We start from the raw sequence: 288,358 nt of genomic DNA, 5'->3' as shown, positions 1-288,358 counted from the left end.
TACCGATGTTAGACTAACTGGTCTGTAATTCCCCGTTTTCTCTCTCCCTCCCTTTTTGAAAAGTGGGGTGACATTAGCTACCCTCCAATCCTCAGGAACTACTCCAGAATCCAAAGAGTTTTGAAAAATTATCACTAATGCATCCACTATTTCTGGGGCTACCTCCTTAAGCACTCTGGGATGCAGCCTATCTGGCCCTGGGGATTTATCGGCCTTTAATCCATTCAATTTACCTAACACCACTTCCCGACTAACCTGGATTTCACTCAGTTCCTCCCTCTCATTTGACCTCCGGTTCCCTGCTATTTCCGGCAGATTATTTATGTCTTCCTTAGTGAAGACAGAACCAAAGTAGTTATTCAATTGGTCTGCCATGTCCTTGTTCCCCATGATCAATTCACCTGTTTCTGACTGCAAGGGACTACATTTGTTTTAACTAATCTTTTTCTCTTCACATATCTATAAAAGCTTTTGCTGTCAGTTTTTATGTTCCCTGCCATAATCTATTTTCCTTTCCTAATTAAGCCCTTTGTCCTCCTCTGCTGAACTCTGAATTTCTCCCAGTCCTCTGGTGGGCTGCTTTTTCTTGCTAATTTGTACGCTTCATCTTCTGTTTTGATACTATCCCTAATCTCCCTTGTTAGCCACGGATGCACTACCTTCCTTGATTTATTCTTTTGCCAAACTGGGATGAACAATTGTTGTAGTTCATCCATGCGGTCTTTAAATGCCTTCCATTGCATATCCACCGTCAACCCTTTAAGAATCACTTGCCAGTCTATCTTGGCCAATTCACATCTCATGCCCTCAAAGTTACCTTTCCTTAAGTTCAGAACCGTTGTTTCTGAATTAACCAAGTCACTCTCCATCCTAATGAAGAACTCAACCATATTATGGTCACTCTTGCCCAAGGGGCCACGCACATCAAGACTGCTAACTAACTGACCCTTCCTCATTACTCAACTGTGCGGAGTTTATACATTCTCCCTGTGACTGCATGGGTTTTCTTCAGATGCTCCAGTTTCCTCCCACATCCCAAAGCCATGCAGCTTAATTGGCTTCAGTAATTTCTCCCTGGTGTGTAGGATGCAAAAGTGGGATAACATAGAACTAGTGTATGGCTGATCGACAGTCGGCATTGACTCGGTGGGCCAAAAGGCCTGTTTCCACGCTGTATCTCTATTTCTAAACTAAAAAGGACACAAAGTGTTGTAGTAACTCAGTGGATCAGGCAGCATCTCTGGAGAACATGGATATGTAATGTTTTGGGTCGGGACCCTTCTTTAGATGAGGAGTAATGTTGCTTTGGCTCACCTGTGCAGCTTCTCAACTGAATTCTGACTACAAGCAGAATAGACATAGAAACATAGAAAATAGGTGCTGGAGGAGGCCATTTGGCCCTTCGAGCCAGCACCGCCATTCATTGTGATCATGGCTGATTGTTCACAATCAGCAACCCATGCCTGCTTTCTCCCCATATCCCTTAATTCCACTAGCCCCCAGAGCTCTATCTAACTCTCTCCTAAATCCATCCAGTAATTTGGACTCCACTGCTCTCTGTGGCAGAGAATTCCACAAATTCACAACTCTCTGGGTGAAAAAGTTCCTTCTCAATAGATAATAGACAATAGGTGCAGGAGTAGGCCATTCGGCCCTTCGAGCCAGCACCGCCATTCAATGTGATCAAGGCTGATCATTCTCAATCAGTACCCCGTTCCTGCCTTCTCCCCATACCCCATGACTCCGCTATCCTTAAGAGCTCTATCTAGCTCGTATAGTTTGCATAGTTAATGTACCAGAGGTACATAAAACTGGGATGGCGGGACATGCTAGAAAAATTAACCAGATTACCTTTCCAGAGCATTATTGCCCTTGGTGGAGTGTTGTGCTGGGAAAAGATGATGCTTTGCAGATGGCAGTAATTTATCCTTCTATTCTTCACGGGAACCCCTAATTACTGCACTTTAAGCATTGCAGTTGTCAGGCAAAGTAAGATAACGTGGCTCCCAGTACTGGGCTTGCAGATCCTATCTCCATGGCAACAAGACAGCAAAAAAATTAATGGAAGTCTGGAAATAATGCATATATAGAATATTGTAGATGCCAGAAATCTAAAGTAAAAGCAGAAAATGCTAGAAATACTCAACACGTCAGAGAGCACATGCCAAGTTGGAAAACAATCTTACAGGTCAATGACATTTCATGAGAACATCCTCCGTGGAAAGAAAGGAAAGTTATGAAATGGACCGATGACACACTACCATATGCTTGATACCATGACAAGGTCCAGGGCATTGTTTTGGCAGGTAAGAGGGGTGAATGTAACTCAGTCAAAAGGATATGCCAAAATCCTTATAATGAGATGATCTTTGCAGCTAGCAATCCACCGAAAAGTAAGACAAGGGCCTAAAAATGCATCCACAAACCAAACAAGAAAAACGTGACAATGAAAAGCAGTGGGCACAGAAAAATGGCGCGAAGTAAATTTAATTTAACAAGCAAATCCCAATCAGCGTAAAATAAAACATAGTACCATCACCGTCAATGAATATAAACAATGAAAATGCCACCAGACTAGTCCTCAGTTTATTATGCCCTGTTGCAGGCTTGGTCCTGTTGAATAAGCACACATAAAATGCCAGCAAAGTTGGTCCCCAAATTATCAAAAGGACATCAAGAAGACAGAGGTAAATATCTGAGAAACCACAAATTTAATATAGGTTGCCTGCCTGTCCAAAAAAACCTTGCCTTCGAAGAGCCTAAATGTCCCCTCATCTTTCCTTTAATTTTCTTTCTTCAGCGCAGCTCTGAGAGTTTTCCTTGGCATATCGAGAGAGCCCTGCCTAGATACCTGTTTGACACCCTTGCGTTTGCTTGGTGAACATAAATGAGACTGGAACATCAAAAGCACACAGAGCCTTTTCGTCAGAAGGATGCCAGCAAAGTTTAGAAGGATGAGAGGGGATCTTATCGAAACGTATCAGATTATTAAGGGGTTGGACACATTAGAGGCAGGAAACATGTTCCCAATGTTGGGGGAGTCCAGAACAAGGGGCCACAGTTTAAGAATAAGGGATAGGCCATTTAGAACAGAGATGAGGAAAAACTTTTTCAGTCAGAGAGTTGTGAATCTGTGGAATTCTCTGCCTCAGAGGGCAGTGGAGGCCAATTCTCTGAATACATTCAAGAGAGAGCTAGATAGAGCTCTTAAGAATAGCGGAATCAGGGGGTATGGGGAGAAAGCAGGAACGGGGTACTGATTGAGAATGATCAGCCATGATCACATTGAATGGCGGTGCTGGCTCGAAGGGCCGAATGGCCTACTCCTGCACCTATTGTCTATTGTCTATTGTCAGCACAGTGTGTGGTCAATTTGTGTCCTCTGTCAGGCCGTTTCCAAAAGTCAAAATAAACCACAGGGTCAAGTAGTTAATCAAAAACTGGATTCGTCTTGGCTGGGTGGTCTTGATTTTTCTGGAATGGGGATATCACCCTACCAGTCTTTGAATCTCTGGCAAATTCTGCCTCCCACAACATTCCGGAAGACATTTGCGTATAAAGGAAGATCGGTGGAGGTTTGGAAGAAAAGCAGCCTTTCATGAGCTTGTTGGGACTTCCTGGTTCCTACTCCATTTACCCGCTTTCTATTTATATGTACTTTCTTGGATGGTCTTCCTGCTTCTGACATTTCCCTGTGAACCAGCTCCAGATTCAATCAGGTTGGAGAGCATCAAATAGACATCAGAGTCTTTAGCATTATGAAAGACTTCTACGAACTGAAAAATATTGTTTCATTTTAAAACTATTTTTGCATTTATTAATGGTATTACACCTGTAACAAAAATATAATATCAGTACATTCACAAAGCTGAAACAACAAAACCTCTTTGAACAAATTGCCAAGTTGGACAGTATCATTAAGAGTATATTATCTACCTGTATCAACCTGACATCAATTTAGTTACTACTGTTAAAGGTATCAAGGTTTCCATTCTAAGATAGGATTAACTATGATAAGTAATTATTACAGATCTAATTTTAGAGCACAGGAATGTTTGGTTATGGAACTGACATGATCCTTACAGCACACAGTATATAAGACAAAGGAACACAGATTAATAGCGGAAGGTTTGTGATCAGGGTTTTTCCAGTGACCCCACTAACTGCAAGCAAGAACTTATTTGTTCAATAACTTACAGAGACCTTCAAAGCATTTGTTTTAAGGACGCTGAAAAGAATGTACCATGTTATACTGTACATGTTATTTCCATTGAAGAAGGCCTATTGAAGTTTCAAATGGATATTTGCATGCAATTTTAGGTACTCGGGGTGAAGAGACATCTCTTAAATTCTGTCCGGCAAGATCACTGTGAATGATTTAACCAGTGGATGAATGGAGTTGGTACTTTAGCTACTGGATTAGAGAACCATAGCACCACACGACATGGTGATACCAGAGTAAATAGAATAAATATAACTTCCTGCTTCAGGAGTAGATAGAAGCTGTGAGAAGCGGAAATAACACACAGGGACATAGGGGAGAAGGAAGAGTTAAAAATAGCATCAGCTGAGAAAGACTAGGAGATGCAACAAGTGAAAGCAAGTTCACCGAGATGGCAGAGAAGCAGAAGATCACTAAACTGTTGCTGCTGTAAATGAAAACTGCAAATAGTTAGCAGGTCAAACAGCATCTGTGGGAACAGAATCAGCTTTCTAGTTCCAGGCTGAAGACCCCTTGTCATAATTAGACAGGAGAGAAAGCATGCTAATTTTAAGTTACAGAGAGGTCTAAGGGAATATTGTCCCTTAGACTAAGGGAAAATATTGTCCATGGGACTGGTCTCACCCAGCTGCAGTGCAGGACGCCACAAGAGATCTTTTTTCCCTGTGGCTATTAAACTGTACAACTTCTCTCGTTTCTGTTGTGGGTAGACTAACTCCCCTTCCCCCCCCCCCCCCCCCCCCCACCCCTCCCCCCCCCCACCCCACCCCACCTCCCCTTCATCCTGGTCTGTTCCACAGGATCATTTTAATTTCATGTTTGATACATACGTGCTGTGCAATAATTGGTCACTTAAATTTCATTATTGTGCTGCACTGTAAGGAGTTTGTACGTTCTCCCCGTGACCTGCGTGGGTTTTCTCCGAGATCTTCGGTTTCCTCCCACACTCCAAAGACGTACAGGTATGTAGGTTAATTGGCTGGGTAAATGTAAAAATTGTCCCTAGTGGGTGTAGGATAGTGTTAATGTACGGGGATCACTGGGCGGCACGGACTTGGAGGGCCGAAAAGGCCTGTTTCCGGCTGTAGATATATGATATGATGATATGATTATGATGCGCATGACACTTTCAATGCCTTATAACTTTATCTTTTGACTGTAGGCAGAATGATTTCCTTCTGGGATAAATAAAGTTGTATCGTATCGTAAAATCTCTAATGAGATGAGGGCAGTGGTGCCCAAAACACAAAGTTGCTTTCATGAGAAAAGCGAGGGAAAACAGACAAGGGGCCATGTGAAACAGTGGAATGCAGGTTCGAACTGTTGCTTGGAACCAGGAACCAAAGAGAAACACTGATAATAGCCATCGGATCAGGCTGTATTGGTGAAGTGAGCAAAAACAAGTTAGGATTAAACATAACTAATCTCCTAGCCAATTCTGATACAAACAGGAAAATGAAGTAATCTGAAATTATTGAATATGATATTGAGTCATGAATATGTGGCCATGTGGAAGATGAGGTATGGTTTCTTAAGTTTAACATTGGGCTTTGTTGGGACTGTGTAGAGTCATAGAGTCATAGAGTGATGCAGTGTGGAAACATGCCCTTCGGCCCGACTTACCCACACCGGCCAACATGTCCTAGTTCCACCTGCCTACGTTTGGTCCATATCCCTCCAAACTTGTCCTATCCATGTATCTGTCTAACTGTTTCTTAAATGTTGGGATAGTCCCAGCCTCAACTACCTCCTCTGGCAGCTTGTTCCATACACCCACCACCCTTTCTGTAATTGGCCATAGATAGATAAGTCAGAATGGGAATAGAATGGAGAATGAAAGAGGCAGGCAACTAAATGCCAGGGTTACCCTTGTAAACTGAACTGTAGAGTTCGGCTGTGCAATCATCTCCGCAGATTGGGTGACAGCTTTGCAAAACATTTCTGTTCAGTCCTTCAGTATGGAAACTGCTTGTCAAACCAGAGTTCCTTGCTAATCAAGTCAGCTTGGCACATGTGTGGGTGATGACGAGAAAGTAATAAATATCCAGAGAAGAGGTTCTGTTTCACAAAGAAACTCCAAATTAAAAGGCATCTCAATTGCCGCACACATCTGTGTACTTGTGTTCAAATTCTGAGCGCTCAAAATCCTGTAAGCACTTGACTTTGTTCGGAAAGGATCTGGCCTGTCAAGATCCTATAACAACATTAGTCATAGCCCATGAGGCCACCATCTTTGGTGTAGATACAGATGTGCCAAGTTGACTGTTTACAGAACATGAAAAAGTATGTTGATTTGGTAACTTTTCCAATAGTACTTGGATCCATACAAATCTGTTAATTGCTCGTTCAAAATAAATGAAGTCCGGCAGTTCACTGGGGACATGGTTTAAAATGCCAATTTGGCAAGGATGTTTCTGTGAACGATGAACATTAGGAGTGCAATCTCCAACAAATTGAACTGTTGCACAGGATCAAACACAAACAAGTGCAAAATACCTAAGAGTTTGTCCATGGTAAACATCAATCCCTTACTAAAATATACTTTGTTAATCTGCCCTGTTGTTCCTTCGCCATGTTTGCTATCTTTTGGATCCAGCTGCCAAGTTTCAGGCCAATACAATCCCAAGACGTGGAATCTTTTTTCCAAGCTGTTGTGAAAGTAACTTCCCTCCTGTCAGTCTGATTATCTTTCTTTCTCTCTCTCTCCCTCGAGCACATACACACCAATATGTATTCTTACACCTTCCCTGTGGAATACAACGATTGATTCATAAGTTCATAAGTTGTCGGAGCAGAATTAGGCCATTCGGCCCATCAAGTCTACCCCGCCATTCAACCATGGCTGATCTATCTTTCCCTCTCAATCCCATTCTCCTGCCTTCACCTCATAACTCTTGACACCCGTACTAATCAAAAATCTATCAATCTCCACCTTAAAGTTATCCATTGCCCTGGCCTCCACACCCTTTTGTGGCAATCAATTCCACAGATTCACCACCCTCTGACTAAAGAAATTCCTCCTCATCTCCTTCGTAAAGAAACATCCTTTAATTCTAAGGGTATGACCTCTCGTCCTAAACTCTCCCACTAATGGTAACAGCCTCTCGACATTCACTTTATCCAAGCCTTTCACTATTCGGTAAGTTTTAATGAGGTCCTCCCTCATCCATCTAAACTCTAGCAAATACAGGCCCAGTGCCATCAAACGCTCATCATATGTTAACCCCATCATCCCTGGGATCACTCATGTAAACCTCCTCAGGACCCTCTCCAGCACCAGCACATCCTTCCTCAGAAATGGGGACCAAAACTGGTCAAAATACTCCAAATGTGGTCTAACAAGATTCCAACTACATGGCACCTTTAATGGTTCAATAGTTCAATGGTTCCTTTATTATCATGTTTGCCAAAGTACCGAACTTACTGATTCTTTTTTACTGCATATAGATCAGTAAGTTTATAGCCATGCATAAGTGCAATTCCCAGTTGAGCACATAATGCATAGAAACAGCTCACAAAGTCTATATGCAATATTCGGCAGGTTTTGGTGAGCCTCTATCTGGTCATCCCACGAAACACCATCTTTCTCCTTGGTCGACCACCTTAAACGTTCATCCACCGGAGACACCTCCCACAGCACAGAAGGTACGACTGCCCACCCCCCCCCCCTAACCCCTGTCCTTCCTACCACTCCACGTCGTGGGATATAGGAAGATAAGACGGATGAGAAAAAGGATGGTCGGGTCATAGAATTTAAAGGTGGAAAGAAAGTTAGAGACATGAAGATTATTAGGAAGAGAGTTGCAAAGTTTGTGGCTTGGAAGTTGAAGACATGCCTGCCAAATGATGTAGAGGTGGCCAGAAATAGAGAGCTATTTGCAGCTTCTAGGTTTAAAAGATTGTGGAAGAATTTTAGATCGATTTGAAAACATACATGATCATTTTAAATTTGAGGTGGGATCCAACATGTAGAAGCAAGCTCAGGCATGTTGTGAGGGGGGGGGGGGGAGAGGGGGGGAGTCAGGGAGAGTCTGGACTTTGGCAGCAGCTTTGCATGACCTCATGTATGGAGACAGAGCAAGGGGAAACCAGGCAAACGGTCCCGTGTTGGAATAGTTAAATCCGTGCGTAAGGAAAGAGCAGGAAGGTAGACAAATGTGTCATGATGCAAGGAAACTGATAAATATTTAAAAAACAGAGTAGGACTCACAGTGCAGGAGCAACTCAGCAGGTCAGGCAGCATCTCTGGATAACTAGGATAGGTGATGGGGTCAGGGTTAGGGTCAGGACAGCTGGAGAAATGTCATCTTTCCATGTTCCCCAGAGATGCTGCTTGACCCACTGAGTTTCTCCAGAATTTTGTGTCCTTTTGCGTAAACCAGCTTCTGCGGTTCCTTGCTCCTACATCAAAACAAATCATGATTTTACGAAGGGACTCAAAATGGAGCAACTTTTTCAGATAGTGTCATGTGGATATGTAATTTATCACTTTGGCACTTAAGGAATGATAATTTAGTGATAAATAATACATTCTGTGCAGGAAAAGACACTTTCTCCTTAACTGTTGCATTTGATTTAAACGAAAGTTCCTTCTACTTGTCCAAGTGGCCAATGTACATCTCATTGTAGCAGTTGAGGAAGAATAAGATGATGTACTGGCCAATATTCCTTCCACCATTAATTTTATTAGAAACATTGAAATCGCCATTAATCACTTTGTTGTTGGTGGCATTTTGCTATTAGTAAAATGGTTGCTTTGTCTACCCAAATAACCTCATTACAAAACAATCCATTTTGTGTGGAATTCTTAGATATGCAATACCAATGCCAGAAAACTATGTTTATTTGCCTTTCCTGAGGTAGACAATCTAATTTTGTCTGAGCTCTGGACCAGAATGATTTTGCTTTACGTTTTCAAAGATTGCCTTTGTTGGCAACTTTCTGTCAGTATTGATTTAATTGGCTGCCTGATTTTTCTTTCGTGTTAGGTAATTGTTTATCGTCCAGCATCTGTTTCTGGATCATTGGCAGGACTGGGGCTTTTGGTGCAGGTATAGCAACCCATTACTATTCCAAAACATCTGCGTCAGACAAACTCCTCTGATGGGCATCCCACCATAAATCTTCCAGTTTACAGTACAGTTTTCATGCACTCCCAATCATCCCCTCCGCTCCCATTACCAATCCTGGACATGCTTCAGGGACAGATTTTCTTTTCATAGAAACATAGAAACATAGAAAATAGGTGCAGGAGTAGGCCATTCGGCCCTTCGAGCCTGCACCGCCATTCAATGTGATCATGGCTGATCATCCAACTCAGTATCCTGTACATGCCTTCTCTCCATACCTCCTGATCCCTTTAGCCACAAGGGACACATCTAACTCCCTCTTAAATATAGCCAATGAACTGGCCTCAACTACCTTCTGTGGCAGAGAATTCCACAGATTCACCACTCTCTGTGTGAAAAAAAACTTTCTCATCTAGGTCCTAAAAGACTTCCCCCTTATCCTTAAACTGTGACCCCTTGTTCTGGACTTCCCCAACATCGGGAACAATCTTCCTGCATCTAGCCTGTCCAACCCCTTAAGAATTTTGTAAGTTTCTATAAGATCCCCCCTCAATCTTCTAAATTCCAGCGAGTACAAGCCGAGTCTATCCAGTCTTTCTTCATATGAAAGTCCTGCCATCCCAGGAATCAATCTGGTGAACCTTCTCTGTACTTCCTCTATGGCAAGAATGTCTTTCCTCAGATTAGGAGACCAAAACTGTACGCAATACTCCAGGTGCGGTCTCACCAATGCCCTGTACAACTGGGTTATCGATTATCAAATTTCAGAGTAATGCAATTGATTACTTATCAATTACGTACAAAGAAGGAGATTATTTGGCAACCAAGTCCATACTGCATCCCTGCAGAGCAGTTTGATCAGTTCCATTCCCCCTCTCTTTAAGTCCCTGTAAATCTACAAGTCATTCTCCCTCACATCACACTAATCACCCTTTAAATATTTTTCCCACTTGCAGGGAGAACTGACAGAAACCAACCACATTCTCAGGAGGGAAGTAGGGGACCTAGTGCTTTCCTCCCAACGAAGGCCATGGGGTGAATGTGCAAACTCCACACAGCTGTACCCAAGGTCAGGATCAAATCTGAATCCCTGGAGCTGTGAAGAAGCAGCAGAAACTGTTCCACAATCCAAAGACCTGCAGATTTATAGATTATAGGTTAAGTGGCTTTGTAAAATTGTCTCCACATTTGTAGGGCAGAACTGGTGTACCGGTGATCGCTGATCGGTCGCTGGTCAACTGGACTCAGTTGGCTGAAGTGCCTGTTTCCACGCTGTATCTCTAAATTTGAGGAAGGACGTCCTTGCTATTGAGGCAGTGCAGCGTAGGTTCACGAGGTTAATCCCTGGGATGGAGGGACTGTCATATGAGGAAAGATTGGAAAGACTGGGCTTGTATTCACTGGAGTTTAGAAGGATGAGAGGGGATCTTATAGAGATGTATAAAATTATAAAAGGACTGGACAAGCTAGATGCAGGAAAAATGGTTCCAATGTTGGGGGAGTCCAGAACCAGGGGCCACAGTCTAAGAATAAAGGGGAGGCCATTTAAAACTGAGGTGAGAAGAAACTTTTCACTCAGAGAGTTGTGAATTTGTGGAATTCTCTGCCACAGAAGGCAGTGGAGGCCAATTCACTGGATGGATTTAAAAGAGAATTAGATAGAGCTCTAGGGGCTAGTGGAGTCAGGGTTCAACCTTAACAGAAAAGGACACAAAGTGCTGGCGTAACCTAGTGGGTCAGTCAGCATCTCTGGTGAATGTGTAGAGGTGTCGTTCTGGGTCTGGACCCTTCTTCAGACCGATTGTAGCAGGGAGGGAGAAAGCTGGAAGACAGGTGGGAATTAAACAAAGCCTGGAAAGTGATGGGTTGATCCAGGTGAGGGAAACTTTAATTGGCAGATGTTTGGACAAAGTCCAGAGATGCAAAGATTAAAGTAGTGAGATAAAGAGAGAAGAGGCATGAAATGTGAAGCCAGAGGAAAGAATATAAATGGAAAGGATGGGGGAAGGGAAAAGTGTGAAATGGGTGCTCGTCCAGGTGGGACGCAGGGGAGATAGGTGGGAAAGGGGAGGGGTTGGAGATAGTTACCTAAAATGGAGAATTCAATGTTCATACCATTTGATTGTAAGCTTCCCAAGCAGAACATGAGGTACTCTTTCTCCACTTTGCATGTGGCCTCACTCTGCCAATGGAGGAGGTCCAGGACGAGAAAGGTCAGTAAAGGAATGGAAAGGGGAAGTAAAATGATTTGCAGCCGAGAAATCCAGCAGGCCTTGGCAGGTCGAGCACGAGTGTTCGGTGAAATGGTTGCCTCGTCTCTGCTTAGTCCCCCCCCCAAATGTAAATCGGTTGGGAGAACCGATTGCAGTAGATGACGTTAGAGAAGATGCATGTGAACCTCGGGATGGATGTGATGTTGGAGGTATAGGGACAGGTGTTGCATCTCAGAGGAAAGTACTTGGGGAGGCGGTGTTTTGGGTGGGTGGGGAGGGATGAATGAACCAGGAAGTTGCGGGGGGAGGTTTACACCCGAAACATCAAAGGAAATCTCAGTGCATGATCCGCTGGCCTTTGCAATGTTTGCTTCAGGCAAATCTGAAGTGACTGATGCAGATTTCACAGAACTGCAGCCAAAGAACACATTGCATTCAGCAGGCGTACACTGTCTTAAACTTTGTAATGCAAGTGTCAGTTTTTGGGATCCTGTTGAAGTGAACTTCCGATGAGCAGCCCAATAAATACTGGCAGCTTGCCTGCTTAATTTTAATGGGGCATAGAGACTGCACTCAGTACTTGCACAGGCCAATATATTCAGGTGTGGAATGGATGCTGCGCACTCAATCAATGCTCAGATACAGGTGCACATTCATTGGGTTCCCTGCTTCTTTTGACAACAGATCTTCACACAGTGGAACCATTGGTTGGCCAGCAGCTCAGTTTAAAAGTTATTGTGGCGTGCCATGCAGCTGGACTTTCAATATAACTTTCATTTTATGATGAGAAACTACAGAACTACTTTTCTGCTTTGAGTAACCATTTGCAAAGCATCATATGTGCTCCAGATTCATCCGGGATGCCAGAACTGATGGGCCGAATGGCCTATTTCTACTCCTATCACTTATGCAAAATAAATTAGATGTCCTCCATGCTCATTATGACACGTCACTGCAAGCATGTGGCCCATTATGACACGTCACTGCAAGCATGTGGCCCATTATGACACGTCACTGCAAGCATGTGGCCCATTATGACACGTCACTGCAAGCATGTGGCCCATTATGACACGTCACTGCAAGCATGTGGCCCGTTGCCTGAGATATCCTGGATATATCTTCGGAAAGAGTATTGAGAGGATCAGATGATAAAAAAGATTGAGATTGAATGTGACAATGGCAGCCACTCCAAACACTTGACCAGTAGATTGAGAAGCGAGGAGGTTGCTCATGTTTAGTTTAGTTTAGTTAGTTTAGAGATACAGTGCGGAAACATGCCCTTCGGCCCACCGTGTCCGCGCCGACCAGCGATCCCCCCCCCCACATTAACGCTATCCTACACACACGAGAGACAATTTACATATACACCAAGCCAATTAACCTACAAACCTGTACGTCTTTGGAGTGTGGGAGGAAACTGAAGTTCTCAGAGAAAACCCGCACAGTCACAGGGAGAAGGTAGAAACTCTGTACAAACAGCACCCATAGTCGGGGTCGAACCCGGGTCTCCGACGCTGCAAGCGCTGTAAGGCAGCAACTCTACCACTGCGCCTCCGTGACCGTCTACCAGCACCTGACATGACAGCCTGATGCTCCAGAGATACTGTTGCTGGGTCAGGCTAATGAACCCACCCTCTACCAGGACGCCTGTGTTGCAAAGTGCTTAAATGATTCAGGAATTCAGTTTTTTTCCTGTAAATACTTAAATGTTACAAAACGTCATTGCAATAAAATGTTAACTGCTTGTCCATTCCTATCTGTCACCCTGTAAAGTTTTGCACTATTTTGTTTCAAATAAATGTATGAGTGAATAGGATGTCTTAATTTGCTGACATACGTGGTAATTCTTACCAAAATGATCCTCTTAACTTCTCCACCAGGTGTAACCCAGGCAGGGCTCTGTGCAGTTGGCGACATACCTTGCCCTGATCAGATGACGACTAATTGGATAAATACACTTTTTATTTATTCACTTTCAAAAATCTAAGCGTCACTGCCAAAGCCACCATTTATTGCCCATTTCTAGTTGGTCCCCAGAGGGTGGGGGGTGCCGCCCGCAATGTTGAACTGCAGCCATTTTCCTGGTAGACATACATCCGTAATGTTGTTGTGAGTTCTGGCATTTAGATCCCATGGCAAAGAAGGACTGGCAATCGAGTTCCAATTCTGGGTGATGTGCAGCTGGAAGGGGAACCTTCAGGTGGTGGTGTTCCCATGTGCCTGCAAGTTCTTCTCGGTGGTGGATATTAGAGATGTTTTTGAAGTAGAAACATAGAAACATAGAAAATAGGTGCAGGAGGAGGCCATCTGGCCCTTCGAGCCAGCACCACCATTCATTGTGATCATGGCTGATCATCCACAATCAGTAACCCGTGCCCAACTTCTCCCCATATCCCTTGATTCCACTAGCCCCCAAAGCTCTATCTAACTCTCTCTTAAATTCATCCAGTGATTTGGCCTCAATTGCCCTCTGTGGCAGCGAATTCCACAAATTCACAACTCTCTGGGTGAAAAAGTTCCTTCACGCCTCAGTTTTAAATGGCCTCACCTTTTTTTCTAAGACCGTGGCCACTTGTTCTGGACTCCCCCAACATTGGGAACATTGTGCCTGCATCTAGCTTCTCCAGTCCTTTTATAATTTTATATGTCTCTATAAGATCCCCCCTCATCCTTCTAAACTCCAGTGAATACAAGCCTAGTCTTTTCAATCTTTTCTCATATGACACTCCCACCATCCCAGGGATCAATCTCGTGAACCTACGCTGCACTGCCTCAATTACAAGGATGTCCTTCCTCAAATTAGGAGACCAAAACTGTACACAATACTCCAGATGTGGTCTTACCAGGGCCCTATACAACTGCAGAAGAACCTCTTTACTCCTATACTGAAATCCTCTCGTTATAAAGGCCAACATGCCATTAGCTTTCTTCACTGCCTGCTGTACCTGCACGCCAACTTTCAGTGACTGGTGTACAAGGACACTCAGGTCTCGCTGCACCTCCCCCTTACCTAACCTAACACCATTGAGATAATAATCTGCCTCCTTGTTTTTGCCGCCAAAGTGGATAACCTCACATCATCATCATTGGTCCATAAACGCTCACCAAATCCACCCAAAACTTCATCCTCAACATTGATGGTCTCCCAGTATCCACCTCCCCTCACATTCGGAATCTTGGAATCATCTTTGATCAAACCCTCTCCTTCGACAAACACATCAAACACATCACAAAGACAGCCTTCTTCCACCTCAAAAACATTGCCCGTCTCCATCCATCCATCCCTCTCCTCCACAGCTGCAGAAACCCTCATCCACGCCTTCATCACCTCCCGTCTGGACTACTGCAACAGCCTCCTCTATGGCGCACCCTCAAAAATCATCAGTAAACTTCAATACATTCAAAACTCCGCTGCCCGTCTACTCACCCACACCCCGATCCGTGACCATATCACCCCCGTCCTTTACAAACTCCACTGGCTCCCCATCCCCCAGAGAATCCAGTACAAAATCCTCCTCATAACCTACAAAGCCCTCCATAACCTGGCCCCATCCTACCTGACCGACCTCCTCCACAGGCACACTCCCACCTGCACCCTCCGCTCTGCTGCTGCCAATCTCCTATCCCCCCACATCCGGACCAAACTCAGATCCTGGGGGGACAGGGCTTTCTCCATCGCTGCTCCCACCCTATGGAACTCACTACCCCAAACCGTTAGAGACTCCCCCACACTCACCACATTCAAAACATCGCTGAAGTCTCACCTGTTCAGCACTGCCTTCAACCACTGAAGGTCACCTCACCTTCTGTCTCCTTTCTCTGTTCGTTTACTTATTTACTTATTTATCTATTTATTCATTTCCCTTTGTTCTCTAAATCTCTGTAAAGCGTCTTTGAGTATATGAAAAGCGCTATATAAATAAAATGCATTATTATTATTATTATTTATCTACATTATACTGCATCAGCCATGTATCTGTCCACTCACTCAACCTGTCCAGGTCACCCTGCAACCTCCTAACATCCTCTTCGCAGTTCACACTCCCACCCAGCTTTGTGTTATCTGCAAACTTGATAGTGTTACTTCCTATTCCTTCATCCAAATCATTAATATATATGGTAAATAGTTGCGGCCCCAACACCGAGCCTTGTGGCATTCCACTCGCCACTGCCTGCCATTCTGAAAAGGACCCGTTTACTCCTACTCTTTGCTTCCTGTCTGCCAACCAATTCTCTATCTATATCAACACCCTACCCCCAATACCATGTGCCCTAATTTTTCTCACCAGTCTCCCGTGTGGGGTCTTATCAAAGGCTTTCTGAAAGTCTAGATACATTACATCCACTGGCTCCCCTTCATCCATTTTACTTGTCACATCCTCAAAAAGTTCCAGAAGATTAGTCAAGCATGATTTCCCTTTCATAAATCCATGCTGACTTGGACTTATCCTTTTACTGCTATCCAAATGCACCATTATTACCTCTTTAATAATTGACTCCAGCATCTTCCCCACCAACGATGTCAGGCAAAACTAGTCTGTAATTCCCCGTTTTCTCTCTCACTCCTTTCTTGAAAAGTGGGATAACATTAGCTATCCTCCAATCCACAGGAACTGATCCTGAATCTATTGAACATTGGGAAAATGATCACCAATGCGTCCACTATTTCTAGAGCCACCTCCCTGAGTACCCTGGGATGCAGACCATCAGGCCCTGGGGATTTATCAACCTTCAGTCCCATCAGTCTACCCAATACTATTTCTCGCCTAATGCAAATTTCTTTCAGTTCCTCTATCCCCCTAGATCCTCTGTCCTCTAGTACATCTGGGAGATTGTTTGTGTCTTCCTTAGTGAAGACAGATCCGAAGTATCTGTTCAACTCTTCTGCCATTTCCTTGTTACCCATAATAATTTCACCCGTGCCTGCCTTCAAGGGACCCACATTTGTCTTTGCTAATCTTTTTCTCTTAACATATCTAAAGAAGCTTTTACTGTCCTTCTTCACATTCTTGGCCAGCTTCCCCTCGCACTTCACCTTTTCAGCCCGTATTGCTCGTTTTGTTACCTTCTGTTGTCCTTTGAACGTTTCCCAATCCTCTGGCTTCCTGCTACTCTTTGCTGTGTTATACATCTTTTCTTTTAGCTTTATTCCATCCCTAACTTCCCTTGTCAGCCACGGTTGCCTCCTGCTCCCCTTAGAATCTTTCTTCTGCTTTGGAATGAAATGATCCTGCATCTTCCGGATTATGCCCAGAAATTCCTGCCATTGCTGTTCCACCGTCATTCCTGCTAGGATCCCTTTCTAGTCAACCTTGGCCAGCTCCTCTCTCATGCCTTCATAGTCCCCTTTGTTCAACTGCAACACTGACACTTCCGATTTAACCTTCTCCCTCTCAAATTGCAGATTAAAACTAATCATATTACCTGCAAGCGGCTCCTTTACCTCGAGTTCTCTTATTAAATCTGGTTAATTGGACAACACTAAATCCAGAATTATCCTTTCTCTGCTAGGCTCCAGCACAAGATACTCTAAGAATCTATCTCGGAGGCACTCTACAAACTCTCTTTCATGGGGTCCTGTCGGAGTAGCTGGATGCATTTACTGCGGTGCATTTAGCATGGTACACACTGCAGCCACTGTGTGGAGGGAATTAACATTTAGGACAAATAGATGGGAGACCTGATCAGTGCGTTACTTTATTCTAGATACTGTTGAGCTCCCTGAGAATTGTTGGAACCGCACACATCCAAGTGAGTGAACAGTACTCCATCACACTCCTCACTTGCATTGTGGAAAGTGGAAAGACTTTGAGATGTCAAGGTCATAAGGTCATAAGGTGTAGAATTTGGCCATTCGGACCATCAAGTCTACTCGGCCATTCAATCATGGTTGATCTATCTCTCCCTCCTAACCACATTCTCCTGCCTTCGCCCCATAACCCCTGACACCTGTACTAATCAAGAATCTATCTATCTATGCCTTAAAAATATCCACTGACTTGGCCTCTACAGCCTTCTGTGGCAAAGAATTACACAGATTCACCATTCTCTGACTAAAGAAATTTCTCCTCATCTCTTTCCTAAAAGAACATCCTTTAATTCTGAGGCTGTGACCCCTAGTTCTAAACTCTCAAAATGTCAAGAGTTGAGTCATTTGTCACAGGACACCCAGCCTCTGATCTACCCTTGTAACTATGTTGCTTATGTGTCTAGTTCAGTTAAGCTTCTGACCAAGGACCTCCCCAAGATGATGACGTTAGAGGATTCACAGATGGTATGGCCATTGAACGTGAAAGACATAGTTGTTAGACTCTCTCTTATTGGAGATGGACATTGCTGGTGCTTTTGTGGAATAAATGTGACTTGGGTATACAGTACCAGCTTCAAAGTTATCTTGTTGAGTCTCACTGTCTGTAACTCACTTTCACCTCGCCCACAGTGGCCTGTTTCCTTTATCGTTGTTACTTTTTTACATATCTTTCATTCATTTGTTCTATATCTCTCAATATCACCGTTCATATCTCTCATTTCCCTTTCCCCGACTCTCAGTCTGAAGAAGGGTTTCAACCCGAAACATTACCTAATCATTTTCTACAGAGATGCTGCCTGACCCGCTGAGTTATTCCACCTTTTTACATCTTATTTCCACCTTATTTCCACCTTTATTCCACCTTTCAATCTTCGGTTTAAACCAGCATCTGCAGTTCCTTCTTACACAAGGGGTTAGTTTAGTTTAGTTTTGAGATACAGCACAGAAACAGCCCCTTTGGCCCACCGAGTCCGCGCCGACCAGCGATCCTCGTTACACCATCACACACTACTCAATAGGGACAATTTACAATTTTTATCAAAGCCAATTAACCTCCAAACACCCACCCGTAGCCAGGATTGAATCTGGTCTCTGACGCAGTAAGGCACCATGGAAAAGCAAAGGAGATGACAAAATCAGCAGATAATTTGTGGCAATAAACTTCACGAAGCCCCTGCATTTGTTATTAAAGACTGGAGAAGACAAGGTTTTAGAAAGTTCATGGTAGAAGTAGTCGAGTTATCTGCTTTCCAGAATAATCATAGAATAGTTGACTATAATGTTGTAAGGCAGACAAAGCACAGAGAAGAAATGGGATAATTTCATAAATATTAACTGAGTTTAACTAACTGAGCGGCTGCACATCCAAATTCCCTAGTCCCTCACCATCAACCACCATCACCAGCCAGATAAACAGCGTGGCTTTGAACAAGTCAAAGGCCGGATGCCCTGTGGAAGGTGATTCAACTCCACCCCAGAGATTTCCATCATTTGCAACACATGGGTCAAGAGTGTAATGCCACTTGCCCGGGTGAGATCAGCTACCACAATACACAAGAGGCCCAACAAATCCAGGACACGGTTGCGTACTTGATGACATCCTGTCCAACACCCTAAACATTCCCCATTAACGCACTAAGGCTGTAATGTACTCCCTTCAATAACTGCAGTGCAGTGAACCACCTGCTGGTCTGCCAACACCTACCAAACCATCTACCAGCAAGAAGACAAAGACAGCAGTTGTATCTGAACACCACTCACTGTAAGTCACACATCATCTGGATAATATATCACCGTTCCTTCTTCGTTGTAGCACTGTGAGGACATTCACCTGAAGGTCTGTAGTAGTTCATTAAAGCAGCTCACTATCCCCTCCGCAAGGGCAATCGTAGATGGCTATTAAATTAAGGCCTTGCCGATGACACTCAATCATTTAAAATTAATCAAAGGAAAGCAATCCCCCATTGGCCCATAGTGCTTGCCCTTAAAGCACCTATCATTCAAGTCAACAACTGCTGTATGCAGGGGGAAAGCAGCACTTTCTCTGAATTCAGGACTTGAATTCCTCCAGCTGTCAGTGTGTATACATTGTGATGTGTAACGCTGCAGTTAGTTGTGAGGTAATTTCTGAGAAAGCCTTGTATATATTCTACCTCAAATGAGCTGAAAACGATCTGATCTACAAAGCTGAAATCTTGCTGTGCTTTGCTCTTACTGAACTGAAAGCTTTCATTTAGTTTGTGTATGTATATCTCACATTGGTGCTGTACTGTTTAGACAAGGGAACAGCCCACACATAGCACAATGTAAACATTTGTATAAAATTCATTTGCCATTACCCCAACCTCACACCTACTGAAAACAAAATTAGAAATCAGAAAAAGAGTTACTTTAAGCAATTACGTCAAATATCACCGTTTATCCTGGGATGAAGCATCCTATTATTTTAAAAAAACAGAATAATCTTAGCAGTAGGATTAGTCTTCTTATGTAGGAGTATATCAGAATATTAAGAACTATAGACTCAACATTTTCTGATGAGTAGTTATGGCTTTAATATCCCTTCTTCTATGCAAGTACTAATCGAAATGTAGTGAACATTGTAATTGAAGCATTTAGTTTATCAGACCCTTTGCAATTGCACTAATATTTTCATTATTCATCATCGTTCATAGATCCCTCTAATGAATGAATACGTTTATTGGCCAATAGACAATAGACAATAGACATAGGTGCAGGAGTAGGCCATTCAGCCCTTCAAGCCAGCACCGCCATTCAATGTGATCATGGCTGATCACTCTCAATCAGTACCCCGTTCCTGCCTTCTCCCCATACCCCCTCACTCCACTATCCTTAAGAGCTCTATCCAGCTCTCTCTTGAAAGCATCCAACGAACTGGCCTCCACTGCCTTCTGAGGCAGAGAATTCCACACCTTCACCACTCTCTGACTGAAAAAGTTCTTCCTCATCTCTGTTCTAAATGGCCTACCCCTTATTCTTAAACTGTGGCCCCATGTTCTGGACTCCCCCAACATTAGGAACATGTTTCCTGCCTCTAATGTGTCCAATCTCCTAATTATCTTATATGTTTCAATAAGATCCCCCCTCATCCTTCTAAATTCCAGTGTATACAAGCCTAATTGCTCCAGCCTTTCAACATACGACAGTCCCGCCATTCCGGGAATTAACCTAGTGAACCTACGCTGCACGCCCTCAATAGCAAGAATATCCTTCCTCAAATTTGGAGACCAAAACTGCACACAGTACTCCAGGTGCGGTCTCACCAGGGCCCGGTACAACTGTAGAAGGACCTCTTTGCTCCTATACTCAACTCCTCTTGTTACGAAGGCCAACATTCCATTGGCTTTCTTCACTGCCTGCTGTACCTGCATGCTTCCTTTCAGTGACTGATGCACTAGGACCCCCAGATCTCGTTGAACATCCCCTCTTCCTAACTTGACACCATTCAGATAATAACCTGCCTTTCTATTCTTACTTCCAAAGTGAATAACCTCACACTTATCTACATTAAACTGCATCTGCCATGTATCCGCCCACTCACATAACCTGTCCAAGTCACCCTGCAACCTTATTGCATCTTCCTCACAATTCACACTACCCCCCAGCTTAGTATCATCTGCAAATTTGCTAATGGTACTTTTAATCCCTTCATCTAAGTCATTAATGTATATCGTAAATAGCTGGGGTCGCAGCACCGAACCTTGCGGTACCCCACTGGTCACTGCCTGCCATTCCGAAAGGGACCCATTTATCCCCACTCTTTGCTTTCTGTCTGTCAACCAATTTTCTATCCATGTCAGTACCCTACCCCCAATACCATGTGCTCTAATTTTGCCCACTAATCTCCTATGTGGGACCTTGTCGAAGTCTTTCTGAAAAGCCTTCGAAGGACAGTCGAAGGGCGTACTGCCTATTTCTGACCTTGGCATAGACAAGGAATGTGCCTTGGTGCTCCGCTCACAAATGACAACACAAACATACAGTTAACAATTAAGAATAAAGCATAACCACGGTAGAGTTGCTGCTTTACAGCGAATGCAGCGCCGGAGACTCAGGTTCGATCCTGACTACGGGTGCTGCACTGTAAGGAGTTTGTACGTTCTCCCCGTGACCTGCGTGGGTTTTCTCCGAGATCTTCGGTTTCCTCCCACACTCCAAAGACGTACAGGTATGTAGGTTAATTGGCGGGTAAATGTAAAAATTGTCCCTAGTGGGTGTAGGATAGTGTTAATGTACGGGGATCACTGGGCGGCACGGACTTGGAGGGCCGAAAAAGGCCTGTTTCTGGCTGTATATATATGATGATGATGATGAACAGTCGAAACATGTGGGTGAAAATAAACCAGAGCAAAAAAGAGACTACAGACTTTGGTTATTGAGTAGAACTACTACTCGTGGAAGAAAGCTATTTTTATGTCTGGCTGTGGCTGCTTTGTTAAGTGAGTGCCTACAAATGTTGGGTTAACAGCCACAAAATTGACACAGGAATGAAAGAGAAAATACTATGCAATTAAGGGGAAATAAATTGCACTCTGCTGTTGCAATTTCTAAGATGCGAATTCTTATGTTTGTGCATTTGATGCAGTCAGTGCATCATCTTTTCCATCGGCAAAGAGTTCTATATTGCCTTCTAGATCCCATGTCTGAACCATGCATTCGATTCTTTAAAAATGCAAACAAGGAGAGCGAGCATGAGAACCAGAGGCATAGGTTTAAGGTGAGGGAGGAAAGATTTAACAGAACCATGAGATAAAATCATGAGAGGAATAGATCAGGTAGATGCACAGAGTCTCTTGCCCAGAGTAGGTGAATCGAGGAACAGAGGCATAAGTTTAAGGTGAGGGGGCAAAGATTTAATAGAAACCTGAGGGGTAACTTTTTCACACAAAGGGTGGTGGGTATATGGAACAAGTTGCCAGAGGAGGTAATTGAGGCAGGTACTATTGCAACATTTAGGAAACATTCAGACAGGTATATTGGTGGGGTATATTTGGAGGGATATGGGCAAAACGCAGGTAGATGGGACTAGTGTAGATGAGACATGTGGGTCGGTGTGGGCAAGTTGGGCCGATGGGCCTGTTTCCACGCTGTATCACTCTATGATTCTAAGGGCGTACTGCCTATTTCTGGCCGTCAATGCGTAATTGTTCGTTTAGTTTTAGTTTTGTTTATTATTGTCACGAAAACAGAGATGCAGTGACATGCTTGTTCTATACATTATTCAGACAAATCACACGATACATGAGTGCAATAGATGCTCTTCTGCGCCAGCACGCAGAGAGTTGCAATGTTCTGGAGCCATTTTTGCAACTTCCAAGTCTGACAATTCCAATCTTGGTCTAAGGAGATATGCAATTTTGTATCTCCTCGTCTTAATGCCCGGTGCTCTGGCAGCACTGGCTTGATGAAGTAAGGGTTGGCGGGACCCAGCGCAACTCTGCCCTCAACCCACTCGCTCACCTGGCTGCAGTACGGCCTCCCGAGCTCCCTCCGCCAACACCATGATCCGTAGCCACTGAAACCGTGCCGCCAGGCGCCTCCAGCAGCTTCCCTCCACGTCCATGCACTGAGGCCACCATGTCTCATTTCCCCAGCCGATCGCAGAATGTTAGGGTACTATCCGCGATGAGTTTGGGACGTTCATATCCGCCGGCCTTCACCATCACCTTCCACTGTCTCCATCTTGACTTCCTAAGTGTAGGAAGGAACTGCTGATGCTAGTTTACACCAAAAATAGACACAAAATGTTGGAGTAACTCAACGGGACAGGCAGCATCTCTGGAGAAAAGGAACGGGTGGCGTTTCGGGTCGAGACCCTTCTTCAGACTGAGAGTCAGGGGAGAGGGAGTCTAGAGATATGGAAGATATGGAGATACTTCATATCTTGACTTGCAACGTATTAAAAGGGGCATGGGAAGGCCCAAGTATAATATTTATGTACTGCTACCATAACTAAAGCTATAATTGAAGCAGTATAGTTGTAGTTCCAAATAATGCTGTAATGCTACACCAGACATCAGAAGCCTGATAACAGAGGGGGAAAAGCTAGTCCTGAGTCTGGTAAATCTACCTCAGCAAATGCTATTCAGATCACTCCTCAATATCCTTAGGAAAATATAGTCAGTCTCCTAAATTTCACAATTAATTTTAAATGGTATAAATTCAGGCCATGTTGGCTTTATTTTGGCATGGAATGCTCGTTATATATAAAAGGTGTGATGGGGAAAGGTAATTCTGTGGATTCTGCATTGGAAAATCCAGTGATGTGTGCTTTGAACGAAAAATATAACTGTCCTTTTGTACACCCATGTCAAAACCTGCCATTTTCTCACTTCACTGAATGTGGCCGCTGTAGGTTTTAATGAGAGAACAGTCTGAGTCTGCCTGCGTCTGCTTTCTTACCCTTCTGCCTACTTTGCAGCAGAATCCACCCAGCAGATGCAAACGCATTTTAATAAAATATTTGTCTATTTTTAGTTCATCCTGAAGGAAATGCATTTCGAATAATCTTTCGACAGTTTGGAATGAACCTGGTTACTTTTAACGATCAATTCATCTTAATCTTTTAAAAGAACCATAAGTAATTTCAAATGTTAGAAAAACATGGCATGGAGTCCAGTACCAGTTTCTGGAATCTCATAAAGAGGGTTCAAATTATAATGAAATTGGCCCGTGACATTGGAAAGAACACAACAGTCAGGCAGCACCTTTTCCTGATTTATTGGGAACTAGTCATAATGGAACTGTATCTGATATCTTTCACCTCACACATATTCATGTTGTACAGTCCATACATTGAGATGATATGACTGGTCAGTCCCGGATGGTTAATTATGGTTTCAATAATCTTTTAAGCAGCTATTGATGTTCTGTCAGAACGTTTTAAATGAGGAGAAACAAACGACACGTTTGTTGAAAAAAAGTTATTTTTAGTCATCAAATATTATGTAATTGGGCACCTTGCAAATGGGTGTGGAAATGTTACAGGGTTTAGACAGGAGTGAAAGACTGCCAACACCTCTGGTTTTAACTTTTGAGCATCGTATGAAGTTTGAGATACAGGTATTGCCTTGGCTTGGAGTGTATGACTAATAAAACCAATCTTACTACAGTGGGGTGGGAGCTGCTCTATGTCCTTGTCGTCCACCCTGGGTAGTTCTACGGAACTGGCAAAGTTTGCAGCAAAGCGTCAACTACGATACTCTGAAGCACCAATTGCCACTTTTGATTGTTGTAGTTGACATACGAAAGAAGAAGAATCTTACTACAGTCATGTCCATCCTTAAGTAGTGGCGGCGCCTAACGGCTGCGGCTCGCTAGCAGTCTGTTCGTCTTTTTTCCTTTTTTTTTTGTTGTGTGTCGGTGTTGGGATGGTTTTTGTATTTTTTTGGTTGTGTATGTGTGGGGGGTGGTGGTGTGGGTGGGGGGGGTGGTGGAAACTTTTCTCTTTTAGGTCTCTTCCTCACGGCGCGGGGTGCGGCTCGGCTGCGGGGCCTAACATCGCCCGGTGCGGCTCGGCCGCTGGACTTTACATCGCCCGGTGCGGCTTGGCCGCTGGACTTAACAGTGCCCGGTGCGGCTCGGCCGCGGGACTTTTCATCGCCCGGTGCGGCTTGGCCGCGGGACTTTACATCGCCCGGTGCGGCTCGGCCGCTGGACTTAACATCGCCCGGTGCGGCTCGGCCGCGGGGCTTAACATCGCCCGGTGCGGCTCGGCCGCGGGGCTTTACATCGCTGGTGCGTCTCGGCCGCGGGACTTTTCATCGCTGGTGCGGCTCGGCCGCGGGACTTAACATCGCCCGGTGCGGCTCGGCCACGGGACTTAGCTGCGCAAGGCTTGGTCGCGGGGCCTTCCATCGCCCGGCTCGGCCGCGAGACGTTTCAGCGCCCGGTGCGACTCGGCCGCGGGGACTTCCATCCCCTTGCGGGGACTGTGCGGGTCGGTCGGGGACGAACTGTCTGTCCGTGGGCGTGGGGAAGAGAGTGGAAGTTTTGTTGCCTCCATCACAGTGAGGGGGTGTTTGGAGTCACTGTGATGGACGTTTGTGTTGGGGTCATGTGTCTTGTGTTCTTTTTTGTATGACTGCTATGTAGTTTCGTTCGGTACCTTGGTACCGAATGACAAATAAAGCTCTGTTATACTGTTATACTGAACATCCTAATGTAGTATGTTGATGCAGCTTTATCAGCTTTATTTGTAGCAGTTTTGGAAGAACCTTGCATAAGTAGTGAAAAAATCATCTGGATAATCGACATTAAAACATATTGAATGCAAGTGGCCAAGAATGAATGGAAACTCGTGGATCAGTAGAGAGATCAATGTCATGTTTGTCTCTAGAATTTAGACTTTAGAGATAGATATAGTGCAGAAACTGGCCCTTCGGCCCACCAAGACCACGCCAACCAGCGATCACCCCGTACACTCGCACTATCCTACACTAGGGATAATTTACTTTTTTTTTCCACCAAAGCCAATTAACCTATAAACTTGTAAATACAAACTCTTTGGAATATGGGAGTAAACCAGAGCACCCAGAGAAAACCTGTCAGGATCGAACCCAGGTCTTTGGAGCTGTAAGGCAGCAACTCTACCACTGCGCCACAATGCGGTCCCGGCACAGTGTTGCCTGTCTGTTTTCAGTAGTTTTCCAATGTGCAGAAAAGCAAACAGAGGGGACACAAGAAAGAGATGGGGTTGGAGGGTTGGTGTGAAGATTATCGACAAATCTGACACAAAGAAGAACTATCCTGCTTATCTCGCCTTTGTGGGGTTTTTTATAGCTTTTCAGGGCCATCGTTGAATCCTGAGCTTGGCACACACAGTCAACTATATCCACATAGAGTTCTTCTATGAGCATTAGATGGTTAACTATCTTCTTAAACAGTTTAATTATCTACCTGAAAATGTAACCTTAAAAGACCTCTCAAATTTAGCAAATACGACCAATAAAAAAAGCAGATTGTGCACAAACTATTTAATTTCCTGAATCAGTGTAATTTGCAGCAAATGCCCATTCACAAACATGCACAAGCAATACCAATTTCTGTGTCAATATTTTTTAAACACTATTATATACACTGCACTGCTCTCCCCTAAGAAAAACAAATAACTTGTAAATTAGCCAAACAAGAATGATTGTAAAAATTTAATCTGACGACTGGTTTACGCACTCTCTCTGATCTCCTGAGTGGTTTAAGGGGAGTGTCAGGTTGTGGTTCTGAAGGAGAGTTAAGCTCAGGATCATTTATCTTTGTCTCTGCATTCTTTGGAGATTGTGATCATACATCTGAACTTGGAATAATACCAAAGTCTGAAAGATCTGCTTCTCCGTCTATGCTTTGCTCTTGTACCAGTTCATCCCTTGCTGGGATCATATGGTTTCTGTGCACGTCCTCCAATTTCTACAAAGTACCTCCTGGTACCACACACTGTTCCCACCTCCCATTTGTTTGCTTTGTCAGGGGGTCTGAAAACATGAACCTGATCGTGTGTATTGAACCTATGTTCTTTTTGACTTCCACCATAACGTTGACGTTTCTGATCAAATTGGTTGTGTTCAACCTTAGGAGACAGGTTAGGTAGAACCAAACTAAGTCTAGTTCTGAGCCTTGTTGTCATGAGCAGTTCAGCTGGTAGATTGTGGCGTGGTACAATATTTGAGTAAGAAACTAGCTAGCTGCTGTGACATGAATTCACTTCAAGAACTTGGTCCTTTGACTATCCTAACTGACCTTACAGCTGCGCCATTAGATGCCGGATAGTAAGTTGGCACTAATGATACCATTTAGCTTCATGAAATTTTGGAACAGTGCAGCATGAAATTGATTGCAGTTGTCAGAGACAAACTCTACAGGTAAGCCATGACACGCAAAGATGGACCACAATGCGTCCATTGTTCTTTCTATTGTTATGTTTTGCATGTATATCCTTCCTTATAGACCTGTACACAATTGTCCACATGGGATATTACCAGTGCCCTATAAAAACATTGCAGCATAAAGATAATCACACTACAATCCTTCCTAATTGCTTCTTCTATCTTTATATTAAAGTTCAATGATTTATGTGCGTGATTGCACAGATGCTTTTAAACATCAACATCTCTCCATCTCTCTATCTTGTCTAAATAAGTGGAAGACCTCACTTTCTTCCTTATTATATTAGACAATAGACAATAGACAATAGGTGCAGGAGTAGGCCATTCGGCCCTTCGAGCCAGCACCGCCATTCAATGTGATCATGGCTGATCATTCTCAATCAGTACCCCGTTCCTGCCTTCTCCACATACCCCCTCACTCCACTATCCTTAAGAGCTCTATCCAGCTCTCTCTTGAAAGCATCCAACGAACTGGCCTCCACTGCCTTCTGAGGCAGAGAATTCCACAGATTCACAACTCTCTGACTGAAAAAGTTTTTCCTCATCTCCGTTCTAAATGGCCTACCCCTTATTCTTAAACTGTGGCCCTTGTTCTGGACTCCCCCTACATTGGGAACATGTTTCCTGCCTCTAACGTGTCCAACCCCTTAATAATCTTATATGTTTCAATAAGATCCCCTCTCATCCTTCTAAATTCCAGTGTATACAAGCCTAATCGCTCCAGTCTTTCAACATATGACAGTCCCGCCATTCCGGGAATTAACCTAGTAAAACTACGCTGCACGCCCTCAATATCAAGAATATCCTTCCTCAAATTTGGAGACCAAAACTGCACACTGTACTCCAGGTGCAGTCTCACTAGGGCCCTGTACAACTGCAGAATTGCTCCTATACTCAACTCCTCTCGTTATGAAGGCCAACATTCCATTGGCTTTCTTCACTGCCTGCTGTACCTGCATGCTTCCTTTCAGTGACTGATGCACTAGGACACCCAGATCTCGTTGTACGTCCCCTTTTCCTAATTTGACACCATTCAGATAATACTCTGCCTTCCTATTCTTACCACCAAAGTGGATAACCTCACACTTATCCACATTAAACTGCATCTGCCATGCATCCGCCCACTCACACACCTGTCCAAGTCACCTTGCAACCTCATAGCATCTTCCTCACAGTTCACACTACCACCCAGCTTTGTATCATCTGCAAATTTGCTAATGGCACTTTTAATCCCTTCATCCAAGTCATTAACGTATATTGTAATTAGCTGCGGTCCTAGCACCGAGCCTTGCGGTACCCCACTAGTTACTGCCTGCCATTCTGAAAGGGACCCATTTATCCCCACTCTTTGTTTTCTGTCTGTGAACCAATTTTCTATCCATGTCAGTACCCTACCTCCAATACCATGTGCTCTAATTTTGCCCACTAATCTCCTATGTGGAACCTTGTTGAAGGCTTTCTGCAAGTCAAGGTACAGCACATCCACCGGCTCTCCCCTGTCAATTTTCCTAGTTACATCCTCAAAGAATTTCAGAAGATTAGTCAAGCATGATTTCCCCCTCGTGTGATATATTCATTATCTTATCAGTCTCGTGAATATGTGTGAGTACGCGCAGTGTACCTTTGTAAAATAAAGAAGACCCACACTGGCAACAGCATGTACTGAAAACCTGTGCTTGTATCAATCTACATGCGACTGCTGTAATATCTTACGGCATTTAACGAGAGGAATACTTTAATTTAGCATATGTTCAGCACAAAAGCAGTGGCATAGGACCTTTTTCCATGCTGTACTGTTGATATTTTGCTTGGGCAGCTTACAACTCAGTGGCATGAATATTGAGTTCTCTGATTTCAAGAAACCCCTGCATTCTCTTTCCTTCTCCGTCCCTCCCACACCCTAGTCGCCCTATCGGTTACACTCGACGCACCCACCTATCCCTTTGTTATCACCTCAAAGTTCTCAGGGTAATGCTTGGTTTCACACATGCCAAATGTGTTTGCGGGGGGGTTGTCAATGATCATTGAAATCTGTTAATGTAAGGTTAGTGTGAAAGGGTTAAATGCTTCTGTATTTTTTTTCTCCTTTAGCAGGCTTCCTCTAGTGGGAAGGTGCTAACTGACTACAGGATATTGGGACCAGGACTAATGCCTTTAGGAATGTGTCTTCCCTGTTCGCCACTTGATGTACCTGGCTATCAACCCATTGCTTTTTGATCTACACAGTAGTGCTAACTGATAAGAGAGACAATCTCAGACTTGTCGGGAAGGTGCTAACTGACTACAGCATTTTGGGACCATGACTAAGGCCTTTAGGAATGTGTCTTTTTGATCTATACAGTATAAAACATCTGGTCCAGTCTTTGTTCTTTGGAGGGATAGCTCGGGAGAGTCAAGTGCTTGTTGCTTACTTGACTCATGTACCGCCGACACTCCCGCCGGCTTATATAGTAAAGCTTGTGTTGGTCTACCTAACCCGTTGTGTGTTGTCTGTTTTAAGAAGGAGCGAACTTTAACAAGTGTGTCTGCTTATATTTCCAATATTGGATCCATCAGTTCCAGGCTGAGTTTGCAATGATAGAAATGTGCTTGGTACAATGCCTGCTTGCATTGAAAGTTAAAGGAGTTGCTTTCCAAAGGTTGAGAGAAGAAATTATTTTCAGGCTCCACAATTTGCTAATCTGGCTGGCATAGCGAAACTCTGGCTGGCCTTATCTCCTTAATTTTTTCTGAGATTGTTAACCCATTTTTATTTTATGCACCCATGACTTTAGACTATTTAGCAAAGCGAATGAAATATTCATCATTCCTGCCAACCAGCCTGATTATTCCCCCTGTTGGGACCATGCTCCAAAGTCTCAAATATGGCAACACTCATTTCTGATATTATTTTGTACGGAAGGATTTGCAGCTCCAGAAACTGGACAGCCATCTCGGTTTTATTGCCTATCAACAATGAAGAAACCCTTTTGCTTGGCTGGGGCAGCGGTTATCATGGTTACCCACTTCTGAATATTTTGACATGCTTTCTCAGGAAAGACTTTTCCAGCTTTGTGAAGAAGTGTCCCGACCCGAAACGTCTCACATTCTTTTTCTCCAGAGATGCTGCCTGACCCGCTGAGTTACTCCAGCATTTGGCGTCCATCTTTGGTATTAACCAGCATCTGCAGTTCTTTGTTTCGACATGTTACCTCATCACAAGCCGGGCCTTGTTTTCCCACAGCTCAATGCTTTGCTCTTGCACATTACATCTTCTCAAAGACCAGATACGTTGCACAAACTCACCATCCTTCAGGTTTTATCCATTATACTGCAGGGCATGTAATTTTGCAGGGAGGGTGGTCTCTAGCCAATCAGGGTCATTTTAGCCATAAGCAAGCAGATCGTGTAACTCTGAATTGCCTTACGAGCTGATGAGATCCTAGCCCTGGTTATCTCGTTATCCTGGGCTTTGGCACATGGTTATCACTTTGGGTCCTCCCCAAATTTTTTGAGGAAACCCTTAATTACGGGCAGCTTACAACCCAGCAGTGTGAATATTGAATTCTCTAACTTCCAAATAATCCTTGCTTTCCCTCTCCCTCAGTCCCTCCCCCACCCTGGTTCTCCAACTAGTCTTCCTGATTAATTTTACTGATTTAGGGCGGATTTCTAGGGCGGCACGGAGGTGCAGCGGTAGAGTTGCTGCCTTACAGCTCTTGCAGTGCCAGAGACCTGAGATTGATTCCGATTAAGGGTGCTGTCTACACGGAGTTTATACGTTCTCCCCGTGACCGCATGGGTTTTCTCTGAGATCTACGGTGTCCTCCCACATCCCAAAGACATACAGGTTTGTTGGTAAATTAGCTTGGTATAAGTATAAATTGTCTCTAATGTGTGTCGGGTAATGTTGATGTGTGGGAATTGCTGGTCAGTGTTGACTCGGTGGGTCGAAGGGCCTGTTTCTGCGCTGCATCTCTAAACTAAACTAAACTGATTGTCTGCCTCGCTGTCAACTTCCCCTCTGCCAACAATGAACCATTCTACATTTCTTTGAGCATCGTCTGCTTTGATCTGTTGTTTTCACACCTTACCCTGCCCTATCTCTGGACTCCCTCTCCCCTGTCTCTCAGTCTGAAGAAGGGTCTCGACCCATAAAGTCACCCATTCCTTCTCTCCAGAGATGCTGCCAGTCCCGCTGAGTTACTCCAGCATTTTGTGTCTATCTTAGTTTATTTAACTTCAATAAGCCAGACTATCTCTCCTGCCAATAAATTATAGTGAGCTGGAACTAAAAAGCCAGCTTTCTAGGCACCTGCCTTGCCATAGGTCTCCATTTACCCCTTGGCTTTGGCCAGCAGCCTCGGTATTATGGATCTACGGTCAGTAGATGGTTGTGAGATGGGGTTGAGGAGGGGATTTGCCTTCCTTCTTCAGCTGGGCCCTCTTGGTTTATAGCTCTTAGGACTTATTCCAGTCTTTCCACCAGTTCTTGATCTGGACTACAACTAGATTGATACATTCATCACCAGGCACATGATCCTCTCAGCCCAACTCAAAAGAGGCTCTCTTCATTGTCAGGCTGGTACTGCAGTTCACCCAGTAAAGATAAGGAATATTGACTTTGATGTAAGCACATATAAACCTGCATCTCTATTTATTCACAAAATGCTGGAGTAACTCAGCAGGTCAGGCAGCATCTCAGGAGAGAAGGAATGGGCGACGTTTCGGGTCGAGACCCTTCTCTCCTGAGATGCTGCCTGACCTGCTGAGTTACTCCAGCATTTTGTGAATAAATACCTTTGATTTGTACCAGCATCTGCAGTTATTTTCTTACACAACCTGCATCTTTATGGTGTCTTAAAGAGAAGGTCTTTCACAGAAAGGGAATGAGCTAAAATTAAGCTCAGCCAAAAAATAAGGCAGATGTTGAGACAAGTTATCAAAAGCTCTGACAAATGTATAACATTAATACAAATTCAGAACAGAAATGAGGACGGAGAGGCAGAACAGTTGACCAGCTGAGAGGCTTAAGAAGGCAACTATAGGGCTGAACAACTAGAGGATGGGATCAAGAGAGTGGGGAATGCTCAAGAGTATAACGTTTGTGAGTTCCTAGAATGTTGGGAAAGCTGGCAAAGGTTACTAAGATAGGATTGGGTGAATTATTATGGATGAAATTTATAACTTTGTCAACTATATAATTTTCATCCTTGTATTCCAAAAACTAACATAAGGAAGAGAATCTTTTGACTGGTGAAGTTAGCATGCACATGGCGATGGATTACAGTGTGTGATGATAGCTTAGATTAGGGCGGCCTTAGTTGACTGTGTGTTTTTGGAAGGCAGGGGGTCATCTAAAAGAGCGATAAATGAACGAGTCTGGTGATAGCAAACACATGTTTGAGGGTTGCAGCAAGTGTTGAAAGATCCGTGGATCCCGAGGGAGTGTAATGGTGAGAATGTTGGTTGGCAATTCCAATTAATGCTCAAACAGAACAAGTACACAAGCAAGGGCTGGTTCAGCCTGAGACAGAAGCCAGAGAGGGGTGGTACACTGAGTAATGGAACCAATGAAGTGAAGTTATAAAGTGAGGGATTACATGGCTTCCACTTACTCATGAGGTTACCTGTTTTTGAAAAGTGACGTTCCTATAAAATATGTCTCCAGTCTTCCTGCATGTTTAAGGTGGAGGGGAGCCAACTGGCAACATGCAGTCGAAACAACGTTAACTGCTGCCATTGTGGTTTGGCCTCTCACTGCCAGTTGCCTAAGCACCATCTTAAACACTTGCCCATTGTCAGCACTTTGCCCATATGGCCTGGCAGTGAGGCTCCACTGCTGCCGTCTTAATGTTCTTTAGCAAAGAAATACTGTCAGGGCATTAAGTAAACTCATCTTTACATAAATATCGAGAAATGTTCAAATACTGAGGCAGCCAAATTTAACAATGAGGTCTCTGCTGTTTGCACAATATGGGTTCCAAATTTGATCACAAGCCCGATAACTACACACATGCTCGCGGCACGATTTATACTGGCCACCATTTTGAGAAGGGCACTCGACACAAATAATAATAATAATAATAATAATGCATTACATTTATATAGCGCTTTTCATACACTCAAAGACGCTTTACACATCTGTACTAGACAATTAGAGGTCAACACTCCAGCTAACACAATGCATTCAGTAGCAGGAATAATCCCATACAAGCCTTTTTTTAAAGAGATGGTCAACTGCACATTTAGGTTGCAAACTGATTTTGCCCAGTTTATGCTCTGAGTTGTATTTAAGTTTTATCCAAGTAAAGATCAGCTACCTTGAATCTTCTCCGCAAGAAGAGAAGAGTTTTGGGATTGGCATTTGAAATATCCTAAAAAATTATTAAAATATGTTCGCTTTTGTTTTAAAGTTTGTAATGTTTTTAGGAGGTTTGTAGTGGCTTTCCTTTAAGGCTTTAGAGGTGCTTAAAGATATTTAGAAGTTCAAAATTATTGCAGAAGTTTCTTAAACATCCCCACTTGCAGCAGTGCTGAGTCAGCATGGATTTACGAAGGGGAAATCATACTTGACTAATCTTCTGGAATTTTTTGAGGATGCAACTAGGAAAATTGACAGGGGTGAGCCGGTGGATGTGGTATACCTCGACTTTCAGAAAGCCTTTGACAAGGTCTCACATAGGAGATTAGTTGGCAAAATTATCAGCATACCAGAGGACTGGGAGAAATTCAGAGTCCAGCAGAGGAGAACAAAGGGCTTAATTAGGAAAGGGAAAATAGATTATGAAAGAAAACATAACATAAAAACTGACTGCAAAAACTGACTCATAAGCAAGGAACATAAAAACTGACTGCAAAAGCTTTTATAGATATGTGAAGAGAAAAAGATTAGTTAAAACAAATGTAGGTCCGTTGCAGTCAGAAACAGGTGAATTGATCATGGGGAACAAAGACATAGCAGACCAATTGAATAACTACTTTGGTTCTGTCTTCACTAAGGAAGACATAAATAATCTGCCGGAAATAGCAGGGGACCGGGGGTCAAATGAGATGGAGGAACTGAGTGAAATCCAGGTTAGTCGGGAAGTGGTGTTAGGTAAATTGAATGGATTAAAGGCCGATAAATCCCCAGGGCCAGATAGGCTGCATCCCAGAGTGCTTAAGGAGGTAGCCCCAGAAATAGTGGATGCACATGGAAGGTTGATTAAGAAGGTTAAATCGTTGGGTATTAATAGTGAGGTTGCAAGATGGATTCAACAATGGCTGAATGGGAGATACCAGAGGGTAACGGTTGACAATTGTATGTCAGGTTGGAGGCCAGTGTCTAGTGGAGTGCCCCAAGGATCTGTGTTGGGTCCACTGTTGTTTGTCATTTACATTAATGATCTGGATGATGGTGTGGCAAATTGGATTAGTAAATATGCAGATGATACTAAGATAGGTGGAGTAGTTGATAGTGAGGTAGATTTTCAAAGTCTACAGAGAGACTTGGGCCTTTTGGAAGGGTGGGCTGAAAGATGGCAGATGGAGTTTAATGCTGATAAGTGTGAGGTGCTGCATTTTGGTAGGACAAATCAAAATAGGACGTACAGGGTAAATGGTAGGGAATTGAGGAATGCAGTGGAACAGAGGGATCTGGGAATAACTGTGCATTGTTCCCTGAAGGTGGAATCTCATGTGGATAGGGTGGTGAAGAAGGCGTTTGGTATGCTTGCCTTTATAAATCAGAGCATCGAGTATAGAAGTTGGGATGTAATGTTGAAATTGTACAGGGCATTGGTGAGGCCGAATCTGGAGTGTGGTGTGCAGTTCTGGTCGCCAAATTATAGGAAGGATGTCGACAAAATGGAGAGGGTACAGAGGAGATTTACTAGAATGTTGCCTGGGTTTCAGCACTTAGGCTACAGAGAGAGGTTGAACAGGTTGGGTCTTTATTCTTTGGAGCGTAGAAGGTTGAGGGGGGACTTGATAGAGGTTTTTTAAATTTTGAGAGGGACGGATAGAGTTGACGTGGGTAGGCTTTTCCCTTTGAGAGTGGGGAAGATTCCAACAAGGGGACATAGCTTCAGAATTGAGGGACAAAGGTTTAGGGGTAACATGAGGGGGAACTTCTTTACTCAGAGGGTTGTGGCTGTATGGAATGGGCTTCCGGAGGAAGTGGTGGAGGCTGGCTCGATTTTATTATTTAAGAGTAAATTGGATAGGTATATGGATAGGAGGGGATTGGAGGGTTATGGTCTGAGTGCAGGTAGATGAGACTAGGTCAGGGAGAATGGTCGGCGTGGACTGGTAGGGCCGGACAGGCCTGTTTCCATGCTGTAGTTGTTATATATGTTATATGTTATTAGTGATAATTTTTCAAAACTCTTTAGATTCTGGAGTAGTTCCTGAGGATTGGAGGGTAGCTAATGTAACCCCACTTTTCAAAAAGGGAGGGAGAGAGAAAATGGGGAATTACAGACCAGTTAGCCTAACATCGGTAGTGGGGAAAATGCTAGAGTCAGTTATTAAAGATGAGATAGCAGCACATTTGGAAAGTGGTGAAATCATTGGACAAAGTCAGCATGGATTTATGAAAGGTAAATCATGTCTGACGAATCTTATAGAATTTTTCGAGGATGTAACTAGTAGAGTGGATAAGGGAGAACCAGTGGATGTGTTATATCTGGACTTACAGAAGGCTTTCGACAAGGTCCCACATAAGAGATTAGTATGCAAACTTAAAGCACACGGTATTGTGGGTTCAGTATTGATGTGGATAGAGAACTGGCTGGCAGACAGGAAGCAAAGAGTAGGAATAAACGGGTCCTTTTCAGAATGGCAGGCAGTGACTAGTGGGGTACTGCAAGGCTCAGTGCTGGGACCCCAGCTATTTACAATATATATTAATGATTTGGACGAGGGAATTGAATGCAACATCTCCAAGTTTGCGGATGACACGAAGCTGGGGGGCAGTGTTAGCTGTGAGGAGGATGCTAGGAGGCTGCAACGTGACTTGGATAGGTTAGGTGAGTGGGCAAAGACATGGCAGATGCAGTATAATGTGGATAAATGAGAGGTTATCCACTTTGGTGGCAAGAACAGGAAAGCAGACTATTACCTGAATGGTGGCCGATTAGGAGAAGGGGAGATGCAACGAGACCTGGGTGTCGTGGTACACCAGTCATCGAAAGTAGGCATGCAGGTGCAGTAGGCAGTGAAGAAAGCGAATGGTATGTTGGCATTCATAGCGAGGGGATTTGTATTTTCGAGCAGGGAGGTTCTGCTGCAGTTGTACAGGGCATTGGTGGGACCACACCTGGAGTATTGCGTACAGTTTTGGTCTCCTAATCTGAGGAAAGACATTCTTGCCATAGAGGGAGTACAGAGAAGGTTCACCAGATTGATTCCTGGGATGGCAGGACTTTCATTTGAAGAAAGACAGGATAGACTCGGCTTGTACTTGCTGGAATTTAGAAGATTGAGGGGGGATCTTATAGAAACTTACAAAATTCGTAAGGGGTTGGACAGGCTAGATGCAGGAAGATTGTTCCCGATGTTGGGGAAGTCCAGAACAAGGGGTCACAGTTTAAGGAAAAGGGGGAAGTCTTTTAGGACCGAGATGAGAAAGTTTTTTTTTCGCACAGAGAGTGGTGAATCTGTGGAATTCTCTGCCACAAAGGGAAGTTGAGGCCAGTTCATTGGCTATATTTCAGAGGGAGTTAGATGTGACCCTTGTGGCTAAAGGGATCAGAGGGTATGGAGAGAAGGCAGGTACAGGATACTGAGTTGGATGATCAGCCATGATCATATTGAATGGCGGTGCAGGCTCAAAGGGCCGAAGGGCCGAATGGCCTACTCCTGCACCTATTTTATATGTTTCTATGTTTCTAAAATTAGAGCACATGGTATTGGGTGTAGGGTACTGACATGGATAGAAAATTGGTTGACAGACAGAAAGCAAAGGGTGGGGATAAATGGGTCCCTTTCAGAATGGCAGGCAGTAACTAGTGTGGTCGGTGCTGGGACCGCAGCTATTTACAATATACATTAATGACTTGGATGAAGGGATTAAAAGTACCATTAGCAAATTTGCAGATGATACAAATTTGCAGATGATACAAAGTGGTAGTGTGAACTGTGAGGAAGATGCTATGAGGTTGCAGGGCGACTTGGACAGGTTGTGTGAGTGGGCGGATGCATGGCAGATGCAGTTTAATGTGGATAAGTGTGAGGTTATCCACTTTGGTGATAAGAATAGGAAGGCAGATTATTATCTGAATGGTGTCAAGTTAGGAAAAGGGGACATACCATGAGATCTGGGTGTCCTAGTGCATCAGTCACTGAAAGGAAGCATGCAGGTACAGCAGGCAGTGAAGAAAGCCAATGGAATGTTGGCCTTCATAACAAGAGGAGTTGAGTATAGGAGCAAAGAGGTCCTTCTGCAGTTGTACAGGGCCCTAGTGGGACCACACCTGGAGTACTGTGTACAGTTTTGGTCTCCAAATTTGAGGAAGGATATTCTTGCTATTGAGGGCGTGCAGCGTAGGTTTACTAGGTTAATTCCCAGAATGGCGGGACTGTCGTATGTTGAAAGACTGGAGCGACTAAGCTTGTATACACTGGAATTTAGAAGGATGAGAGGGGATCTTATTGAAACATATAAGATTATTAAGGGATTGGACGCGCTAGAGGCAGGAAACATGTTCCCAATGTTGGGGAGTCCAGAACCAGAGGCCACAGTTTAAGAATAAAGGGTAGTCCATTTAGAACAGTGATGAAGAAAAACTTTTTCAGTCTGAGAGTTGTGAATCTGTGGAATTCTCTGCCTCAGAAGGCAGTGGAGGCCAATTCTCTGAATGCATTCAAGAGAGAGCTAGATGGAGCTCTTAAGGATAGCAGAGTCAGGGGGTATGGGGAGAAGGCAGGAACGGGGTACTAACTGAGAATGATCAGCCATGATCACATTGAATGGCGGTGCTGGCTCAAAGGGCCGAATGGCCTACTCCTCCACCTATTGTCTATTGTCTATTGACAGGTTATGGTGGTTTAGGGATGGTGTATAGGTCATGGTAATGGTTGTGGATGGGACAAGCCCCAAAGAGCTCAAGAATCACTGACTTACAGTGCGGAGGATTCAACTTCAACACTGTGAGATATTGATGGAGAGCAGTGGCAGAATTGAGCAGCGGGACACGCCAGTAAGATTCGGTGCTTTGACCTGGCATTGAGGCTCATCTAATAACCTGTTCTCCTGAACATACTGTATGTGCTTACCACACATCCCCCCTTCAAGTGCAACTTGAAACAAAGGACAGCGCAATGCATCGCCAACAAGAGAGAGCAATTTTGCAATTAATTTTAGAAAATGATGGTGTGCAGCTGGAAGGGAAATCAGTGGAGAGCATTTTGATGCCAGCGATCATTATTCATTCAGAATTAGTATAGTTATGAAAAAAGGGAAAAATAGACTAATAACTTGGATGAAATTAAAAATCTGCAAATGCCGTAATTCCGGAATGGAAACAGAAAATGTTGAAGACACTCAGGAGATCTGACGGCATCTATGGAAAGAAAAACCGAGTTACCATTTCTTCCTGTTCCATGGCTTCGCATGTTAGAGGGTACTTGACTATTTCTTATCTTCTCTCACCCTCCTCTTGCCTTGGGTAGAGCAAGGAGACAGCTCCCCTAGTGTTCACTTTTCATCTTATCAGCCTCACTGTTTGACAGATTTGTGGCTGGTGAATCTGTGAGACTCATTGCTGCAGAAGGCTGTGGAGGCGAAGTCAATGGTATTTTTAAGGCAGAGATTGACAAATTCTTGATCAGTACGGGTGTCAGGGGTTATGGGGAGAAGGCAGGAGAATGGGGTTTAGAGGGAAAGGTAGATCAGCCATGATTGAATGGCGGAGTAGACTTGATGGGCCGAATGGCCTTATTCTGCTCCTAGAACTTATGAACTTATTTCTGCCAGCTCCTACTACATTCCGCCTCCACATATATCATCCCCCTCCCTTTCCGCTGAGCATTTCAAAGGGACCGTTCCCTTTATAGCATCCTGGGCCACTCTTCCATCACCACCAATCACTCCTTGTGTTCATTTCACAAAATGCTGGAGTAACTTCCCGGATTTTTTCCCAAATTGGCCTGGGTTTTTTATCCGGTTTTTCGCCTCTCCCAGGAGATCACTCAGTTCTTTTGGGTGGGCGGTTGGAGCGGTTGGAGTAGCGGCCGGGCGGTAGGTTTAGTAACCGAGCGCGGGGCTTTGTTTGGAGAGTATGACTGCCAGGGCAGTTTTTTGTTCTGGGTGTCGGATGTGGGGAATCTGGGAGTCTGATAGTCTTCCAGACATCCACATCTGTGCCAGGTGTGACGAGATGGGGCTCCTAAGGGACCGTATTAGGAACCTGGAGCGGCAGATTGATGACCTCCGTCTGATCAGGGAGAGTGAGGAGGTTATAGATAGGAGTTACAGGAAGGTGGTCACTCCTAGACCACGGGAGGTAGACAAGTGGGTCACTGTTAGGGGGGGCAAGGAACAGAGGCAGGGACTAGGGAGTACCCCGGTGGCTGTACCCCTTGGAAATAAGTACTCCTGTTTAAGTACTGTTGGGGGGGACAGACTACCTGGGGGCAACGACGGTGCCCGGGCCTCTGGCAAGGAGTCCGGCCCTGTTGCTCAGAAGGGTAGGGAAAGGAAGAGGAGAGCAGTAGTAATAGGGGACTCTATAGTGAGGGGGTCAGATAGGCGTTTCTGTGGACGCAGTCGGGAGACCCGGATGGTGGTTTGCCTCCCTGGTGCCGGTGTCCGGGATGTGTCTGAGCGTGTCCAGGATATCCTGAAAGGGGAGGGAGAGGAGCCAGAGGTCGTGGTACATATAGGTACCAACAATATAGGTAGGATAAGGGAAGAGGTCCTGAAAGGAGAATTCAGGGGGCTAGGAAGAGAGTTAAAAAAAAAAAATTAAAAAAAAAAAAAAAGGACTTCCAAAGTAATAATCTCAGGCTTACTGCTTGTGCCACGCGATAGTGAGAATAGGAATGGAGTGAGGTGGAGGATAAATACGTGGCTGAGGAACTGGTGCAGGGAGCAGGGTTTCAAGTTTCTGGATCATTGGGACCTCTTCTGGGGGAAGTATGACCTGTTCAAAAAGGACGGGTTGCATCTGAACCCGAGGGGAACCAATATCCTGGCGGGGAGATTTGCTAAAATAACTGCGGAGACTTTAAACTAGTACGGTTGGGGGGAGGGACTCAAACACAGATAGCTAATAGGCAGTGTGTGAGGCAGGAGGCAGAAAAGAGAAACACTCAGACCCAATATGTAGGAGAGAAAGAAGGGAAAAGAAATAAACTGAGAATAAGAAATGTTGGGTCCCTTAAATGTGTATATTTTAATGCTAGGAGCATTGTAAGAAAGGTGGATGAGCTTAGAGCCTGGATTGACATCTGGAAGTATGATGTTGTGGCGATCAGTGAAACATGGTTGCAGGAGGGTTGCGATTGGCAATTAAATATTCCAGGATTTCATTGTTTCAGATGTGATAGAATCGGAGGGGCAAGAGGTGGGGGTGTTGCATTGCTTGTCAGGGAGGATATCACAGCAGTGCTTTGGCAGGACAGACTAGAAGGCTCGATTAAGGAGGCTGTTTGGGTGGAACTCAGAAATGAGAAAGGTTTAGCAACACTTATAGGGGTGTATTATAGACCGCCAAATAGGGAACAAGAATTGGAAGAGCAAATATGTAAGGAGATAGCAGATATTAGTAGTAAGCACAGAGTGGTGATTGTGGGTGATTTCAATTTTCCGTATATAGACTGGGAATCACATTCTGTTAAAGGGCTGGATGGTTTGGAGTTTGTAAAATGTGTGCAGGATAGTTTTTTGCAGCAATACGTAGAGGTGCCTACCAGAGAAGGGGCAGTGTTGGACCTCCTGTTAGGAAATGAGATGGGTCAGGTGACGGAGGTATGTGTTGAGGAGCACTTTGGGTCTAGTGATCATAATGCCATTAGTTTCAATATCATTATGGAGAAGGTCAAATCTGGACCAAGGGTTGAGATTTTGGATTGGAGAAAGGCTAATTTTGAGGAGATGAGAAAGGATTTAAAAGGAGTGAAATGGAAATTGTTGTTTTATGAAAAGGATATAATAGAGAAATGGAGGATATTTAAAGGTGAAATTTTGAGAGTACAGAGTCTTTATGTCCCTGTTCGGTGGAAAGGAAAGAATAATAATTTGAAAGAGCCGTGGTTTTCCAGGGAAATTGGACACTTGGTTCGGAAAAAGAGGGAGATATACAATAAATATAAGCGGCAGGGAGTAAATGAGGTTCTTGAGGAATATAAAGAATGTAAAAGGAATCTTAAAAAGGAAATTAGAAAAGCGAAAAAAAGATATGAGGCTGCTTTGGCAAGTAATGTAAAAGTAAACCCCAAGGGGTTCTACAGATATGTCAATAGCAAAAGGATAGTGAGGGATAAAATTGGTCCATTAGAGAGTCAGAGTGGACAGCTATGTGCTGAGCCGGAAGAAATGGGGGAGATATTAAACAATTTATTTTCTTCGGTATTTACCGAGGAGAAGGATATTGAATTATGTGAGGTAAGCGAAACAAGTAGAGTAGTGATGGAAATTAGGAGGATTAAAGAAGAGGAGGTACGGACACTTTTGAAGAATATAAAAGTGGATAAGTCTCCAGGTCCTGATAGGATATTCCCTAGGACATTGAGGGAAGTTAGTGCAGAAATAGCAGGGGCTATGACGGAAATATTTCAAACGTCATTAGAAACAGGGATGGTGCCGGAAGATTGGCGCATTGCGCATGTTGTGCCTTTGTTTAAAAAAGGTTCTAAAAGTAAACCTAGCAATTATAGACCTATTAGTTTGACGTCTGTGGTGGGAAAATTAATGGAAAAGATACTTAGGGACAATATATATAATTATTTGGATAATCAAGGCCTGATTAGAAACAGTCAACATGGATTTGTGCCTGGAAGGTCATGTTTGACTAATCTTCTTGAATTTTTTGAAGAGGTTACCAGGGAAATTGATAAGGGCAAGGCTGTGGATGTTGTCTATATGGACTTCAGTAAGGCATTTGACAAGGTTCCACATGGAAGGTTGATTAAGAAGGTTAAATCGTTGGGTATTAATAGTGAGGTTGCAAGATGGATTCAACAATGGCTGAATGGGAGATACCAGAGGGTAACGGTTGACAATTGTATGTCAGGTTGGAGGCCAGTGTCTAGTGGAGTGCCCCAAGGATCTGTGTTGGGTCCACTGTTGTTTGTCATTTACATTAATGATCTGGATGATGGTGTGGCAAATTGGATTAGTAAATATGCAGATGATACTAAGATAGGTGGAGTAGTTGATAGTGAGGTAGATTTTCAAAGTCTACAGAGAGACTTGGGCCTTTTGGAAGGGTGGGCTGAAAGATGGCAGATGGAGTTTAATGCTGATAAGTGTGAGGTGCTGCATTTTGGTAGGACAAATCAAAATAGGACGTACAGGGTAAATGGTAGGGAATTGAGGAATGCAGTGGAACAGAGGGATCTGGGAATAACTGTGCATTGTTCCCTGAAGGTGGAATCTCATGTGGATAGGGTGGTGAAGAAGGCGTTTGGTATGCTTGCCTTTATAAATCAGAGCATCGAGTATAGAAGTTGGGATGTAATGTTGAAATTGTACAGGGCATTGGTGAGGCCGAATCTGGAGTATGGTGTGCAGTTCTGGTCGCCAAATTATAGGAAGGATGTCGACAAAATGGAGAGGGTACAGAGGAGATTTACTAGAATGTTGCCTGGGTTTCAGCACTTAGGCTACAGAGAGAGGTTGAACAGGTTGGGTCTTTATTCTTTGGAGCGTAGAAGGTTGAGGGGGGACTTGATAGAGGTTTTTAAAATTTTGAGAGGGACGGACAGAGTTGACGTGGGTAGGCTTTTCCCTTTGAGAGTGGGGAAGATTCCAACAAGGGGACATAGCTTCAGAATTGAGGGACAAAGGTTTAGGGGTAACATGAGGGGGAACTTCTTTACTCAGAGGGTTGTGGCTGTATGGAATGGGCTTCCGGAGGAAGTGGTGGAGGCTGGCTCGATTTTATTATTTAAGAGTAAATTGGATAGGTATATGGATAGGAGGGGATTGGAGGGTTATGGTCTGAGTGCAGGTAGATGAGACTAGGTCAGGGAGAATGGTCGGCGTGGACTGGTAGGGCCGGACAGGCCTGTTTCCATGCTGTAGTTGTTATATGTTATATGTTATATGTTAACTCAGCAGGTCAGGCAGCAGAAGGGTCTCAACCCGAAACGTCACCCATTCCTTCTCTCCTGAGATGCTGCCTGACCTGCTGAGTTACTCCAGCATTTTGTGAAATAAATACCTTCGATTTGTACCAGCATCTGCAGTTATTTTCTTACACTCCTTGTGTTCAGGCACTTTTCCGTGCAACCATAGGAGGTGCAGCACCTGCTCTTTCACCTCTTTCCTTCTCTCCAGCCACCAGAGACTCAAACAGTCGTCTGGGAGAGCATGAACATCGAGAAAAATTGAGTTCATGAACATCTCTGGCCATGTTAAAGCAAGGAAACATAAGTTGTTTTAGGAACATGTAAAGTGAAAGAGGATAACAAAAGAAAAAGAGCTCAAGAAAGTAACTTCTGTATGAAGGCAAAAGACATAGGCATGGTTCATATGAAAATGAAATAGGTGTAAGCTGAAAGGCTCCTCAAACTTGAACCTGCTTCATAGCCTCCACCCCTTCCACTTTCATAGAAACATAGAAACATAGAAAATAGGTGCAGGAGGAGGCCATTCGGCCCTTCGAGCCAACACCGCAAATTCATTGTGATCATGGCTGATCATCCACAATCAGTAACCTGTGCCCAACTTCTCCCCATATCCCTTGGGTCCACTAGCCCCCAGAGTTCTATCTAACTCTCTCTTAAATTCATCCAGTGATTTGCCCTTCACTTCCCTCTGTGGCAGAGAATTCCACAAATTCACAACTCTCTGAGTGAAAAAGTTCCTTCTTGCCCCAGTTTTAAATGGCCTCCCCTTTATTCTAAGACTGTGGCCGCTGGTTCTGGACTCCCCCAAAATTGGGAACATTTTTCCTGCATCTAGCTTGTCCAGTCCTTTTAGAATGTTATATTTCTCTATAAGACTCCCTCTCATCCTTCTAAACACCAGTGAATACAAGCCTAGTCTTTTCAATCTTTCGTCATATGACAGTCCTGCCATCCCAGGGATCAATCTCGTGAACCTACGCTACGAACCTTTCCTGCCTGATTCTCAAATCGTTATTTCTCTGGATTAATTTGTTCCTCAAAAATCAAACATTTACAATAGTTTACATATGAGTAAAGAAAATGTTCTTTCATCTCGGCCCCAAACGCTTTGCCTCTTATCCTGAGTTTATGTTCCTTTGTTCTGGATTCTGCAGTGTAAAGGAACAGCATCGGGTTTGCCAGTCCCTCTGCTAATCTGCTCGAATTTGCCTCAAGTTCTTTTAATCTCTGATGAACGCGGACCAATTTTTCAATTACAGGAATCGATTTGGTGAATCCACCTTCCATTGCCTCAAAGTTGAAAATATTCTGTCTTCTATTCAGAGATCAAAACTGTACAGTGTAGTCTGACAACACGTTTCTACGCCCTCGAGGTTGGCTGTGGTAGGAGCCCTCCTGAGGTATGAAGACTGAAGGCCCTGATAGGAGACGGAGGGATCGTTGGCGATCTGCATGGGGTGATGTCTGCAATGGGCCTTTTTGGCCAGCTGCAGCTTGGACTGTACAAAATGGCACCAAAATCGGGTGACTACTGCATAAGGTCTCAGTGGGCTGTTCCCATGCATGGGCTACTTAATCAGGGATTGACTTTATGCATGATCATAGTATCACAAAATGCTGAAGTAACTCAGCAGGTCAGGCAGCATCTAGGAGAGAGGGAGTGGGTGACGTTTCGGGTCGAGACCCTTCTTCAGTCTGAAGAAGGGTCTCGACCCGAAACGTCACCCATTCCCTCTCTCCTAGATGCTGCCTGACCTGCTGAGTTACTTCAGCATTTTGTGATACCTTCGATTTGTACCAGCATCTGCAGTTATTTTCCTACACTTATGTATGATCATAATCGCACTGATCTATATATGCAAAATAATGTATTTCACTGTACCTTTGGTAAATGTGACAATAGGAACAATTGAATCAAACCCCTGTGAAATTGCAGCAAGATTTCCTTACTCATCTACTCCAAGCCTCTCACAATAACTGCCAGTTCCATTTACCTCCCGAACTTCTTCCTGCACATTAATTTCCTGTGTCTCACAGCCTGCCACATTAAGATTCCACATTAATACTTTGAACATGGCTTCATAAAGACTGGGGATGATGCAGTTATGTATTTATGGAGTGTGTGTGAAGTATGTGAGTTATGATTAAAGTAGTGAAACGAAATATTGAGGTTAGACAGCAGTTTTAAAAATAAACTGCCTGGCTTGGATAAAATATATCCCAGACCATATAAATGGAGAAAACAGATTGAGGTTCTAAGATAACTTTCCAATTCTCTCTCGCTTTAGGTGAAGGGATAGAGAACTGGAGGACAACCAACATTGTGCCATCACTAACAAGGGAGGAAGGGATAGACTATGTAATTAAGGCCAGTTACATGTACATTTGTTGTGGGCTGATTGATGAAAACTATTTACTCATTGTACCTACATTATCAGGTATCAAGGCTTTAGACAGATTTCACATGTTGGGTTGACCAGAAGGTTAGAGCACAGGAGATCCAGGCTGAGCTGGTAGTGGAGGGTTGTTTTCAGTTAGATTTTTAGATTTAGAGATACAGCGCGAAAACAGGCCCTTCGGCCTACCGGGTCCGCGCCGCCCAGTGATCCCCGCACATTAACACTATCCTACACACACTAGGGACAATTTTTACATTTGCCCAGCAAATTAACCTACAAACCTGTACGTCTTTGGAGTGTGGGAGGAAACCGAAGATCTCGGAGAAAACCCACGCAGGTCACGAGGAGAACGTACAAACTCCGTACAGACGGCGCCCGTAGTTAGGAGGCTTGTGGCAAGTAATGTGCCGCATAAATAGGTGCTGGGACCCCTGTTATTTTCCTTGTACATTAATGATTTGGATGAGATTGTACGTAGCATAATTAGTAAGTTTGCAGGTGACAACACAATTGGCAGTATAGTGGAGAGTGAAGAAGGATGTCTAAGGTTACAACAGGATTTTGATTTACCTGCAAATGCAAGCAAAGGAATAACAGATGGAATTTAACTTGACAAATGTGAAGTTAAGCATTTTGTGAAGTTAAACAGGGCCAGCACATCAGCAGCAAATGGCAGGTCCCTGGAGGGTGTTGTTGAACAGAGAGACTGTATATAATTCCCTGAGAGTGAAAGCACAGGTGGACATGGTGGTGAAGAACCATGCTTGCCTTCATCGGCAAAGACAATGTGTACAAGAGTTAGAACATCACGTTTGCAGTTCTAGAAAATGTTGATGAAAATGTGAAATTCTCTGCCTCAGAGTGGAATTCTCTGCCTCAGAAGGCAGTGGAGGCCAATTCTCTGAATGCATTCAAGAGAGAGCTGGATAGAGCTCTTAAGGATAGCGGAGTCAGGGGGTATGGGGAGAAGGCAGAAACGGGGTACTGATTGAGAATGATCAGCCATGATCACATTGAATGGCGGTGCTGGCTCGAAGGGCCGAATGGCCTCCTCCTGCACCTATTGTCTATTGTCTATCGCACTTGGAGTTTTGTGTGCAGTTCTGGTTGTCATGCTTCAGGGAGGATGTGATTAAGCAAGAGAGTGTATAGAAAACATTCACAAGGATGTTAGCTGAACAGGGGGGCAAGAGTTATAAGGAAGGATTGGGAGGGAGGTCAATAAAATGGGTGGGAAGCAGCAGGGAGGTTGCTTACATTTCTCAGGCCACAGGCCACAATTGTTACACACACACACAGTGCCCTCCCCCAGGGGCAGCACATGGCACAGCAGCAGAGTTGCTGCCTTACAATGCCAGAGACCCAGATTCGATCCTGACTACGGGTGTTGTCTCTACAGAGTTTGTACATTCTCCCTGTGACCGCGTGAATTTTCTCCAGGTGCACCAGTTTCCTCCCACATTCCAAAAACGAGCAGATTTGTAGGTTAATTGCCTTCTGTGAACTGTCCCTAGTGTGTAGGATACAACTAGTGCATGGGTGATCGCTGATCGGCACGGACTCAATGGGCCGAAGGGCCTGTTTCCATGCTGTACCTCTGAACTAAACTAAACTAAGCTTCAGGTCTACGTGCGTCAACTGGAGATATCTGCTATCAGTCCAAAAGGGTTGTACTCGGGTCAATGAATTAAGGTGACCCAGCTTTTGAAACTTTACCAGAGAGTCAGACACAAAACAATGGAGTAACTCAGCGGGACAGGCAGCGTCTCTGGAGAGAAGGAATGGGTAGCGTTTCGGGTCGAGACCCTTCGTCAGACTTCACCAGATGTCTCCGTCCTACACATAACCAGTGAGTTCCCAGGTCCGGTGACTGCAGGGCAACAGCATTGTTAGTCTTATCTGCCCTCTGATAAGACCAAGCAAGCTATTTGGTTATATCGAAAAAGAAAGAAAATGAACAAACTGGACAGGCCACCCAGCATTGAAATTGGCAGGGGATGTGACTAAAAACATAGACACTGCCAGCCCAGTCGACCAGGCAAAGTTCCTCTCATAAATCTGCACGGGCTTGCCAAAATCGAGAAAAACTGTCCCACCACACAGCCATAGAGCAGACTGGATTAATCATCCTCATGATGGATTCCTCCCATTGATGGGGCAGAGGTGGCACCACACAACGATCAACATTTCAAAGGGATTGTTCGAGTAGTCCTCAAACCTGGCTCGACATCGCATGAAGTCTCTTGGAATCAGATCAAATATGGGTAAAGATCATGATGACTCTCGACTAATAAATCAGTTAATAAATCAGACTTAAAAGAAGCACTAAAACCAGAAAGAGCACAGAATGTTCTCGAGGTCAAAGTTTCCAAAGGCATCGTTATGACCAACTTGGTATCAATACCTTTAATGAACAAAATCAGACCGGTTCTTCAACAGGTGGAAGGGAAGCTACGTATCTGCATCTCCATCCAAGCTGTTCCAGTCACGAATATCACCAGTCATCTACCCGCAGTGTTCACATATACGTCAGATGGAATCCTTCCACTTGCTTGAATGGGTGTAGCTCTAACAACTCTCAAGCAGCTCAACATGCTCCAGGATAACACATATGTGTAGGAAGGAACTGCAGATGCTGATTTAAACCGAAGATAGACAGAAAATGCTGGAGTATCTCAGCGGGACAGGTAGCATCTCTGGATAAATGAACGGGTGACCTTTTGGGTTGAGACCCTTCAGTCCGATGAAAATGTCACCCATTCCTTCTATCCAGAGACGCTGCCTGTCCCGCTGAGTTACTCAAGCATTTTGTGTCTATTCAGGATAATACAGTCTATTTAATTGGTATCCCATCTATTTAGTCAAACGATCATCTCCTCCATCACCAGCACGCCATAGCTACAGCATTGCACCATCTACAAAATGAACTTTGGTAACCTGCCATGTCTTCCTCAATGGCAATGGCCAAACCCATGACCTATGCCACAGAAGGACACGGACACCACATGCATGAGACTATCACTACTTCCAAGTCCCCCTCCAGCCCACAGACTACCCTGACTTAAAAATATATTTCCAATCTGTCACTGTAACCTCTCTAACCAACACCCAAACTGTAGCACGACTGCAGCTCATAAGTAAAGGACACTTTGGGATTGGAACTAAATGCTACCTTCACCAACAATCCTCACAACCTGTAAAAAAAAATCGACTAAATCCAGTATTTTGTCTTCCATTAATGGAATGGCGGTGCTGGCTCGAAGAACCGAATGGCCTCCTCCTGCACCTATTGTCTATTGTCTATTGTCTATTAAGGTTGTTAAGTTACTAATAAATGTTTTACCAGAATGTTTTATTTTTGCTTCCTATTTTGATCATTATTCTGTTTTATGCTTTTGATTTATATCGTTGAAAATCACTATGATCTTCCTTGAGTTTAGCAAAGAAAAGCAATGCTGATTTTAAAAGCTTATCTAATTCAAAGTAAATACATGAAAAATGAATCTTTACATGTAAGATGATTCAACAACAATCATCTCTCCAAGATGCTGCCTGACCTGCTGACTTACTCCAACATTTTGTGATACCTTCGATTTGTACCAGCATCTGCAGTTATTTCCCTACAACAACAATCATGCTAACTTTGAAGCGTAAGAAAATAACTGCAGATGCTGGTACAAATCGAAGGTATTTATTTCACAAAATGCTGGAGTAACTCAGCAGGTCAGGCAGCATCTCAGGAGAGAAGGAATGGGTGATGTTTCGGGTCGAGACCCTTCTTCAGACTGAAGAAGGTTCTCGACCCGAAACGTCACCCATTCCTTCTCTCCTGAGATGCTGCCTGACCTGCTGAGTTACTCCAGCATTTTGTGAAATAAATGCTAACTTTGAAAACTCTTTAAACAGCTCAGCATGGACAGCCTATAACAAAAACTCTATTCTGGCAACTTCGTGCTGATCCAATCCTGTTGATACTGGCTTAGTTCGCTGGCCCACATCCACATGTCCTTACTTCCTTCACTTCTCAGCTCTGTTTTCTTTCACATAACTTGTTCCCATAAAAAGATATTATAAAAAGAAAGAGAAGAGGGAAACTTCTCAACACATCAAAACCCAAAGCATTCGTTGAAAGCCATGTTTTCAGTTTAATGGACTATAAGAAGGAAGAGAAAAGCAAGGTGAACTAATTGCAACAGTGAACATTTGACCCAAATAAACATTGTGGTTAAAATCATAATCTATACAAGTACATGTTGAAACAAAGATCAATATTAACTCATTTTAAAATCTCATGGTTTTGCTTAGCCATTAACAGGTCAAAAGTAACTTTTTTTTTTCAAATGCTGTTCTAATCTCACTATTAAACAATTTTGATCTGTTCAATGGAAAATGCTTTGTTTTGCTTAATAACATTTACTGATGCACTTTAAATTCTCACTTTGTTAAAATCATTGAATGGGCTTCACCTCCCTAGCTGTGCAACCATCTCTAGTACGACAATCATCGGATTGCTGCATTCCCCAGTTCCAGCTTGTTGCACATTTCCCATATCCCTCATCCCGCTAATGGTAAACATCAGACCAATTATTAAGTTACTCAGTGCAAAAGCTTGCACGCTACGAATATTGTTTTTTTAGGAAGAAGATCTCGCAAGAAAAGAGGAAGGTGAAGTCTGAGAAATAGCCCAAGGTTAACTGAGTCTGAATAAGGGCCCCAACCCAAAATGTCACCTGTCCACGATCACCAGAGATGCTGCCTGACCCGCTGAGTTAGTCCAGAACTTTGTGTCCTTTTTTGTAATCCAACGCCTGCAGTTAGACAATAAACAATAGGTGCAGGAGTAGGCCATTCAGCCCTTCGAGCCAGCACCGCCATTCAATGCGATCATGGCTGATCACTCTCAATCAGTACCCGGTTCCTGCCTTCTCCCCATACCCCCTCACTCCGCTATCCTTAAGAGCTCTATCCAGCTCTCTCTTGAAAGCATCCAACGAACTGGCCTCCACTGCCTTCTGAGGCAGAGAATTCCACACCTTCACCACTCTCTGACTGAAAAAGTTCTTCCTCATCTCCGTTCTAAATGGCCTACCCCTTATTCTTAAACTGTGGCCCCTTGTTCTGGACTCCCCCAACATTGGGAACATGTTTCCTGCCTCTAATGTGTCCAATCCCCTAATTATCTTATATGTTTCAATAAGATCCCCCCTCATCAGTTCCTTGTTTTGTACTTTGAAGTCATTTGTGTGGTAGATTCAGATCTATGCCTTGTTAACTGTATGTTTGTGTTGTCATTTGTGAGCGGAGCACCAAGGCACATTCCTTGTATATACACATACTTGGCCAATAAACTTATTCATTCATTCATTCGTTCATTAATTAATTCATTCATTCATTGTTTGCCCTCGATACCACTGATGGTTCAATGACAATAGCGTCATTGTTGGACGAATAATGAGTAATGATTGGTCAGAGAAAAGGAGAGAGATTGCTAATCTGACCGAATGGCGCCAGAACAACAATTTTGTTCACAATTTTAGCAAGACAAAGAAGCTGATAGCTGACTTCAGGAAGGGGAAGCCAAGGATCCATGAACCTATCTTCACCGCCGGAACAGCCTTAGCAACAGCTTCAAATTCCTAGGTGTACATATCTCTGAAGACCTGTCCTGGGCCCAGCGCATGAATCACAACCAAAGCTCACCAATGCCTCTACTTCTTTGGAAGATTGAGGAGATTCGGCATGCCGCCAAACCCTTCATCAAACTTCCACAGGTGTACAGTAGAGAGCATACTGACAGGTTGCATCATGGTCTGGTTCAGTAACTCAAATGCCCACAAACAAAGGAAACTGCAAAAAGTGGTGAATATTGCCCAGTCCATCATAAGTGTTGATCTCCCCACTACCAAAGTGATCGACAAGAAACGCTGCCTCAAACAGGTAGCTCATATCTTCAAAGACCTACACCATCCTGGCCACGCTCTCATCTCTGTGCTATCATCAGGATGAAGGTACAGGAACCTGAGAACCATAACCTCCAAGGCCTCCCACCAACCAAGAGGCTCTTGAACCACACTGCACAACCTTAACCACACCCCTACTTCAGCAACAATCTACAATGGACTTTGCTTTTGTTGCACGAAGTACTTCAGTTTTTGCACTATTGTGGTCAAGTCTAGTATTACTCATTATTAATTTACTGTTTTATTGATTATCACATATATTTATTGTTGTGTTATTGCTTTAATTGGTCGATAAAGCTGCGGTGAGTAAGAATTTCATTGGTCTGTTCCTGGTGCGCGTGAAATTAAACACTCTTGACTCTTGACACACTCTTCACCTGCTCCAGGGCTTGGTGGTTAAACATGACGAAAGTCAACCGCAGACAATTTCGGGGCAATTTGAAGAATGTGAATTAAGTCTGGACTGGATCCAGGTTCAACAGAGCTACAAATCCAGAGACAAAGCAGTTTTCACCAGTCCCATGCTGGGGGGGTGGCCCTAACCATAGTCAGTGGCCTGAATACAGACCAAATTAAACAAAACCCAGCGTCAGTCAAAGCAGGCTCGGTGCTTCCAGCTTCCCTCTGCATCTCTCTCTCTCTCTCTCTCTTTCTCTCTCTCCCACTCTATCACTGTGTCTCTTCCTTTATCTCCCCCATTTTCTCTTCCCCCACCCACTGTCCTTTCCCCACTCTCCCTCTTCATTCTTTCTTTCCCTTTCCCTCTTTAATGAGAGGGGATCTTATTGAAACGTATAAGATTATTGAGGGGTTTGGACACGTTAGAGGCAGGAAACATGTTCCCAATGTTGGGGGAGTTCAGAACAAGGGGCCACACAGTTTAAGAATAAGGGGCAGGCCATTTAGAACTGAGATGAGGAAAAACTTTTTCAGTCAGAGAGTTGTGAATCTGTGGAATTCTCTGCCTCAGAAGGCAGTGGAGGCCAATTCTCTGAATGCATTCAAGAGAGAGCTAGATAGAGCTCTTAAGGATAGCGGAGTCAGGGGGTATGGGGAGAAGGCAGGAACGGGGTACTGATTGGGAATGATCAGCCATGATCACATTGAATGGCGGTGCTGGCTCGAAGGGCCGAATGCCCTCCTCCTGCACCTATTGTCTATTGTCTATTTTTCTTGCCCTTTTATCCCCACCTATCATTCCCCTTCTCATCCTCCCCCCCCCCCCCCCCCCCGTATCTTCCCTTTTGTTTACTCTTTTTAGCTTCTTCACTTTTCACACTGTCTCTCTTCACAGTCCCTATCCTTTCATTCTCTTCTGTCCTTCCTTTGGCATTTGATCCACATAGCCTCTTCGCATCATGTTTCTCCTCATTTATTTTCTCCTTCCATTATGGCCAAAAAGCTCTGTCACTCCGATCCTTCTAGATCCATACTAATAATTTATGGCGTTAACTCATCTCATAACCATCCATCTCTTGAGGAAGCCTGGAAAATAAAAATGCTCTTCACCTAACCTTAGTAAATACCATGAAATTCTCTGCCTCATATAATTTCCCGTAACATAATCATGTAAATGCAAAGGGTAGAAGAGAGGTGAGAGACGTAAGAAAACTGGAAGGATCTATACCTTCCATAGCCTCTCCGCGTCTGCCACAGCACGATGAAATGCAGCAGCAATCCTTCAAGTTGGCAGTAAGTGCAACTGGCTTCTGATGGCTTCTGAGTGTCCCAACATCTCTAACGATTACCCGGTCATTTTTTAAATGAGCTGCCATCACTATTTTTAGAGATACAGCACGGAAACAGGCCCTATCGGTCCATCGGGTCCACGCCGACCAGCGATCCCCACATATTAACATTATCCTATACCCACTAGGGACAATTTTTACATTTACCAAGCCAATCAACCTACAAACCTGTATGTCTTTGGAGTGTGGGAGGAAACCGAAGATCTGAGAGAAAACCCACGCAGGTCACGGGGAGAACGTACAAACTCCGTACAGACGGCGCCCTAAGTCGGGATCGAACCCAGGTCTCCGGCGCTGCATTCGCGGTAAGGCAGCAACTCTACCGCTGTACCGCTGCACCACCGTGCCGCCCTCTTTTTGTTCTGAAAGAGAAGAGGGTACTTTTGCCTTCCTTATATATTCATTGGTTCAAATTAGAGAAATAGAAGGAGGTTGTAGATTTAAGAGAAACACATTTGATAAGGTCACAAGGCAAAGTTTCATGAACTCAAATAGGGAAAATGGAAATCATGATGGCGTATTCACAGCTCCATTTCCATGATTTTTTCTAAACTATCCTGGGAATTGGCAGTAGATATGCCCACCTCTGACAGGTAGCAACATAACTATAATAGTTTTTTGGGGTCTTAATACTTGTAGAATCACAAAACAATCTTTAGTCAGCAACGAAATGGATGGACGTTCTTTGTCCTTGACACCAAATGTTATTTTACTTTATTGGATTCAATGATATTAATTGAATCAACATCGTTCACTGTTCATTTTGTTTTTCTATGCAGCTTGAACCTGCGGCAGTCTTGCAAAATGTATCTCTCTCAAAGCATGACATGCCATTGGAGTACTTGCTGAGTAGCTTGTAGCACTAATAGTCGGTGAAGATCCTACATTATTGCTACTTAAGTAGATTATCCACTCCCTACATTTAAAAGATGATCATTCTTAGGTTACTCATTAACATTAACCGGGAAGGAGCTGGAGACGTCAGACGCGAGGAGCAAGGGCTTGTAGGAGGGTGTGCCGGGGTAATGCCTCCAGTGTTTTCAAGATCGGCTGCAGGTGGCATCCCCGGCACACAACAATGGCCTGACGAGGAGAGGAGAGAGACGTCAGTTCACGGGAATTATTCCAGTATTCTGAGCGAGCAGGCCGACAGGACTTTGGACTTTGAATCGTGGCGCCAAAAGTGGCGCGTGTAATACTGTAATACCATATATGCAGCATGAATTTCACTGTTCAGTTGCATATGTGACAAATAAAGAACCATTGAACCATTTGAAATTGCAGGGACAAGAGAACAAAATGGGTGGAAATCATGACTTGTTTTTTGTTGGCTTCTGAACACTTTAATAGGAATACATTTTAGGTTTGCCGTTATAACTTGATCATACTCTTATTGATGCATTAGTGTTGTTGGTATCCTGACTTTGATCTCAGTGTTGTGAGGAGTTTCCAGAGTACCACCTGACTCAAGTCAATTATGGCTTTGGATGGGCTGAGGCATGGTGACTCGATGGGCTGAATGGTCTCAAGAACACCATGGGCATTGGCCTTTGCATTACATGGCTTTGCATTCAGTAACAACATCTTTTAGCCCATGATCATGAAAGGCCCACTGTTAACTGCTGCACCTCCATGTGTGTAGGCACAGTCGGGTCCAACTGGCTGTGTGATGGCAAAAAAAGATACTTGTAGAAGAACAGTGACTTGCAGAAAAGCAACAGGCCATTATTAAATTTGAGGAAGGATATCCTTGCTATTGAGGGCGTGCAGCGTAGGTTTACTAGGTTAATTCCCGGAATGGCGGAACTGTTGTATGTTGAAAGACTGGAGCGACTAGGCTTGTATACACTGGAATTTAGAAGGATGAGGGTGGATCTTATCGAAACATATAAGGTTATTAAGGGGTTGGACACGTTAGAAGTAGGACACATGTTCCCAATGTTGGGGGAGTCCAGAACCAGGGGCCACAGTTTAAGAATAAGGGGTAGACCATTTAGAACGGAAATGAGGAAAAACATTTTCAGTCAGAGAGTTGTAAATCTGTGGAATTCTCTGCCTCAGAAGGCAGTGGAGGCCAATTCTCTGAATGCATTCAAGAGAGAGCTAGATAGAGCTCTTAAGGATAGCGGAGTCAGGGGGGTATGGGGAGAAGGCAGAAACGGGGTACTGATTGAGAATGATCAGCCATGATCACATTGAATGGCGGTGCTGGCTTGAAGGGCTGTATGGCCTACTCCTGCGCCTATTGTCTATTGTCTATTACATGGAGAAAATGGATAGGGCCGCACAGTGACGCAGCAGTAGAGTTGCGGCCTTACAACGCCAGAGACCTGGGTTTGATTCTGACTGTGGGTGCAGTCTGTACATTCTCCCTGTCACTGCGTAGGTTTCCTGGTAAACCTCTTCTGCACCCTCTGCACACCCTTCATGTTCTCCCTGTAATAGGGCGAAGACAACTGCACACAATCCTCCAAATGCAGCCTAACCAAAGTTTTATATAGTTCATAAGTTTAATAAATGGACTAATGAAGGCAAATATACCATCTATCTTCTTTACCACTCTTATCTACGTGTGTCGTTATTGTCAGGGAGCTGAAGACTATAGTTCTGAGATCTCTCTATACATTTGTTAATGCCGTTAAGGGACCCGCTTTACTGTATCTTTTTCCCTACTTTTGACCTCCCAAAATGCAACAATATAACTGCAATTATCACCCCAACCGCCATAAGCATTATAATTGGGCCGGTTTGTAGAATGAAGGGCAAAAGGACAAACCACATTGAACCCATGCCGAAGGAAGCACCTGTACTTCATCACGGCGCGGTGGTACAGCGGTAGAGTTGCTGCCTTACAGCGCTTGCAGCGCCGGAGACCCGGGTTCCATCCCAACCACGGGTGCTGGCTGTACAGAGTTTGTACGTTCTCACCGTGACCTGCGTGGGTTTTGCTCCGAGATCTTCAGTTTCCTCCCACACTCCCAAGACGCACAGGTATGTAGGTTAATTGTCCTGGTAAACGTAAAAATTGTCCCTAGGGTGTGTAGGGCAGTGTTAATTTGCGGAGATTGCTGGTCGGCGCGGACCTGTTGGGCCGAAGGGCCTGTTTCCGCGCTGTATCTCTCAAATAAAAAAAATTAAAAGAAGTTCAGCATGTCTCCAACAAATTTTATCAAGGTCTATACATACACCATTGAAAACATCCCCTCAGGATGCATGACAACTCGGTTTGACAACAAGTCCACTCAAGACCATGGGAATGGTAGAGTTGTAGATGTAACCCAGTGCATCACACAGACCAGACTCTCCCACCTTCGTTGTAGAACCGAGAAATTGTCATGTCATACAAAAGATGCCTCAAGTGGTCATTGCAGTGCACCGATGGCTATTCATGGGCATATTTTAAATGCCTAGCTGACACTCTAAACAACTTTCAGCTCTGCGATGGAAATGTAGAGTCAACGAGGTGGCCAAAGCGTGCACAATGTGTGCAACACAGATTTTACAAGCTTCCACTATTGATCTCAAGGGTTCCGTCCTTCGTGAACATCAACTTGCACCATTAGAAGGTCACAATTCTGACCTTGTAATGTGTGTCAATCCATTCCGTCCACCTCTTCATTAATGCTTGGAATCTTCTGGCAGCAATGCCATTACCCCTCTTAACAGAGCAGAATTTAAAATGTCCTCTTTAATGATCTGCAGTCAAATCAAAATAACCAGATTACAATGCCTTCATGCCAGCCAGCTTAACATTTTATCTGCACCTTTTAATGCAAGTCCTTTAATTCTGTTGTATCAGATCTAGACGCAAGGCAAGGCCATGGAAACTGTGTGTGATCTCTTCATCTTTGAAATACAGATGTCTCGTCACAAGTTGCATTTGTTCCAGAATCAGAAAGCTTGACCTGGATGGAGAACCACCTGTGATGATAGCATACCTCCTCCCATCCGTGCATTTTACTTGGCCTAGGAGGCTGGAAGCATCAGAAAACGCCACCAGATCTCCATCTGAATGGAGAGCCAGCCCAGCTTTCCAATGAATGACTGGGCAGGGGACGGTAATGTTGTGCTGATGTCATATGTTCCATTTTCCATCATTTCTGCCTCATTTGTGCAGAATCATAAACACACCGGTAAAAAAAACGGCCTCCGGAGTTGTTAGCCCCCACACTGAAAGTTCAAGTCAGTTTCAAGGAACCACTTAACACATTTCTATACATGGCAAAAATAAATTATTGCGGTGTGGTAAAATCCACCACATCCCAGAAGTTAAAGATTTCATCAATAAGTCATAATCCCTTGATTAACTAAAGGTTTTACTCTGGCAGTGTGCAGCTCGTTTGGGACCAGCTTCTTACCATTATATAAGTGAATGCTCTGTCTGAGGTGTGGGAGTTGGCATATAAACACTGGCATGCACCAGTTGAACTGAATGGCCTGATTCTGTGCTAGAATTTCCATCCAATTTTGGGGAGCTACCATCGTGCTTTAGAATTTCCTCAAAAGATATTACACCCAGCAGTGCCCTCTAGAGGCACCTGAGAGATTCCCAGGTCTGTTCACTTGTCTTCCCAGTGGGACTGGTATCAGTTTAAAATAGGGGGTCATCATTTGCAAGCACTGACTTAACTCTGAAATTCCACATACCCTACAAAAACAGCGCCTGCATTTTTTAATCCCATGCTGTGAACCACCACATTCTTCAACCTTGAAGGTATTTATTCACAAAATGCTGGAGTAACTCAGCAGGTCAGGCATCACCTCAGGAGAGAAGGAAGGGGTGACGTTTCGGGTCGAGACCCTTCTTCAGACCTTATATTTCCACAACATTTTCACTACATTCTGATTTAGAGTGCTTACCAAGAGAGACTGTAAAACCTTTGGCGAAGGAGCTAGTTTAGTTTAGTTGAGTTTAGTTTATTGTCATCTGCACCAAGGTACAGTGAAAACCTTTTGTGGTGCATGCTATCGAGTCAGCAAAAAGACTGTACATGATTACAATCAAGCCGTCCTCCGTGCACGGATACAGGATTAAGGGAATAATGTTCAGTGCAAGATAAAGTACAGTAAAGTCTGATTAAAGATAGTTTTTTCGAGTTACAGCGCGGAAACAGGCCCTTCGGCCCACCGGGTCCGCGCCGACCAGCGATCCCCGCACATTAACACTATCCTACACCCACTACGGACAATTTTTACATTTACCAAGCCAATTAACCTACAAACCTGTAGGTCTTTGAAGTGTGGGAGGAAACCGAAGATCTTGGTGAAAACCCACGCAGGTCACGGGGAGAACGAAAAAACTCCGTACAGACGGCGCCCGTAGTCGGGATCAAACCCAGGTCTCCGGCGCTGCATTCGCTGTGAAGCAGCAACTCTACCACTGCGCCACCGCCCAGTCTGAAGGTCTCCAATGAGGTAAATGGTTGGCTGGTGATAGGATGGTTCATTTGTCTGATAACAGCTGGAGAAGAAACTGTTCATGAACCTGGATCGGTTTCAAACTTCTGTGCCTCTTGCCTGATGGAAGAGGGGAGAAGTGAGTCACTGGGGTGAGACTCGTCCTGGATTATGCTGGTGGCCTTGCTGAGGCAGCGTGAACAGTAGCTGCCTCAGCCTTCATGATTTGCAGAGCAGAAGTGGTAGGCCTCTTCATCCTGGCACACTGGACAGTATAAAGGCCCGACATCCAGGGAGCCACAATGTTGTCTAGTGCACGCTGCAAGACTACATTGTAATATCAGATATGAAAGTGCAGCGTATGTTCACCAGATTAATTCCCGGAATATGATGAAAGAATGGGTCGACGGTAAGCTTTGTTTCGCATGCTGATCCAAACTGATCGGGTGATACGGAATATCAGTACAATCAAATCAATCTTAAGTACAATTGATAGAGCAAAGGGGAAGATCCATACGTGCCTACTGATATTTTTTCTTTCGTCACATACTTCTCCTTTTTGCCCTCTCTGCCTCCCTCAGCACTGGTGGTTTGAATTTCAGCTGCCTTTAACGAAGTCCATTCTAGCTGCTGAGCTGTTTTACTCGGTTTGTTTAAGGGGTTGGACATGTTAGAGGCAGGAAACATGTTCCCAATGTTGGGGGAGTCCAGAACCAGGGGCCACAGTTTAAGAATAAGGGGTAGGCCATTTAGAACAGAGATGAGGAAAAACTTTTTTAGTCAGAGAGTTGCGAATCTGTGGAATTCTCTGCCTCAGAGGGCAGTGGAGGCCAATTCTCTGAATACATTCAAGAGAGAGCTAGATAGAGCTCTTAAGGATAGCGGAGTCAGGGGGTATGGGGAGAAGGCAGGAACGGGGTACTGATTGAGAATGATCAGCCATGATCACATTGAATGGCGGTGCTGGCTCGAAGGGCCGAATGGCCTACTCCTGCACCTATTGTCTATTGTCTATTGTCTATTGTTTATGCACGGCCTTTCTGTTCCAAGGTAATAGATTCTGCTTTTGAAAAAGTCATTTTGCAAGAAATGCATTAACAAAGTAAACATCTCTTTTCGAAGAAAACTTTTTCAGCACCAAGCAAGTGCCAAACTTGTGATTTTTAATGATTTAGACAACGGATGCGTGTGGCTTACCTACACGTATCGCTTTGTTCTCTCTATTACTGTAATTTTCACGAAAATACCGACAAGTTTTGAAATCTCTATTCCACATTATTTGAAACGGGAAGTTAGCATTTCATGGATATTTTTAGTTCATCTGTGCTTGAAAATGTAAGCCATTGTCACTGCGGGATTCCTAATTCCTGTCGATACTTTGACTGTAGGCCTGATTGTTGCACAGTATAAGAGCACAAATCCTCACTTCGTTGCACTAGCATTCAGAAATGGACTGTAAAGACAAGCGTGATTGCCCCAAGCAGTCTTCTTGTTTCGTGTCCATCATTCATGTTTCAAATGTTACATCACTGTCATCGTCCGTCCTGAAAAAGGGCGCAAGCTTCCGGCGACAATCAGTGGGAGCCGTCACTTGTACAATAGATGATGGTGGTAGCAGAATTAGCTCAGGACACTGCAAGTTTCCAGCCCCGCGACGTGGACACTTCTGCTATGGGGCCGCCCAAAACAATGCCAATGGAAGAAGGGGAAAAGTTGAAAGCTTGTCAATGACACAGCTGAGTAAATGAGGGACTGATACTGAGAAAGTGCTTGTTGAGATGTGTTGCAGTGAGAAGTTCACTCGCGTAAGATCAAGGAAGGGAATAGAATAGATAGTGGGGATATAGAGGATTGCTTGGTGGGCGAGTGATGGTGTAAACTGCTAGGGTAAAGGCAATAGTGTTTAAATGTATTAGCACTGAAATAATCTGTTTGGAGAAAGAATTTGCACATAAAGTCATAAATGCTTTCTTTTTGCATTGTTAATCAATAAACCAGTAATCAAACTCAAGGAGTGTGGGAAGGAACTGCAGATGCTGGTTTAAACTGAAGATAGACACAAAATGCTGGAGTAACTCAGCGGGACAGGCAGCATCTCTGGAGAAAAGGAATGGGTGACGTTTTGGGTCGAGACCCTTCTTCAGACTCAAAAGAAGGGTCTTGACCCAAAACAATAGACAATAGACAATAGGTGCAGGAGGAGGCCATTCAGCCCTTCGAGCCAGCACCACCATTCAATGTGATCATGGCTGATCATTCTCAATCAGTACCCCGTTCCTGCCTTCTCCCCATACCCCCTGACTCCGCTATCCTTAACAGCTCTATCCAGCTCTCTCTTGAATGCATTCAGAGAATTGGCCTCCACTGCCTTCTGAGGCAGAGAATTCCACAGATTCACAACTCTCTGACTGAAAAAGTTTTTCCTCATCTCAGTTCTGAATGGCCTACCCCTTATTCTTAAACTGTGGCCCCTTGTTCTGGACTCCCCCAACATTGGGAACATGTTTCCTGCCTCTAACGTGTCCAACCCCTTAATAATCTTATATGTTTCGATAAGATCTCCTCTCATCCTTCTAAACGTCACACATTCTTTCATTTTGACTCCATCATTTAGTGTCTGTCTTCAGATCAAACTCAAGGAACTGGCTACATTAATCTTACAACCAGCCTTGATGACATTTAACTCCTTGCCTCTTGGTGAAACTTGTTATGCGCCAAATAGACCCAGGGAACTGCAGACGCTGGTTTATAAAAATAAACACAAAGTGCTGGAGTAACTCAATTACTCTCTTTTGACTTCTCTCACTTTCTTCAAGTTAAAGGTGGAGCAAATGGGCTCCAGCTATGCCTGCCATTTTGTTGGCTATATCGAATGGACAATGGCACCACCCCCAACTCTACATTGGCAACTTTACCAATAACTTCCACCCAGCCCTCACATTTACTTTGACTATCTTTGACACCTCTCTCCCCCTTTCTCTGTCTCGATTATAGGGACAGAATATCGACTGACATCTACGAATAACCCACCGACTCCCACAGTTTTCTGGACTACACCTCCTCCAAACCTGCCCCTTCCAAAGACGCCATTACCTACCTTCAATTTCTCTGTCTCCTCCTCATCTGCTCCCAAATTGAGGCTTTCCACTCTCAGACATCTGAGATGTCCTCTTTCTTCACATGGGTTTGATGGATCCCTCACACTTATCGTCTCTGAGTCTCGTTGTTTTGTAATCGCTCTCTCTCCCCCCAGACAGAACCAGAATAGAGATCCCCTGGTCCTTACCATTCACCCCACCAGTCTCCACATCCAACATATCATTCTCCGACATTTCCGTCACCTTCAATGTGATCCCACTGCTAGTCACATCTTCCTATCCCCACCCCTTTAAGGTCATAAGGAATAGGAGTAGAATTAGGCCATTTGGCCCATCAAGTCAACTATGCCATTCTCATCTATCAATTCACAGATTTTTGTTATTTTTCTTTTAAAATGTTTCTGCAAGGTTCTGCCTACTAAAATGGCGCCTTGACATACTAGGGTCGAGTGGTCTATCTTGTTCCTCTAGTATCTTTGGTCAGGCTGCTTCCATCCATGGGAAGAGAAACCGAACTAATGTTTATGTTCAAAAACCATTTGTCAGAACTGGGGAGGAGATCAAAGAAATAAACTGCAGGAGGGTTGGGTAAATGGGTGCCTCTGATGGGTAAAACTGGGCCGACAATGGGATAAACTGTAAATAAGGTTATCTGATCAGTGAGGGGAAAGTGAGAACACGTACATAGGAAAACTCGACAAAGGAATGCAGGTGTGAAATACAGGAGGTCCTGCGGCACAGGCAGCATCTCTGGAGAGTAGGAATGGGTAACGTTTCAGATCGAGACCCTTGTTCAGACTGAGAGTCAGGGGAGAGGGAGACTAGAGATATGGAAGAGTAAGGTGTGAAAATGACAGATCAAATCAGACTGAAATGTAGAATGGTTCATTGTTAGCTGAGGGGAAGGTGACGAGGAGGCATACCATCAGTAAAACTAATCAGAAGGACGGTGAAGCTAGTCGAACTAGGGTGGGGGAGAAACAGAGAAGGAGGTAAAGCAAGAGATACTTGAAGTGAGAGAAATCAAAGATCATACCGCTGGGTTGCAAGCTGCTCAAGCAAAATATGAGGTGCTGTCAATTAGTGTTGGGCTTCACTCTGACAATGGAGGCAGCCCAGGATAGAAAGGTCAGTGTGGGAATGGGAGGGGTAGTTAAAATGTTTAGCAACCGGGAGATGGCGTAGGCCTAAGCGAAAAGATCGCCGAGCCTGCAGGAGTCCACACCTGGGACAGCGGATGGATTTCATTATAGTGTCTCTATATCGGGACTCATTGGGCATAACTGATTAACATTTGCCATTTCTTATGTTCAATATTGCTCATTTTTGAATGCCCAAGCATGGAACTGTTTCTAACTGCCGATTGCAAACACACATCGAACAGTTCACTGCCCATACAGCTAAAATTCCATACAGGTTGCAAAGCTAATGTATAAAGCTAAATGTCGTGGCAATAGAAGTTGAAACCATTCTGTGCACTTTGTATTACCTTTGGTAATTTCAAGTTTTCAAGATGTAATTACTCACCAAAATGTGGTTTTAAGCAATAAGTCTTCAAAACCCAGAATCTTAATGTTACATTTCTAATCGCGCGGTAATGTTGATTTTCAGAAGAATTTTCACTAAATGTTTGTGTAATGGTGCATTCATCGGACTCCATGAAAAGTAGAAATGTTATTGAGGTCAGACAAAACACATCTGTATGTTATTTCATGCTAAAACGTTCTCGGAAGGGGCAAGAAATATTTATAGAAAGCTTTTTTTTTTAAATGTGCATCTTGTTATTTCCATCAGAAGTTGCCGAACATTGTTAAAGGAAGAATTTAAAGAGAATCAAAGGAAAAATATTGGCTTGTGTTGCATACAGTGTTGGAATTAATGTTTTATGTCTGTCACCAAAATATATATGTGTTAAGGAATCTTCATAAGACTTCATCAGTCTGAATAAGGGTCTCGACCAGAAACGTCACCCATTCCTTCACTTCAGAGATGCTGCATGTCCCGCTGAGATACTCCAGCAGTTTGTGTCTATCTTCCATATATATGTGTTAAATTGAACTGATCAGTGATTAAATTTGAACGAGTTTAGGAGATTGAGAAGCATACTTACATAGGAAATCAGGAGGGCAAAAAGGCATGGCATGGAGGATAGCTCAGGCAGATAAGATTAAGGAGAATATGAAAAGGTTTTGTAAGTATATTGTATGGAAAAAGGGGCAGCGAAGAGGGATCTCCAGAAAGCAAAGTGGTCGTCTAAGTGTGGAGCCGCGGGAGATGGACAAGTTACTCAATGAATCTTTCTCCTGTTTTTATCGCAGAGAATGACATAAAGACCAGGGAACTTGGGAAAATTAATGGAGATGTTGTTTAAGACAGTCCATATTGGAGTTGAGGGGGTGCTGGATATCCTAGGATTTATGAAGGTAGATAAATCTCACAGGCCTCATCAGATAAATCCAAGGACTGTGGAAAGCCAGGGAAAAATTAGCATGAGTTCTGGCTGAGATATATGAATTATCATGGAACACTGGTAAGATGCTGGAAAGCTGTAGTGTGGCTAATGAGGTGACTCTACTTAAGAAGGACTGCAACGAAAAACCTGGTAACTACAGACCAGTAAAGGGCCTGTCTCACATAGGCGATCTTTTTGGCGACTGCTGGCGACTGTCAAAGTCGTAGCAGATCGTCGAACTTTTCTTTTACCCGACGACAATGACCACGACAATGCCGAGTCAGGTCGAGATTACAGCGTCTTCTGAAACATCGCGAAAATTCCCACGCTGTCAATGCTTCTCCGGTGTCCTGGTTTTCGCTGAAATCACTGACAAGTCGGTAAGTACTTGAGAGTTTTGAACTATAACACCTTGTATGGGTTACTTAAAAATCAAGCTTCACTGTAACACGGCATAAACTGGATTTACTTCCAGTTTACTGATAGCTGTTTTAAAAAAACAATTTTAAAGTGGGTAAGTGGATTTTTGTGAAAAGTGTGTGGGCATTCTTTGAACATGTAAGGGAGATGTATATCTGGTTTCTGGGTTGCATATCTGGGTTTGGAGCTCACTTTAAATGTAATGGCTGAGGCCAAAAACATCGGGAAAATTCCCACGCTTACCTGACCGTCAAACTGTCGCCTCCAATCTACCTGTCAAATGTCCTGATGGTAAATAAATTGGTTAAACACAAGCATTTTATGGTATTTTGAAATGACTTTACTTATTTTAATATTATGTGCTTCTAAATGCATCTAAGAGAACCTATCAAACCTGGGGACAGCAGGCGACAGCGCCCGCAATAAGCTACGATGCCTGGCGACAAGCCAGCTGTCGCCGAGAAATTTCAAACCGTTTGATTTCTCGGCGACACGCCGAGATCCACTACGATCTTTGGAAGACTCCTCACGATCATGCCCGCGACACCCCGGCAAACTTCGGCGACAGCCTAGTCGCCGGCAGTCGCCTTAAAATCGCCTAAGTGGGACAGGCCCTTAAGCCTTACATCTGTGGCAGCAAAGTTACTGGAGAGGATTCCGAGGGATAAGATATACATGCATTTGGAAAGACAGGGGTTGATTAGGGATAGTCAGCATGGTTTTGTGTGTAGGAGATAATGTCTCATGAATTTATTGAGTATTTTCTGGGATCTCTTCTGGGCTAGGGATGACCTGTACAAAAGGGATGGGTTTCATCTTAACAGCAGGGGGACAAACATTCTGGCAGGCAGGTTTGCTAGTGTGACACCTGTGGCTTTAAACTAAGTAGTGGGGGGGAGGGGTTGACAAATTGTGAATATGAAGATGAGGTTAAAGGGAATACAGGAGATATTGCAGAAGACTCTCAGAAGAATGGGAACAGAAGTTCTAGAGGGGAAAAGAGATTAAGGGCAGGGCCATTTATGACCGATGTGAGAGGGGAGGTAAATACAGAAGTTAAAGTGTTGTACTTAAATGCGCGTAGTATAAAAAATAAAGTGGATGAGCTTGAGGCTCAGTTAGTCATGGGCAAGTATGATGTTGTAGGGATCACTGAGACATGGCTACAAGAGGACCAGGGCTGGGAACTGAATATTCAGGGGTACACAACGTATAGAAAAGACAGACAGGTGGGCAGAGGGGGTGGGGTTGCTCTGCTGGTAAGGAATGATATTCATTCCCTTGCAAGGGGTGACATAGAATCAGGAGATGTTGAATCAGTATGGATAGAAATGAGGAATTGTAAGGGTAAAAAGACCCTAATGGGAGTTATCTATAGGCCCCCAAACAGTAGCCTCGACATAGGGTGCAAGTTGAATCAGGAGATAAAATTGGCGTGTCACAAATGTAATGCTACGGTGGTTATGGGAGATTTCAACATGCAGGTAGACTGGGAAAATCAGGTTGGAAATGGACCCCAGGAAAGAGAGTTTGTAGAGTGCCTTCGAGATGGATTCTTAGAACAGCTTGTACTGGAGCCTACCAGGGAGAAGGCAATTCTGGATTTAGTGTTGTGTAATGATCCTGATCTGATAAGGGGACTAGAGGTAAAAGAGCCATTAGGAGGCAGTGATCACAACATGATAAGTTTTACTCTGCAAATGGAAAGGCAGAAGGGAAGTGTCAGTATTACAGTATAGCAAAGGGGATTACAGAGGCATGAGGCAGGAGCTGGCCAAAATTGACTGGAAGGAGGCCCTAGCAGGGAAGACGGTAGAACAGCAATGGCAGGTATTCCTGGGAATAATGCAGAGGTTGCAGGATCAATTTATCCCAAAGAGGCGGAAAGACTCTAAGGGGAGTAAGAGACACCTGTGGCTGACAAGGGAAGTCAGGGACAGCATAAAAATTGAGGAAGTATAACATAGCAAAGAAGAGTGGGAAGACAGAGGATTGGGACTCTTTTAAAGAGCAACAAAAGTTAACTAAAAAGGCAATACGGGGAGAAAAGATGAGGTACGAGGGTAAACTAGCCAATAATATAAAGGAGGATAGCAAAAGTTTTTTTAGGTACGTGAAGAGGAAAAAAATAGTCAAGGCAAATGTGGGTCCCTTGAAGACAGAAGCAGGGGAATTTATTATGGGGAACAAAGAAATGGCAGATGAGTTAAACCGTTACTTTGGATCTGTCTTCACTGAGGAAGATACACACAATCTCCCAAATATTCTAGGGGCCAGAGAACCTAGGGTGATGGAGGAACTGAAGGAAATCCACATTAGGCAGGAAATGGTTTTGGGTAGACTGATGGGACTGAAGGCTGATAAATCCCCAGGGCCTGATGGTCTGCATCCCAGGGTACTTAAGGAGGTGGCTCTAGAAATAGTGGAAGCATTGGAGATCATTTTTCAATGTTCTATAGATTCAGGATCAGTTCATGTGGATTGGAGGATAGCAAATGTTATCCCACTTTTTAAGAAAGGAGGGAGAGAGAAAACGGGTAATTATAGACCAGTTAGTCTGACATCAGTGGTGGGGAAGATGCTGGAGTCAATTATAAAAGACGAAATTGCTGAGCATTTGGATAGCAGTAACAGGATCATTCCGAGTCAGCATGGATTTACGAAGGAGAAATCATGCTTGACAAATCTACTGGAATTTTTTGAGGATGTAACTAGGAAAATTGACTGGGGAGAGTCAGTGGATGTGGTGTACCTCGACTTTCAGAAAGCCTTCGACAAGGTCCCACATAGGAGATTAGTGGGCAAAATTAGAGCACATGGTATTGGGGGTAGGGTACTGACATGGATAGAAAATTGGTTGACAGACAGAAAGCAAAGAGTGGGGATAAATGGGTCCCTTTCGGAATGGCAGGCAGTGACCAGTGGGGTACCGCAAGGTTCGGTGCTGGGACCCCAGCTGTTTACGATATACATTAATGACTTAGATGAAGGGATTAAAAGTACCATTAGCAAATTTGCAGATGATACTAAGCTGGGGGGTAGTGTGAATTGTGAGGAATATGCAATAAGGCTGCAGGGTGACTTGGATAGGTTGTGTGAGTGGGCGGATACATGGCAGATGCAGTTTAATGTAGATAAGTGTGAGGTTATTCACTTTGGAAGTAAGAATAGGAAGGCAGATTATTATCTGAATGGTGTCAAGTTAGGAAGAGGGGATGTTCAACGAGATCTGGGTGTCCTAGTGCATCAGTCACTGAAAGGAAGCATGCAGGTACAGCAGGCAGTGAAGAAAGCCAATGGAATGTTGGCCTTCATAACAAGAGGAGTTGAGTATAGGAGCAAAGAGGTCCTTCTACAGTTGTATCGGGCCCTGGTGAGACCGCACCTGGAGTACTGTGTGCAGTTTTGGTCTCCAAATTTGAGGAAGGATATTCTTGCCATTGAGGGCGTGCAGCGTAGCTTCTCTAGGTTAATTCCCGGAATGGCGGGACTGTCGTATGTTGAAAGGCTGGAGCAATTAGGCTTGTATACACTGGAATTTAGAAGGATGAGGGGGGATCTTATTGAAACATATAAGATAATTAGGGGATTGGACACATTAGAGGCAGGAAACATGTTCCCAATGTTGGGGGAGTCCAGAACAAGGGGCCACAGTTTAAGAATAAGGGGTAGGCCATTTAGAACGGAGATGAGGAAGAACTTTTTCAGTCAGAGAGTGGTGAAGGTGTGGAATTCTCTACCTCAGAAGGCAGTGGAGGCCAGTTCGTTGGATGCTTTCAAGGGAGAGCTGGATAGAGCTCTTAAGGATAGCGGAGTGAGGGGGTATGGGGAGAAGGCAGGAACGGGGTACTGATTGAGAGTGATTAGCCATGATCGCATTGAATGGCGGTGCTGGCTCGAAGGGCTGAATGGCCTACTCCTGCACCTATTGTCTATTGTCTATTGTCTATTTTGAAGAAGCAATCAAGCAGGTTGATATAGACTATATGTACTTCAGCAAGGTTTTTGGTAGGTTCCCCATGGTAGACTGCTCTGGAAGGTTAGATTGCATGGGATTTAGAGAGAGTTAGACATCTGGATAGCTCTGGATGCTGACTGCAAGATTGGAAGCAGAGGATAATGGTGGAAGGTTGACTTTCGAACTAAAGGCCTTTGACTAGAGATGTGCCTTAGGGATCAGTGCTGGGTCCATTACCACATCTTAACCTATGCCAGAATATTGTATCGGTTTCATTGCATTCAAACGTTGACTGCTTTGTATTTTACATTAGGCTGCTGCAAAAGTAATTGAATATGGTGCATTTTCCAAAGGTTTCAGTAATCTGTAACACTGTGCACACACTTATTTGATTACATGTCCCACAATTATCGATTCTGACCTAAAGGAGCCCACAATATGTAAATGCCTTTGGTATAATTTATGACTCTTTACTCTTTCTCTAGACAATAATAGCCATTGTCTTATCAAATTGGTATTCGAGTATTTAAAAAACAATTCCTGATGGTCAGTGAAACAAGGGTTATACATCGGAATGTCATTACAGAATATCTCCTAGGTTATGCAATTCCCATCCAATATCACAAAGTCATTTGAACAAAACTCACAAGGGAACATTCTCTGCTTCAAGAAATTTGGGTTGTGAAAACTAAACACACTTGGAAGGAGAATTCTCTTTTACAAGAGGAAAAGAGTTAAATGTCCTTGTGGAAACCTATTGTTGTTTCCACATGAGGTCCAAGACATACAAACTCGAAGGGGAGTATTCACCAATGGATCATGAAGAGGTCACCATCCCAATAAACAATGTTCACATCTGCACGGTGGCGCAGCGGTAGAGTTGCTGCCTTACAGCGAATGTAGCGCCGGAGACTCAGGTTCGATCCTGACTACGGGCGCCGTCTGTACGGAGTTTGTACGTTCTCCCCGTGACCTGCGTGGGTTTTCTCCGAGATCTTCGGTTCCCTCCCACACTCCAAAGACATACAGGTTTGTAGGTTAATTGACTGGGTACATGTAAAAATTGTCCCGTGTGTGTGTAGGATAGTGTTAATGTGCGGGGATCGCTGGGCAGCGCGGACTCGGTGGGCCGAATGGCCTGTTTCCGCGCTGTATCTCTAAAAAAAAATCTAAAATGTTCTAAGTCTCTTTATAACAGCCTTATCTCTGCACCAATGACTTCATAGATATTTAAGCTTCAGTTTATCCTTTCATCTTTCCACTGAACATTTCCATTCCTTTAATAGCTCACTTATCCACTTTAAATAGCATTTGCTATCTGGATTTCTTTGTTAAGTTGTCTACAATATCTGAAATCTTTTCTTCCTCTCTTCATTGTTTTTCAAACCCACAGTTCTCATCATGTCAGTCAATCTCAATTTTGCATTTACTATAACTGAGTTGTACCAAAAATAAAATGGATCCAGCATTGTCCATTGACGTACGGAATTGCAAACTCATTTCCAAAGAAGTTATGATTCACCTACTCTTACTCTTATTTTCTTCTCCAGCTTTTACTAAAAACATGTCCAAATGCTAAATTTACCTTAAAAATGTCATGTACAACACTTTATCAAATGCTTTCTAAAACACTCAACAAATACTTCTTCATCTGTCCAAACACTTTCCAACATCAAGTCTATTGCACCTTTCACGTGTAACTTAACTTCAACCAATGCATACAGGCTTTTTGTCTTTAACCCAAGCATTTGAAAATTAACTTAATCTGATGCAAAAACTAAGCCGCAAAGATGGGCCACAATCAACGTCAATAAAGAAAAAGTTTCACTTCATAGCACCATCCATTTCTTCAAAACATTCCACAATACTTCTTGGTCAATTAATTATTTTTGCAGAGCTGCATTTGTCATTACGGAGGCATTCACAACAATGTCTCAGATATAGCCATATGCTAATGATAATGACATGAAGCATTTGACTTGTATTATTTGGTCTTAAAGGTTGGCAAAGAAACTAGAAGAATTATGCTTTAAGTATTGCCTTGGAACTTTCACTCTAGAATGTGTGTGGCATAAAGACTGAGACAAATTGCCTCTTGGAAACAATGTATTCAGTCAGACCTCTTCAAATGAAAATTTTATGGGACTCACGAACAAGTCAATGTATCCTTCCTCGACTCTGTCTTTAGACAAAGTTAAAGATTCAACAGAAATGTTGAAAAATATTTTTTTATTGATTACCAAAGTTACAAACTCAAGTGACCAGAGTAACAGAGTAGTTGGCAGAACATGTGTTCTTTCACCTTGTAAACATTTGAGTAAACAATGTAGTTATGAAGCACAACTGGTAAAACCACATAAGTGTATAAATCAAAATGTTGTCCAAAAAGGTCTTAAATTTTATTTTTAGGATCTTGGGAGTGACGTTGTGTTCTAATATTCAATGTCAAAATAGATGGGTTGACAATAGACAATATACAATAGGTGCAGGAGTAGGCCATTCGGCACTTCGAGCCAGCACCGCTATTTACCGTGATCATGGCTGATCATGCACAATCAGTACCCCGTTCCTGCCTTCTCCCCATATCCCCTGACTCCGCTATCATTAAGAGCTCTATCTAACTCTCTCTTGAAAGCATCCAGAGAATTGGCGTCCACTGCCTTCTGAGGCAGAGAATTCCACAGCTTCACAACTCTCTGAGTGAAAAAGTTCTTCCTCATCTCTGTTCTAACTGGCCTACTCCTTATTCTTAAACTGTGGCCCCTGGTTCTGGACTCCCCCAACATTGGGAACATGTTTCCTGCCTCTAGCGGGTCCAATCCCTTAATAATCTTATATGTTTCAATAAGATCCCCTCTCATCCTTCTAAATTCCAGAGTATACAGGCCCAGTCGCTCCAGTCTTTCAACGTACGACAGTCCCGCCATTCCGGGAATTAACCTTGTGAACCTACGCTGCACTCCTTCAATAGCAAGAATGTCCTTCCTCAAGTTTGGAGACCAAAATTGCACACAGCACTCCAGGTGTGGTCTCACTAGGGCCCTGTACAACTGCAGGTTGGTAAGTGAACAATGGATTTACAATCTCTCAGAACGAATTTGTACTTGTTTATGAGGGGTAATTGTGCTACTGGCTCAAAATAACCTCACAGATACCTTAATAATAAACAAAGTAGCTTCCGGGGAGAAGGCCAAACATTTAAAATCCTGCTCTGATTTTTAAAAAGGCAAAAAGTAATCAACCTTTCTCATGACATGTGATAACAGTCGAAGATTATTTCATCAATAAAAATGGAGTTAGTCAATGTACCTAGTATTAAAATATACCTATACTATAAACCTAGTATTAATATATTTTCTTCTGGAATGGTGAATGTTGAGAACCTATAGCTGAATGAAAAGGAGAGGTACCTAGGATGTACAGATACTGTGGATGCTGGAATCTTGAGCCAAAAACAAAGAGCTGGCAGCATCTGTGGGGAGAAAGGAGGTATCAATATTATGTAGCCTTGTCCGCATCTTCTAGACATTGGTCTACCAAATATAATATGTGTTACATTGCCATTTTGTTATGTGGGCATGTTAACTAATCCATCCGTTATCGTTCTGAAAGGTAACAATTAACACACAAGCTTAACATGCTTTCAGCCCTAACTTAAATACCAGGCGTATGACTCTATTGGTGTTCATCACCTGCTGTCCAATGTTTGCCCCATCTCTCGGATGGCTTCCTCCCCTCCCCAGTTGCCTGCATGCATCCATGCATTCACCCAAAAAAGTTATATCATCATTGTTTGCCAGCTGAACATCATAAAGTACTAGGAATTTTAAATTATTGTTAATATTAGGAAGTCATTGCTGCAGCTTTAATGGACTTTGGTTAAGCCACATTTGGAGTGTTTTGTACAGTTCTAATCACCCCTTTATACGAAGGATATGGAGGCTTTTGAGAGATTGCAGAAGATATTTACCAGAATATCGCCTGGATTAGGTGGTATTTGCTAAAATGAGAGGTTGGACAAACTTGGATTGTTTTCTCTAGAGAAGGGCCTGTATCTCTAAAACTGAAATTAAACATCTCTACCGAGGAATCACCCTCACCCAGTTGTACTAGATCCATTTCACCAGGCAACAGTGAGCAGAACACAGAAACACGACTCAACAGTAGGCAGCCGAAAATTAAAGCACAGTAGAAATGCTACTCCACAAAACTGGCAGGTGACATGTTTGACAGAATCCTCCATGACATCTATTCTGGGGCCTTCAAACACTGGCCAGAAATTTGTTCATCTGTAAGATCAAATGAAAGAAACAAAATTTAGCTATTCAAAAATGTTGTACACTAATACAACAATACTACTGACTTGGGCTCAGTGCAGCGACATAGCTCTGTGTGGTAAGTATTATTAATGTGTGGCCCTGGCATAGTGTGCAATACATTTAAGATCACTATCGGTGCATTGCTGATCAGAGGTTTTTTTTTTGTCAATTCACCAGAAGGCAAGTTGTGGCTGCAGACTTGCAAATCTGGAAATTCGTGCAAGGAACACTTAGCACACTCTGGAGCTGCCAGCCCTTTCACACATAATTAGTTATGAATCATCTGTGGCATCACCTGTTGCCAACTGCAGAAACATCTATTTCTGTTACTTGGATTTCTTCCTGTCACACAGCAGAGCAAGAAATGATCGAGGCTTTATTAGGGTACATGCAGTGCTATCAAGTTTGTGTCTCACACCAAGTGATCAGCCACACAGAAGGTTAAATACAGAGGGAACTGCCAGACCCCAGTAGTTTAGGCAGCAATTAATCTGCAAGATGGAGTCTTGAATTGCAGCACCTGGTTAATCTTGCTTTGATCACCAAATGGCACCATGCTTGCGATGTTTAAGTGCGCATTAACAGAAAATCCTGAGGATGATCATAAATTGGACCCTAATACTTAAACAAAGTCCAGAGAAGCTGCCCGACCCACTGAATTACTCCAGGTTTTTGTGTCTATCTTCGGTATAAACTAGCATCTGCAGTTGCTTTCCACACATTTTGTCTGCACAACTATTCTATGATTCCATGACACTTTGTATGCCCTCTTTGATCAAGGAGTCTGGAGTCACTGCAGAAGTCGCAGGAGCTTTCCCTGAGGTAATTCTCAATCTAATGCAAGTTGTTGGTAGAGTTTTGTGTCAACCATGTGCTAAGCTGAAGGAGAACTCATCCATTCATCAGCCACAACCAGTAAGCTTCCAGGTGGCAGTCCATTGCACCACAAATTTGGTTTGTCAGACCCATCATCCTTCTTTTGAAGCTTAGTCCCTGCAAGGTGTGTTTCTGTCCCTTCCAATCTACTTTAGCAGAACTAGGGAGAAATCTTTCCCCATAGTAACGTGGCACTTTTGATGACCTTTCAACCAGTATGATTGCTCACTCACTGTGAGAAACTCCTCCCTTCCACCTTGGTCTCTAAGCACAAACCTGAGGGTGTCTGAATTTTGCTAAAGCTGGTTGACAACAGGATCGAAGCAGGTGGGACCTACTGTTTGCTCTAACTACACTCATGGCACCCTCATGTTTATGGTATATGTATATAAAAATGACTTGGACATCAAGGTAGATAGGAAGATTAGTATGTTTTCAGATGACACAAAAACTGGTGAAAAACTTGCAGACAGTGAGAAAGGCTGTCAAAGTATACAACAGAAAGTAGATCAGAAATGGGCAGAGAAAAGGCCAATGAAGTTGAGAATGAAGAACAGAAAAAAAAAAGCTTGACATTTAGGAAAAAAATGCAGTTATTTTGCACCAAATAATAAGAAATAGGAAACAAAGGTTAGTTATTTCACCCCTTAAGTCAGCTCTACTGTTCCATACAATCATGGTGAATCTTTTACCTCAGTACTACTTACCCTTGATTCCCCAAATGCAAAATCGATTAAACTCTTGAACATGAGCTTCAAACAACCCAGTGACTGAGTCTCTACTACCCTGAAGGGGAATGAATTCTAGCTTCACTATACTCTGTGTGAAGACATTTCCTCTCATCTCTATTCTGAATGATTGATCATTTTTAATACTTACAGACAAATGAAATACATTTTTTGTTTGTAGTCCGGCTGTTTGAAATCATTTAAACACAGCAAAAAAAAATCTATATGTGGTTATTGAAGAGGTTGAAGAGATTTAATGCTATTGGTATTGGTTTATTACTGTCATGTGTAGTGAGATACATTGGAAAGCTATTTTTTTATGCTATCAAATCAAATTAGATAATACAATGCATTTTAGTAGTGCATTTGATAAAGTCCCTCATGGTTGGCTGATCCAGAAGATTAAGATGCATTGGATCCACGGCGACTTTGTCATTTGGATTCAGAAATGGCTGCCGCATATATGACAAAGGGTTGTTTAGAAGGGTATTATTCCAATAGGTAGAGCAAGAAGAAAAGCAATAGAATTGTTCAGCTTTGTAGCGTAACAATTCCAGAGAAAAAATCCAATGTTCACATTGTCTGTTAGGAAGGTAACTAACTGATGAACATGACAACAAAATCAGAGGCAAGTTAAAATAGTCAATAGGGTTTGAACTATTTCAGTCCTCGCTGTAGTGGAGGATTTAATTCAGACACAAGTGAACTACTCAGGAGAAAAATAAGAGAGGCCACCTACAGAAACAGGAAAGGAGCTAATCAAGAGAAAAATTAGAAATTTGAAAAACAAGGACATATCAATAATGTTTACTATTAAGCAGAAATATCACACATAATGAAAACAGTTCTATTCTTAAAATAATTACACCTCATTGAAGGAAAAATTAAAGGCATGAAACAAAATAAATGCTCTAAAAGGCAACTTAAACACAACTGAGTTATAGTGCATAATCATCAAAAAAGATTTTGTGTCACAAATGGTTGTTAAATGTTTAAATTTGATGCATGAATTTGCATTACATATTGACTACATGCACACATTGAAGTAGTACAAAATGACAGCAGGGATCACAGCAAAGTCTTGTACTGTTATTGTTGTTCATAACAAGGATGAAGATGAGATGGGCCTCAAAGGGTCCATGTATCACAAAGCAGCAAAGCCCTAAGGGCATGCCTGGCACTCAGTTGGCAGGCCAATGCAGTGCCAAGCACAACACAGTAAAGCACCACACTCAACTCAGCAGTGACCAGAAGCTTTTGTTGCAAAGGCATGCACAAAGGCAAGTTCGTTGTCTTTCGTCTTTGAGTGAATTTATAAAATAAAAGTTACCAACTGTGAGGGAAAGGAAATTTCTGTTTGATTTTTTTCTCCTTCATGTCCATGTCAGTAATTCTTGCTTCCAGTTCTTACTGTGAGGAGTGACAATGGCCACAGTAAACCGCATGACAAGCTATATGTGACCAGCATGATCTCTCCTCCTGAAACTGCTGACAGGGAGCTTGCAGAAACAAATTAAAGGAACAGCTAGTGGCTGCAGGTTTAAGCTGTGATGAGGTAGACTGCAGATAATAAGAATTTCTCCTAAGCAGCCTGGAAGCATAGCATACAATTCCAAATCGTAAAAAGTGTGTGGTTCATTAATCTGAAACATTAACCTTGTTTCTGAATGATCTGTTGAATATTGCCAGCAATTTCTACTTTTATTTATGGTCCTAAATAATGGTTCCAAGAGTCGGGAATTCAACATGAACAGCTTGCCTCACTGCCATGGAATTTAATCTGGATCTACCAAGCCACATCCAGATCATCAACTTCCATTTGACAAGTGTAAACCTACAATTGTTTCAAGCCTTTTAGATTTTTAATCAACTTTTGTTCCAGCAGTTCAGGATGATATAAGTATCCTGTCCAATAACACATTCCAGGCACACACATCCAGAACCAGAGGTCAGAGTCGCAGAATAGGAGATCGGTCATTAGGAACAAAGATGAGAATTCATTCACCAAGAGGGTTGTAAATCTTTGGAATTCCCTGCCCAGGAGGACTTGTTGAGGATCCATGGTTAAGTATATTCCAGGACAATATTGACAAATTTTTAGATGTTGAGGGATTCAAAAGTGGTAAAGGATCCGTTACAGTCTTATTGAATGGTAAATCCAGTATGAGGGGCCGATTGGCCTGCTTCTGCTGATATTATAAAAGCTCATCACCAGCCAGATTCACATAGAAAGCAAATGATAGAACCATCCCTGTCGGTGTGATATGCAGGAAGTGAATGATTTCCTGAGCAACATTGTGGCTACATAGGTACATCCTCATTGATAAAAAATAACAAACATGGAGCAAAGGGATTTGTTACAAATGGGTTGCCTAAATAGAAACTATAATAAAAATGAATAACATTGAGTAAGTTTACTACATACGATACGGTACGATAGAACTTTATTTATCCCAGGAGGGAAATTGATCTCCCAACAGTCATAAAAACCACAAAATACATGAAACATGAAATTAAAGTGACGAGTGGAATGGCTTGGGGATGTGCAAAGATTGGGGGGGGGGGGGGGGGGGGTAGTGGGGGGGAGGGGAGTCAGTCGCAGTCTCAGTCTCAATCTACCCCACAACAGAAGGGGGAGGAGTTATACAGTTTGATAGCCACAGGGAAGAAGGATCTCCTGTGGTGTTCTGTACTGCACCTTGGTGGAACCAGTCTGTTGCTGAAGGTACTCCTCAGGTTGACCAGTGTGTCATGAAGGGGGTGAGCTGCATTTTCCAGGATGCTCCGCAGTTTGAGGAGCACCCTCCCCTCCAAGACCACCTACCATGAATCCACCTCTGCCCCCTGGACGGAGCCAGCCTTCCTGATGAGTTTGTTGATCTGTTGGCGTCCACAGCCTTCATCCTGCTGCCCCAGCTCACGGCAGCGAAGAAGACAGTATTGGCTCCCACGGATTGGTAGAATATCTGCAGCATCTTACTGCAGACGTTGAAGGAGCGGAGCCTTTTCAAAAAGTACAGGCAACGCTGTCCATTCTTGTCCATCTTAAGCCCAATTCCAAGCAAATCTGAGATCTGAGACCACTTCAGTGGTCAAACTATTACATTTTCAAAACAAAGGAAACAGAAACAGAAAGGCAAGATATCAAATTAAGTAATGCTACTGCATTCTTGGATTTCTTACACAGTTACAGAACATAACAATCACTAAACTTATCTTCTAGATGGCTCAAAACTCTCATCTGGCTGTAATAATTGGCCAAGCAGGAGAAGACAGGTGCTTGAAAATGTAGCCAAACATGACCAAATAATATCACCACAGTGCCAGCACAGCTGAAGTAAAGGAAAGATTGAAGATTATTTGAGGAAATCAAGGCCATTCCCCTGATATTCCAACAAGTACTTATCCAGCTTCCACCAGCTTCGCTGTTTATTATCGCATTGTGGAACGTCACTTGTCTGGAATGGCTGCCATGATTTGATTGTGAGTACAATTTAAATGCACCGGTTGCACTTTGGAAGGATATGAAAAGTGTTTAAAAAAATACATTTTTACATAGATAAAATTGATGCTGAAACTAAAAATGAGGGAGAAGGCTACACCTTATGAGACATTGGCTTGAGGTGTGCTGTCAAAAATGAAGGCACAGAGTATGCTCACCACATTGATGCTGCCCACAGCAAGTTTTTGAGCTTTTGGTCTGGCTGCCATGAAGATTTTAACCGTTCACTCCCAACAGGTGAAGAGGGAAAGGACGATAACAGAGCTGGTGAAGAGAGTGATGATAGGAACACGGCGGGGGAAAGCACAACAGGGCACTGAAGGGGCAGAGGGAAAGCAGGTGTAGAGGGCTTAGCTGGCAACAGAACAGATGTGGATAACAAGATGTGGAACTAAAAACGAGTATAAATTATAAGTATAAGTTAAATAAGTGCTTACCTGCCACAAGCTACATTAAAGGTGATTGGTTTAAAAGTTTAAACTTAAACATTAATTAAACAAATTAGAATTGAGGTCAAGGACTTTGGGCACACATTAAAATGCAGAATTCCATGTGATTGGTACCTGAGCCAGGTATGGGAGTTAAAGAATTGGTATGGGAGTTAAAGAGTTAAAAATATGGCTGAAATCATAGCATGCCATGTGGGACTTTCAGTTCACAGACCCTGGCACCTCCATTGAGGGAGAAAGAGTTGTTTCATTGGCACAGGTTCTACTTAATCTAAAATGAGTTGTGTGTCCAGCTGAATCAAAAATAAGACTGTTTAAGATAGAGCTATAAACTAATGAAGATATATGAGGAATTAGGAGAAGGTAGATTCCAAAAGCACAATAAACATGCTGTAGAACAGATTTAGATTTTTTTAAATATTTGGTTAAGTATTGGTCCCTGGTGAAGCTAATACAGTGAGCTGCTCTCTGACTATCTTCGGAAGATATGGCCTCCTATGCAATGACCACTGCCTTCTCCCCTTAGTCCAAACATCCCTGCTTTCTGCTGTGCCTTTCGTGATACTCCTGCTTATATTTCAGTCCAAAGGCAGACCCATGAGACCACCACAATCAAACAGTTAATGGGATTGCTCAGAACTGTGTATCATCAGCAAACATTTCTTTCCAGCAGAAAACTGAAAGTTTAGTTTTAAAAATGTACAGTAAAATGCCCAGATGTTAGCCAACAGCATGAAAAGACAAAACTACAATAATTTATAAGCTCTGCTTCGTCTTTTAAAACAAAAATAACACAGGGTAATTCAGTGTACAGTCAGGCACTGCAGTGTGCCAAAATTTAATAAGAGGGATATATGAGGTGCAATGCCTTTAATTAAATAAAAGGATGTCCATTTTTAATGCGTTTGGTATGTACTTGCCATGCCAACAGATAAATCTAATCCAAAATGCCATACCAGTATACTTCTGGCTCAAAATGTGCATGGGAATTTTGCCCATTCCTGTTAGAGGCTTAAGTGTCTGATTAGCACCCAAAACCATGCTGTAAATTTCTAGGCAACAAACCCCTACCAATCCATCAGTTTTCAGTGCTCATTACGTTCAGATATTCAGTTTAGTGGAAGCAGTCATCTAGAAACACCAACACACTGGAACAGTTCACAAAATGCATAAGCAAAGATGTTTGTATATTCCAATGGATAAAGAAATAGGAATATTTCTGGGTTTTATATAAAGATTCATAATAGTACTATAATTATTTGCATTTTTTTAGAAATAGCAGCCCAAGAATAATTGTAATTTACGAATCCAATTTCTTAGCAAAGAAGTTCTAAGTTCATCATCATTTGGCAGTATATGTTCACAGAGAACCATGTCTTAAAAAACTACAGAGAGAAATGTAATAATTGCAAATTCGTTGTTCGGGATAGATGTTGAGTGATGGATCACATAATTTTTGATATGTGTCCAAAAATATAGGAAGTCCATAATATAAGACTCTTGCATCATTGCAATTCAATGTTTATTTGTTCCAAATGTGGCAGCCTTTTCCGCTGTAGCATTCAAGTTGATATAATTGTGTTATTTATGATTGAATTAGTTTTACAAAATTATATCCATATATATATATTTTTTGAAACAAAACCTATGCTTAAAATCAAAATGAAGCATTTCTCATGGTTGCACTGCACATGCCATGCATAAAAATAAAACATGCTGGAACAGTTTTACAAATCCAACACACTCTGGAGTCCAGTATGGTTGACATGAACACCTCCTGCCAAATGTTTGAGTTGAGCACGTTAAATATATGGTTTGGAACCTTCAACCACAGCAAACTTTCAGTTTCTAGATATACAATTCCATTCTTCACCATTTCAAAACACCCCAATCAAATCAGGCCCCAATCTCTTTTTAGCTTGACAAAATACCACTTTAATTTTTGACGTCATTCTTCATATTAAGAGTCAAGAGTGTTTTATTGTCATATGTCCCAGGTAGAACAATTAAATTCTTACTTGCTGCAGCACAACAGAATATGTAAATATAGTACACTGTAAACAATGTGATAAACGAGAGAGCAAAACAAAGTGAGTGTGGACATACTCAAAAGTACACACACATATATATAGAAATAAATACATATACACATACACATACACACATACTCAAAAAACAAACAATAGAATAATAATAATAATAATAATAATAATAATAATAATAATAATAATAATAATAATAATAATAATAATAATAATAATAATAATAATAATAATAATAATAATAATAATAATAATAATAATAATAATAATAATAATAATAATAATAATAATAATAATAATAATAATAATAATAATAATAATAATAATAATAATAATAATAATAATAATAATAATAGTCTATTGTAGTTCAGAGCTTATTTGAGTTGCAGTGTTTAACAGCTTGATGGCTGTAGGGAAGAAGCTGTTCCTGAACCTGGACGTTACAGTTTTCAGGCTCCTGTACCTTCTTCCCGATGGCAGTGGTGAAATGAGTGTGTGGCCAGGATGGTGTGGGCCTCTGATGATGCTGGCTGCCTTTTGGAGGCAGCGACTCCAATAAATCCCTTCTATGGTGGGGAGGTCAGAACCGGTGATGAACTCGGCAGTGTTCACAACTTTTTGCAGTCTTTTCCGCTCCTGGATGTTCAAGTTGCCGAACCAGGCTGTGATGCAACCAGTCAATATACTCTCTACTGTACACCTGTAGAAGTTCAAGAGAATCCTCTTTGACATACTGAATGAATCTCCTTAATCGTCTCAGGAACTAGAGGTGTTGATGTGCTTTATTTATAATTGCATCAGTGCGCAGGGTCCGGGAAAGATCTTCGTAAATATGCACGCCCAGGAACTTGAAGTTTTTTACTCTCTCCACCATCTTGATATAAACAAGATTGTGGGTCCTCATTCTTCCTCTTCCAAAGTCCACAATCAGTTCATTGGTTTTACTGATATTGAGAGCCAGGTTGTTGTGCTGGCACCATATGGTCAATCGGTCGATCTCACTTCTATACTCTGACTCATCACCATCTGTAATTCATCCAACAACGGTGGTGTTGTCGGCGAACTTGAAGATGGAGTTCGCACTATGTCCAGCTACACAGTCATGAGTATAGTGTATACCCGTTTTCCTCTTAACAGATAGCCCTCCATCATCTGCCCTCCATCATCTCAAAGTTGTTCTCTAAATGCAGAGCTCAAAATCACACCACATATTTGAACTGCAGACTTTCTGCTTCTGTTCCTTGTTGTTTTTTTATCCTATAGATGCCTTGCCAAATAAAGTACGATTTCCTTAGCATTTTCATTCACTTGAAGTTCTATTATTTCATAGTTCACCTGCAGTCTTCAAATCCCTCCACTTCTCCATTTAGCCTCTTACCTCTTATAGATCCATCACTTTCCTTTTGGTCATGGCACAAGCACAGAGGGCTCACACTGAAAAATATTGAAAATAATTCCACTCTGAAAGACTATGCAGCTGGTAACTTCTTGCAACCAACAGCTAAGTCAATGATAATAAAAATATGCCTACCAACAAAACATTTCTCTAATTTGTTTTGCAATACATCTGCAAACATTTAGATCGTTTGTTCCAGAAGGTAATGAAAATAATTCTGCCTGCAGATTTTAAATACAAGTCACAGTAACATAGAAATGCATTGCTCAGAAGACAGCTATTCAACTCATTACTGCATTTGCTGGTACATTAGTGGATTCACTCAATATTAATTCCACTCCTTCATAGTCTTGTACCTTTCTCTGCTCAAATAATTATACATTTTTCCCTTTAAAATATTTCATTTCTTTTTTTACAAGTAAAGGCTCCAATTTCTTTCCCTTCTTAGATAATGGAATGGACCAACCTTTCTCCAATATAGTTGAAACAGTCCAAATTTCAATGAGCCTCTAGATACATCAGTTAATGGGTCATACATGGCATCCTTTATCTTTAGCACACTGCGTTAACTGAATTAAGCTTATAGCATGAAGATAAACACAAAAAGCTGGAGTAACTCAGCGGGACAGGCAGTATCACTGGAGAGAAGGAATGGGTGACATTTTGGGTTGAGACCATTCTATGCACTTTAAAAACCTTAACCTTAGCTAAAACCATTTCTGATGTAATTTTATAAACAACGACTTAAGTTGCAAACCTATCCTGAATGTCTGCAACTCTAACTTGGTTTTGCAACTAAAGTTAATAAACTCATAAAAGTATATACTGGCTTTGTCCAACTCGTCAATGCCGACCAAGTTGCCTAATCAAGTTAGTTCTACTTGCTTGCAACTGGCCCATATCCCTTCAAACCTTTCCTACCCATGTATCTATCCAAGCATTTTTTTCATGTAATTTTAACCACCTCTACCATCTCCTCTGGCAGCTCGTTCCATATACAAATTACCCTCTATGTGATAAAGTTGCCCCTTAGGTCCCTTTTAATTCTGCCACTCTCACCATAAACTATGCCTTCTAGTTTTAGACTCCATACAGTGGGAAAAGACTAGCTATTCACCTTATAATGCCCCTTGTAATCTTATAAATTTCTGGAAGGTCTCCCTTTAGACTCCAATGCTCCAGGGGAAAATGACCCTGCATATCCAGCCTCTTCCTATAACTCAAACCTTCCAGATCTGGTAACATCCTCATGAAGCGTTTTGTACGCATTCCAGTTTGATGAATCTTTCCTATAGCAGAGCACGTAGAACAGTTCACTTGTAGAAAGTGCTGTACAGCTGTAACCTGACACCCCAACTCCTGTATTCAATGCCCTGACCGATGAAGGTAAGCATGTCGTTTGTCTTCTTCACTACCCTGTCTACCTGTGTTGCTAATTTCATGGAACTATGTACCTGTAAGTTCAGGTCTCTCAGTTCGACAACACTCTCAACACCCCTACCATTTACCTTGCAAGTCCAAAATGTAGCCCCTCAGATATATTTGAATTGAAATCAATCTGCTATTCAACATATTGGCCCAGTTATAGAGTCAGAGTCATACAGCAAGGAAACAGGCCAATCAGCCCAACTCATCCATGCCAACCAAGATGCCCCATCTAAGTAGTTCTATTTGTCCATGTTTGGCCCATGTACCCCTCTAAACCTTTCTTATCCACGTACCTGTCCAAATGTCTTTTAATGTTGTTAATGTACCTGCCTCGACTACTTCTTCTGGCTGCTCATTCCATGTACCAACCCCCCTGTGAAAAAATTGCCCCTCTGGTTCCTGTTAAATCTTTCCCCTCTCACCTTAAAGTTATGACCTCTAATTCTTGATTCACCAACTCTGGGAAAAATGACTGTGCATTCAGCTTAATTATTCCCCTCATGATTGTTTAAGTCAGGACTTAATAGAAACTGTCAAGATAAGGTTTCTTGATAAGTTTGATGAAGACTACTCTGTCTGAAAAGTGGCCAACAACCAGTACTTGCTGTTTTATAATAATTTTCAAAATTGCAAATGTTACTCCACGGTTTAAGAAGGCAGCAAGGCAAAAGAAGGGAAACTTTAGGCCGGTTAGCCTGACTTCAGTGGTTGGTAAGATTTTAGAGTCCATTATTAAGGATAAGGCTTCTGAGTACTAAGAAGCACATGATAAAATACGTTGAAGTCAGCATGGTTTTGCCAAAGGGTGGTCTTGGCTGACCAATCTGTTGGAATTATTTGAGGAAGTAAATAGGATAAAGGCAAGTCAGTGGATGGTGTTTACTTGGATTTTCAGAAGGCCTTTGATAAAGTGTTTGCATATCATATCATATCATATATATACAGCGCGGAAACAGGCCTTTTCGGCCCACCAAGTCCGCGCCGCCCAGCGATCCCCGCACATTAACACTATCCTACACCCACTAGGGACAATTTTTTTACATTTACCCAGTCAATTAACCTACATACCTGTACATCTTTGGATATTATTATTATTATTATAATAATAATAATAATAATAATAATAAACATTTATTTTATATAGCGCTTTTCAAAATGCTCAGACGCTTTACAAAACAGTCAAGACATAAAAACAAACAAACAAAAGATTTGTCCTGACGGAGAAGCGGCAAACAAACAGCACCAGCGTCCTCTCACGTCAGGGTCCGGCAGTAAACAATAAAGAACACAAGACACACAATTACAATTTTAACACAAACAGCCATCACAGTGATTGCTCCAGGCACACCCTCATTGTGACGGAAGGCAAAGAAAAGTCTTATCTCCTCCTCATTCTTCTCCCGTGGTCAGGCAGTCAAACTGCTGCCACGAGGCGATCGAGGCTCCCGACTTTTGAAGTCCCCACCGGGCGATGGAAACCCCAGGGCTGAGCCGAGCAGGCTGATGAAGGTCCTAAGCCCCCACCGGGCGATGGAAAGTATGCGGTTGATAAACAAGATGAGAGCCCAAGGTATTGGAGGGAAGAAACTAGCATGCATAGAAGGTTGGCTGAATGGTGGTAGACAAAGAGTGGGAATAAAAGGGACATTTTCTGGATGGCTACCGATGACTAATGTTGTTCCATGGGGGGTCGGTGTTGAGGCCGCTACTCTTAATGTTGTCTATCAATGATTTGGATTGTGGAATTAATGGCTTAGTGGCTATGTTTATGGTTAACACGAAGATAGGTGGAGGGGCACGTAGTGTAGAGGGAGCAGGGAGTCTGCAGGACTTGGGCAGGTTGTGAGAATGAACAAAGAAGTGGCAGTTGGAACGCAGCGTAGCAAAGTGCGTGGCCATGCACTTTGGTAGTAGGAATAAAGGTGTAGACTATTTTCTAAATGGATTCGGAAATTGGAGATGCCAAGGGACTTGGGAGTACTGGTGGCAGGATTCCCAAAAGGTTAATTTACAGGTTGAATCCGTAGGAAAGAAAGCAAATGCAATGCTGGCATTCATTTCGAGAGAACTAGAATATAAAAGCGGGGATGTAATGCTGATGCTTTATAAGGCCCTGGTCAGACCGCAATTGGAGCATTGTGAGCAGTTTTGGGCCTTAGTGGAATAACTAATTGGAAAAGGAAGAAGCATTTGGCCCTTCCTCTTGGAACTTTCCCTCAAGAGAGGGTAATATATTGCAGTGAAAATGAATGCATAGATTAAATTAATACCCTTCTATTCAAATCTTCAAAAATTCATCATTTTATGCTACTGGAATAAGAAACAGGTTGAGGTTCAATATTGTGAATGTTTGAGATCTGACACAACATTTGATTAAGAATACCATCTCTCATTATAGTCAACTTAATCCTTGATTTGCTTCTAAAATCGACTTTTCGCCCTTGAGGTTTTGCTACTTCTAACAACATTTATGTACTTTAAAACAACGGCACTATTAAAATATTGCTATCTCGTGGTAAAATCAAACCATTTTGATCTTAGGAAAAGTGGAACAGATTTTTATCTTTTACGACGGTAAATTAAATTATTTCACAGAATATGTTGTACTTTCTTCCATTACTGATTAAATTTGTAAAAGATAATTTTCCTATCCCTTCCCCTTAGCATTCTCAAACGACTCCTTATGTCTAAGCTTGGTTATACCTGAATCCAAAGGTCTACCTTTGTCCAACAAGAGTATACTTCTGAATATTTGGATGTGTCAGGTCAGAAAACTCTACTGCACATGTTTGCGATATTAATAAACTTTTTGATTATTTGTATTTATTACTCGTCATTTTGAATATTTCTTGGTGGAAGCCCTAAAGTATCTTTGAAAAATGGGGCATTATTCTGGTGAAAATGCAATCCTGTATCAAAAGGATTGTTTCTGAGGTCAGCATTCAAAGTTCTGGTTTCCATAATGTTAGTTTTGCTGCTCTTGAGGAATCCGTGCGAGGGCCCTGGTTAATAGATTTATTTTGCTAACAGCCATATATACCTCATGCCATAATTCTAAAACCAAAGATGACTGCACAAATGTAGGAAACTTCATACAATATAAAATCATTAGCACAAACTCAAAGAATCAGATGTGTTAAATGTGCTCAGCAAGAAACAATTTTGCACGTGGAAGTTCTGACACTTGGGATCACAATGTGACATGTAACATGCCTAGGCCACCTCTTCTGCAAGCTACATTTGGACAGTACACTACACAATGATCTGCTTTCAAATTCCAAGTCAACTTCTTGGGTTAGGATGTGCCTAGATCAATACTTGTAGCAAGAGGAACAGTTGATGCACTGACTGGGAAGCACATAACATTCAATCTCACCTTTAGACCTCCTGCTCCTCAAGTGACCAAAGAGAAAGTGAAGAGACAATGAACAGCAGATGCTGATTTATACCAAAGATATTGGTATTTTAGTAGTCTCTTTCAGTCTGAAGAAGGGTCCTGACCGAAGCGTCACCTATCCTTTCTCTCCAAAGATGCTGCCTGACCCACTGAGTTACTCCAGCACTTTGTGTCTATCTTTGACCAAAGAGAAAGGTTCTTTGAAAGTAAAGAAAGACATTTTTTCCAGTGTCTTTCAGCAACAGGTGAAAAACTACTGCAGTCAGGAAAAATTGCAATTTGCAGTTTGTTTGGAACAACAACAAAAAATAATTTAGATGAAAAGTAATTTCTGGATCTCCACTTCCTGGCCTTTAAGTGCTCTCCCTTTCATTTTGGTGAAATGGCAGAACTGCAATGAATGACAAACAGCTTGCTGGGTTGAATCAGCGGTATGCAAATTGCTGCTTCACTTCCAACAGCATGCAGAGACATTATGAAGTGAACTTTACAATCAGCCAACCCTTCAGAGAGCTTCCATCTTCTGGGATAATATTATTCTATGTTCTGGCAACACAACTTGGACAGGATATATTGACTTTGGAAGGAATGACACATAGGTTGGGTTGCTGGGAGATTACATTAACCCGCATTATACTCCCTAGAATAGGAACCTGTGAAAAGGAGTAGGCTATTTAGGCTACCGATCCTGTCCACCAAACAGAGATCATGGCTGAATTATTGTATAATCTATTGATACCTTAATATATTTTTTTAGATTAATCTAGTAATCTCTGCTAAACTTAACAATAAGCATACCACAAATTGGTATTTGCATAGATCTTCCTAGTTTTCAAACACACTTTGCTACTTTCACCCATGAAAGACCTGGCTAAACACCACCACAACCTAATCCTCCCCCACTGAATCTCAAACAGATGCTCTTTCTCTACCCTAACAACTTTTCCTAAAAATGTTGACCACTTCACTGCAATCTTCATTAAATTATATTCCAGGGAATAAAAATCATGATGAATCTCTCCTCATTCTCAAATATTCACATCATCTCCTGCCAAGCTCACTGCATCGTTCCTTAGGTGTGGTGCCCAAATCCACTCTCAATACTTTAGGTGAGGTCAAAGCAAGGCCATGTCTAACTCTAACTGAATTCCTACCTCCTTACATTCATGTCCTCCATTTAAAGGCCAGCATTACATTAGTCTTTATAATTGTAATTATTTTCCATATGCCCATCACATTTTAAGAATTCTTTGTGGATGGATCGACAATTTTTAAAGAAGATTTCCATTGGCTTTGCTTTAATTATTTAGGAAGTACTCAGTTCTACGCATTTAAAATCCAAGGGAACAGTTGCAAATCTGTGCGTGCTGAAATACATTTGTAGAAACAAAGAACGGCAGATGCTGGTTTACCAAGGAAAGACACAAAATGCTGAAGTAACCCTGAAGTAATGCTGAAAATCCTGAAGCGGGTCAGGCAACATCCCAGGAAAACATGAATAGGTTATGTTTTGGGTCAGGACCCATCCTCAGACTGGATAGAAGAATATGGATCACATACTGGCCCATGAGATCGGTTCAACTTGGCATCATATTCGGCACAAACATTGTGCAGCAAAGGACCCTTTTCTGCGCTGTACTGTTCTATGTTAACTCAGGCAATGTCTTCCAGATTTCAGACGCCTCCTCGATGAGGATGTTTTCCCCTAATCCTCTCGAAATCTCTTACCACTTATCTAAAACCTATGCCCTCTGGTTTTTGACACCACTGCTAAGATAAGAAGTTTCTCACTACCATCAATGTCCCTTAATTTTGTATGCCTTAAACATGTCCCTCCTCAGTATTCTCTGCTCCAAGGAAAAGAAACTCGGCCTATCCAGTCTTTCTTCATAGTTAAAATGCTCCAACCTGAGCCATCATATTGAATCTCCTCTGTATTCCCTCCAGTGAAAGCACACCCTGTAATGTGGCTGAACTACACACAGTATTCCCTCTACTACCTAACAAATGTGTTATGTGGTGTTATCAAAATCCTCTTGCTTAACGAAGGCAAGTGTCCCACTTACCTTTTAAACACCGTATATATCTGTGCTGCCATCATCAGGGATATTGAGCATGTACACCGTCCCCAAGTTTCTCCATACTTTCTAGGGTTCTCCAATTTTGTGCATATCCTAACCTCGGTTAGATAGAGCATTATTAGGCCGTCATCTGGAGTTTTATGTACACTAATGGTCTCCTTTTAGAAAAATTATTGATTGGAAGCAGTGCAGAGGTCTAAAATCCACAATGGGCAGGTTATCTTAGAAGAGATTAGATATGCTAGGCTTGAATCGGCAGGAAAAAGGAGGGAATTCTTTAAAACAAGATTGCGAGAGGTTTTGACAATTGTACAGAGAATGTCTATCTTGTGAGAGAATCTAGAACCAGGAGCTCCTATTTAAAAGAGACCACTCACATTAGATGAAAACAAGACAATTTTTTGTTCTCTCAGAGGGTCATGAGCTCTCCCCGCCACCATTTACTATACTATTAGTCATAGCATGCAAGGTTGTAAATTTGGTCAAGATGAGAAAGGAAGCACATGCAAGATTTAAGATGTTACGAGGAGGAAAGAACACTGGCGGGTGATTAGAACGGCCAAAAGTGGCCACCAAATGACTTTGGCAAGTCTGATTAAAGAAATGCCCAAGGCTTTTTATACCTACATTAAAAGCAGGAGGGCAAACAGGGAGAAGATAGGACTGCTCAAGAATAACGGAGGATATTTGGTCTTGGAGTCAGATGTATGTGAGATACTAAACAGGTACTTTGTATTTGTTGTCATCAAGGAGGACAGAGGATAGCGAGCACAGTGGAGAATACTAACATGCATGGGCAGTTTGAGATTGAGGTGTTGGGTCTTTTATAGACCAGTAATATAGATAAATGCCCAGGTGCTGATGAAATCTATGAGAGGCAAGAGAGGAGCCTGCAGGAGCTTTGACAAAGATCTTTAGCCATAGACAAGGACTGGAGAGCAGCCATTTTTGTTCCTTTGTTTACAAAAGGAAATCGAGAATCCAGGGAATTATAGACTGGTGAGCCTCGTGTCAGTGGTAAGGAAGCTAATCTTATCCCATGGATAGTATTCTTCAGGATTGGAGAGAATTCACTTGTATTTACAAGAAAATTAGTTAATTAGGGACAGTCAGCACGGCTTTTTGCTCGGAAGGTCATGTCTAACGTGATGAAGTATTTTTGAGGAGGCGCCTAATGTGATCAATGAAGGTAAGTTGGTTGATGTTGTCCACATGGATTTAGTAAGACATTTAATAGAAGTCACTCATGGTAGACTGATCCAGATTAAGATGCATGGGGGGGTGGGGGATTAACAGTGACTTGGTCATTTGGGATCATAACTGGCATACTGAGGGAAGATAGAGGGTAGTGATGGAAGGACAATATTCAGGCTGGAGGTCTGCGACAAGTGGAGATCTGCAGGAATATGGGCAGTTTGTGATCAGTCTGAAGAAGGGTCTCGACCCGAAACGTCACCCATTCCTTCTCTCCTGAGATGCTGCCTGACCTGCTGAGTTACTCCAGCATTTTGTGAATAAATCGATTTGTACCAGCATCTGCAGTTATTTTCTTGTGATATATATACAAATGACTTGAAAGCAAAAGTAGACTGTTCAGTTAGTTTGCAGATGATACCAAGATTGCTGGGGTCACGGACTGTGAAGAAGGCTGTCAAATATAGCGGGAAAAAGATCAGTTAAAGAAATAGATGCAGAAATGGCAGATGGAGTTTAATCTGAGCAAGCACGAGGGCAAATCTAAGGGGAAATATACAATTAATGGCAAGATCCTTAACAGCATTGAGGTACAGAGGGATCTTGGGGTCCAAGTCCATAACTCCCCAAAAATGGCAGCATATTTAGAGTGGTATATATAACATAGAATAGAACATAGAACAGCACAGATTGAGGGAAGGCCTAATAAAAGTAAATAAAATTGTGAGATGCATAGATGGGAAAATCAGTTAGGAACTTTTTCACAAAATTGAAATATCAAATACTAGAGGCCTTGGCTATAAGACAAGAGGGGAAGAATTTAAAAGATGCGTGGGACAGGATTTTTGTTCACATCTAGGTTTGGCAAGTGCCTGGAACGTGCTGCCAGTAGTGGTCGTGGAGGCAGATAGAATGGTGGCATTCAGGAGACTTTTGAATAGGCACATGGATATGCAGGGAATGGAGGGATATGGATTATGTACAGGGAGATGAAAGTTGGTCTTAGCATCAAAGGCATACATGCCACAAGGCTAATTGCTAAGGAGCTGCAATTGTATGTGTCCACTGTAGTTATTTAAACGGAGTTAGACAATGCACATTTTCAATGTCTTTGGTTTCCGTTCCTCGAGAATGTATAGTAAAAATCCAATAATACGGAATACTCAGGACTTTGATGTACAAGGGATTAGCAAAGGAGTACCAATTGATTCCTGAGCCAGGACATTTGTTGGACGAGGGAGAGATTAACCAGGTTTTAACCTGTTCTCTAGAAAGATGAGAAATTATCTTAATTAAACATACAAAATTCTAACAGGATTTCACAAAATAGTTTACAGGAATGATGTTTCCCCAGTAGAACATGGATAGTTGACGTTTCAGTTGGGACCCTACTTCATTCTGAAAAGTCACCGATCCATGTTCTCCAGAGGTGCTGTCTGACTGAGTTATTCTGGCTTTGTAACCCAGTATCTGCAGTTCCTTGTGTCTAAGTAAAGGGCCAACCTTTCATGATAAAAGGAGAAATTTATCGACAATAGGCAATAGGTGCAGGAGTAGTCCATTCGGCCCTTCGAGCCAGCACCATTCAATGTGATCATGGCGATCATTCTCAATCAGTACCCCGTTCCTGCCTTCTCCCCATACCCCCCGACTCCGCTATCCTTTAGGGCTCTATCTAGCTCTCTCTTGAATGCACTGAGAATTGGCCTCCACTGCCTTCTGAGGCAGAGAATTCCACAGATCTACAACTCTGACTGACATTTTTTTTCCTCATCTCCGTTCTAAATGGCCTACCCCTTATTCTTAAACTGTGGCCCCTGGTTCTGGACTCCCCCAACATTGGGAACATGTTTCCTGCCTCTTACGTGTCCAACCCCATAATAATCTTATATGTTTCGATAAGATCCCCTCTCATCCTTCTAAATTCCAGTTTATACAAGCCTAGTTGCTCCAGTCTTTCAACATATGACAGTCCCGCCATTCCGGGAATTACCCTAGTAAACCTACGCTGCACGCCCTCAATAGCAAGAATATCCTTCCTCAAATTTGGAGACCAAGACTGCACACAGTACTCCAGGTGCGGTCTCACTAGGGCCCTGTACAACTACAAAAGGACCTCTTTGCTCCTATACTCAACTCCTCGTTACGAAGGCCAAGATTCCATTGGCTTTCTTCACCACCTGCTGTACCTGCATGCTTCCTTTCAGTGACTGATGCACTAGGACACCCAGATCTCGTTGTACATCCCCTTTTCCTAACATGACACCATTCAGATAATAATCTGCCTTACTATTCTTACCACCAAAGTAGATAACCTCACACTTATCCACATTAAACTGGATCTGCCATGCATCCGCTCACTCACACAACCTGTCCAAGTCGCCCTGCAACCTTATAGCATCTTCCTCACAGTTCACACTGCCACCCAGCTTTGTATCATCTGCAAATTTGCTAATAGTACTTTTAATCCCTTCACCCAAGTCATTAATGTATATTGTAAATAGCTGCAGTCCAGCACCGAGCGTTGCGGTACCCCACTAGTCACTGCCTGCCAATCTGAAAGGGACCCATTTATCCCCACTCTTTGCTTTCTGCCGCCAACCAATTTTCTATCCATGTCAGTACCCTACCAATACCATGTGCTCTAATTTTGCCCACCAATCTCTTATGTGGGACCTTGTCAAAGGCTTTCTGACAGTCAAGGTACACTACATCCACCAGCTCTCCCCTGTCAATTTTCCTAGTTACATCCTCAAAAAATTCCAAAGATTAGTCAAGCATGATTTCCCCTTCATAAATCCATGCTGACACAGAACGTTCCGGTTACTGCTATGCAAATGCTCCGTAATTTTGTCTTTTATAATTGACTCCAGCATCTTCCCCACCACTGATGTCAGACTAACTGGTCTATAATTTCCCATTTTCGCTCTCCCTCCTTTCTTAAAAAGTGGGATAACATTAGCTACCCTCCAATCCACAGGAACTGATCCTGAATCTATAGAAAATTGGAAAATTATCACCAATGCGTCCACGATTTCTAGAGCCATCTCCTTAAGTACCCTGGGATGCAGACCATCAGGCCCTGGGGATTTATCAGCCTTCAGTTCCACCAGTCTACCCAACACCATTTCCTGCTTAATGTGAATTTCCTTCAGTTCCTCCGTCACCCTAGGATCTCTGGCCATTAGAACATCTGGGAGATTGTTTGTATCTTCCTTAGTGAAGACAGATCCAAAGTACTGGTTCAACTCGTCTGCCATTTCCTTATTCCCCATAATAAATTCCCCTGCTTCTGTCTTCAAGGGACCCACAATTGCCTTAACTATTTTTTTCCTCTTCACATACCTAAAAAAGCTTTTACTATCCTCCTTTATATTATTGGCTAGTTTACCCTCGTACCTCATCTTTTCTCCCCGTATTGCCTTTTTAGTTATCTTCTGTTGCTCTTCAAAAGTCCCAATCCTCTGGCTTCCCACTCTTCTTTGCTGTTATACTTCTCTTTTATTTTTATGCTGTCCTTGACTTCCCTTGTCAGCCATGGGTGCATCTTACTTTCCTTAGAATCTTTCCTCCTCTTTGGGATAAATTGATCCTGCAACTTCTGCATTATTCCCAGGAATACCCGCCATTGCTGTTCCACCGTCTTCCCTGCTAGGGCCTCCTTCCAGTCAAATCTGGCCAGCTCCTGCCTCATGCCTCTGTAATCCCCTTTGCTATACTGTAATACTGCCACTTCCGATTTTCCCTTCTCCCTCTCAATTTGTAGAGTAAAGCTTATCATATTATGATCACTGCCTCCTAATGGCTCTTTTACCTTGAGTTCCCTTATCAGATCATCTTCAGTTAGAAGATATCAAATCTTTGGAATGCTCTTCCAAGAATGGTTGACTTGTTCATCGAGTATATTCAAGACAAATATTTCAATATTTAGGGATATGGGAACAAGAAAGTTGTGCTGAGGAAATCTCAGCCCTGCCTTTAAAAGAGTGCAAAGATGAGGGGTAATATGTCCTACTAGAAGCATATGTTCTGCTTCTATTTCTCATGTATTAAAAATGATTTAGACTTGTTTTATTGGCAAAGTATTAATTAACACAGCAGCAGACATGGGAAAATAAAAATATGAAAGGAACAATATTTTTTGTCTCTGTGATAAAAGGGAAAGACAGAGTTGATTTAGGGAGCTGAAAATCTATTCTACTAACATTTCCTTTATAGTGTTACATCCTGGTGAATGGGTGAACTATCCTAGATATATCAGTAATAAAGAAAGGCAGGTAAATGATTTCCAAAAGCATTTTCCATTTTTGTTTTCAGGAAATTTTAAATTGTGTAAATATTCTCAAATCGTTTGATTTTCTCATATTCAAAGAAATAGCCATTGAAGGCTATTACCAAAAGAAAAATTTCAAATTTATTCTGAACATTCAAAATAATTTTTTTAATTATGTTTAAGACAGGAATATCTGAAATTAAAATGGTAGTCCTAAAAAGGTAAAAGACAGACTAAAGAAAAATACGTTGTTTACCACCGCGAATCATATTGTACATAATAAACATTAAACCTACATATTCTGACCCAGTACAGTGGCTGGATTAAACGATTGATGTGCAAATGACAAATACAATCAAGTAACTACAAACTTTTAATTAACCTTTGAATCCAAGGGATTCAATTCCAGACTTTTGATTTATCCATTAATGTGTAATAATTCACTTGACATTGCAACAGAATAATCTATTCCCCAAATTATCTGGTGCAAAAATGTTTGAATTCTTGAAAGTTTATAATTGTGTTGCATTGTGCAAAGGTTCCACATTTCACAAACTTACTCTTTAACAGTAATTAAACTAAATGACAGTAACTCCATTACATCAAACATGTAACTTCAATGTTCTTTTTTAATATATATCTCAATTTGCTAAGTATGATGATTGCTGTATCACAGCTCAGCAAATAACATTAAATGCATGCTGAGAAAACCTATGATAATCTTTTTTTTAGGAACAAGAAAGCTAAATAACCTATTCCTCCCAGCAGACTTACTATAAAACTAGCTCCCAGAAAAGAAGGAGCACGTTTTTTAGCAACTCGAAACGCAGTAGGCAGTACTGCTGATATTAAAATGTTGTTCACATTTCCCAAGACCTTTCGAAAAGTCCTTTGTTGCAGCACACGTTCATAGTACGATTCTAAATTTGGTCGTTTTCCATTTCCCCAATATTTTCTGGCAAGTCCAAGGAATTTCAGGCGATGTAATGTTACACTGAGTGATACATCTGCAAGTGTAAAAGACTCGCCACAGAGCCATGGCTGATGTCCTTCTTCTGCGCAAGAGAAATAAATCACATCAACAATTCCAGTTAAATATATAGCACGTTTTATGCTCGGGTCTTTTCTACAATTACAAGACAAGTTATTTTATTATTTAACTAGTGCATATGCTCCTGCCAATAAAAATGCAGTAATAAAGCAAAGATTCCAGACTTCCTACATCAGCTGGGAAATATAGTGCAATGTTGATTTGTTAAAAATATCGACCAACATCTGGTTGGACGCAAGTACTAATGTTATTTTTTTCTCCCTGTCCTCAATGGAGCATGGAGCAAAATAAACAAACTTTCACTCGGTAACGTAATTGCAAGTTCCAGGATAACCTGCAGGTCTATCCCTTGTTTCTCAAACTCCCCACAAAAGCTAATATTTAATACATTTAAACTTCCAACCCACAGAATAGTTACAGCATGGAAGGATAGTCATTTGGTTTGCACATGCCACATTTCAGCACAAAAGCAATTCAGTTAGCCACACTGCACCACCCTCCCTGTACAAGCAACCCCTGCATTACAACATTCATGTAATGGAAATTCATCATTCTCAGTCACAAACCACTAACCAAAAATTTGAGATAGAAAATATAATCCACTCTGTGAATGAAAGTAAATAAATAAAATTTTGTTTTCAACTCATTTTTTGTTGCATGCACAGATGATACATCTTTATATTATGGAAAACCCCATAGTTTTCCAGGAATGTGACCATACTTCTTAAAATGCATGGGTCACCTGTGTAACACTGTAAATTATTTTCTTTCAGATATATATCCAGTTCTCTTTGAACACCATGATCAAATCTGCTCTCCTGCTGTTCAATGTTGCATTCCGGACCCAAACTACACAATGTAATTTTTTAAAGTCATTTTCCAATCATCTTCATTTGTGATCAGTTTGTCATTGTGAACAGTTGCTCTCTATACCCTTTCAAAACCTCCATCTTCACAACTAAAACCCCTCGCCCTTGTAATAACAGAAATTATGGTCTCACTAATAATAGAGGATGGACTCATAATTTAAAGGGATTGAGGCACATCCCACAAAAGGTAATTAGAGAGTTTAATTTTAAGTGATTTGCAATAAAAATATATTGATGGGCTGAATTCGCTTTCCAAGTCAATCAGGTCAAAGACGCTTAAAACAGGCAAATGTGGCCATGCCACAATCCCATGAAAATGTAAAGTTCCTCACTTCAACATACAAGATCTGAGATACAATAGAAATGTTGTTGACTTTGGTTATCCATGCTGGAATGGAAAAGTGTTTATACTCCTGTTTGCCACCTACTAACATCTGTTGAACATTTGTAGATGTGGACATTGTGCAAGAATGAGCGACTTATATGTTCCTCAATGTTCAGGTTCCTACAGATATTCACTCTGTCCCCAAAAAGTACAAAATGGAGGCAGGCCCTTCAGTCCACCAGATTTGCATTCATCAATCACCCATTTATTCTAATTCTCTTTTTTTTAATTTTCCTACATTCTTGTCAACTTGTCCCAGATTCTACCATTCATCTACACACTCAGGGCTATTTACAGTGATCAATTAACCTGCCAATATATACATCTTTGGGATGTGGGACGAAGCAGGAGCACCTCGAAGAACACAGGGACAATGTGCAAACTCAACACACAAACAGAACCTAAGATTAGGATTGAACCAGGGTCTCTGGTGCTGAGACAGTGACTCTACTAATTGGCCCACTATACAGCCCTAAAGGTCTCAAGAAAGATTCTGTATTACCAGACCCCAGTGAAATGAAAGGAAAGTTTTAAATATACAATACAAAAGGACAATTTATTTCTAAAAAATATGAAGTTGTAAGTTTTTTTATTAAAAAAGCACTGAAAATAACTTTCACAATTCAATAGACAATAGACAATAGACAATAGGTGCAGGAGTAGGCCATTCAGCCCTTCGAGCCAGCACCGCCATTCAATGCGATCATGGCTGATCACTATCAATCAGTACCCCGTTCCTGCCTTCTCCCCATACCCCCTCACTCCGCTATCCTTAAGAGCTCTATCCAGCTCTCTCTTGAAAGCATCCAACGAACTGGCCTCCACTGCCTTCTGAGGCAGAGAATTCCACACCTTCACCACCCTCTGACTGAAAAAGTTCTTCCTCATCTCCGTTCTAAATGGCCTACCCCTTATTCTCAAACTGTGGCCCCTTGTTCTGGACTCCCCCAACATTGGGAACATGTTATCTGCCTCTAATGTGTCCAATCCCCTAATTATCTTATATGTTTCAATAAGATCCCCCCTCATCCTTCTAAATTCCAGTGTATACAAGCCCAATCGCTCCAGCCTTTCAACATACGACAGTCCCGCCATTCCGGGAATTAATCTAGTGAACCTACGCTGCACGCCCTCCATAGCAAGAATATCCTTCCTCAAATTTGGAGACCAAAACTGCACACAGTACTCCAGGTGCGGTCTCACCAGGGCCCGGTACAACTGTAGAAGGACCTCTTTGCTCCTATACTCAACTCCTCTTGTTACGAAGGCCAACATTCCATTGGCTTTCTTCACTGCCTGCTGAACCTGCATGCTTCCTTTCATTGACTGATGCACTAGGACACCCAGATCTCGTTGAACTCCCCCTCCTCCTAACTTGACACCATTCAGATAATAATCTGCCTTTCTATTCTTACTTCCAAAGTGAATAACCTCACACTTATCTACATTAAACTGCATCTGCCATGTATCCGCCCACTCACACAACCTGTCCAGGTCACCCTGCAGCCTTATTGCATCTTCCTCACAATTCACACTACCCCCCAACTTAGTATCATCTGCAAATTTGCTAATGGTACTTTTAATCCCTTCGTCTAAGTCATTAATGTATATCGTAAATAGCTGGGGTCCCAGCACCGAACCTTGCGGTACCCCACTGGTCACTGCCTGCCATTCCGAAAGGGACCCATTTATCCCCACTCTTTGCTTTCTGTCTGTTAACCAATTTTCTATCCATGTCAGTACCCTACCCCCAATACCATGTGCCCTAATTTTGCCCACTAATCTCCTATGTGGGACCTTGTCGAAGGCTTTCTGAAAGTCGAGGTACACCACATCCACTGACTCTCCCTTGTCAATTTTCCTAGTTACATCCTCAAAAAATTCCAGTAGATTTGTCAAGCATGATTTCCCCTTCGTAAATCCATGCTGACTCGGAACGATCCCGTTACTGCTATCCAAATGCTCAGCAATTTCGTCTTTTATAATCGACTCCAGCATTTTCCCCACCACTGATGTCAGACTAACTGGTCTATAATTACCCGTTTTCTCTCTCCCTCCTTTCTTAAAAAGTGGGATAACATTTGCTATTCTCCAATCCACAGGAACTGATCCTGAATCTATAGAACATTGAAAAATGATCTCCAATGCTTCCACTATTTCTAGAGCCACCTCCTTAAGTACTCTGGGATGCAGACCATCAGGCCCTGGGGATTTATCAGCCTTCAGTCCCATCAGTCTACCCAAAACCATTTCCTGCCTAATGTGGATTTCCTTCAGTTCCTCCATCACCCTAGGTTCTCCAGCCCCTAGAACATTTGGGAGATTGTGTGTATCTTCCTCAGTGAAGACAGATCCAAAGTAACGGTTTAACTCGTCTGCCATTTCTTTGTTCCCCATAATAAATTCCCCTGCTTCTGTCTTCAAGGGACCCACATTTGCCTTGACTATTTTTTTCCTCTTCACGTACCTAAAAAAACTTTTGCTATCCTCCTTTATATTATTGGCTAGTTTACCCTCGTACCTCATCTTTTCTCCTCGTATTGCCTTTTTAGTTAACTTTTGTTGCTCTTTAAAAGAGTCCCAATCCTCTGTCTTCCCACTCTTCTTTGCTATGTTATACTTCCTCTCCTTAATTTTTATGCTGTCCCTGACTTCCCTTGTCAGCCACAGGTGTCTCTTACTCCCCTTAGAGTCTTTCCACCTCTTTGGAATAAATTGATCCTGCAACCTCTGCATTATTCCCAGGAATACCTGCCATTGCTGTTCTACCGTCTTCCCTGCTAGGGCCTCCTTCCAATCAATTTTGGCCAGCTCCCGCCTCATGCCTCTGTAATCCCCTTTGCTATACTGCAATACCGACACTTCCGATTTTCCCTTCTGCCTTTCCATTTGCAGAGTAAAACTTATCATGTTGTGATCACTGCCTCCTAATGGCTCTTTTACCTCTAGTCCCCTTACCAGATCAGGATCATTACACAACACTAAATCCAGAATTGCCTTCTCCCTGGTAGGCTCCAGTACAAGCTGTTCTAAGAATCCATCTCGAAGGCACTCTACAAACTCTCTTTCCTGGGGTCCATTTCCAACCTGATTTTCCCAGTCTACCTGCATGTTGAAATCTCCCATAACCACCGTAGCATTACATTTTTGACACGCCAATTTTATCTCCTGATTTAACTTGCACCCTAAGTCGAGGCTACTGTTTGGGGGCCTATAGATAACTCCCATTAGGGTCTTTTTACCCTTACAATTTCTCATTTCTATCCATACTGATTCAACATCTCCTGATTCTATGTCACCCCTTGCAAGGGAATGAATATCATTCCTTACCATCAGAGCAACCCCACCCCCTCTGCCCACCTGTCTGTCTTTTCTATACGTTGTGTAGAATTCAATCTCATTGAACAGAAAACTAAACTAAATCTTAGACTTAAAGGCCACAAAAAAGTTTCAATGTATACAGCACAACTGGACAACATTAAGCAGCTTCAGTGAGCCAATGAATGATCTGATAAGATAGAAAGCTCCGCAAATTGAAGACATGGAAGTCAAAATCTCAGCTGATGATAATGATTTTGATTGCACATACCATTAAACGAGGCTTGAATTTTTACATAGTCTGATACCTACAGTACAATTTTGATTTCCCCTGCAATGTTAAATAAATGCTTTCTACCAAGTGGAAAAACCTAAAGAAAATATGCCCTCGTTTATGCGAAATACAAAAATACACCCACTTGCCTGCATTTGGCTTTGAGGGACATAACAATTTCATTATTCTCGAGTTTGTCCTCTGACAATGAGGAAAGAAAAGCAGAACAGTGTGCAAGTATAAAAATGATTTATTTGAAACTGACCTGGCGTCTCCTCGACCCTTCTCTGCAACTCCGTCTCCACCTGGTCCAGAACATTTTCCAGCTCACTTAATATTTTTTTCAGGTAGTTTAGATTATCATGATCCCGTATTTTAGACTGATGAAGTAAAAATGTTTTAAAACTGAGTCAATTTAAATTACATATAGGACAAAAAAAGATTTCTCTCTTTTTAACATCGTACAGATAATAGACTCTGGCAAATAAATCAAATTAAATGAAAATCAGCAGTATTGCTTATGCTGAAGCAGCAAATAATGTGGCATTTTCAGTGAGCATGGTATCTGCTCCTCAGCCTTATTTCTGCAATTTGACCGTTCCTATTTCCCAGAGAAAGGATGCTAGCAGGTGAATGCACACCAACTATTAAAAACTGACAGAACTTAGATTAAATATATTAAGAATATTTGAATAAGAGTGGACATCATTATCATCGAACTACACCATTTTTTGAGCACTCAGGCAGATAGATGTTTAACAAAACCAAGGAGCTTTGATACCAAAAAAATCAGGTCCCCAATAATTCTAAATTACAAAACATTAGCATTATCACACAAATATTTCACAGGAAGTGATTTTGAAAAGCTGATTTCCGCACTACAGAAAAACAAGCAAGAATATGCAATGTAATTTGGTAAACTGTAGCAAGACGAGATGAAGCACCCAAACCTGGATTAGTTCATGGTTTTACTCAGGTCCACAATTCAACATTTACATTTTTTTGGTAATAGTTTTCCATTGTTCATATATTTCAAAGTGAGGCTGAAGCCAAGACTATACAACTAGTTTTATCCTAAGCAGACAATTAAAAAATATTTAAAGCAATGTGCATAATACAAAAATGTCCAAGATTCATTCACTGCATTATAAAGACTTTTACCTTGATTTGTTTTTGTTTTGTTAAATATGCTTCACTCAGTTCTGGGTGTTCCTGAGCAAGCTTCTTTAATTCAGATTCTGTGTTTGCAATTTGGCCTGAAAACAAATAACACTGTCCTTTAGATTTCAAAAAGATGGATAGGTAATCTCCATTCCACTCACACCGTGGCTGAATATAAACTTGAATATCTTCACCTGACCTTTCACTTAACCAAATTAAATTTCCAGAACTGAAACATTTTCAGAGAGGCTGAGGGTAGTGACAAGACTTTAGCAGTGTGGAGATGACCAAGGCTCTCCCCTGTCAGTCAAGTTTAGGAATAACACAGCTGCGTTACTCAATTTTTATCTAATAATCTTTCATCCGTTGTATATTTTCAGGAAATATCACCATGCTTCCTTCTGCAATTTTTTTTTTCTGTTCTTATAAACAGACCTTCGATGCTGCACAACAGCCTCTGTGCCAAGTCATACATCCAACCCCACTCTCAACTCGTTGTATTGAAAGCCTGCGTCAGCCAATGGAATAGCAGAATCATCACCTGAAATAAATCACACCCACATTTTGCTTCCTGACATGTTCTATTATCATAATCCTTTTGTCTGCTATCGATCAACTTGTCATCTAATCTGGTTTCTTTTACCCTATCACACAGATCTTCACTTTGCTCGACACAACTACTCGTTTAGCAACCTAAAATATTGTTTTTTCCCCGAGATGCTACCAGTCTGGAGTATTTTCAGCATTCTCTTTGTTATTTAAAAATCCCATTGGTAAAGTGGAAATTTCTACAATGTGCTCCATGTTCTCTTCCAAATGAAAAGGCATATGATAGATTAGTAACAGGACTTCAACTATGAGGTATGGATAACAACTTGTATTTTTTATAGCATCTTAAATTTGAAATTTGAATTTTGAATACATTTTATTGGCCAAGTATGTATACATACAAGGAATTTGCCTTGGTGCTTTGCTCGCAAACATGTGAACTCAGCTGGATAACTGTCATAAAGTGGAATACCAAGTACAAACTACACATTTTTATAAAGGAACAGAGCTAGAGAGATTTAGAAGGGGATGCTACATGGGTCTAGCAATTGAAACCATGGCCAACAATCATGGAATATAGAAATCACGCACATACAAAAACTCATAGGTGAAGGACACAGAGATCCCAGGGATGTACAGTCAGAAGATATTAAAAAAGAGAAGAACAAAGTCAGGGAGCTACATGAAAGCAAGGATGATAATTTTAAACTGTTGGCATTGTAGGACCATGAGCCAATGTAATCAATAACTGAAAGTGATGGATTAATAGACTTGGAATATGCCCGGAAATGTGAAGTAGAGCTTTGAATTAGCTGAAGTGTGTGGAAAGTGGAGGAAGAAAAACAGCCATGAAATGATTGAATTATGACACAAAGAACATGGATGCAAGTTTAGGCAGTCAATGGCCTAAAGCGGCAATAGGAATATGGCAGCAGGGAGTTTAGAGAGGGAATGTCAAATGGCACTAGCAATTGAAACCAACGATGTAACAATCTTATCAGCTCTATTCAGGGGCAAATAGTTGAAGCAACAAGTGGTGCTTATAATCATTATGTCTAACATGTTGTAAAACATGCAGCATCGCTGGAGAACATGGATAGGTGACTTTTTGGGTCAGGACCCATCTTCAAACCCTGCCCAAGATGATAAGAAATTGCAGAGAATTGTGAATATAGTCTAGACCAAACCACAATCTAGCCTCCCCCTGTCGATTCTATCTGCAGTTCACACTGCCTCATGAAAGCAGATAACATAATCAAGGATCATCTAAACCCCAGTTATTCCCTCCTCTCCAGTCAGGCAGAAGATGCAAAAGCTTGAAACTACGTACCATCAGATACAGGAACAGCCTCTTATCAGACTACTTTAAAGTCCTCACATAAGCTAAGGGTATGATACCTATCATATAACCAACCTCATTGCAACCCTCGCATTTTTTTAAAATCTGCACTTTTTCTGTAACTGTAACGTATAACACTGCAACACTATTCTGCACTCTGAGATATTTGCTTTTTGCACCTATGTGGTGTACTTGTGCAGTGAGTGGCTTGATTACACTCATGTATGGTATGATTTGACTGGATAGCCTGCAAACAAAGTTTTTCAATGTATCTCAATACACATGACAAGAATAAACCAATACCAAACCACCAAACTAAATAAATAGTCAACTATTAAAATTGTATACAAACATGGAAATGTAGGTGTGAATAATAAACTATTTAGTACATTCAAAATAACTTTAGCTGTAACGTTGAATTCAGACTTCAGTTTCACCATGCTGCCCTCTACAGGGGATCTGTGATGGACACAAGCTGTTTAAGTAATATATTTTCTTTCTTCTTCTTCTTAAGCCCGTTGCTCCTCTAGGGACCATAGGCCATTGACAAATGTCCTCCACCTCACTTGGTTGATGGCGGTTCTTTCAAGATCTCCCCAGTTGAGCCCACTCCCAGCCATTTCTGCCTGAACACCTCTTCTTCAGCTGTTACTGGGGCAACCTCTTTTCCTTTTTCCTTATATTTTACAGGATTTTATTTTGAAAATAATATAGGTACCAAACTGACTATTTATCACAAGCGACATCCAAAGAGATAATACACAATGAGCAGGATAATATACGCCTAAATCTCCTAGTCAGAGTACTCCATCTGGGTCTACTTTCATTTGCTTTTCTCCTTAACCTATGCAACATTGTTTGCAACTACTATCGATTAAGTGCATAACATTACTTGATCTAGTGTGGTAAGTGGCAGCCTCGCCAACAGCCTGTCTCGTCCCTTTCTTCTTTTGTTGTTTTTAGTCTGTTTTATTTGTATATTTTAGGGTATCTTTAGTTTTTGTATTATGTGGGAGGTAGGCTTGGGGAAAACTTTTTTAATCTCTTCCTGCGACGGAGATGCAACATTTTCTGTATCTTATCTCTGTCCGCACTGCAGCCTAACATCATGGAGCTGGCGGTCCCTTTATTAGGGATCAACTTCGGGAGCTCCAACCACAGGAGATTCGACTGCCCCGATCGCAGGAGCCTTAATCGCTCCGTTGCGGGGGCTTCGATTGCCAACTGTGGGAGCTTCGATCGCCCCGACCGAGAGAAAAGGAGGAAAAAGGTGAAAGTTATTCACCTTCCATCACAGTGAGGAATGTGAGGTTGCCGAAAAACAAGATGGACGTGCTGCCTGCGCTGGTGGGACTCGGAGGGAGCGCTGTGAGTCCAGTGATCTTGGTGTTTACCGGGACATCGCGCCATGTGGACATCCCGGAGTCTGGTGCGAGTGCAGATGACTTTCTGACTGTTCGGGCGGACAGATACAGCAGAAAGTGACAGCGGTCGGTACAATTCTGGTCACATCACGGTGAAGGAACATTGATCCGATGGCTGTGGGTCTCCGCTTATGCTGTGTCCTAGGGATTCTCAAACGCCGCTTTGGTGGCTGTTTATGTTTAATCTTTATGTAGTTTTGTATCTTGTTCATTTTTTGGTATGACTGCATGGAAAATCAAATTTCACTGTACCTCGGTACACGTGACAATAAAGGACCATTGAACCATAAAAATGTCTAGCGCAAATTAACATCAAAAGTGCAGCCACGTTAAAATGTGCACCTTTCCTAAGCAAGCTTCTGTGAAACAAAAATAATTATCACTCCTTGTTTAAAATATCTTTACCTTCAAGTTATTTTAGATTAGGGCATAGCATTAAATTATATCGTTCTGTTTGGATTTTAAACACGTGAACTAATTCAAATAGTGATCAACATCCGGATTTCAACTACAAATATTCTCAAACTTAAATTTGTAAATTGTCCTCCATTTAAGTTTAAAAGGAGATTTGGTAATCAACTAAATTTGGTAAATTCCACTTACTGCGAATTCGAGTGGTTGCATATGCAGGAATCATAGAATCCAGAGTTAACTCTGGGTGAAGAATACAACCATGCGTGTAGGCATCCATAGGGAGAGAATCTAACAATTCTCTGTAATGTTGTACTCTTGGAAAGTACAAACTTCCTTCTTCTGGCATCAATTTGGGGATGTTAGCTGAAGGTACAAACATACAAAGTCGATCCACTCTTATTAAAGAAAGCAATGAGATATGGAAAGTGGAATACATTTACAGATAATGTCTTTCAAAAGGCTTGGCCTTTCTCTACCAAAGAGATTTGCTGGCAAGAATTACATAACACTTAAACACAGAAAATTCAACAAGAGCATAACTTAGGTTTTTGATTTTTTTCTGAATTAAAAAGAATTGAAGACAATAAATGTACCTGGAAGTTCACTCTGCTAATTAGTTCATTACGCCTTTTTAAGTTTGATATCTAATATCCTAGTTTGACTACAAATATACATTTATTTGACATATAGAGAATGCATATTATTCTAAATAACCTTGAATATGAATCACATATTACGTTAAAACAGAACAAGCATTAAAATTTACCTCAGGAACTGGAGTCTGCTAGGTCTACACATTCTACAATTGTTGAAATTATATCTATGATTTGATGCAACAAAGGAATAACTGTAAAGGAAAATAAAAATAAAAATATGCACATTTGTTCAAAAAAATCAAACTGGATTAAAAAATTCTTAACTTGAAATGAAAATATGAAATGTAAAAATAGTCAAATCTTAACTTAAAAATACATGTTGCTAGCATGTAAAACTATGCATATGAAAAGCACATGTTCTTTTTTCAAAGTGAAAGAGTTAGCAATCAAGGTGCCAGAAATTTGTCTGGACCAACATAAACCATTCGCAAGAATATAATCTGTTACTTAAAAAGGGTATTCCATGGGCTCTGAATAATTTTGTAATTTCATGACTGAATATAGTTTTTAAAAAAAGGATTTAAATGCACTTTGATGTACAAGGTAATTAATTGCACAGAAAGACACGGATGTCCCATTCCGATGCCATTTCATAGAAGCACGAACAATTATGGCACTGGAAGCCTGCATTCCACCTATCCAGTCCACATCAACCAAAACTGAGCAATTTATTCCCACTTCCTAGCTCCCAGTCTTGTAAATAATGACTCAAGTGCTCAGAGATACCTTCTGATGCAATAATTTCTGCTTCTATCATTCTTTCAGAATTCTAGGTCATTAAGTCATACGGAGTGGAAACAGGCCCTTCGGCCCAACTTGCCCACACTGGCCTACATGTCCTATCTACACTCGTCCCACCTGGCTGTGTTTGGCCCAAATCCCTCCAAACCTGCTCTATCCATGCACCTAATTGGTTCTTAAACGTTGCAATAGTCCCTGCCTCAACTACCTCCTTCGGCAGCTCGTTCCATCCACCCACCGCCCTTTGTGTGAAAAAGTTACCCTTCAGATTCTTATTGAATCTTTCCCCCTTCACCTTAAACCTATGTCCTCCGGTTCTCGATTCCCCTACACTGAGCAAAAGATTCTGTGCGTCTACCTACCCAATCTATTCCTCATGATTTTATACACCTCTATAAGATCACCCCTCATCCTCCTGAGCTCCAAGGAATAGAGTCCCGGCCTGCTCAACCTCTCCCTATAGCTCACAACCTTCAGTCCTGGCAACATCCTCGAAAATCTTCTCTGCACCCTTTCCAGCTTAACAACATCTTTCCTATATCATAGTGCCCAGAACTGAGCACAATAGACAATGGATAATAGGTGCAGGAGGAGGCCATTCAGCCCTTCGAGCCAGCACCGCCATTCAATGTGATCATGGCTGATCATTCACAATCAGTACACCGCTCCTGCCTTCTCCCCATACCCCCTGACTCCACTATCTTTAAGAGCTCTATCTAGCTCTCTCTTGAAAGCATCCAGAGAATTGGCCTCCACTGCCTTCTGAGGCAGAGAATTCCACAGATTTACAACTCTGACTGAAAAGGTTTTTCCTCATCTCCGTTCTAACTTATTCTTTAACTGTGGCCCCTGGTTCTGGGCTCCCCCAACATTGGGAACATGTTTCCTGCCTCTAACGTGTCCAATCCCTTAATAATCTTATATGTTTCAAAAAGATCCCCTCTCATCCTTCTAAATTCCAGTGTATACAAGCCTAGTCGTTCCAGTCTTTCAACATACGAGTCCCACCATTCCAGGAATTAACCTAGTGAACCTACGCTGCACGCCCTCAATAGCAAGAATATCCTTCCTCAAATTTGGAGACCAAAACTGCACACAGTATACTCTAAATGCTGCATCACCAATATCTTACCTAACTGCAACATGACCTCCCAACATCTATACTCAATACTCTAACTGATGATGGCCAATGTGTCAAAAAGCCTTTTTAACCACCCTATTGACCTGTCACACAACCCTGATTTTTTTTCTTTCAATGTTTGTTGATTCTTTCCATTAGCTAATATCTGTTAGTTATCACCTGTGGACACAAGAAATAAAAGCTGGTGTTGGAATTGCCCCCTGATACCTGCCCCACTATTCCATAAGGTGACAGCTATTTCTTTTTAACCTCAACACCAATCATCACATCTCCATTATTCCCTGAATATTCAAAAATATATTGATCTGAGTGTACTGTCCTTTTGAATAGTTCACTACATTCATTACATTGAATAAAGAAATCTCTGCAAGTCCTAAATGAATGTCCTTATTTTGAAAATGTAAAAAAACAGTCCTACACCCACCAGCCAGGAAAGCATTATCCCTGCATTACCCAGTCACACTCTGTGGGAGATCAATGCTCATTCTGCTAAATTCTCTAGAATTTTGGCCTAAACTGCTCAATCTCTCATCATGGGCACTCCCCATGGGTAAGGAAATGGGTACTTATAGATGAGATATTTCTAAACTCTTTTTTTCAACATTGAAAGATGAGATATGGTCCCTAATAAAAATGCATACAAATGCAAACTTGCCTTCAATTTAACATGGACGTCAAACTTCAGTTTGGGAACAATGAGAGGAGAATGTGATTTTGTTTTTACACCAGAGGGTGCTGTACTTCACTTATGCTTGTGAACCAGGATTACTAACACTTTCACGAGGAAGCTCTGGAAACTGAATCAAACCAAGTCAAATCAACTTAGGCCAAAAAACATTTCATGTCCTGACATCAACACCAGGATGCAATATTTAATTTTAATAGCATGAAACTGTAATTGGTGATGCCAATTATAAACTTATTTGTCATTGTAGCTAGATTTTCTCTTGCCCTGATTCACATAAAACACAGGGTTCCTACAAACCCTCAGCTTCTTAAGACATTACATACTTGAGCTGATCGTCATTCTATAAGCAACGATTTCCTTCTTAAACCTGCTAGAGTTCCATAAATGACCTGATGCTACACGAGCAGGAAATAAAAAAACACTTAATGCCAGATTCTTGGGTTTGGTTCCAAACCCAATTAGTAAAGCTTACTGAAATTTTCAGTTTGAACTCATGAAAAATTAGCAAATTTATTAATTCATGAAAAATACGGAAACTAGTGGTCCGTGGAGGAAACAGAGGAAGGACAGGAAAGAAAATTCTTGATAAATTTTGAGTTTCAATTTAATTAAGCCTCCAAATCACATGTCCACATGTACACATACCCACAGGCACACACCCACAAGTATTTTCTTGAATATTACCATCTTCAAATTTGTTCTCCAGGTAATCAATGATCTGAGTGGATTCACAGATAATGTTGTCTCCGTGTATTAAGACAGGTACCTCTCCTGCTGGATTCAAGCGCATAAACCAGGGTTCGTTGTGCTCACTTAATGGTAGGTTGACATCATACTCCTCGCATTTTAGGCCTTTTTCAGCAATAACCAAACGAACCTGAAAACAGTAAACAGGCACCATTACCACCACTTATTTTTAATCCTTTCAGATCATGCTTTCTAGCAAAAGCATTGAATCCATTGCTCCAAGGAGGCGCTGGCAAAGGCAACGATGCTGGTACATCGACGGGCCAGCGCACCATCAACTCTCACGGTCGAAGCATCTGGCACAGCTGTGGGCGGAAAACTGATCAAAGGTAGCTGGCAGACCCTCGCCTTTTTCAGTCGTCACCTGAGACCCCCCCCAGCAGAAATACAGCGCTTTCGACCGGGAGCTCCTCGTTCTCTACCTGGCCATCCGGCATTTCCGCTACTTCCTCGAGGGCAGGGATTTTACAGCTTTCACTGACCACAAGCCACTCACGTTTGCCTTTGCCAAAGTGTCTGATCCTTGGTCAGCGTCACCTGACCTACATCTCAGAATACACGACTTGCGTCCAGCACATGGCAGGCAAGAGCAACCAGGTCGCAGATGCATTGTTCCACACCGCCATCAATGCCATCCATGTTTTGGCCCCAGGGGTTGGCTACACGGCAGTGGCGGCCGTCCAGCGAGAGGAATAGATACTCGCCTACCGCACTGCCATCTCAGGCCTGTTGTTGGAGGATGTGCGATTCGGGCCCGCTGACACCACACTCCTCTGCAACGTGACTACCGGACAGCCAAGACCCATCATCCCCGCTGCCTGGGGCCGCCGGATTTTCAACATGGTTCATGGCCTAGCTCACCCTTCCATCCGGATAACAAGGGCACTAATGGCAGCCAAGTTCACGTGGCACGGGTTGCGCAAACAGGTCGGCAACTGGGCCAGAGCGTGCATCCCGTCAAACTCCAAGATTCAGCGACACATCATGGCACCGCTGCAGGACTATGCCCTGACACACCGGCGTTTCGACCATATCCACGTCGACATTGTTGGACCGCCGTCCCCATCCAGAGGTGTCACCCACCTTTTCACCATCGCAGACAGATTCACGAGATGGCCGGAAGCCTCCCCGCTCTCGGATATCTCCACTGCAACCCGTGCACTCACCTCCCACTAGATCGCCCGCTTTAGCACGCCTATAGACATCTCCCCCGACAGAGGTGCGCAGTTCACCTCCAAGCTGTGGTCAGCAACGCCCCAGCATACCACCCGCAAGCAAACGGCCTAGTGGAACGTTTTCACCGGTACATGAAGGGATCCCTCAAGGCATGGCCTGGACTGGATGGACAAATTGCCGTGGGTCATGCTAGGCATACGCACTGCCCCGGAGGACCTGGCAACTTCCTCGGCAGAGCCTGTGTAGGCGCCCCCCTTACGGTCCCAGGGGACTTCATCCCGGCAGCGCGTGGACATCAAGAACCGCCCACGACCATGCTGACGCGCCTCCATGAGAAGGTGGGCATGCTCTCTCCAGTCCCAATGTCCCCACACGGTCTCTCAACCACGTACATCCCATCCGACCTCCAGGACTGCCAGTACGTCTTCCTTCACCGAGATTCCCACCATACACCACTGCAAAAGCCTTACGAGGAACCCTTCAGAGTACTGCAAAACGACGCCATGACTTTCATCATCGACATGGGCGGCAGACATGAGACAGTGTCCGTGGACCTTCTTAAGCCAGCACACTTGGACATTGACCAACCAGTGCAGGTGGCACAACCGCGCCGCAGAGGGCTTTCACCATCATGACCAAACCCATCCTCTACTCAACCAGCTGCAACCCCGAACACAGGAGACGCGTACACAAGATCAGGCCGCCTCACTCGACAGCCTAACTGCATCCAATACTCAAGTTCCTGGGGTGGTCATGTGGCGGGCCGAGCCACTTTGGTCTCGAACCGTCGTTCGTCAAGCTCGAGCACTCGGGTGGACCTGGCGTGATCTGGGCCGACCAATCAACGTCGACCTGGGTGGTCTGCTGGCAGTGTGCAGCGGATGACGGAGCTAGTCTTCACCTCACAGCAAACACGTTAACACACAGCTTTCCCTCTTGTGCTAATTGTTGAGCTGCATTGCTTAAATATTAAACTGAGTGTTTATACAACACGTGAACCTCTACAAGCTAGAAGTACAAAATCTTTACCATGTCCAAAAGAAAATGAGAATAGGAGGCACATTTTAAGTGTATCAACCACCACTTTAAATACTTCATGTGATAGAATCATACAGCACGTAAACAGGCCCTTCTGCCCAATTTGGCCATGCTGACCAAGATGCCCCATCGAAGCTAAAGACTGCTCGCCTCCATAATTCCCTGGTACAGAATTCCAGAGATTTAACACCCTCTGTAATAGAACATTTCTACATACTTCAGGTTTGGTGACTGGCCCTTTATTTTGAAACTGTGTAATTCATTTAAGATTCTCCCACTAACAAAAACACATTGACATCTAGCCTGCCGCATCCCCCGAGTACCATGTGCTGCAATAAGATCACCCCGCATTCTAAATTCTAAAGAATACAGACCTAACCTGCTTAGCCCCTCTAATTCGTACAATCCTCTCATTTCAGAAATTAGCCTGGTAAATCTCCTTAGGACTACCAGTGATGCTATATATTTTTTTTAAATAAGGAGATCAAACCAGTAATTGACTCATTAGAATATCTTCAGTGGAAATTCATCAATTAAGCATCAACGTGTTAATGTACGGGGATCACTGGGCCGGCACGGACTTGGAGGGCCGAAAAGGCCTGTTTCCGGCTGTATATATATGATATGATAACAGATTGTGCATAAGGGAAAAGATAATCAGGCATGATTAATTAGCAAAGATTTACAAGGATGTTTCAAGACTCAGGGGGGCTTGACCTATAGGGAAAGGTTGGATAGGCTAGGACTTTATTCATTGGTGCACAGGAGGTTGAGGGGTGATCTAAGAGGTGTCTTAAATATGAGGGAAATAGACAAAGTGAATGCACAGAATCCTTTCCCAGGGTAGGGGAATTAGAACAAGAGAACAAAGATTTAAGGTGAGAGGGGATAGATTCAATAAGAACTTGAGGAGCTCACCGTCACCATCACAGGAGACAGGCTATTGACCAACATGTCTACTTTTAAGAGGAGACTTTTTCTGTAGAGGGCATTGGGTATATCTGTGTGGTATCTCAGCTGCACAGAGGCAAGCTCTTCAGCGGGTAATCCACAGAACTCAGAGGACTATCGGAACACAGCTACCAGCCTTGGAGGGCATCTACAACAAACGATGCCTCAGAAAAGCCACCACCAACCACAAAGACTCTTCACACCCCTGCAACAATCTGTTCGAACTTCTACCATTGGGCAGACGCTACAAGGCCTTCTATGCCCGCACCTCCACTCAGGAACAGCTTCATCCCCAGGGCCATAGCTGCAAAGAGTTGTGAATTTGTGGAATTCTTTGCCACAGAGGGCCAAATCACTGGATGGATTTAAGAGAGAGTTAGATAGAGCTCTAGGGGCTAGTGGAATCGAGGGATATGGGGAGAAGGCAGGCACGGGTTATTGATTGGGGACGATCAGCCATAATCACAATGAATGGCGGTGCTGGCTCAAAGGGCAGAATGACCTCCTCCTGCACCTATTTTCTATGTTTCTATTTCAACGTACAATAACAACATTTAAGAGACACGTGGACACGTATTTACGAGACATGTGGACAGGTACATGGATAGATAGAAATGGGCCATACGACGGAAAAAATTAGGTGGGCCAACTAAATTGGCCCTGTTTCAGTGCTCCCTCCCTCCCTCTTGACCCCGCCGGGCGCTCCCTCCCTCTTGACCCCGGCCAGACACTCTCTCCCTCCCTCCTCTAGCCCCGGCCGGGCGCTCCCTCCCTCCAGCCCCGGCCAGGCGCTTCCTCCCTCCCTTTCCTCCAGCCCCGGCCAGACACTCCCTCCCTCCCTCCCTCCAGCCCTGGCCGGGCGCTCCCTCCCTCCCTCCCTCCAGCCCCGGCCGGGCGCTCCCTCCCTCCAGCCCCGGCCGGGCGCTCCCTCCCTCCCTCCCTCCAGCCCTGGCCCTCCCTCCCTCTACTAGCCCCGGCAGGGCGCTCCCTACACCCCGGCCGGGCGCTCCCTCCCTCCCTCCCCTCCACTGAGCCCAGGCCGGGCGCTCCCTCCCTCCCTTCCACTGAGCCCAGGCCGGGCGCTCCCTCCCTCCCTCCCTCCCCTCCACTGAGCCCAGGCCGGGCGCTCCCTCCCTCCCTCCCCTCCACTGAGCCCAGGCCGGGCGCTCCCTCCCTCCCTCCCTCCCTATAACCGCACCCTGCCCGCTCCTTCCTCGCCGACTCACTTTCTGCGAGCAGAAAGACTGCGACCAGTGGTACAGGACCAGTTTGATGCGAGTATTCTCGCATTTCGCGGCGACCTGCTTCTGGCTCCGCTCCCCAGCATCCCTGCCGCCTTCTTCCTTACTGGCGTGGCTCCGCTCGTCAGCATCCCTGCTGCTGTCTCCTTCTCCGGCATGGTGCCTCTGCAGATCCGCCATCGCTGCTGCCTCACCCACCCACAGCTTTGCGCCTGCGCCGAGCCACGGTCCATTCTGGAAACATCGGCCCATGACGTCACCCCGACCGGCTAGGCGCATTGAAACGACATCTCCCACAATGCATGGCGAGGGATTGCACCTCCGCTTCCGGCTCACCCGACCGGCAAGTCGCCTTGAAACTACAACTCCCACAATGCAAGGCGAGGGATTGCACATCCGCTTCTGGTTCACCCCGACCATGGGCTGGGGGGGAATTGGCAAAGGCTTGATCAAGATTGTGTTTTTGTTTAACTGGGATCTTAAAAAGGGAGGTACAGGCACAATGGAAGGAATTCCAACAAGAGGAATATTAGAAAGTGGAAGGCATAATTGTCAGTGTGTGCTTCTTTTAAAAAAATATTATTTTTATTGCTTTTTCAAATAGCATACAAAAACATTTAACATAACATAAAATAACATAACAAGGCACATCAACAGCAAGATGACTTTTAGGAACCTAAAGGCACTTTAAATATAAAGGAAGTAAGGCACGTTTCTGCTATAGTACATGTTTATATATATATATATATATATATATATATATATATATATATATATAAACTGCTCCCACCTTTAATAACCTAACCAGACAATAATCACAATGAAAATAAAGACAGTCAGCAGTTCACTACAAGGCCTCAGTAAAATCTTTCCCCTCCAGAAATTTCATAAACGAGCCCCAAATCTTTTCAAAAGTGTTGTATTTTCCCTTAACTATATATGTAAGTTTCTCCAACTTTGCTTGTTTGGTCTATAAACTGATTTCCATGACAAAGCAATTTTATGTTTAGCTTCAAGCAGACGAAATATAACCATCTTCTTATCTGTATTGTTAAGTTTACAGCTTGCTGGAAAACACTCGAATATACAAAGTTTAGGACAGAGTGGAAGCTTCTCTTTTGTGGCAATAGATAATGTTGTTATTATCTCCTTCCAGTACTCTTGGATGGTGGGGCATTCCCAAAGGCAATGAAACAAGCTACCCTCATGTACACCACATTTGATACGCAGATCAGGTGTATTAGGGTTAATGCGATGCAGTAAAACAGGAGCAATATATAGTCTCAGTGTGTGCTTCTGGAGAATTAAAAGTCAGTGTATGGCCCTGGAGGATAGCATAACAGCAGGCTATTGGGAGAGTCTGGGGTGATGAACATGTTTTTTTATTATATTTTGTTTTATTGTTTTGTTTCACTGCTATTTTGGCTAGTTAGGGTAATGCTTTGTTAAATATTAAGGGTAGGCACAATAAGCTTTGGTTTCTGCCTCCACCTTTTTTCGGTCAGAGAATATCATGTGTGATTATATTGTTTTATTTTTTATATAATGATTTTATACTGTTTAACTTTCACAACTGTATGGTCAATATGTTGTATTGTATTGACCGGAAAAATAAATAAATATTTTTTTTAACATTTTTTAAAAAAGATGCAAAGGCCAACTTCAGCAATGAATATTGCTGAGGTTTGAAATGAAAGAAGGTAATATCCAATAAGATGGAAGTAAGTTTTTGAAGGGCAGGGACCATCGGGCTGAATTTTAGGGGTGCAAAGGACAGCAAAGGTATAAATAGTCTGTGTACAAATGAAGATAGTCACAAAATGCTGGAGCAACTCAGCGGGGCAGGCAGCATCTGTAGAGAGAAGGAATGTGTGTTGTTTCTTCAGACTGAGGGGCAGCGGAGAGGGAGACTAGAGATATGGAAGGGTAAGGTGCCAAAACGACAGATCAAAGCAGATGATTTTTCAAGGAAATGTAGTATGGTGGCTGAGGGGAAGATGACATGAGGTACACAATCAGTAAAATTAAGGAGGGCAGCGAAACTAGTCGGAGTACTAGGTGGGGGAGGGACAGAGGGAGAGGGAAAGCAAGAGTTACTTGAAGTTCGAGAAATAGGGTGTAAGCGGCCCAAGCGAAATATGAGGCGCTACTCCTCCAATTTGCATTGGGCCTCACTCTGACAGTGGGGGAGGCCCAGGACAGAAAGGTCAGTGTGGGAATGGGAGGGGGATTTAAAGTGTTTAGCAACCGGGAGATCATGTAGGTTTCGGCAGACTGAGGGAAGGTGTTCAGTGAAACGATTGCCGAGCCTGCGCTTGGTCTCGCCGATATATAGGAGTCCACACCTGGAACAGCAGATACAGTAGATGAGGTTGGAGGAGAAGCAAGTAAACCACTGCCTCACCTGAAATGATCGTCGGGGTCTTTGGAAGGAGTCGAGGGGGAGGTATAGGGACAGGTGGCCATCTTCTGCAGTTGCTGGGGAAAACACCTGGGGAGGGGGTGGTTTGAGTTGGAAGCGATGAGTTAACCAGGGAGTTGCAGAGGGAACGGTCTCTGCGGGAAATGGAAACGGGTGGAGATGGGAAGATGTGGCTAGTGGTGCGGTCCTGTTGGAGGTGGCGAAAATGTCGGAGAATTATGTGCCGTACGCAACGGCTGATGGGGTTAAAGGTGAGGACTTGGGGGACTCTGTCACTGTTGCGACTAGGGGGAGGGGGAGCAAGAGTGGATATGCGGGAGACTGGAAACAACACTGAAGAAATAATGAAAAGGTGTCTTTGCTATAACTAATAAAATTACAGTTGCACATTTGTTATAATTAGATTTATTCACAAAATGCTGGAGTAACTCAGCAGGTCAGGCAGCATCTCGGGAGAGAAGGAATGGGTGATGTTTCGGGTCGAGACCCTTCTTCAGATATAATTATAGTTATAATTAGAGGATGGTGAAATCAGATTCTGGCTCCAACTGATGCATGCACATCTGTTGCATTCCATGCAGCTTTGTTGACAGCTAGCTTCACCCTAGTTATTTTCAATGATAAATTGGAAGCTACCGATTTAAATCTATAACGTTTACGGGCATGTCTCAGCTTTTATGCAACCCATCCTACTGGATAGATTCTAAAACATCTTCCTAATGTCCAACGCTGTTAGGCTGCCATATATGACCCAAAGCATCTCACAGTTCAGTCAGTAACTTTTAAAACTGAACTTGCTACTAAATAGAGCAGATATCAAAAGATTTGGGGGTTTGGAGAGCTTTTGAAAGGAAAAGGGGAGTTGGATTGAGAGGTAAAAGGATTTACAACATGAATTCCAGAACCAAACCAAACCAAGTCCAGCTTCTGAGCGTGAAGGGATTAAAATCAGGAATGAACAAGAAATCAGAATGAGTGTTCAGATTTATTGGAGAGTTATTTCAGAGAGGAAAATGATACAATAGGCACAGAAATTATAAAACTCAGTCATTGCTTAATCAGGGACTTAATGTAGGACTTAAACAAGCACGGGGGTGAATGTGATTAGTGCAATTTTAGATACAGGCAGTAGATTTTTCTTTGACCTTATCCTATACCTTTGCAAGGCATACAACAAGAGAATTGGAATAACAAAGAATGGATGAAGGTCTCAGCAGCAGACAAGCTAAATTGAGCAATATTGTGCTGCTGGAAATATGCCCAACGATGGTCTGGGAATATGTCTAAGAAATAAGATTATGAAACATAGAATGTTGAACAATACAGCACAGGAATAGGCATCATTGGCAGCTCTGCTTCTGCGCCATGGTGAGATCTCCAGGGTCTTTGCATGCGTTGACAACATCTGCTGTGGCGTAACTGCTGTCTCCCGTGTTTCCTAGGCTGGAGTTCCTCTCCATGGCACAGGCCTGGGCAAAAGAGATGGAGACCCCGGCCTAACTGGTGGGATCCGAAGGAGTGCCAGGCACAACGTTTGGCACCAGGTTAGCTGCAGGTGCTGTCGGAAGCATGCCAAAATTGAGACATCAATCCACCTATTTCTGTCGGGGTTTACTCCCTTAGCCTTGGCTTCTCCTGAAGCTCACACAAGGCAGTGGGACTATTTACCCATAGCTGGGGATCTGGTTCACGGGCACCACACCGTGTCCACCACTAGGTGGACCTGCGTGCCACATGTCTGGGGGCCAGACCTCCTACGAGTAGTCTGTAGTTCAGCCTGAGTCCGCAAGGTACTCAGTTTCCGTGTGTCGCCATGAGGAGGCACTACAGGAGGCTTGCTGTTGGAGAGGTGTACTGGCAGAGAGAGACTTACGCACTTGGCTCTCCTTTTTACATTATTGCTAGCCAGTGGTGGAGCTGAAAGCGAGAGCTGAAAGCGAGGTGCCCGCACTGACAAGCACTAACACAAGCACTCACAAGTACTAGCACTATGCTACCGCACTGCAGCGCTACCACACAACCAACTAGACGCATCACGCCAACCATTTGGATACACACAATAGGTACCGGGGTAAAGATATAGGACAAGATGCCAAGACCAACCTTTAGCTGTCTACGCATAATCAATTTGCTGCATATCCATGTGCTTATCCCAAAGTCTCTTAAATGCCATGATTGTATCTGCCTCCACCCGCCACAGAGTCCTATAAAACTGCAACATGACTTCTTAACTCTTACACTCAATGCCCTGACCAATGAAAGCAAGCATACCAAATGTCTTCTATATTTCTCTATCTACTTGTCATATCATAGTCATAATCATAATAGTAATTCATTAGCCAAGTATGTTTTGCAACATGCGAGGAATTTGATTTGCCATACAGTCATACCAATAAAGAGCAACAAGACACCCAAATAAATTTTTAACATGAACATCCACCACAGCGACTCCTCCACATTCCTCACTGTGATGGAAGGCAAAAAAAGTTCAATCTTCTTCCCTTCTTTGTTCTCCTGCGGTCGGGGCACTCGAACCTTCCGTTGGCAGGACGATCTTGGCTCCCGCAGCCGGGGGTCGAGCCCTCTACATCGGGGTGATCAAGCTCCCGCATCGGGGGGAGCTCAGCTCCTCCACGCCGGGCAATCGGACCCCGGGTCTGGGCTAGTCGAACCTCCTGTGACATTGGAGCTTCCCGACATCAGTCTCCAACCGAGACTGCGAGCTCCTCGATGTTGAAATCCGCAGGCCGCGGTTGGAGCGTCGATCCCAGGTAAGGGATCACAGGCTCCGATGGTAAGTCCTCGGCCCTGCGGTGGGGTTCAAAGTCAGTCTCGAGCAAGGCAGCCAGCTCCAAGATGTTAGGCCGCAGAGCGACCGGAGATACGATCCAGAAAAAATTGCATCTCCGGCAAGGTAAGAGATTGAAAAAAATTTCCCCCACATAAAACAAACCAGAGAACATTAACACATACTTTTAAAACACACCAAAAATAACAAAAAAGACGAAAAGACAGACAGACTGTTGGCGAGGCTGCCATCGCTGACGGCGCCACTTGTTGTTGCCACTTTCAGGGAATTATGGACATCGACCCCAAGATCCCTCGACATCAATGCTGTTAAGGGTCTTACCATTAAATTTGTATTTTCCTCTTACATTCTCCTCCCAAAATGCAACACCTCACACTTATAATGCAGTATAATATAAATAAATGTGAGGTTATCCACTTTGGCGGCAAAAACAAGGAGGCAGATTATTATCTCAATGGTGTTATGTTAGGTAACGGGGAGGTGCAGCGAGACCTGGGTGTCCTTGTACACCAATCACTGAAAGTTGGCGTGCAGGTGCAGCAGGCAGTGAAGAAGGCTAATGGAATGTTGGCCTTCATAATGAGGATTTCAGTATAGGAATAAAGAGGTTCTTCTGCAGTTGTATAGGGCCCTGGTAAGACCACATCTGGAGTATTGTGTACAGTTTTGGTCTCCTAATTTGAGGGAGGATATCCTTGTAATTGAGGCAGTGCAGCGTAGGTTCACGAGATTGATCCCTGGGATGGCGGGACTGTCATATGAGGAAAAATTGAAAAGACTAGGCTTGTATTCACTGGAGTTTAGAAGGATTAGAGGGGATCTTATAGATACATATAAAATTATAAAAGGATTGGACAAGCTAGATGCAGGCAAAATGTTCCCAATGTTGGGCGTCCAGAACCCAGGGCCACAGTCTTAGAATAAAGGGGAGGCCATTTAAAACTGAGGTGAGAAAAAACATTTTCACCCAGAGTTGTGAATTTGTGGAATTCTCTGCCACAGAGGGCAGTGGAGGCCAAATCACTGGATGGATTTAAGAGAGAGTTAGATAGAGCTCTAGGGGCTAGTGGATTCAAGGGATATGGGGAGAAGGCAGGCACGGGTTATTGATTGGGGACGATCAGCCATGATCACAATGAATGGCGGTGCTGGCTCGAAGGGCTGAACGGCGTCCTCCTGCACCTATTTTCTATGTTTATGTCTATGTCTCCTCGGATTAGACACCATCTGCTATTTCTCCATCCATTTCTATAGCTGCTCTATATCCCACTGTATACTTTGACAGCCTTCTTAACAGTCCATGACCCCAGCAATCTTGGTATCAACCGCAAACATACTAACCAACCCATCTATGTTTACATCAAAGTCATTTTTATATATCCCAATTAACAGAGGGCCCAGCACAGATCCCTGCAGAATTCTACATATATGGCACAAATTTGTGAATCACTTAGTTCGGCCAAACACCGAGATAGAAATGTGAGAGAGTCAGTGACTAGAGGAAGGAGATTGTGATGGAAAGCAAAGGTAATGACTTTGGGTCGACTCGATGTTTAATTGGGAAAGATTTTTAATTGTCTACAACATTCAGGCACCTGAAATATCAGCAATAACTTCCACAGAGAAGTTGCAAGGAAAGAAAGTTACCAATAATACAAACTTCCACATTTGCTTTTGAAAATAGGTAACCAATGTGAATGGTGCCAATTTTCTTACACCTTGGGCTTGGACACTTTCTCCATCGGTTAATCTAATTTTTCTTTAGACGTTCATCAGCCTGCTGAATCTTTCTAGCTTTCCTCATTTTTTGATTCAGCGTTCCATAATTTATATTATGTTTTAATTTATAATATAATTTTTAAAGAAATCTTACACACTTTGTTCCTCCTCTACCAATTCCCTCTCCCATTCTCCCCTTCCAAACTCCCTTTCCTTTCCAGCCTCAGCTTACTTACATTTTTTTTTCTGAATTAAAGAAAAAGGCTCCTCTCTTCCCCACTCTCATCCAATCACTTAACGATTGCATAAGATTTAGACTCTTCAGGGGGTTGCTTATACTTTGGGTAAAGGAGCAAATTTGACAATGTAGATCATCCAATATAAACCCTGTCTGATATTACTCTCTGGATTAATTTATGTGTAACTGTTGGCTGGTGCGCCACAGGCAGTTTCCTCTGTGAGCATAAAGTGAAAATTATCCTGTATGCAATGTCAACAGGAAAAGATTAAAATAAAACCCCACACACACTTTATGTCTACAAAATCTTCTTTCCTCTGTTTACTTCATTGATTGATATTTATGTCAGATTTTTCCGTTCCATTTTCCCATTTCCAAATTTATAATGGAAAACATTACCTAAGGAACTTAAACATTCACTGCCTCAGAAGGCAGTGGAGGCCATTTCTCTGGATGCTTTCAAGAGAGAGCTAGATAGAGTTCTTAAAGATAGCGGAGTCAGAGGGTATGGGGAGAAGGCAGGAACGGGGTACTGATTGAGAATGATCAGCCATGATAACATTGAATGGTGGTGCTGGCTCGAGGGGCCGAATGGCCTACTCCTGCACCTATTGTCTATTGTCATGCATGTCAACGAATCATACTTTTTCAATAAACATATGAACACACTAATTAGGAACTACTTCATTATTTGGTGAAATTATTAAATTGGTCAAACACAATTTCACAAAATAATGTTAATTTTGCCTGATTACCTTGACTTCTTTCAAAACACCATCAGTGAATCTCATGGAAATGAATGCAATTTATCGACCTGGATGGGAACTGGCCTGAGTATCGAAAGTGATAAGGGATTGTGGACAGATACACTTTGGCTGGACATAACTTGTAGCTGATCTGAAATTTACCCTCAACTCCACATTCCTGTCTACCCTTCGACCCTTATCATACTTATTTACCTCTGTTTTAAAAATATTCAAGTATGCTGCTTCTGCTACCTTTGGAGAGTTCCAAAGACCTGGAGCCCTCTGAGAGAAAGCTATTCCTGACCTCTGCCTTAAATGAACAATTCCTTATTTTCAAACAAAGATTCCTACAAGGAAACTACTCTCCACATGTACCCTGTCTTAGTTCTTAGTACCTGAACTGATGGTACAGCACTTTGGTCAACGTGGGTTGTTTTTAAATGTGCTATACAAATAAAATTGACTTGCCTTGTTGACTGTCAAAACCCTTCATAATCTTAAATGTTTCCATTAAATCCCCCCTCACTCTTCTGAACTTCAGTGGAGACTCTGTTAATATCACTATCCTCTTTGACAGTGGAGTCCAGCACATGAATCAAAAGCAAATGGATGATCTATGCTCCTCCCAAGGGCTCCACAAACATGCACATCCAGTCTTCAGTCAATACGATTCACCCTACATGACATCAATGAACAGCTGAATGTACTGGATACAGCAGATATTATGGGGCCCAACAATGCCTCACTTGAGGTGGCCAATACTTTGGCTCCAGAACTAGTCTCACTGTGTCAGTACAACTGCAACACCAGCATCTCCATAATTGGAAAATTGAAATAAAACAGAAAATTGGAGATACGGATCAAGTAGAAAATGGACCTGTTATCCACTGTCCACAGAAGCAGACAGAAATATATTCTGTCTATTTACCACTCCATCTGTTTATTCTCAATCACCACTAAAGTGATGGAAGAAATCATTGACTGGGCTATTAAGCAGTACTTACCAATAAACTGTTCAACAGTACCCTGTATAGGGCCTGTCAGGATCATTAATCTCCAAACCTCATTACATCCTTGGAAGAAAAACAAGCAATAAAACTGAACAATAAAAGTGAGACTGCGTTCGACAATGGGGTAGTCTTCAGCCTAATGTACCCTGATGAACCTGGAATTAATTGGAACTGGGAGAAAATGTCTCCTCTGGCCAGAAAAATGTGCAATCTTCGTATTATTATCTTATTCTCAGGATAATGATGCAGGTCACCTTTACAGCCCCTATACTTAATTTGACCATCTTTTAACTGCTTTATTCATGACTTCTCTGCCATGAAATAGAAGTTTACTTCTGATTTCACGATGCAGGGTCTGAACAACATTTATCTGGACTTGGGGAGGTGGGGGGGGGGGGGGGGGGGGTCAAATCACAACATGCCAGGTAACTGTCAGGCAATCAACATCTTCAACAAATGAGAATCTAATCGTCCAGAAATTGAATCCTACACCAATAATATACCAAGCCACTGTTGATCAAAATCTACATCAGCCACATAAATATTATAAGAAAGGGTATTCTGAGGACAAAGGAGGATGTAGGGACATGGGGGCTTACCTCCTGACTCTCAAAATCTATATGTCATCCGCAAGGTACATCAAGCATGGGAGAAAATACTCTACATTTGCCTGATTGAGTGGAGCTGAAACATTTAAGAAGTTGAACATAATCCAAGCCAAAACAGACCTCTAGGTTACATCCCTTTCATGATGCGATGGAACTTTATTTATCCCAGGGGGGAAATTGGTCTACCAACAGTCATAAAACACAAGACGATACATAAAATATGAAATTAAAGTGGCGGGTGGATAGTCCAGGACTGGGGATATGCAAAGATTTGGGAGGGAGGGGGAAGGGGAGTCAGTCTACCTCACCACAGAAGGGCGAGGAGTCGTACAGTTTGAGAGCCACAGGGAAAAAGGATCTCCTGTGGCGTTCTGTGCTGCATCTTGGTGGAACCAGTCTGTTGCAGAAGGTACTCCTCAGGTTGACCAGTGTGTCATGGAGTGGGTGAGTTGTATTGTTCAAGATGCTCTGCAGTTTGAGGAGCATCCTCCCCTTCAAGACCATCTCCAGTGAATCCAACTCAAACCCCAGGATGCAGCCAGCCTTCCTGATGAGCTTGTTAATTCTGTTGGCGTCCGCGGCCTTCACCCTGCAACCCCAGCACATGACAGCGAAGAAGATGACACTGGATAACACCAATTGATAGAACATCTGCAGCATCTTACTGCAGGCATTGAAAGAGCGGAACCTCCACAGAAAGTATAGTCGGCTCTGTCCCTTCTTATACAGTGCCTCAGCATTCCTGGACCAGTCCAGTTTACTGTCCAGGTAAACTCCAAGGTACTTGTACTCCTTGGTAAACTGCACATCCACACCCTTGATGGATCCTCTCCTAAAGTCCACCACTAACTCAGTCTTGTTGGTGTTAAGCTGCAGGTGATTCAGCCCACACCACTCAACAAAGTCTGAACCTCAATATTCTTTCCCTCCATTACCAACGCACTCTGGCTACAAATAAACACCACCTACAAAATGCACAACACCCAACTCACCAAAATATCTTTTGCAGTATCTTCCAAGTGCATTACCTCCTTTAGATTAAAAGAGCAAAGTAAATCATTTTGTTTTGTTTTAAAGCGTGTGATTGTTGCTGACAGATCTAGTGTTTATTGCCTATCCACTACCATCCTCGAACATGTGGTAGTGGACCACTTTCTAGAATTGTTGCAGTTCTTTTTTGGGAAAGTACTCCTGCAATGCTATTGAGTAGAATATTCCATAATTTGGACACGACATTGATGCACGTACAGTGATGTATTGACAAGTCAGAATAATGTGTGACTTCAAGGGAATGGAGTGTGATTGCTATATCTGTGCTTCTTGGTGCTGTGAGCTATAGGTTTTGGAGAAGCTAACGGGGTAGGCTAGTTATACAACTGCAGTACATTTTGTAAATTATATTCACTAAAGACACAGCACATGGGCGGGAGTGAAGGCTCAGGGGTGGTAGATTACGTGCCAATCAAGTGGGCTAATTTGTCTTGGAAGGAGTCAAGCTTTTGTGTGGTGTTGGAGTTACACTCATCCAGCCAAGTGGAGATGGGGGAGTCATGCTGAGCCACAGCTGAGAACGAAACAGCATGGTTTCTAGTCCATGCCCCCACTCCACAGCATACCTCTGGCAAACATCCAAGCTATTGAGAACAATCTGCATTAACATAAAGTGAAATTCAGCAACCTTAGGGAATTTAGTGACTGCTGTGTGCTCTGTTTTACAGAGAAATGGCTCACCTCTGGTTCACGTGACTATACCATCCACGCTGAAGGCTTCTCATTGGATGTGCCGTATGGCATCCTTGGGCAAGGTAAAAGGTAGAGGGGTCTGCTTCCCAATCAATACCTCAGGGTGCACGAATGTGGCACTCTTGGCAAGCTCCTGCTCCCTGGACCTGGAGTATCTAACGGTGAAATGTCATCCCTTATACCTGCCGCGGGAATTCACCTTGGCTATCCCGACAGCAGTTTAGATCCCAGCCATGCAGATGTGAAACTTGCATAGCATCTACTATACACTGCTACCAATAGCCTTGAGAAGAAATACCCAAGGCCTTGTTCATCAGAGCCAGGGATCACAAGCAGGCCAACCTCAAGAGTGTGCAACCAGAATACTACCAACATGTTCCTCCAGAAGCCCAAACACATTTGAATACTGCTGCAGAACCAGAAAGGATACCTAATATTCAATTCCCCCACCCCACATTTTGGAATGTCTGACCACCTGGCTCTACCCCAATTTCATTTTTTCAATAGGTGCAGGAGGAGGCCATTCGGCCCTTCGAGCCAGCACCGCCATTTAATGTGATCATGGCTGATCATTCTCAATCAGTACCCCGATCCTGCCTTCTCCCCATACCCCCTGACTCCGCTATCCTTAAGAGCTCTATCCAACTCTCTCTTGAATGCATTCAGAGAATTGGCCTCCACTGCCTTCTGAGGCAGAGAATTCCACAGATACACAACTCTCTGACTGAAAAAGTTTTTCCTCATCTCAGTTCTAAATGGCCTACCCCTTATTCTTAAACTGTGGCCCCTTGTTCTGGAATCTCCCAACATTGGGAACATGTTTCCTGCCTCTAACGTGTCCAACCCCTTAATAATCTTATACGTTTCGATAAGATCCCCTCTCATCCTTCTAAATTCCAGTGTATACAAGCCTAGTCGCTCCAGTCTTTCAACATATGACAGTCCAGCCATTCCGGGAATTAACCTAGTAAACCTTCGCTGCACGCCCTCCTACTGAAAAATAGCAACTGAAATCTGGGGATCCAGTAAACAAAGACATTCAGTGCCAGTTTGAGGAAACAAATTAGCTCCTACATAACTGTGTTGAATTGGATAGCTAGTCCATATTCAAGGACTCTGGCCAACCTAAATGAATATGTCATTGCTGTCACAGACTTCATCAGTAAGAGTGCAGGGAACTGCATGTCAAAAAGGTAACTCCGAGTTGAGTTTAGTTTATTGTCACGTGCACTGAGGTACAGTGAAAAACTTTGTTGCATGTGTCCAGTCAGCGGAAAGACAATACATGATTTCACTCAAGCCATCCACAGTGTACAAACACATGATTAAGGGAATAATATGAATAATGTTTAGTGCAAGATAATGTCCAGTAAAGTCCGATCAAAGATAGTCCATGGGGCTCCAATGAGGTCTTCTGGTCCTTGCCGTCAGAGAAACGACAGATCTGAGAGGAGATTAAGCAGAGCATAGTTAAAGTAAGAAATGCTGCTGTCAGAGGACAGATTTAAAATAGCGTAGCGATTGTAATTCGTGATTGCTCATCCACTTCTGTGACTAGTTTCCTACCCGGAAACCATGGATGAACCATGCGATCCATCCACTCCCTGGTGGTCCACGCCAGGTGATCCCGACCTATACAGGATATCTAGATACAACTGTTGCAAACCAAGGAGCCAAGAGACAAATCCAAATCATATTAGTGTCCTAAACTAACCACACAGACACCCTTGAGGAAAGGCTTCACAAAGTAAAGTCAGGCAGGGTCACTGGCAACAAAGGATCCCTCCGCGATGAGCTCAATAGATTCCATGCTTTTTTTCCCTACATATCAATAGATTCTATGCATGCTTTGAACAGGTCAATAGATTGACCTTACAGCCTTCAGTGCAGCCCTTCATTACCCAGCCTTCAGTGCACCCATACGTACAGTAATTGTCGCAGATATTAGATCGGCCTTCCTGAGAGTGAACAAGCAGAAAGCAACTGACCTGGATGGAGACTCTGGCTGTGTCTTCAAAACCTACAAAGGAACAGCTATCAGGAGTATTTGCAGACATCTTTAACCTTTGCCTACTCCAATTACGGTTCCAATCTATAGACAATAGACAATAGACAATAGACAATAGGTGCAGGAGTAGGCCATTCAGCCCTTCGAGCCAGCACCGCCATTCAATGCGATCATGGCTGATCACTCTCAATCAGTACCCCGTTCCTGCCTTCTCCCCATACCCCCTCACTCCGCTATCCTTAAGAGCTCTATCCAGCTCTCTCTTGAAAGCATCCAACGAACTGGCCTCCACTGCCTTCTGAGGCAGAGAATTCCACACCTTCACCACCCTCTGACTGAAAAAGTTCTTCCTCATCTCCGTTCTAAATGGCCTACCCCTTATTCTTAAACTGTGGCCCCTTGTTCTGGACTCCCCCAACATTGGGAACATGTTATCTGCCTCTAATGTGTCCAATCCCCTAATTATCTTATATGTTTCAATAAGATCCCCCCTCATCCTTCTAGATTCCAGTGTATACAAGCCCAATCGCTTCAGCCTTTCAACATACGACAGTCCCGCCATTCCGGGAATTAATCTACTTTTGATAACTGACATAGAGCGGGCTTAACTAGTTCTTTTTCATTAGCCATGTCCACTCTAATTAAAGGATTTTACAGTGAACCAAATAAACCTGGAATTGGTATTTATTCAAGCAAACAATTCAATGCTGCATCAAAATCATGAACTGCTCCTTTCCTCTGGTTTTCAGCACATTGAAGACTGTAGAGGTCTAGAGCCAGTTTGTTCTGGTCGAACACAAACAGAACACCTCTAAGCAAGTATTGCATTTGCTGCATTATCAATAAATGCTGAACTAATGAAACTGATAGGTTGATACTGCAGATAGGCACAAAATGCTGGAGTAACACAGCGGGTCAGGCAGCATCTCTGGAGAAAAGGAGTAGGTGACGTTTGGGTTGAGACTTTTCTGCAGACTCGACCAGAAACGTCATCTATTAATTTTCTCCAGAGATAATGTCTGACCCGCGGAGTTACACCAGCCTTTTTTTTTTTTAGATTTAGATTTAGATTTAGATTCTACAGCGCGGAAACAGGCCCTTTCAGCCCACCAAGTCCGTGCCGCCCAGTGATCCCCGCACATTAACACTATCCTACACACACCAGGGACAATTTTTACATTTACCCAGTCAATTAACCTACAAATGGGCACGTCTTTGGAGTGTGGGAGAAAACCCACGCAGGTCACGGGGAGAACGTACAAACTCCATACAGACGGCGCCCGTAGTCAGGATCGAACCTGAGTCTCCGGCGCTGCATTCGCTGTAAGGCAGCAACTCTACCGCTGCGCCACCGTGCCGCCGTGTCTATCTTCGGTGAAAACAAGCATTTGCAGTTCCTTCCATCATATTTTGTCTGCTCCACGGTGAATTCTGCTCAAGGTATGGAGTATGAAGAAGGGTCTCGACCCGAAATGTCACCTATTCATTTTCTCCAGAGATGCTGCCCTACCCACTGAGTTACTCAAGCATTTTGTGTCTATCTTCTGATAGGATGGTAAATAGTTTGGTCAATTTTATGTTTTTCTTTGTGAGTCGATTCCAACTCAGAAAATCACCATATTGGATCACCATCAGTGTCATGAGTATACAAAGTCTAGAGAAGGCTCTACTTTAGGAAGGACAATTTGTAGTACCACAGATAAAAGGTGTGTCTCTCAAACCACAGCTAAATACTATGTCCAGTGTTAATATCTATACACACAATCATTAACAGACCTGAAACACAAACATTGCTTGAGCTAAAGAATAATTCAATTCAGGTCAAGTTGAGAAATCTTTTCAATAGTCATAGAATTGGCCCTCCCCCCCTTCGTAACAAGGACAGAATCCCCCTCGTTCTCACATTCCACCCCACCAGCCAGCGTATCCAACAAATCATCCGTCAACATTGTAGACGTCACCTACAACGGGACCCCACCACTGGCCACATCTTCCCATCCCCTCCCCTTTCTGCGTTCTGCAGAGACCGTTCCCTCCGTAACTCCCTGGTCCACTCGTCCCTTCCTACCCAAACCACCCCATCCCCGGGCACTTTCCCCTGCAACCGCACGAGATGCAACACCTGTCCCTTTACCTCCCCCCTCAACTCCATCCAAGGACCCAAACAGTCTTTCCATGTGAGACAGAGGTTCACCTGCACCTCCTCCAACCTCATCTATTGCATCCGCTGCTCTAGATGTCAACTTCTTTACATCGACGAAACCAAACGCAGGCTCGGCGATCGCTTCGCTCAACACCTGCGCTCGGTCCGCATTGACCAAACTGATCTCCCGGTGGCCGAGCACTTCAACTCCCCCTCCCACTCCCAGTCTGACCTTTCTTTCATGGGCCTCCTCCAGTGCCATAGTGAGGCCCACTGGAAATTGGAGGAACAGCACCTCATATTTTGCCTGGGCAGCTTGCAGCCCAACGGTATGAACATTGACTTCTCCAACTTTAGATAGTTCCTCTATCCCTCTCTTCCCCTCCCCCCCCCCCCTTCCCAGATCTCCCACTGTCTTCCTGTCTCCACCTATATCCTTCCTTTGTCCCGCCCCCCTGACATCAGTCTGAAGAAGGGTCTCGACCCGAAACGTCACCCATTCCTTCTCTCCTGAGATGCTGCCTGACCTGCTGAGTTACTCCAGCATTTTGTGAATAAATTCGATTTGTACCAGCATCTGCAGTTATTTTCTTATACAAATGGAGAAGTCAGTCCACTATACTTGTTCTACATCTGAGGAACAGCAAATGAAGTTTGATCCACTGCCCCATTCTTGCACATCACATGTCCTTTGTATTTCCTCTTTATCAGGAAGATACAAATCAATTATAAAGCTGTCATAACTCACTAGGAGCTTTGACTAAGAAACCCTGCTAAAAAATAATTTTCCCATATTGTTTCTTTGCAAATCCACTGTAAGATTGAGTGAAGAATTGTGTTGCTAGGTTTAAGTACACCACATCACTCGATGATGCACTTTGTTCCATCTCTCGAGTACACGTTGTATCACTCAGCTAGCACATAGCGTGAAGTCTGAGCCACGTGGAGTAAACACATGAGCCAGAGATGCGAATGGGAAAATTTAAGTAACAAAACAGCACTCTGGCAAACAATGGGGCACAACACCTATCAGTTTCACAGCTATCTTACAATACACAACAGGACCATCACAGGAAAGCAGAGATAGAGAAAACTACTGAGAAGGAAACAAAACAAAGAGCGTGACAAGGCAGAAATGTGTAAGCGCGAGAGGGAAAAAAGGACGCTCACAACACTTGATATATAGGGGTGTAAAAGCAAACTTTACAAATGTGGATTTTTTTACCACAAATACTCAGTTCCGTCAGTTATATGCTACATGAGATTATGTCAAGAAGCATTAAGGGCTGAGCTCTTTGTGCAAGCTGTGCATTCTGAATGAAAAATATATCTGTCATAATGCATTTCCTGCAAAACAGCAGCCCAAATTTTTTCTCTGATAGTATTTGCTAGATTTTTTAATGCATGACTTTATTATTCATGACAGTGATATCACATAGCCTATAATTTATATCTCTACGTTATAATTTGTTTTAAACACAGATTGTTTCTCCATCGAGCAGCATGAAATTACATTTTAAACAGCTAAGCCAATCATCTACGAGGGCATAATTGTCACTATGCACTTAAATTATAACTAATCATTTGTTTATCACCGTTGATATGCAATGTATTCTGAGCTTTTGAATGTATTCAAACTCTGACTAGAGTGATAATATTTTCCAGAAGCTTAGACAAATTTAAAGATTCGCTTAAAAGTGGTTTCACATTCCATAATTTGCAACAGCATTGTCCACCCCTACCAAGAATTATACCTGGGCTTCATAAAGATTCCACAAACATTTCAACTTCCGCTGGAAAAAACAAAAAGCATGGACACAAAGTGCACCAGTATTTTGCAAACCTTATACAATTCATTTTCTCAACCAGAGATTTTGACTTTTCAACGATGCAAGAATACCAGGATATGTGCAAGTCAGGATGCATTCCACTTGATTGCGATCATGAAGATGATGGAGATCCCTTGCATCTTTTGCTCTGTATTTCTAGGTGGGGAGACAGCATTTCTTAGACAACAAATCCAGCATTTTAAGCCTCTCCAAATATCTAAATTTGTATTTCCAAAAATCTATCTTGTGGTCCTCTATCAACTGTTACTATAAATATAATTTTAAATTATCACTTGAGGATACAATGGTCAAGTAAAACTAGCAGAAGTAATTCCTTAATATCTCATCTTCTGCGCCAATGAGGGCCTACAGGGAAGAGAGTGAACTTCAACAAATGATTGAGAATTTTACCCAGTATTTTCATACCCATTTTTACTGCTGCCTCTATATTTTTTGCTGCTAATGGGTATTGCAGCTCAGTGATAATAGAATGAGCCTGGAAGTCCAGAGTTTTGGATTAATGATCCAGATACATTAATTGAAGTTGAATCAGGAGATAAAATTGGCGTGTCAAAAATGTAATGCTACGGTGGTTATGGGAGATTTCAGCATGCAGGTAGACTGGGAAAATCAGGTTGGAAATGGACCCCAGGAAAGAGAGTTTGTAGAGTGCCTTCGAGATGGATTCTTAGAACAGCTTGTACTGGAGCCTACCAGGGAGAAGGCAATTCTGGATTTAGTGTTGTGTAATGATCCTGATCTGATAAGGGGACTAGAGGTAAAAGAGCCATTAGGAGGCAGTGATCACAACATGATAAGTTTTACTCTGCAAATGGAAAGGCAGAAGGGAAAATCGGAAGTGTCGGTATTACAGTATAGCAAAGGGGATTACAGAGGCATGAGGCAGGAGCTGGCCAAAATTGACTGGAAGGAGGCCCTAGCAGGGAAGACGCTAGAACAGCAATGGCAGGTATTCCTGGGAATAATGCAGAGGTTGCAGGATCAATTTATTCCAAAGAGGTGGAAAGACTCTAAGGGGAGTAAGAGACACCTGTGGCTGACGAGGGAAGTCAGGGACAGCATAAAAATTAAGGAGAGGAAGTATAACATAGCAAAGAAGTGCGGGAAGACAGAGGATTGGGACTCTTTTAAAGAGCAACAAAAGTTAACTAAAAAGGCAATACGGGGAGAAAAGATGAGGTACGAGGGTAAACTAGCCAATAATATAAAGGAGGATAGCAAAAGTTTTTTTAGGTACGTGAAGAGGAAAAAAATAGTCAAGGCAAATGTGGGTCCCTTGAAGACAGAAACAGGGGAATTTATTATGGGGAACAAAGAAATGGCAGACGAGTTAAACCGTTACTTTGGATCTGTCTTCACTGAGGAAGATACACACAATCTCCCAAATGTTCTAGGGGCCGGAGAACCTAGGGTGATGGAGGAACTGAAGGAAATCCACATTAGGCAGGAAATGGTTTGGGTAGATGGGACTGAAGGCTGATAAATCCCCAGGGCCTGATGGTCTGCATCCCAGGGTACTTAAGGAGGTGGCTCTAGAAATAGTGGAAGCATTGGAGATCATTTTTCAATGTTCTATAGATTCAGGATCAGTTCCTGTGGATTGGAGGATAGCAAATGTTATCCCACTTTTTAAGAAAGGAGGGAGAGAGAAAACGGGTAATTATAGACCAGTTAGTCTGACATCAGTGGTGGGGAAGATGCTGGAGTCAATTATAAAAGACGAAATTGCTGAGCATTTGGATAGCAGTAACGGGGTCATTCCGAGTCAGCATGGATTTACGAAGGGGAAATCATGCTTGACAAATCTACTGGAATTTTTTGAGGATGTAACTAGGAAAATTGACAGGGGAGAGTCAGTGGATGTGGTGTACCTCGACTTTCAGAAAGCCTTCGACAAGGTCCCACATAGGAGATTAGTGGGCAAAATTAGGGCACATGGTATTGGGGGTAGGGTACTGACATGGATAGAAAATTGGTTGACAGACAGAAAGCAAAGAGTGGGGATAAATGGGGCCCTTTCGGAATGGCAGGCAGTGACCAGTGGGGTACCGCAAGGTTCGGTGCTGGGACCCCAGCTATTTACGATATACATTAATGACTTAGACGAAGGGATTAAAAGTACCATTAGCAAATTTGCAGATGATACTAAGCTGGGGGGTAGTGTGAATTGTGAGGAAGATGCAATAAGGCTGCAGGGTGACTTGGACAGGTTGTGTGAGTGGGCGGATACATGGCAGATGCAGTTTAATGTAGATAAGTGTGAGGTTATTCACTTTGGAAGTAAGAATAGAAAGGCAGATTATTATCTGAATGGTGTCAAGTTAGGAGGAGGGGGAGTTCAACGAGATCTGGGTGTCCTAGTGCATCAGTCAATGAAAGGAAGCATGCAGGTACAGCAGGCAGTGAAGAAAGCCAATGGAATGTTGGCCTTCGTAACAAGAGGAGTTGAGTATAGGAGCAAAGAGGTCCTTCTACAGTTGTACCGGGCCCTGGTGAGACCGCACCTGGAGTACTGTGTGCAGTTTTGGTCTCCAAATTTGAGGAAGGATATTCTTGCTATGGAGGGCGTGCAGCGTAGGTTCACTAGGTTAATTCCCGGAATGGCGGGACTGTCGTATGTTGAAAGGCTGGAGCGATTGGGCTTGTATACACTGGAATTTAGAAGGATGAGGGGGGATCTTATTGAAACATATAAGATAATTAGGGGATTGGACACATTAGAGACAGGAAACATGTTCCCAATGTTGGGGGAGTCCAGAACAAGGGGCCACAGTTTAAGAATAAGGGGTAGGCCATTTAGAACGGAGATGAGGAAGAACTTTTTCAGTCAGAGAGTGGTGAAGGTGTGGAATTCTCTGCCTCAGAAGGCAGTGGAGGCCAGTTCGTTGGATGCTTTCAAGAGAGAGCTGGATAGAGCTCTTAAGGATAGCGGAGTGAGGGGGTATGGGGAGAAGGCAGGAACGGGGTACTGATTGAGAGTGATCAGCCATGATCGCATTGAATGGCGGTGCTGGCTCGAAGGGCTGAATGGCCTACTCCTGCACCTATTGTCTATTGTCTATTGTCGAATTCAAATCTCATCAAAGAACCAGGGAAATTCCAAAACTGAACTAAAATTCTGGAATAAAATGTTCCCATATTTGACGTGCTCCCACAAATATAGCTGAAGTATTGATCAAATGGAAGAAAGGTCTTTTACCACATTAACTATTTCAGACCCCCATTCAAAGAGTTGGGATTGTTATTGCTGATACATGAGACTCAATTGGATCCTCATTTATTGGCTGGTATTCTTATGGTAGCCGGATATGAAATAAAGAACCTAACTCTACAAAGTCATCTGGACTCACGACCAAGTTCGAGTGGTGGGCAGATGTCCTGCCTAAATCCTGTAAGGGTAGAGAAAGGAAACAATTTACAACAATGCCACACGTTTTACAGATGAATAAAGGAAAATGATTATTTAGATATTTTGACATTGTACAGATAAATAAATGTTTACTGACTTCAATGCTGATATCAAGATGTCCAACTACATTTATTGCACACCCAGCTACTGGGACAAGGAACAAGACTGGCTGGTTTCAGCAAAGTAATTGTACTTTAGTCATTTATGTGGAGAATGAAACATGGTGTTTATTAGGAGCTGTGGTGAATTATTTAGTATCATATTTCATTTGAGCAGGACATAATCATTTTTTACTGCTGCCTCTATATTTTTTGCTGCTAATGGGTATTGCAGCTCAGTGATAATAGAATGAGCCTGGAAGTCCAGAGTTTTGGATTAATGATCCAGATACATTCATTCAAATCTCATCAAAGAACCAGGGAAATTCTGGAATTAAAAAGTTGATATTGTTGATGAAACTATTAATTGTCATAAAAATTTACCTGGTTCACTTCTCTCCCTTAAACACAGCAATATATTGCCCTTAGATAACTCTACACGACTCCAAACCGACACCAATATAATTAAAAAATAATTGCACTCTGAAATGTCCTGCCAAATGAGGAGTTCTTTGCACTGCAAACAGTGAAAAAAGAGGAAGACAGGCCACCAGGCAACAACCTGGAAATCTGATGTGGCAAATACATGCTCAGCACATGTGGCCTGCCAAGGGCCTTCTCCCTGGAATGTGGCAAACTGGTAGAGCTTTCTGACAGATTAGTGAAGCTATTACACAGTCCATGTTCCAGATTAGAGACCAATCCAGATCATAGGACCATCCCCCAAGTCCTGGCCTACTTGAAGATAGATTCAGGATAAATCATAAGATCATAAGTGATAGGGGTAGAATTAAGCCATTCGGCCCATCAAGTCTACTCCGCCATTCAATCATGGCTAATCCATCTCTCCCTACTGACCCCATTCTTCTGCCTTCTCCCCATAACCTCTGACACACTCAAGCAGAAGGTCGAAGTAACTCATCTACGAGGTATATGGAATAGCCTCCAATCATAGTTTCATGCCTCAGAATATCTCTCACTCTATTATTACTACAGCCAAAGGACCAACTTCAATTCAGTGTGTGTTGAGGCATTAGATGTGCCTTAAAGTGTGATACCAACCTGGTGAAGTACAACACTGTTAGCAATAGGAACTGCATACTACAAACAGAGCTAGGCATTCCCACAATCTTTAGATGCAATCAAACTTCTACTGTCCTGAACTTTCAAGTTAAAGTGGTGCTGTACATCTGACAGGAGGAGAAGGAATCTCCATAACCATCCACATCCTCAACAAAGGCAGAGTCTAACACATAACCACCCGCATCCTCAACAATGAGGATGAGAGGAGATCTTATCGAAACGTATAAGATTATTAAGGGGTTGGACATGTTAGAGGCGGGAAACATGTTCCCAATGTTGGGGGAGTCCAGAACAAGGGGCCACAGTTTAAGAATAAGGGGTAGGCCATTTAGAACTGAGATGAGGAAAAACTTTTTCAGTCAGAGAGTTGTGAATCTGTGGAATTCTCTGCCTCAGAAGTCAGTGGAGGCCAATTCTCTGAATGCATTCAAGAGAGAGCTCGATAGAGCTCTTAAGGATAGCAGAGTCAGGGGGTATGGGGAGAAGGCAGGAACGCGGTACTGATTGAGAATGATCAGCCATGATTACATTGAATGGCGGTGCTGGCTCGATGGGCCGAATGGCCTCCTCCTGCACCTATTGTCTATTGTCTATAATGGCAGAGTGTAACACATTAGTGCAAAAAGACACGGCTGAAGCATTTTCAGCTATCATCGGACAGAAATGCTCATCACTGCATCTACTTTTGCTCGTCCAGAGTCAACCAACGTGAGAGCCAATGTTCAGCAAATTCAATATATTCCACAAGATACCAAGATTAAGCATAGCACAAATGGACATCATAGACAACATCTACAGCACCTTAACCACCAACGCACCTGCTCCCCCTCAAACCACCTGCCCCCCCCCCTTATCCTGTCAGCCCCTGCCTCAGTTCTCCCCAATCTCCACCACCGACCTCTCTGAACTCTTCACAGGAATAAAAACTGCCACCTGCTCTCTGGACCCCATCCCCTCCAGCTTTGTCAAGGCCTGCCTTCCTGCTCTCTCTCCACTTATCACTGCAACAATAAACTCCTCCCTGTCCACTGGCATCGTCCCGCCATCCCTCAAAATCGCTGCTGTCACCCCCATTCTGAAAAAACCTGGTCTAAACCCTGACACCCCAAACAACTTCAGATCAATCTCCAACCTACCCTTTCTGTCCAAAGTTTTGGAACGTGCTGTAGCTTCCCAACTCAAATACCACCTCTCTACCAATAACCTGTATGAAACTTTCCAATCCGGATTCCGCTCAAACCACTGTACTGACACTGCGCTCCTCAAAATCACAAACGACATTCTCCTCTCCTCTGACGCTGGCAACCTCAACATCCTCATCCTACTTGACCTCAGCGCCGCCTTTGACACCATAAATCACTCCATTCTCCTCACCCGACTTGAAACCTCCCTTAACATCACCGGCACAGCCCTATCCTGGTTCAAATCTTACCTCTCTGACAGACACCAGTTCATCTCCATTAACAACTGTAAATCCCCCACCGCTCCTCTCCCCCAAGGTGTCCCCCAAGGCTCAGTCCTTGGCCCCCTCCTCTTCATCCTCTACCTGTTCCCCCTTGGTCAATTAATCCGCCGTCATGGTCTCAACTTCCACTGCTTCGCCGATGATATCCAGCTCCTCATCTCCACCAAGTCAATCTCCTCCACCACACACTCTACACTGACAAACTGCATTACTGAAATAAAATCTTGGCTTCAATCAAACTTCCTCAAACTCAATTGCAACAAATCTGAAATCATCATCATTGGTCCAAAAATGCTCACCAAATCTACCCAAAACTTCATCCTCAACATTGATGGTCTCCCAGTATCCACCTCACCTCACATCCGGAATCTTGGAATCATCCTTGATCAAACCCTCTCCTTCGACAAACACATCAAACACATCACAAAGACAGCCTTCTTCCACCTCAAAAACATTGCCCGTCTCCGTCCATCCCTCTCCTCCACAGCTGCGGAAATCCTCATCCACGCCTTCATCACCTCCCGTCTGGACTACTGCAACAGCCTCCTCTATGGCGCACCCTCAAAAATCATCAATAAACTTCAATACATTCAAAACTCCGCTGCCCGTCTACTCACACACACCTCGATCCGTGACCATATCACCCCCGTCCTTTATAAACTCCACTGGCTCCCCATCCCCCAGAGAATCCAGTACAAAATCCTCCTCATAACCTACAAAGCCCTCCATAACCTGGCCCCATCCTACCTGACCGACCTCCTCCACAGGCACACTCCCACCTGCACCCTCCGCTCTGCGGCTGCCAATCTCCTATCCCCCCACATCCGGACTAAACTCAGATCCTGGGGGGACAGGGCTTTCTCCATCGCTGCTCCCACCCTATGGAACTCACTACCCCAAACCGTTAGAGACTCCCCCACACTCACCACATTCAAAACATCGCTGAAGTCTCACCTGTTCAGTACTGCCTTCAACCACTGAAGGTCACCTCACCTTCTGTCTCCTTTCTCTGTTCATTTATTTATTTACTTATTTATCTATTTATTCATTTCCCTATGTTCTCAAAATCTCTGTAAAGCGTCTTTGAGTATATGAAAAGCGCTATATAAATAAAATGTATTATTATTATTATTATATCATATCATATCAATACAGCCGGAAACAGGCCTTTTCGGCCCACCAAGTCCGTGCCGCCCAGCGATCCCCGTACATTAACACTATCCTACACACACTAGGGACAATTTTTACATTTTACCCAGCCAATTAACCTACATACCTGTACGTCTTTGGAGTGTGGGAGGAAACCGAAGATCTCGGAGAAAACCCACGCAGGTCACGGGGAGAACGTACAAACTCCTTACAGTGCAGCGCCCGTAGTCAGGATCGAACCTGAGTCTCCGGCGCTGCATTCGCTGTAAAGCAGCAACTCTACCGCTGCGCTACCGTGCCGCCCATGGGCCTTGAGAATGGAGGGAATGGACCAGGTGCAGGCAGAGATTAGTTTAACCTGAGATAATGGTTAGCATGGACATTGTGGGCCAACGGGCCTGTTCCTGTGCTGCACTGTTCTATCTTCTATATATTCTGAGAACACTTTGATTGCAGTGTTAAACCACTGTAATATAGCCAAGCTGTTTAAATGCAGGTAGAACACATGAACCTACCCAACAAAATGGATTATCCCCAACATTATCCCCAAATCAAAATTAAACAATACATTTTCATCAGCTTATTCTCAATTGTTAGCAAATTTATGGAACACATGATAGACAAGTACTACTAAATTGTATATACGCACCAATAATTCTTCAACAATGCTCATTTTCTGTTTTCCTTAGATCCACAAGGATGCAGGAAAGCTATTTCCAAATCAGGATGGTGTGTGACTTGAAGGGGAATCTGATGTTTCCTCATCGGCAAAATATTTCCTATTATTCCAGCATTATCATTATCTAATCAATGTCGTACCCCAAACGCTGCAATCCCCACAAACATGAACACGTACAAGATATTGGTACTCCTAACTCACAACGTCACATTCAAACATCATCCAAGTGCTTAGGCCTACATTGGCATCTGGCCAATCAAGGCTTATTTACAAAATTGCAATATTTTCAACAAATCAAAAAATTGCCTTGACCTTATCTCTCCATCGTTTAATCTTCTCCATGCCAATAATACTCATCTCAAGAGATCACACACTTCCTTTGCCCTGGCATGTTCGAGGGAGTGGAGTTGCATATGTTCAGCTATCTAGATGCCAAGTTCTAGAATGCCCACATCACCTCACTACTTTGCTCCCCTCTAAATTATTTCCCAAAATTATTTCTATGCAAAAATAGCTGATTGCCTGCTATATACAGTCAGTATCTTGCACTTGCAAACCATTACAACTGTAATGCATTGTCTTGTAAATAAGTTATTTCTTTCTTTCTTCACCACTGAATAAAAAATCTTGAAAAATTAAAGGAAACATAAACAGTTTGAAACCTTGATCAGTATGTAGAACAACTGGGATGTTTATGCTTGGGGATTGACTTTTTCACTCTCAATGGATTTTTTTTTGTGTTGGTCATGCAGCAATTTTTCCTGCACAGACAACTGTAAGGCTTTTTTTTCTGGTGCAGCAAGTCATTTGCTCATTAATCAGTAAATGTGATGCATCATTTTGGAAAAAGTGAACCACTCTTAAATAATGTGCCAGTTATTTTGCTTTTACGTTGTAAACGGATGTGTGGCAATCCAGATGGAAAGGTACTTAGGTACTCTTTGCGAAAACTTGCAGCGATTGTTTCAAAGCTGACAACATCTCAAAGATTCTTTTCGTGCACAGATAACAGAATGAAATGAATGGGAGGCAACTAACTAAATGATATTAAACTGTAAAATTCCCAGTATTTTTTTTATTTTTTAAATGGAGTAAGAAGCATCCTGGATTTCAAGAATAAGTGTAACCCGTTTAACTGCGTGGACGGTTTGTGACGATATGCAAACGCTTTTGTTTATTTTGGCTTACAGTTATTCCCATATCCGCTGCAATAAAATCATACAACGCAGGTTGACCTCACCTGATATGTCACCAGCATCCATGTCTACGTGATTAATATAATCAGGATGTGCTGCAACTCACTCTCCTTCAAATACATTTGGTTCAGAATTATTCTCTTCGAATTATTCTAGGTACAGGTGGAAAGATCTGCGTGAACTCATTCGGGTCTACCCGGATACAGCATTAACAGCTATCCGATCCCACATGCTAGTCCCCTGAACAACTGTGTACAATTGCATGAAGAACGCCACGCTAAGTCTGGGTTACACTCCGACAGACCGTATGCGAATCTCTGTACTCCACTGGACTTGGTCGCCGGAGCTCAGCGCTGCAAACCCATAACCATATTTATTCTTCCTTCTATTCTGGGAACCGCGTGACGCAGTTTTTCTCAAATTACGCATTCCGGTTACAGTATTTAATAGACTGGACAACATCTGGCGTCACACTCAATCACGGTCAAAACCAGAGCCGAGTTCCTCCAATGTTTTAAGAATCATGTTTGGCGTTTATCGCTACATATAGCGTCTGTTGCTTTGAGCTTTGGAAGGGGAATGTTGTATGTTCCATTTGGTATCACAGCGAATGGAACCAGCGAATGGAGCTGCCAGATTCCTTTTGCCAATTAGTGTAGATGAGTGTAGATTTTGGCGACATTCTCAGGGGGTAACCTTAGTGTGAAAGGGTTCTGCTTTCACTTTTGCCTTTGCACATTACAAAGTTAATTGTGTCATAAAATGAACCCCGGTTGAAATCGTTTCGTAAATGTTGGGAACATTGACGTTTTCTAAAGGTGTAATGTCCAGATTTACCGGAAAGTCTTGCATAACTTTTTGAAAATCAATTGCACCATCGAAGGCCGTGGATGAACCCAACGCAATTGCATTCAGTTGCCTACACACACGATGAGTAATTATCTTGCGAAATAAAAGTTTGCATATTCCCTTTGATGCCAGAACTTGAAATTACCTTATCTATGAATTTAAAACAACATTCTATATTTTGGTTAAGCTAGGTGAGAATTCACCCCGGGGCATCTTCCACTTCTCAGAACTGGAGTGAAACTCATCCTCAATCCCAAGGGACTGTCTAAGTGAATCTTCTATTCATTCTCCAGTGGATTTCATATTCTATACCCAGTCTCCAATATTTATTTCTAATTTTATTCATCCATCTTGTTAACTGTCGTATTCGCACCCCTCCCCCCCCATCCCATCCCCCCGCACCCCTCCCCCCCCCCATCCCACCCCCCTGCACCCCTCCCCACATCCCTCCCCCCACCCCACCACACCCCCCAATGCCCTTTTTTGAGGCAACCCATCTGGGGTGGCCTCTCTTCCTTTCTCCTTTGGTACATATTTGCAAAGTTACACTTAGACAATAGACAATAGGTGCAGGAGGAGGCCCTTCGGCCCTTCGAGCCAGCGCCGCCATTCAATGTGATCATGGCTGATCATTCTCAATCAGTACCCCGTTCCTGCCTTCTCCCCATACCCCCTGACTCCGCTATCCTTAAGAGCTCTATCCAGCTCTCTCTTGAATGCATTCAGATAATTGGCCTCCACTGCCTTCTGAGGCAGAGAATTCCACAGATTCACAACTCTCTGACTGAAAAAGTTTTTCCTCATCTCAGTTCTAAATGGCCTACCCCTTATTCTTAAACTGTGGCCCCTTGTTCTGGACTCCCCCAACATTGGGAACATGTTTCCTGCCTCTAACGTGTCCAACCCCTTAATAATCTTTTACGTTTCGGTAAGATCTCCACCCTCTCTCTATTCTTCCTGTTGATCTTTGTTATAATTCGCATTTCCAATGGTGTCTGCAAACAAACATTATTGCCGTTTAAACAAATGTTAGCAGTTTAAAATAGTTTTGTCTAATTTATCGTCTTTATCCTCGTTTGTTCTTTTACGATACTCCTCCCATGGCTTTTCGGCTTTTTTTTCGCTTCTGTGCATTCTCATTTTTCCATCACACCTTCAAGTGATGTGTGCTCTCCTGATTTTTTTTTTACGCCAGGTTATCATGGCCCTGTCTCATTCACTGCAAACAGTTCCCTCAGTCACCTTTTCTTCTACTGCCACGCCTTCGTCTCAGTCATTTCCTCCAGTGTTGTTGTCTCACCTAGTTGGCGTGCCTGCCATCCAGCAATTCAATTTGTATGAAGGGATTGCAGATGCTGGTTTACACCGAAGATAAGACACAACATGCTGGAGGAACTCAGTGGGGCAGGCAGCATCTCCGGAGAGAAGGAGTTGGTGGTTTCAGGCCGAGACCCTTCTCCTCCCAGCCATCTTTCACGTTGCCCAATTGTCTGCCTGTTTGCTCCATTGCCCCGTGCCGATCATCGCAGTTCGTGTACATCCCCTTTTCTAGCCTCCATTATGTCTACCAATGCTAGCCTCCCCAAATTCCTATATCAATATATCCAGTATAGAGACAAGAGAGTGGCGGATACTGGGATGAGAGTAACAAGGGAGAGAAATAGACATGGAAGCTGGGGAGATATGATGGGAACCGGGTCTGGGAAATATTAGGAAGAGATTGGGCCGGGGGACGGAGCAGAGAATGAGCTGCAGGGACGGGTGGGTGAAGAGGGGGAGTGGGTGGGTGGGGCAGTAAGGGGACTATAGATGGGGAGAGACATAGCCAAATTGTAGGGGGTGGTAGGTAGGGGTTTGGAAACACAGGACAGAGATCTGTCGGAAAGTAACTGCAGATGCTGGTTCAAATCGAAGGTCGAAACAAAATGCTGGAGTAACTCAGCGGGTCAGGCAGCATCTCAGGAGAGAAGGAATGGGTGACGTTTCGGGTCGAGACCCTTCTTCGGGGAAGGGTCTCGCCCTGATGAAGGGTCTCGACCCGAAACGTCGCCCATTCCTTCTCTCCTGGCTGAGATGCTGCCTGACCCGCTGAGTTACTCCAGCATTTCGTGTCGACCTTCGGACAGAGACCTGTGCTCAACCAAATTCTTTAGTAGACACAAAAAGCTGGTGTCTTTAAACATCATGTGCAGTGCCTTGCTCCACAAATTATTTAGTATTGGTTCATCCTTTTCCAGACTCCAGTCCTTGTCGAATGAGGCCCCTCATTAGTCCCTCGTCTCTGCGCCCACCCACCCACCCTCTGTGTTCAGTCCTCTGAAATCTCTACGCCAATGGTCCTTGCCCCCACTCCCCAATCTCATGAGTTTGTCACCCAGTCTCCTTTCCCAATGTATCCAATCCCTGCGCCCATTTCTCTCCTACCCCATACGCTGTTGCAACCTCCCATTTCCCCACAGCCCGCGCCCGCCTCCCACGAGTTCATGTTCCCCACGAAGCATCCTCGTCTCTGCCACTCCTTCCCTGTCTCTCGTCCAGCCTCATGTCACGTCTCCGTGCTCATCTCTGTCTTGTGTGTCCAACCCTTGTGTGTCTTGCCCATCTCCCCCCTGGGTCATTACACCCACCTCTCATCCCAGTGTCTCAGACAGTACCTGGACCTGACCCTCCCCATTACCGCCCACCGCGTTTTCACAATCGCTGTGCTACCTACTCCATCGCCTGCACCTGCCTCTCTCTCCCCCATGCGACCACCCAGCCCATCCCTTCTCTCCTGAGATGCTGCCTGACCTGCTGAGTTACTCCAGCATTTTGTGAAATAAACACCCTCGATTTGTACCAGCATCTGCAGTTATTTTCTTATACAGCTCTCCAGTGTCTGTACCCAACCACCACCACCCCCCTCCCTCCTCTCTTTCCCCAGACCGTCTCCCACCCCCTCCCCAACGTCTCCACCGTCTGTGGGCAGTCGCCTCTCTCTCTCTCTCTCCCCAGACTCTCAGACTCTGTGCCCGCCTTCTCCCCCGCTCTCTCCAGTCGCTGACGAGCCCGCCCGCCTCCCCCTCGCCAATCTCTCCAGTTAAAGTCAGTGATCCCGCCTCGCTGGCGTCCTTTTTCTAGTCAGACGCGGCTCGCACTTTGCTTGCACTCTCTCTCAGTGCTTGCTGCCCCCTCCCTTCACATTGCAGCCGCCTAGCCCACTTGCAGCAGCAGCCTAGCCCTCTTGTAGCAGCAGCCTAGCCCTCTTGTAGCAGCAGCCTAGCCCTCTTGTAGCAGCCTAGCCCTCTTGTAGCAGCAGCCTAGCCCCACATTGCAGCCGCCTAGCCCCACTTGCAGCAGCCTAGCCCTCTTGTAGCAGCAGCCTAGCCCTCTTGTAGCAGCAGCCTAGCCCTCTTGTAGCAGCAGCCTAGCCCTCTTGTAGCAGCAGCCTAGCCCTCTTGTAGCAGCCTAGCCCCACATTGCAGCCGCCTAGCCCCACTTGCGGTCGCACCGTTTCATGCATGACTGGAGGAAGGTTCGACTTCGATGATGGTGGGAGTTACTGCGGCGGCTGGGAAGACGGCAAAGCCCACGGCCACGGCATCTGCACGGGGCCGAAGGGCCAGGGGGAGTACAGCGGCTCCTGGGCTCACGGCTTCGAGGTGGTGGGAGTGTACACCTGGCCGAGCGGCAACACCTACCAGGGCTACTGGAACCAGGGCAAGCGCCACGGGCTGGGGGTAGAGACCAAGGGGCGCTGGTGTTACCGCGGAGAGTGGACACATGGCTTCAAGGGCAGGTACGGGCTACGACAGAGTCTCAACAGCCCGGCCAGGTACGAGGGCACATGGAGCAACGGGCTGCAGGATGGATACGGCGTGGAGACGTACGGAGACGGCGGTGAGTACGGGCCTGACCTGACCTGGGACCGGGGATGGACGGGCGATTAACGCATCGGATACAGGTGGACGCCGCTTAAGTCGAAAACATGACATGCAGGGAGAACGTGTTTCATGCAGACGGACAAGAGCCCTTTCCCCCCCGCACTGTTGTATCGTCGCCGCCCGCGCTCTACTGACGCCTTGTGTGCACACACTCACATACACACAAACACACACACACTCACATACACACATACTCACATACACACACACATACACACACACACACACACACACACACACACACACACACTAACACTCACATACACACTTACTCACATATACACACACACACACTCGCATACACACACACTCACATACACACAAACACATACACTCACATACACACTAACACACACTCACATACACACACACTCACATACACACTTACTCACATACACACTTACTCACATACACACACACTCATATACACACACACACACTCACACACACACTCACATACACACGAACACACTAACACACAAACACACACACACTCATACACTCACAAACACACAAACAAATACACATACACACACACACTCATACACACACACTCACACACACATACACATACACACATACATACACACACACACACACACACTCTCACTCACACACACTCACGCACTCTCTCAATGATGCAGCACACACACACACACACGCGCCGGGTGTGAACAACCACACTTGCTCAGCACAAACATGCACAAACACCGGGTGTGAACAGCCGCCTCTTGCTTCATGAGAAGACGTCGGTCTCCGCGCCCGCCGCCGGCCCGCCCGTCTACACAGGCAGTGAGTGGACCAGGAGAGCTGACGAACCGTCAAGCAGCATTCTTGCAGCTTGGTGAAGTTCTGGAGCGCCGAGAGTGGGGGTGGGTGGCGTTCAGCAAGCCCGCACCTACAGTGCAACGTTTGAGAAGTGTTCACTATTTAAGAACAGTTGATTATCTATTGCACACATGCAAAACAGTGGTTTTATATTCGGGAAGGAGCTGCACCCTTTAACTCACAAGCGAACGCATGAAGCTGGAATATCTTTGGAAGGCTTTTCAATGCAACCTTCAATATATTTATTCTACGACAATAATGAGGTCGTTTCTTGAGAATTCTGCCTATTTTATATAGTCAAATAAATAGGCTGGGAAATATCCAAATTGATTTAAATAGTATCCACTGAGTTCAAAAGGTCAAATTTAGGAATATAAGTTTTCTCTTTCGCTCCCTAACATGGAGAACATGCTGAACAACACAAGGAGTGCGATCAGGAGAAGTGTTTGCAAGCCCTCGATCACATTTATTTTTAAGAAAGTAATAACAGTTTGAGGCAACCAGGAAATGGTAGTCAAAAACTGTAACAGATGTCCAGATCCATGTAAACCATCTATAGCAACAGCTGATAGAAGGATAAGGGACAAAAGTGTATGTTGGTGACCAGTGGCTTTTAATTGAAGTGCTGAAAATGTATGGGTGAAGAGGCTAAAGAAATTCTCTTCACTGTGTCATCAACCCTGTGGCAAAAAGATTAGTATAAGAGACACAGAATATTACCATTAATTAATTTGTAAACATAGAAAATAGGTGCAGGAGTCGGCCATTCGACCCTTCAAACCAGCACCGCCATTCATTGTGATCATGGCTGATCGTCCCCAATCAATACCCCGTGCCTGCCTTCTCCCCATATCCCTTGATTCCACTAGCCCCTAGAGCTCTATCTAACTCTCTCTTAAATCCATCCAGTGATTTGGCCTCCACTGCCCTCTGTACTTGGTTAATTATTGGTAATTAATTTCTGTTTGCTCACAAGAACACAGATATATATTTTTTTAAATATCAAAACTAGTGCACAATTTTACTGGAAAAGTAAATATTTTTAATGAAATTATTTATTATGGTCAATTAGATTTGGGCAATTAAATTTCATTTTAACCTTTTTATGCAGTGACTTTGTATTTAACCATTCTGTCTCCATTGTCTTGCCCAACCTTCCCCTGGTAACATCTACTCTGTGACTCCTTGGCCCACTCCTGGTAGGAAGGCCCTTCATTTGTCATCACGTGTAAGAAATGTTGCATAAAACAAGATATTGTCGCAGCTTCTGAAGTGGCATATAAATTTACCAAATCAATGTTGCCACAGAGTTGGTTTAACCAGGAGACAGTCGTGGGTCTCATTTGACATTTCATATATGCATAATGATTATTACGAACAGCGTTTCTGTTGGAGTGATTCCAGAAGAGAGAGTGCTTGCAGTATTGAATTCCTGTATACAATTACATTGGAATATTACAGGAAAGCAAGCCAAAATTGTGCACAGCTAATTTCAAATAGTATCTTCAGTTATCACCAAATCAAGAATGTTTGCATATAAAATTGCATTGATTTCAAATAGGTAACTTCTTGTAATAGTACTTCATTCTCACAAAGATGATTTTCAGACATATGTATAATGAAAAGATAATGTGGTTATTTTTCATGATTAATTTGTAACATAAGGTGATTGTAGAAAAGGGCACAATTTGAATAGAGCATATTTTCATTTTTAGTTTACCGAGGTATAATGAAAAGCTTTTTCATTGTGTACCATCCAATCACCAGAAAGACTATACATGATTACAATCAAGCCGTGTATTGTGTACAGATACAAGTTGAAGGGAATTGCGTTTAGTGCAAGATAAAGTCCACTAAATTTCGATAAAATATATTCTGAAGATCTCCAATGAGGTAGATGGTAGGTCAGGACCACTCTCTAGTTGGTGATAGGATGATAAACTTATCTGATAATAGCTGACAAGGAACTTTCCCTGAATCTGGAGGAGGTACACGTTTTCACACTCCTGTGCCTCTTGCCTGATGGGAAAGGGGAGAAGAGGGAGTGTCCAGTATAAGAGTGGTCGTTGACCATTATACTGGTGGCCTTGCTGAGGCAGCATGAAGTGCAGATGGAGTCAATGGGAGTGAGGTTGGTTTGCGCTATGGTCTGGGCTGCGTCCACAATTCTCTGCAATTTCTAGCTGTCTTGGATGGAACAGATCCCAAACATGCTGTGCTGCATCTCGATAAAATGCTTTCTACGGCGCATCTGTAGAAGTTGGTGAGAGTTGTTGGAGACATGCCGAACTTGCATGTTCAGGAAGTAGAGGTGTTGGTGTGCTTTCATGGCCATTGCTTTAATATGGCTGGTCCAGGACAAGTTGCTGGTGATATTTACTCCTAGGAACTTGAAGCTTTCAACAATCCCTACTTTGGTGCTATCAATGTGTACCGCTTCGCTTCCTGAAGTCGATCACAATCTCCATTGTCTTGCTGCCATTTAGGGAAAGGTTGTTTTCTTGGCGCCAGGTTACAAGGTTCTCAATCTCTTTACTGTAAGCCTTCTCATCATGATATGAAAGCTCACTATTGGGTACAAAAATATAATTGGGACATTTATTTGATTTCCATTTCAAAGACAAAAAAAACACTTGGCCATAACAGCATTTAAATTGTTAATTCACCTACAGTTAGGATCAAGACATACCATTCAGCTCAACAATTTTAAATGTGTTGCCCCAAGCACATATATTGAACCATGCAAATAGGATCTCTGGATTGTTTTCAGTTACTTAACAGAGTTAGATAGAGTCATACATCATGGAAACCAACCCTGTGACCTAATTCGATCATGCTGACCAAGATACCACATTTAAGTTAGTTCCATTTCGCTCACATTTGGCCCAGAATCCTCTAAATATCTTTCCTATCTGTCTGCCTATCCAAATGGCTTTTATATGTTGTTATTGTACCTGTACCTGGCAGGTCATTCCATATACCCACCATCCTTTGTGCGGAAAAAGTTGCCCATCAAGATCCTATTACATCTTATCTTATCCTTTGGCCTCCAGTTCTTGATTCCACTCCCCTGAGAAAAAAGATTATGTGCATTCACCCTCTCTATTGCCATCATGATTTTATTCACCTTTATAAGAGCACCCCTCAGCCTCTTGTGCTGCAAGGCATAAAGTCCTATCCTAACCAACTTCTCCTCATAACTCAGTCCTTCGAGTTCTGACAATATCTTTGTAAATGGGAATGGTTAGATTTCTTGCATAAATGATACAATACGCCTCGGTGTTCCTCAGTTAGTGAGCAAAAGAGAATTATTTTAATTCCTAGATGACATCTTGAAATATCTGATGGAAACTTCATGTATTCACACCAGAATCAGCATATTTGTTTGGTTTTGTAACTTGTTTGCACTGATAGTCTGAGCCTAATAGGAGGAATATCAAACATGTCTTGGAGCAATGAAGATGTCCATGGAACAGCCATGTGAGCCTATGCTGAGTGGGGAAGAGACAAAATTGAAAAAATTAGATTCAGTGGAATTGTTGGGGATTTTTCTTTGAAACCCGAAGCTAGGGAAATCATCAGTGATGGCAATAAAAAATCATGCGTGCTCCACAGTTTTTTTTAATAAAGGAGGCTAATATTAATACACAATACAGCTGTCTGGATGAAGCCATGCAACGCTGAGTTCTTCTCAACTTAGATCTTCCATGATGAGCAATATAAATCATACTGTTCCTTCGGGTGTTGTAATATATTTTTTAAAGTTAACCTAACATTGACATTTTAATGTAAATATTGTAAGATAAAATTATGAATATTGTTCATTTGGATGTAGATATTAAGCTGTCACCCGCCTACTAATGGAAAGGACTGGAGTGTATCGAGGTGGTTAGGAGTAATAAGATCATCAACTAAAAATAGTTTTCTAACTTACCAACGCATGTCATCATTGACCAAAATACCCAACCTGGGAGCAGAGAACTGAATATGACATTTAAAAGCACTCTCAGGCAGAATATGTATCACAGCAAGGCAAAATTAGATAAGGATTTAAGCAGTTACTGCACTGAAATCAAAAAGCAGCATGCAACTGTAGCTGAACAATATTGATGGCTTTGGAAATAATTCACAAAGACCACTTCCACAAAATTTGATTTGGGAAAGTTGACAAGGAATTCTGTTATTTAACACCAGTGCTTAAATTAATGTTAAATTAAAGAAATTCACTGTCCAAAGTGTTATGCTTGTTATGGAAATTGACTTAAATGTTTCGATCCTGTGTTAATGGAGGAATAACCTTTTATTCTATGTCAATATCTATGAAAGTTTGGGTAATTTTGCTTTCTTTGATTCTTGACAGATTTCGGACCAGGATTAATATTAAGAGCACATCTCTATCCATTTCAAGTTTAGCATTATGGAGAATTTGAATTAAATTGAAGTACTTTGAAATTTTATGATACATTTTATTGTTATTCTTCCATGTTAATGTAGTTACTTTCAAATTGGGATTGAGGGTTATGTTACAGCAAAGTATAATTTTAAAATCATTCATTCATTGAAGGTTAGATCTTGAAGCTTACAACCAACACTTTTACTGGTGTGATACAGCTAATTACTCCATTAGACATCCCCTGCCTTGATGTAGGTCACCATGAAGTTGATCAGTTGAATAGGCACACATTGCAATTGCTCTCCATAGGTTGTTTGGTAATCCAGTCTTCAAAGCATATGAATATTTTTGTCTTAGCTGATCTCAGGCAAAGCTACAAAATCAACGTCGCCATGGAAACAGGATTTCTTTGGTTTAGGCTATTTGTACTAATGCTTTGTTTTAATGGGTTGAGTTTTAGAAAACACTTCTTTAGGGGAGAAATTCAGTGTAAATAATAGGTTTCTGATTTATATTGTAATTTATAGTATTAATAAAGATTACTGTCAGAAAAAAACCCATTCTGGACACATTTGCCTGATAAAATAAGAAGGCTAGATTTCCAGTCAAGCAAACATCTGAAAAGTTTTTTGTATGGTAATTAATATTTTCTGACCTTAATAAAAAGAATATCAGTTGCAGTTGCAATTTAGGATGATATTTCATATTCTGCAAAAGTAATTTTTAAGAGGGAAGACTAGTGGGCTTTATGTGAAATTTCAAAATGAGGCTTTGCACTAAATCATTGGACGTTGAAAATAATCTTTCAGCTCTTACTTTCTCCAAATTAATTGTAAAATACCTTTTTGTTCCATCTTAAAAATCAGACTTAAACTAATAATTAAAAAATGTTGAGATGTAAAATTGTACAGAACCAGCAAAACATTTGCAGATTAGGAAACCATATATTTGTTGCAGTGGCATATTAAGCAGTTTTCTAAGTTTACTCTAATAAATACAGTAATTTAATCTTTTTTTTCAGCAAAGCAAGGTTTTCTTGTCATAGATGGTTTTCCAAGCACTTGTTAAATTTGGCTGTCAACAGCTGAGTGGAGTTCCACAGATAAGTCGTACGAATTAAACAAATTAGCAGCAGGTTGAAATACTCCTGGGCACAGATATGTGATTAAAATAAAAACAGGATAACATCCTATGTTTGCAACGTTATCTAACGAGCCTGTTGCTGTCTACCTCCTTACAATGGACAAGTAGGAGAACTTCATTCCCATATCTTCAGTTGCATTGCAATTAGAGTGATACAGTGTGGAAACAGGCCCTTCGGCCCAACTTGCCCACACTGGCAAACAATGTCCCAGCTACACTAGTCCCACTTGCCTGCGATGGCCCATAACCCTCCAAACCTGTCCTATCCATGTACCCGTCTAACTGTTTCTTAAATGTTGGGATAGTCCCAGCCTCAACTACCTCCTCCAGCAGCTTGCTCCATACACCCACCACCCTTTGTGTGAAAATGTTACCCCTCGGATTCCTATCAAATCTTTTCCCCTTCACCTTGAACCTATCTCCTCTGGTCCTCGATACCCTTACTCTGGGCAAGAGACTGTGCATCTACCCGATACATTCCTCTCATGATTTTGTACAATTCTTGGCAAATGGTATCTCTTTCCGTATTTAGTTGAGATACAACTACACCTCTATTACCAACAACATGCGCACGTTTATAGTGCCTTTAATATAATAAAATGATCGAACAAATTTGTCAAGGGCACGCTTGGAGACCAAATCAAAGAATGGTATGAATGCTGGAATTGTAAAAAGCATGATCAAAATTGTGCTTTTAAGCTGAAATCTTAAAAAGAGGTGTAGGTACAGGCAAAATGAAAGGAATTCCAACAAGAGGAATACTGGAGAGTAGAAGGCATGACTGTCAGCGTGTTATTCTGGAGAATTAAAATTCAGTGTATGGCATGAGAGGATAGCAGACACAACTATTAGGAGAGTCTGGGGTGATGAAGATGCAAAGGACAATTTCAGCAACGAATGAGGTTTGGAATGAAGGAAGGTAATATCCAATAGATGGAAGTAAGTTTTTGTGGTGCAGGGACGAAAGGACTGAATTTTAGGTGTGCAAAGGGCAGCAAAGTTATAAATATGTAGGAAGGAACTGCAGATGCGGGTTTAAACTGAAAATAAATACAAAATGCTGGAGTAATTCAGCGAACAGGCAGCATCTCTGGAGAGAAGGAATGGGTCAAAGGTATACATAGTCTGGTTGCAACAGAGTTCATAACTAGCAAAGAATTTAGAGTTAGTGATGGACCTAGAACAACTCCTACAATCTTTTCAATGTATAACTGTAGGAAACTGTAGCTCATCCAAGAGTGGATGATGAGGAAGTGGTTTCACAATAGAAGGGGGTGAGGTCAGCTTACACATGGGAGTATATTTTTGGATAAATCACCAGCAGGCAGCACATAAAAGACAAAGAAGAGGAAACTGAAGATAGATGTTTGGGAATGTAGAGGATGAGACTTTAAATGCCATTGTAGATTGAATTAAAGGTTGCAGAGAAATTGCTGGAATTTGAAGCTGGAATAATTCAGATCCATTGTAACCACCTTGTGACTTTGCCATTTGTATAGTTTTGCATTGACCTGTGGCAAATCAAAAGCAGCCATGAATGTTACTTCTCTGGCGTTACTGGAACTTCCTTTAGATTCTGAGATGACATTTCTTGAGATGATTTGTTCCACTTAGTCAGCATCCTCTGAAAGGCTTGACGAATCTCTCTCATTCTTGATCCATTAGATCTACACTGTCTGACTGTATAGAAGTATACTGTTATATACTGTTGTTTGTCCCATCTGAGCTCTTCCAATATAAATTGTGTGAGTTCTTATGATCATACTTTTTGCATGAAGGTACATTTTCTTTGCTTTGCCATCCTATTCATTCTCATTTCGTAGAAACATATAGAGGTACTTCTGCAATCAAGAATCAATGGTGTATAGACCATTGTAATGCCATTCTTAAGAAACCTTGTGTTATAAAAAATGTGTTATAAAGCCAACTATGTCAATGAGGGAAAGTGGGATTGAGAGGTCAAGTTTCAGACAGGCCATAATAAATGTATTAATCACATTCTTTTCAAAAGTGCTTTCTTTAGAAAAGAAAGGCTATATTTTACATTGTTTAATATTGTTACAAAAGTTCCAACAGTTCTACAATTTTCAGTGACCACCCGCGGTTAAAGTGGCAGCTGTTCTTAAGAGACAGTGGTGTTTGATTACTGCGGGAATTTATGGTTGACAACTTCCGAAGTAACTTTTAAGCAGTTCTCTAGTTTTCAATCTAAATCGCATAAGAACTAATTCCATCCGCATGATACACGCAGTGTTACCTAATTCATCACTGGCATTATATTCAATTTGTGGTATCGAAACGCACATTATTCAGAACTACCTGTAGTGTTGGTTTTTTTCAGTAAATGCAGAATTATTTTGCTGTTGAACGATGTTCTTTTTTAATTGAAAACACTTATTTTTTCAACTTCAAAATTGGCAAACCTCTTTTAAACAATGCCATTGCTAAAGCCATGGGCATGTAACCATTTTGCAATTTGAAAGCAGAAACCTACAGAAACCATGAATATTCATGTACAAAAATAGAATTACACCAACATCTGTATAGTCAGATGGTAAATTTTGGTCCCTAAAGCATAATGCATATAAGGAGCCTAGCAATTTGTCAGGGCGGCACGGCGGCGCAGTGGTAGAGTTGTTGCCTTACAGCGCTTGCAGCACCGGAGACCCAGGTTCAATCCCGACTATGTGTGCTGTCTGTATGGAGTTCTCCGATACATTGTTCTCCGATATCTTCGGTTTCCTCCCACACTCCAAAGACATACAGGTATGTAGGTTTATTGGCTTGGTATAAGTGTAAATTGTCACTAGAGTGTGTAGGATAGTGTTAATGTGCGGGGATCACTGGTTGTGTGCGTACCCGGTGGGCAGAAGGGCCTGTTTCCGCGCTGTATCTCTAAACTAAACTAAACCTTTCCCAAAAATGAAAGACATGAAATCTGCAAGTGCCATTACAACGACATTCTGAACATGATGACCAATGGCATTCCGAACAGGGTGGCTAATTCTACGTTAGTTTCAGTTTAGTTTAGTTTTCGAGGTGCAGTAAAAAGCTTTTGTTGCGTGCTAACCAGTCAGCGGAAAGACATACATGATTACAATCGGCCATTCACAGTGTACAGATACATGATAAGGAACAAGAAATGTTGCTGTAGGAGTAGAGATTTAAAAGAGTGGAGCAAATGTAATGAATGTGTGATTGCAGATCCACTTCTGTGACTAGCACACAAATAGTTGCCTGGGTTGGGGGCTATCTTGGATCGTACGTGCCGTGTGCAGAAAACTTTTATTATCTATCAGTAGATTATCATTAATTTCATCAAGATATACCACAGCTTGTTTTACAGAAAAAAAAGGAAGTATAATATAAGCTTATTTACAATGTGAAAAATATTCACTGAGCGATGTCAACAAAGACCAAACTTAAACAGTCAACTGCAGTGTTGCAAAGCATGCCTATATAACAAAAAGGCAAGAAAATTGAAATACTTTGCAGCATTGTAATGACTGAAAACCTTTGCTAAGAGTCAGCTTGAATTACAGAAGGTAACTGAAGATTAGTATGTTGATTTCTGATCATATTCCTTCATGCTAAGCTTCAAATGTCTACTTAACAACAGGTGTAATGAAACTAGATATCTGTCCAGGCACATTATACGTCGGCACATATAACATTGGAGAGGCAGTGATTTAGAGCTATTTTGCCCAAATGTTCAGGTCACTACCACCAAAAAAATCACAAAAGCTAGAATTCCTCATGACTTTCTGAAGGGTAAGGTAGAGTTAGCTACACAGGCTGATGCTTCCCTCCTCTTCATTTTGTGTCTCATCCTGCTGTTAGTAGCAAAGAGAGATCCTTCCTACTTTTAGTTAATCTTGCAAAATCTTGAAAGGTTTAGCTAAATTGGACACAGGGTAGGTTTTTTTTAATGTCATTTGGAGCATTCATATTAGGAAATTGTACGTGTAAAATAAAATTTAAAAATTGATACAAAACTATATTTTATTAATGAGTAGGCAAGCAGGCAGAATTGTTCACAGCATAGATAGCAGAATTTTAAAAAATGATTTCAAAAAGGAACTGGACAAATTCCTATGGAATTCGGTGCCAGAAATGCAACATGAGAATACTGTTGGCTACGTGGGTCAATGAATTTCTGCCTCTAACTGTTACTACTCTAAATAGCTAAAATAAAATCTATGTTCATGTTTTAAAATATTCCATAATATATGTAGCGGCCAGCTTCTCGTCTATCTCAATTAGCTCCCAAGCTGCCACTTGCATATATAGCGATAAGCGTAATAACTCGAACAACTAATAACAGAAATCCTCCCAGACGTTTAATAGTTAGTCTTCTTTATTTGAAGGTGCAATAAACATATTGGCATATCTCTTGTCATCGACTGATTATTAATTGCTTGGTAAAATTCCATATCTTACCACAGTCTATGCGATCGTTACGAATTGCCAGATATAACTTCGACACAGTTTGTATTAATCTTCTAGTTAATAAAACTTACAGGCGATTACATCATAGCTGATAAATCTTTTGGTGGAGCTTCTAGCTGACCCTCTGTCAGCACCTCCCAGCTCACACACTCTGTGCCAGTGGCTCCCCAACTGCCCGTACTCTGCCTCCGCCCAGCCCCTACGTAAGCATTGCATTAACTCTATAGTGTCCAAACTACATCAGAATACAAGGTAATGATATCAATAAGCAAAAATAACTAATAACTGCAAAATGGCTCCTACAATATATATTAAAGATAACCGACAGCAACCTAATGGCATGGTATTTTGTGGGCAGATTAAAGTAGTTCATTGCAAGAGTCACCAAGATCCATATTCTCACATATGGAAGTGCGAACATAGATGCCTGCACTTCCTGGTGCTGTTCACCACTCTTTAGAATTCATTCCTAACTTGAGGTAATTCTTCAGTCTGTAGCTGGAGAGAAGTCTGACACAGAATCAGTAAATCCATTAAATTGAATGGAGGGGAAAATTGAATGCAAGTGGCTATGGCAAATATTATTCAAATTACAAGTTTCAGAATAAATTCAATTTAGTTAAGTATGTTAATTGTTACTAAATGTTTAAATGGAGGTAATGTTATAATTTTTAAAAATATTTTTGAATGTTTTAAAGCATTGGGAAACATTCAAAATATGTCGTCAGGTTGGATATCAAGCTAAGTTGGAATGTGTGACCTAGCCATTGGTTTGTTAGTCTCTTCTTTGTGGCAGGAGTTGTTCTAGGTGTCTTCCACTTTCCCCCACCACTGCTTTCCCCTTCCCTTCCATTATTTTGTTCTTAGTACCTGAACTGATGTACAGCACTTTGGTCAACGTGGGTTGTTTTTAAATGTGCTATACAAATAAAATTGACTTGACTTGACTTGACTTGTACCATTTGTGCACATGTGGCCTTGACATCTCCCAGGGCTACTCTGGCCAGCCAAGCAAGCACCAGACTGGAACTTGAGACTGGATTCACAGATTATAACTTCAGAATTGCCAAGTGGCAGATTGGCCTTGGCAAATGTAGCTCACGATGTTCTGGGCAGTTTACCAAATCAATGTTGCCACAGGGTTGGTTTAATCAGGAGACAGTCGTGGGTCTTATTTGACATTTCATACATGCATAATGATCATTATGACCAGCATTTCTGTTGGAGTGATTCCAGAAGAGAGAGTGCTTGCAGCAGTGAATTCCTGTATACAATTACAATGGAATATTACAGGAAAGCAAGCCAAAATTGTGCACAGCTAATTTCAAACGGTACCGTCAGTTGTCACCAAATCAAGAATGGTTGAATATAAAATTGCACTGATTTCAAATAGGTAACTTCTGGTAATTGTACTTCATTCTCACAAAGCTGATTTCCAGACATATGTAAAATGAAAAGAAAACGTGGTTATTTTTCATGATTAATTTGTAACATAAGGTGATTGTAGAAAAAGGCACAATTTGAATAAAGCATATTTTCATTTTTAGTTTACCGAGGTATAATGAAAAGCTTTTTTATTGTGTGCCATCAAATCACCAGAAAGACTATACCTGATTACAATCAAGCCGTGTATTGTGTACAGATACAAGTTGAAGGGAATAACGTTTAGTGCAAGATAAAGTCCAGTAAATACCGATAAAATATATTCTGAGGGTCTCCAATGAGATAGATGGTAGGTCAGGACCACTCTCTAGTTGGTGATAGGATGATAAACTTATTCTGATAATAGCTGACAAGAAACTTTCCCTGAATCTGGAGGAGGTACACATTTTCACACTCCTGTGCCTCTTGCCTGATGGGAGAGGGGAGAAGAGGGAGTGTCCAGTATAAGACTGGTCCTTGATTATGCTGGTGGCCTTGCCAAGGCAGCATGAGGTGCAGATGGAGTCAATGGGAGTGAGGTTGGTTTGCTCTATGGTCTGGGCTGCGTCCACAATTCTCTGCAATTTCTGGCAGTCTTGGATGGGACGGTTCCCAAACATGCTGTGCTGCATCTCGATACAGTTAAAACACTGTAAGATGCTTTGTGGGGGCATCTTAAACAATATAGGTCTGGTGATCAAATGGCCGATTAATGAAATTTGCCTTTAGGAGGATCTAGAAGTAAGATTGATTTGTAGAGAAGCAGTGAGGTTTAGTTTAGCAACTGCCGATATTAAGGCCAGGGCAGCTGAGGGCCATAATTGTAAGAGTACGTACATTTCAGAGGGTTCGAGTTACAGATAATGAGAGGGGCAAGGCCAAATAGCAATCAAAAAGTCGAAATATAACAATTTTAAGGTCACGATATTGCTGAACTGAAAGCCATGGAAACTAGCGAGTAATGGCGTGATGGATGATTGTGACATGGTGTAAATTAGGATATTGGCAACAGGGCTTTGGGAGAACTAGTTTCATCCACGGACTAAACAAGGTAACAGTGAGAGGAGTTAAGGTTTCAACAGAAGCATAATTAAAATAGGTGAAGACTATTACCCATTGTTATGCTACCTTGCTGAAGAGAGGATAAGTCTACTACTTCGGTCTGAAGAAGGGTCTCGACCCGAAACGTCACCCCTCCTTCTCTCCTCGATGCTGCCTGACCTTCTGAGTTACTCCAGCGTTTTGTGATACCTTCGATAAGTATACTAGGTCTCAATTAGGTCAAACCCAAAGACAATTACTTTGATTTATCATATCATATCATATATATACAGCCGGAAACAGGCCTTTTCGGCCCTCCAAGTCCGTGCCGCCCAGCGATCCCCGCACATTAACACTATCCTACACCCACTAGGGACAATTTTTACATTTACCCAATTAACCTACATACCTGTACGTCTTTGGAGTGTGGGAGGAAACCGAAGATCTCGGAGAAAACCCACGCAGGTCACGGGGAGAACGTACAAACTCCATACAGTGCAGCACCCGTAGTCAGGATCGAACCTGAGTCTCCGGCGCTGCATTCGCTGTAAAGCAGCAACTCTACCGCTGCGCTACCGTGCCGCCTTCCAATTATGGATTTCCTTCCATAATTGGAATAAATGTTTGCAGATCTTGAACTGGAACCCAGGTGTTGAGAGAAGGGTCGGTGAAGATGGGAGGAAATTAGATTATTCATTTTATTTATTGAAGGATATCATTGAAGTCCGAGAATTGTGCAGCACAGAAATAGGTCCTTTGGCCCACAATGTGTTTGCCAACCTTTCTGCCTATTGACACTAATCCTACTTGCCCACTAAATCTGTCCCCTGCTATGCCATGCCTATTCAAGAAACTTAAATGTAGCTTTTACATGTAGTGATTGTATCTGACTCCACCATCTCCTCTGTCAGCGAGTTCCATATTTCAACCACTCTCCGTGTGTAAAAATAAAATCTTTCCCCTTTAAAAATATTTTCTCCCACCTTAAACCAATACCCTCTTGTTTTTAGAGGGTACCATGGGGGAAAAAGATTCAGACTCCCCTGTCTATGCTTTTTATAATTTTGTATATCTCTATCAGGTTACCCCCTCAGCTTTTTTCAATTCCAGGGAAATCTAGCAGTCTTTCCGAAGTGTCCCCATAACTGAAGTCCACCAATCCAGGCAACATCATGGTTAATCTCCTCTACATCATCTCCAGTGCATCCACATCCTTCCTTTAGTGTGATGACCAGATCTGCACCCAATACTGCAAATTTTCAATGTACTCTTCTAGGTCTCTCTGTATTAGTAATTAGAATTCAAACATGAGGATCTGCCTTCGGTAGATCTTATACCAGGGGTGGCCAAACCGCGGCTCGCGAGCCACATGCGGCTCTTTGACCTTTAATATGCGGCTCGTGGAAATATGTTGGCTGAGCTCCTTTTTTAATCACAGTTAATATAAAAGGTAAATAAGAAAAAATTTCAAGCTTTATAATTATTTACTGGGTATGAATTGAGACCCCATTGGAATAAAACGTAAGTTTAATGTTCATGGTTAGTAAAAATATTTAAGTTCATGTCTTGCGGCTCTTTTGTTCATGTCTTGCGGCTCTCAAACATCTGAACTTTATCATATGTGGCTCTTACATTAAGCAAGTTTGGCCACCCCATCTTATACCTCTGTCTCTCCGCCTGCCTAGTGTCTTACACGACTTACTTTCCTCATTAATGTGAAATGATTTTTGCTTTTCAGAACATCCAATCATATTTTATACACAGTCTTTTACATAATGGTTTCCATGGTGCTTGATGGAACTGCAGAACATTTTGCAACGTGAAATGATCTTTCCTTATCATCTAATGTTAATTAAAAAATTAAAAGACTATACTGAAATTACGAAAGATTATGAACTTAAGAAATAATTTCCGTTACAATCTGTACTCCAAAAATCCAGTTTGTTTAACGAGTTTGTTTTCAAGATGAGGCAATGATTCATTCTTAGAAAATAGTTAACTATTTGCTGACTCAGCCGACTGCAGTAAATCATTGGATCATCTTTGTCCAGCATTAAAGGACAGTCACAGGAAGATCAGTAACAAAATTGTGGGTTATTTCTGAGGCTGGTAAATATAAATCTAGGAATAACGTAAAGAAAAAAAAACATGCTTGTTTGGCCATTGGAACTCTCAAGAACATTGTTGCTAATTTTGATACCTTTTTGAAAATTACTACTTTGTTTTGTCCAATAGCATCTTCCACAGCAAAACAAGCCGTTGAGATATAAAATTAATTAATTATTTCCGTTAAGTGTCCAGTACTTCAGATTTGCAAACAATATGTAATAAACTACTCAGAATATTTTTCCATTCCACACTGTTTTAAACAATGTAATGGATTTCTGAGCGTCTTTGCTTTTAGTGTTGCTGTAATTGAATCTGACAGATTCATAAGAATGATTAAAAATGGGCTGTGGGAGAAGAAATCACATCTTTTCCATACATTACGTTTATGCACTGCTGAAGATCACAATCTAAAACAATGTAATGTCTAATGTCATATATTCCTTCCTCAAACTTCTGGGAAAACCTGCATATTACTCTAAAATCCACAATATTTTTCTGATTAAAAACAAAAAAAGCAAGTGTATATTTTACAAGATTGCCTTAAGATGATAAATATTTAATAAAGATGTAATATAAAGCTATTGGAATTTCATGCCTATTACCTTAAATACAATACCTAATATTCTCTAATATGGAAAAAGAAAGATCAGATTTTTGTCTCAACTGATAAATGTATATCAGAGTTTAAGTTCTAGTATTTTATATTATCTTTTCAGATAAATGAATAATATTGCAGAAAGACAAAAGGAGAATATTGTTCTATACTTGTGGGTACAAATTGAGATTTGGAATGATTATGCAAACTTAAAAATGCCACATGTTCTTCATAGAACAGTACAGCACAGGAACAGGCCATTTAGCCCATAATGTTTGTGCTGAAGATGATCCCAGGTTAAACTAATATCCTCTGCCTGCACTGATCACTATCCCTCCATTTCCTGCATATCATCGGCCTATCGAGATATCTATGAAAGTTAATGGCACTGCTTTCACAGTTTTTTGAAATTTTAGGTATGTGTTTTAAAATATTGCAATTGATCTGCTTGAATTACTGGAGCAGTTTATTTCAGACATGCTAACGTGGTTTAGTCAGCACAAAAAAGGTTGTCCAGATTACCGAACTCCAACAGTGCATGGCTGCTAGCTTTTATTTGCTCTTTCCACCAACCCATTGCATTATATCTTGTTGCATCCTTTGTCTAGATGTAGCTGATTTCTGCCAACGAGGTAGATACATTTAGTATATTAAGCTAATCGGAATTGATATTTAGGTTGTTCGATACACTTAAAGGTAAAAATAAATATTGCAAAATATCTGATAAGTACTGAACAGTTTCATCATCTAAAAATCAGCTACCATATCACGTATTTTAAAATGCCTATGTTTATAAATTCGGATTCCATCCTCCTATTTTGGGATTGTTATTTAAGAATATATTCCGTACCATTTCATTTTTGTGTATTCTGAATGAATTCAGAGCAGTAACATTATGACAAAAACAAAATCAAAACATCTTGACACAAATCAATTTCATTTGTAGCTGTGAGAATCATCGTAACGTAAAGTACAAATTCACAGTTCTTCAATATGGTGAATCCTGAAAATATTTGATTTTAAAATTAATCATAAAGAATCAAATATAATTGATTTTAGAAGCACCAAAAGAATAGTTATTAATAATAATGTATAGATAATAGATAATCTTCTATTGATGTACTAAACATTAGAGTTTATTTAGGCGGTACAGTGCGAAAACAGGTCCTTAGGCCCACCGAGTCCACACCGACCCCGCACATTAACACTATATGATAGTACCTAGTTTCAGATTTAAATCTGATTTATTCACAAGGCTGCTAACATTTGCTAATAATATATTTTTGATTCGGCAAAAATGACTGAATGATAACCAGGGTTTAAATGCCCATTGCATTTTCTATTGGGTCTTTGACAGTTGAGCACAAGTGCACTTTGTAATTTATTTTTAATCCATGTTCTGAAGGAACGTACCAGGGACAATGGGCTGGAGGAATGCGTCATGGGTATGGTGCACGTCACAGTGTGCCATTTGGAATGGCCACTGTCATCCGCTCGCCACTCCGCACCTCGCTAGCATCGCTTCGAAGTGAACAGAGCAATGGCACAATTCTCCAAGATATACCTGCAGATAGCCCAGCTGGGACAAGAGGTGGGTTTGTCCTCACCTTTCACAGCGACACGGAATTAATGACTGGTAAAAAGAAGGGCTTTTTCAGGAGAGGATCGTTACTGGGAAATCTAAAGCTGAAAAGGTCTGAGTCCAAGTCGTCGCTCGCCAGCAAACGCAGCTCCGCTCAGAGCGAAGCATCAATGAGTAGAATCAGTTCGGCAAACAGTGATGCGAATTCGACAATCAGTTTTGGAGAAGGTGATTCTGAGTATTTACCAGTGGAAGATCACGTTGATGCTACTACGACTGAATCGTATGTGGGGGAATGGAAAAATGATAAGCGAAGTGGGTTTGGTGTAAGCGAGCGTTCAAATGGTATGAAGTATGAGGGAGAATGGTTGAATAATCAGAGGAATGGTTATGGATCTACTACCTTTCCCGACGGCACTAAAGAAGAAGGAAAATATAAAAATAACATTTTGGTTCGAGGAAAGAAAAAGCACCTTATACCCATTAGAACCAGCAAAATTAAAGAAAAAGTGGAGAGAGCATTAGAAGGAGCACATAGAGCTGCCGCAATTGCCAGAACGAAGATGGATATAGCAGCTTCAAGGTGAGTAATCACATAGCATAGGTTTGCCGTGCCCTGACTAACCTCTGAATTTATTTTAAGCATTATTAGTATGACTATATCTGAAAATATGATTTTTAACATTTACTTTGAAGTTAAAAGTACTATAAGACTTGGTTCTTGCAATTGTTGTGTTCTCTCATTATAACAATATAATGAAGGAATATAGATTTAGAAAATATGCTCCCCTTTGATTTTGATTTTCTATCTCATTTAAAATGGATGACTCAACAATTATATATCCTCGGCTTGAGGCCACATAGTTGAAAGATTCTGCTTTTCTGGTTTCTAAAGATATTGTCCTTTAACTGCAAGGAACACGTGAAAAAAAACTAGTCTTTGCATAATTCAAATGTGCTCTTCTTTCAGTACTTGCTATAAACTCTTACATATTTGCTGATCAAACATTTATTTTATGAGTGAGAATAGTTCAAGGTTTCAAGGTCAGTTTATTGTCACATGTACCAATTAAGGTGCAGTGAAATTTGAGTTACCATACAGCCATACAAAGTGAAAAGCAACAAGACACGGACCCACATAAAATAAGAGTTAACATAAACATCCACCACAGTGGATTCCACATTCGTCACTGTGATGGAAGGCAATGAAGGTCAATTTTCTTCCTCTTGTTCTTCCGCGGTCGGGGCAGTCAAACCATCCGCACTCGGGGCGATCAAAGCCCCAGCAGCCGACGATCGAAGCCCCTGTCGGGGTGATCGAAAATCCCGTGTCGGGGTGGTTGAGCTCCCGTGTCGGCCTCTTCTTACCAGAGACCGCGGGCTCCACGATGTTAAAGTCCACAGGCCCCGCGGTTGGAGCTTTGATCCTCGGCAAAGGGATCGCAAGCTCCTCAATGTTAAAGTCCCGCAGAAACTGTCAAAGGAAGCAGATTCCTGCCCATAAAACAACGTTGCTTCCTTTGAACTGCTTTATCTTCCCCGATGAAAACTGTGAAGCTGAAATTCCTCATTTATCTAATTCGACAATTGCACACCGTAATTTCAGTTGGAGAATTGTGTCAAATATTGACCGTATTTTCTTGTACAAATAAAGAATAGCAAAACTTGCACAATATAGCAATTTGTTCATTCAGCTATAGAATCGTATCGGCTAATACTAAACAATAGTAAAGCCAAGCTTTAAATCCTTTTGAATTGGTTTCTTTCTCAGTAAATGAAAGACTTTGCACTGTGTGCTGTTGAGGTTTGTGATTCAAGCCATTTGTAGACTTCATAATGTAAATGATGGCAAATGAAATGCTACTTGTCAGTGGAGCTTACAAGTATTCAATCATGTATTGCACCACATAATTCTCCCAAATCTTTCATGGTTGAGCCTGGCTACTTTCAAATTGCAACAAGCAATGACATTTTGTCGAATTTATATTTCATTTCCTCAATAAAATCATAACAGTTACAATAGTTTGCTTCTCACTTTGAACTAATAATTATATACCTGACACAATTGATCTGACAATTGCATTGTTTTGAACAGATATAAATGTAATATTTTGTTATAAGTTTAGATGAGACAAACAGGTGACCCAGTTGATTAAAGCAGTTAATGGTTTAAATAAAAAAATTGAAGGGAATTCGGAACAAATCCAGATCTTTAGGGTGATGTTAGAATGTATCTTTGGAATCCCCTGCCCAGAGAGATGTGATCATTGAATATTTTCAAGGCAAAAATGGACAGAAGTGGAAAAGTAGTGTTGAAGCCAACTTTGAATCAGTTTTGATCTCGCTGAATGGTGGAGGAGGCTTAAGTGACCTAGTGCAGTCCCTGTTTCTGAAGTCCTTAATGATGCAATATTTAACTGTCTCTGAAATGTTTGTGTCATTTGGCCAAAAATATAACGATATGTTACGATACGATTGAACTTAAATTTATCCCAGGAGGGAAATTGATCTGCCAACAGTCATAAAAACACAAAATACATGAAAAGATCACCAATACAGGATCATCAATTGGGAAATCCTTTAACGGTGAAATCTGGCCCGAGATTGCACAGTGGGTTTTGTTCTCTTCGGTATCATCAGTTGTTTGTAAATAATCTGTATTTCTTATTTGCTTGCTTACATATAATAGGTGCATCAATAGTCCAGTCCTCGTTGGTTACTGAAAACTATGTTTAATTATCTGTGAATTATTAAATACTATGATATAATGTGCTTTACTAATTATACCATGCAGATGTTCTGATTTTTGAGAACATTTGAAAAGCAATCTTCTATCTTTGATTATTGATGTAAGCATTTTATAGTTATCACTGCAGCTGTGTTTTTACCTGGTACAGTATGTGCTGTGTGACATTTTCTGCCATGCATAGTGTGTGCTTGCTTTACTTCATGTACACAGTAAGAGCGATCTGCCCCACAATGTCCCAACTTCATATGTCAGATCTCTGACATTCCGTGGCATGAATCCCAATGCAGCATCAAAGCTTTACTTTAGCTTGAGAATCCTTTTAAATTAATCTATCATATCAATTCCAATGCATTAGTTACTGTGGGGAGTTACTGAACTTGCTTGGAGCTTATCAGAAATCCAAAAATGGCCTCTTAGCCCGATTCTGCTGACACGGGTTCCTACATTTGAAAGAAATTACTTCTTCAACAGTTTGCCCTTACATAACAATTTATATGTCAAATAGGAACAATACACATATTAGATGCTTGAAAAGGGATTTTATTGATGAGCAATACACTCGTAAAAAAATTCTATTCTGCTTGCAATGGATTCTTATTTTTGTCAGTTCAATAAGCACTTAAGGCTACTGCAATGGAAGCATACTTCAATGTCATGTTGTTTTCTCCCTTTATGCCCACCACTCCAACACCCCAGATTTCTCACATCAAGCACTCTGGCAGGATTACAGTGCATTGTAAATAACTCTTAAGTAGATGGCAAAGCTAGGCTGAAAGAGCTCCAGCTGTCCAATTTCATTATCTTCAAGGGAAATGTATGGCCTCTTATAATCTTTTATTATGCTGATTATGAAAATGGGAACATGTTTTTTGAGAATATTTTTTTAAATTGATATTCTTACAAATATTAGTTCATGATATTGGGGTGAATTTGGAATGCAGCGGATGTTGATGGGATACAGAACTTTCAATCCGCCCACCATCACCTCATGACGATTGGTAACATCTTTGCAAGAGTGGGAAAGTCTCCAAAAATAATTTAATTAAATGTACCATTCATTATTTATCTGTTCTGGAAAGGTTCAAGGCTGACTTTCTTGGGGAGAGAATTCTGCAACGTAGATATATCATGAAAGTAAAGACAGAGGAGCAGAGCCACCTTGTTGCCAGGTTTCCATCTTTAAATTGTCAGAGATGAATAAGGCTCCACCGCAGGAGGCAGAATAAGGCTTGTACTGAAACATGGTCATTTAACTCAGACAGCGGGAAATGTTCCTAGCTGCCTAGCCCCACATGTTCATAGTTCCTATATTACACACCCCCAGCTGCGAAAGCTAGGTCCCTTTGTACCATTTGATCTTTAGGAAGAAAACAACAAGGGGAAATATTCCAAAGAGCTAAGAGAACACTTGATGCCCATTGTGGCCTGTCCTATGATCTGAAGCACATAGGCTTTTTGGGTGCATAATTTTCCAGTTGTGGCCAGTGCTTCTTAAACTGGTGAATGGTTCACCCAAGGGTGAATGAAACTAGAGGGGTGCATGAAGGATGAATGACTTAATATATATAAAATTACACACAAGGGAGAATAAGACAAAATTACCAAAAAACATAAAACAAATTAGCCAAGGGTGAATGAAATGTTGTGATAAAGTCTCAAGGGTGAATGAGTTTAAGTAGCACTGATTTAGGCCATGGTAGACATATCTGCACTCAGATTTGTGGCTGTATCTAAATTTCCAGCCTAACCTTTTGCTCGACGCGGTGGGTATATGTTCTGCTGACATGAAACTATGAAGTCCAATGGTCCTGATTGAGATTCTTGCTCAGTTTTAATCAAAAGAAACAAAAGTGCTGTCCTGATGGGGAGAAGGCAGGAACGGGGTACTGATTGAGAATGATCAGCCATGATCACATTGAATGGTGGTGCTGGCTCGAAGGGCCAAATGGCCTACTCCTGCACCTATTGTCTATTGTCTTAACATTTGGATCGTACACATTGTAAAGGTTCATGCATAACAAATGATCTTCTAGTTGAGTGATTGAAATGGAAGTCCTATGCATGCCAATGTGCACAAGTGTGAAATGATGCATTTAGTCTAGAAATAGAAATATAATCTGAACAGTACTAGTTTAAATGTGGAGAACAAAGCAGCCTATGGCCTTCGCAGTCACAATTGGCAGCAGGATAGGCTGTTGAGGAGCGTAACAAAATATGCGGTATTTAGCTTTGCAAACCGGTATACGTGGGCTTGACTACAAAAAATTGAATTTGTGCTAAATATTGACAAATCGGAGATGAAGGACTATGGTACCATTCTGGACACCACACCAGAAAGATGATAAAATGTTGGAATTATGTAAGGATTGGAGCTCAGAAACTGACCATTTTGGTTATTATGTGTGTTTAAGTTCCATATGAGCTTTCTCTTACACTGATTACTTCATTTCCCATATCATATGATCCATTTGTTCTTTTCAACCTTGTGTGCATCTGGTTCTCTCTCAAATTCATCTGTTACTTGTGGTAGTGAGCTTCACATTTCTTTGGGCAGAGAGCGATGAACGTTTCCCCTGAATTGCTTACTGCGTGTTTTGATGATAATTGTTTCTTCCTTTGTGGAAACAGCTTCTTTGTATCTGCCTCCTAAAAAAAAATTAAAGACTGTGAGCAAATGAACCATTATTCTTTTCTAACGAAAAGCAACCCTCCCCAGACAGTCTTTCTTTATACTTGTACCATCTAACTTCTGATATCATCTTTCTAAATCATCTTTGCATTGGTCTGGTCTCCATCTTACCTTGTACACTTAAGTGTGATCACTGCAAGGTGGGTGGTAGCATAAGCAACTTCTGCTTTTGAAATCTGTCTCTATAAGTGAACTCAACTGCTTTGTTTGCATTTCTGTAGCTTTATTAGCTTGTGTCATCGGTCACGACATTTTTGTTAATATGCAATCCTCGGTCCCAAAACAGCTTTGTTTAGTTTCTCTCATTTATTTATGACTTTTTATTCCTAATACCAAACGCACACCCTACCGGGCCCTGGTGAGACCGCACCTGGAGTACTGTGTGCAGTTTTGGTCTCCAAATTTGAGGAAGGATATTCTTGCTATGGAGGGCGTGCAGCGTAGGTTCACTAGGTTAATTCCCGGGATGGCGGGACTGTCGTATGTTGAAAGGCTGGAGCGATTGGGCTTGTATACACTGGAATTTAGAAGGATGAGGGGGGATCTTATTGAAACATATAAGATAATTAGGGGATTGGACACATTAGAGGCAGGAAACATGTTCCCAATGTTGGGGGAGTCCAGAACAAGGGGCCACAGTTTAAGAATAAGGTTGTAGGCCATTTAGAACGGAGATGAGGAAGAACTTTTTCAGTCAGATAGTGGTGAAGGTGTGGAATTCTCTGCCTCAGAAGGCAGTGGAGGCCAGTTCGTTGGATGCTTTCAAGAGAGAGCTAGATAGAGCTCTTAAGGATAGCGGAGTGAGGGGGTATGGGGAGAAGGCAGGAACGGGGTACTGATTGAGAGTGATCAGCCATGATCGCATTGAATGGCGGTGCTGGCTCGAAGGGCTGAATGGCCTACTCCTGCACCTATTGTCTATTGTCTATTTTATTAAACCATCTATTAAATTATCTACCTATACTGCTTTCACAGTTTTGCTCTTTACTGACCATACCATCCATTTGGTACCATGTGCAAATTTTGATGCGTTTCTGATTCCCAAATACAAATAATGAGTGTAAATGTCCCAATGGACCACCTCTTACCTTCTGCCATTTTGAATAACCACCTTTGCCATCTATTTTCTCTCTTCCAACAACCTAATTTACAATCTGCCACTTGACCCCAGCTACCAAGTGCTCTTAACTTAATTCTTGAGTCTATCGTAGTGCCTTAACCTATTTAAAGTCCATATTCACATGCTGAGAGGGAGACCTAATTTGGGGCACTCCATGTTAGGAAGCGCTCTGAAATTCTTTAGTGTGGCTTTATACTTGATGCTACCCCTTCAACCACCCATTTATATAAGAAAACAAGAGTAGGAGATGGTGACTCAGTCCCTCAAGACCTTTTCACGATTTAGCAAGTGATCAATTTCGACAAGGGTGTTTAAGGTTGAAGAGGCATAGCAAAAAAAATTGAAATCTACTGGATAAAAGGGATTAGCTGGATAGAGGATAGAGTGCAACTTTTCTGGAATGGAAAAATATCTTTGAGTACTATTTTGCACATTGCTTAGCGCACCTACGTAGTAAAATTACTGATTTTGAGTTGGGACGATCTCAGTCTTATATATATTCTTATGTAAATGGATGGTTGATGGGGCATCATCAAGTTCTCTGTGATTTCACAAAAATAAGTCTTTACTAGTGAATAAATGGAAGGGAGTATTTTGTGTTCACAGCTTAATTCCTGATCTCCTAGCTTTCTTCATGAGCTAATGTTGTCATCAGGACAGGGGGTGGCAGGGAGAGAGATGGAAACAGCTCCTTCACAGTTTAGTCTCTCATCATTACATTTGTGGATGAACTAGAGATAATAAATTGGTTCAAGATAATGGACTTTGGGGTTGACATTTTATTTTCACCAAATGACTAGTTGGAAGCCTATCATCATCAGTCCCAGAAAAAAAAAGACACAAAGTGCTGGAGTAACTCATCGGGTCAGGTAGCATCTCTGGAGAAAATGGATAGGTGATATTTTGGGTCGGGACACTTTTTAACTGAAGACCTGACCCGTCACCTAGCCATGTTCTCCAGAGATGCTGCCTGACCCACTAGTTTACTCCAGCACTTTTTTTTTGTAAACCATCATCTGCAGTTCCTTGTTCCTATCACTGTATTGCATATTAGAGAGACTTTCTTTGGACACTAAATCCAACTACACATAACTTAAGACTAACTATTCTGCAATTTATTGTTAAAATTATAGCTCCTTAATAAAAATAGACTTGTGGACTCAAAATTATTATTTTTTTGTTATCATTTGTTGCAATACTTCTAAAAGTAGTTTGTGTAACATTTTAAATATAGAAAGCCTCAAAAGGGCATAAATTCATTCTAACTTATCGAATACTTTAAAATGGAAATACTCAACATGTAAAATTCTACATTCCAGAGGAAATAACCCAGTTTGTTTCTTTAGTTTATACACATATAACAACGTTCTGGGAATCAGATGAATTATTAAGCTGCTCTTCCAGACCTTCTATTCCTGGATAATTGGCCTACCTTGGTGGAAGTAGTTTGTGTAGAAAATAGGTGCAGGAGGAGGCCATTCGGCCCTTTGAGCCAGCACCGCCTTTCATTGTGATCATGGCTGATCATCCACTATCAGTAACCTGTGCCGAACCTCTCCCCATACCCCTTGATTCCACTAGCCCCCAGAGCTCCGTCTAACTCTCTCTTAAATTCATCCAGTGATTTCGCTTCCACTGCCCTCTGTCACAAATTCACGACTCTCTGGGTGAAAAAGTTCCTTCTCACCTCAGTTTTAAATGGCCTCCCCTTTATTCTAAGACTGTGGCCCCTGGTTCTGGACTTTCCCAACATTGGGAACATTTTTCCTGCATGGAAATGTCATAGTCGTGATACAAAATGGAATACACCAACAGTAATTATGACATGCCCCATGCATAGGAAATCTATAGACGTGGTCTTGATGTAGGAGCATTTTAAGTATGAACAAAATGTCCAGCTTTTAAAAATGAACTGTAGTAACAACTGATCAGAATTAGAGGTTAATTTTAACAATTAATTTTTACCGTCAGATATGTGAATAGAAGTCTTAAAATGATAATAGTAATTGATTTTTTTTATACTGAATTTTGTTGCAGTGACTTGTAAAACAAATATGGTGCAACTGTTATTGTCAAGGTCAAGTGGAATGCCTTAACCAAACAGTGGAATACCTCATGGTATTCTGGAGTGCATTTTATTACTTTTACAGTGTCAAAACAAATTATTCACATGACATTGTTATTTTCTGCCTCCCTGATCATAAATGACAAATTACCATTTCAATAAACTTGTGCTTCCAGAGTTATACCATACTTTTTTTGAAGTGTCATTTGGCATAAAACCTAGGTTTCTTTTGATGATTACTGTTTGTAACTATGCAGTATTCTATCTGCTTGTCAGAATTTTCCACGATGATTTGAAACCAAAAGGCAATAGTAAACTGAATATTTAACTGTATTCAGTATTTCCGCAGAGCTGAAGATAGACTCAAAAAGCTGGAATAACTCAGCGGGACAAGCCGCATCACTGGAGAGAAGGAACGGGTGACGTTTCGGGTCGAGACCCTTCTTCAGACACACAACAGATTTCCTCAGAGCTGTATCTGAACACCGCGACTTCACAAGAAATGAGGCAGAAATTCCATCTATACTTGTGTATGTAAAAACAAATGCATTAATGGTGGAACAATGGCAGACCAAGGAATTTCCGTTTTGCTGGCCTGGATTTTTCAGTAAAATAACCATGACCATTGTGTACAACGTTAAACATTCCACTGCACAGCAATTTCCATTGATCGCACATGTATAGTTGAACATGGAAATCGCTGCTCAAGTTCTTCAGCCTTCCTGGAACCTCACAAAGGGATTCACTCTTAAAACATTTTGTGTCCTTTATGTATTTGTCTCTTTTGGGTTGTTTTCAAGAGAGAGTTGGATATAGCTGTGAGGGCTCACGGAATCAAGGGATATGGGGAGAAAGCAGGAACGGGGTACTGATTTTTGATTATCAGCCATGACCATATTGAATGGTAGTGCTAGCTCGAAGGGCTGAATGACCTACTCCTGCACCTATTTTCTAAGTTTCTGTGTTTAAATTCCAAGTATTATATGCTCATTGAATATATATACTTCCAGATGCCTTTGGAGGATGTGGTGCTGAAAGAGATTACCAATTATCACCCAGCAAATGTCTCAAAAGATGCATGTTTGTGGTATTTCTTTGCATTGTCTGCAATATTCAGGCAATAATGTTTCCATCCCTTGGACCAATGAACAATTTAAACAAAAGCAGGATAATGAAATTGGTTCACTTTCCTTGAGCACTAATTACATACCACATCTAATCTCACTATACGTGGTTAACAAAAACTTCAGGTGGCAATGATTATAAAATGAACTATTTCATCTGAATGGACTCAAATATTTGTTCCCCTTGAATGCTGAATGTATTTTATTTTTGCCGGTGATCTCACTGGCTTTCCTCTGTGCACTAGACCACTTGGTCAATAAAAACGCATATGTCAGGCTATTGTACGTAGACCACAGCTCGGCGTTTACTACCATCATCCCCTCCAAGCTGGTTACCAAGCTCACAGAACTGGGTCTCTGCCCATCCCTTTGCAACTGGATCCTCGACTTCCTCAGCTACAGACCACAACCTGTACGGAATGGCAGCAACACTTCCTCCTCGATAACAATCAGCACGAGAGCCAGCTCAAGGTTTATGTGCTCAGCCCCCTGCTCTACTCACACTACACTCAAGACTGCGTGGCCAGACACCGTTCGAACTCCATCTTCAAGTTTGCCGATGACACCACTGTTGTTAGGCAAATTATAAATGACGGTGGGTTATAATATGGCAGGGAGATTGATCGAATGACTAAATGGTGCCAGAAAAACAACCTTGCTCTCAACATCAGTGAGACCAAGGAACTGATTGTGGACTTTGGAAGAAGGACAACGAGGATCCATCGACGGGACGGTGGTGGAGAAAGTCAAAAGCTTCAAATTCCTGGGCGTACATATTTCTGAAGATCTGTCCTGATCCCAGAACATTGATGCAATCACAAAGAAACCCATCAATGCCTCTACTTCCTTAGGAGATTTGGTATGTCAACAAATACTCCCAACAAATAGACCTCTACAGGTGGACAGTAGAGAGCATATTGACTGGTTAAATCATGGCCTGATTCGGCAACTCGAGTGCCCAGGAACGAAGAAGATTGCAAAAAAACTGGTGAGCATTGCCCAGTCCATCACAGGTACTGACCTCCCCACCATCAAAGGGATCTACAGGAGTCACTGCCTCAAAAAGGCAGTCAACATCACCAGACACCCAAACCATTCTCATTTCATTCCCGCCATTGGGAAGAAGGTAGAGGAGCCTGAAAACTGCAAGGTCCAGGTTCAGGAGCAACTTCTTCCCTTCAGCGATCTGGCTATTAAACACAACAACCTCCAAATGGGGTCGGAATTATATAGATTTGGCGACATTATTTTTGAGTTGGCACTATTATTGTCTATTTACTTATCTGTTTTTTTATATATATATATATATACTGAACTTTTTTGTTGATGATTACTTTGGATTTTACAGAGTGCTGTGTTTACATCTGTTGTGCTGCTGCAAGTAAGAATTTCATTGTTCCACTTCAGGACATATAACAATAAAGCACTCTTAAGTTCTTGACTCTTTTTAAGGTCACACCATGTGTGTATTTTCTAGGTATAAAATGAGTACACGAGGGTTCAAGATCAAGTGGGCAGGCAGTATGGACATGGTCATTCTTTGCAGACACAAGGAACTGCGGATGCTGGAACCTTGCATAGAACCTTGCATAGAGCACAGTGCTGGAGTAACGCAACAGGTCAATAGACAATAGACAATAGGTGCAGGAGGAGGCCATTCGGCCCTTCGAGCCAGCACCGCCATTCAATGTGATCATGGCTGATCATTCTCAATCAATACCCCGTTCCTGCCTTCTCCCCATACCCCCTGACTCCGCTATCCTTAAGAGCTCTATCCAGCTCTCTCTTGAATGCATTCAGAGAATTGGCCTCCGCTGCCTTCTGAGGCAAAGAATTCCACAGATAAGTGACATTTTGGGTCAGGAAGAAGGGCCACGACTTGAAACATTGCCTCCCCATGTTCTCCAGAGATGCTGCCTGACCTGCTGAGTTACTCTAGCATTTTGTGATCTACATTATTTCATGTCAGCCATGCATTGCACCTTGTGTTTATGAAGGCTTCTTCATACGTGCCCTGAAAGCACACCTGCAAAAATGCATTATAACCATGAATAAACTGTTGAATGCACAGTGCTACCAGTCTTGGCAAAACAAACTTAAAGGGATTACTGGAGGCTGACACTGGGCACCAAAATTTCACTTAATTTACTCAACATTATCGTTGGTGTAAGGAAGCTGATTTCCCATCTGTTCCATATTAAATCTGTGGACTCCTATTTGTCACTTGCCAGATTCTGGTGTATTTACTTTCTAGGCTTAAAGAAAGTTGACAGGGAATTTAATTTGAGATTTTCGTCACTGTTGGTCTTCATAAGGAAAGTGAATGGTAAGTTCCAAATCCTTGGCATTGAAGTCTTGTAACAGTATTTATGTTTATAATCTATGAACAATCCGAGCTTGCTCACTGAAGTATAGAGTAACAAACTTGGTAGAGCGCATTGAATAAAAGTGAACAAGTATTAAAGTTGGATATTTATAATAAATTCAATGTTGAAGCAAATCTGTACTCGCATATTCTATCAGTACTCTGCCACAAAGCTCTAACATTGCCAAAGCCCCCTGTGAATAGAATCTGTGTTTAGTTTAGTTTAGTTTAGAGATACATTGCGGAAACAGGCCCTTCGGCCCACCGGGTCCGCGCCGACCAGCGATCCCCACACATTAACGCTATCCTACACCCACTAGGGACAATTTTTTTTTTACACTTTACATTTACCAAGCTAATTTACCTACAAATCTGTATGCCTTTGGAGTGTGGGAGGAAACCGAAGATCTCGGAGAAAACCCACGCAGGTCAAGGGGAGAACGTACAAACTCCGTACAGACAGCGCCCTTATCGGGATCGAACCCGGGTCTCCTGGCGCTGCATTTGTTGTAAGGCAGCAACTTTACTGCTGCACCACCATGCCGCCCTAAGTAATTTACTTGGTTTGGATTTCTACATTTGTCTCTTTGTGAATAGTCTAAATACTGAAACCCATGGTCACAAATGAATTAAACTGCATGATTTTGAAAGAACATTCCAGATTGCATGATCCTGATTATTTCACTTGATACAAGAAGACTAATATTGAAGTGAATAATGTAATACAAAAGGGTTGTTTGTTTAACTGCATGGATCTACTAAATGTTCACTGTTTTCAGTTGAAGGTGTGTAGTAGTGCAATTAACAAAACTATCATATTTGCCATATTGGTCATCTTCAATCAGGGCGTATTGAGACCAGTCGTTATCCTTTAATTTAAATTGATCTACTTGGTTTCAAACAGCAAAATTCTCATAGTTTGTCTTTAGTTTAGTTTAGAAATACAGCAAGGAAGCCGGGTCTTTGGCTCACCAAGTCTGCAACGACCAGTGATCCCCGCACACTAACGCTATCCTATGGGGGGGTATGGGGAGAAGGCAGGAACAGGGTACTGATTGGGAGTGATCAGCCATGATCACATTGAATGGCGGTGCTGGCTCAAAGGGCCGAATGGCCTCCTCCTGCACCTATTGTCTATTGTCTATGCACACTAGGGGCAATTTACAACTATACCAAGCCAATTAGCCTACAAACCTGTACGTCTTTGGAGTGTGGGAGGAAGCCAGAGATCCCGGAGAAAACCCACACGGGACATGAAGAGAATGTACAAAATCCGTACAGACCGTACCCATAGTCAGGATCAAACCCGACTCTATTGCTGTGCCACCGTGCTCCCCTTAAATGCCTTTGGTTTAATCTGTTTAAACCAAGTAAGTGTGTGCACTTGATGGCAATGACTGTATTTTGATGATAGGAAATCTAAAGAGAAAAATTATTCTGTTGTCTGCATTTGTAATCTTTTGCCTCGGTAAAAGCATGACGCCCAAAATGTGTAATGTTAAAGGAGATACAGAGGAAAGTGCCAGATGCTTCACACATGCTGTCAAAGTAGCAAATGGCATTCAGTACTAAAAAAAAAGTATTATGACTGGAGGCCTTTCAAAAGAGAATTTAACAGAAAATAGTCTTTAGCTCTGCAGGAAGCAAACAAGGGTATCGGAATGACAGGGAGACACAAAATGCTGGATTAACTCAGTGGGCCAGGCAGCATCTCTGGAGAGAAGGAATGGGAATGACACTATTGCTGTACAAAGAGTTGGCATGGACTTGATGAGCTGAATGGCTTTCTGTGCTTTTGTGATCTAATGAATATACTGCACTAATGAGATTCTGCTTGCTTAAGATCAGTCTCTGTATAAAAATAACTTTGCACCCGATTTTTAAAGTATTTCTTCATAAGCCATTGCGGGTCCTTGCAGTTGTACATATAACTTCATTGAAAGAATCTTTTTGCAGTTTGTAAAAAATTGTTGGGTTAGCAAGAATAAGACCCCCCCCCCCCTAAGATGAGCAGAATACACTGGTTGCTCTGGTGTGTCAGCAGAGAACTCTTACTAAATAAGGCAATGCACGAGTTGGCTTATCAGCAGTTGACAGGAATATAGTTGACTAACAGCTGATATTGAAGCCCATCTCCACTGTGCTGTCATCTGCTCAGAGTTTTTTTTACAGATTATGTTTATCACCAAGCAGACTGCTGAATCAATAAAAATTTCAACTGCCACAGTGTATTTTACATTTGACTCTCTAAGCCAAATCAGGCAGGAGCATTCAAGCCCTATTATATGTACTTCAGAATTACTGTACAAGGCCTTCATGTATGGTAGCCAAATGATTTAAACTTTGTAGTTCCCTGCAACCATTGAAAGCATTTTTTTGCTATTAGCCTGCTGCATTAAATATTGGAATCTGCAAAGGTTCACGTATTAGTGTAGTGTCTCTCATCCATGAGTAAAAGGCAAAAGCTGAAAGAGTGGTTTCCAATTTATTTATTTCAAACCATCTCGGTTACATTCAGCACTTTGCGTGATTATGTTTTCACATATTAGCACATATTTCTTTAATAACATTTAAAATCTTATTGTGTAGCATTTTTTTCCATATGAATGACAAAGCTGCCAATTACATTTGATTAATAAAATAACTTATTTTCTCATTCTCTTTTTGTAAGTTTGAAAACATTTAGTCTGAAATTCAACTAAATATTACTTTGACATTCAGAGTAATAGTTCATTTGTAATTGGTGCATGAGAAGGGAATTATTTTGTTAATTAATTTATAATGAGAACTCTACTGCCTCAGGATATTGATTGTTTTAATTTGGCATGTATAACATTGTAATTTAAATCTTAACTTAGAAACAATGTGTCTGAAAGTTTTATAATTTGTTAACTAGACATTTATTTAGAAGTTACGGTATAAGTGAATGATAAATATTACCAATTTTATACATATTTGTGAGAAAGAAATTCAGTGTAATGAAAACAATTGTAAGACTCAATCTTTCGTGGCGATATAATCATCCAGGTATTTTGTGGCCTACCTTACACAATAAATGAATTGAACTCTCTTAATTTTGCCAATGACTTTTGGTACATGCGGATTGATTCGCTAAAATAAGTAGAGAATAGAACTGCCTCGGAGAATTCCATACTTTTATTGAAACCATATGGAGATTCATAGAGTCATTCAGCTTGGAAATAGGTCCTTCGGCCAACATGCCCACGCTAACCAATATGTCCCATCTACACAAATCCCACCTGCCTGTACTTGGCCCAACTTCCTCAACCTATCCTATCCATGTACCTGTCCAAATGTTTCTTAAACATTGTGATGGTACCTGCCTCAACTACCTCCTCTGCCAGCTCATTCCATGTTCCTACCACTCAGGTTCATATTAAATCTTTCCCCACCCCCCTCGCCTTAAACCTATGTCCTCTGCTTCTCGATTGGCCTACTTTGGGTAAACGACTCCGTACATTTACCATATCTATTCCTCTCATGATCTTATACACTCTCTCAAATCTCAATTAAAATCTCGATCACAAATCCCTGAGATATTGTTTGCAGTAAAGAAAGATTTCAGTTTGGCCAGTTGCGGACCTCCTGCAAAACTTTCACTGTCTGTCAATTTTGACCTGAAAAGCCTGTGCCATGGTGGGCAGCATCCAGAATACTCACTTTGGAAAGACTGGGAATTTTAGAACATAACCGGTTCAAGGGAATTCCGCCTCATTTGCAGTGATCCCTTTAAATTTGGGATCTCCACCCAGCTCAGCAGATTGAAGGTGTTCTCAGTTTACTTGGAGATTTTCAGTGTTCTGCTCTTGATAGCCATGAGCAGAATTCCCATCTGTTGGCAAGGGTCCTGTGGAATAGTGAAAGGATTAAGTTAGACTAAAAATGTTATGACTTAACTACAGCCAACTGAAGCCAAGTATTGACTCCACATTAATTTGACTATAACAAAATGATTTCATCCTGCACGCCGTTCGCAGTGAGCCTTTGCATATTCGAGTCATCAAGATCCTGGATCCATTTTCTCTGTGAATAATACTGTTCATGTATGTTCCTTTTCAAGAGTCAAGAGTGTTTTATTGTCATTGGTCCTAGATAGAACGGTGCAGCAGCACAACAGAATCTGTAAACATAGTACACGGTAAACAATGTAATAAAAAAGAGAGAAAAAAAATCAGTAATAATAACAGTGCAATAATAACAATAATAGTCTATGTAGTTCGGAGCTTATTTAGAGGTTGTAATGTTTAGATGTCTAATGGCTGTAGGGAAGAAGCTGTTCCTGAACCTGGATGTTACAGTTTTCAGGCTCCTGTACCTTCTTCCCGATGGCAGGGGTGAAATGAGTGTGTGGTGCTTGCTATTATCAAGTTGATAATATCTTTTCATTGTGGGCTGCATTTATACACCCAGGTTAATTTAAGGTTGAAAATAGCCATGACCGGAAATGAGAACTGGGGACATTTCAAAGTTTTGTAGATCATACTGATCACTCTCTTTCTCCTTGGAGAACATTTAAAATGGCTTTGTGATTAAAATAAAGCGGATCCTCTCTGACTTTTTAATAAGCCACAGGCTTCAGGAGAAATAAAAACAGTTCAAGCCAGTCCATGGAACATTGCTGTTAGAAGCTAACAGGATGTTGGTCACTTATCTCTTCACAGGTTCATGAAGCCAGGATGTTTCTTGTTCATATTGGGAATAGCAGGAAGTATTTTGTTTAAACTCACTAAAGGAGAGTAGAAAAACAAGGTTGCCAGTTTTGTTCAGACTCTCCCACTGGATCATCACAGATTGGGAAAGCTCTCTCTCGGTCTGCACACATGTTGGAAAAAAAGTACAAAACCGTCTGCCACCAGACTTTGTTCCTAAGTGATAGTGGCAGAATTTGGCCATTCGGCCCATCAAATCTACCTCGCCACTCAACCATGGCTGATCTATCTCTCCCTCCTAACCCCATTCTCCTGCCTTCTCCCCATAACCCCTGACCTCTGTACTAATGAAGAATCTATCTCTCTCTGCCATAAAAATATCCATTGACGACCTCCACAGCCTCCTGTGGCAATTAATTCCACAGATTCACCACCCCTTCTCTTTGGCACGGGATGAAGTCAGGCCCAGCAGGAGAAAATCTAATGGAATAATTGAAATTGAAGGCATAAAATTAGGCCATTCAGTCCACCCACACCAGCTAACAATGGATTTTAGGTTAATCCCACTTCCCTGTGCTTGGTCCTTTGCCCTGTAGATATTTTGAATGCTCAGATGTTTTAAAAGTGGTGACCATTTCTGTTTGGACCGACCGGGTGGTGCCACCAGCACTGGATGCCTTGCCAACAGTCTGTCTGTCCTTTCTACTGTTTTTATTATTTTAAGTATGTGTTGAAAGTATGTTTTAGTGTTTCTTGTTTTATGTGGGGGGGGAGGGGGGGAATTGGGGGAAACTTTTTTTCAATCTCTTACCTCGACAGAGATGCGATGTTTCTCCGTATCGTATCTCCATCCCCACTGCGGCCTAACATCGAGGAGTTGGCGACCTTTCCTGGAGACCGGCCCGGCGCTTCATGCCACGGGCGCATCGCGGACTTTAACATCGGAGCTGCGAGGTGAACACCTTTGCCGAGGATCGACTGTAGAGCTCCAACCGTGGGGCCTGTGGACTTTAACGTCGAGATGCCCGCGGTCTCTGGTAAGAAGAGGCCGCCTTGGGAGCTCCATGCCGCGGAGAGAGTTTCGACCGTCTCGACACGAGGCGTTTCGATCATCCAGACGTGAGGGGCCTCGGACAGTCGGCAGCGGCGACTGCAGATGGTTCAACAGTCCCAACCACGTGTGAACAAAGAGGAAGATGATTGAACTTTACCTTCAATCACAGATGATTGAAGATGATTGAATTACCTTCCATCACAGTGAGGAAGGTGGAATCCGCTGTGGTGGATGTTTATGTTAAATATGGTAACTCAAATTTCACTGTACCGTAATTGGTACATGTGACAATAAATTGATCTTGAAATCTTCAAATCTTGAAATCTTTATTGCAGAGAGTTCCAAACCCCCACTTCTCCATGAGTAGATTTGTTTTGTCAGATTTCCCAGTAGTCTGGTGGTCTAACAATGACCTTAAAGGGCCTGTCCCACTTTAGGCGATTTTAAGGCGACTGCCGGCAACTGTCAAAGTCGTTGCAGATCGCCAAACTTTTCTTTTACCCAATGACAATGACCACGACAATGCCAGGTCTTCGGAAACATTGCGAAAATTCCCACACTGTCAATGCTTCTCCGGCGTCCTAATTTTCGCTGAAATCACTGACAAGTCGGTAAGTACTTGAGAGTTTTGAACTATAACATCTCGTATGGGTTACTTAAAAACCAAGCATCACTGTAACAAGGCATAAACTGGATTTACTTCCAGTTTACTAATAGCTGTATTAAAAAAATTAATTTAAAAAGTGGTGAAGTGGATTATTGTGAAAAGTGTGTGGGCACTCTGAAAATGTACGGGAGATGCATATCTGGTTTCTGGGTTGCATATCTGGGTTGGGAGCCCACTTTAAATGGAATGGCTGAAGGCCATAAACATTGCAAAATTCCCACGCTTACCTGACCGTCAAACTGTCGCCTCCAATCTACCTGTCAAATGTCCTGACGGTAAATAAATTGGTTAAACACAAGCACTTTATGGTATTTTGGAATGACTTTACTTATTTTAATATTATGTGCTTCTAACTGCATCTAAGAAAACCTAGCAAACCTGGGGACAGCAGGCGACAGCGCCCACAATAAGCAACGATACCTGGCGACAAGCCAGCTGTGGCCGAGAAATTTCACTCCGGATGATTTCTCAGCGACGCGCTGAGATCCACTACGATTCTTGGAAGATTCCTCACGATCATGCCCGCGACACCCGGCGAACTGTCGGCGACAGCCTAGTCGCCGGCAGTCGCCTTAAAATCGCCTAAAGTGGGGCAGGCCCTTAAGTCTAGGCCACTATTTATTTAGTACTAGACCAAGTGGACCCGTTGGGCCCAAACCTCTCCTGCATTGGTGCAGCACCCTCTGCAACCCCCCCCTCCCTCCCTCCTCCCCTTTCCCCTCCCCACTCCTCCCTCCCCACCCCTCCCTCCCTCCTCCCCTTTCCCCTCCCCACTCCTCCCTCCACACCCCTCCCTCCCTCCTCCCCTCCCCCTCCCTCCACCCCCCACTCCATTCCCATCAACCCCCCTTATCCTCCATCCTCCCTCCACACCCCTCCTCCCCTCCCCCTCCCTCCTCCCCCCACTCCATTCCCATCAACCCCCCTTATCCTCCATCCTCCCCCCTCCCTCCACCCCTCTCCCTCCCTCCCCTCTCTCACTCTAGGAGATAGATTTAAACGAAAATGTGATTAACTTTAAAAATATAACACCGATTTCAATGAAACCTTCCATTAGCACCAAAGGGACGATGGTGAGTAAGGTGGGCCTAAAATTGTCACGCTATCGTGTACCGTTTTGGCTGTAGTTCAGGAACAAACAAACAAACAAACAAACGAGAGTTAGTTTATAATTTGACGCTTCTACCCTGGGAAAGCGACTCTGACCAACTACACTATGTCTCTCATATTTTTAATATACTTCTATCAGGTTGCCCCTCAGTCTCCAACACTCTAGAAAACAATCCAAGTTTGTCCAGTCTCTCCTTATAGCTAATGGATTCTAATCCAGGCAACATCCGTGTGCACCTCTTTTGCACCCACTCCCAAGCCTCCATATTTTTCCACAGTATAGCAACCAGTCCTGCTCGCAAACCTGCAGATGTTGCCTGATTAAAGCTGTATACAGCTGCAAAAGTGCCAGGAAATTTGGCAGGACATCTTCAGTAAGAGACCCAGAGATGAACAGCTGCTATTAAATGGAGAGCAACACATAGCATCTTGCGCCACTTCCCCATGGTTCCTCAAGAAATTACAGCATATTATCCTGAACAAAATCACATTAACATCCTAAGGTGCTCTGCTGGACCGTGCTGCTGAATAATACATTAAACAATCGAGCGCAAACAGGCCCTTCGGCGCACCGGGTCCACGATGACCGGCGATCCCCGCACATTATCGCTATCCAACACACATACTAAGGACAATTTTTGCATTTACCAAGCCTATTTAGACAATAGACAATAGGTGCAGGAGTAAGCCATTCGGCCCTTCGAGCCAGCACCGCCATTCAATGTGATCATGGCTGATCATTCTCAATCAGTACCCTGCTCCTGCCTTCTCCCCATATCCCCTGACTCCGCTATCCTTAAGAGCTCTATCTAGCTCTCTCTCTTGAATGCATTCAGAGAATTGGCCTCCACTGACTTCTGAGGCAGAAAATACCACAGATTCACAACTCTCTGACTGAAAACGTTTTTCCTCATCTCAGTGAGGGCGGCACGGTAGCGCAGCGGTAGAGTTGCTGCTTTACAGCGAATGCAGCGCCGGAGACTCAGGTTCGATCCTGACTACGGGTGCTGCACTGTAAGGAGTTTGTACGTTCTCCCCGTGACCTGCGTGGGTTTCTCCGAGATCTTCGGTTTCCTCCCACACTCCAAAGACGTACAGGTATGTAGGTTAATTGGCTGGGTAAATGTAAAAATTGTCCCTAGTGGGTGTAGGATAGTGTTAATGTACGGGGATCACTGGGCGGCACGGACTTGGAGGGCCGAAAAGGCCTGTTTCCGGCTGTATATATATGATGATATGATAGTTCTAAATGGCCTACCCCTTATTCTTAAACTGTGGCCCCTTGTTCTGGACTCCCCCAACATTGGGAATATGTTTCCTGCCTCTAACGTGTCCAACCCCTTAATAATCTTATAAGATCTCCTCTCATCCTTCTAAATTCCAGTGTATACAAGCCTAGTCGCTCCAGTCTTTCAACATGTGACAGTCCCGCCATTCCGGAATTAACCTAGTAAACCTACGCTGCACGCCCTCAATAGCAAGAATATCCTTCCTCAAATTTGGAGACCAAAACTGCACACAGTACTCCAGGTGCGGTCTCACTAGGTCCCTGTACAACTGCAGAAGGACCTCTTTGCTCCTATACTCAACTCCTCTTGTTATGAACGCCAACATTCCAGTGGCTTTCTTCACTGCCTGCTGTACCTGCATGCTTCCTTTCAGTGACTGATGCACTAGGACACCCAGATTTAGTTGTACGTCCCCTTTTCCTAACTTGACACCATTCAGATAATACTCTGCCTTCCTATTCTTACCACCAAAGTGGATAACCTCACACTTATCCACATTAAACTGCATCTGCTATGTATCCGCCCACTCACACAACCTGTCCAGGTCACCCTGCAACCTCATAGCATCTTCCTCACAGTTCACACTACCACCCAGCTTTGTATCATCTGTAAATTTGCTAATGGTACTTTTAATCCCTTCATCCAAGTACCTATATACCTGTATGTCTTTGGAGTGTGGGAGGAAACCGAACATCTCGGAGAAAACCCACGTAGGTCACTGGGAGAACATTCAAACTCTGTGCAGACAAACACCCGTAGTCGGGCCGAAGCCGGGTCTCCGATGCTGCAAGCGCTGTAAAGGCAACATCTCTACCGTTGTGCCACCCAGCAACGGGGATTTTCTTCTATCTGGGGATTTTCTGCCACGCCCATTCCACCCATGATCTTCCAAAAAATAAATTGTTACTCCAGTCCCAACCTTCCAGAAAATAAATTGCAGCAGCAGTAGGCTGTGTCTTTGGCAGTGGAACTGAACATGTTTGGCGGAGGTGGATATTTTGTGTTTTCCCATGGTTTCACAAGGCGATGAGAAATAGATATTGCTCTTCACTATCTTGTGCTTTCTTAAGGTAATTAAAGCATTTCATATTTTATGACACATGTACCTCCTAAAGATACCACATCTTTTCCACAACTGGTGACTCTGCTGCTGTGGAATGAACACGATTCCATTGCTCGGTGTACTAATTTTAAACATGCATATTCTGAGCCCCAGTGGCAAGGCAGGTGCAGGAAGCCCGTAGTGAAGGGGATTCTGGCAGAATCTAACAATACTGGGGCTTAGCAAAGAATCCCACAGGCAGCAAGTGTGTGCAGGGTTTGGGACGCGGTGGAACCTCCAGCCACCTCAACATGACCTGTGACCTCAGAACAGGTGGTACTGAGTAATTTCTTGGCCTAAGAAAAATAATTCAGCACACAGGCCTGTGTGACAGCAAAATGAATTTTGCCACAAGTATCCTGATTGATAATTCTTGTCCACCTCTTTATAATGGGGATTGATTGACTCTCTTTCAAAAATAACCCTAGATGTCAATAGACAATAGACAATAAGTGCAGGAGTAGGCCATTCAGCCCTTCGAGCCAGCACCGCCATTCAATGTGATCATGGCTGATCATTCTCAATCAGTACCCCGTTCCTGCTTTCTCCCCATACCCCCTGACTCCGCTATCCTTAAGAGCTCTATCTAGCTCTCTCTTGAATGTATTCAGAGAATTGGCCTCCACTGCCCTCTGAGGCAGAGAATTCCACAGATTCACAACTCTCTGACTAAAAAAGTTTTTCCTCATCTCAGTTCTAAATGGCCTACCCCTTATTCTTAAACTGTGGCCCCTGGTTCTGGACTCCTCCAACATTGGGAACATGTTTCCTGCCTCTGGACTTCCCCAACATTGGGAACATGTTTCCTGCCTCCTGACATAGTATATGTCAGTTCTGACACATACTATTGTCTTCCCCTTCAACAGTTAACATGTAAAATACACGTCTAAACATCTTATGAAACTGTCAATACAGACAACGAAAATAAGAGTACAACAGAGACGGGGATAGCTACTTCGAAGCTGATCTGTTTCTGTCTCTTGCAATAAAAACAAACTCCTCTACTTGAACTAGTATTTCATGCTGTGTAGGAAAATAACTGCTGGTGCTGGTACAAATCGAAGGTATTTATTCACAAAATGCTGGAGTAACTCAGCAGGTCAGGCAGCATCTCAGGAGAGAAGGAATGGGTGATGTTTCGGGTCGAGACCCTTCTTCAGACAATATAATATAGTATATATAATAGTATTTCATGCTGAACAATAAAACGATACCTATGGAGGCATCGTCAGGCAAAGTAATGTTTTATAGGCATTGTGAACATCGGGTGCAATTTTATCTTCAGTGTCAGGCAATCTGATGTCGTTTAAAACTGTGTGTCATATCTGAATTCAGTCCCAAACAAAGGCTCTTTCTCTCTGAAATAGCGCTGTCTTTCATTCTTCTGTCAGACAAGATCCTCAATAATATAATTATGAAGTGAAGCAGCTTCCTAAAGGGGTAGGTAAATTCATATTGATAGTTTCATGACAGGCCAACTTGTGAAGAAAATGAAATAATTGCAGGCATGGCACTTTTGACTTTGGATGAATGTTGTTACTTATCCAATAAACTACAAAGGTGTATTTTAATTAAGTAACATTATGGCACAAAACAGGTCATTTGGCCTTGTCAATTCATGCCATAATCACTTGAATACTGCTGTCTTTCCTCATCAAAATCTATCAGTGTAAACACTTGTTCCCTTCTTCCTCAAATGCTAGGCCGGCCTCTTCTTAAATGTACCTGCATTATTCTCTTCAATTCCCACCTGCTGAGTGGAGCTCCACATTCTTATCACTCTATAGTAAAGACTAGACCAAGTGGCCAAATCTCTACTGCATTGGTGCAACACCCTCTCCTCCCCCCCTCCCCTATCCCCTCCCTCCCTCCTTCCTCTCCCTCCATCCTCCCCACCCCCTCCCTCCACCTCCCCCCTCCTTCCCTCCTCCCCACTCCCTCCCCCCTTCCCCTCCCCCCCACTCCATCCCCCTCAACCCCCCTTATCCTCCCTCCTTCCCTCCCTCCCTCCACCCTCCCTTCCCCCCTCCCTTCCTAGGAGATAGATTTCAACGTTAAAATGTGAATAAACTTTAAAAATACAACACCAATTTCAATGAAACTTCTTCCATTTGCACCAAAGGGTCGACGGTGAGTAGGGTGGGCCTAAAATCGTCGTGCTATAGTGTACCGTTTTGGCTGTAGTTCAGGAACAAACAAACAAACAAACAAACGTGAGTTTTAGTATATAATTTAGATGTTGGAATTAATATGGAAGGTGTGATCACTCTTGACAGGATTAACAGGATGAGTCTGAAGAAGGGTCCTGACCCAAAACGTCAGCAATCCTTTTTCTCCAAAGATGCTGCCTGACCCGCTGAGTTACGCCAGCACTTTTTGTCTATCTCAGTCGGCAAGATGAGTTGGACGGAATGGCCTGTTTCCACGCAGTATGAATCTCAAAAATCAAGAACCACAGGTGCTGCAGCATCATTGCACCAGTGCCACCAGTAAGGGAGGAGCTCTTAAGTCTAGATCGGGCTAATCAATCATCTCTACACACATTGCAACGTTATAGACGAGATCTCAGGGTCTTACTGGATAACTGGTAAAAGTGGGTAAAAGAGTGCTGAACAACAAGGTTATAATAAGAAGGAACTCAGCTTCAGCATATCATCCCAACTTCTTGAATCTATCCCTCAAGATGTAAACATTAGTCAGCTTTTTTTCATTTTTATTAGCCTTTTAAATCCATGGCCCAGCTTTAATGTATTTGTATTTGTACTGGGAGATCCTGGTTTGTATGTTTGCACCTTTTAAGTGAAGAGTGATCTCCATATTCTTCATATTCTTCCTCCCATAATTTACTCCCATATTCTCCATATTCTTCCTCCCATAATTTACGACCTTGCATTTGTCAATGTTGAGCTTCACTTGCCAATTATTTATTCTTTTTGTGCAGTTATTTATGTACTGCAGTTTGCGTCTTTGGAAAGCGAACCCAAATTATTGTTTCCAGTTGATGGCCTTTCGGAAGTGAGAAAACGAGTGCATTTGAAATTGCAGAGAGGGGAGAGGTGGAGGGAATGCTCTGTGACACAACGCAGACAAATATTGCCCAGGTGACACAAATGCTGTTAATGTGATCTAAGCGAGGCTGATGAATGCTTGTTAAGCTGAACGTTTTGAAGGGGAGTTATAGAAGGAGATGAAGGAGGGCAGTAAAGAGAAATGAAAAGCGGTGCTGGAGCTCTGATCAGCACCTGCTGTGTTCTGCCTCAGAGTGAGTGTTTCTGGAGAGAAGAAAAATGAGTTAATGTCTCCATCTTATTACCACAACATTTTGGCCTGCAAAATATGATTTTAACCAGTTGACTTTGACGGATCTCAGTGCAGATTGACTTAAAGCAAGGCTGCTCATTGGCCCAACACTTTTTCCCAAATCTTTCTCACCGTAAGACCTCAGCTCACCTCCAACACATTTCAACAAGAAGTGGAGCTACGCTACAGGGCCGGCGGGAAATTAATTGATCTGCATCACCACCGCTCTGGAACCAAGCTTTCTTCAACGTCAGGAGCGGTGTTACAGCATGAAGATGACACTCAGATATGTAGGCCTTCAGAGACCGTGCTCCAATTCATCCATGCTGAGCAACAGTCACGTTAAGAGTCAAGAGTGACTTGACCTGTGGACGTACAGGCAGTGATGTAATGCTGAGGCTTTAGAAGGCGTGAGGCCGCATTTGGAAATATTGTGAGCAATTTTGGGCACCATATCTGAGTAAGGATGTGCTGGCCCTGGAGAGGGTTCAGAGGAGGTTGAGAAGAATGATCCCAGGAATGAGTAGATTAACCTATGATGAGCGTTTGTCGGCACTGGGCCTGTACTTAGAAGAATGAGGGCATATCGCTAGCCTGGGAAAAGATCAAAATTCAAAATTCGAAGTAAAGTTTCTACTGAATGTGTATGGCTTTTGCACCATCGTAAAGTAGAAATATCGTAAGTCGGGGAGCATCTGTACTTTTACCCTAATTTTTTATTTACTTGCTATCTGCTGCAGACCCAATAATGTCCTTTGAGACATATCCGGGTTGGTTATTGCTGGTGCTGTCAAGCCATTTTTGGCGATGAACATGAAGGTTCCTCACCCAGAGTATATTCTATGTTTTTGCTACTTTGCATTTCTTCCAAGTATTGCTTGGAACTGATGAAGTTGATCCCTCAACTGAGAGGAAGTGGTACTCAGGAGACTGTTTCCTTGCCCAGGTTATGTGTAGCCATGAGTTTTGATGTGATCTGAAATCGATGTTGTGGATTCCCAGGGCTACACCTTTCAGCGTGTAGATCATGTTGCACCACTCTTGCAGGATCCGCAGCTCTAGATGTCAACTTATTTACATCGGCGAAACCAAGCGCAAGTTCGGCGATCGCTTCGCTGAACCTTCTGCGCTCGGTCCGCAATAACCAAACTGATCTCCCGGTGGCCGAGCACTTCAACTCCCCCTCCCATTCCCAGTCTGACCTTTCTGTCATGGGCCTCCTCCAGTGCCATAGTGAGGCCCACCGGAAATTGGAGGAACAGCACCTCATATTTCGCCTGGGCAGTTTGCAGCCCAGTGGTATGAACATCGACTTCTCCAACTTTAGATAGTTCCTCTGTCCCTCCCGTCCCCTCCTCCTTCCCAGATCTCCCTCTATCTTCCTGTCTCCACCTATATCCTTCCTTTGACCCGCCCCCCTGACATCAGTCTGAAGAAGGGTCTCGACCCGAAACGTCACCCATTCCTTCTCTCCTGAGATGCTGCCTGACCCGCTGAGTTACTCCAGCATTTTGTGAATAAATACCTTTGATTTGTACCAGCATCTGCAGCTATCTTCTTATACTAGATTCTGTGAGTACGACTGAATCGGACTGTTGTTTGACGTAGTTGCTTCAGTTCTCAGTTTTTTCACCCATTCCAAGATACATTATGAGGAGGACAAGATTGACAGCCTCGACAAGGCCAGCAGCAGAATCAAGGACGAGTCGCACACTGGCCACTCCCTCTTCTCCCCTCTCCCATCAGGCAAAAGGTATAGAAGTGTATAAATGCACAACACCTGATTCGGGGACAGCTTCTGCCCAGCTGTCATCAGGCAACTGAATCAACCTACCACAAAACAGAGTGCAGTGCTGAACTACTATCTACCTCTTTGATGACCCTCGGACTATCCTTGATCGGACTTTGCTGGCTTTACCTTGCACTAAGTGTTATTCCCTTATCATGCATTCCCTTATTCTTTTATCATGTATCTATACACTATAAATGGATCAATTATAATCATGTATTGTCTTTTTCTGTTTTAATTGAAAATTCTCTTGATGGGTTTCCTAAGTATTGGGTCGGAAAAAGTCCTGTTAAAATTGTTCGAACTTCATCCTTTTTTCTCCGTTATTTCTTTTTTCCAATTAAAATCAGAGTAATTGAAATCTCCCTTGTTTATTGTTCCTTTATTATGCTTATTTCCCTAGTTTTTCTGCATATTTTTTGCTCCCTTTGTTTTGAAGTGGTCTGGTTGATCCTTTAGCTTAATTTAGAGAGACAGCGCAGAAACAGGCCCTTTGGTCCACCGGGTCCATGCTGACCAGCGATCCCCGCACATTAACACTATCCTACACATACATTTACACCGTCAATTAACCTACAAACCTGTACGTCTTTGGTGTGTGGGAGGAAACTGAAGATCTCGGAGAAAACCCACGCAGGTCATGGGGAGAACGTACCAACTCCGTACAGACGGCACCCGTAGTCGGGATTGAACCCGGGTCTCCGGTGCTGCAAGCGCTGTAAGGCAGCAACTCTACCGCTGCACCAGCGTGCCGCCAACAAGTATGTATTATAAGTAGAACAAGGATTTAAGAAGTAATAATAATAATAATAATACATTTTATTTATATAGCGCTTTTCAGATACTCAAAGACGCTTTACAGAGATTTTGAGAACATAGGGAAATGAATAAATAGATAAATAAGTAAATAAATAAATGAACAGAGAAAGGAGACAGAAGGTGAGGTGACCTTCAGTGGTTGAAGGCAGTGCTGAACAGGTGAGACTTCAGCGATGTTTTGAATGTGGTGAGTGTGGAGGAGTCTCTAACGGTTTGGGGTAGTGAGTTCCATAGGGTGGGAGCAGCGATGGAGAAAGCCCTGTCCCCCCAGGATCTGAGTTTGGTCCGGATGTGGGGGGATAGGAGATTGGCAGCGGCAGAGCGGAGGGTGCAGGTGGGAGTGTGCCTGTGGAGGAGGTCAGTCAGGTAGGATGGGGCCAGGTTATGGAGGGCTTTGTAGGTTATGAGGAGGATTTTGTACTGGATTCTCTGGGGGATGGGGAGCCAGTGGAGTTTATAAAGGACGGGGGTGATATGGTCACGGATCGAGGTGTGTGTGAGTAGACGGGCAGCGGAGTTTTGAATGTATTGAAGTTTATTGATGATTTTTGAGGGTGCGCCATAGAGGAGGCTGTTGCAGTAGTCCAGACGGGAGGTGATGAAGGCGTGGATGAGGGTTTCTGCAGCTGTGGAGGAGAGGGATGGACGGAGACGGGCAATGTTTTTGAAGTGAAAGAAGGCTGTCTTTGTGATGTTTTTGATGTGTTTGTCGAAGGAGAGGGTTTGATCAAGGATGATTCCAAGATTTCGGATGTGAGGTGAGGTGGATACTGGGAGACCATCAATGTTGAGGATGAAGTTTTGGGTGGATTTGGTGAGCGTTTTTGGACCAATGATGATGATTTCAGATTTGTTGCAATTTAGTTTGAGGAAGTTTGATTGAAGCCAAGATTTTATTTCAGTGATGCAGTTTGTCAGTGTAGAGTGTGTGGTGGGGGAGATTGACTTGGTGGAGATGAGGAGCTGGATATCATCGGCGAAGCAGTGGAAGTTGAGACCATGACGGCGGATTAATTGACCAAAGGGGAACAGGTAGAGGATGAAGAGGAGGGGGCCAAGGACTGAACCTTGGGGGACACCTTGGGGGAGGGGAGCGGTGGGGGATTTACAGTTGTTAATGGAGATGAACTGGTGTCTGTCAGAGAGGTAAGATTTGAACCAGGATAGGGCTGTGCCGGTGATGTTGAGGGAGGTTTCAAGTCGGGTGAGGAGAATGGAGTGATTTATGGTGTCAAAGGCGGCGCTGAGGTCAAGTAGGATGAGGATGTTGAGGTTGCCAGCGTCGGAGGAGAGGAGAATGTCGTTTGTGATTTTGAGGAGTACAGTTTCAGTACAGTGGTTTGAGCGGAATCCGGATTGGAAAGTTTCATACAGGTTATTGGTAGAGAGGTGGTATTTGAGCTGGAAGAAGCTGTCAGGCAATGTGAGCCACGAGGAAATCGGATATTTGGTTCGCTCTGCCAAATTATAGATGGAAAATGTGAATCACTGGGGCCTAAGCACAGATCCTTGTGGTATGTCACTAATCTCAGCATGCCAACCTGAGAAAGACCAGTTTAATCCCAGCTTTTGTTTTGTGTTGTTAACTAATTCTCAAATTTGCTTTCTGAATTTTGTCTGTAAATTAATTGTCAACGTATTACCTCTATCCATATGGGATTTATTTTTGTATTCCTCTTTACTGCCTCTTTTTTTCAACTGCCAATGTTATTCCCAGTAAGTACTTTAATCCCACCTCTCAGTAGACAATAGACAATAGGTGCAGGAGTAGGCCATTCGCCCCTTCGAGCCAGCACCGCCATTCAACGTGATCATGGCTGATCATTCTCAATCAGTACCCCGTTCCAGCCTTCTCCCCATACCCCCTGACTCCGCTATCCTTAAGAGCTCTATCTAGCTCTCTCTTGAATGCATTCAGAGACTTGGCCTCCAATGCCTTCTGAGGCAGTGAATTCCACAGATTTACAACTCTCTGACTGAAAAAGTTTTTCCTCATCTCCGTTCTAAATGGCCTACCCCTTATTCTTAAACTGTGGCCCCTGGTTCTGGACTCCCCCAACATTGGGAACATGTTTCCTGCCTCTAACGTGTCCAACCCCTTAATAATCTCATATGTTTCGATAAGATCCCCTCTCATTCTTCTAAATTCCAGTGTGTACAAGCCTAGCCGCTCCAGTCTTTCAACGTACGACAGTCCCGCCATTCCGGGAATTAACCTAGTAAACCTGAGCTGCACCCCCTAAATAGCAAGAATATCCTTCCTCAAATTTGGAGACCAAAACTGCACACCGTACTCCAGGTGCGGTCTCACTGGGGCCCTATACAACTGCAGAAGGACCTCTTTGCTCCCATACTCAACTCTTGTTATGAAGGCCAACATTCCATTGGCTTTCTTCACTGCCTGCTGTACCTGCATGCTTCCTTTCAGTGACTGATGCACAAGGACACCAAGATCTCCTTTCTATCTTCCCTGAATATGTTATGCCCTGCTATGCCCAGCACCCAATCCTGATTTTTCTGTAGCCATTTCTCAATATACCCTTCTCTGTCTGGTTCCTCCCAATGGATGGTTGTCTCAAACTCATCCGTTTTATTCCAGACACTGCATGCATTTCTGCACACAGAATCCAATTCATTTTTCAACACTATTTCCTCCCACTTTATCATTGGCCATCCATCTAGACTGCTGTGCACCATGCGTCGGGAAAAAAAAGCTGCAGATTCTGGTTTAAATTGAAGGTAGACACAAAATGCTGGAGTAATTCAGCGGGTCAGGCAGCATCTCGGGAGGGAAGGAATGGGTGATGTTACCCATTCCTTCTCTCCTGAGATGCTGCCTGACCCGCTGAGTTACTCCAGCATTTTGTGTCTACCTGTGCACCATGTCCTCGTTTCATTTATTCTTTTCTTGGATAGTTTATATTTAGACTGTTTAAATTCTTGCATATACTCCCCGCCACCCTCCCCCCACTCTTGTTGGTATAAAACCATTGCCGCTTCTGTAATTACCCTTACAGCCAGATACTCATCCCATCCCTATTCAAATGAAGCCAGTCCCATCGGTGAAACTTCCTGTGCCAAAACAGGTGCTGGCCCCTTTAGCCACATGCTAATTCCTCTAATCCACTTACTCCTTTGCCAGTTTGCTCACAGCTTGGAAAGTAATCCATAGATTATGATCCTTTCAAAGTCCTGGTTTCTAATTTTGGACCTAAATCCTGATACTCTTTCAGTAGGTGGTTCACTCTGTTCCTGCCTCTGCCATTGATCTGACATGGACAAAGCCCTTCAGCCCGAAGAAGGGCCCTGACCTGAAACATTGCCTATCCTTGTTTGCCGGAGATGTTGCCTGACCTGCTGAGTTACCCCAGCACTTTGTGTCTTTTTTTCTATCTACATATCTGTTCTGCTCCTCTATCTTGGGAGGCCTATAGTATAATCCTATTGGAGTGATTGCACCTTTCTTATTGACAGTGGATAAACACTGTCCTCTCTGAGTGCTGCAATGACTTTCTCGCTGATTCATAGAGAAACTTCTCCGTCTCAACATCTTCCCTCTCCATCACATCTGTAACATCAAAATCCTGAAACATTGAGCTGCCAGACCTGTCCCTCACGCAATCGGGTCTCCGTGATGGCCACAACATCATAGTTCCATGCACTGATCCAGGCTCTGTTCATCCACTTTACTTATAATACACCTAACATTGAAATAAATACACTTCAGCCTTGTGTGGTGTCATATTCAGTATTCCCCTTCTCTCCACCCCCCACTTTCACATCTTGACATTCTTTAGAAACCTGTGCCATGATTTATATTATGGTTATCCATTATTCTTCAGCTCATCAGATAATGAATTCATCACCTCTGCTTGACAGGGCTAGTGCCTGCTGAGTCCCCCGTCCCCCCGTCCCCCCCCCCCTCAGCTCCTCATAAATTCCCTCCATCCAGCTTCTAAACAATAATTTACTTCTTGCATCAATGCTGTCTTCTGCGATGTGACGGCATCCTGGATAAAATTGCTGTGAAATTCCTCCTCCCTCCCATCTGTCGAATGCAAACATCTTCCTTTGGACGTGTTTGTTGGGGGCAGTTTTGTCATTCACCAGCTCCCAATATGTTGTGGAACAGATGTGCGACCAGCTCTGTGGTATTAAGCCTGGTACATTTATCTGATCTCTTTAATCAGCTATTATTTCTAATAGACAATAGGTGCAGGAGAAGGCCATTCGGCCCTTCGAGCCAGCACCGCCATTCAATGTGATCATGGCTGATCATTCACAATCAGTACCCCATTCCTGCCTTCTCCCCATACCCCCTGACTCCGCTATCTTTAAGAGCTCTATCTAGCTCTCTGGAAAGCATCCAGAGAATTGGCCTTCTGAGGCAGAGAATTCCACAGATTTACAACTCTCTGACTGAAAAAGTTTTTCCTCATCTCCGTTCTAATTTATTCTATTTATGTGGTTTAATTAATAGATTTATAATGCAGCAATCTTTCAATCTACAGTAGGTACAGAGCACCTACTGTAAGTTTAGAAATTTTAGGATTGATGCCCGAAAGGAAAGAGGCATAACTTTTATAACAATGCATTATTCACACATTCAAATATTCATTGCATTGAAAAAAAATGTGCATTTCAAGCCATAAATTAAAGGATGTGGTTAACAATGGATGCGTACACTTTATATTTAATATTACTAATATTAAATACCAAGCCGCACACTGGGGACATTAGAGCCGTGACTCATTTTTCGCCATGTCAGACAATCGCAGATGAAGCAACTGCTTTATTGATCACCTGTGCTCTGTCCCTCATGGCCATCTGGAATCTGCTCTCTCTCTCTCTCTCTCTGTCTCTTTCTCTATCCTTCTAACAAAGGTTAGAGCTTCAAAAGGGAAGCCAATGATCAGTCTCCAATGCAGATTTTGCACTAAGAATTCCCCTTAACAATTCCATATCCTGAATGCAGGTTAATAACCCAGAATTGTATGTAGCAATGTCATAAGATTCATACAGCACCAAAACAGATCCTTCAGCCCAACTTGCCTATGCTGTCCAAGATGCCCCATCTATATTAGTCCCACCTGCTCACGTTTGGCCCATACTCCCCTAACTCTTTCCTATCCATGCACCTGTCTAAATATCTTTTAAATGTAGTTATTGTACTTTCCTCAACCTCCTCCTGAGGCAGCTTGTTCCATATACCCACCACCTTTTGTGTGAAAAGTTAGCTCCTCAGGTTTCTATTAAATGATTCCCCCTCACGTCAAACCTATGTCCCCTGGTTCTTGAATCCCCTACTCTGGGTAAAAGACTCTGTTCATTTACTCTATCTATTCCCCTCATGATCTTACACACCTCCATAAGATCATACACACTAGATCTTTACTTGAAAACCGTTCACTGGATGCAGTTGTTTACAGAGCCACTGTCAGAGTTTGCGAAGTTGCATCCAGATCCATTGTGTGTATGATGGACCTACATGGGAAGGAACCTGGATACCCTTAGTCACGTTGAATGGTGTGCAACTCATGGTTGAACAAGACTTAAAGGAATTTTCTTTTAAGTTTGGAGGTCCTACAGAAAGTGCAGGTTAGTCATGTCATATGTAAGGGTTTCTTTGTGGAATGGCAGCTTCACTGATAACTAATGAGACCCACATGAATAAATCATACATCATTGAACTGAGTCAAGGGATATGGGGAGTCAAGGGATATGGGGAGAAGGCAGGAACAGGGTACTGATTGTGGATGATCAGCCATGATCACAGTGAATGGCGGTGCTGGCTCGAAAGACCAAATGGCCTACTCCTGCACCTATTGTCTATTATCTATTCTATTGTCTATTGTCAATAATCACCATATCCTGTGGATGATCAGCCATGATCACGGTGAATGGTGGTGCTGGCTCGAAAGGCCAAATAGCCTACTCCTGCACCTATTGTCTATTATCTATTCTATTGTCTATTGTCTATTGTCAATAATCACCTGGTCTTTCCAAAACTCCATCCTCCATCACTCCTCTTCTCTTCTGCAATCTGATTCCAATATCAGCCCTTACTGATGCACTGGTAACTGAATAAGTGAAAAGCCTCTGTGTGTGATAACCATGAAGGGTGTAGGAAGGAACTGCAGATGCTGGTTTACATCCAAGATAGACTCAAAATGCTGGAGTAACTGAGCGGGTCAGGCAGCACCTCTGGAGAAAGGGAATAGGCGATGGTTTGGGTTGAGACCCATCTTTAGACTGAGAGTCAGGGGAGATTGAAACCAGAGGTATGAAAAGGTACAGAACAAATCAGAGCCCACACCGATGACCAAGGGAAAGTGGAGCCCACGATGGTCAATTGTTGGCTGTGGAAGAAGTGATAACGAAGGGATATGAACAGTGAAACTAGCAGTACAAAAGTGAAACAAGCAGGATGACTAGGGTGGGGGATGGGGGGGGGGGGGGGGGGGGGATGGAGAGAGAGGGGATGCAAGGGTTACTTGAAATTGGAGAGATCAATATTCATATTGCTGGGTTGTAAGCTGCCCAAGCGAAATATGCTTCCATATGCGAAATATGGAAATAACCATGAAGGGCCTCTTCTGTAGTGTCCAAATCCAAGCCCATGTTCATGAGAGAAATTTTCAGTAGCAGAACTTATGCTGTGCACCACCTATTTACTGTGCATTTTTCTGGCATTGTATTATTAAGCCAATGCTTTTTATTCATGAATCATTGAGCGTATTGGGTTTATTTTACACTTTGTACAAGCAGAAGATCAATAGGATCGCTCCCTATGCCCAATTCCTCAAAGAGACTTTAGTCAATCTTGTGGCCAAGATTTATTTGCACTTCATTATTGAATTGCAGTTGCTGACCACACACAGACGAGCAGAGGGCAGGAAGTTTGCCTGATGCTCCATGGAGCTGAGTTGGGCACTGGTTGGTAAAGGGATAGGGAGGGGGTGCGGGGGAAAGTGGAGGATGATAATAGGGCAGCACGGTAGCGCAGCGGTTGCGTTGCTGCCTTACAGCGAATGCAGCGCCGGAGACTCAGGTTCGATCCTGACTACGGGCGCCGTCTGTACGGAGTTTGTACGTTCTCCCCGTGACCTGCGTGGGTTTTCTCCGAGATCTTCGGTTTCCTCCCACACTCCAAAGACGTACAGGTTTGTAGGTTAATTGGCTGGGCAAATGTAAAAAATTGTCCCTAGTGGGTGTAGGATAGTGTTAGTGTGTGGGGATCGCTGGGCGGTGCGGACCCGGTGGGCTGAAGGGCCTGTTTCTGTGTTTATCTCTAAATCTAAATCTAAAAAATAATTCACCTGCAGAAAAAGAAGCTCGGAGAGAATTATGACTAACTGGTGCCCCAAACAGTCCCTGTGGTGCCTGGCTGATGTTGATGTGGTTACTCTGCATCAGTGCCAATAAGACAAGGATGTACAGTATCTCCAAACATTATTGCCTTATAATTACACTAAGACTATCCATGTGAAGTTCTTAATTTAGGCGCTGGTGAGCAGATCTGGATCCTGAATGTGTTTAGCCATGTCATTTTTGGAGTGCTAAAGCTGTGAACATTTATAACAGGTGGTGAAAAAACAGTGGAAATTCAACATATTTGTGTTTGTATTTGTGTCAACATGGCTCATCTTTGCAAAATTTGAATTTAATAATTAGGCTTTTGAATCTTCATTTCCATTTGTTCTTGGTAAGGCACGGATTAGAATGCACAAAACCTGACCATTACACCATTTTCATACCTTATTACGCTGGGATTTACAGTGCAGCCATTCACAGTAAAAAAAAAACCTGGAAGGAACAAGCTCAAAAGTTGCTCTCATTCCAACTTGACTCAAACTTGTTCTAAGTGTTCTGAGTATAGATCAATCGAAATGCTGAATGCCTCTTCTGCATTTTTGCACCCAGATTAGGTGTTGTGTCGGCTAATAGCTGAAGGTCTTTGCTTGGAAAATTGTTTTTTTTTTACTGCTGGAGAATGCAAATCTGAAATCTGATCTGTAATTCTGTAAACGAGTTCTGCCATCAAAGCTCAAATTACTTGATGAGACATTTGACTCCATAGGAATTCCATCAGCAAAACAGATCCTCAGATATTGACCTTGGAACCAAGAAGCGGGAACTTAAGATTCCCAGAGGTCTAGATGACTCAAAGAGTGAAGAAGCGTGAGTTCATAAAATTTCCAGTGCCCAGAATTTCCCTTCTTCTGTCATCGACATATACATTGGGGTGTCTGGTATTCAATGAGCTCCATTAACAATAGAGCCTGCAGGAGGTTGGAAATGATGTGTGCCATCGGAAAACCATTAGGAACATTGGGAAGGTGCTCTACAGCAAAATATAAAATGCCGGAGTAACTGAACAGGTCAGGGGAGCATCTGTGGAGGGAATAGGCAGATAATGTTTTTGGTCTGGACCCTTTATCAGACGCTGAAGAAGTCCGAAGAAGAGTCTCTATCCAAAACATCGCCTGTCCATTCCCTCCACAGACCTGTTGAATTACTCCAGCACTTTGTATTTTGTTCAAGATTTCAGCATCTGCAATTCCTTGTGCTTCAGGAAGATGTTGCAGTCTGACATTCCTTGTTTGACCATACCACTGCATTAGTCAAAAAGTACCTTCGTAGCCTCTTTTGGGTACGGTAACCTTTCACCTCCAAAACAACAAAGTGCTTTAGGCATAACCTGCTTCGCAAAGGCAAAAATGTTTGTTGCCATGGAAACCAGTTCTGAGGCAGAAACCTACTTAGCTCATTTACTAGATGCATGTTTTTATATTTTCCTGGTGTTGTGCGTTTTTGAACATAATTAATAATATCTTTTCAGAGCATCATTAACATTTTAAAAAACATCTCTTTGGGAAAGTGGCCAGTTATAGATCAGGTATTAAACCTCAGCACTGTTTCTCTTACCATAGATGTTGCCTGATCTGCTAAGTGATTCCAGTATTTTTCTGCTTTTATTACAGAGCAATGTTCATCATCGTAGCCTTGGTTGAATAAAATAATGTGTCATGGTGAAAAAAATAGGTGTCCAACATTTTAAAAAAAGCACAAAGTACTGGAATACTCTGAGATGCTGCTTGACCTACTGAGTTACTCCAGTACATTCTTCTTTGTAAACCAGCATCTACAAGTCCTTGTGCCCGGCATATAATAGACAATAGACAATAGGTGCAGGAGTAGGCCATTCAGCCCTTCAGCCCTTCGAGCCAGCACCAGCATTCAATGTGATCATGGCTGATCATTCTCAATCAGTACCCCGTTCCTGCCTTCTCCCCATACCCCCTGACTCCGCTATCCTTAAGAGCTCTATCTAGCTCTTAAGTTAGATAGGTTAGAGATGCTATGGTGGAATAAAATTGAATGTACAATATAATCCCCAATGTGCATCAATATGCTCATGTGTAGGTTCAAACATCATTGTGGCATGTAGGTGTCATGTGAAGGTAAAAAAAAGGCACTGGAGATCTTGGTATGATATTTAAGATCCAAGTTGATAGAGTCAGTTGTAGGGGAGAAAGAAAAAATAAGTTAGATAATCGACAAGCTGCAGAACAGTATACTCTGGCAAAAATCATGAAATGCAAGCAGTGTCCAGGGTTTTAAGTTGAAGAGCCAGTCAAACAAGTTTGGCATTCACAAATACAGTGGCAGTAAACTGATCGAAGTTACTTTAAAATTTAAGAAACTGAGAATGAGAGTAGAGACTTGTAGATAGAAACATAGAAACATAGAAAATAGGTGCAGGAGGAGGCCATTCGGCCCTTCGAGCCAGCACCCACCATTCATTGTGATCATGGCTGATCGCCCACAATCAATAACCCGTGCCTCCCTTCTCCCCATATCCCTTAATTCCACTAGCCCTTAGAGCGCTTGTAGAGTTGTCTATTACAGAAGCAAAGTCTTGACGTTGGGACATGTTGGTCATTGTGGGCAAGTTGGGCCAAAGAGCCTGATGTGTAAACCAAACTGTATGACCCTGACTCTATGACTCTAACCAGCACCATCTCAGTGAAGAGGGACCCGACTGTAGGAGGTTAATATAAAACGGTGCACTTTGATTTCCGAACAAATGAAGCAATTTGTGTGGAAGTTAAATAGCCACAAAAATACCTTCAGTAGAACCACACAAAAGATGGTTATCTGCAACGTGGCAGCAGTTTAAATGGACTCTGGTCTTTTCAAGGAATGCAACTGAGCATTGGAGACCTGCAAGATCTCCATTGCAGGTGGTGGCAAATATCGTACAACCAATCAGACATTAGGCTGTATAATGTGATGGTGAATTTGTGAATAAAAGGGCAAAACAAAGGGCAGAAAATTCATTTATAGGGTAATGTTCACTTTACAGATGAAATGGACAATTGTAAATTTCCAAGAATAAAAGTTGATGGCAGAGACTTGAAAATTTGTTCATGTAACTCCAAAAAATTGGTACTATGCAGTTGACTTTACTCCCATTTGGAAGAGAACATGATAAGTGGGGCCAGTAAGCATGGCTTTGTCAGTGGCAGGTCATGATTGTTTGAGGAAGCGGTGAAGGTGATGGTATGGTGGTGAACGTTGTCTGTGGAGTTTAGTAAAGCCCCTGTCCCACAGTCGATTTTTTTAGGCGACTACAGGTGACTAGGCGGTCGCCGGGGTGTCGCCTGTGTGGTCGTGAGTCGTCTCCAAAGAGTCGTAGTGTTTTTCTGGTTGCCACTGGATTTTGAAATGTTTAAAAAATTTCGGCGACTATTGGTTTGACACCAATGATCGTAGCTTGACGTCTCCTGTCGTAGGTGCTGTTGTAGGTTGTCGCCAGGTGACGTAGGTTGTCGCCGGTGCTGACTTCGGTGAATTCCATTGGTGACTACCCATGTCAACCTTCGTCAACCGGCATCAAAACCGGAGGCCAAAATGACGTGAATTGTCTTCAGTTGTCGCTGACAGGGTCGTAGCTTGTCGGTGCTTGTCGCGGGTTGACTTCAGTTGTCGTAGGTTGTCACCTGCGTGGTCGTAGGGTGTTGTAGGCCCGGCGGTAGGTGGAAATCCTAGGTCGCGACGATGGGATCGCCGGTTGCCGGTAGCTTGCCGTAGCTTGACGTCGACTAGGTGGTAGGTTGTTGTAGCTTGTCATAGACATTGTCATGGAGGGGGGGGGTCCAGTCGCCGGTTTTTCGGCGACCTGCTATGACTATGACAGTCGCCGGCAGTCACCTAAAAAAAAGCCTAAGTGGGACAGGTCCTTAAGGCATTTAATAAAGTCCCTCAAAGTAGACAGATCCAGAAGATTACAATGCACAGGATTCATGGTGATTTGGTCGTTTGGATTCGGAACCTGCTTACCCATAGGAGGGAGAGAGTAGCGGTGGAAGGATGTTATTCTGCCTGGTGGTCTGTGAGCATTAGTGTTCTGCTAGAAACCGTGCTGGTTCCACTGTTGTTTGTTATGTATAAAAACAATTTGGGCCTATATGTAGATGGCTTAGTTGGTAAGTTTTCAGACGACACAAAAACTGTTGGAGTTGATGACAAGGAGGAAGGCTGTCAAACGATACAGCAGGATTTAGATTAGTTGTGCATATGTGTGGAGAAATGGCAGATGGAGGTTAACCTCTAGATAGAGGTTAAGCTCTAGATAGAGCTCTTAAGGATATCGGAGTCAGGGGGTATGGGGAGAAGGAAGGAACGGGGTACTGATTGAGAATGATCAGCCATGATCACATTGAATGGTGGTGCTGGCTCGAAGGGCCGAATGGCCTACTCCTGCACCTATTGTCTATTGTAACCCGAGCAAACGTGAGCTGTTGCATTTTGAGAGGTTGTATGTGAGAAAAGATACTGTTATTGGCAAGATCCTTAACAGCATTGATATACAGAGGAATCTAGGGGTCCAGGTCCATCGCTCCCTGAAAGTGGCAACACATGTGATAGAGTAGTGAGGAGAGGGTATTGGGTAATACCTTCATCAGTTAGGGCAGGGATCTCCAAACTATGGCCCGTGGGCCACATCCGGCCCGCCACGAGATTTTATCCGGCCCGCAGCAAGCTCTTAGGCGGTGGGGACTGGAGGCAGAAGCTGCCGGCGAAGGTACACCGGGGAGCAGATCACCACTGACCCAGAGCCGGGACAAGGCGAGAGATCGCAGCGCCCCCATGAAACTTCCCTCCTCGCTGCCACTGCTCAACCTGGGGAGAGGGGGGGGGGAAGAGAGTCGGGGTAGAGGGAGCAGCGGGTGAGAGCGGGAGCGCGGGGAGGGGGAGGGGGGAGGGGGAGGGTGTCAGCGGGTGCTGCTCCCTCCCTCTTTCTCTCCCTCCCTCCCTCCCTCTCTCCCAGAGCCAGCGAGATCTGCGCCGCTCCTCCACTCTCTTCCCCGGCCCCGACTCCCTCTGACGCAGCGAAATACGAACAAACACAAGTGAAACGTCCCTCCTCGCCGCCGCCGCTGCCGCCACCGCTCACTCAACAACCACACTTGTGTTTGTTCTTATTTCGCTGCGTTAGAGGGAGACGGGGCCGGGGAAGAGAGTGGAACAGCGGCACAGATCTCGCTGGCTCTGGGAGAGAGGGGGAGGGGAAAGAGAGGGAGAGAGGGAGAGGGGAAAGAGAGGCAGAGAGAGAGGGAGGGAGCAGCCCCCGCAAGTGGCGGCACTCCTTCACCGGACCCTCTGACACCCTTCCCCTCCCAGCGCTCCCGCTCTCACCCGCTGCTCCCTCTACCCCGATTCTCTCCCCCACTCTCTCGCCCCCCCCCCTCTCTCTCCCCCCCCCTCTCTCTCTCTCTCCCCCTGTGATGGTCACTGTATTTTTTCTGTTTTATAAATAATTGTATACCTACGGTATATATATATATATTCCAATATTTCAAGCTCTTTTTTAAAATTGAATATTATTTATTTGTTGCCATATAAACCTAATGTAAACTAACCTAATCTAACCTAACCTAGTTTAACCTTTCCGAATCTAATCGAACGTAACCTAGTCTAAACTTTTTTTGAGTTCATTAAATTTATAAAACTCACACTTCTTTATTTTTTTCCTACGGCCCGCAAAAATGTGCCAAATATATAATGTGGCCCTCATGCTGAAAAGTTTGGAGGCCCCTGAGTTAGGGCATTGAGTAAAGACTCAGGAATTCATGTTGCAGCCAATGGTTGGGCCACATTTGGTGTATTGTGTGCAGACCTGGTCACCCCATTAGAGCAAGTATGAGGAGGCTTTGGAGACGGTGCAGAAGATGTTTACCAGAATCAGTCTGAAGAAGAATACCAACTCAAAATGTCGCCTAGCCATTCCTTCCATAGATGCTCCACTGAAGTACTCCAGCTCCTTGGATTTACTACAATGCTGCCTGGATCAGAGGGTATTATCTATAAGGAGAGGTTAGACAAACATGGATGCTTTCTCGGAGCGGTGGAGGCTGAGGGGAGACCTGATAGAAGGATACAAAATTCCCAGAGTTTGAAATAGATTAGTCCGTCAGAAGCTTTTCCTCAGGATGGAAATCGTAAAGAGGAGAGAGCATAGATTCAAGGTCAGAGGGGTGAAGTGTAAAGAAGATATGCGGGGGTACTTTTTTTTTTAACACAGAGATTGGTGGATGCCTGAAATGCATTGCCACGGGTGGAGCAGATTGGAAACTGGTGTTTGACAGCTTATAGAAAGCCACATGGATACGCAGAGAATGGAGGGATATGTTTGATCATAGAGAGTTTAGTTTAACCTGGCATCATGTTTGTCACAGACATTGTGGGCTACGTTCTCGTAACCTGGACCATGGCCAGATGATGCCCATTTCTAAATATCTTAGCACTCATTCGGAAATCTGAGTCCTGTTTTTTCTTTTGTGACATTATTTTCATTCGCCCTAAATGTGTTCCTCATGGCATTAAACTTCCCCCAAATGGTGCTTTAAATCAAAATGAATCTGCTGCTTGACAAGACTTCCTACTTACTGATGGAACAACCAGTTTTTACACCAATTCCCCTCAAATTAACATTCAAACTACATTTCTCATCTCCACTGACAAGTATGACCTTCTTCCTCAAATACAACTAGACTGCTGTGTTTGTAGACGAAATTGATAAAGATGTTTGATTTTAGAAAAACAAACTAATGGCCTTATATGACTACAGATACATAGATTGCCTGTCATTGATTTGATAGTAATCATTCCAAAAGCAATGATAATACCTTGCATTAGTTCAGCATTTCTGAAATTAAAAAGAGGCTAAATTAAATGTGTGCATCATTTTATTTTTGTTGCGGAATCTTTACCTGTGGATTGATTCATTTTCCACAGTAATTATCATATTCGGTCTCCCAGCTTTGAACCACTTGGGTTGTAGTTGCTGATCTTTGCTACATCTCAAGTCTTGCTGCGCTTTGTTGCTTTGGGACAGTCACTGGAATCCATAATCAAGAAAAGGCGCCTTTGTCTACTTTACGCTCTGTCGGCAGAGGTAGGGAGAGAAAGCTAAGCAATTGCCTACACTCCAAACGTCCCCCATTTGAAAGCGTTCATAGCATGCACTTGTGTGGTTTCACTATGTATAGAGACAACCTCCAGCAGCTGCAACCAGCTGTGGATCTGGAGAATCTCCATTGACTCTTTGCTCGAAGAACATGCTTCCAGCAGGTACAATTCATCTTCAACCACATTAGGTCCTCGTGGCCAGGTCCTTCCAGGTGCACTTCCTCTAACCTTATCTACTGCATCCAGTGTTCTCAATGTGGGCTCCTGTACATCGGCGAGACCAAATATAGACTCGGCGACCATTTTGTTGAACACGGGCTCGGTCCGCCAAGGCCTATTGGATCTCCCAGCTGTTATCCACTTTAACTCCCATTCCCATACTGTCAATTCTGTCCTGGGCCTCCTCCATTGCTAGAGTGAGGCTGCATGCAAATTGGAGGAACAGCACCTCATATGGGTAGCTTATAACCCGGTGGTATGAACGTTGAATTATCTCATTTTAGATAACTTCTACAAACACCTTCCTCTCACCTCCTCCCCCTCTCTCCTCCCCCCCCCCCCCCCCCCCCCCCCCCACCCCTCCCTTGAAGAAGCAGGACACCGACAATGAAATTTAACAGTAGGGTGTATCTTGGTAAAGAGATTATTTATAATAATTAATTCCTAATCACTTGGTTGTGATCAATAATGTGATGGACCAATTGTTACAGCTTCTCCCTCGTTCCACCAGAGATCTGGTTCAACCCTGATCTTCAGTGCTTTTTGTGAGGTATTTGCATGTTCTCACTATAACCACATGGGTTTGCTCCAGTTGCTTGGATTCCCTCCAAGTGTTCAGGTTTGTACTCACAACCAAAAGACATTCTGCTTTCTCCCCATATCCCTTGATTCCTTTAGCCCAATCTAACTCTCTTGAAATTGGTGAAGGCACTTCTGCTCACCGTGTCCGCGATCCCTGCACATTAACACTACCCTACACACACGAGGGACAATCTACACTTACACCAAGCCAATTAACCTGCAGACCTGCACGTCTTTGGAGTGTGGGAGGAATCCAAAGATCTTGGATTTAACCCATGCAAGTCACGGGGAGAACGTCTGAAGTCTGAACAGTCTGAAGAAGGGTCTCGACCCGAAACGTCACCCATTCCCTCTCTCCTAGATGCTGCCTGACCTGCTGAGTTACTCCAGCATTTTGTGATACCAAAAGACATGATTAATAGGCTGGTGTAAATTACCCTCAGTGTACTAAGTGCCAAAAGAGTGAAAGGTGAGTCTAAGAGAATTAGTTAATGGGTACAGGGAATTAAGAAGAGTGGGGATACAACAGAAGGGATTGGTTTTTTGATTGCACGGTGGCGCAGCGGTAGAGTTGCTGCCTTACAGCGAATGCAGCGCCGGAGACTCGGGTTCGATCCTGACTACGGGCGCCGTCTGTACGGAGTTTGTACGTTCTCCCCGTAACCTGCGTGGGTTTTCTCCGAGATCTTCGGTTCCCTCCCACACTCCAAAGACGTACAGGTATGTAGGTTAATTGGCTGGGCAAATGTAAAAATTGTCCCTAGTGTGTGTAGGATGGTGTTAATGTGCGGGGATCGCTGGGGGGCGCGGACCCGGTGGGCCGAAGGGCCTGTTTCCGTGCTGTATCTCTAAATCTAAAATCTAAATCAACAGGCTGAGTGACCTCCTACATGATAATTAAGGAGTAAATCAAACTTTCTGCACACGTTATATAATTAAACAAGCACCTGACTACAGACTCAAATCCTTTCATAAGTAGTAATCTATATACTAAAACTCTCATTTGTTTGTTTCTGAACTGCAACCAAAACGGTACACGGTAGCCCATACAATTGTAGGCCCAACTTACCCACCGTCGTTCCTTTGGTGCTAATGGAAGAAGTTTAAATGAAATTGGTGTTATATTTTTTAAGTTATTCACATTTTAAAGTTTAAATCTATCTCCTAGGGAGGGAGGGGTGGAGGGGAGGGAGGGAGGGGTGGAGGGGAGGGAGGGAGGGGTGGAGGGGAGGGAGGGAGGGGTGGAGGGGAGGGAGGGGGAGGGAGGGGGAGGAGGGAGGATAAGGAGGGTTGAGGAGGATGGAGTGGGGGGGGAGGGGAAGGGAGGAGGGGGAGGGGAGGGAGGAGCATGGGGGAAGGCGGGAGGGAGGGAGGGAGGGGGGGAGAGGGGCACTGCACCAATGCAGGAGAGGTTTGGGCCCAACGAGTCCACTTGGTCTAGAATGTTCTAAAACAACTCAAGTGGAGTGATTAAAACGTTACTGAAGAATTACATTTCTATTCAAATCAAAGGCGTTGCTTCTCAAAATTGGTGGGAGGCTGTTCATTTGGAGGAAAATCCCTGGTATGGTGCAGTTGTTTATTCCCATACTGCAAATTCTTTCAGTCTTGTCTTCAATTCCAAATTTGGTTGTGCATGTAATAAATTGAAAATGGAATGCAGTCTATTAATTGCTGTCTTTCATTGAGGAAGTATCGCAGACTGGTAGAACAGGAATTTTGGCATTTTAAGTAGCAGCTTTGCCATCCAGTGCCTGATTAGGTCTCTTTATAACTTCAACTGACATGTTTCTAAAATTAGCATCCCTAAATGCTCATTTTGGTTTTATCTGGAGACTCTGGCGAGCTGGCTTCTGCGATAACATCACTAAAATTCCAAGATAACCCTCTTCTGTTCCGATAACTATCAGTTAGGTTTTTGAAAACATTTTCCAATAAAATGTACAATTTTCCAGAAAATGTACAATTGAGCTAGCGATTCATTTGTTGTATTTACTCATTTTACAGCTATTAAATATTACTGGCTTACTGCCTTAGGTAAAATATTTAAAAACAGTGTTTGTTTTAATCGTGCACTTTTGCCTTGGTGTGAAGGGGATTTAGCCATGGCAAAACCCTGTTTGTAATAAGTTAAACTAAATTTCTCATGGCCGCGATATACCACCAGTCAATTTATACAGATGATGTCCACAGAGCCTCGTTTTCCTATTAAAGAGTTGTGAATCTGTGGAAATTTCTGCCACAGAAGGCAGTGGAGGCCAATTCACTGGATGTATTCTCTAACAAGAGAGAGTTAGATTTAGTTCTGAGGGCTAATGGAATTAAGGGATATGGGGAGAAAACAGGCACAGGGTACTGATTTTGGATGATCAGCCATGATCATATTGAGTGGTGATGCTGGCTTCAAGGGCCGAATGGCCTACGCCTGCACCTATTTTCTATGTTTCTAAAGCAGTGATTAGGCTATTGGCAGGTCAGGAGGAGGTGGCTGATCTGGCACTCTGGTGTCAGGACAATAGCCTCCTCTTGAATGTCAAAAAAACTAAGGAGCTGATTGTGGACTTTAGAAGGGCTCAACATCCAAGGACGTACATGCCACTGGAGATAAATGGGTCTACTGTGGTTAGGGTGAGCAGTTTTAAATACCTGGAAGTCCACATCAAAGAGGATCTGACATGGACAACACACATTGCTGCACTGGTGGGTAAGGCAAAGCAGTACCTTTAACACCTTAGACAGCTGAGAAAATTCAGAGTGTCTCTGAGGATCCTTCAATGCTTCTACTCTGGGGCTGTGGAGAGCATCCTGTCCGGCAACATCACAGTCTGGTTTGGGAACAGCTCTGCCCAGGACAGGAAGGCCCTGCAGAGAGTAGTGCGTTTGGCAGAAAGCACCATGAGAACTACACTCGCCCCCCTGCAGGACCTATACATCAGGAGGTGTAGATCGAGAGCAAGCAAGATTATGAGGGACCCCTGCCACCCCAGCAACGGACTGTTCCAGATGCTACGGTCAGGTAAACGCCTCCGCTGTCACGCTGTGAAAACGGAGAGGATGAGACGGAGTTTCTTCCCACAGACCATCAGGACTGTTAACTTTTATAACTCCAGGGACTAAACTTTGTCTTCTCTGTATTAACTTTAATTTATATGCTGTAACTGTAATTCTTTTTTTTGCACAATCCGCAGGCATTGCCACTTTCATTTCACTGCACATCGTGTATGTGGACGTGACAAATAAACTTGACTTGACTTGACTTTAAATAGGTCTAGAAACATGATTAAACATATATCCACATTATGCTGTCCCAGATGCACTACAGGAAGTTGGACTCTTGCACTCTCCCTAAGCATTAAAATATTCTTAATCGCATTAAGCTACAATGTAGTTATGATCTATATTTGCTGCTTATTTTGGATTGGTATTGTAACCCATTTATCAATATCATTGATGTTAATGACTTAGTTCAACTCCATGGAACAGTAAATTATAATGTGCAAACAGTAAATAATAATAAACAGTTTAATGTGGACTATGGGGACAGGTAGTATTTCAGAAGATTTTATGAATGTCAGATATCAAATATTTTTAAAAGATTTTTTTTGTCTTGTTTCTCGCTCAATCCCTGCTTCCAGCTGATTGAAATACGCTCTAGCAGTAAATAGCAGTAAGCACCAGCTTTTTTAAGTGTTTCGTTTTTATAGCTGAGGCAGTTCTAATGATTATCAGTTTCCCTGAGTTCTACCAGCTCAGCTGTAAGAATTCAACTTATTCATTAACGGAGAGTGTGATCATCATTTAATAGATGACTGTCTGCTTTAATGGAAATCTGGCTGGATCAGCTGTTTCAATGGATGGTTGGCTGGACTAGCTTCCATTTCCTTGGTGTCAAATATTATCTGTTAAGTATCAGATTCTAGCTGGCGGTAATCATCACAAGATTTTTACCATTGTGGTATGTTGTCTGCCAGCTCCTGTCTTGACTGTCTGCTGTCTCCATTTCACTGAGATCTTCTTACTCAATTCCACCCTCCTGTTCTTTTGGTACTTTCCCAGCTTTGGCCCATTCTACCAACTCCTGGCTTTACTGAAGCCTAATTCTAATTGTACATTGAATATTTGGCATTTGGAAAGTCCTGTAGCCACAGGTAAAAGAATGCAAATCATGCACAACATTAATGTATGTTAATTTTGCATGGCACAATTGTCAGTGTAAATACCTGTACTGGTTTGGTTCCAGCAAAGTATTAACGTTTTAAATCTTCAGGCTTTTAACCATTACCATCAGCAGTTGGACCCTATACTCTGGAATACCCTCAATGATAAATTTTCACACCACTTCAATCCTCTCCTTTAAGAACATCCTCAAAACTTACCCCTTGACCAAGGATTTCTGAAATAGTCCCCATCAACATTTTGAGCCTTTAGTATTCTGCATGAAGTTTTGCTCTGGAGTAGTGGCAATTAAGGCTTTATTAAGGCTAAACTGAATCTTGTAGAAAGGCTCAGAGGAAATAACATAATTTTTCAATTCCGCAAACCGCAATATTGAAAACCGCAATATTGGGCGGCACGGTGGCGCAGCGGTAGAGTTGCTGCCTTACAGCGAATGCAGCGCCGGAGACTCGGGTTCGATCCTGATTACGGGTGCTGTACTGTATGGAGTTTGTAGGTTCTCCCCGTGACCTGCGTGGGTTTTCTCTGAGATCTTCGGTTTCCTCCCACACTCCAAAGACGTACAGGTATGTAGGTTAATTGACTGGGTAAATGTTAAAATTGTCCCTAGTGTGGTAGGATAGTGTTAATGTGCGGGGATCGCTGGGCGGCGCGGACTCGGTGGGCCGAAGGGCCTGTTTCCGCACTGTATCTCTAAATCTAAAAAAAATCTAATATGTTTCCATGAATATAATTTTCAACATCACCAGTTAAGAAACTATATTATGGAATATTACAGGCACCCACAAACCAGAGGATGCAGTCATTAATCCAAAGTTCAGATAACATTTTACAAACAGTTCGGTTCTGCAGTTATCAATAATTTTAGACTTTTCATGTTCATAACATTTAATTTTTTTTCACAATGATCCAAATACATTGAAAGCTGCTGTCAGCAAAATCCAACAATGGAAGTACGTATTAGTCCATTTCCTGACATTTTGTAGGTGCTCGTGACCCAAAACTCAGAACATTACTAGACGTCCGTCTCTCCTTGAGTTATGAATATTTTTTGATTGTGATTTCAGTGAAAACTCCCGGAAGAAAACGCCATGACTAACAGCCATTGCAGAGGGAGTTTTTATGGGGGATTTACTCAAATAATTGCTGAAAATAAAGAATATTTGTAAAATTACTTCCAATAAGGAATCTGGACCATACGCTGTTCTATGGATGAGAGGGGGTTGGGTGGGGGGATCAGGCTGAGTGAGGATCAGGCTAAGAATCACGTGCCTTGAATATTGCTTGTCGCACACCTACATTTCTTTCCTTGCTTTATTTTACACAATCATCAGAATTCAGGGAAAATGTAGTAAAATGGTCAAAGATTTTCCTATCAACGTCTGTCCTCCACATGGCTTTTCTGTAGGAAACAGGAAAGTAAACTCATTCCATGAATACTCTGCTGTAAAACTGGCCATCAGAGTTTATTTTGACCCATTTCTCAGTTACAACTTTATGCTGCTTTACTGAATATAAATAAATTTAGTCACGATGTCGAAGGATTTTCCCCATTTGCATCAAATTCCCGACCCTAGAAAATACTGGCACTCAAAAGCTACTTAATCTCCCAAATTATACTTTGGACCCATAGGAAAAGAGCCTAAATATATCTGCATTATCCACAGCCACACACTCAATTAAGTATCACACTGCACAAATGAAACTGTTGACAGAGTAGCAGTAGGGAACACTTTCAAATTTATTGAATATGTTTCTGAGAGGTACTTGTAAACTTTAAGCACACACAAGGGCGGCACGGTAGCGCAGTGGTAGAGTTGCTGCTTTACAGCGAATGCAGCGCCGGAGACTCAGGTTCGATCCTGACTACGGGTGCTGCACTGTAAGGAGTTTGTACGTTCTCCCCGTGACCTGCGTGGGTTTTCTCTGAGATCTTCGGTTTCCTCCCACACTCCAAAGACGTACAGGTATGTAGGTTAATTGGCTGGGTAAATGTAAAAATTGTCCCTAGTGGGTGTAGGATAGTGTTAATGTACGGGGATCACTGGGCGGCACGGACTTGGAGGGCCGAAAAGGCCTGTTTCCGGCTGTATATATATGATATGATATGATATGATATGATACTAAGCGACCATGGTGGCGCGGCGGTAGAGTTGCTGCATTTACAGCGCTCACAGCGCCGGAGACCCGGTTTCGATTCTGACTACGGGTGCTGTCTGTATGGAGTTTGTACATTCTCCCACTGACCACGTGGGTTTTCTCCGAGATCTTCAGTTTCCTCCCACACTCCAAAAATGTACAGGTTTGTAGGTTAATTTGCTTGGTATATGTGTAAATTGTCCCAAGTGTGTGTAGGATAGTGTTAATGTGCGGGGATCGCTGGTCGGTGCGGACTCGGTGGGCCGAAGGGCCTGTTTCCGCGTTGTATCTCTAAACTAAACTGAACTATTGATACCTATCTATACAAAAATATTATTTGAAGGAGATGATTTTTGTATATGCCAAATGAACAAATAGTTTTGTGTAGGAAAGAACTGCAGATGCTGGTTCACACCGAAGATAGACACAAAATGCTGGAGTAACTCAGGCAGCATCTCTGGAGAGAAGGAATGCGTGACGTTTTGGGTCGAGACCCTTCTTCAGACTGAGAGTCAGGGGAGAGGGAAACTTGAGATATGGAAGGGCAAGGTGTGAAAACAACAGATCAAAGCAGTCGATGATTTAGGAAATGCAGAATGGCTCATTGTTGGCTGAGGGAAAGATGTCAATGAGGCATACAAATAGTCAAATTAATTAGGAGGACAGTGAAACTAGTTGGAGAATGAGGGTGTGGGAGGGATGGAGTGAGAGGGAAAGCAAGGGTTACCTCAGGTTAAAGAAAGCAGCTGACATTCCACTGGGTTGCAAGAGAGAGCTAGATAGAGCTCTTAAGGATAGCGGAGTCAGGGGGTATGGGGAGAAGGCAGGAACGGGGTACTGATTGAGAATGATCAGCCATGATCACATTGAATGGCGGTGCTGGCCCGAATGGCCTACTCCTGCACCTATTGTCTATTGCCTATGCCCATGCAAAATATGAGGTGCTGTTCCTCCAGTTTGCGTTTGGCATCACTGAGTGGAGGAGGCCCAGGACTGACAGGTCAGCATGGGAATGTGAGGGGGAGCTCAAGTGTTCCGCAACTGGGCAATCGCATAGGCCTAGGCGGACTGAGCAGAGGCGTTCAGTGAAACGATCGCCCTGTCTATGCTTGGTCTCATTATTGCTGTCAGAAGATTAAGATCAATTTTCCGATTTGCCCAGGTAATCCAGTTTAGCACTTCACAACTGGTTTGAAGGAATGTTGCTCCCCAATGGGAATTGTATTTTGGAGTGGATATTAAACTGAGGGTTTGTGTTTTTCGTGAGCATGAACACAAACATGATATTGTGCGGGAGTTCTTACAAAATGCCCCGGTCAGCACCGTATAACCAGAATAGCCGGATTACCTAGTCACGTATTTCATTGCTTTGGTTCTCTTGTTGCCTTCCTTCAGTGGAGTACCATTCTATCTTTTAAGATTGCACTCGGAGAGCTGCTGATGTCACTCGTGTGCCATCAGCACAGACCACAGTTCTTGCCCTCTGCTGATAGCAGGAGCTCCTTCACCATGTCATGGAAGCAGAATGATTGAAATGCTGGCCCATCACCAGGGTGTGGAGGCACAAAGTCAAATCCCACCCATGGTGGCTGAGAGGCTAAAACCAGGTTAATTAAATGTAGAATTTAAAAAGCTGTTAATAACAATGGCAACCATGAAGCTACTGGATTGTAAGTGCATACAGTAAGTGAGTACAGTAACATTGTGATGACAATTACAGGAGTGCCATTTATAGACAATAGACAATAGACAACACGGTAGCGCAGCGGTAGAGTTGCTGCTTTACAGCGAATGCAGCGCCGGAGACTCAGGTTCGATCCTGACCACGGGTGCTGTACTGTAAGGAGTTTGTACGTTCTCCCCGTGACCTGCGTGGGTTTTCTCCGAGATCTTCGGTTTCCTCCCACACTCCAAAGACGTACAGGTATGTAGGTTAATTGACTGGGTAAATGTAAAACAATTGTCCCTGGTGTGTGTAGGATAGTGTTAGTGTGCGGGGATCACTGGGCGGTGCGGACTTGGTGGGCCGAAAAGGCCTGTTTCCGCGCTGTATCTGAAATATGAAAAGAAAAAAAAAAAAGAAAAAAAATATGACAATAGGTGCAGGAGAAGGCCATTCGGCCCTTCGAGCCAGCACCACCATTCAATGTGATCATGGCTGATCATTCTCAATCAGTACCCCATTCCTGCCTTCTCCCCATACCCCCTGACTCCGCTATCCTTAAGAGCTCTATCTAGCTCTCTCTTGAATGCATTCAGAGAATTTGGCCTACACTGCCTTCTGAGGCAGAGAATTCCACAGATTCACAACTCTCTGACTGAAAAAGTTTTTCCTCATCTCAGTTCTAAATGGCCTACCTCTTATTCTTAAACTGTGGCCCCTTGTTCTGGACTCCCCCAACATTGGGAACATGTTTCCTGCCTCTAACGTGTCCAACCCCTTAATAATCTTATACGTTTCGATAAGATCCCCCTCTCATCCTTCTAAATTCCAGTGTATACAAGCCTAGTCGCTCCAGTCTTTCAACATATGACAGTCCCGCCATTCCGGGAATTAACCTCCTCATTTAAAGGGTTGACAAAACAATAATGGTGATCGTGAAACGACCAGATTGGTTTTTTTAAAGGACCACTTACACATCAGACTTTTGGGACTGAGATATAGAGAGATTTAATTCCTCAATGGGTTGTAAACACTTGTAAATTCTCTGACTCCAAATATTTGTGAATGAAATATGCTAAGGCTGAGAATGAGGTACTTTTGACACCTCGGGAACCTGAAGATATGTAAGTACAGGCAAGAGAGTGCAGATGCTGGGATCGTGTGCAAAAACAAACTGCTGAAGAAACTCAGTGGGTCAGGTGGCATCTGTGGATGGAAATCTGCATCAGTACAGATGAATGGCTTCAACCCGAAACGTCCTGTCCATTTCCCACCACAGACGTTGCCTGGCCCACTGAGTTTCTCCTTTGGAGAAGGCTTGAGGGGCTGCATGGCTTTGTCCTGTTATTTTACTGTTCATGCCAGTTGAACAGTGAACAGCACAACCTGCTGTGAGACTATTCTTATCATTTTCTTGAGTACCGCACAGAGACAAGAAATGAATCTTGATTTTAACAGTTGTTGGTGCAGGAATTTGTAAAAGGAGCACATCTGTCTGCAACAATCATGGAAGGCACCTACTTCTTTCTATCTGTTGCCCTAAATCTGAGTTTGTTTGATGGCTTTCTTATAGACATCAGCCTCTGATAGGGGCCTTCATAGCGAGAGGAGTTGAGTATAGGAGCAAAGAGGTCCTTCTGCAGTTGTATAGGGCCCTAGTGAGACCGCACCTGGAGTACTGTGTGCAGTTTTGGTCTCCAAATTTGAGGAAGGATATTCTTGCTATTGAGGGCATGCAGCGTAGGTTTACTAGGTTAATTCCCGGAATGGCGGGACTATCATATGTTGAAAGACTGGAGCAACTAGGCATGTATACACTGGAATTTAGAAGGATGAGAGGGGATCTTATCGAAACGTATAAGATTATTAAGGGGTTGGACACGTTAGAGGCAGGAAACATGTTCCCAATGTTGGGGGAGTCCAGAACCAGGGGCCACAGTTTAAGAATAAGGGGTAGGCCATTTAGAACTGAGATGAGGAAAAACCTTTACAGTCAGAGAGTTGTAAATCTGTGGAATTCTCTGCCTCAGAAGGCAGTGGAGGCCAATTCTCTGAATGCATTCAAGAGAGAGCTAGATAGAGCTCTTAAGGATAGCGGAGTCAGGGGGTATGGGGAGAAGGCAGGAACGGGGTACTGATTGAGAATGATCAGCCATGATCACATTGAATGGCGGTGCTGGCTCGAAGGGTCGAATGGCCTACTCCTACACCTATTGTCTATTGTCTGTTGAGTCGGGTATTTGGATTCAGTGCCATTTTCGAGGCTTGCATCCAATGAGTCGGTCCAGATCTTCTTGCGAAGGGCTTTGTCGGGCTGGTATGGCTGTTGTACAGCTGACTAGCTCTGCAATAGACTCAGTGAAAGCAGTACTTGTGAAATTGTTTTCCCTCAGCCATTTCCACTGTGCCACAATTAATCTTAAGTAAATTCTCCTCATGTCACAATTTACCTTGCAGTATTGATCAATGTACATGGTGCAGAGTAGTCCATTTTGCCGCCTTCAAAAGGTATGAAGGAAAGATGCTTGGACGCATACCACAGCTTCTATCTGGAATAGGATGTTATTGACATTGAAGAAGATTATTGCTTCGTAATTAATTTATTAGCTAAGTATGTAAACATACGAGGAATTTGATTTGCCAACCGTCATACAAAAAAGCAACAAGATACATAACCACATAAAAATTAAACATAGACTTAAGCAGCTAACACAGCGGTATGTGAGGATACCCAGGGCACACAGCATAAGCGAGGACCCACAGCCATCAGTTCAATGTCCGGGCCACACACATGCTCCTTCACCGTGATGTGACCAGAGTTGTACCGACCGCTGTCACTCTCTCTGCAGTACCTGTCTGCCCAAACAGTCAGGAAGCCGTCCGCACTCGCACCAGACTCCGGGATGTCCTCATGGAGCCATGTCCCCGCAAACACCGAGATCACTGCACTCACAGCACTCCCTCCGAGTCCTCACCAGTGCAGGCAGCACGTCCATCTTGTTTCTTCGGTGACATCACATCCCCCACTGTGATGGAAGGCAAATAACTTATACCATCTTATTCCTCTTTTTCTCCCGTGGTCGGGGCAATCGAAACTTCCGCAATCAGGGCGGTCAAAGCTCCCACAGTCGGCGATCGAAGCTCCCGCAGCGGGGCGGTCAAAGCTCCCGTATCGGGGCGGTCAAAGCTCCCGCAATCGGGGCGGTCGAAGGTCCTGCGGTTGGAGCTCCCGCAGTCAATCCCCAACAAAGGGACCACCAGCTCCACGATGTTAAAGCCGCAGTACGGACGGAGATACGATGAAAAAGTCGCATCTCCGTCAAGGAAAGAGATAAACAATGTTTCCTCCAACCCTCACCAACCCTCCAACCCTCACCCCCACATGATGCAAAAACTAAAGATTCACTAAAAACATAAAAGTAAACACAGACCAAAACAGCAAAAGAAAAAGACGAGACGGGTTGTTGGCGCGGCTGCCATGTACAGCGCCACCTATCTCCAAGACTAGAATAAAGGCTAAAGCAGCTGAACATTTGTTTGAACCACCATTCACAAGGGCTCACAATAACATTTCCAGGCAAGGTTGATTTCTACTGTGTTTGCATTTGAAAATTTGGAATAAATATTATGTATGCCCAGCATTTCCATCAATGGCTAAGGCAATGTTGTTTGGACCCTTTACAACACACTTCACTGCTTTTTCAAGGTTTTGTGTAGGTGTGTTTACAACCTGTTAAGAAACTAGGTATAACAGAAGATAGACACAAAATGCTGGAGTAACTCAGCGGGACAGGCAGCATCTCTGGAGAGAAGGGAAGGGTGATGTTTAGGGTCGAGACCCTTCTTCAGACTGAAGAACGGTCTCGACCTGAAAATTCGTCAGTCTGTAGAAGGGTCTCGACCCGAAAGGTCACCCATTCCTTCTCTACAGAGATGCTGCCTGTCCCACTGAGTTACTCCAGCATTTTGTGTCTATCTTTGGTTTAAACCAGCATCTGCAGTTCCTTCCTACACAAGAAACTAGGGATGATAATCTCTCCAATGTATCTGGCATGTTGCAATCAAAGAGCTAGTCTGACATTTCACACCGTTTATTGTAGATATACCAATGAATGAAAATTTCAAGCATGTTTTTGCTCTTGTAGTTTCTGTAAAATTAGCCAGTGAAGATATTTTAGAAAGAAGTAGTGAAGCAGCTCATCTATGAGAAACATAACATAGCCACAAAGAGATGTGTCAAAAATATCTACAGCTTAACCCAAAGTCATTTGTTATTTTATTGTTATAATGTATAAAATGGTATATTTTACTACTAGAAAAATACTACTTTGTCTCTTTAAAAATAAGTTTATCATCATAATGAAAGTCATTAATTGAATAACAGTTACTACTTCAAGCAATGTTATTAAATTAAATACCACAATATCTCACTATTACTGTAATAATTTATCATAGCAATTATCTAATACCCTGTTTTCAATAATTCTAAAGAAATGTCCTTTTTTTTCTATATTGTAAATACTTGAAGAAATAAAGTATACTTACTTGGCTAATTTGATTTTAAAGTTACCTGATTTTTATGGAATTCATACGAATTATTCTCTTTAACCAGCAGTCTATTTTATCAAAAGCAGAATACTTATTTTCTCCTTTTGGTATGGGGCAAATTGCAACAATGCTGCACTGTGTTTTTGTTGCATCGGGACAAAGCACCACGGAGAACCTTCCTAAAATATAATTTCATATCTAACACAAGTAGACTGCAAGTCAAAAAATTATGGTGCTTTGCAGCTGACACAGGGTGCATGGTTTGGGAACCGCTCCATCCAAAGGCCGCAAGAAATTGCAGCGAATTGTGGACGCAGCCCAGACCATCACACCATCAAACCTACTTCCCTTCCTTTGACTCCATTTCAGAATCAGAATCAGAATCAGAATTACCTTTATTGTCATCCAAAAAACAAGTCTTTTGGATGAGATTTCGTCACCCACAGTCCAATAGTAAGAGCAATAAAATAAGCAATTACACAACCACAAACCAACACAAAACAAAAACAAAAAGAAACATCCATCACAGTGAGTCTCCTCCAGTCCCCTCCTCACTGTGATGGAAGGCCAGAATGTCTTCTGTTATACCTCATGCTGCCTCGGCAAGGCCAGCAGCATAATCAGGGATAAGTCACACCCAGTCCACTCCCTCTTCTCCCCTTGCCCCTCGGTATAGAGGTGAAAACACACACCTCCAGATTCAGGGACAGTTTCTCCCCAGCTGTTATCAGGCAACTGAACCATCCAACTGCAACTAGAGAGCAGTCCTGAACTACTATCTACGTCATCGGCACCCTCAGACTGTCTTTGATTGGACTTTACAGGCTTTAATTTGCTCTGAGCATTATTCCCTTATCAAAGGTATTTATTCACAAAATGCTGGAGTAACTCAGCAGGTCAGGCAGCATCTCAGGAGAGAAGGAATGGGTGACGTCTGTACACAGTGAATGGCTCAATTGTAATCATGTATTGTCTTTCCGCTGACTGGCTAGCACGCAACAAAAGCTTTTCACTGTACCTTGGAACACGTGACAATAAACTAAACTGAAACTGAGCTGAACTGAAGTGACAGCAGCTTTGTTTTTTCTGCAGAACCGCGCATGCAAGGGCCAAAGCTGATACAGCGGATGGCGCCGCACAAGCTGCTCGCCAGGAATCCGACATTGCAAGGGGAGTTGCTCGGGAATTGTCACCAACCTTCTGCCAGCCAGGTAAGCTGCTGCATTTAAACACACACAGAAAAACGATTCAGAAAATGGGTCCAAGGTTATGTTTACATCGCAAATGGAAATTTGGGACGATGAGAAGGCAACTCATTCCCTGCCACACAAATTTGGAATGACGTGATGCACCAATTTGTGGTAACAATCGGGATTGAACGTTTCCAAATAAACTCATTTCTAATTATATAATTATTTTGGTAAATACCACAAATCTCACCAAATGCTGGAGTAACTCAGCAGGTCAGGCAGCATCTCAGGAGATGCATCTCAGGCAGCATATCCTGAGATGCTGCCTGACCTGCTGAGTTACTCCAGCATTTTGTGAATAAATACCTTCGATTTGTACCAGCATCTGCAGTTATTTTCTTACATAAATCTCACCAACATCAGTGTTTGAAACCAACATTTTATTATTTCTGAGAGACATCAAGGTGATTGCTACATTGAGATCCTCCATTGCAAAGATGTGATCTGACTGACCACAATTAATGAATGGAGACATCAGTTCCAATAATAGGCAGCCACGGTGGCTCAGCGGTAGAGTTGCTGTCTTACAGCGCTTGCAGCGCCGGAGACCCGGATTCGATACCGACTACGGGTGCTGTATGTATGGAGTTTGCACGTTCTCCCCGTGACCGCATGGGTTCTCTCCGAGATCTTCGGTTTCCTCCCACACTCCAAAGACGTACAGGTATGCAGGTAAATTGGCTTTGTGTATGTGTAAATTGTCCCTAGTGTGTGGGATAGTGTTAATGTGCAGGGATCGCTGGTCGGTGCGGACTTGGTGGGCCGAAGAGCCCGTTTCCACGCTGTATCTCTAAACTAAACTAAACTAAACTAAATTAATACCTAAGCATGTGACAGCCTTAGGCATCACAGGTCTACGTTGGGGAAAGTACTTCATTTTCTTATCTGTTGCTTTTGTGCATGTTATGCAATTTCCCACATCCACCCAATCTCTATATACAATTGGGACATCCAATAGCTTTTGTTGCCTTGGTAAACCCTGTATACAACACATGCTACAAACTGTCAGTATGCTTTCCAAGCGTACTTTACCTTTCATCATAATGCTGTCAGGATCATGCATGCTCCATTAACTAAATATTAAAGAATTAAATTGTACATTATAAATTGAAAGGACTTGGTTTTTTTAAACTTTAAGGTTGCGAATGTAATATGCTCATGATTTATGATTAGGTACCACTTTGATTAGGTAATACACTTTCAACTAGCTTCTTGGTATGAATCATATAATCAAATAACTATCCTTAATTGGCCTTTTATAAATGCTTCGGCTTCTGCTTTTTCTCTGGATCGTACATATTCTGGGATTTGGATGAAGTCCCACCATCTACTTTACATGATGACTTTTTTAACTGATGCTGGCTGAATTTTTAAAATCCTTATAATTTTTGTAAATTTCCTTGCACAGGCCTTCTGAACCTGGCAATACACCATTTTCCCCTGTAATTTCCCTATTTGAGTAATTTTTTATATTTTTTCTCTAATTCGAACAATGCATTCTAAGGACAGGGAGTAGACTCAGATGATTATGATTTTTTTTCCCCCCCCCGTTGGCCTTTTTTTCGCTGGGTGAGTTAGGGTGAAATTATAGACAATTTCAATGAGTCTGCTGTCTGCACCACTGCAGGACGGGAGGCACGGTAGCGCAGCGGTAGAGTTGCTGCTTTACAGCGAATGCAGCGCCGGAGACTCAGGTTCGATCCTGACTACGGGTGCTGTACTGTAAGGAGTTTGTACGTTCTCCCCGTGACCTGCGTGGGTTTTCTCCGAGATCTTCGGTTTCCTCCCACACTCCAAAGACGTACAGGTATGTAGGTTAATTGGCTGGGTAAATGTAAAAAATTGTCCCTAGTGTGTGTAGGATAGTGTTAATGTATGGGGATCGCTGGGCGGCACGGACTTGGAGGGCCGAAAAGGCCTGTTTCCGGCTGTATAGATATGATATGATGATGATATGATACAGATACAGATAGGTTAGGTGGGTGGGCGGGCAAAGTTATGGCACGTGGAGTATAAAGTGGAAAATGTAAATTTGTTTACTTTAGTTTAGTTTAGAGATACAGGCCCATCGGTCCACCGATTCTGCACCAACGCAGCGACACCTACGCACAATAACACCATCCTACATACACTCGGGACATTTTACAATTATACCAAGCCAATTAGCCTACAAACCTGTACGTCTCTGGAGTGTGGGAGGAAACCGAAGATCTCGGAGAAAACCCACGTGGTCACGGGGAGAACGTACAAACTCCGTACATACAGCTCCCATAATCGGGATCAAACCCGGGTCTCTGGCGCTATAAGCGCTGTAAGTCAGCAACTCTACCACTACGCCACCGTGCCACCCTTATTATTGTTATTTTCCTAGCCCAATGATCTCTATCACCAGATTAGCACCCATCATGGAAATAACATCACCTCAAGAGTTTTCAATTGAATTGCCACTCTATTCTAATTTTGGTTTGCATGGCATCTTTCACAATCAGTAGCCTGGAATTTTTCACCTAATATAATCATGAGTGTGCCATTACTACAATGACATAGAAACAGAAAATAGGTGCAGGAGGATGGCTATTCGGCCCTTCGAGCCAGCACCGCCATTCATTGTGATCATGGCTGATCATCCACAATCAGTAACCTGTGCCCAACCTCTCCCCATATCCCTTGATTCCACTAGCCCCCAGAGCTCTATCTAACTCTCTCTTAAATTCATCCAGTGATTTGGCCTCCACTGCCCTCTGTGGCAGAGAATTCCACAAATTCACAACTCTCTGGGTGAAAAAGTTCCTTCTCACCTCAGTTTTAAATGGCCTCCCCTTTATTCTAAGACTGTGGCCCCTGGTTCTGGACTCCCCCAACATTGGGGAATATTTTTCCTGCATCTAGCTTGTCCAGTCCTTTTATAATGTTATATGTCTCTATAAGATCCCCTCTCATCCTTCAGTGAATACAAGCCTGGTCTTTTCAATCTTTCCTCTTATGACAGTCCAGCCATCCCAGGGATCAATCTCGTGAACCTATGCTGCACTGCTTAAATTACTAGGATGTCCTTCCTCAAATTAGGAGACCAAAACTGTACACAATACTCCAGATGTGGTCTTACCACGGCCCTATACAATTGCAGAAGAACCTCTTTACTCCTATACTCAAATCCTCTCGTTATGAAGGCCAACATGCCATTAGCTTTCTTATGAAGGCCAACATGCCATTAGCTTTCCACCACAAGATCTGTGAAAGACAGTTAGGACTGGGCAGTAAGTATGACCAGTATCATCAATGGGCACTATTATACAAATCTATCAAGGTACCACGGGTGAAGAAAAATGCCCAGGCTTAAGTTGAACTTCTCACCATTACATTCAAAATAGTTGGCATGGTGAGGGGTGAATGATACAAAATATGTTGAGTGTGATAGATAAAAGAAAATAGTCTTTTGATAGCTCACTAGATTTGCAGCTGAATTCTTAGGTCGAGAGATTCAAGTAACCATCACGTCTCCTCAACTCCCCATCCTTCACCACACCTTATTCACATGTCCTCAAGCCTAATCACCATGTGAACTATTAAAACACAGTGCAAATCATTTCTACTCATCTACTCACCAAAACATTGATGATGAATCTCATTTAGAGCAGGGTCGTACCATTCCTTTCACTTGGAAATGATGATCTATTATTGACACATTTGGGGGGGAGGGGGGGGGGATTCAGACGTTGTTCTGACTTTTAAGACATGTGTGCCTGGTTATATGAGAGTAAATCATATCAGCAGCCTGTACTTCATCTTCTGTTCTCACACAGCGCACTGAAACAAACATTGATTTTTTTCTTCTTCTGTATTTTTAAGAGAACACCAGACCAAGTGGACCCGTTGGGCCCAAACCTCTCCTGCATTGGTGCAGCACCCTCTCCTCCCCCCCTCCCCCCCTCCCCTCTACTCCCCCCTCCCCCTCCCCTTTCCCCTCCTCCCCCCCTCCCTCCCTCCATCCCCCCTCCCCTCACCCTTTCCCCTCCTCCCCCCCCTTGGAGATAGTTTTAAACTTCCGAATTTTACATCAAATTCATAATATGGCACGTAATGCAACTTTTCAGCAAAAAAAAGTATGCACGCCAAATGCGCATACGTGTTACGCTACATTCATGTGTGAAAAATGACTATTATTTCCAACAATCTGTAGTTCTTGGACTACATGTACAATGTCAGGCCTATCATGAGTATATTCTGGTATTTATAGAAAGGTTATTGAACAGAAATACTTTCTACAACAAAGTATTTCTTTGCGGCGAGGCGAGGACTGGCGGGCCGCGAGGTGAGGCCTGGGGAGGGGCGATGCTCGGGGAGGTGAGGCGAGGCTCGGGGAGGTGAGGCGAGGCCCGGGGAGCGGCGAGGCGAGACCCGGGGTGCGGCGAGGCGAGGCCCGGGGAGCGGGGAGCGGCTAGGCGAGGCCCGGGGAGCGGGGAGCGGCTAGGCGAGGCCCGGGGAGCGGCGAGGCGAGGCCCGGGGAGCGGTGAGGCGAGGCCCGGGGAGCGGTGAGGCGAGGCCCGGGGGGCGGTGAGGCGAGGCCCGGGGAGCGGCGAGGCGAGGCCCGGGGAGCGGCTAGGCGAGGCCCGGGGAGCGGGGAGCGGCTAGGCGAGGCCCGGGGAGCGGGGAGCGGCTAGGCGAGGCCCGGGGGGCGGCGAGGCGAGGCCCGGGGAGCGGCGAGGCGAGGCCCGAGGAGCGGCTAGGCGAGGCCCGGGGAGCGGGGAGCGGCTAGGCGAGGCCCGGGGAGCGGCGAGGCGTGGCCCGGGGGGCGGCGAGGCGAGGCCCAGGGAGCGGCGAGGCGAGGCCCGGGGGGCGGCGAGGCGAGGCCCGGGGAGCGGCGAGGCGAGGCCCGAGGAGCGGCTAGGCGAGGCCCGGGGAGCGGGGAGCGGCTAGGCGAGGCCCGGGGAGCGGCGAGGCGTGGCCCGGGGGGCGGCGAGGCGAGGCCCAGGGAGCGGCGAGGCGAGGCCCGGGGGGCGGCGAGGCGAGGCCCGGGGGGCGGTGAGGCGAGGCCCGGCGAGGCGGGGCCCAGTGAGAGGCGAGGCCCGGTGAGGCAGGGGCCCGGCGAGCAGCGAGCTGAGTCCCGGCGAGCGGCGGCGGCTCCGGGGCGGAGCGGTGAAGTAGTCGCTCGTGGCTGGGAGCGGCGGTGGCGATGCTGAGCGGAGCTGGAGGCAAACTGGCGACATCAGCGATGGGACATCAGCCCAGGGTTTAGAGCGGGAAGAAGAAGCAGCGGCGGCAGCGGCGGCAATGATGGAGACGCCCGGGGTTGGGAGCGGATGCTGGGGGCTCCAGGCGGGGCGGTGTTGGCGGTGACAGAGACGCCCAGGGTTTGTAGCGGCGGCTCCAAAGCTCAGCAGCGGCGGCCATGATGGAGACGCCCGGGGTTTGGAGCGGCGGCAGTGACGCTCCCCCCACTTGGGCCGCGGAAGCAAACGGGCGTCTGGCAGGATGTGGGAGCGGATCGAAAGTGATGACCCTCCCCCCAACTGCGCATGCGCAGTCACCCGGTGGTCATCTTACGTAAGTTTAGGCGCTGGTCTGGCGGCCATCTTACGTAAAGACCGGCCCCAACTGCGCATGCGCTGGTTTTTAAAAACTTTAAAATGTGAATAACTTTAAAAATATAACACCAATTTCAATAAAACTACCATTTTTACCATTAAAGCGACCACGGTGAATAAGGTGGGCCTAAAAATGTTGCGATATCTTGTACAGTTTTGGCTGAAGTTTAGTTACAAACAAACAAACAAACGAGAGTTTTAGTATATAGATATCAAGAGGCAAGGCAAGAGTGTTTAACTGTACTACACACCAGGACCGGAACAATTAAACTCTTTCTTGCTGCAGCTTTTACAGGCACATTAAGCACAACAACACAACAAATAAACACACAAATTATTGGTTACAGGAAGTAAACCAGGCCATGATAGTGCAAGCCAAAGTACATTATGGAACCTTAGTCGTGCAAAGCTCATAGAAATATGGAGCTGAGGTAGGGTTGACCAGGGTGGTTTAAGAGCCTGGAGGCTTATCGCAAGAAGCTGGTTTTGGACCGAGTAATGGCTCTCAGGTTAGTTTTCCTTTTCCTTTGCCAAACCTAGCAGCAAGACGAGAGTGTGTACTAGGCTGGTATAGATCATTGATGATATTAGCTGCCTTCTTGAAACATTGCTTCCTGTAGATCCCTTCAATGATGGGCTCAAAACTCATTATGGACCAGGCTATATTTTGCAGAGGCAAGGATATTGAGGTCAGTGTAGTCAGTCCAGCCATCACAAAAAACAGAGATATGACCCTGGTACTTCAGAAACCTTCATGACCAGATCTAAACTCTGCACACAATCTCAGAAATTGATCGGGGGTTTTCCTGTTCTCTCACAATAAGTGACCAAAAAATCCATGTAAGATGCAATTTCTCCAGTATACCAACCAAGCCAGCAGAACTGAGGAGGACATGTGCAGAGTTTCAGAGACATTTATTTCACTACAATGTGATGTTGTGCTCCATCAAGCACATTTTAGGTCCACTCGATGTAAATAAATAGATAATATGCAATTGACTGCTGCATACGACCTCACAATTCATGAAGAGTAGATAGAGCGCTGATGATATCAGTGAAACATCAAAGCACAGAGATTTGTATTTATGATCCCAGGTTCCTCCCGAAGCTTCTCAGAAATGCAGCACTGTGTGTTTTTGGAAGAAACAATTAATTTTATATCTGGGTGATTTCTTGGTGTAGTTTTTCACTATTCAATTGTTTACATCTACATAGTACTGCTTACAACCTCTGAATGTCCAAAAGCTTTGAACAGTAGAAGGCGCACCTTTGATTTAAAAAAATTGCTGATGTGCTACTTTAACTCTAATGTACGACAAAGACATTTGAACAAAAATAGATTAAAATGTCAAGTGACAGCTGTAGACAAATATTTAATATATTCCACTGGAGAATCGAGTTCACACCTGGATTGTTTCTTGAAACTCATTTTATATTCTAAAACATATTGGCAGGAAAGGAGAGCATTACTTCTTGCCCGTGCACCCAATGAAGTCTGCAAACCACATCTCAACAGTATAATCTAGCAGAATCCATCAGCGTATTCCATGTCCTTTACATGAGAGTCCAGCAACATGGGACAGAGAATTGCTGGACATACCTGCTTGGGGACAATTGGAAACTGGCTGAATCAGAATGATCAAATATGCACCTCCTGTAAATGGAATGGAACTGAAAAGGGATGTTGCTCTGAGACATATCAATCTGTAAACATGTCTGAAGGAAGTGCAGACTCTAAATAGGAGAAAAAGGAAATAAAGAGGATCATATACTACAATGGAAGTAATTGACTTAAGGGCTGTGTACTTGTTTATTCAGGTTATGAATTACATCTACTGACTGCAGCAAAAATCCTCATTCAGTGCCATTGGGCATTTCACATTCATCTGTCTCTGCTGTTCGAGACATATTGGGAGCATGCCAAAATGGATACTGAGAGAGGATATCTTTTCTACAAGTAACAGGATAATGATAGACTATATGATCATTGCCCCATCTTTCTTGGTCATTTGTACACTGTCTACAAGCAGTATTTATCAATCAATAGTCTGCCGGTCAGTACTCAGTTCATGGACTGCAAGATTGTGCGCACAGAGACCTCATTTCATCAAATGTAGACAAAAGAGCATAAATTCAGAGATGAAGTGAGAATCATCTGGGGTATGGGGAGAAGGCAGGAACAGGGTACTGATTGAGAATGATCAGCCATGATCACATTGAATGGTGGTGCTGGCTCGAAGGGCCGAATGGCCTACTCCTGCACCTATTGTCTATCCCACTCCTTGCACATGATGGAATGATTTTGTGATTCAGTAGAGGCCACGCATTTTCATTGCATTGTTTGCTATCTGTGGTGCAGTGCATAACCTGTTAAGACTTGGTGTCTCTCAAATCCAGCACTGCTACCACTGGAAGGACAAATAAGATAGTATGTACGAATTGCACAACAGGTTGAATTATCACAGTGGTGGTTATTCACCAATTGCTCCCATTTATGGCGTTTAAGGTAGTTACTTGAATTTGTGTTAAAGCCACAGAGAGGCTAATGGGCACACATTTTCAAACATGAACTCAGAAATTAGTTTATGGAAGTTTATAGTTTTGGCAAGATTAACATTTGATTTAGCATAACTACTTACACTGCACTCAAACTCAATCAATAATATGTCTAGATCGCTTATTGCATCCGACACAGAAATTCTGGCCTCTGTTTATTGAGTTACAGTATTTCAGAATTACATCTGAAATTTGCTCAGAGAGTCCAAGTGAATTGAGGCCAGTGATTCTCATAAGCGAGTCTCTTGTAAATGTTAGTTTGTACAAGCAATGAGGGAGGAGCTGGCCAAAGTTGACTGGAAAGAGACCCGAGCAGGGATGACAGTGGAACAACAATGGCAGGTGTTTCTGGGAATAATACACAAGGTGCAGGATCAGTTGTACAGGACCCTAGTGAGACCACACCTGAAGTATTGTGTGCAGTTTTGGTCTCCAGATTTGAGGAAGGACATTCTTGCTATTGAGGGAGTGCAGCGTAGGTTCACAAGGTTAATTCCCGGGATGGTGGGACTGTCATAGGTTGAAAGAATGCAGCGACTGGGCTTGTATACACTGGAATTTAGAAGGATGAGAGTGGATCTTATTGAAGCATATAATTATTAAGGGATTGGACACGTTAGAGGCAGGAAACATGTTCCCGATGTTGGGGGAGTCCAGAACCAGGGGCCACCGTTTAAGAATAAGGGGTAGGCCATTTAGAATGGAGATGAGGAAGAACTTTTTCACCCAGAGAGTTGTAAATCTGTGGAATTCTGCCTCAGAAGGCAGTGGAGGCCAATTATCTGGATGCTTTCAAGAGAGAGTTAGATAGAGCTCTTAAAGATAGCGGAGTCAAGGGATATGGGGAGAAGGCAGGAACGGGGTACTGATTGTCGCACTTTGCCACAGAAAAAGCTCTCATTTAAGCTTAGGTAGACACAAAATGCTGGAGTAACTCAGAGGGTCAGGCTGCATCTCTGGAGAGAAGGAATGGGTCATGATGTTTCGATGCTGCCTGACCCGCTGAGTTACTCCAGCATTTTGTGTCTACCTTCGATTTAAACCAGCATCTGCAGTTTTCTTTCCTCTCATTTAAGCTTGTTTAGTAGATGGGCATTAAGGTATGAACATTTGCTCATATATCTCCCTGTTCTTTTCATTTTCGCTGTTAACCTTCTGTTCATATTCTATGCGTTAATAGCAAGCCTGAATGCTTTGATTTTATAATTGCCTGAATATCTTCGTGAGGAGATTCATCACTAACCAGCAAGTAATTAGCAATGCTTGACAGTGGTTACAAAGTAACTTAATACACCCAGCATCACAGACATTTCTGAGAAATGTGATAAGGCATAACCTAAATTCAGTTTAGTCCACCCTGTGATAGCCCACTATCCAGCTGTGAAAGATGTTGTTATCTTTTGCTCCAATTCATTAATCTTGGGCATTCTGTTGTATACGTTCTAAGATTATAATGTTGCCTTCAATTACAAATGTTCTGAATTTTGAAGGTAGAGTTGGACTCACATCTGCACAAGGTCACATTGGTGCCGAATAATCAGATAGAGTTGTTTGGAATACTAAAAAATAATTGGGTCCAATTTCTCAGACAGAAATTCCATGTTATCCATTTAATGTTTATTTATTTACCTGGTCATTCATTCAGTCCTGCATTTTCCACAAAGAACAATAGCCAACCCTGCTGCTTCTGAGAACCGTACACCGATCACACTCATTGAACATGCATTGATGGTAATAAGTCATGAATCACCTCCAAACCTCCATTTTTTAATCTTGATGGAAATGATGTGACCGAGGAACAAGTTTGGCATAAACTGTTTACAGTAGTTTAGCGACCAAGTTACCCTGCGGCCTGGCCCCGGTGCATCCTAACAAGTTATGGGAAGCAGGAGAGGAGATTGAAAGAGCTCTTGTAGTTATTTTTCTGTCCTCATTAGCCACAGGTAGACTGGACGACAGCTAATGTTGACCATCAATTTATGAAGGGCAGCAAGGATAATCAATGGAACTACAGGCCAGTGAACCATCAGTGGTGGGAAACGTATTGGAAATAATTCAGAGGGACTCGCATTATTTGCATTTGGTAAGGCAGGACTAATTCAAGATAGTCAGCAACTTGCTATTTTGCAATGACAAAGACATTAGAACATAATCTATCCACTGACCGTGTTGCTGGCAACTGTAACAGTTTCAAGTGATAAATCATCTTTACCTAAAAGACCATCTCTAATTCAGAAGCAAAGTCTTACAAAAATCCCCGAAGCATGGGGATTTGCATTAAGCATCTTGATGCTAAAAAAAATTTCAAGGAGGTACAGTATGTATAAAACTCTTTTTCACAATTTAATTAGCAAAATAATACCATGGGAATTTATGACTGAAGTAACTTTGCATAATAACTGAAGTTGAAGACTTGAATATATTAGACTTCAGTCGTTCAGTCTGAAAAAGGGTCTCGACCCGAAACGTCACCCATTCCTTCTCTCCCGAGATGCTGCCTGACCTGCTGAGTTACTCCAGCATTTTGTGAATAAATACCTTCGATTTGTACCAGCATCTGCAGTTATTTTCTTAGACTTCAGTAGTCAGTGAGTTTACTTTACTGCATATCAGTGATGTCATGTGACTCGGAGGTCAACAAACCAATAAGTATTGTAAACTGCAGGAGGCCGGCTAATTTTGTAAAACAAGCAGCAATACTTTGCGAGATCAGCAGCAAATAAAATGCAATTTAATCCTGGGATGGCAGGACTTTCATATGAAGAAAGACTGGATAGACTAGGCTTGTACTCGCTGGAATTTAGAAGATTGAGGGGGGATCTTATAGAAACTTACAAAATTCTTAAGGGGTTGGAGAGGCTAGATGCGGGAAGATTGTTCCCGATGTTGGGGAAGTCCAGAACCAGGGGTCACAGCTTAAGGATAAGGGGGAAGTCTTTTAGGACCGAGATGAGAAAACATTTCTTCACACAGAGAGTGGTGAGTCTGTGGAATTCTCTGCCACAGAAGGTAGTTGAGGCCAGTTCATTGGCTATATTTAAAAGGGAGTTAGATGTGGCCCTTGTGGCTAAAGGGATCAGGGGGTATGGAGAGAAGGCAGGTACAGGTTACTGAGCTGGATGATCTTGTATACACTGGAATTTAGAAGGATGAGGGGGGATCTTATTGAAACATTTAAGATAATTAGGGGATTGGACACATTAGAGGCAGGAAACATGTTCCCAATGTTGGGGGAGTCCAGAACAAGGGGCCACAGTTTAAGAATAAGGGGTAGGCCATTTAGAACGGAGATGAGGAAGAACTTTTTCAGTCAGAGAGTGGTGAAGGTGTGGAATTCTCTGCCTCAGAAGGCAGTGGAGGCCAGTTCGTTGGATGCTTTCAAGAGAGAGCTGGATAGAGCTCTTAAGGATAGCGGAGTGAGGGGGTATGGGGAGAAGGCAGGAACGGGGTACTGATTGAGAGTGATCAGCCATGATCGCATTGAATGGCGGTGCTGGCTCGAAGGGCTGAATGGCCTACTCCTGCACCTATTGTCTATTGTCTATCAGCCATGATCATATTGAATGGCGGTGCAGGCTCGAAGGGCCGAATGGCCTACTCCTGCACCTATTTTCTATGTTTCTATGTTTCTATGCATCAGTTTAGCAGAATTGAACATAAAGTACCCAGAATAATGACTTCCACAGTATTTGATCAGCGGGTACATTTGGATACAGAAGTACAAGTCAAGCAGTAACAAATGCAACTCGCTTGCAGAGTCAGCAAACTCTGTAGATCTTTTGGGACCGATGATGAACTGAAACATTGTTGTGTGCATAAAAAAACTGCGCCGCTTTTTTCTTGTTCGCCACCACACAATTATAAAGCATTTTGGCGAATACCTGGTTTCATTATACAGCTACATTTGATATTATAAAATTCCGTGATGGGTTTTATTTGGCTTTACTTCCACTAGCAGAAACCGCTTCTCCCTGCATTAATGTTGCTATACATCTCCTGCAACTAAATTCCAGCCCATCAGCTTATCAGCGATGAGGAGACTGTTCTTTGTGTTACGCAGGATCTATAACTCACCATTCATGGATCCTTGTGTGCTTTCATTTATATTTAACATGCCAACTTCCCAGCAATGTGACACCTGGTGTGGATGGTAAGTTTGTAAACATCAAGACCAAGTGTGTGCAGTTGGTCACCATGAGGAATTACCCCACGTCAAGACATAACCCACTCATCTGTTAATTTTAGCAAATGGTCGTTGTTAAAGTATTAACATCGTGTTGCAGTGGTACCAGTATTTCAGTGAAAAGTTCTTATTGCAAAACTAAGAATCCAATTTATTGATTTTTTTAGTCTTGGTGACAGACTTGGAATTTGAGTCTGGGTTGAGAGATTGTGGACTCAAGTCTCATTTGAGAGACCTGAGTGCAAAATCAATACTCACTGAATGGTGGAACAGACTCAAAATCTAAATGGCCAATCCATTATTCCATGACTGATGCACTGTGAGGAACAGGCACATTTTAGATGAGATGCTAAACTGAAACTTCATTTGCTGCCTTGCGTGGGTGTAATACCTTGGCACTTTTTTTAAATCCCCTCTGGCGGCCTGACCAATATTTATCCCTAACACACCATCACCAAATCAACGACCATCTGATCGGTATCATATTGATGTTAGCAGACTTGTCAGGTGCACACATTGGCTGACATGCTTCTTACATTGACACAGTAACTGCGCTTAAAGTACTTCCATCGACTGTGAAGCACTTTGAAGTATCCCGAAGGTATGAAGTCAGCTGTAAAAATACAATTAGGATGGAGGAGCTAAATTAGATAGCCAACGCATTGGAAATGCATCCCGTGGTCAGCCTGTGCCAGTAGATCCACTGCGAGTTTTGCACAGAGTGCTATAAATCTATGAGCATGGTTTCTGCAATCAGCGACTGGCAACTGTACTGTTGCCGGCCTTGGAACATCACCCTTGTTCTCAACTGGTGAGCACCTGTTCAAACAAGCTTGAGTGATTAAAGTCAGACTCGATGCCATAAATTGAAGGATTTGTGACGGAAACAGGTGGTGAAAGTCTGTGCCTGGGTGTTGGAGCTTGCCAGGGCTGAACATGCTTGAGAGTAACTACACAGATTTTTGTTTCAGCCTTGGAGGCCTTTTAGTTCAGTTTAGTTTAGTTTCGTTTATTGTCACGTGTACCAAGGTGCAGAGAAAAGCTTTTGTTGCGTGCTATCCAGTCAGCGGAGAGACAATACATGATTACAATCCTGCAATTTACAGTGTATAGATAGATACATGATCAGGGAATAACGTTTAGTGCAAGGTGAAGCCAGATAAGTCCGATCAAAGATAGTCCGAGGGTCACCAATGCAGTAGATAGATGTTCAGGACTGCTCTCTAGTTTGTGGTAGGATGGTTCAGTTGCCTGATAACAGCTGGGAAGAAACTGTCCCTGAATCTGGAGGTGTGCGTTTTCACACTCCTAAACCTTTTGCTCGATGGGAAAGGAGAGAAGAGGGAGTGGCCAGGATGTGACTCATTCTGGATTATGCTGCCGGCCTTGCCGAGACAGCGTGAGGTAAGAATGGAGTCAATGGAAGGGAGGTTGGTTTGTGTGACGGTCTGGGCTGCGTCCACAATTCGCTGCAATTCACAATTGCCTTTTGTAATATAGAGAAGTAAATTGGGCAATTGTGAAAGAGACTAATCAGTCTGTGAGAGCCATCAAAACATAGAGACTTGCAGGGACAAATTCAACAACCTCTCGCATGTGATAAAATTCCGAGACCGCTTCTTCAAGTTCCATCTCCCATTGACCACACCACAAGCCACAATGGAAACAGTCTCTTGCTTGGAGCTTCAAGCCTATGTTTGTTTATCCCACCTCACTCTTAAGCAGTTGTTGCTTCTCCAAGCTTCGCTTCTTAGATCGTGCACCACAACCATGGCAGGCACGTTACCCAAAGAGACTTCAAGCCACCCACCGAGACACTAACTTCTTTCTTGCAGCAGGAGTGAAGCAGGAGGAAAAAGCCAATCTCTCAGAAGCATGAAGTACTGTTACAAGTGGGACCAGCCAATATAAAGTTTATTGAAAATATCAAAGGCATCCCAGCTGGCCTTGGGCATCAACACGGCAGGAAGAAAATGATGAGTGCACTAGATCTGATGCCCAGAGCTGCAGCTGTAATGTTGAAGTCACATGATGGGCTTTAACTTGCCGGTGGTGAATCACCGGCATAAGAAGCCGGAAAAAAATGCAGCTGGGCTCCCAGGTCCCGAGAAGGCATGGTTGCACAAATCCCACAGAGAACTCAGATGAGCATAGCAGTAGGGCAGTCTGCAGGCAACGTAGGCACAGTAAACTGCTTGATGCAGTGTTAAACCTGCCAACATATAAATACAATGTCAGGAAGGGCAGTCCATCTCCAAATTTGCACAAGGCTAAATGTGGAGCATGACGCCTTCTGCACTAGCGTGGACATTAAAGATAGCTCCACTTTGAAACTCGGGCGCCTGACAATCTTGCAGCATTTCATGGTTCATATTCCATTTTAGCTCAAGCAGTCAGATGCATGGTGGCTGCTTCTTCAGTGGAAGCTCCTATGTCTGTCAGCCAGCTCAGATTGCTGGCACTATGGTATTCAGAAGAACGTCAGCAGCATCACACATTCCAGAAATCAATCTATTGATGGATTACAACGATTTGACATCACCCCCTCCTTTAGAGAGGCCACAGTGACTTCAGGCAGCATGACTGTGAATGAGCACTTTGAGAATGAGAGCATTCGTGATCCCGTTCTGCCATCATCTTTGCTGTTATCTGATAACCAACTAGTGAGGATCTACTGCCACTTACACCAAGAAGATGCCATCTAAACATAGGCTCTCTAACTCAGACCTGTCAACAAAAAAATTCCAACGCCATTGAGGCTTTGTTTAAATCGGATATTGTTTTTAGGTAGACAAAGAAAAGGTATTGTCATTAGTCGACAGAACAAACATTGTAGAACACAGATTTAATGTTTTAGGGAAGAAATACCGAGGGAAATTTCTTTCCACCGGCCGTGATCTGTAACTTGATGCCGAAGAGATTGGTTGAAATAGAAGTGATCGACTATTAAAACAATTAAATAGGAGATACACTTGTCAGACAATGGGAACAGTGTTGGAATGGGAATGACGAGATTGCTCTGCCAAGAGCCAGCATGGTCTCAGTGGGTTGAATGGTCTCCTCCATTGCCACCATGACTCCAATTGTATTTACGGGTGTCAGATTAATCAGTGCAATTGGCCACAAATGGGTTCCTGATGTTATTTCCGTTTCTCTCTACTTCACAGGTGATGGTGAGGACTAAGATAATGAGTTTGTAGCATACAATGCTCTCTCTCTTTCATACAATGCTCCTCCTGCCCTCCTACTCTACGACCACGTTTTGACCCAGACTATCTTCCTGTCTCCACCTATATCCTTTCTTTGTCCTGCCCCCCCCCCCCCCCCCCCGACATCAGTCTGAAAACAGGTCTCGACCCAAAACGTCACCCATTCCTTCTCTCCAGAGATGCTGCCTGACCCGCTGAGTTACTCCAGCATTTTGCGATACCTTCGGTTTGTACCAGCATCTGCAGTTATTTTCCTACACTCCTCCAGGACAAATTGGGGATGCAGACTGCTACCTACAATAAGACACCTTTAGAAAAATGCAGACAACAGTATAATTGTTTCTGAATGGCAGTTTTCTGTGATATTGTTTATGAGCTTTGGATGTGAGTCAGAAGCTAGACAGCTAAATGATTAACGTCCAAACCCCTGAGTCTAATGCGGTGGCTTGAAAATGGCAGCGGCTCAGAAGCGCAGTGGTAGAGTCGCGGGCGGGGCGGGGGTGCTGTGGGGTGGGGGCGGGGATGGGGTCGGAGGAGGGGGTGCGGTGAGGGAGATGCAGCAGCGCCAGCAGGAGGGGGGGCAGAGTGCACTGCAGTGGGATGTTTGCAGAGGGAGGGGGCACAGTGAAGTCCAATGGGAGGGGGTGCCATTGCGGTGGGGGAGTGCAGGTCAGTGGGGGGGGGTGCAGTGCTGTGGGAGGGGGGTTGCAGTGGGTGTGAATGGGTGCAGTTCAGTGTGGTGAATTTTCACACAGAGAGTGGTGAATCTGTGGAATTCTCTGCCACAGAAGGTAGTTGAGGCCAGTTCATTGGCTATATTTAAGAGGGAGTTAGATGTGGCCCTTGTGGCTAAAGGGATCGGGGGGGTATGGAGAGAAGGCAGGTACGGGATACTGAGTTGGATGATCAGCCATGATCATATTGAATGGTGGTGCAGGCTCGAAGGGCCGAATGGCCTACTCCTGCACCTATTTTCTATGTTTCCATGCTGCCTTACAGCGCCAGAGACCTGGATTTGATCCTGACTGCGGGTACTGCCTGTACGGAGTTTACATGTCCTCTCCATGACCGTGTAGGTTTTTCTCCGGGTGCTCTGGTTTCCTCCCACATTCCAAAGACGTGCAGGTTGTAGGTTAATTTTGTCTTCGGTAAAGATTGTTGATTGTCCCTAGTGTGTAGGATAGTGCTAGTGTACGGGGATGCTGGTCGGCGCGGACTCGGTGTGCCTAAGGTCCTGTTTCCGCGCTGCATCTGTAAACTAAGGAGACACAAGATGCTGGAATCTTGAGCAAAAAAAACAAACTGCTGGAGGAACTCAGCGGCATCTGTGGAGGGAAATGGATAGGCAATGTTTCAGGTTGAGGCCTATCTTCGGAGTGAACGAGTGATAGCACTGATCAGTTACTAACCAACTTGCTAGTATTGGTTGATAATTGGCATAGATGGGTGTGGGAGAAACTTGATGTTGATCTCTGTGTTCTCCATCTGAATTGACCACATATTGTTAGCTGCATGTGAAATGCAGCTGGGAAGCCCTGGTGCCAAATCAGCATTGTCTAACGTTTGTTGACATGATCTTGTCAGTCTAAATGCTCTGGTGTGCTGCAAAGTTGCACAGGATACCACACTTACCAACGTGAGAGACATACGAGATCCATTATAAAGCACATTGCACATTGTAAAGAGAAATGAAGGCAAATTGACACCCATATACACAAACAAGCAATAGAGCCCTAAATTTCACGAGGAATGTATTTTAATCGTAGTCAAGAAATTTACCTCCTGTTACGTTTTTAAATATTGATATGTACGTTAACGCATGATACTTCTCCAAAATGTTTTCACTCTACACGTGCCAGCTGATTACTTGTGCCACAAAGAATTTCATCATTTGTTCAAGTTTAAAAAAATGGGAGGGAAAGTATTGCATCTTACTGGATTTTCTTCGGTTTAAATGAATAGAAATAAGAATTGAACGGCATTTAAAATAGACTGTTATTTATCCAAGACCAATTTTACAACCGGTTTCAGGAGAACTAGTGCTCGAGGCAGAATGGAGCAATTTATTGGTGCTTTAATACATTTCTGTACGGCAATTGTAAATCATATCATATACATACAGCCGGAAACAGGCCTTTTCGGCCCTCCAAGTCCGTGCCGCCCAGTGATCCCCGCACATTAACACTATCCTACACCAACTAGGGACAATTTTTACATTTACCCAGCCAATTAACCTACATACCTGTACGTCTTTGGAGTGTGGGAGGAAACCGAAGATCTCGGAGTAAACCCACGCAGGTCACGGGGAGAACGTACAAACTCCTTACAGTGCAGCACCCGTAGTCAGGATCGAACCTGAGTCTCCGGCGCTGCATTCGCTGTAAAGCAGCAACTCTACCGCTGCGCTACCGTGCCGCCCTATGTTTGATATGTTTGATATGCATCATCAGATACTTCCTTTCTAACATGAAGATAAATAATGAGTTATAAAAGTATCTAACTCTAAAATGTGATGGGGTAGGATATATTTTGGTAGATTTATGGCCAACATTAGTACTCACAGATCCAAAGGAAGTAGTTTGATTTCTGGCTATCTTTTATTTTGCATACTGATATAAAACAACACTTTGTTACCAATTACAGTGATTTATTTGTGGACAATCTTCATGATGTGAGTTAGAGCTCCATGTTGGATTCAAAGGATATTAGCAGACATTATTTTGAAACATGAAATGATATGTGATAAAACTCCCACTCCCAGTCTGACCTTTCTGTCATGGGCCTCCTCCAGTGCCATAGTGAGGCCCACCGGAAATTGGAGGAACAGCACCTCATATTTCGCTTGGGCAGCTTGCAGCCCAGCGGTATGAACATTGACTTCTCCAACTTTAGATAGTTCCTCTGTCCCTTTCTTCCCTTCCCCCTTCCCAGTTCTCCCTCTATCTTCCTGTTTCCACCTATATCCTTCCTTTATCCCGCCCCCCTGACATCAGTCTGAAGAAGGGTCTCGACCCAAAACATCACCCATTCCTTCTCTCCTGAGATGCTGCCTGACCTGCTGAGTTACTCCAGCATTTTGTGATAAAACTACGTAACTTACCTTTAAACAACCACCTTTACTCGCTGGGCAAAAAACAAATGCTGTTGGAACTCAGCGGGTCAAGCAGTATCTGTGGGGAGAAATGGACCGACGACATTTCAGGGCAGGACCCTTCTTCAGACTTACCTGAAATGTCCTGACCCAAAAAATATCGTCTGTCCATTTTCCTCCACAGGTGCTGCCTGGCCCATTGAGTTCCTCCAGCACTTGGTTTTTGCTCAAGATTCCAGTATATTGCTATTGAGGGCGTGCAGCGTAGGTTTACTAGGTTAATTCCCGGAAAGGCGGGACTGTCTTATGTTGAAAGACTGGAGCGACTAGGCTTGTATACACTGGAATTTAGAAGCATGAGAGGGGATCTTATCGAAACATATAAGATTATTAAGGGGTTGGACATGTTAGAGGCAGGAAACATGTTCCCAATGTTGGGGGAGTCCAGAACCAGGGGCCACAGTTTAAGAATAAGGGGTAGGCCATTTAGAACGGAGATGAGGAAAAACTTTTTCACTCGGAGAGTTGTAAATCTGTGGAATTCTCTGCCTCAGAAGGCAGTGGGGGCCAGTTCTCTGAATGCATTCAAGAGAGAGCTAGATAGAGCTCTTAAGGATAGGGGGTATGGGGAGAAGGCAGGAACGGGGTACTGATTGAGAATGATCAGCCATGATCACATTGAATGGTGGTGCCGGCTCGAAGGGCCGAATGGCCTCCTCCTGCACCTATTGTCTATTGTCTATTGTCTATATGCAGTCTCTTGTATCTCCACCTTTACTCACCGTCAAGTGATTAAATGCTAGTTGGAACTGCTGCTATCGCCCACAAATCTATGAAGTGACATTAATATGAACTGTTTTACAGAACTGCACATCCCATGATAGTTAGCAAGGAGAGAGCTGAAATTGCATAATGTTGGAAGTCACAGGGAAGTTATTGCTGAGCTTAGTAGGAATCTATAGCAGCTGCATTTTCTTTTTCTCCCAACCTTGTTGCAATACCCAGTGAAAATGAGAAATAAGATTTTTTTTTAGCTTAAATTTTAATTTCTTTTGAGTTAAAACAGGGTTGAGATAAACTACCATTTCTAATGATTGATGACGTTCTGCCTTCAAGAATCATTTGGAAGTCTCAATGGTTTTAAGCTCTATTTTAATATTGCATTCATTTAATAAACATTGCACACTATTTGATATGGTTTTGGTAATGGACAATTGTCCCAGCACAGCATGTTTTGATTTGTACAGGGAAAAAACTGCAGATGCTGGTTAAAATCGAAGGGTAATGCTGGGGTAATTTTTTGATTTGTTTTGGTTTTATTGCTATTGTCACCTGTACTGAGAAAACAGTGGAAAAACGTTATTTTGCCCACTGACCAGGCAAATCATTCCATGCACCCGCACAATTAAACCATATGAAAGGACAATAAGTAGTGCCAAAAGAAAAAGAAAACGGTAGAAAAAGGTTTGTTACAGCTACAGAGAGAGTGCAGATTAAAAATGTTACAAGGGCCACAACAAGGTAGATTTGGAGATCAGGTGTACGTACGTACATCCTCTGCTGGTGAGCGATCCACTCAAGAGTCTTACAACACCAATTATTGAGAACATTGATAACAAGCTGTTCTTGAATGTGGTGCTATGTGCTTTCACTATTTGTATCGACTGCCCATTGAGAGAGGGGAGAAGACAGAAGAGCTTGGGTGTGAGTGGTCATGATTACGTTGGCTGCTTTCCTGAGGCTGCATGAAATGTTCATGGGGTTGATGGAGGGGAGGGGAGACGGGGGGAGGGGAGGGGAGGGGAGGGGAGGGGGGCCACTTTCTGTTATGTAAGAAAGCAATTGCAGTTCATATCCTTTTTATCCTTAGCTTGTTTCCAAGCATCCTTTTGAAATATATGGAGTTGGAGAATTGGCAGAACCTTGCAAATCTTTCTCTCTCTTTCTCTCTCTCTCTCTCTGGTTCCTGTCAGATGGGTTCACATGGTTACAATTGCTTTCAGACTAAGACATATAATACCTTCCCTGTGCTAGAAAAACAGAGTAGGATTTTATGTTCTTAAAATATTTCCTGCTTTATGAATTGATGAACTTTATCCTGCTTTATGAACTTTATGAAACTATGAAAACTGATGATATCTGATATTAGGAAAATAATTCATCTTGATTTATTGAAAGACAGCATGGAAACAGGCCCTTCGGCCCACCGAGTCCATGCCAATCATCGATCACCCCTTTAGTTTAATTTATTTTAGTTTATTGTCATGTGTACCGAGGTACAGTGAAAAACATTTGTTGCGCGATGTCCTGTCAGTGGAAAAACAATACAGGATTATAACCGAGCCATTTACAGTGTACAGATAAATGATAAGGGAATAACGTTTAGTGCAAGGTAAAGCCAGTAAAGTCCGATCAAAGCTAGTCCAAGGGTCACCAATGAGGTCAGTAGTAGTTCAGGACTGTTCTGTAGATGAATCAGTTGCCTGATAACAGCTGGGACGAAACTGTCCCTGAATCTGTCTCAGACCATCACACAAAGGAACCTCGCGTCCAGTGACTCAATTTACACCTCACGCTGCTGCGTCCACAAGGCCAGCTGCATAATCAAGGACGAGTCGCACCCTGACCACTGCATTTTCTCCCCTCTCCCATCGGGCAAAATGTATAGAAGTGTGAATATGCACACCTCCAGATTCAGGGACAGTTTCTTCCCAGCTGTTATCAGGCAACTGAACCATCCTACCACAACTAGAGAGCAGTCCTGAGCCACTATCCATCTCATTTGGAGCCCCCGTCTATCATTGATCGGACTTTACTGGCTTTACCTTGCACTAAACGTTATTCCCTTATCATGTATCCATACACTGTAAATGGCTTGATTGTAATCATGTATTGTCTTTCGTATAGGAAAATAACTGCAGATGCTGGGACAAATCGAAGGTATCACAAAATGCTGGAGTAACTCAGCAGGTCAGACATCTCTGGAGAGAAGGAATGTGTGACTTTTCGGGTCGAGACCCTTCTTCAGACTGATGTCGGGGGGGCAGGACAAAGGAAGGATGCAGGTGGAGACAGGAAGACAGTGGGAGAACTGGGAAGGGGGAGGGGAAGGGAGGGACTGAGGAACTATCTAAAGTTAGAGAGGTCAATGTTCATATCGCTGGGCTGTAAGCTACCCAAGCAAAATATGAGGCGCTGTTCCTCCAATTTGCAGTGGGCCTCACTATGACACTGGAGGAAGCCCATGACAGAAAGGTCTGGGAGTGGGAGGGGGAGTTGAAGTGCTCAGCCACCGGGAGATCAGGTTGGTTAAGGCGGACTGAGTGAAGGTGTTGAGCGAAACGATCGCCGAGCCTGTGTTTGGTCTCACCGATGTAGAGAAGTTGACATCTGGAACAGCGGATACAATAGATGAGGATGGAGGAGGTGCAGGTGAACCTCTGCCTCACCTGGAAGGACTGTTTGGGTCCTTGGATGGAGTCGAGGGGGGAGGTAAAGGGACAGGTGTTGCATCTCCTGCGGTTGAAGGGGAAAGTGCCTGGGGAGGGGGTGGTTTGGGTAGGAAGGGACGAGTGGACCAGGGAGTTACGGAGGAAACGGTCTCTGCAGAACGCAGAAAGGGGAGGAGAAGGAAAGATGTGGCCAGTAGTGGGATCCCGTTGGAGGTGACAGAAATGTTGGAGGATAATTTAGAAACATAGAAAATAGGTGCAGGAGGAGGCCATTCGGTCCTTCAAGCCAGCACTGCCATTCATTGTGATCATGGCTGATCGTCCCCAATCAATAACCCGTGCCTGCCTTCTCCCCATATCCCTTGATTCCACTAGCCCCTAGAGCTCTATCCAACTCTTAAATCCATCCAGTGATTTGGCTTCCACTGCCCTCTGTGGCAGAGAATTACACAAATTCACAACTCTCTGGGTGAAAAAGTTTTTTCTCACCTCAGTATTAAATGGCCTCCCCTTTATTCTAAGACTGTGGCCCCTTGTTCTGGACTCGCCCAACATTGGGAACATTTTTCCTGCATCTAGCTTGTCCAGTCCTTTTATAATTTTATATGTTTCTATACGTTCCCCTCTCATCCTTCTAAACTCCAGTGAATACAAGCCTAGTCTTTTCAATCTTTCTTCATATGACAGTCCCGCCATCCCAGGGATCAATCTCGAGAACCTATGCTGCACTGCCTCAATTACAAGGATGTCCTTCCTCAAATTAGGAGACCAAAACTGTACACAATACTCCAGATGTGGGCTTACCTGGGCCCTATACAACTGCAGAAGAACCTCTTTACTCCTATACTGAAATCCTCTTGTTATGAAGGCCAACATTCCATTAGCTTTCTTCACTGCCTGCTGTACCTGCATGCCAACTTTCAGTGACTGGTGTACAAGGACACCCAGGTCTCGCTGCACCTCCCCCTTACCTAACTTAACACCATTGAGATAATAATCTGCCTCCGTGTTTTTGCCGCCAAAGTGGATAACCTTACATTTATCTATATTATACTGCATCTGCCACGCATCCGCCCACTCACTCAACCTGTCCAGGTCACACTGCAACCTCTTAACATCCTCTTCACAGTTTACACTGCCACCCAGCTTTGTGTCATCCGCAAATGTGCTAGTGTTGCTTCTAATTCCCTCTTCCAAATCATTAATATATATGGTAAACAGTTACGGCCCCAACACCGAGCCTTGCAGCACTCCACTCGCTACTGCCTGCCATTCTGAAAAGGACCCGTTTACTCCTACTCTTTGCTTCCTGTCTGCCAACCAATTTTCTATCCATGTCAACACCCTTCCCCCAATACCATGTGCTTTAATTTTAGTCACCAATCTCCCGTGCGGGACCTTATCAAAGGCTTTCTGAAAGTCTAGATACACTACATCCACTGGCTCCCCTTCATCCATTTTCCTTGTCACATACACAAAGAATTCCAGAAGATTAGTCAAGCATGATTTCCCTTTCATAAATCCATGCTGACTTGGACTTATCCTTTTACTGCTACCCAAATGCACCGTTATTACCTCTTTAATAATTGACTCCAGCATCTTTCCCACCAACGAAGTCAGGCTAACTGGTCTGTAATTCCCCGTTTTCTCTCTCGCTCCTTTCTTGAAAAGTGGGATAACATCAGCTCTCCTCCAATCCACAGGAACTGATCCTGAATCTATTGAACATTGGAAAATGATCACCAATGCGCCCACTATTTCTAGAGCCACCTCCCTGAGGACCCTGGGATGCAGACCATCATGCCCGGGGGATTTATCATCCTTCAGTCCCAATAGTCTACCCAATACTATTTCTCGCCTAATGAAAATTTATTTCAGTTCCTCTACCCCCCCCCCCCCCCCCCCCCCACCTAGATCCTCTGTCCTCCAGTATATCTGCGAGATTCACTGGAATTTAGAAGGATGAGAGGAGATCTTATCGAAACGTATAAGATTATTAAGGGGTTGGACACGTTAGAGGCAGGAAACATGTTCCCAATGTTGGGGGAGTCCAGAACAAGGGGCCACAGTTTAAGAATAAGGGGTAGGCCATTTAGAACTGAGATGAGGAAAAACTTTTTCAGTCAGAGAGTTGTGAATCTGTGGAATTCTCTGCCTCAGAAGGCAGTGGAGGCCAATTCTCTGAATGCATTCAAGAGAGAGCTGGATAGAGCTGTTAAGGATAGCGGAGTCAGGGGGTATGGGGAGAAGGCAGGAATGGGGTACTGATTGAGAATGATCAGCCATGATCACATTGAATGGCGGTGCTGGCTCAAAGGGCCGAATGGCCTCCTCCTGCACCTATTGTCTATTATCTATTGTCTATTGAGATTGTTTGTGTCTTCCTTAGTGAAGACAGATCCGAAGTACCTGTTCAATTCTTCTACTGTTTCCTTGTTACCCATAATAATTTCACCCCTGTCTGCCTTCGAGGGACCCACATTTGACTTTGCTACTCTTTTTGTCTTAACATATCTAAAGAAGCTTTTACTGTCCTTCTTTACATTCTTGGCCAGCTTCCCCTCGTACTTTTCAGCTCGTATTGCCCGTTTTGTTACCTTCTGTTGCCCTATGAAAGTTTCCCAATCCTCTGGCTTCCGGCTACTATTTGCTGTGTTTTACATCGTTTCTTTTAGTCTTATTCCATCCCTAACTTCCCTTGTCAGCCTCGGTTGCCTCCTACTCCCCTTAGAATCTTTCTTCCTTTTTGGAATGAAATGATCCTGCGACTTCCGGATTATGCCCAGAAATTGCTATTCCACCGTCGTTCCTGCTAGGATCCCTTTCCAGTCTACCTTGGCCAGCTCCTCTCTCATGCCTTCATAGTCCCCTATGTTCAACTGCAACACTGACACTTCCGATTTAACCTTCTCCTTCTCAAATTGCAAATTAAAACTAATTTGTTGGATTCGCTGGTTGATGGGGTGGAAGGTGAGGACAAGGGGGACTCTGTCCTTGTTACGAATGGGAGGATGGGGAGCAAGAGTGGAGCTGGGGGATATAGAGGAGGCCTTGTCTTTCCATTGACTTGTTAGCACGCAACAAAAGCTTTTCACTACCTCGGTACATGTGACAATAAACTGAGCTAAACGGACCCTAGCAAAGATTGGGAAAGCTACCAGTTTCTAACATGTGTATCAGGCGCTGATGAGAGAGACTACAGGGTCTTGGCCATCTGTCGACACAAGGAGGTGCTGCCAGTCCCCAGCAATGGCCAATGCTCACCTTGCCAGCCAGCATGCAGCCTGCACCACACTTCCCACGGCCACACCCTTGTCATCCTACCCCGCTCCGACCCTCAATGGCACTTCTTCACGAGGAGACCGATGGCCGATCCACTGCTGATCTGTTCCAGATTCCTGGCACTGCAATGAAGGGCAAGGTTTTATACTATGGTCCAGCACTGATACTGTTAATAACGTGTGTAGGAAAGAACTGCAGATGCTGGTTTAAATCGCAAATAGACACAAAAAATGCCGGATTTACTCAGCGGGACAGGCAGCATCTCTGGAGAGAAGGAATGGGTGACATTTCGGGTGGAGACCCTTCTTCAGGCTGGTCTCGACCCGAAACGCCACCCATTTCTTCTCTCCAGGGATGCTGCCTGTCCCGCTGAGTTACTCCAGCGTTTAATATATTCCTTTATTCGTCCCACACCGGGGAAATTTACACTTTACAAATTTACAATTTTGTGTCCATCTCCTGTTAATTACACATCTCTCCCCACATAACAGTATAATGACATCTCTCGGTGCTAATTCCATTCATGTTGTCTTTCCTCGGAATGCATCCTGAGCTGTAAATGTAATTAGAATCTCGCTCCCACAATATCCGATGACTTAGAGATTGCCTGCACAACAGTAATCATTGACCAGTGCCTCGTAACTAATGAGACATATCATGTTTTACAAACCGAAAGGCCATTCTCCTCTCTTTATTGCAAACTGATACAATGAGATCTTATTTCCTACAACATTTTACCATTGTGTAAATATACATTATAGCACTTTGCATTTCTCCTCTCACTGAAAATTAATGTTTGTGACAACAGCTTGAGAGTTGTTTAAAAATATATTAAGGGCAATTGGTGGTGGTTAGAGGTGAAGACAACATTATTTTACACCGGTCGGCACTCTCTTGCTCACGATAATTTTTTAAGATGTGGGCCAAAGTGTAACCCCAGTACTGAACAAGTAGGGTGGCACAGCTGGTAGAGCTGCTGCCTCACCACGCTAGCAGCCAGGGTGTGATCCTGACCTCAGGTGCTGCCTGTGTGGAGTTTGCACGTTCTCCCTGTCACCATGCGGCTTTCTTCCGGATGCTCCGGTTTCCCCCCACATCCCAAAGTCAAACGGTATTCCAGATTAATTGGCCTCCGCATTGCCCCTTAGTATTGAGGGAGTGGATGCTGAAGTGAGATAATGCAGAACTAGTGTGAACAAGTGATCAATGGTCAGCGTGGGCTTGGTGGGCCAAAGGGAATGTTTCCATGCTGTATCTCTATATTAAACTACACCAATTATAAACGTTGAAAGAAACTCCAAGATCTTGTTTCAAGGTCTGGAAAACGTAACACAGACCAGAGTGGACTCAAAGCTTTCAGTTGTCACATTAAGGGTGGTACCTTCATGTAGGAGAGTTGCCTTTTTACCATGGAGGATCTTGCACTGCCTTCTGAATATGTAGATAAGAGGAACTCCAGATGCTGTGAATCTTGAGTAAAAGTGTTAGAGTAACAACAGGTCAGGCAGCCCATTCCTTCTCTCCACAGATGCTGCCTGTCCTGCTGATTTACTCTATCCTTATGTGTGTCTAACAGGTCAGACAACATCTGTGGAGGGAATGGATAGGCAACATTTCAGATTGGGACCCTTCTTCAGACTGACGTTTTGAGTCAGGACCCAGTCTGAAGACAGGTTCTGACCTGACGTCGCCTATCTCTTCCCTCCACAGATGTTGCCTGACATGCTAAGTTACAGTGCCCTCCATAATATTTGGGACAAAGACCCATCATTTATTTATTTGCCTCTGTACTCCACAATTTGAGATTTGTAATAGAAAAAATTACATGTGGTTAAAGTGCACATTGTCAGATTTTAATAAAAGCCATTTTTATACATTTTCCTTTCACCATGTAGAAATTACAGCAGTGTTTATACATAGTCTCCCCATTTCAGGGCACCATAATGTTTGGGACACAGCAATGTCATGTAAATGAAAGAAGTCATGTTTAGTATTTTGTTGCTTATGCTTTGCATTCAGTGATTGCTTGAAGTCTGCGATTCATGGACATCACCAGTTGTTGGGTATCTTCTCTGGTGATGCATTGCCAGGCCTGTATTGCAGCCAGCTTTAGCTAATGTTTGTTTTGGAGGCTAGTCCCCTTCAGTTTTCCCCTCAGCACACAAAAGCCATGCTCAATTGGGTTCAAATCGGGTGATTGACTTGGACACTCAAGAATTGACCATTTAAACAAACCTGAGCAATTATAAACACCTGTGAAGCCATATGTCACAAACATTATGGTGCCCTGAAATGGCGGGACTATGAAAAACATAGCTGTAATTTCTACACGGTGAAATGTATAAAAAATACTCTTTAATAAAATCTAAATGTATAAAAATAACCTTTAATAAAATCTGACAATGTGCACTTTAATCACATGTGATTTTTTCTATTACAAATCTCAAATTGTGGAGCACAGAGGCAAATAAATAAATGATGTGTCTTTGTCCCAAACATTATGGAGGGCACTGTATTTGGCGCCTTGTGTTTCACTTCTGAATGTGTATTTGGAATCCATTTAATGGGCATGCAGAAGTCAAGCTCTAAGGATCTGGATGCATTGCAGCAAGAAGTTGAACGAGTGGTCAAGGATAGTGAATTCATCCTCCCGTCTCATATCCCATCACTTGCGTACCTGCTATCTCCATCAGCCATGATTTGATCACAAAAATTATCATTGCTACAATCTTCATTCACACACATGGACAGACTGTCAATTTATTCACAAAATGCTGGAGTAACTCAGCAGGCCAGGGAGCATCTCGGGAGAGAAGGAAGGGTCTCGACCCGAAACGTCACCCATTCCTTCTCTCCCGAGATGCTGCCTGGCCTGCTGAGTTACTCCAGCATTTTGTGAATAAATCGATTTGTACCAGCATCTGCAGTTATTTTCTTATACATATGGACAGACTGTCAGTTGTTCAGTCACAACGAAAACAGCATCCAGAGAGATCTTCACCCTTCCTTCCCACCTGTCAAAGTGGTGCACAAGATGAGCCAACAGAAGCTGAACGCAGCGTGATTGCAGTTCAAAATGTTAGTAGGAGAGACATTTCATCGGCTATTTTTAGAATGGCATTTGGTGAGAACATATCGAACAATGGGTTAAATTGCTTGAAGATAGATAAACCAGTTCTTTCACAACTCCATCATCACAAGCCGTCTAACGATGCTTCACGGGGAAAGTAGATGTCTTGCAGCTGCTGGAATGTGGGCGTTTTGGCATCCACAGCACACCACAAACTCCAGCAAACAAAATGTGTGGGTAGGAAATGCAGATGCCGATTCACACCGAAGATAGACACAAAATGCTGGAGTAACTCAGCGGGACAGGCAGCATCTCATGGAGAGAAGGAACGGGTGACATTTCGGGTTGGGATGCGGCTGAACAAGAGTCTTGATACAGGTTTCTAAGATCACTGAAACATACACCAATGGAATTAGTGGCTGTGTGAAGTGGAACTCTGGTATCCATTTGTAAAAAAGACTTCTTTCTTTCTCCCATCCCTGCCACAGTAACTAGGGATGTTGCTAGTTGGCACCAGCCAGCCTAAACTGATGCCCTCCATACTAAGAAGGTGTGGTCCAACGTAGGGTATATTGGCTCAGAGCAGCTGGAGATCTTCCTTTCAAGGTCATCTTGCCATTTCTCCACTGACATTTAATGGCCGTTCATGATTTAATGACGTAGCACTATCATGGGACACTGGGACACACACTGGCATTAAGAGAAAGAAGACCAATCAGTTGAGCCTTCAAAGATTGCAAGATTTTGTTTATAAATTTAGTTTGAAATGCTGACTTTATGGTGTGATTGTTTTTTGTCTTGGGTCAAGCAGCTTTGGCAACTGACAAAAATAAGTTAAGAAAATAACTGCAGATGCTGGTACGAATCCAACAAATCATCCTCCAACATTTCCGTCACCTACAACGGGACCCCCACCACTGGCCACACCTTCCCATCCTCTCCCCTTTCTGCGTTCCGCAGAGACCGTTCCCTCCGTAACTCCGTGGTTCACTCGTCCCTTCCTACCCAAACCACCCCATCCCCGGGCACTTTCCCCTGCAACCGCAAAGGGCCAAAGGGCTGTATCTCTAAACTAAACTAAATTAAACTAAACATGGCAACATGCATGGTGTGCATGTATGCACGAGTTCCACACTGAAGCCCTCAGTCATTTTGCTGATAGATAGACCTTATCACCCAGTAACACCCATTGATTTGGTGCGATGACAGTTGCAGCCTGCTGCAAAAAATAAGATATGATGCCTGTTGCTGCAACATGAGCCTTTGACCTGTACAATTCGTGCTCACTTTGTGCCTGGTGGGTCTCAAAGCAGTGGAGTTTCATCCAGTTCCAGTCTAAAATAGACTTCATACGGATTGCTCGCAAAATGAGGGTTGCACAGGTAGGCTTGTATACACTGGAATTTAGGATGAGAGGAGATCTTATCGAAACGTATAAGATTATTAAGGGGTTGGACACGTTAGAGGCAGGAAACATGTTCCCAATGTTGGGGGAGTCCAGAACAAGGGGTCACAGTTTAAGAATAAGGGGTAGGCCATTTAGAACTGAGATGAGGAAAAACTACTTTCAGTCAGAGAGTTGTGAATCTGTGGAATTCTCTGCCTCAGAACACAGTGGAGGACAATTCTCTGAATGCATTCAAGAGAGAGCTGGATAGAGCTCTTAAGGATAGCGGAGTCGGGGGGTATGGGGAGAAGGCAGGAACGGGGTACTGATTGAGAATGATCAGCCATGATCACATTGAATGGCGGTGTTGGCTCGAAGGGCCGAATGGCCTACTCCTGCACCTATTGTCTATTGTAATGGCACCTTGCGTCTTTGTTGACTCCTACACTTTTTCAGCTTGAGAATGTGGTAAACATTATTTGAGTAAAGAGCACCAGTGACCTCTGTGTACAGTACTGTGCAGATAACTGTGAGGCATTGTGAATATTTCCAGCCGTGGTCTAGAAAGAACCATGTGCATAAAAGTTCATTCCCCACTGTCAAGGCAGACAATAAGGTTATACTATGTCCCACATTGTTGAACTTTGAAGTTAGTTAAGGTTGGGAAGTTGCTCCTTAGAATATTCTTGGTGGATGTGGCCTCTTCCTTCGAGCACCTGACCCATTGCCCCAGCGGTTGGTCTTGCTGCGGATACCTTCAGGAGAAGCTGAAGCCTTGCAGCATAGTGAGTGAAGAAGGCTTCAAATCATTGTATTTTTCCTTCAGTATTTTTCACTTCACCTCCTATTCCTTGGAACAAACTGTATCATGTTTTAGTTGTTGTTGCTGATCGGGTGGGATAAGGAGGACGGGCAGGTGGAAGATTGATACAAGGCTCCTTCCTACTGCTATAAAGGTACATACTCACATTAGAGATTGGTTGAAGAGATTGGTCAATATATACATCACAGGTGCTTTCCCAAAGTATGTAGGTCACACTTAGCATCCAAAAAATAAATTCCAAAATCTCAGTTGCTCTATCAATAAAATTTTGTGAGTTTTGTTTGTGTACTTTAGTCACGTCATGGTCAAATATGTTCCACTGCCAATATGCTGACTGCTAATATTTCTTGATAGTTAATTTTGGGACAAAATTCCTTCTTAACACTGAACTTTTTCTTTTTTTCTTTTTTTGCTATTATCATTCTTTGTTTTTCTATTATTAAATTGGGCATAACTGTTATTACAGTTGCAGAATATTTCTTCAATTATTTCTTCACTTTTCCTTTGAAGACCTAAATAAAGCAGTATTTCTTTACATGTTGGTATAGAAAGGTAATGATACTGGTTTCATTCCCCATTTTTTGACACACCTTTTATGGCTCAGATGTAGCTGTAGTAATAAGAGTGAGATTATTACCACTTGCCGTCATCACAGGATCAAACCTGCAACATTAATGCCTGTAAACATTTGCAACGTGAAATAACCATATTTGTACCGGACAGGATCGAAGGAGTAGTTGGGGAGGGAGTGGGAAAAGGTCTCCAGTGTGCAGTGACATGCATACATATGAAAATTGCTGTAATTGAAAGCCTTTCTCTTCCACAAAGACCTAATGGAATCTGTACGGGAATCACTGCCGGGCTTTGGACTAAGGCCAGTAACCCATCAGTCTGAAGAAAGGTCTCGACCCGAAACGTCACCCATACCTTCTCTCCAGAGATGATGCCTGTCCCACTTCTACAGCTAGAAACATGTGCTAATTGCTGCTAAATAAATGTCTGCCCTTCATTCAGAAGGGAATTCATTTTGCACTTTTAGGTAATTTTCTGATAGTATTTTTTTCCTTTTATATATTTTCACATCCACATTTTTATTTCATCTCCTTTGGCAAGATTTAAATGCAATTTATTTTCCAGCATTTTATTCCCTGTACCTAGAAGTCAGTATGATGATGTTTGAACTTAGATGACTATCCTGCTCATAGATGCTCCCGCATCCTTGCAGTCATTCTGTTTTAAACTAAGGTCCCAAACTAGAAAGCTGCATTAGCAAACTACACAAACCTACAAGTAAATGTTGAGATTAATGCCACAAACCATAAGGGACAAAATCTGAATTAATGTTTATGTTATATGATGGGGATAAATAAATAATCTTTCTATTCTTCCTTTTATATGGATATCTCTCCTCTCTCCATTTATCTGTGCCATTGAGCACAAACAAATGTTCAGGAAGAAAATCAGGGCTCAGGGTATTTTTATGCAAGTTTACAACAGCTGATTTCTCAAAAATACAATGCCCTCCATAATGTTTGGGGCAAAGACCCATCATTTATTTATTTGCCTCTATGCCTGCATTAAGGAGGCATTTAAACACACCTGAGCAATTACAAACACCTGTGAAGCCATGTGTCCCAAACATTATGGTGCCCTGAAATGGGGGGACTATGTATAAACACAGCTGTAATTTCTACATGGTGAAACCAAAATGTATAAAAATGGCCTTGAAAAAATCTGACAATGTGCACTTTAACCACATGTGATTTTTGATATTACAAATCTCAAATTGTGGAGTATAGAGGCAAATAAATAAATGATGGGTCTTTGTCCCAAACATTATGGAGGGCCCTGTAACTGCTAAATTGATTTAGCACTGAAAAAAAAAGAACTTACATGGGGGTAATTTTGCAAATTTAATATGGATCATATTTAGAACATTACTGATTATTAACTTGGCTTAACGTAGAAAATGTGGCTTTACATGATCTGTAATGTTGAAAAATAATGTTAAGCATCGCATGAAATAAAAATTATTTCGATCAAGGATTCCCATCATAATATAAAAATAGATTGTAACCAAATTGTTTTCTTCTGTTTTCTTTCACTCTACTTCTCTGAACTCCATCTTAACACAACCAAAGAACATCCTTTTATTCTGCAGTAGAGGAATTCACAAACAACTCCTTTCTCCACTCCACTCCTTTCTCCACTCCCTGCACCGCCACCATTTATCCTGAAAGTGTTAATATTCCATATACCTGCATTTGCCCCATATCCTGCTAAATCTTGACACAAATTGCTGGAGTAATTCAGTGAGTCAGGCAACACCTCTGGAGATCATGGATAGGAGAACACCTATCCATGTTCTCCCGGAATGCTGCCTGACACACTGAATTACTCCAACACTTTGTGTCTATTTTTGTAAACCAGCATCTGCAGTTCTTTGTATTCACACCCCTCAATGTTTTTCCACATACCTGTCCAAATGTTTTTCAAACTCTGTAATTGTACCTGCCCTCCCTCCACCACCATTGGCAGCTTGTTTGATAAACCAACTACCCTCTGTGTGAAAACCTGCCCCTCAGATCCCCTTTAAATATTTTTCCCTCTGGTGGAGACAGATACGGTAGTGACATTTAAGAGGCTTTTGGATAGGCACATGGAAGTGAAGGGAATCGAGGGATATGGATAAGGTATGGGCAGATGAGATCAGTTTAACTTGGCATTATGGCCAGTACAAACATCGTGGGCTGAAGGGCCTATTTCTGTGCTATATACTATGTTCTATGTCATCTAGTTTTAAACTCCCACCTTGGGGAAAAAGACTGACTATCCCATTTATGCCCCTCATAATTTTATAAACCTCTGCAAGATTACCCCTCAGTCTCCTTCAGTCCAGGAAAACATTCCCAATCCAATCTCTCTTTATAATTTAGCCCTTCAGTCCAAGCAACATCGTTTGCGATTCGTTTCTGCATTCTCTCTAGCTTCTAATGAAAACAATGAAAACAACGAAACAGAATAGAAAATAGTTACGGTAACATATGTTATCTGTCACTCTCAGAAGGTGCCACAAGTTGAAAATGAAATAGGGAGCTGAAAAGTTACTTAGTGCTTCAAAATATTGGAAATAATTAGAATTTAAGTCAAGAATCGGACAATATGTTGAAACCACAACTACTTTTGCTAATGACTGGAGACTCCTGATCTCACAAAGCAGAAAGGATTACATGTAATGTAAAGGATGACCAAGTTTGGATTTTTCGAATGGATGTTTAAAAAATAAAACATCTTTAATAGCTGCACTGCGATGATGATGTGCATTGATCCCTACTTTAGATGGCATGGGCTTTTAGTTTCAAGAAGAAGGATCAGAAAGGATTTACAGCCACTGTAACTCACGACATAGTTTGGGGTAAAAGATAAACAGACACCCAGATTTCTAGTCAACTAAAGATAGTAATTCCAATTTCAGCACTGGGTTATACAGCCATGTCAGTTTTTCTACAAGCAATCAAAGCATTACATAACTGATCCAGATGTGACACATGCAAAACCACTAAACAGATTTTTGGCAGCTCAGAAGTATGATCTTTGTTGTTAATGTTGCAATAACCACCAAATTACCTTCTAACCACTGACTCCAATTGGACAATAATACCGTGCCTCTCCAAGTTGTTTATTTAAATTTCTTTTTCTCAATATACGTTTAAATAACATTGATTTTTTTAAAAAAGCTGACTGATTTTTACGATGTTGGCATAGTATTTAACATATATCAAAAGAAAACAGGTTTTTAAAATTGAAGTGTAATGATCTACACAACAAAACTGTAATATCTTGCAACATCTGGCATCACATCCACATCCAGCATCTTCCTCCTGTCCTCGATAATGCATGCATTTATTAATTTAATGAATGGAACATAAAATCCGATTCCAGTATCTTGTGATTCCTCTATTAACCTTGATTTAGATTTATTAATTTGAATGATGATTTGCCGAGAAGAAGCAAATTGATTTAACACCCAAATTGATTTATATAAAATTAAAAAATATTCATTGTGCTTTGGCTCTGCCAGTTAACTGCTCCATCTAGAAAAAAGGGAACCTGACCAATGTGGAAAATTAAAATATATTTTGCAATAGGTTTGAAATTAACACAATTATCTGCTTAAACCATGGTTACCTGTGCCTTGGCCTGAAATGTAAAATCCTTTGCAGCCAGATATCACAAAGATAGCATTAAAAAACCACATTAGAGCATGAGATGCCCGACATGTAGGAGTGGATGAACAGCAGATTATTCTGTAAACTCCAGGGTCCATTCCATGACTTAGCTGAGCCCTAAGCCTTATGGTCACTACACCCAAGTGTTTGTACCACTAACAAACTTTCTAGGTTCCTAACTTCCTAATTCCTAAAACCGCAGGAGTACGAGGGATGATCTTACAGAGGTATAAAAGATAATGAGAGGAATAGATAGGGTAAATGCACAGTCTTTTACCCAGAGTATGGGAATCGAGAACTAGAGGACATAGGTTTCAGATGAGAGGGAAAGATTTAATAAAAACCTGAGGAGCAGCTTTTATTTACACAAAGAGTGGTAGGCATATCGAACAATCGGCCAGATAAGGCTGTTGAGGCCAGTACTATTGCAGTGTTTAAAACAATTTGGACAGGTACATGAATAGGATAGGTTTAGAAGGATATGGGTCAAATGCAGGCAGATGAGACTAGTGTAGATGGGACAGCTTAGGTAGGTTGGGTTGAAGGGCCTGTTTCCATGCTGTATGACTGCGACTCGAAATGCCAATACACCAATCAGTAATAGAGCATAGAACATCACAGCACAGGAACGGGCACTTTGGCCCACAATTTTTGTGCCGAACATAATTCCTAGCTGAACTGATCTCATCTGCCTGTACATGATCCATATCCCTCTATTCCCTGCACTCCCATGTGCCTATCCAAAGCCTCTTAAATGCCTGTCTGTCTTCGCCACCATCCCAGGCAATGCATTCCAGGCCCCCACCACTCTCTGTGTAAAAAAACTTGCCCCGCACATCTCCATTAAACTTTCCCCTCTCACCTCATAGCTACGCCCTCTAGTGTTGGACATTTCCACCCTGGGAAACAGGTCCTGATTGTCTACCGTTTCTATGCCTCTCATAATTTTATAAACTTCTATCAGGTTTCCTCTCAACCTCTGACGTTCCAGAAAAAAACACCTAAGAGCATGAGATGCCTTACATCCAGGTGTGGATAAACAGCAGATTATTCTGTATTCTCCAGGGTCCATTCCATTTGGTAATCTGATCGAACTACCTATCTATATGCCAGGATCTCCTTTCCAGATCTCAAGGACACCTTTCCTCATCCATCTAATGGCTCACTCTTCCAATGACATGCTACCGCTACTTTGAGATCTTTGGTATGTCCACCCTTCCCCTTCCATCCACCTTCACCTCAAAACACATTACCTAGGACTCAAAGTGCTGGAGTAACTCAGAGGGTCAGGCAGCATTTCCAGAGAACATGGATCGGCAAGGTTTCGGGTCAGGGCCCTTGTTCAGATTGATTGTAGCAGGAGGAAGAAAGCTAGAAGAGAGGTGAGGCCAGGGCAGGTGATAGATGGATACAGGTGGAGGTGGGGGGGGGGGTTGATTGGTAGATGGTCGGTCAAAGGTCAAAACTGAAAAGACAAAAAGCTTGAGATAAGGATAGAAGAGGCATTAAATGTGAGGCCAGAGGAGGAATATGGATAGAAGGGAATTGGGGGGGGGGGGGGGTGGAGGGGTAAAGGAAAAGAGAAAAATGGGTAACCATCCAGGTGGAGCACAGGGTAGAGTTGGGGGGAAATGGGGAAGGGGTGGAGGGTGTATCTATTATTGCAAGGCAAGCTGATATTGGAACAGGTTGTTATACAGTACATTTGGGACACAGATCCCAAAACACTTCACTACACATGAATAATCACCTAGAAAAGATTTTTAAAGTAGAAATAATATCACTGGAGCTATTGGAAAGGCAATAATAGATCATATTTTGAGCTTGCCTAACCATAACCTGCACTATTTTAGTCCTTGTATCATAAATCATGCTCTTGGGTTCTTTGCAACTGCTGATAATTATGAAAATATGCGCCAACACGTTTGGAGCCTACTAATGCTCCAAAACCCTGGAACCTCCACTGACTGCAACCAGGTTACTTCTCCCATGAGATTTCCTTGCTATCTATATGCCAGAATAGCCAGGGAAGTCTGCCATGTGGTAGCACTCTTCCCAGCCCGAATGCACCACCAGGATTTCATATGCAACATATGGACAACAACATATTTGGACATAAAAATAACCATAAATAAAATCATTGATTGCTGGAAATACTCAGCAGACCAGGCGAGATCTGTTGGGATTGAAATAGAGTTAATGTTTAACATTGGTGATTTTTAAAAATCAGAAACAGGAAAGTTTAGAATTCAGATGTTTTAAGTTAGAGAAGGAAGTGGCATTGAGACAACAAAGGGAATGTCTGTGACAGGGTGGAAACCAAGAGAGACAACACAATGCGTCACAGTGATGTTGGACAAGAGGGCGTAATGAAGGCTTGTTTATCCGCAGAACGAGAAAAATGGAAATCGTGTTTTGACACAAACTGGAAAGGTCGTTTACTTGAAATTGTTGAATTCATTGGGAGTATCCTGGCCCTTGGAGGATGAGATGCTGTTTCTTAGATGAGGCTCAGTGGAACAATGCAAGAGGAAAATGAGAAAGAGGTCAGAGATCTAGAATATCATGAGAAGCAAGGATAAAGTGAACCCTCACAGGCAGTTCGCACAGGTAGGTTATTTTAAAATGTGAGGGCATAGGTCAGAGGGAAGAAACCTCAGGGTCAACCTTTTCTCTCAGAAGGTCGTCCATAACTGGAATAAGCTGCCAGTGGAAGCTATGAAAGCAAATACGAAAATGACTTTGAAAAGACAGTTGGGCAGGTAGGTATATGGACAGGAAGGGTTTGGAGAACAATGGACCAAATGCAGGCAAATGGAACCTGCCCAGAATGTCAGCAGGGACAGGATGGGCTGAAGGGCCTGTTTCCATGCCGTATGGCTCCATGACTCCAAATGTGTTAATGGAATTATCACCAGCTATAAGCTGGAAAGTTTAATAATGGGGGAAAAACTAATACATGGAACCAAATGGCCAGCTTTTAAAAAAAGCTGTGTCATGAACTGATTTGCTGTCTCTTATGTTGTACAAAATACATAACCCAGCAATGTACTGGTGTTGGTTTATCATCATTAATTTTCTTGTATCTTTGCTCAGATAATATTTCATTGTATGCCTTCATTGTTTCGCCATTATTAAAATAGATTTATAGACAATAGACAATAGGTGCAGGAGGAGGCCATTCGCCCCTTCGAGCCAACACCGCCATTCAATGTGATCATGGCTGATCTTTCTCAATCAGTACCCAGTTCCTGCCTTCTCCCCATACCCCCTGACCCCGCTATCCTTAAGAGCTCTATCTAGCTCTCTCTTGAATGCGTTCAGAGAATTGGCCTCCACTGCCTTCTGAGGCAGAGAATTCCACAGATTCACAACTCTCTGACTGAAAAAGATTTTCCTCATCTCCGTTCTAAATGGCCTACCCCTTATTCTTAAACTGTGGCCCCTGGTTCTGGACTCCCCCAACATTGGGAACATGTTTCCTCCCTCTAACGTGTCCAACCCCTTAATAATCTTATACGTTTCGATAAGATTTAATAATCTTATACGTTTCGGATTTATTTTCTTCTTAGTGACTTTCTTCACTCGCTGTCAGCGTCTCACTGGCAATTGATCAGTAAAATATATGATTTCCTTTTCTAGGTCTCGACTACATTAAGCAGAAAGTGCAGGAGGCAATGGGATATACAGAGACGCGAGAAGAACCTCCGCCACCGAAAGAAACAAAACCAGCATTGACAAATCACAGTCCCCATTTCTACAGGAAAGGCACAACGCCATCACATACTCCTGAACATAGTCCTGGCCCCACACCACCTCCGTCACCACCAATCTACAAGAAAGCTCCTAATACCAGTTGGAACGAGGGCTCTTCCAGCAGCGTAAACAAGGATGTATCAGCAGCTTCACTGAATCGACAAATATCAAAAAGTGCCACCAAGCAGAACAGTGAGTGGAAGCAGCCGAAGTCGCCAGCTTACGGTTCTACGACTGCCGGCAACGGACAGTTACATAGCGCGTACCATAGTTACTTAGTGCGCGCCGAAGTAAAACTGCCACCTGACGTGCCCGAAGATCAGGCTAACCCTTCGCCAATGTCAATCGGAAGGCAACCGCCCCCGCCAAAACCAACCTTCACAAGGCTGTCGCCTATAAAGCCTTCTGTCAAAGAAAAAAAATTGGAGCCAAAATTGAAGAAACAGTTATCTGTTGTTGTTCCTGAACCAAAGAAATTGTTAAAATCCCAAGCAGATGGTGATAGTGTGGAGGAACCAGAAGAAATGGAAGAGTCGGTATGTATCTATCATATGCTCTGCCGCTGCCTTCAGGATTTAGTAAGCTATCACGAAAAGATAAAACATATTCAGGCTTATCCTACATTAGTTCTTGTTATCTGCATTACCAAAGTACATCCCGTGTTCCCAGCCAACACTTTTCATGTCCATTAGACAATCCAGATACTTCATCTGGCAATAAAGGTATTGTAACCTTGCAGGTCTTCCAAAAATATATCCATGAAGATAAAACCATTAAAAATTAGGTACTTAGAGCAGAAGAAATCCCACAAGAAATTCCATGCTTTTTTTGTTCCGTTTTGCCCCAACGCAAGCATGGGAAACAGATTACATCTCAGTAATCTGAGTTTGGGCAGGATTGAGATAAAGCTAAATAGGTGTAATTATACTGGAGTAACTTAACGGGGTAGGCAGCATTTCCAGAGATGCTGCATGGCCCGCTGAGTTACTCCAGCATTCTGTGTCTACCTTCGATTTAAACCAGCATCTGCAGTCCTTTCCTACACAGGTGTAATTATACCCTACACGTTCGAGCATTAGGCAGTGTTCTTGTTTTCCCTGCCAGCCATGTTTTCCATGCATCCAAGGAATTCTTCCAGATTCACTACCTATGCACAGGGTGATCTTTGCTTGCAAAAAGCAAGCATGCCTGTGATGATGACCCACAGTATTTTTTCAAATGGCAATCGATCCGGGAACAGTCAATGACCATTTGGAAATGGGATGGATGGAAAGTAAAACCGATGTGTGTGTTTCTGCTACACACCTGCATTTGCTCAAGTGTGACTCAAAGTTAGATGCCAGTCTAAAAGCAGGTGGAATTCTGCAAACTGGTAGTTGTGAATGAGTGGTTACCAGTTAATGTCCACTATTTATTGGAGGTTTTATTGGTGGTTTCTTGTAGTTGGTAGTGTGCCTGTAGTTGGTAGTGTGCTGGATAGAGCTCTTAAGGATAGCGGAGTCAGGGGGTATGGGGAGAAGGCAGGAACGGGGTACTGATTGAGAATGATCAGCCATGATCACATTGAATGGTGGTGCTGGCTCGAAGGGCCGAATGGCCTCCTCCTGCACCTATTGTCTATTGTCTATTGATTGACACCATGTCTGCTCAAAACTATATGGTTGTGCTTACTGAGCTTACCATCTGCTTGGGGTTTTATACAGTCCTCTGCTTGAGGACTGTACATGGGCTTTTGTCCTTTAGTTTTGCAGTGCCATCAAACGAAAGCATGGTGCCAACAGACTTGAGAGCTGCTAATGTGGTAGCGTGGTTCAAACAGAAGGGGAAGACACAATAATTGTGGGTCAGTCATCCTAATTTTGTGGTGAGCCAACAATGGGAAAAATACTCTGAGATAAACTATCATCTAAAATTTATAGATTAGTCAAGGACAGCTCAAAGTGAAAATTTTAAGAGTAGTTTCTCCCCAATTGAATCTTTGAAAAGTAACCGAGGATTTATGAGAGCATTATGTTTGATCTTGACAAGATAGAGTATTTTTAAGGAGGAGATCAGGTGGGCTAAAGGGGGCATGAGATATTTTTGGCAAGAGAAGATTAAAGAGGATCCAAAGGGTATAGAAGTTGGAACGTTATGTTGTAGTTGACAAGACATTGATGAGACCACACTTGGTGTGTTGAGCTCAATTTTGTCACCCAGTTATAGGAAAGTTGCCATTAATTTAAAAAGAGTGCAGAAAAGATATATGAAGATGTTGCCAGGACTTGAGGGCCTATGGTATAGAGTGAGGTTGGGCAAGTTAGGACTTTATTCTTTGAAACATTGGAGACTGAGGTGTGATCTTATAGAGGTATAAAATCAGGAGGGACATAGATAGGGTAAATGCACACACATTTTTTTACCAGGCTCAGAGATTCAAGAACTGGAGGTCATAGGTTTAAGGTGAGAGGGAAAAGATTTAATAGGGACCTGAGGAACAACTTTTTCGCACAGAGGGTGGTACATATGTTGAATATTTAAGGGCCATTGTTTACCATGCTGCAACAAGAATTTGTTGAAGACAAATTGTTGCTGAGGCTGGAAATCAGGAAAATAAAACTAAATAACATGGTCATCTCTATGATTTATGAACTAATGGACAATCACCATGTATAACTAAGCAACCTGTCGTATGACCAAAATGACATATTTCAGAATCATTTTTGGATAAATTGTTTCACTAACTTCATCTGCTGTTGTAGGTGCCTGAACCGTAAACATTGGAAGAATTCATAGGTTAGGTATTAATGCATTGTCAGAATCATGTCAGAAAATGCTACGTGCAAACTAGGGAAAAGAGTTTGAGGAAAAGACAAGCAACCCAATACGTAACATTGATAAATTAGTCTTTTTAACATATATCAATTCAGTTTAAATGAGGTTCAATCTGCAGTGCACATTTAACAGGTTAGATGTATGTACTTCCACTTAGTCTCTTCTCTCTCCTTGTACCTTGAGAGGGTCAGACTTGTTGTAAATGTATTCAAATACTTTGTCAAATGTGCCATTATTTCCCATTGGGAGACTTTCTTTACAAAACTAAACACATTTTCATGACTTCAAAGTAGAAGTAATTTTAAGTGTCAGAATGCTTCGGTCACTTGACTGATGTTCTATCCATTTTACCAAGAGGACCTTGAATAGCCAGATATATAGTCTTGCAAAATGTATATTAAATGTAGTTAAAGCCACTTGTGGAATGTTAACTTCTAGGACTGAGAAATTATTAATTTACATTGTGTAATACATTTGTGTAAGAATTTGTGGAGAAGCTATCTAGAAATGAAACGGTTGCGGGAACTGTATTTAAAACTGTGTTAAAATTATTCTACCAAAATAAGTTGCATCTCCAACATTGATAACAAATCTTATTTACAAAAATTACAGAGTCCAAATACAATCTTGGTCATCTTGGTTATGCTGTTGAATATTGGTTTAGCTATTCTTTTTGTCCATTTCCTGACTTGACGAGAATTTGCCGAGGTAAGAATTTAGTTTTCTTTGTCAAAGATTGTTTATAAAATTTCACTTTATTTTCTTATCACTGTCATTAAACTGTTCATTTTTTCTTGTCTAACTATAGCTGTGCCTGAATGTGATTCAACATAATTATTTAATGATCTAACTGTTTTGACCCTTCAGTGAAGTCATGAAAATTAAGGGTATTAGCCGTCAGTTCTCTGCAGTTGTTCCATCAGCCTTATTACTGACACCAGACATGCTGAGACACAGGGAAAGAGGCTTGAATTTGGTGTGGTACTCAGGAAAGATGAGACATGGAAATTAAGTCAGGGGCTGATGTGTCCCCTGGTGATGATTTGTGGCTCTGGATCCTCTGAAACTGAAGCAAGTGGCCGTGTTGTTGGAAAAATCTGCTGAACCAGCCGAACCACTGAAGTGCATGGCTGTTCCATCTGCTCTTGCGAAGTGTGACTTAACTGGAAATGTACAGACTGCACTTTTGTTGATGGACGGTAACAGCTGCCTTACTTTTTTACTGTCTTGCCATGTAGTTGGGAGAAGGGCACGACTGCCAGAGGAATGTGGTTGGAAGATTCTATGCTGTGAATGCAATTTCCAGTGGCTTCTCATATCTCGTTAAAAGGAGTACATTAGCAGCATCACTCATCCAGTCTTATTCCATTACCTGCTGCTCATATCATCTTGTACTGTGTTATGGGAGATTCTGAAAAACAGTTCACATACTTTTTGCATGGAAATTATACATTTTCTGTCACTGATTAAACTTTTCTTTTTGTCTAATATTTAGAGCATTGATTTAAATCAAAACGAGTTCTTTTCCTTTGCCTTATGTTACCGAAATTGGATGGTCTGTTCGGTTAATGAGATTTTCTGAAGTGTGGTAAACTGTAAACCCAAATTAGCATATCTGTGAACACCAAGAAACCAGAGTTAAGGATGGGGATCTTTTTTTTTGCATGTGGATTTTATTTGAATGGAATTAATTTTATTGCATTGAATACATTCAGGTAGAGAGCATTGTAATTTGAATGTTAAAGAAGCTGATGCCTTTACAAGTCTTCAGAAATGATCACGTTTACCTCAAATGTATTGGCCTCTGAGGAATTTTTTGGAATGTTTGTGGGATATCTGTCTTAATTATTTTAATTGACTCTAATTAACGTAGTCAAAGGTGATTTCTGTATCATTTTGTTTTCTCACCCATGTTATTTGTGGTGGCATGTTTATTTCAAAGGGTTGAGTATTTGAAGTGGTTGATTTTAGACTAGAGCACTAGATTTATATTAATCTCAAAAAATGCAAGGGCTGGATAACTTAATAAAAGAATCTATATATATATATATATATATGTGTTGTAGAAAAAATTAACTATTCCACAGGTACTGACTTGAAATGTAACCCGTATGTTAGTTTGCATGGTTCCATGCAAAATAGTATCATTGGGGCAGTTTCATTTGGTATCAAGAAATCAGTACTGTTTGTGGAGTTAGTAAATGCTACATTATTTATTATCTGAAATCACTCTGATTTCAGATCAGTAATAGATGGTGTTTTTTGCAGAGGTGTGTTCAGAATCCTATGTATGTGAACAGTGTGAAATGAAGAAGAGAATTGAAAAGGCAAAGAGAATAAAAGATTAATTGTCTTCAATGTGCATCAAATCTGACCTTACTGCAGATGGAAATTTTAACTCAGAACGTGCCATTGGGTCAGTGCAAATGTAATGGAAGCTTATGTAGAAACTTTTTTGTCTGGCACAAAAATCGAGAGTTGGGAATGTTTTTTTGGAAATGAACTTCACTTTAGTAATTTAATTTAAAAAAAAGGAATTTTCTTATATTCAAATCATGAGCTTTTTTAAGAAGCATGAGCCAGAAACTGCTGGCATTTTTCTAAATGTACACAGCTCTATTTTAGCATGGATCCTTTTTGTCTTTTTTTAAAATAAATGACCTGCTATACACATCTTTATATTTATCAAACGATACGCCAAGTGGACAACTCTTCTGAGTTGTCAATAAATTGTTACCTATTCTAACATTTTGAAAGTCTTTTTCTGGTGTTCGGAACCTTGGAGTTATTTAATTCTGTTCTTTGTAAACCTATCATCCTTTATTTGTTCTGTGCAGTTTACTTGACTGTAATTGCTTGAGAATAAAACTATTATTTGTTCCTACAGTCACATTGTGTGCGCCAGTTATCTGAATGCCAGCTACAACTCCGATATTAGCTTTTCGAGATCCAGTGACCCGTTTTGCACAGACAGGAAATAGAAAATGAATTACTTTTAACAATGCGTTTCTCTAAAGTACGATTGAATCAAATGCCTCGTACCTTTTTCACATTCCTAAATGGGGACCAAAAGCACTGATATCAGAGTGTAGTCTCCCAGCTCCAAGTGAATCTCAATACATTACATTCTACTTTAAAGTCGGGCAATTTTATTGTCATCTCGGAAGCGGTTTCAGAAGTAGTGAGAATAGGACTGATTTCACAAGAACAAGGAACGTTATTTGTTACAACCCAGGAGAGGCTGGCAGCCTAGAAAAGGCTTCCATTCCTCTTGACTCGCCCAAACCACACTCAGACCTGCCAAGGGCTGCTTGTTAAGTGATGAGCAACACATTGACCTGTTTCATTAAGGCAGGCTGCTCCTGGAGGTGTGATGGACAATGGCAGTACCCTGAAAATGTTACAACATCCCTCGGGCTGCACGATGGCACAGCGGTAGAGCTACTGCTTTACAGCACCAGAGACCCGGGTTCAATCCTGACTACGGGCAGTTGTCTGAACACAGTTTGTACGTTCTCCCCGTGACCTGCGTGGGTTTACTCCGAGATCTTCAGTTTCCTCCCACACTCCAAGGACATACAGGTTTGTAGGTTAATTGGCTTGGTAGAAATGTAAATTGTCCCTAGTGTGTGTAAGAGAGTGTTAGTGTGCGGGGATCGCTGGTCGGTGCGGACTCGGTGGGCCAAAGGGCCTGTTTCCGCGCTGTATCACTAAACTAAAACATAAACTAAATTGGGATATCAAATAAGAACCAGAATATAGGGGAAAGCTAAGTTCCGTCCTAATTTTTACTGGTAGTAGCTTCTGAATGATAAGTACTTAAATTCTATTGAACTAACAATTACATAGCCAGATCTTTAGCTGTAGAGAATAACAATTCAATGAAAATATACCTTCACATTTGTTTTGGATAGTTTTTAATGCAATATCTGGCTATAACTAATGCAGACAGAAAATACCAAAACACAGGCATAATAATGAGGGTTTTGGCAAGAAAGCTGCAAGTAGTCAGCCTGGTAAAGTTTGCAGCAGCTAGAAACCCAAGGAAGGGTAATAGAAAATCATTTAGTTTAATCTAAGCCATAGTACCGGCCGAGCTGGTGAATAGTGTGTTCATAATTGTATTATTACATGAAGACAAGTTGTACTTATAAAACCAAGTGAATCTAATCATAACTGTTGCTCTGTGTTTTTTCATAGTTAAATAAAACAGCTTTAATGATTTGTACCAAACTTTGTTTCACCAAGTGATTGCTTGGTCCACCTTGCAGTGAAAGCGAAGTTTCCACACACAAAAAAAGAATGTTTGATTCAAATTGCTACACGACACCTTTTCACTTCAGAGTGACAATATCACATGATAAACAGGACATTGTTTGTCAAGTAGAAAGGCAAGCTGCACAGACCACTGTTGGTGTTACCAAAAAACAGGACCTAAAGTGCTGTCTCGTAGACATGCATGTGAAGTATTTCATGGTGGCTAAGAGGCCTTTAAAGGGTGTGTAGTACACTGCTGATACACATAATTACACTGATTGGTAACATGCAGTTTGTACCTATTATTTTTCCATGCAGTTTGTACCTATTATTTTTCCACGCAGTTTTCCCCAGTGTTGGCTGAACCATGCAGGAAGAGTAGAGACTTCCCACCAACAACACAGACAAATACTGTGGTGACCCTTAGTGTTCTTCAACACAAGCATATTAAATGTTGCAATGTGAAATATCCCTGATCTAGACTCAAGAAGTCAAGTCACCAAGTTCAACAGTGTGAGCAAAGAGGCATGGTGGCCTCTCAAGAACTTAACAATCCCTGCCAACTTCAGCACCTGGTGCTAAATGTGCCTTTGTTCACATTAAAATGCTGGTGTGATTGGTGCTACTTCAAAAGAACCTGTCATTATAATAGTGGGACTGACAATTAATTATTTATAATTCTACTCCAGGTCACCTGGCTCATCATCACAATGAAAAACAATCACTTCCAAAGGTAAATCAGTTGGAAAATAGTCCTGTTAGATTTCCATCCCACTCAAGGTTTTTTTTAAGCAAGAATAGATTAATAGACAATTGACAATAGACAATAGGAGCAGGAGTAGGCCATTTGGCCCTTCGAGCCAGCACCGCCATTCAATGTGATCATGGCTGATCATTCTCAATCAGTACCCCGTTCCTGCCTTCTCCCCATACCCCCTGATTCCGCTATCATTAAGAGCTCTATCTAACTCTCTCTTGAAAGCATCCAGAGAATTGGCCTCCACTAACTTTAGCGGATTAAGCGGAGCAAAGCCATCATTTGTGTTTGAAACCTAGGGTTATTTTAACTCCTGAACATCATTTACATTGCATTACAATGTTACCCAAAATAGCCTAATAACATAAGAGCTCAAACACAAACATTATCCTCCAAACTGATTAAACATCATCACCAAAAACAGTGGCCTTAAAGTTATCATAGCATGGAAAACTGCAAGCAAATATATTGTCAAAATGGGAACAAACCGCAGGAAATTCCAGCTCGGGGCACAATGAAAGATCCCACTTCCTTCCTGTCAGTGTCTTACTTACTTAATTAATTCATCATGAACATGACCAGAACACGGTAAATTACATTACCCACAAACACCCCTCCACTCCAACCTACTAGGTTTTGGCCGGGTAAATAGTTTGAATCCATAGAACATAGCATGGGAACATGCCCGTCAGCCCATGCCACCCATGATGTCCATATAAACTAACGCCTTCTGCCTGCACATTATTTTTATCCCTCCACTCCCTGTCTGCTCATGTGCCTTTCTAAATGACTCTTAAATGTAGCTATTGAATCTGCTTCCGCTACTTCCCCTGGCAATGTGTTCCAGGCACCTACCACTTTCATGTAAAAATATGCCTTACATATCTCCTTTAACCTTTCCCCCTCTCGCCTTAAAACTTTGCCCTCTAGGATTGGACATTTACACCGTGAGATACATAATCAAACCATGTACCCTCTCATAATTTTATACACTTCTATCAGGCCCCCCCCCCCCCCCCTCTCAGGCTTCGACGTTCCACAGAGAACAATCCAAGTTTATGCAACCTCTTCGTCAGCTAATCTCAAATCCAGACAACATCCTGGTGAATCCTTTCTGTACCGTCTCCAAAGCCACCACATCCTTTCAATGATGGGATGACCAGAAAGTGAGCACAATACTCCAAATGTGGCCTAACCAAAGTTTTACACAGCTGCAATTTGACCTGCCAACCTTTATATTCAACACACTGACCTATAAAGGCAAATATCCATTTCCTCCTGTTGTTTTTCAGGAATGCATTAGTAACATTTAAGATGTCACCTGGACTATTTTCCAAAATATCCTGTTCTATTTCAATATTTCTGCTTGCTTTCCATTACTATTTTAATTTCTGAATATACCTCACTGGGTTATACCTGTAATCAGCATTCACTGGGCGGGAATAGTTTTCAATAAAGCAGATTAAACGGGATTCCCAAAATCCTCATTCTCTGTAAGAAACTATTCAACCATCCCCGGATTCCAGGAAATTCTACAGTTTAATCAAATACTAGCCAACGCGTTACTGGTAGCAATGACTAATTGTTGGCATACGTACAAATAATAGCTTTGGAAATCACCTCAGAGTCACAACGTGGGTGTCGGCAGCAATAAAGTTTTATTCATTGACCCACATCAAAAACTTCCAACGGTCACAGCTTACTACACACCTGGAAATAAATGGGTCTACTATGGATAGGGTGAGCAGCTTTAAATACCTGGGAGTCCACATCAAAGAGGATCTGACATGGACAACACACATTGCTGCACTGGTGGGTAAGGCGAGGCACTGCCTTTACCACCTCAGACAGCTGAGGAAATTCAGAGTGTCTCTGAGGATCCTTCAATGCTTCTACTCTGGGGCTGTAGAGAGCATCCTGTCCGGCAACATCACAGTCTGGTTTGGGAACAGCTCTGCCCAGGACAGGAAGGCCCTGCAGAGAGTAGTGCGTTCGGCAGAACGCACCATGGGAACAACACTAGCCCCCCTGCAGGACCTATACATCAGGAGATGCAGATCAAGAGCAAGCAAGATTATGGGGGACCCCCTTCCACCCCAGCAATGGACTGTTCCAGATGCTACGGTCAGGCATGGACCGCTGCCTCCGCTGTCACGCTGTGAAAACGGAGAGGATGAGACGACGTTTCTTCCCACAGGCCATCAGGACTGTTAACTATTATAACTCCAGGGACTAAACTTTCTTTTCTGTATTAATTTTAATTTATATGTTGTAATTGTTTTTGCACAATCCGCAGGCGTTGCCACTTTCATTTCACTGCACATCGTGTATGTGTGTGTGACAAATAAACTTGACTTGACTTGACTTGAATGTTGTTTTCCAGGAATCAATTAATGTCACTTAAGAGCTCTGTTTGACTTGAGGTTACTGAAATCAGGCAAGGCTTGTTTCAACAAAACATTTTCCAGAGTTGGGTAATATATATTTCATATTCAAACTCGGTGTAATATTTGATCAGCATTTGAATGGAGAAAAGCAGGATTATTTAAACAGTTGATGACCTCCTAATTTGGAGTCGATATTAACATTCTATGATTGCTGCCAGTCCAAACTGTGCAGCAGGAGATTTCAATCATATTAGAGTTCCTGTGAAGCTCCAGGTCACAAATAGCATTCTGCTGTTGTCGACTATCTTTTGACAAATCCTAAGATGAGGGGGTACTGCAATTTTTTTCTCCCCCCAAAGATATATTATTCATAATGTAAAGAAAAATACTATTGAGACATGTTATTATCTTATTCACTTTTAATAAATTGCATTGCAAAACATTAACATCCCTCATCTTATTGCAAAACATTAACATCCCTCATCTTTCATTCTAAAAAGTTTCAAGCAATCCAGCTGTCCAGATGTGTCCAGTGACGGCAGAACCGTAGTCTGTGGTCTTTCCCATCAGAACCTTTGCAGATGGCTGCTCTGAGCCTCAGCTCATCCTTCTGCACCTTGGAATGTGCCGGTCAACAACATTCTCCTTGCTCCGGAAGAGCGGCAAGAGCTACAATTACTGACTACAGAAAAATAACTTTAAACTTGCATCTCGGTTTAACTGAGCAGTGCATTCACAGCATGCATCATTGTGTGTGTCATAGACCTCAATATGCATGTGTTCATATTTAGATTTGATTTAGAGATACAGCGCGGAAACAGGCCCTTCGGCCCACCGAGTCCGCGCCGCCCAGCGATCCCCGCACATTAACACTATCCTACACACACTAGGGACATTTTTTTTAACATTCACCCAGTCAATTAACCTACATACCTGCACATCTTTGGAGCGTGGGAGGAAACCGAAGATCTCGGAGAAAACCCACGCAGGTCACGGGGAGAACGTACAAACTCTGTACAGACGGCGCCCGTAGTCAGGATCGAACCTGAGTCTCCGGCGCTGCATTCGCTGTAAGGCAGCAACTCTACCGCTGCGCCACCGTGCCGCCGTATAGACCTTAATTGGGCGATTCAGTAGAAAACCCAACTTAAGATGGTGTCAGAGCAGAACGGGCCAATAAATCACTACCTTGGATTAACACTGGGGGTTGTTCTCTCTGCATGGAGTAAATCAAAATCAAATTTTCAAACTATTTGAATTAAAAGTCCTATATATTTGAACAGAAATCTAGTGACAGGAATGCAGCCGTTGTCATTGTTTTTTCCTTGCACATAACTGTTCTAAGTGCAGCCATTTAGATGGTGGTGCATTTACATTTACACTTCGAAAAGTAACGTTGGTGGTTTTGCTGCCTGTTGTAAAAACGACTGGGAATTTCATTTACATCAACGTGAATGAAAAGGAAAACCTGATCCATATGTTAGAGGTGATTAACAGAATCGTCAATTTTCTGCCCATACTCGATGAGAATTTTCAATGTCCTGATTAAATATCAGATCTTGGAACTGAGACTCAGGAGAGAGGGAAACTAGAGACATGGAAGGATACAAAGTGAAGTTAAGTTTGAAAAAGACAGATCAAAGCAAACAATCTGCTTTGATCTGTCCTTTTCACACCTTATATTCACTCTGTGCCCTTCCATGTCTCTAGTCTCCCTCTCCCTTGACTCAGTCTGAAGAAGGGTCTCGATCCGAAACGTCACCCATTCCTTCTCTCCAGAGATGCTGCCTGTCCCGCTGAGTTACTCTGGCTTTTTGTGTCTATCTTCAGTGTAAACCAGCATTTGCAGTTACCTCCTACACATCAGATATTGGAGTACTGAAAATTTGCAGACCACTCCTCTGGAATGATCTACGGTCCTTCCTCAATCTTCACGATGGCACTGGATTCTAAACAGGTATTAAATGTGTTCCGACCTTCCAATGTCACAGTCAAAGCATTGTTCCGGTCAGTCAGTGTATGATTTATTGCTTCCACTCAAAGCGGACAACACAGCATTGCTGAAGTGAGTCTGACATGCACTGCCAGTATTTTGCATGATTTGGTATTTTTTGAATTGTCAGCACAAATTATTCAAACTATATTAAACTTATGTTAAAAAGCACATATGTTGCCAAGAGCTTTTTCCCAGCTAATAAAATGTCAACAGCAGAGTTACCAACAGGTAGACATATATTTCAGTTACTCTTGTTAAGCAGTGCTTTCTTCACAGTTAGCAATGAGAAAAATCCACTAAGTATGTCCTGCCCACAAAGAACAGGACAAAGGTAACCTTGCACATTATTGCCTGTCTTTTAATTCCCAAGAAGCAAAAGGACAGTGGAAGGTACCGAAGAATTTCTAATTCGCCGACAACCTACTTGCAGATAAGAAGGGTCTCAACCCGAAACATCGCCCATTCCTTCTCTCCCGAGATGCTGCCAGACCTGCTGAGTTACTCCAGCATTTTGTGAATAAATACCTTCGATATTGTACCAGCATCTGCAGTTATTTTCTTATACTTACTTGCAGATGCTCATTGCAGGTTCCATTACTCACCTTCAGAACTGAATATAGACCTGGACCAAACATGAACAGGAGCCAAATTCAAAGTTAGGTGAGAGAGTCAACAACTTCAAGTTCCTGAACATGCATATCTCTGATATCCTGAGCCCAACATGTTGATGCAATCACAAAGAAAGCCCGCAAAGAAAGAGGAATCTACTTCCTTAGAAAATGTTTGTTGTTTCAGCATATCAATGAACGCTCTCTTGAACTTCTGCAAGTGTACGGTAGGGGGTATGGTTGTGGCTGGCTGTGTCATGGCCTGGTTTGGAAACTCTCAGGAATGAAGGAGATTACAGAGAATGGTAGATACTGACATCCCCACATCGAAGGCATCCAGAGGAGGTGCTGTCTCAAAAAGGGAAACAATATCAAAGATCCACATTATCTTAACCATGCTGTCATTTCAATCCCACCAACGGAAAGAAGGTACAGGAGTCTGAAAACCGTGGTTTTGCTCATGTATTGTGATTATTCATTTATTGAATTATTTTATTTGTGTTCTTTGTATATTTGTGTTCATTGCAATTACAAGCCAGTAAGTAAGCCATTGCAAGTAAGAATTTCATTGTTCTGTTATTGGTACAAATGACAAATAAATGTTTTTGATTCATTGACTTGATTCATGATTGTCTTTGAAATCAAGGTAGCATTTTGATCACATACAGCACCAAGGAGCCTTGTTGGCTCAAGGACAAAAACAGACCAATGGTCAGGATTATAGCTAACACAACAGAAGATACATGATACAAAAAAATGATCAACCTTATTAATTCTCTTCCTTCCATTGTAAAAGCAGATTTGAGATTGATAGCTCAATATTCCTTGGAGGATATAACTAGCCTAGACAACATTTGGGGACAGGCTGAAAAATAATCAGCTACATTCTTGCTACTAATGTCAAGCAATGACCATTCCCAACAAGAGAAATCCTAACCACCTCGTCTTGACATTCAAAGCCATTATTGCCCTTGAATGTCCCACATTATACATCCTGAGGTGGGGGTATTAATATTTATTGACCTAATCTATCTATCTATCTATATATATATATTACTAAAACTCTCATCTAGTTTGTGGATATATTTGTTCTCAAAATACAGCCAAAACGGTACAAGATAGCGCAACAATTTTAGGCCCACCTTACACACCATTGTCCTGAGGTTCAAGGTTTGTTATATTTTTTAAGTTTTTCACTTTTTAAACTTTAAAAATCACTTTTTAAACGTTAATAAATCCCTTTTTCACTTGCACTGTGCTTCAGCCGTCTTCGACATCACAATGGGAACCAAACGCCCATGCCTGCGCAGTTGGGGCATGTTGATCTAATACTTACGTAAGATGGCCGCCAGATCCGCGCGTGCGAAGAACAAACGGGACCGCGCCTCCGCAGTCGGGGCCCTTTGATCTAATACTTACATAAGATGGCCGCCGGATCCGCACATGCGCAGTTGGGGGAGGATTGCCGCTCAGAGGGCGGCGGGACCCGCCCGAGTTACGGGAGTGGCGGCCAATGAGGGGGGGTGTGAGGAGAGCTCTCCTGCTGCTGGTCGCCCGGGGCCGGTGTGAGTGGCTCCCTCTCCCCTTTCCTCTCCCCCTCGCCCGCTCCTGGCCCCGGGGGGAAGACTCCTCCACCGGCAACGGGTCCACGGGTCGTCAGTTGGGGGAGGGCTGCCGGGCCCGCAGGAGATGTTTAGGCCCAACGGGTCCACGCCCGGTTAGTAAATACTATAGTTATAAGAGTACAGCTTGCATATTCGGCAGTAAATGACTCAGCTCCCCAATGCCTTTCCACTACATACGAGTTTTGTCAGATATATAGATGAGTAAAGTTTCAACAAAACTCAAGAAGCTTGTTTCTTTCCAGGACAAAGCAGCCTCCTTTAGTCATTGTGTCATACAGCATGGAAACAGGCCCTGTGGCCTACCATGCCCACGCTGTTCTTTGACAGCTTATCAAGGCTACTTTAAAAAAAGTTACTAACCAGCCTCCACCCCTCTCCCCCCCCCCCCCCCCCCACTCCCACAAGCCCTTTACTTGCACACCATTGCTACAGTGTATACCACCTTCACAACGGTACTACAGCAAATCGCAAACGCTTCTTACACACGTCAACACACAACCTTCAAAATGTCAAGGCATAATAGAAGCATAGGAACACTCCCACACAAGCTTGTCATGGATGCATGGCAGTGTTCACTCATCATTGGGGGGTTAAAATTCTGGACCTCCCCAACCCTAAATGCCGTTGCAGTGCCTTCCTACAACCACCACTGCAATTCAAGAAAGCAGATGATCGCCATCTTCCCAGGCAATAAAGGAATGGCAAAAATTCTTATATTAACTATCTGTGAGTTGAACAAAAATGGAAAAATAATTTGCTGCCATTTAAATATCTGTTTCCCTGGATTGACTTACAAGTCTGAAAATGAAAGGTCTCCAACCTAAAATATTGTTTCTGTTTCTCTTCCCACAGATGCAGCCTTTACCTGTGAAGCTTTTCGAGCATTTTCTCTTTTGATTTTAGCCCATGAGATTTCCCACTTTCCTCTCAATTTTAGGTTACAGAGTCTTTTGTTATTTTTTCTCAGAGCTCAGCCTGTGCGGTTCTATCACCTTGAGGTCAAAGGATTCAAAAATAGCTCCTGAATATAAATACACAAATCATGAAAGGTCACAATCATTAAAGGAAAATGAATAAGACCCGACAAGGCAAAACCAAGCACTTCAGTTCCCTTCCAGACGAAGTGAATTGAAACATAGGGTGATGCTCATGCTGTTTCATATCTTGGTTATATCACTCGGAGTGTAGTTTGTAGTTAACAAAAATCCACAACCTTAGGTGAATTAATTATTTTTTGTCATATGATTGAGTGCTTCCTAATTTGCACCAGAATTGTTGAGCTCAAAATTTAAGATGAAGAGAAAATAGTGAACCACAGCTGTTAATATGGGAAGATAGAGTACATAACCAAATGTCTTACAGAAATATTCCACTACTCAATTTTATATTAAATAGGTAGCTTTATTTTGAGTCGCCAACATTTTTTCCTGATCTTCCTTAGATAACAGGAGTAAAGAGGCCATTTAGAACGGAGATGAGGAAAAACTTTTTCAGTCAGAGAGTTGTAAATCTGTGGAATTCTCTGCCTCAGAAGGCAGTGGAGGCCAATTCTCTGAATGCATTCAAGAGAGAGCTAGATCGAGCTCTTAAGGATAGCGGAGTCAGGGGGTATGGGGAGAAGGCAGGAACGGGGTACTGATTGAGAATGATCAGCCATGATCACATTGAATGGTGGTGCTGGCTCGAAGGGCCGAATGGTCTACTCCTGCACCTATTGTCTATTGTCTATTGTCTAAGAACTGTGTAGGAAGGAACTGCAGATGCTGGTTTAAACCGAAGATAGACACAAAAAGCTGGAGTAACTCAGCGGGACAGTCAGCATCTCTGGAAAGAAGGAATGCATGACATTTTGGGTCTGAAGAAGGGTCTCGACCCGAAACGTCAACCATTCCTTCGCTCCAGAGATGCTGCCTGGCCGCTGAGTTACTCCAGCATCGCATCTATCATTACTCCAGCATTGTAACTGTAAGCATTACTCCAGCTATTTGTGTCTATCTTAGGAGTAAAGGGCTATTGGATCTCTGACTCAAATTACAAACTAGTCAAACGAAATAGGAGCAGGAGTAGGCTAAGTGGCCCCTCTAAATCCACTCCATCATTTTGAGCTGATCATAGCTGATCTGATTGTTGGCCTCAGCTCCACAGTCTTGCCCAGTCCCCATAACTCCTGATGCCAGTATGGTCAAAAATGCATCCCAGCCTTGAAAATTCTCAATGACTGTCTCCAGGACTTTCTGGGGCAGAGGATCCCAAAGAAACAACCCTCCTTACTTAAGTCTAAAATTCCTCCTTACTTAAGTCTTAAATGTGTGACCCATATCCTGTGACTACTCAAAGATAGGCACAAAATGTTAGAGTAAATCAGGCAACATCTCTGGATAGAAGGAATGGGTGATGTTTCGTGTCGAGATCCTTCTTCCTGGGTAACGTTTCGGTCCAGACTACCCCCTTGGTTCCAGATAACCCAATGGTGAAACAATCTCACAGTGTATTTCCTGTCAAGCACTCCTTAGATTTTTTTAATATTTCAATAAATTCGCTTCGCATTGTTCTTAGCTCAAGATTCTAAATTGATGTCCTTCCTCAGATCAAGCTCTTCATCCCAGGACAGCTGTCCATCTTGTATCTGGTCTTGGTCTTTTCCATAGACTGTGCCCAATTCTGAGTAATTTCTCAAAATAACCAACCACTAGTTGGTCAGTACTTAAATCATTCAACAAAATGATCGCACAATAGTTGCTGGTGACAGCTGGATTATTTCTTCTCAACAAGAACTCGGTCAAAGCTCCCCCTTGCGTATAATGAAGGCAGAAGAAAAGGCATTGTGGAAAGCCTATTTGCACAAAGATGGAGGGTTTCCAACCATAATGAGGAAACAATTGAGGAAATGAGGAAACAATAAATACCCAGCCTGTTGGTATTTTATTTCCATCAAGTACAGAGCCCCACTCAGGATTAGCACCTAACTTGGTCTTCTGCAATTAGAAGTAGAATCACCCAATGCCAACCTTTAAGCTTCTGAGAAAAGAGTTACCAGAGCTGCCTTCCTCTCTTGGCAATTGGTCTCTTCGCAGACAGAGGATTAAATTTGGTTCAGCCTATTATGGAAGCTTGGGAGTTGAGATTCCTCTGTCAATGAGTTGACAACTTGGTAAACATAGTGCACACTGGAATTTGACTTCATAGCCTTAATCAATTTTCTAAAAATAGTGTCCAACACTTCAGCTCAGCATTTCTACCACGTACTATGCAAAACTAATACATTTGCCTTAACATATGCACCCTAATGTGTGTACCATAAAGATAGCATACAACTTTTAGAAATTTAAGTTCACTTCAGTAATTAAGAAGCAACAGTCTTATAGTCATTTCACTTGGGTCCCAAGCTGACAGTGAAAACGATGGGGTTAAGTTGAAAATAACTGCTTGTTCAATTTGAACACTGTCAGAAAATGACACTGAATATTCACCTCTTAATTTAAAATGCCATAGAAAAGAAAGCCATTCGTTTCAGGTATTTATTCTGCATCAGTGAATAAGTTTTATTTTCTGCCAGCTTTTTTCTGTAGGTCGCACATTCTGAAGGATTGCTGGCTCCTCACCAACTGGTTTCCGGAGAACACAGAGGTTATGCGTCCGTGATTCAGGTATTCCTGGGAATACCGCAATGGCAGGTATTCCTGGGAACAATGCAGAAGTTGCAGGATCAATTTATCCCAAAGAGGAGGAAAGATTCTAAGGGGAGTAAGAGGCACCCGTGGCTGACAAGGGAAGTCAAGGACAACATAAAAATGAAAGAGAAGTATAACATAGCAAAGAAAAGTGGGAAGCCAGAGGATTGGGACTCTTTTAAAGAGCAACAGAAGATAACTAAAAAGGCAATATGGGGAGAAAAGATGAGGTACGAAGGAAAGCTAGCCAATAATATAAAGGAGGATAGTAAAAGCTTTTTTAGGTATGTGAAGAGGAAAAAAATAGTCAAGGCAAATGTGGGTCCCTTGAAGACAGAAGCAGGGGAATTTATTATGGAGAACAAGTAAATGCCAGACGAGTTGAACCGGTACTTTGGATCTGTCTTCACTAAGGAAGATACAAACAATCTCCCAGATGTTCTAGTGGCCAGAGATCCTAGGGTGACGGAGGAACTGAAGGAGATTCACATTAGGCAGGAAATGGTGTTGGATAGACTGATGGGACTGAAGGCTGATAAAACCCCAGGGCCTGATGGTCTGCATCCCAGGGTACTTAAGGAGTTGGCTCTAGAAATTGTAGACGCATTGGTGATCATTTTCCAATGTTCTATAGATTCAGGATCAGTTCCTGTGGATTGGAGGGTAGCTAATGTTATCTCACTTTTTAAGAAAGGAGGAAGAGAGAAAACGGGAAATTATAGACCAGTTAGTCTGACATCAGTGGTGGGGAAGATGCTGGAGTCAATTATAAAAGACGAAATTGCGGAGCATTTGGATCGCAGTAACAGGATGGTTCCGAGTCAGCATGGATTTACGAAGGGGAAATCATGCTTGACTAATCTTCTGGAATTTTTTGAGGATGTAACTAGGAAAATTGATAGGGGAGAGCTGGTGGATGTGGTGTACCTCGACTTTCAGAAAGCCTGCGACAAGGTCCCACATAGGAGATTAGTAGGCAAAATTAGAGCACATGGTATTGGGGGTAGGGTACTGACATGGATAGAAAATTGGTTGGCATACAGAAAGCAAAGAGTGGGGATAAATGGGTCCCTTTCAGAATGGCAGCCAGTGACTAGTGGGGTACCGCAAGGCTCGGTGCTGGGACCGCAGCTATTTACAATATACATTAATGACTTGGATGAAGGGATTAAAAGTACCATTAGCAAATTTGCAGATGATACAAAGCTGGGTGGTAGTGTGAACTGTGAGGAAGATGCTATGAGGTTGCAGGGTGACTTGGACAGGTTGTGTGAGTGGACGGATGCATGGCAGATGCAGTTTAATGTGGATAAGTGTGAGGTTATCCACTTTGGTGGTAAGAATAGGAAGGCAGATTATTATCTGAATGGTGCCAAGTTAGGAAAAGGGGACGTACAACGAGATCTGGGTGTCCTGGTGCATCAATCACTGAAAGGAAGCACGCAGGTACAGCAGGCAGTGAAGAAAGCCAATGGAATGTTGACCTTCATAACAAGAGGAGTTGAGTATAGGACCAAAAAGGTCCTTCTGCAGTTGTACAGAGCCTTAGTGAGACCGCACCTGGAGTACTGTGTGCAGTTTTTGTCTCCAAATTTGAGGAAGGATATTGTTGCTATTGAGGGCGTGCAGCGTAGGTTTACTAGGTTAATTCCCGGAATGACGGGACTGTCATGTGTTAAGACTGGAGCGGCTAGGCTTGTATACACTGGAATATAGAAGGATGAGAGGGGATCTTATCGAAACATATAAGATTATTAAGGGGTTGGACACGTTAGCGGCAGGAAACATGTTCCTAATGTTAGGGGAGTCCAGATCCAGGGGCCACAGATTACAAATAAGGGGTAGGCCATTTAGAACGGAGATATGGAAAAACTTTTTCTGTCAGTGAGTTGTAAATCTGTGGAATTCTCTGCCTCAGAAGGCAGTGGAGGCCAATTCTCTGAATGCATTCAAGAGAGAGCTAGATAGAGCTCTTAAGGATAGTGGAGTCAGGGGGTATGGGGAGAAGGCAGGAACGTGGTACTGATTGAGAATGATCAGCCATGATCACATTGAATGGTGGTGCTGGCTCGAAGGGCCGAATGGCCTACTCCTGCACCTATTGTCTATTGTCTATTCCCAGGAAAGCACATTGACTCGTACCAACCTCTGACATCAGAAATATTTGAACCGTATTCTCAAACATTTCATTCTGCTGGGTGGCAATTGTCAGATGATCCAATGCAATGTTCTGCTGTATCAGAAATTCAACTCTGCCTCAAGGAACTGAAGACAGAATGAGATCATGTTCACAACAAAGCTAATAAATCCAATAGTGTTGCATTCATCCTTCTGCAAGAATGTGGACATGGAACAAAACAGTTGACAAATTCCTTCTCAAGCTGCTGAGAGCCATCAAGTGTGACAAGTATCTATCCAGATAGATTTGACGCCTACCCACACCCTTCCTACCCTTGTGGTGGCATGGTGGCGCAGCAGTAAAGTTGTTGCCTCACAGCGCTTGCAGTCAGAGACCCGGGTTTGATCCCGACTGCGGGTGCTGTCTGTACGGAGTTTGTACATTCTCCCAGTGACCGCACGGGTTTTCTCAGAGATCTTCGGTTTCCTCCCACACTCCAAAGACATACAGGTATGTAGGTAAATTGGCTTGGTATAAGTGTAAATTATCCCTAGTATGTGCAGGATAGTGTTGATGTGTGGGGATCGTTTGTCGGTGTGGACTCTGGTGGGCTGAAGGGCCTATTTCTGCACTGTATCTCTCAACTAAACTAAATGGCAGTATAGATCCTCGATTGTTCCACAATCCCATAAGGTGAAACCAAGTGGCTCAAGTGATAGCGATGCATCGCTACCCAATGGGCTCATGCTCACTTCAAAAGGGAAAACATCAATGTACCTTTTCTGCGCTCCCCACAGCTGCGCCAACACTGTGCTCAGTCTCTGAGCCTAATGCCAGAAGATCGTGCATGAGGGCACACCCTTGGAAAGTGTGCGGCTCTGATGGTGTACCTGGCTGCGTTCTTAAAACCCGCACACGCCGACTGACTGGAGTTTTCGCATCTTCAACCTCTCCCTCCTACTGTTCAAGGTTCCCACCTGCTTTAAAAAGACATCCAGTAGCAAAATGCGACTGTATTATGCAATAGGAATTCACTGACGATAACACCAAATAGAGCAAGGGTGACATGCTTATAGACAATAGACAATAAGTGCAGGAGGAGGCCATTCGGCCCTTCGAGCCAGCACCGCCATTCAATGTGATCATGGCTGATCATTCTCAATCAGTACCCCGTTCCTGCCTTCTCCCCATATCCCCTGACTCCGCTATCCTTAAGAGCTCTACCTAGCTCTCTCTTGAATGCATTCAGAGAATTGGCCTCCACTACCTTCTGAGGCAAAGAATTCCACAGATCACAGCTTCAATGATTACCAACTGGCGGCATTCACATTCGTTGTGTGGAAGTGCTTTGAGAGGTTGATTATGTTTTATTTTCGAAACTATGTCATCCATTTATAATACAGAAGCAATGAATTTACACAATATTACATTTGGGGGTCAGACCCTGTTTGTGTTGGAGGATACATAACAAAAGCTGCATGGCTATGCTTCACCTATCTGAATTGCAGTTTACATTATTCAGTTTGACAAATTCAACGCACAAAAGCTTGAACTAATTTTAGCAAAATGGCTATGGATTCAACCATTGGATTCAACGTTTGACTGATGGGCTTGGTTAATTTCTGTACAACAAACCGTGCACTTCTGAGAATTAAAAATCATTTTTTTGCCAAATCCTTGCTTCAACAGCGATTCTGAAATCTTGTATCTAGCCTTTAAAGTCCAATTGTAATAAGTGTGGAAGAACATTATTTTAAAATACCATTTAAGAAACAATTTTATTTCTAGGTGAGTTCTTGCGTGCAGCATCACCTGTATACCTGGACCTGTTATCTGCTCTTTTTCTATTCAAGTAAATGTAGCAAAACCTTATGATTCTCAATGTATTCCGATATAACTGGAAAACATCTTATGTGGTGATGTGATCTCATTAATTTTTTGTTGCAGGATAAATATACGTTCTGTCAGACTGTAGCCATGGCTAGAAACAAACAGAGCATTTTATTTGCTACAATAGAATTTACAATGTTCACTTGAAAAAATCAGAACAAAAGATATTTCTCGTAATGTCAAACCTGAAATACAACTCATTGCTTACATGTCTAATGTTAAGACAGAGTTAATAATTTACAGTTCACAATATTAATCTTCTTCTTTCGTAAGTCAACTACGCCAATCAAACGTGGCAATTGGTGCTTCAGAGTACCGTAGTTGACGCTTTGCTGCAAATTTTGCCAGTTCCGTAGAACTACCCAGGGTGGACGACGAGGATGTAAAGCAGATCCCACCCCACAATATTAATAAAGTGCAGGTATGAGTTCACAACTGGAACCTCTTGGTTATGGATCTGCTCAGGGTCTTTATTGTCCCTGCCTTTAAACAGTCCCAACTTGATACAACGGTCAATCAAAACCACCCATTACTCCAGGATGTCAATCACATGGAATATTAATAAATGAAGATAATACTGCTTCAGCACCACACATGTCAAATCATGGCAAACGCCAGAAATCTGAAATAAAGTCAGAAGGTGGTGAACCTATGGAATTGTTTGCCACAGAAGGCTGTGGAGGCCAAGTCAGTGGATACTTTTAAGGCAGAGATAGATTCTTGATTAGTGCAGGTGTCAGATGTGTGGGGATCGGTACAGGTCACCTATTCCTTTTCTCCAGAGATGCTGCCTGACCCGCTGAGCTACTCCGGCTTTTTATGTCTGGGAAGAAAGAAGAGGGACTGGAGGAAGACAATAGACAATAGACAATAGACAATAGGTGTAGGAGTAGGCCATTCAGCCCTTCGAGCCAGCACCCCCATTCAATGCGATCATGGCTGATCACTCTCAATCAGTACCCCGTTCCTGCCTTCTCCCCATACCCCCTCACTCCGCTATCCTTAAGAGCTCTATCCAGCTCTCTCTTGAAAGCATCCAACGAACTGGCCTCCACTGCCTTCTGAGGCAGAGAATTCCACACCTTCACCACTCTCTGACTGAAAAGGTTCTTCCTCATCTCCGTTCTAAATGGCCTACCCCTTATTCTTAAACTGTGGCCCCTTGTTCTGGACTCCCCCAACATTGGGAACATGTTTCCTGCCTCTAATGTGTCCAATCCCCTAATTATCTTATATGTTTCAATAAGATCCCCCCTCATCCTTCTAAATTCCAGCGTATACAAGCCCAATCGCTCCAGCCTTTCAACATACGACAGTCCCGCCATTCCGGGAATTAACCTAGTGAACCTACGCTGCACGCCCTCCATAGCAAGAATATCCTTCCTCAAATTTGGAGACCAAAACTGCACACAGTACTCCGGGTGCGGTCTCACCAGGGCCCAGTACAACTGTAGAAGGACCTCTTTGCTCCTATACTCAACTCCTCTTGTTGTGAAGGCCAACATTCCATTGGCTTTCTTCACTGCCTGCTGTACCTGCATGCTTCCTTTCATTGACTGATGCACTAGGACACCCAGATCTCGTTGAACTCCCCCTCCTCCTAACTTGACACCATTCAGATAATAATCTGCCTTTCTATTCTTACTTCCAAAGTGAATAACCTCACACTTATCTACATTAAACTGCATCTGCCATGTATCCGCCCACTCACACAACCTGTCCAAGTCACCCTGCAGCCTTATTGCATCTTCCTCACAATTCACACTACCCCCCAGCTTAGAGGGAGGGAAAAGGAGGGGGCATTCTGAATAGATAACTTCTGGTGAGGATTTCCAGGGATAAATAATCCCACCCCAAAACTGCAAAATGCAGCCCAATTGCCTACTCGCCAGCAGTTCCACAATGCCAATAGCACTGTGCCTCTACCCCCAATCGTAAAATACAACAAAAACTTTCCAAATCAATTTTATCAATCTATTCATGGGTAATTCTGCTGCGATCATCTGCTGGAATTCAGAGCAATCCCATTCCCCCACTATTTTCCCTGTAACCTATCTCTTCCACCCACGTGCTCACCAACTTGTCCATTAATTTCCATTCATCGCTGGAATTAAATTCCATCAATCACTGCAACGGTATCCCATTCCCCTGTAATCTCTCTCTCTCCTTCATGAGATCAATTAGAGAGATTTTGAACACATGTACGTCAACCACAACTAAGAACAGTTTTCCAAATGTCTAAAGTGAGAAGTAAAATAAATTAGAAATCTTAAATAACAAAAGCAAATGTTATTCCAGTGTTATTAATAACAGGCAGTACAGTGGTGCAGTATTTACCCAACTCTAAAGATCCATGTTTGGTCCCAACCTCCTTGAGTGGAGTTTGCACGTTCTTCCTGTGACTGCATTGGCTATCCCACGGGTGCTCTGCATTTCCTCCAACATTCCAAAGATGTACTGGAAGGTAGGTTAAAATAGCTCCTATAAAGTTACTGAAATAAGTGGGTGAATGGAGAATTAATGGATGTGCTGATGAGCACATGAGGGAGATAGGTTACAGGCAAATATCCTGCTCCAATCTATTTATAGGGACAGCCATTACAGAATTCTTTCTAATCCCACTTTAAGACTTTACTTCAAAGGCGACCTGCTATTCTGGCACGTTGGCACTCTCGTTCACCTCAACAGTTCCCAAGGTTCATTTCTCAGTTCTTCCCCTTTCCTAATCTTCCTATTTATTTTAATTAAGGACTTCATCAAAAGTAATATTTAAAAAAACATCGAAACAAGGAAGTGCAGATGCTGGTTTACACAAAAGGACACAAAGTGCTGGAGTAATTCAGCAGGTCAGGCAGCATGGGGAGGAAGGAACTGCAGGTGATGGTTTAAACAAAAGAAAGACACTAAAAGCTGGAGTAACTCAGCGGGTCAGGCAGCATCTCTGGAGAAAATGAATAGGTGACGTTTTGGGTCGAGACCCTTCTTCAGACTGAAAGGGAAATTAGAGATATAGATGGTGATTATGGAGAGATATAGTTCAACTGAATGAAAGATATGCAAAATATCAAGGAAATGGTCCATTGTTGGCTATAGGCTAGGTGTTAATGAGTTATACAGACAATGAAATTAACCAGGATGACAGTGAAACTAGTACAACGACAAGGGTGGGCGAGGAATGGAGAGAGAGAGAGGGGATGCAAGGGTTACTTGAAGTTAAAAAAATCAGTATTTATACCGCTGGGTTGTCAGCTGCCCAAGCAAAATATGAGGTGCTGTTCCTCCAATTTGTGTTTGGCCTCACTCTGACAATGGAGGAGGCCCAGGACAGAAAGGTTAGTATGGGAATGGGAAGGGGTGAAAGTGTTTGGCAACCGAGAGATCGTGCAGGCTCAGGCGGACTGAGCAAAGGTGTTCAGCGAAATGATCGCGCAGTCTACGTTTGGTCTCGCCGATGTATGAGAGTCCACACCTGGAACAGTGAATCTCTGGAGAACATGGAAAGGTGATGTTTCAGGTCAGTATACTTCATGTTGGAGGAGAATGCTAATTACCCAAAAATATTCTGGGAGCTAAATTTGGTTGCCTTGAGAAAAGAACCTTGGCGATCGCTATTGAGCCCACTGTAATAGTTTTCCAAGTTAGGATGGTGCATGTCTATCGGGAGAACTTGGAGCCGGTGGGATTCTCATTATTCTTCAATCTTGCCACTTCCAGGTGTGGAACATTTTGGGGAGTGCAATTGAAGTAATCTCAGCAAGTTACAGCAGTTCATCCCATAAATGTTGCACAGTGGAGGAAGTTGTGGATAGTACACCAGTCAAATGAGCTGCTTTGATCCAAACGTTGTCGAGCTTCTTGTTGGATTCCCACTCTTCCAGGCGAGCAGAGAGCATTCCATGGCACAATTACCTTCGGGCGGCGCAGCGGTAGAGTTGCTGCCTTGCAGCGCTAACAGTGCCAGAGCCCTGGGTTCGCTCCCGACTGCGGGTGCTGTCTGTGCAGGGTTTTTACCTTCTCCCCATGACCCCGTGGGTTTTCTCCGAGATCTTCGTTTTCCTCCCACACTCCAAAGACGTACGGGTTTGTAGGTTAATTGGCTTGGTGTTAATGTAAAATTGTCCCAAGTGTGTGTAGGGTGATGTTAAACTGCGGGGATCGCTGATCTGTGCGGACTTGGTGGGCCGAAGGCCCTGTTTCTGCACTGTATCTCTAAAACGAACAAACTAAAAGCTTAAATAGCAGAATGGCTTTTCAGAATATCACTCAGATACCAAGTCTGTGGCTGCTGTTGTAGGCTGACAGATGCTACATGTCTATGACATTGCAGGGATTTACGAATTATCAATATTCCTTCTGAATAAAATATAGTCAGTGAAGATTTATTATTCATTCTTTGTGATATATCTCTATTCTTTCCAAAACATGTAGATGACCCCAGCTGCTGCATAAGCAAAAAGACCTGAGCCATTTCCCCCTGACTACTCGAAAGAATAAATCACATAGGGATTCAATGATGTGAAAACATGTTCTTCTGCTCCAAAGCATCCATTTTCTGTTTGAGAAGTAAAAACATTGTCATTAATACTTACCTCTCTTGCCAGCGCTTCAGTGTTTTGTTTACAATGCAGGCTGCTAAATGGGAGATTAAAGCCACAACAATATGTACAAATGCACCATTATCCTTCACTAAATGGACGAGCTCTTCTGTCAGCAGGGGATCCTTTCGGTGGTTGATGAAGCAACAGTCCTTTTAATTGCTACATGACACATAACAGCATGCTCGTGCCCTGTATAAAAACATGGCCAACCCCAGCATGAATTAAACAAATGCTTGTTATTCAACCTAGTGTCTGCTGGGTTACTCCAGCTCAATTAACGTGCATTGCTTGGGCTTTTCTTCATGCCTGACCTGAAGTGACAGTCACGGTTGCCCTGAAGCAAGATTGTAGGGGTTTCTCTCAAAGCATGGCTGTGACTGATGAACTACATTGCAAATCGCACGAGGATTTTCTTGCAATGTGTTACTTATTAATGTAATGCATGAAAAGAAAATTGATCGTGAGTTTTGAATGTCAATATCCTTAATACTGACCACACTTTGAGAGTCATTCTTTGGCCGTAAAGAGCCTGATTGCCAAAGGATGAGATCACATGCTCGTTCACCAGCAGAGATGAGAACTTTGATGGTAAAAGTTTTTTCGGAAACCTCTGAAACCTAAAGGGGCTTAAACTTAAAGGGGCTTAAAAGGCATTTCCCACTAACTTGGCGGAGAGCTCTCTACATAACTTGGAACCCAACATACCAAATAGAATAGGTGTCCACTTCCTTTTTCTGTGCAGGGAGCCATGAAGCAGTCGGACGGCTGCTCTCTCAGCTTTCCTTGCAGGACAGGCAGCATTCGTTCAATGTCTGACTTCCATGGAGATTTAACCTGGTTGTCTCCATGCTGTGCAATGCAACTTCAAATCCACCACACTCATCCTGCGCTGATTGGTGGTGCCACAGTTAAGGTTCTGGACTATTGATTCAGAAGCCTGAATTTGAATCCGATTTCTGCAGATTTTCCTTGGGGTTTTCCGCATGCCTGACTTGAAGTGACTGTCACTGTTGTCCTGAAGCAAGTTCCTCTCCACTGCGACAGGTTATCTACATTGGTTGGTGTTTCTAACCACAATCCACTGATTATCATCGCTGTGTAGGAAGGAACTGCAGACGCTGGTTTAAACCGAAGATGGACACAAAAAGCTGGAGTAACTCAGCGGGACAGGCAGCATCTCTGGAGAGAAGGAATGGGTGACGCTTCAGGTCGAGACCATTCTTCAGACCCTTCTACACTGCTTGCACGTGGTCCATATCCCTCCATTCAGAAGAAGGGTCTCGACCCGAAACGTCACCCATTCCTTCTCCCCAGAGATGCTGCCTGTCCCGCTGAGTTACTCCAGCTTTTGTGTCTATCTTCGATTATCTTCACTGATTGTGGTTAAAACATATATGTTTTACCAATGCCTTCAGGAAAGGATCTCTGCCATACTCACCTGCTCTGGCCTCTGTGTGACTCCAAACCTACAACACGACCCACTGAAATGGAACAGGGAGCCACACGATATGGAGCTATTGGTGTTTGCTGATACATACTTTTCAGTATCTTAAAAAAATAAAAAAATAAAATAAAAATGTTTTCCAACAGATATGGCCCACTGATGACATGACCTCCACTCTCTGTTCATCCCTTCCTGCTCATGAATGCTAAATTGCACCAAATGTGCCCAGAGCCATCATTTTGTGCAAGGATTTTAATTCTCCAGAAAAATCCATTAAGTGTCAGCCGGATCAACCCCTGGGAAATATTAAAACTCTCAACAAGTGTTGAAAAGCACTCAAAACACCCAGAGCTGCAGCAAATGCCAAAATAAATAATCCAGCAATTAACATTTAAGTAAGGCAGGGATTCCTTCTGGCAGTGATGGTGGGCAACTTCCAAGCCTTCGAACATATCTTCTGCCACAGGTGGTTAAGTAAAGAGGCAGACTGGAGTTCAGGCTCGAAGCGTAAGCACTGATGTCAACTGGATATCACTCATTGATTGATGGATCTACCGATTCAATTTCCTTGCTCATTAGATGGAACACATTTAGAACTTTACCAAAGCAACATCCACCAAACTGCACAACACATTTTACATTCTTAAAGGTTTTGCTTAGAAACATAGAAACATAGAAAATAGATGCAGGAGGAGGCCATTTGGGCCTTTGAGCTAGCACCACCATTCATGGTGATCATGGCTGATCCGCAATCAGTAACCCGTGCCACAAATGACCCGATGGAGCACGGAAACAGGCCCTTTGGTCCACTGGATCTGCGTCGAACAGCAATCACCGCCTACACTCGAACTATCCTACACACTTGGGACAATTTCAGTTTCAATTCAGTTTAGTTTATTGTCACGTGTACCGAGGTACAATGAAAAGCTTTTGTTGCATGCTAACCAGTCAGCAGAAAGACAAATCATGATTACAATCGAGCCATTTACAGTGTATAGATACGAGATAAGGGAATAAAATTTAGTGAGTTTAAGATCATAGTTAAAGTAAGAAATGTTGCTGTAGGATAGAGATTTAAGAGTGTAGAGCAATAGTAATTTGTGTTTGTAGAGCTGCTTCTGTGGCTAGCATGCAAATAGACGCCTGGGTTGGATGTCATTTTGGTTCAAACTTTTACCAAATCAGAATCAGAATCAAAATCAGAATAGCCTGTATTGTCATCCAAAAAAAAAGTATTTTGGACGAAATTCCATTACCCACAGTCCAACAATAAGAAGCAATAAAAATAAAGCAATAACACACACCCAATTACAAACCAACACAAAACAAAAAAAAGAAACATCCATCACAGTGAGTCTCCTCCAGTCACCTCCTCACTGTGATGGAAGGCCAGAATGTATTCTCCCCCGGTCAGGCTGTTGAACTTGCCGTCGGGGCTCCCGATATTGAAGCCCCCGCCGGGCGGAGAAAATTCCAGGCCTATTCCAGGCCGTGCCAGATGGTGAAAGGACCGAGCGGGCCGACCCAAGCCCCACGATTCGGGGCGGGCAAAGACGCTGCCGCTGCCGGAGCTCCCGAGGTCGGCCCCCACCCAGGGACCTGCGAGCTTCCGACGTCCACGCGGCCCGCGGCCCTCGGCCGAAGCCTCCGAGGCCTCCGAAGGCGAGTCGCAGCCGCACTTGCAGCGCCACCGCAGCCTCCGAAGGCAGCCAGCTCCGCAGATGGTAAGTCCGGTCTGCAGGCTCTGCGAACCAGAGCCCCAGGTGGTCCCAGCTGGAGGCCACCAGCTCCAGGTGTTTGGCCAATGGTAGGCCACAGCGGGAACGGAGACACGACCCAGAAAAAAAGGTCGGGTCTCTGATCGGAAGAGGCAATTTTACAGTCCCCCCCCCCCCCCCACACTTAGCACACAACCACATAAAAACTACATCACATCTAAACACTACAATTAAGACAAAAACAACAACAAACACAAAAGACAACCGGACTGCAGGCATGGACTTGTTGGACCAAAGGGTCTGTTTCCATTCTGTATGACTATTGCTCTACTGGTCTCCTCATACTAGTCTCCTGGCATTTCTGGGAAATTATTTGTGTCCTCTTCAATGAAGACAAAACAAAAGGATATGTTTCATTGTTCTGCC

General features: G+C 42.9%; 2 protein-coding genes and 1 long non-coding RNA gene across 12 annotated transcripts; 1 reads left to right on the top strand and 2 right to left on the bottom strand.

The window, feature by feature from the left end:
* Positions 1-94,726: 94,726 nt before the first annotated feature.
* On the bottom strand, positions 94,727-140,494 carry gdap1 (ganglioside induced differentiation associated protein 1). Of its 6 annotated transcripts, none has more exons than XM_078398179.1 (6): positions 140,169-140,494; positions 109,281-109,473; positions 105,560-105,733; positions 101,645-101,739; positions 100,749-100,863; positions 94,727-95,641 (listed from the first exon to the last, which is right to left on the bottom strand). In XM_078398179.1, exons 1-6 carry the CDS (start codon positions 140,184-140,186, stop codon positions 95,298-95,300), a joined length of 939 nt encoding a protein of 312 aa, XP_078254305.1. In that variant the 5' UTR covers positions 140,187-140,494; the 3' UTR covers positions 94,727-95,297. The 6 variants fall into 6 exon arrangements, with proteins under 6 accessions (XP_078254305.1, XP_078254303.1, XP_078254304.1 ...); XM_078398177.1 differs by lacking the exon at positions 140,169-140,494 and adding an exon at positions 113,735-113,978; XM_078398178.1 differs by lacking the exon at positions 140,169-140,494 and adding an exon at positions 113,857-113,945.
* On the bottom strand, positions 126,313-134,421 carry LOC144592915 (uncharacterized). Its single transcript, XR_013547190.1, has 3 exons — positions 134,373-134,421; positions 131,039-131,180; positions 126,313-126,488 (listed from the first exon to the last, which is right to left on the bottom strand). It is a non-coding gene; the product is annotated as an uncharacterized LOC144592915 (long non-coding RNA).
* A 3,535-nt stretch (positions 140,495-144,029) lies between the features above and the next one.
* On the top strand, positions 144,030-264,998 carry jph1b (junctophilin 1b). 5 transcript variants are annotated; one of them, XM_078398172.1, is made up of 6 exons: positions 144,035-144,852; positions 162,282-163,041; positions 219,268-219,386; positions 257,935-258,584; positions 261,475-261,570; positions 261,730-262,236. In XM_078398172.1, the coding sequence occupies exons 1-5, from the start codon at positions 144,474-144,476 to the stop codon at positions 261,553-261,555; spliced, it is 1,989 nt and encodes a 662-aa protein (XP_078254298.1). In that variant the 5' UTR covers positions 144,035-144,473; the 3' UTR covers positions 261,556-261,570; positions 261,730-262,236. The 5 variants fall into 5 exon arrangements, with proteins under 5 accessions (XP_078254301.1, XP_078254297.1, XP_078254298.1 ...); XM_078398174.1 differs by having other exon boundaries at positions 262,101-262,174; XM_078398171.1 differs by lacking the exon at positions 261,475-261,570 and having other exon boundaries at positions 144,034-144,852; positions 262,101-264,998.
* Positions 264,999-288,358: the final 23,360 nt, after the last annotated feature.

This window comes from Rhinoraja longicauda, chromosome 4 (genome assembly GCF_053455715.1).
Source record: "Rhinoraja longicauda isolate Sanriku21f chromosome 4, sRhiLon1.1, whole genome shotgun sequence".
Taxonomy (NCBI): Eukaryota; Metazoa; Chordata; class Chondrichthyes; order Rajiformes; family Arhynchobatidae; genus Rhinoraja; species Rhinoraja longicauda.
This window is presented reverse-complemented; position numbering and strand designations above follow the sequence as displayed.

Coding starts and splice junctions, on each gene's coding strand:
- gdap1 (XM_078398177.1), bottom strand. CDS start 113,929: ATGGCGGATCTGCAGAGGCACCATGCCGGAGAAGGAGACAGCAGCAGG. Junction 101,740..105,559: donor TGCAACCACTCGAATTCGCA/GTAAGTGGAATT, acceptor ATTTGTTTTCAG/GCCAAATTGCAAACACAGAA. Junction 95,642..100,748: donor AAGGGTCGAGGAGACGCCAG/GTCAGTTTCAAA, acceptor TCTCTTGCGCAG/AAGAAGGACATCAGCCATGG.
- jph1b (XM_078398171.1), top strand. CDS start 144,474: ATGACTGGAGGAAGGTTCGACTTCGATGATGGTGGGAGTTACTGCGGC. Junction 163,042..219,267: donor ATGGATATAGCAGCTTCAAG/GTGAGTAATCAC, acceptor TTTTTTCTGCAG/AACCGCGCATGCAAGGGCCA. Junction 219,387..257,934: donor ACCAACCTTCTGCCAGCCAG/GTAAGCTGCTGC, acceptor TTCCTTTTCTAG/GTCTCGACTACATTAAGCAG.